General features: G+C 42.6%; 4 protein-coding genes across 11 annotated transcripts in view; 1 reads left to right on the top strand and 3 right to left on the bottom strand.

Moving 5' to 3' along the window:
- LOC141128384 (ras and Rab interactor 3-like) overlaps nt 1–49876 on the bottom strand; it is a 66146-nt gene extending 16270 nt beyond the window's left edge. The window contains exons 1-2 of one of the 8 annotated variants that reach the window (XM_073615643.1): nt 49640–49876; nt 9639–9789 (exon numbers count right to left, since the gene is read on the bottom strand). The gene's annotated coding sequence lies outside the window, so the exon portion shown is untranslated. Of the gene's footprint in view, nt 1–5197; nt 5344–5553; nt 5680–9638; nt 9790–25479; nt 25712–40177; nt 40355–49639 lie in introns of those variants that run through there. The other 7 variants (XM_073615642.1, XM_073615645.1, XM_073615641.1 and 4 more) reach the window with 7 other exon arrangements.
- A 7040-nt stretch (nt 49877–56916) lies between these two features.
- SIRT2 (sirtuin 2) lies at nt 56917–117936 on the bottom strand. Its single transcript, XM_073615638.1, has 16 exons — nt 117827–117936; nt 114549–114595; nt 114102–114141; nt 100048–100158; nt 96672–96713; nt 96324–96430; nt 93233–93289; nt 88530–88598; nt 88212–88341; nt 78496–78555; nt 74898–74953; nt 69419–69495; nt 66421–66472; nt 66262–66329; nt 63473–63539; nt 56917–58932 (listed from the first exon to the last, which is right to left on the bottom strand). The coding sequence occupies exons 1-16, from the start codon at nt 117834–117836 to the stop codon at nt 58798–58800; spliced, it is 1128 nt and encodes a 375-aa protein (XP_073471739.1). The 5' UTR covers nt 117837–117936; the 3' UTR covers nt 56917–58797.
- Nucleotides 117937–136864: 18928 nt separating this feature from the next.
- GPR161 (G protein-coupled receptor 161) lies at nt 136865–185437 on the top strand. The gene is made up of 6 exons (XM_073615637.1): nt 136865–136961; nt 141693–142092; nt 152851–153572; nt 169702–169806; nt 173312–173428; nt 178662–185437. Exons 2-6 carry the CDS (start codon nt 141734–141736, stop codon nt 178907–178909), a joined length of 1551 nt encoding a protein of 516 aa, XP_073471738.1. The 5' UTR covers nt 136865–136961; nt 141693–141733; the 3' UTR covers nt 178910–185437.
- Nucleotides 185438–241539: 56102 nt separating this feature from the next.
- DPT (dermatopontin) lies at nt 241540–285715 on the bottom strand. The gene is made up of 4 exons (XM_073615636.1): nt 285358–285715; nt 263190–263315; nt 253952–254059; nt 241540–245755 (listed from the first exon to the last, which is right to left on the bottom strand). The coding sequence occupies exons 1-4, from the start codon at nt 285648–285650 to the stop codon at nt 245689–245691; spliced, it is 594 nt and encodes a 197-aa protein (XP_073471737.1). The 5' UTR covers nt 285651–285715; the 3' UTR covers nt 241540–245688.
- Between the last annotated feature and the right edge of the window lie 2643 nt (nt 285716–288358).

Below are 288358 nucleotides of genomic sequence, written 5' to 3'. Positions count from 1 at the left end.
TATAATTGACACCTGGTCCAAGAGCACAATGTTCTGCACAACGCAGAGGACAATGCTCTGCACAATGCAGAGCACAATAATTTAATTTCACAGAAATATACATTATAATGTATAATCAAGACATGAGATTGAGGAACATCTCTCCAAAGTGAGGGGACAGCTGTCAGCGTAACAAATATTCCCACTGGAAGATTTCTCCTTCATCCCTGTTCTGGTAGCAGCTCAAAGTTTGGATTTTTCTTCTATTTCAATGTTAATGGTTACCAAGATAATTAGAGAGGATGAATCTCCAGAACAAGACAAAAAAAATCAATAAAAACTGGACAGAAGTTCTAACTCCTCACCACTCTATCCAAAACCAAAAAATAATTTTGAACCGAAATACGCTTAAAGACTATGGGTGGCACTAAGCAAGAAAGGAAGAAGCTCAAGCCATGATTTACTGGTCTAGGTGTACAATACCGTCCATAGTACAAAGATAAACAGTGGGATAATTGAAAAGTTAAGCTAACCACACATGGGCTTATTTTTTGTGAAATATACCTCTGCTTATGAAAGGACTCACCAGGAGAACTAAAGCAAAGCATGCATGGATAACACTGCCTCATCCATGCTGAAATGGGAAAGATAAGTAGAGAGAAAAATAAGTAAAGGACAATAAAAGAAAGGTAGAGGAAATCTTAGGGTTTAAAAAACATTTCCAACATTGAAAATGATTATTACCAATTTCTGAGAGTTTCTCTGACTACCTTGATCCTTGTCTGAGGAACATGTTTAGAAAGAATAATAGGAACAAATGTCTCTTAAGCTGGCCATACACCAAATTTTGGCCAATTCAACCAAAGTTGCTGGGTGGAAAAATGTTAGCTGAATGCATCCGCATCCAATCAGATGCAGACACAGTTTCTGTATCCTCACAAATGCAGGTTCCAACTGTCAATACAATAGCTGGCACTGCAGACTTGTCTACCCATGCTGCTTAGCATTTATGGGGGAATCAAGTGAGCTGAACAAGAGAACTTTTTCCAGGTTTAAGCAAGTTTGGAAGTGTGTTTTCAGAACAAAATGCTTTTAAAAAGGCCTGGATTATTTCCTAAATATACAGTATATACTATAACGGGATATTAACATTTATAGGTAAAGTTGGTCCAGGGAATAGCCAATTGTCTCTTGGGGGATCAGAAAGGAATTTTTCCCCCCCTGGAGCAAATTGGATCATGCTTTGCTGGGGTTTTTGCTTTCCTCTGGATCAACTGTGGGTAAAGGATTGTGTATATACGATTGTATGATTTAAAAAAAAATTTTTTTTTTGCTCCCTTTTAATGGTTGAACTATGTAATAAAATGTTTATCTTCCACCTCCTCGTATTGATTTTACACAATGTGAAATTCATTAAAAATCCAAAAGGCACTCTTATTCCAGTATGTTAAAAAGTATAACCCTCAAGACTTAATTCTGCAGGAGACACATCTGATGGGCAGTAAGCTGTTAGCTCTGAAAAAACCTGGGTCCAGAAAGCTTTCCATGCATCATACTCTACATATGTCAGGGGGGTCTTAATTTTGATTCATAAAGCTCTCTTGTTGAAGCAATTCATACTGACCCCCATGGTAGATATGTGTTGTTGGAACTACATAAAAAAGATAATACAGTACTATTGGAAAAGAAGATTGAGTTGTCGTCCGACTGCTATGGGTCTGACCCATCTGTCTCTAATTTTGAAATGCTGCAAGCCTCTAAGCGGGACCTCCATCTACATCTAACAGAGGTCACACGACTGGACCTTTACCATACCAAGCAGCGTTTCTTTGAACAGGGGGATAGGAATGGCAGATTGTTGGAAATGATGTCCCATCATCATACCCCTCTCACCTTGATCCCCAAACTTACATCTCCCACAGGTGAACCCAGAGGATATAGTGAAAGAATTTCAGTGTTTCTACCAAAAGCTATACACCACCACGTTGGCACCCGACATGGACCCAGACGCATTGGCATCTCTCTTAGACCTGCTGGCCCTCGGGTGGCTCTCAGACTCGGAGAGATCCCACCTAGTCAATCCTATCACTGCTGATGAGGTTTATACAATAATTAACTCCATAGCCACAGGCAAGGCCCCGGCTTCCGACGGACTGCCAGTTGAGATTTTACAGGATGCATGCTGATATCTTGGCTCCTCTTCTGGCCTCCCTGTATACTTATTGCTTGATGGCGCCCTGCCACCCACCATGGCGGATGCACATATTATTCTTATCCCGAAACCCAACAAAGATCCCAAACTGTGTGCCTCTTATAGGCCTATAGCACTCTTATAGGCCTATAAGGCCTATAGCACTCCTCAACATCGATTTCAAGATTCTGTCTAAACTTATCACTGTTAGACTTAACCCCCTTCCACCCGTAATTATAGACCCAGAGCAAACTGAGTTTATGGCCCATAAGTCCACAGACATTAATCTTCGCAGGCTCTTTACCAATTTACATGCACATCATGAGAACCTGGGCATTAGAGTGGTCGCCTCTCTTGATATCGAGAAGGCATTTGATTTGTTTGAATGACCTTTGCTGTGAGATCCTTCGGAGGATGGGATTCCCTCTGGTATTTATCCAGTGGCTGCAAACTCTATATCGGTCAGCACAGGCTGCCATTCGATTGGGAGGTTGTGTGTCTTCCTCTTTTTAATTATCTAGGGGTACTAGGCAGGACTGCCCTCTCTTCCCGGTACTCTTTGCCATAGCCATGGAACCAGTGGCAGAGGTACTATACATCTCGCCACATATTAAAGGACTAAAATTGTCTTGGCTGGAGGAGAGGGTAGCCCTGTATGCAGACGACCTCTTGCTCTTTTTGAGCGATTCGGACTCCTCCTTACAAGAGGCGTTAGAAGTTCTGATTGAATTCTCAAGAGTAACAGGACTAAGGGTGAACTGGTTCAAGTCCCAATGGCTTGCTGTTGATTCGGACGCCAAACGTTTGACCCTGCTGGATCAACAGCTCCAGTGGGTTAATGAATTTACATACTTGGGGATACGAGTCTCGAGAGACACTGCACGTTTTATCCCATTAAATTTAAATCCGGTTGTTCACAGTGTTAAGGCTAAGTTGAAAGCATGGGAAAACCTCCCTTTATCCCTTTTAGGCCATAGAAATCTCATTAAAATGAAGATACTCCCCAAATTTAATTATTTGTTTCATAATTCCCCACAACGGATTCCTCATTCCTTTTTTACACAACTAAACAAACACTTCTCTTCATTCCTTTGGGGCCAGAGCCCGCCTCGATTCAAATTAACCACCCTTATGCATCCTGAATCGGAGGGGGATTGGCATTTCCAGATTGTCATAAATATTTTATTGCAGCGCAGCTGATCACAGTGGTTTGGTGGCTGGTACCGGATGCGTCAAACCCCGCAGTGGTCCTGGAGGCGGCAGTGGCCCGCTCCATGGAGGCACTGTCTTATTTACCCCTCCGGGGACCCAAAGCTCCACGTGATTTAACTCACTCCATGCTCACGACCCTTTGGGCCTGGAACACAGGGCTGGGTCTTGAAAAATACCCATGATCTGCTGCTTCTCCGCACGCTCCCCTGTGGAACAACCCCACCTGCCTCATTTTTATGCACTGCCTGAACCCAAAATATGGGCCAAGCACAAAATTAAATTTCCGATATTACCTCTGATAATTCCATATACTCGATTGAGCATCTAATGTCTCATATTAATGTTCTGTCTTCATACCTATATTGTGGTATATGCAGTTATCCCATGCTTTTAAAATTTAACTACATCCCAACGAAACATAAGTGGTAAAACCTCATCTGGAAAGGGTCGTGTGCTATGTATGCACAGAGAAACCTACCTCTGTCCTCTATGCACATCTCCCCAGGGTCTCCTCCCCTGAACTGTCAGCGCTTCGTCAACATTGGACGCATGATATTTCAGGGATGGACTCTGAAGATTGGTAGGACATGTGGGACTTTCCGTTTAAAATTCTTGTCTCACTATGAGACTGCCTCATACAATACAAAATTGTCCATAGGGCATACATCACCCCTTATAGGCTGCATACAATAGAGGCTGCCCTAGGAAATACGACAGAGGGCTAAATGGCTAGCTGAACCGTCCACCACAACATCTGCTTGAATGGATAAGAGTTATTAGATAAGAGGTATTAGATAAGAGTACATTCACCCCTTGATGGGGTTATTTCTGGTCCCCTCCTGATGTCCCTCTTCATTTACAGGTCAAGCTATTGGAGTTCCTCCTCTTGAGAATGAGCCAACTTCGCTATATGGTTATGTTGTGTCATGGCATCTATGCAAGAATTGGTGATACCTTGCAATTGACCCCTTCTTGAGTTGACCCCCTGCTGTGACAGGCTACCATTGAGTAGCTGTTGTTGTATACGTTATATGTTTTATAAGTAAATAAAAAGATTTTGAAAAAAAAAATCCAAAAGGGGGAGAACCCCTCATATTGGCCACAGCAGATGTGCAAAACCAGAAACTTAAGTGAAAAGATCACACCAGCTGAGTTTTTAAAATATGAATTAAAAAACTATCATGTATTTTATTACTTCAGTATCAACCAAAAAACGCAAATATCCACTTTAGAGTGACCCTTTAAAGCATGCCAATAATTTAAAAAAATAAGCATTAGGTCTGTGATATCTGCTGAGTAGCACTGACGAGACTCGTAGAACTATGTTTTCAATTAAGCAAAGTATTTTAGCCCTTATTTTACATTTAGTTATCCATCCAAGAGTTGGTAATCAAGATTTATGTTAATATAAGTTCAAACATTAATAAACCAAGTCAGTTAACATGTTATCCTAAACATTAGTGAAAATGAGCAAGATAACATAGAATAACACAATTTTAACAGAACAAAAATATATAAAAAAAAAATTCATATGTTATACATATACACAAATTACATTTATTAAATAAAATAAGACACCTCTTAAGGATTATGTGTACATTGGCATTAGAGATCTGTATAACTATAAATTCTAATAGTATTATTTATATACATATATAATTTCATATTTGTACATCCAAGAAGTACTAATTATCTTAAAGCTCTGCGGGATTTTCAGTTTTAGTTTACTACCAGTTTGTCTCCAATCCTAACTATATAAAATAATAGAATTTAAAACTTCAGCATAAACCCTGTAGCATTGTATTCCACACTTACCCAACCTTCCTGCAATGTTGTGTCCTGACAAATAAGACTAAGAAGTGACTTGCCAAGTTAAAAAGGAGAACACTGATACTTTTTTTGCAAGACTTCCTACAAACACTAACAGGAAGGGGTCAGTTCACTAGGTCCATTTTCTCTCCACCCTTTATTTCCTCTACAAACCGATACTTCTCTGTATAGCTTCACTCTACACTTTATGTCTAGCAGTACATTCAAATGATAAATATAACAAAGAGTCATTGGATTTTTTTTCAGTCAGTACCAGGGAAACAGGTTATACCTGAACTGTATTTTATTTAAAAACATGTATTATATTAATTCATACAGAATGTGAGTTAGTTATTACATACCTGCCCATGGGTCTTATTTTAACAATCCAAACGCATTATTCAATTCAGACTGTCAAGGGCAATCTGCGTACAACGTTTATCTAAGAACCTGTATACAAAGGGCATTTCCTGAATACTTCTGTAAAGGAAGTATGCCTGCATCGACAAGAACATAAAAGCAACCCTAGAGAAAATATGTACAGTCAGGTCCATAAATATTGTGACATCGACACAATTCTAATCTTTTTGACTCTATACACCACCACAATGGATTTGAAATTAAACAAACAAGATGTGCTTTAACTGCAGACTGTCAGCTTTAATTTGAGGGTATTTACACCCAAATCAGGTGAAAGGTGTAGGAATTATAACAGTTTGTATATGTGCGTCACACTTAAGGGACCAAAAGTAATGGCACAATTGGCTGCTCGGCTGTTCCATGGCCAGGTGTGTGTTATTCTCTCATTATCCCATTTACAAGGAGCAGATAAAAGGTCCAGAGTTCATTTCAAGTGTGCTACTTGCATTTGGAATCTGTTGCTGTCAACTCTCAATATTAGATCCAAAGAGCTGTCACTATCAGTGAACCAAGCCATCATTAGGCTGAAAAAACAAAACAAACCCATCAGAGAGATAGCAAAAACATTAGGTGTAGCCAAATCAACTGTTTGGAACATCCTTAAAAAGAAAGAACGCACCGGTGAGTTCAGCAACACCAAAAGACCCGGAAGACCACAGAAAACAACTGTGGTGGATGACCAAAGAATTCTTTCCCTGGTGAAGAAAACACCCTTCACAACATTTGGCCAGATCAAGAGCACTCTGCAGGAGGTAGGTGTATGTGTGTCAAAGTCAACAATCAAGAGCAGACTTCACCAGAGTGAATACAGAGGGTTCACCACAAGATGTAAACCATTGGTGAGCCTCAAAAACAGGAAGGCCGGATTAGAGTTTGCCAAACAACATCTAAAAAAGCCTTCACAGTTCTGGAACAACATCCTATGGACAGATAAGACCAAGATCAACTTGTACCAAAGTGATGGGAAGAGAAGAGTATGGAGAAGGAAAGGAACTGCTCATGATCCAAAGCATACCACCTCATTAGTGAAGCAAGTTGGTGGTAGTGTCATGACATGGGCATGTATGGCTGCCAATGGAACTGGTTCTCTTGTATTTATTGATGATGTGACTGCTGACAAAAGCAGCAGGATGAATTCTGAAGTGTTTCGGGCAAAATTATCAGCTCATATTCAGCAAAATGCTTCAGAACTCCTTGGACGGCGCTTCACAGTGCAGATGGACAGTGACCATGCGAAAGCAACCAAAGAGTTTTTTAAGGGAATGAAGTGGAATGTTATGCAATGGCCAAGTCAATCACCTGACCTGAATCTGATTGAGCATGCATTTCACTTGCTGAAGACAAGACTGAAGGGAAAATGCCCCAAGAACAAGCAGGAACTGAAGACAGTTGCAGTAGAGGCCTGGCAGAGCATCACAAGGGATGAAACCCAGCGTCTGGTGATGTCTATGCGTTCCAGACTTCAGGCTGTAATTGACTGCAAAGGATTTGCAACCAAGTATTAAAAAGTGAAAGTTTGATGGATGATTGTTAATCTGTCCCATTACTTTTGGTCCCTTAAAAAGTGGGAGGCACATATCCATATACAAACTGTTGTAATTCCTACACTAAAAAAGAAAGAAGGACGGCGCCCTCTAAGTGCAGCATGTATGTTAAAAATATTTATTACAATAGATAAAAACACTCACATTTGAGTTGCTAAAAACCAGCATGTAAAGTAGTTTCATCCGCGTGCTTTCGGGGGATGTGGGTGTCACGGGCCAGTGGGGGGGTCCCTGGGATGTGAGTCCTGTGACCTGGGTCCTGGTAGCTGTTCTGGTGGTGCCGAGGGTCCTCAGAGCCTCCGGGCGGCCAGGATGTCGGTCATGGATCCTCCGTGGAGCGCTGTGCTGACCTGCGTCTTCACTTCCGGGAGCGGGGTGAGGCGGGCGGTGCTTCGCGTTTGGAGCATGCGTGCTCCTTCATCAGGCTATGCTGGTGGCCATATTCAGTGTGGGAATTTATACCATAGGCAATGGGAGGGGTGGAGAGGTAATTGAGAGGATAATGATTGGGCGTGTAGGTAACCATGGAGATGGGGTGTAGACAATGTGGAAGGGGAGTGAAGGGAGACGGGGAGTGGGCGGGGAGTGAGGAGGGGGGGGAAAGGAGATATGCAAATGAGTATGTTGTGGTAAGAGCATATATGTGTGTATAAGGATCGTGGGGTAAGGAGAAGGCGGTCTATATGAAGAGGAATGTTGTATTGATCATAGTGGATGGGAACAAAATATATATATATATATATATATATATATATATATATATATATATATATATACACGTAAACATATATGGGAAGGGAATACAAAAATGCAGAAAATTGTATATAATTAAATAGGTATATAATTATAGGGAGAGATTGGTGGTATATATGAGAAGAAATGACGCAATGATGGAAAAGGAATAAAACATGTGTAATTCCTACACTGTTCACCTGATTTGGATTTAAATACCCTCAAATTAAACCGGAAATCTGTAGTTAAAGCACATCTTGTTAGTTTCATTTCAAATCCATTGTGGTGGGGTATAGAGCCAAAAAGATTAGAATTGTGTCTATGTCCTAATATTTATGGACCTGACTGTAATGCTTTACATTTCTGCTGTAAGCAAAACAAAAGGAGATAAAAGTAATTATTCTGGCTGCATTGGTCACATAGTCATTGGTTGCATTTTTTGTTCCCCCCTTTACTTGTTCATAGATCAGGGATGGAGGTGTGTTATGTGACTGGTGCCCATCATTTTCTTATGACTGTCCTCTACAGGGTCAGAGAGTAATCTAGCCTTTCACCTACAATATCTAATGTGCATACACATTTGTAATTTTTAATATTTTAGCTGCTCTGTGCGGCCGGTTTGTGTCTGTGTGCTCCTCGGCCGTTGAGCTGGCGTTCTTACCTGTCTGTTCAGGAAGTGCGATGGGCGCTGGGTGCCCTCCCCCTCCCCTCCTTTTCATGCTGGTGACGTGGGTGATTGGGCGGGCGCACGCACCGCTAGTCTGCGCCATGTCTTTCAGCCCTGTGCGTGTGACGTCCTTTCGGGTGTCTTCCCGCACGTGTGGCTGATATGCCAGCTTCGCCGACACACGGGGAGTCACTCTGGGGTACGGCCGTGTTGTCTTTCCCCCTCTCAGTGTCTGGGGAGCGTGATGCTGAGGGGATACCGGTCGGGAATTCTGGGCTCACACCGCACTCCCCAACCACTCGGATTCCACACACATGCTAACACATCACCCACAGACCTCTGCTTTTCAGTCAGTGTGGTACACCATCAATCTTGGACCCTTTAGGTAAACCAACTATTTTTCACATGATATACATTTTTTTTTTTCATATTATAATTTTTTTTGTGTTTCTCACTTTGGGCATGGGCTACTCTTTGATACTTATTTTCATTTTCAGTCCCTGTTTTTTGACCAATGTTGTCATGGATACACACTATTTACCCCACTCATTTTATCACAGAAGCCCTGTCCACGTAAGGGGGATGGCGTGTGTGGTCCTGGACTTTCCCATTGGTTTCCCTTCTCAGCTCCCGGAACAGGCTTATTCTTGCAGACCCTCAGCATGTAGGCATTATTTGATCACATTACCGGCTGTATGTGAGTATTTCCTGGCATCGCCAATTTTTTCATAAACCTATCCCTCTACTCTCCCCATATGGGTGAATACACCAGATCAAATGGATCTTATATACTTTTTTATAGAACTTGGATACTTCCTGGCTCCTGATGAGTGGATATGAGTCCACGAAACGCGTCAAGCCCACCTTGATGCATCCAACACTTCATGACAATCTTTTATTGGTTTTTATGAGATTCCTCCATATGACTTGTCTGCCATGAGGGATTATGTTGTACTACCTCATCTGTTTATGCCAGGTTTTTGCATATATTTATTTGCTTTGTATTGTTATATATTGTTTAGGCCATATTGTTTGTTGCTATCGCTGATCATTGGTTCACCAATAAACATATTCATGTTTGTACCTTTGTGAATCTGATTGGTTCCACCATTTCACACCTCATTCAAAGTCACAACCTCCCCCTCTTTTTTCATGTTGGTAGGGATGGGGGCGTGAACTTTCCCTCACGTCCCATTCAAAGTCCCATTGTTCCCCCCTTTACTTGTACATTTCTGCTGTAAGCAAAACAAAAGGAGATGAAAGTCATTATTCTGGCTGCATTGGTCACATAGTCATTGGTTGCATTTTTTCATATTCAGTAAAAACAGGAATCTCATATTTACCTAATATCACAAAATTCTAAACCTGGTTAAAAAAGGAAAGGCTCGTGTAACACTGGGCAATGTTACTGAATTGTAGAACTTTCTTTGTCCACAAAAAGGTGTTGCCAATTATGCCTTGCCTGGCCACAACCGGTTTTGTACAGGTTGCACGGGAGCAGTCTGGGAGATGTAGTCTAGAAAAAGTATTTCAACCGTAGCCATCCCTGGGCTGCAACTACAAAGCCCATAAGCATCTGATAGCAGGAGGGGTGAGATAAAAGCAAAAGCCCAGGAAGGAGCTGAGCAGTTGGGGGAAGCATGCCAACCAGAGAAGAGAGAGAGCTGGGCTGTGCCAAGATTTGCCATGCCCAGGGAGAGAGCAGGTTGCTGTGCTGGATGCTGGAACCAGGAAGCGATCCAGAGAGGGACTTTAACAATGCCAGTGACCCGGGACATCTACATCCAGAATCGCTGTGAGAGTTGCCATCGCATTGGCTGCCTTCTGCAGTGCTGCTGAATAAGGGATCCCCCACCATACAGAGCACTTTCTACCACCAGAGGACTGCCTAGAGAGGAATTTGCTGACAGTGTTTTTGACCCATATTCCAGTGATAACCACCTGTTAACTCTTACCCCAGCTGCTCCCATGAGTGGGCTTGCTCCACTCTTCGCATATGCAGAAATACAGGAGTCTCATATCTACTGAGCCCGATCTGTATAATGTATACTGCTGTTTAACGCTACTCTTTGATTCATTGTCTTGTATACCCACCAACGGTTTTAAAGGGCCCCATCGTAGCCTGCAGATACTCTTTACAAAAGACTTGCCTAGATGCTCTATTCATTAGGGGAAGAACTGGTTTTGTATTACAGAGTTAAAATTTTAAGGCTTATGCCTAGCCCCTTTGTTTTAGAGCTCTCAAGTGACTTAGCCTGAACCAACACTTTGTAATCCTTTTAGGACACTTGCGGTACTTCTCATGTGTGGGGCTACCATTTACACTCCTTATATTACAGTGTACGCTGGGGTTTGACCCTAGATGTACCTTACTGGGGTATATTGTACCCTTTGCTGTTGTGTTTATCAAATGTAGCAGTACCCCGTAGGGGCTGCTGAGTATTATGGTTCCGTCTGTCACACTGCCCAGCCAGGCACAAAGTTCTTATTCACCCTCAGGTAGAAAACCAGTCCTTAAACTTTGTATTTTTATTGAGGGGAATAAACTTGGATGGGGATGGGATATCATGAGATGCCCAGGAAACAATTCAGGGACTTGAGACTATATACAGCTCCAGCATATACACCTCCTCTCTTCTCTCCAGCAGATCGCTTGCTTGCAGACTATCTCTCCTTAACACCTCCAGCACATCACTTGCTTTTACTTCCCGGACCAGCTAGCACCGATTTGCAGGCCTGACACTGGCTCAGCCAGGTCTAAAGTGAATGCCAGTCCCAGTGCCATCTATCCTCATGGCTACTGCCTCGAGTACCGCCTCTTCAGGCCCTGCCAGCCCTCCTGGCTACAGCTGCCTCTCTCCACTGCCTGTGCCACCACAGTCCACTCCACTGGCTCTGTACCCATCCCAGACTGCCATCTCGCAGTCCTCTCAGGCGTGCCTCCCCAGTCTTTTCCTAACTGTGTCACTCACCAATCCTCTTGGCTGTGACCTGTTGTTTCTCTCCTGGAGACTTTGCCTGGCAGTGCTCTCCCGCTGTCCTCTTGCTCCTGTGCCACCTTCTCCAGGCCACCTTCATGTGTCATGAGAAGGGTCCTGTCCGCACCTGAGCCCCAGGCCCAAGGTCACACCCCTCCAGACTGGGGAGCTCCCTCGAATGCCACAACAGCCTAGCACTCTATCTCCAGCTTCCACCCAAACAACTCCTCCCCAGCTGGGCTGACCCTGGGTATTTGAAGAGGCCTGCCCCTTAAATACCTGCCCCTAAAATGGGGATTGGTCAGGGCACCTCAGAACACACCAAGCAGCTCTACCCTCCTTTCCAGAAAACACTAGAACATTTTGGAAAGAAGTGGGAGGTCTTTGTGACACTGCCTGTGAGTCACCCAGCTCTGCTCTGAGTCACTCCCAACCCAGATCAAAACACACCCAGACTTGGCTGCCAGCCAAGCCTGGAAATTTACATACTCTCACAAAAAAAAATAACACTATACTTCTAGCACACTAGAGGGTACATTTATGTGTACTGATTTTTATGTACTAATCTGTTTCGTTATATTTTGTATCTTTAACCTGCCAATACAGTCCGATTATCTTTTTAAAGGATGGTGTTTATAATTCTTGTACATCTGCCAGGTGTTGCCCCACAAGGTATTCTGGTGGTGTCAGCAAGAGCGTAGGGCTAGACAAGAGAGCAGAGGATCTAAAGCTACCAGTGGCTCCTGCGGAGATAGCGCTACACTAGAAAAAAGTCCTAGCTGGGGTGTTATTCAGAGTGCTAAAAGTTTTGTGCCTACAGCCTAAAGTGATCCAGCCCTGGGTGACAGGACAGTTTTTTGATCGGTACAAAAAAGACCAAATAATAATAAGGACTGTATTTATCCAATAGCAACCTGTGGAAGGTCCAATGGATACATCCAAGGGGTGCTAGGCCTTCAAGAGTAAGAGTAGTAAAGGGAAAAAGACAGTCAAAGCGCTCACTCTGCTTACTGTGTTTCCTCAAAAATAAGACCGGGTCTTATAATAATTTTTGCTACAAAAAGCAAACTAGGACTTATTTTCAGGTAATGTTATTATTTATTTACGGTATGTACAAAAAAGTTCCTGTGTCCCCCGTCTTCTCTCACCTCTCTCCCTTTCTCCCTGTCAGCTCAGGAGTCAGCATTATGAAATTCTGTATTCCAAAAATAAACCTTAGTTAAAGTCCTTGTAAAATCATATAATCCATTCTGTAAAAAGATTATACAATTTGCAGTGTGTCTCCTTGTGTAACTATATTGTGGAAAACACCTTATTTACACTGCCGCTGGGCACTCACATGATCCGCCGGAGCTCTTCTTCCCCGCTCCGAATACTGCAGAAGGAAGGGCTGAGATCCCTGCAGATGTCAGCCTGCTCCAAGCACTCCAGAGGCTGGGGCTTCTGATGTTAGCCAGGAGGAGAAGAGAAGAGCTACGGCAGGTTATGTGAGCTGTAAATAAGGTATTTTCCATAATAAAGTTACACAAGTAGACACTGCACATTATATAATCTTTTTACAGAACGGATTACATAATTTTACAAGGACTTTAACTAGGGCTTATTTTCAGGGTAGGACTTATGTTACAGCCATCCCAGGAACTCACGCTAGGTCTTATTTTCATGGTAGGGCTTATTTTCAAGGAAAAACAGTAGGTGGTTCACATCCAACCAGGGCTACAGTCCAGGAACGTTATTCAGAGCTTAAAATAACAGAAGGCGAGCCAGACCATATTCATAAAGGAGTCCAAAACAGCTTTAACCACTTGGAGCCTTTTTTTCAATTTTCTGTTTACATGTTTTAAAAATCAGTTTAGGCCTTACTTAACCACCTCAATACTGGGCACTTTTGCCCCCCTCCTTCCCAGACCAGTTTTCAGCTTTCAGCACTCTCACAATTTCAATGACAATTGCGCGGTCATGCTATGCTGTACCCAAATTATATTTTTATCACTTTGTTCACACAAATAGAGCTTTCTTTTGGTGGTATTTATTTATGACTGTTTTTTATTTTTTGCGATATAAGCGAAAAAATTGCGGAAATTTGGAAAAAAACCCAATATTTTCTTCTTTCTATTTTAAAACAAATCCAATAAAATCAAATTTTGTCATAAATTTAAGCCAAAACGTATTCTGCTACATGTTTTTGGTAAAAAAAATCCTGTTAAGTGTATAATAATTGGTTCGTGTGATCACGGACATATGTGCGCAAATGATCATGTACAGATGTGCGCAGGTGACATATGTGTGCAGATAAACATTGGGACATGTGATTTTACTGGGACATATGTGGGGGACATGTGTTTTTACTATGTGGGGACATGTGTTTTGGGGACGTATTTTGGGGACATTGTGTGTTTACTTAGTGTTTGTTTTGTGTTTTTACATTGTGTGGGGTCACTAGACTGGTGATCAGTGAGTACAAAGCTGTAAAAAACAGCTCATACTCACTGATCACCAGCCGGCTGCAGCGATCCACTCTCCTCTCCTCACTGACAACTTCCGTGTGAGGAGAGCAGAGCAGATTGCCTAGCAACCGGCTCTGTGTTTACATCACATGTGATCAGGAGGGCCAATCGCAGAGCCCTCCTGCCGATCGGAGATGCGCCGTGTCCGGGTGACACGAGCGCATCGGGATCACGCTGATGCGCGGGCACGCACGCGCGCGATCCCACTCCTTCTGAGGGACGTTCCTGAACGTCCACCCAGAAGGAGAGAGCTCCCACCCGGCCGTTTATGTGCAGTGGCCGGGTGGGAAGTGGTTAAAACTCCCAAACATTATTTTCCGAAAGCAGACATACTAGAGAACAAAATTGGGGTAGTTCCACAATATTATACAATATTAGTGCAATTGTTTAGGAAACAAAAAATGTCAGTAGAAAATACACTAAAGTTAATTTTAGTGTACATAAACACAATAATGTACCCAGAGTTTTGGTAAAATATAAAAGATGAGGCTCTTCCAAGTAATTAGATACCCAGCATGTCATGTTTGTGCCTGTGAAGCAACAACAAACCTGTATCTCACTGCTGTGTGCGCAGTGATATGTAACATGTGTAGGGCAATTGCTGTTTAAGTAAGTGCCCCAAAACATGTATTTGTTTATGTATGTATCTGTATGTATGTGTATGTGGGGGTACTCTAAAATTCTGTTATTTTTTATGTGTCTCTTTAAATGTTTAAAACCTTATTATTGATTTATTTGTATAACTTTATTGCTATCACACAGGGGACCAAAAGCCCCCTATGTGATAGCATAAAGGGGACAGGCAATGTTAATTTTGGCAGCAAATTTCGATTTAGTTTTAGTCTAAGGCTTAATGTACACGGGACGTTTTACCATCTCTCCTGAACGACTCAACTTGACAGATAGTAACCGACGTTTAAAACCGCCTGTTGTGCCGGCGTTTACATGCCGCATTTGCATTTAGGAGCTTTTTTTTCTCAAATTGTCAAACACAGAAAACACCTGTAAATGAAACGCGGCTAAACGCGAGTTACCGCGTTTACACGCCTTTACAAGCTGTTACAATCGTTTGGCATTTAAAATGCCTCTGAACATCCATTCTGAACGCTTTTTTTGCGTTCCAAAAATGCTTCTAAACTCAGTTGCCTAGAAACTACTATAAATGACCCTGTGTACATGTACTGATAACATAGAGGAGAGTTCAGGGGCAGCTGAAAAAAACGCCCAACTGCTCCTAAACATCCCTTTACCAGCAGCAGCAGTTTACATGAGGCCTTAGGCCTCATGTACACTGAGGCTGTTAAACGGACATTCAGAGGCAGTTGGATGTTTTTTCAACTGCCCCTGAACTCATTCAATGTTATCCTATATGACCATGTACACAATTTCGTTTACAGTCGTTTTTAGGCAGTTGCGTTTAACAGCCTTTCTTTGAAGGCAAAAAAATTAGTTCAGACGCCAAAGATTTCCATGTTTCAGATGCCAAACGCGGCGGTTTTCCTTTATAAGCGTTTTTAAAGGTGCCCTATTTTTTTTACATTAAAGATCTCAAAAATGATGGCAAATGATGAAAAACCATTAAAAAAAATTTAAAAACTTGTAATTGCTTGCAATGATTCATAGACTATTTATATACCTCTAATGAGCCCTTGATCCAATCCAATACACCACTAGAATTGCTGTTATCCGAAGTATAATTGGAATTTGACCTATATGTTGTTAGATTTGAACAAGCAACTTGTTTCAGGTGGCGTGGCAAGTGGACAATCCACAACTTGTGGCAGGTGACGTGGCAAGTGACAATCCACAACATGCAGCAGGTGACGTGGCAAGTGACAATCCGCAACATGTGGCATGTGATGTGGCAAATGACAATCCGCAACTTGTGGCAAATGACAATCCGCAACTTGTGGCAGGTGATGTGGCAAATGACAATCCGCAACTTGTGGCAGGTGACGTAGCAAGGGGACAATCCGCAACCTGTGGCAGGTGACGTAGCAAGTGGACAATCCGCAACTTGTGGCAGGTAACGTGGTAAGTGGACAATCTGCAACTTGTGGCAGTTGACGTGGCAAATGACAATCCACAACGTGTGGCAGGTGATGTGGCAAGTGACAATCTGCAACATGCGGCAGGTGCTGTGGCAAGTGACAATCTGCAACATGTGGCAGGTGACGTGGCAAATGTCAATCCATAACTTGTGGCAAATGACAATCCGCAACTTGTGGCAGGTGTCATGGCAATTGGACAATGCACAACTTGTGGCTGGTGACGTGGCAAGTGGACAATCCACAACTTGTGGCAGGTGATGTGGCAAATGACAATCTGCAACTTGTGGCAGGTGATGTGGCAAGTGGACAGTCCACAATTTGTGGCAGGTGATGTGGCAAGTGGACAATCCACAACTTGTGGCAGGTGACGTGGCAATAGACAATCCGCAACTTGTGGCAGGTGACGTGGCAAGTGGACAATCCACAACTTGTGGCAGGTGATGTAGCAAGTGGACAATCCACAACTTGTGGCAGGTGACGTGGCAAATGACAATCCGCAACGTGTGGCATGTGACGTGGCGAGTGGACAATCCGCAACTTGTGGCAGGTGACGTGGCAAGTGACGTGGCAAGTGACACACTAGATACAAGTACACTGCTGCACTTAGCTGCTGCTACTCACTCTGGTCTCACAAAATGACTGAACTATTTAAATAATACTGTTTTTTGAGCTTGGGGGGGTCTTATGATGTTATCTTAACTAAACACTTCTAGACGCAAACGTGGCTAAACGGGCGTTTTAAACGCCGGTTTCAAGGTGTAAAAAAAAACCTTCAGAGGACTTTGCTTCAGCGTCCCGTGTACACAGAGCCTTCGTCTTAGGACTAAAATGGCATTTTAGTTTTAGTCCCATTTTAGTCTTCTGCAAGTGTTTTAGTTTTAGTATTTTACTGGAGATTTTAGTCGACTAAAACTCATTTTAGTCATCTAAAATCTAATGGGTGTAGTTAAATTGTGATGCATTATTTAAGCATTTCTCTACAATTTCCAAACTCATTATATACTACTGCTGGAGTGAAAAATCTAATATGTTATTATTGAGAGTATTAAGGTTTGAACAGACGGTGGTCTGAGGGAAGGCCTCAGGCCTGCTGTAATTGCAATGTACTACACAACTGTTACTGTACACACTCACACAGTCTGCTCTCTGCTCTGGACGCCTGGCGGCGCGGTCATCTCGTGAGTCGGGAGTGGGACAGACTCAGTCTTGTCGGAGGTCAGGACTCGGGAGGCATCATTACAATGCACAGTGCTGCTCTGCCTCTGGTCTCTCGCAGGGACTTTGATGTACGTTCATACAAAGTAGTAAGAGGACAAAAACCATTCAGAGAGGTTAGGCTGCTCCCAACAGACCAGGCTACCCTCTAGCAAAAAAAACATGCACTAATGGCAGGACCGTCAGACCAAAGGATAAGGGTCCAAATTCATTTATTAGTACTAATAAAACAGCCAATGCACTTCGGGGATCAGAAAAATCCTCCACCTTTAGGGCTACAACTAGGGATGAGCCGAACACCCCCCGGTTCGGTTCGCGGCAGAACATGCGAACGGGCCAAAAATTTGTGCGAACACACGAACACCATTAAAGTCTATGGGACTCGAACGTGAAAAATCTAAAGTGCTAATTTTAAAGTCTAATATACAAGGTATTGTCATAAAAAGTGTTTGGGGACCCGGGTCCTGCCCCCGGGGACATGTATCAATGCAAAAAAAAGTTTTAAAAATGTTCGTTTTTTTCGGGAGCAGTGATTTTAATATTGCTTAAAGTGAAACAATAAAAGTGAAATATTCCTTTAAATATCGTGCCTGGAGGGTGACTATAGTATGCCTGTAAAGTGGCGCATTTTTCCCCTGTTTAGAACAGTCCCTGCACAAAATGACATTTCTAAAGGCATAAAAGTAATTCAAAACTGCTTGCGACTGTAATGTAATGTTGCCCCCGCCCATTACCAGGCCCTTTGGGTCTGGTATGGATAATAAGGCCCTATATACTCTGAACAGCAGCAGTATACAGGCGGTCCCCGGGTTACAAACATGATAGGGACTGTAGGTTTGTTCTTAAGTTGAATCTGTTTGTAATTTGGAACAGGTACATTTTGTAAGTGTAGCTCCAGCCAAAAAATCTATTTTTAAGCTTTTTGGACAACATAGGGAAGGGTTATCATCACCCCTGTAACATTTGTTTTACTGTCTGTGCCCCTGTTCAGAAGATTTCACCTCACTTTATGTCCTAATGACAATTGGATTTTGAAAATTTGGGGTTATTAGGGAAACAAGGATTGGTGATAAAGCATCAGTAGAGACACCTTTTTCCCATATTAACTCTTACAGGAGATAATTTCCCTTCCTAGGGGTAGATTTCCTCTCACTTTCTGTTGTCTTCCTCCGTTTTTAAGTAGGAGTCATTTGTAAGTCGGATGTTTGAAAATAGGGGATCACCTGTATATACTATACGGCCTGCCCTATACACTCTGTGGAAAATTGGACCTTAGGTGTTGGTGGTACCAGAACACTGTAAGCCCTCACAGTTACTCTTGGAGGGTGCTGGAACGGGCCCTGCTGTGAAATATTATATCAAGAATTGTAATTACGCGCCCCTGTTAAACAGGGGCATAAAAATTGGGCCTTAGGCGGTGGTGGTGGTGGCACAACACTGTAAAGCCTCACAGATACTTTTGTTGAGCACAGGAACAGGCCCTGCTGTAAAATATTAGCTCAAAAATTGTAATTACGCGCCCCACAGGGGCATAAAAATTGGGCCTTAGGCGGTGGTGGTGGTGGTGGCACAACACTGTAAAGCCTCACAGATACTTTTGTTGAGCACAGGAACAGGCCCTGCTGTGAAATATTAGATCAAAAATTGTAGTTACACGCCCCTGTTAAACAGGGGCAGAAAAATTGGGCCTTCGGCAGTGGTGGTGGTGCCCTGGACCGAAAATATTCCTAGAAGCTATCGTCATGAAGATTGAGGAGGAATTGGGCTAGCATTCCTTGTATCCCACATTGCCTTTACTTTTTATCATCTCTTTTATTGTACCAGTATCTGATAATTGACTTTTTATCAATAAAATCATCTGGTTTGACCTGCACTATTGGAGTCCTCCTTCCCCCTTTTTTATATGGTTGTCCTTTGGAGCCTATGTGGGAGTACTTTCGGAGAGGATCGCTTGGTTGCAGAGCACCTGTGGAATCCATGGACCGAGAGCTGGGGACACCATATCGGACCCATCCTCCTACGTCCAGTACCTGAGCAGCATCTGATCCATACTCCATAGGATCTCAAGCCTGTATGACCCCTTTGTCATATAACATATAGGGTCCACCACAGCTGGTAAGAGTATTTATTTACCTCTGAAGTGTCACTGATAATGACTGCAGACAAGCATTTCAATACTCCCATGTAATTGAAGACACCCCTACGGGAAGAACGCATTACTTCACATCCCTGTGGACTTCACGTTACACACACCTATTGTGTTGCACACAGTCTTGTTTACTTCTGTTTGGTTTTAGTACTTTGGCACATTACATTTTTTTCTAGTTCACCACATCTAGGATACACCTCAATTTCCCTAACAGCGCCACACTGTCACTTTATTATTCATTAGGAATAGGATAGTCACTCAGCATAATAGGATAGTCACTGAGCATATGCCGTCTTCAAGGGATCCCACATCCATAGAAAAAAATCAATCGGTTACATCAGCTTCAGGTGCTTGGTAGCTGGTGATCCAAGACTGATTCATTTTTATAAATGTGAGCTGATCAACAGAGTCTGTGGACAGGTGCACACTGTGATCAGTTACAAAGCCTCCAGCAGCACTGTATGTGCGTTCAGAAAGAACGCTAAATGCAGGACAGGCCAGTAGCTCAATTGCATATTGAGCAAGCGCTGGTCATTGGTCCATTGTCAAGAACCAGTTATCCAGTGGATGTTCTCCTCCCAGCCACGTACAACTCCATGGGTTTCTGGGGACTGCAAATGATCCCTTGAAGACTGCTGCTGATGCTGAGTGTTATCCTCCACCTCCATGCTGACACAATCCTCCTCCTCTTCTTCTTCCTGTGTGATCGGCGGGCCTGCAGGAATACTAGTATCTGGATAAAGGGGGCCTTGAGAGATAAGGAAGTACTCCTCTTCCTCCCGCTGTTCTGCCTCAAGTGCCCTGTCCATTATTCCATGAAGCGTGTGCTCCAACAGGAAGAAAAGAAGAACAGTATCACTGATGTATGCACTGTCACTGCTCACCATCCTCGCGGCCTCCTCAAATGGTGACAGGACAGTGCATGCATCCTTGATCAGTATCCACTGGCATGGCGAAAAAAAGCCAAGTTCCCCTGACCCTGCCCTGGTGCCATACTCTCACAGGTACTCATTGATGGCCCTCTGCTGCATGTGCAGCCGCTGCAACATTGCCAACGTTGAGTTCCACCTGGTGGGCATGTCACAAATGAGGCGGTTCTTGGGCAGGTTGCATTCTGTTTGAATGTCAGCCAGCCTAGCACTGGTATTATATGACCGGCGGAAATTACCACAGACTTTCCTGGCCTGCCTCAGAAGATCCTGTAAGCCAGGGTACCTGCTCAAGAACCGCTGCACCACCAAATTCAGGACGTGAGCCAAACAGGGAACATGGGTCAAGTGTCCCTGTCGGAGGGCGGAGAGGAGGTTGGTGCCATTGTCGCATACAACCATTCCTGGCTGAAGCTGGCATGGCCTCAACCACCTCTGAGCCTGCCCCTGCAGAGCTGACAGAATCTCTGCCCCAGTGTGGCTCCCTTGAACACCTACGGAGCACCGCTGGTTCAGAGGAGAAATCTGCAGAGGAAGAGGTCATAGAGGAAGAAAAAGAGGAGGAGGTGGGGGAGAGAGCTGTGGCAGAATCACCACTAGCATTTTGGAGGCGTGGTGGCGGAACAAGCTCAAACCATACTGAACCCTGTCCTGCATCCTTCCCAGCTGCCAGCAGAGTTACCCAGTGCGCCGTGAAAGAAAGGTAAGGTCCCTGTCCATGCCTGCGGGACCATGAGTCAGCAGTAATATGTACCTTACTGCTGACCGCCCTGTCCAACGAGGCCAAGACATTGCCTTCCACATGCTGGTAGAGAGCCGGAATGGCCTTCTGTGAAAAGAAATGGCGTATGGGAACCTGCCACTGAGGTACCGCACATTCCACAAATTCACGAAAGGGGGCAGAGTCTACCAGCTAAAAAGGCAGCAGTTGCAGTGCTAGCAATTTGGCCAAGCTAGCATTCAGACGCTAAGCATGTGGATGGCTAGGACCGAATTTCTTTTGACGGTTTAGCAACTGGGGTAGGGAAATTTGCCTGCTAAAATCTGATGTTGGTGTACTGCTAGCAGATTGGCCACAAGTAATTGGGACACCTATTTCTATACCTTCATTCCTCTCAGTGCAGGTTTCTGAGAGGACTGGAGGTATAGTGGGGTTGGAGATCCCAGCTGATGAGGACCAAGGAGAGGTCCGCCTTGTTCATTGATGTGGGTCTTTTAAGTGCTGTTGCCAATGGACTGCATGGGAGGTTGTCCTATGTCTGGTCAAGCATGTGGTGCCCGTGCTTTGGCCATGCTTGATATGCTTCAGACATATGTTGCAAACAGCAACGGTGCGATCTACTGCACATGTGTCAAAAAATGCCCACACCAAAGAACTTTTCAAAATATGTGGGGAGTCAGCAGCGCCCTGCACCTGCTTAGCTCTGTGGTGTGATGCAATAGGGTGGCTGCCCTTAAGCTGCCCCCTGGAGGGCATCCTGCCTCGTTGGAGATGTGCTGCCTCCTCCTCTCTTCTATCAGGCACCCAAGTAGAGTCAGTGACCTCATCATCCCCTCCCTCCTCGTCACTGGAGCAAACTTGGCAGTATGGAAAAAAAAGAGGGACCCTAAGGTCAATGCTGCACTAAATAATTAGTAAATAAATATAAGTGTAAAGCAGCCAGCACCCAAAGTTCAATACCAAAAAACTTTCAAATAGAATAAATAACGCAGTAAGTGCAGCGCTAAAAAATGTGAATTATGATATCAATTAAGATAAATTATTTATAAAATACTCAAACAATGGTGTATACAATAATAAGTGAAATTAAAGAATACAGAAATTTAAACCACATAAAAAAGAAAAAATTACCAAAAAAGAAGACAAAACTAAAGCAATGTCCCATAGTGATCAATGAAAAAATCCATAAATGAATATGCCTCCACAGGAGTGAATTGCAGGAAACAAAAGCTGTGACACCAATCTTCCAAATGCAAAACCAGCGTGTATTCAGGTCAACACCCAAAAGTGAGGTAGCTTGCTTACCAAAAAAACATGACTGCTGCTAGCAGTCTCTCCCAGCACAGGGAATTTGGAAGTCTCCCCAGAACTTATAATCCTCCAGATCAGCCATTCTTTCTATTATTGGTCAGAAATAGAAAATAGAGACTTCCATAGTGCAGTATATCAATTCAGTCTTGTTTATTAAAACAAAAGTTTGCACTTACAAAAACGATGTATCATCATAAGCAGTTGTGTCTCGTGTAAAGCTGCAGTGTCTCTATTCGCTTCTCCCTATTCCCAAAGCATTCGTCTCACCACCGTCGCGGAAGGCTGGCGTGATGACATCACCGTCCGAGGCTCCACCCTGCACGTTTCCTCACAAATGGACGTCTTCTGGGGATTGGCCGAATGGATGTGTTATCACTACGGAGGTGTATATATACCCACAGCGCCATTTTGACTACTGGCAACCGGGGCAATGTCATAAACAAAAAAGGTAGTGACTCCATCTTAAGTGTTGGCTACTAATAGGAATAGGGGAATAGGGACAATAGATAACATCGCCATCTAATGGCGAAATACAAAACCAAAATAAAGGTGGATATCAAACACAAAGGGAGGGGGAAGCGTTGGGATTTTAATAGTGACACCGTCAGCTCAATGTAAACGTGACTACAATGATATAAGTTACTAGAATAGTATTAGTAAGCTCATGATGTACCAGATTTTGATAATCATACATAAAATTATATATAAAAATAGGAAATATATTTAAAAATATATAAAAAAATTTAATTAATCGAAAAAAAACATATATAAAAAATGATAAAAATAGTTGAGGGCAAATTTAGGAATTATTTATAAAACAATTTATATCCCAAGCTACTTTGGGGCCAAAGAGTACAAAACTTCTCATATTAAAAATCCATCTGGTCTCAAGTCTTGAGATAGATCTAACCATGTGGGCGGATAGTATCAATGGCCAAAAACAATGTTCCTTTTAACTGTCGATCGTGGTATTTATCATAATGCCTAGATAAATTGTGTTTTTTAAAACCACGTTTAATATTACCTACATGTTCAGCTAAATGTACATGTAACTCTCTTAGTATGGCCTATATATTGTTTTGAACATGGGCATTGGATTATATAAACAAATTTTGTAGTACAAGTTATGAATGACTCAATATCATCAATTTTGTTTGTTACCGTAGATTGGAAGGTCTCACACTTCCTCCCTTTGAACCCATTAATCTCACAGATACTACATCTCCGGCATGGAAAAAACCTTTCATTGACTGGAAAAAGGATAATGTTTTAGGAGGGTCTATGACATTAGGGGAAATGTTATGTCTCAAAGAAAGGGCGCCCCTAAATATTATAGCTGGTTGTTCCAGAATGACAGGGCCGAGAACTCTATCATTTTGTAGCACGCTCCAATGTTTCTTGAAAATTTTCTTTATAGAAAAATGCTGATTGGAGTACCGAGTAATCATTGACCACCCAAACTTATCTGGTGCCATACTGTTATCTCTCCTCCCTTTGAGCATATTGCCCCTATCCATAGCCGAAACATTGGCAATGGTCTCATCAATATCTCTTTCCTGATATCCCTTCCTCAGAAATCTCTGTTTTAAAATTGTTGCCTGTTGATAAAAATCAGAGACTTCAGTACAGTTCCACCTAATATGCTGGAACTGCCCCTTGGGGACAGCAGCTAGCCATGATTTGTGATGGCAACTGGTCAGGGGGATAAGGGCATTGCGGTGCGTCTCCTTAAAGTAAGTACTGGTAATGAGGTGACCATCTTTGACCATAATGTTTAAGTCTAAAAAATGGATATGTGTCTGACTTGCCTCATGTTGCAAAGAAATGCCCCTATCATTCTGATTCAATTTCACAAAAAAAGCTTCAAGGGAGGGAAAGTCCCCCTCCCATATGACCAGTACGTCATCAATGTATCTTTTCCATAGCTGCAACTCTCTCGGTGGGTTTATCTATACATTCCTGTTCCCAACGAGCCATGAATAAGTTTGCTAAGCTAGAGGCAAACTTAGCCCCCATTGCTACACCACATGTTTGTATACACACACATACATTTACACATAAGTATAAAATTATACCCGCGCTGAAACAAAGCTGTGCTATTCATAACACAATGTATGTGAACAGGGAGGATTTAAAGCACTAGTAAAAAGGCTTGATTTAAATCAACTCGATTTAAATCATAATTTCTAAAGAGCAACTGTCATCTCTGTCCCGTCGCGACTCCTCCTCTGACCCGCTGTTGACTCACTGACAGTCCCATTCACTTTAATGGGATGGCTGGTGACGCGGCAGTGACACAAAGTGAGGGATGTGGTAGCAGCAGGTGAGTGGATGCCCACTAACAGGCACTGCCATGATGGATCTGAAATGACAGGTACTCTTTAAATGTAAGGACTTATTCTTGCTGGTAGTTAGAATCTTTAATATTTGTAAACAAAATGGAGGTTTCCCATTGAGAATAATAAGCTGTCAGGTTAGTATAACAGCGATATTAGAACCGATTCAATCATACAGTTTGTAGTGTACATAGATTTGCAAAACAATGGGATAAAGGAATATTCCTGAACTTTGTTTCATCTCATGGTTACTGTGACATTGTGTGAATGCATCAATGCAGTGCATGTTATCTCAGCTTGCAGAGCTTGGATTCATTGAATGAGTTTACCAAAAATTTAAATATTGCAAAATATACAGCCTCATGCTACAATACTAAGCTCCATTTCATGCTGAATATACTAAATGATCAATGTATCTTAAATAGAAAACTATCTTTAGATAGATGTTTACTCAAAAAGCATTTTATTAAAATAAATTTTAAAAAAATCAAAAAAAATGTTTTAAATCCAAAAAAATCTGATTTAAATAACATTTTTTTTTTTTAAATCATTGATTTATATCCGCCCTGCATGTGAATGACATGCGATTAACTGTAAAGTGCAAGTTTGCAATGATACAATGTGCAATAATCAGCTATAAACATATGTGCAATGTTAAATCACATTTATAATGCAAAAAAGTTAAAATTGAATAAAAAAATAGTGAAAAAAAGAAAAAAAGTTCATACGTGGCTGATATTCAACAGAAGAGGTGGAGTGTTGATCAAATGCTCGGGGGGGTCACAAAGCGCTTTGTTGGATCAATGATCCACTGAAGAGGTGTCTGAGCGTCTCTCCCCAGAAGCCTCTGTTGGTATACACCAGGAGTTGATCAGACCCTGAAGTTTAGATTGCATATCTTAAACACCCCGACGCTGAGACTAAGAGACAAAGGTCTATTTGCAAAGCTACAGTGCTGCATACAGAAGCTAGCAGAGTTCAAACTGTACAAACAAGCCAAATACTTCCTTATGTTACGTACACATGCTCTGTGCATGCACAATCGCTTTATGGACCTGTAAGGAAGTATTTGGCTTGTTTGTACTGGAGACACAGTCTCAGTTTGAACTCTGCTAGCTTGTGTATGCAGCACTGTAGCATTGCAAATAAACTGCTCAAGAGAGACAATATCACACTATTTGGAGTCCTTTGTCTCTTTGCATATATTAAACACCCCGACGCTGATCTAAACTAAAGGGTCTGATCAACTCCTGGGGTATACCAACAGAGGCTTCTGGGGAGAGGCGCACAGACACTTCTTCAGTGGATCATTGATCCAACAAAACGCTTTGTGCCTAGGGATGGGCCGCAACGGACCCATGTTTGGCACGCACCAGAACTTTCGAACACCACAAAAGTTCGGACCCAAATAACGAACCCCATTAAAGTCAATGGGACCCGAACGTCAAAAATCAAGTGTCCATTTTGAAGGCTTATATGCAAGCAATTGGGCATACAATGGTTATAGGGGTCCGGGTCCTGCCCTGTGGGACATGTATCAATAAAAATAAAGTTTATAAAACATCAGTTTTAAATGAGCAGTGATCTTTTGATTTTTAAAGTGAAAGCATAAAAATGAAAAATTCCTTCCAATATAGTGCCTGGGGGGTCCCCTTAGTCTACCTGTAAAGTGGCAGATCTGTACCATGTCTAGAATCTGCTGCAGCAATAATTGCATTTATAAAACCAAAGAAAATGACATTTTCCCTGCAAGCTGCCTTTATTTTGCTCATCAACAGCTGGGGAGCCAGTGTGTATAATGATGCCACAATGTAGTGCACTGGAACAAGATTATAGATTTTTTGGATACCATCTAGTGTCACTTTGACTTTGGATAGAAGTAATAGGTGCGTAAAAATTGGTCTTTGGGTGTCGTGGCACCTTCCCTATAACCCTATAGAGGTAATCTTGATGAAAGCAAGAATTGGCCTTGCTGTAAAAAAAAAAAAAATTGCAATGATATGCACCTGCCAAACAGGTGCTGAAAAATTGGTCTTTGGGTGTTAATTGTGCCCATGAAACCTATACCAAAAACATTCTTCCAGATGAAATGATTGAACACCCTCAAAGTTAGGCAGCCTCGAAGTCCTGCAGAGATTCCACATCCTAAAAAGACTTAATCAGTGACATCGGCATCAGGGGCTTCCTAGCTGGTAATCCAGGACTGATTCACTTTTATAAAAGTCAAACGGTCCACGGACTCTGTGGACAGACGCGTTCTATGATCAGTATCGAAACCTCCTGCAGCACTGAATGCCCATTCTGAAAGCACGCTGGATGCAGGGCAGCCCAACAACTCAATAGCATACTGGGCAAGTTCTGGCCAGTGGTCTATTCTCATGACCCAGTAAGTCAGTGGATCATCAGCTGGAAAGCTCTTCATCTCTGTTTTGGCCCCGAGGATGTGATGCAGACGCTGCCTATGGGATGTGGAAGCTGACAGCCCTGGGCGGTGAGGACAAAAAAAATTCCGAAATGCCTTACTTAGGCAGACGCCTTCTCCAACGCTCCTCTCTTGACCAACAGAAGACTCAAAACTACGTTTTCCACGAAACTGTAACCTACTGGAGTCAGGAAAAACATCCAATAAAATCCTCTTTAACGAGTCCTCAAGAGATTTTATCTTCTGCACTCTGTGGGGACGGGATGATTTCTTTGACCTTCCCCTTATAACGGTGGTCAAGGAGGGTTGTCAACCAGTAATCATCCTTCTCCTTTATGCCATGTATTCTTGGGTTCTTTTGCAGGCTTTGAAGCATGAGGTTGCCCATGCTCTTCAAATTTGTCGGGGCTTGAGAAGCAAACTCTTTGGGGTCACTCAGGATGACAGCATCTGGAACTTCCTCCTCCCAGCCACGTACTACTCCCAAGGGTCCTGGGGTTGGAAAGCCATCGCTTACAGATTGACGCATGTCCATTTCTTCGAAGCCTTATGAAAGTGCCATTACGCACGCAAAATTATATGGCATTAAACTGGCAGTAACACATACAAAATGATATGGCGTTAAACTGGCAATAACGCACGCAAAACTATATGGAGTTAAACTGGCAGTAACGCACACAGAAGTAAATGGCATTAAACTGGCAGTAACGCACACAAAACTATATGGCATTAAACTGGCAGTAACGCCCACAAAACAATATGGTGTAAAATTGGCAGTAATGCACACAGAAGCAGGGCCGGTACAAGGGGTGGGCGGAAGGGCCGGATGCCCTGGGCGGAGCAATTTATTGTAGGAAGGGGGGTGCAGTCAGTGGCGTTGTTAGGAGGGTACGGTCCACACCTGGGTTACACCCGCTAGAGGGATGACACCATCCTGACTCTCCTGAGGGTGAGGAAAGCCCTGGCATTTTTTTTTGCAGCTGACCCCGCTGGAACAACACCTCCAGCGCCGCGACTGTGCCTGGTGTGTGTCCTTCGTTCTCCAAGTTCTTCCTCCTACTTCCCTGCTGAGCCAGTGAGCCTGTCACATCTCACAGACAATGATGTCACACACTATCTCTGCCCTCATCTCCTCTCCAGCTGCCGCCCAGAAGTGTGAGTACAGTACAGGCATCCTGATAGCATGCGAGAGGGTGTCCACCGCCGCTCCCGAGCCCGAGCCTGAGGTGAGGTGTGATAGGTGGAGGGGTAGGGGAGTTGCCATGGTGCCGGCACGCCACCTGAGAGCTGGTGTGGGACAGTGGGAGGATTCAGTGTCTGGCGCCCTCTGTGCTGTGCTAGTCTGATAACAAAGGGGGGGTGCAAGGTGGTCTGCTAGACACAGCTTTATAATATATATATATATATATATATATATATATATATATATATATATATATATATATATATAAGACAGACACCACTCACTATATTATATTAGCTGACTAAGCCACCCCCACCCAGAAGCTGGTCTGATGATGCTCACGATGATGATGATGGGGGGCATGAGGCATGCTATGTAAGTTACTCTGCACACTGCACAGTGTCACTCCAGAGTTCTAATATGCCCTGCTCCACCCCAGCCTGCCATGTGCCACCCAGCCTGCTCTGTGCCACCCCAACCTGCACTGTGCCACCCCAGCCTGCCCTATACCACCCCAACTTGCCCTGTGTCACCCTAACCTGCCTTATACCACCCCAGCCTCCCCTGTACCACCCCCACCTGCCCTGTACCACTCCAACCTGCCATATACCACCCAGCCTGCCCTGTGCCACCCCAACCTGCCCTCTGCCACCCTAACTTGCCCTATACCACCCCAACCTGCCCTATGCCACCCCAATACCGCCTTAACCTGCCCTGTACCACCTTAACCTGTCATATACCACCCCAACCTGCCACTATACCACCCTATTTTTCCCTAACTGCCACTATACCACCCTATACTATAATATACAGGGGCTGGTTTGGGGTGCGCCCCGTGACCGTGCGCTACCTGAATGGTGCTGGGCAGCCTAGACAGGGGGGGTGACACCATGTTTTACCGCACCAGGTGACACCAACCCTAGTGACGCCACTGGGTCCAGTGCATGTTCACCTTACAGATTTTCTGTAAGGTGAACTTACACTTTAACCATTTGCCGACCTGCCGTAGTACATATACTGCGACAGGGCTGCAGTATTGTAGTGTTGTATTGTTTTAAGTGTTTTCTGGTTTTAAAAAGACACTGCCTCTTTCTTTATACCTGGGGGGGGGGCCCAGTTTGCCATCTTTGCCCTGGGCACCAGATGGCCTTGTCCCAGCACTGCACAGAAGTAAATGGCATTAAACTGGAAGTAACGCACACAAAACGATATGGGGTTAAACTGGCAGTAACGCACATAGAAGTAAATGGCGTTAAACTGGCAGTAACGCACAAAACTATATGGCGTTAAACTGGCAGTAATACAATCAAACAGACAGTGTTCAACCGTCGCTACACTGACGCTATCTGAACTGTCCCTACTCTAGCTATACACTAATGTAAAGATTACTGACACGGTCTTACTACATTACACTGAAACTATCAATGCGGTCCCTACTCTAGCTGCACACTATGCAAAGCTGAATGATGGTCCTCCTCACTACACTCACACTATCCCTAGACTGACACTAAACTAATATTCTACACTGACAATTGAAGCAAAATAGCAGAGTATAGCACACTAACTAATAGCACTGAACAGAGCCCTGTTCGATCTCTCTCCACGAGGAAATCACACTGAAAATGGCTGCCATTGAAAGAATACTTTTATACTGTGGTGCGGGAATGAGCCATGATTGCATACAGTTATGATGACAGTGTCCAATCATGACTCTGACAGTGCTCTGTGCCCTGATTGGCTGAAGCTTTCACTGCTTCAGCCAATCAGGGCTTGCAATGCACTGTTCAGCAGAACTTATGCTTGGGCCGAGACTGTTCGCCCATCCCTATTTGTGACCCCCTGAGTAAGGGAGGTCGCTGGCTTTCTGGTAAGCCTTTACTTTAACTATGGGTATCACGCTGCTAAGCATTTGATCAACGCTCCACCTCTTCTCTAGGGGATCTCTTCTGTTAAATATCAGTATTTTTTTTGTTTTGACCAGGGCTTTTTTTGCAGGGGGAACTTGCTGGAACTCAGTTCCACCACCTCTGGCTCAGACCCTTGAGGGGGCCTGCTCACCACAATCACTTGTAAACACAGAAGTCCCGTTTCTGTGTTTATAAGTGACAGCTCTGCACTCTGTGTGTAACCCCCGCTGAACTCTGCACTCTGTATGTAATGCAATCCTGGTATTTAATGCCCCTTTAAGACCCTCCTACTGTTCTCGAAATTCGACTGACCACACCCACTATTTGATGTGATTTGGAGGGTATGTGTGGAGGGAGGAGTTTTGGGGGGTCGTGGTTGAGTTCCAGCACCTATTGTTTGAGAAAAAAAAGCCCTGGTTTTCACTATTTCTTTTTTATTCAATTGTAACTTTTTTGCAATATAAATGTGATCTAACATTGCACATATGTTATAGCTGATTATTTTAAAAATGTATCACTGCACACTTTACAGTTAATCACGTCATTCACATGCATTGTGTTATTATGAATTGCACAGCTCTGTTCTAGCAATGTACTTTACATTTTGGATACATGTACACATGCATAGAAATGCAGCTTCAGAAATATTATATTAGATGGTAAATGATGGTGTGTAATAGGTTCATTATTATCAGATGCTACATGGTCAGTACATACCATTATACAGTACATATAACTAAAATAAATACATAGGAGATAAAACAAAAATTAAATGAAATCTATCAATACACAAATGTCTAAAAACTAGGTCTCACAGGTTAAAAAAATATTAGAAACAACTATCTTGCAAATGATACAATAAAACTCTTAAAGCAGTTGTAAACCGCTGGAGTTTTTTTTTTTATTTATTTTTTTTATACCCTGCGAGGTAAAGGCATAATGTGTTAGTATGCATCGCGTACTAGCACATTATGTTAAACTTACCTTAAAACTAAGCCCTCCCGTGCTGCGATCTCAGAGCTGCAGTGGGCTCCTATCTTCACCCACCTTGCTTCCGGGTTCACGGTCTCCAGCTCTGTGACTGGCCGGAGCCGCAATGACGTCACTCCCGAACATGCGTGCAGGAGTCGCCGATTACGGCACAGGGCTCAGAAGGAACAGCATGGCCAGCCATTCCTTCAGAGTGCATGCACCAGTGACGTCACTGGCTACATGTAATGTAAATATCTCCTAAACGGTGCCCGTTTAGGAGATATTTACACTACCTATAGGTAAGCCTTGTTACTTCCACTTTAATCTAGCAACCATCAAGGAAAAAAAAGAAAATAAAAATAGTAGTGTGTCTAAAACTGAAAAGATACAAGCTTAAAATGCTGTACTTAGAGAAAGAAAAATATTATATTTTGCAACCTCTGTGAGGTTAAGGCCTCATGCACACTGCATGTTTTTACAGATGCTGTTTGGCTTCAGGCGTTTCTCTACAGCCAGTAAACTCCCCAGCATGGTTTCCTATGTGTCCATGCACACAAAGGCTGTTACCAGTGTTTTTTGTCAAGGGCATTTTCTGGCTGGAAAAAAAAAACCCTGAACCAAGAGTAGTTTTTCAGCTGTAAAAACACTCTATTGCCCCGTACACACGGTCAGATTTTCCGACGGAAAATGTGTGATAGGACCTTGTTGTCAGAAATTCCGACCGTGTGTAGGCTCCATCACACATTTTCCATCGGATTTTCCGACACACAAAGTTTGAGAGCAGGATATAAAATTTTCCGACAACGGAATTCCGATCGTGTGTACACAAATATGACGGACAAAATGCCACACATGCTCAGAATAAATAAAGAGATGAAAGCTATTGGCCACTGCCCCGTTTATAGTCTTGACGTACGTGTTTTACGTCACCGCGTTTAGAACGATCGGATTTTCCGACAACTTTGTGTGACTGTGTGTATGCAAGACAAGTTTGAACCAACATCCATCGGAAAAAATCCTAGGATTTTGTTGTCGGAATGTCCGAACAAAGTCCGACCGTGTGTACAGGGCATAACTCTGATAAAAGCTTAAAAACGTTAAAAAATGCTACTGCAAAAAACGCTGAAAAACTCATTCTACAGCTACAACTTTCTACAGCTAACGCTACTGGCTTTTTTTATAATGTCTCATGTGCATAAGGCCTAAACCAAAGAGATGCAAATGGAAACCATACTTGAATGCATTTGGAGGCTATACCAAAAATGCATATGGAGGCTATACCAAAGAGATGCTCATCTAGCCTATGCTTGTATGTATATGGAGGCTATACTTGGATGCATATGGAGGTTATACCAAGAAAATGCATATGGAGGCTATGCCGAAGAGATGCATATGCAGCCTATACCTGGATGCATATGGAGGCTATGCCAAAGATATTTATATGACGGCAATACATGGGAAAAAATCATGTTGAAACCTCAGGAAGAAGAATACTGCTAACATTTTTGTAGGCCCTCAAAGACATTTCCAAGACGTTTCTTTTATCCTTTGGTCTGGCACTCCTTTCATTAGTGCATATTTTTTTCTGAGGCCAAACGAAGCAGAGAAGCCAAACCTCTCACAGCACAAACACAGTCATGACGCTCTGCCAAGCAGACCACCCCCTTTGCAACCCCACTCCTCCACTGCTTCTTTGCCACCGCTAGCAATTAAGGCACCCAATAAACAGTGACTACTGTTGTCTGAGCATATAGCACAGCAATCATGTACAGATTGGTACAGCTACTAGGTACATGATTCTATAATCTACCAAACACTGTCGCCTCCGCTCATATCACCATGACTCAGTACTAGGTATCACTCCCCCTAAAGGTTCCAGCTGTTAGCCTCATGCCTTGTGTTCTCCCCTTGACAATCGCCCTGGATTACAAAGCGAGCTTCATGCTGTGATCCCAAGATGCAGCCTTTGCAGGAAAACCAATAAAAAGCAGGGCTGTCCCAGATTTCCAGTAGGTATGTAATACTGTGAGGCTCTGTACAGACATACTCCTGATAGCCTCACTCTGTAAGCTGTGCTGTATGTTACATACTATTCATTGAACCATTCTGCTCTGTATGTAGTGCTGAACAAATATATATTCCCAACCACTCTGCACATTATATGCTATGTCATTACATAGTCCTGATGACTGCACTCTGTAAGCTGTGCTGTACATAACATATTCCTGAACACTGAATACTCTATGCCATGTTGTACTTGTAAGCAGTGCTATACATACTCTTGACCAAAGTGTTTAAAATCTCTGCAGTTTCTGGTTGCTAAGCAGTCCCCAGCTATTAAAATTTCTCCTTAAAGACAGTTTCAGATACAAGGTGTTATACTAGGTCTATTTATGAGTGCAGGAAATCATATAGACTGGAATGTTTTCATTTGTTTGAAATGATACTTTGTCTTGTGGTTTATGTGTATCTGTGAAATGCTCACTTAGCACAGTAATGAAAGTGATACTAAAGCTAAAATAATTTTTTACCTACATGCATTCCTTGCATGAAGGTAAAAAAGTTTTCTATTTCTCTGCCCCACATTCCTTGCATTAAGGTAAAAAAAGTTTTCTATTTCTCTGACCCTCATTCCTTGCATTAAAGTAAAAAACTTTTCTATATCTCTGCCCCCCGTGTGAAGAGAAAGAGAGTGGAGAAGAGATCCAGAGCTTTGCACGGCTGCATCTCTTTTCTCCTCTCTTCCTCTTCACATAGCACTCCAGCAGCAGCAGGACCTATTGGCTCCTGCTGCTGTCAATCAGATGCAGTGGAAGAGGATGAGGGGGCGGGGCCAAGTCCCACTGTGTAAGTCTATGGAGCGCTACTTTATAGACACACAGCTCAGGAGCGCACAGACTGTGCTCCACAGCAAGTGGCTTGCTATGGGGACACAGGAAGAGGAGAAGGAGCTAGGATCGCTGCCAGGGGAACAGGAGAAGTGGAGGGTCAGGGCCGCTCTGTGCAATACCACTGCACAGAGCAGGTGAGTATAACATGTTTGTTATTTTAATTAAAAAAAATGTTTCAGTTTAGTAACACTTTAAATTGGAATTTATTTATTATTTATGGAATTCCATTTATTAAATATTCTGCCCTTGTTGTTTTAAATTTGGATAGTAAAACATTTTTTTTTGCCAGTAAATACCTTATACAGACCACTTCCTGTTTCTTGTCTGGTAAAAAGCCTAGGCTTATGACATCATGCACAGCTCTCTCTCACGCTAATGAGAGTTTGCCAGGAAGGGAGGGGGGGATGAGTCATAAGAGGGCCAATGAAAGCTGCAGGGCTGCAGTGCTGGAGGTGTGCCTCTGTGTAAATCCAGGAAGTGAACAGGCAGTAGTTTCATTCTGCCCACAGTTAAAATGGACGCAGCCAGACTTTGTGGAGGGAGATTTCAGCAGCATATTTGGCAAGTACAGAATCACAGTATACTGTATAAAAAATAATATGCAAAGTGGTTGGAGGGAAGCTTTAGAATGACAAAAATGTTTTTATTACAAATTATATGAGCAGACTGCAGTTCCTCTTTAAAGTGGAACTTTAGTCAGAAAACGAAATCTTGCTAGATCACTTCAGGCTGGATCTTTGGCTGGTATAGCTATGTAAAACATTACAAATAAGTACCTATTCTGTTTAAAATCCAGTAATACATGTTCTCACCCTGCTCTGCAAATGTTCAGTTGTGCTCTTTTTTTCAGCATTTGTAGAGGCCAATTTGCTGACAGCCTAAGGATTAAAGTGAAACTAAACCCATCGATTAAACAGTTTAAAAAAAAAAAACAGTTACCTTGCCAGCATGCCAGGAATGCTATCTGTCACATTTGTTTGTGTTCTCAACCGAACTGTCAAATCAATAAACATGGCTGATTTCATAACTGATCATATGTGCAGCACCATGGCAGTTGCAGATTAAACAGATGACAGCTTCCTTGGCTGAAAAGAACAAGGTTTAGTTCTGCTTTAACTGCTGCTCAGGGCTCTGGGCTTGAACAAAATGGCAGCCTTCAGCAAGAAGAAATAGGAAAGAAATAGGAACAATGCTGGAGGCAATTTACAGCACACACCAATTTTAGTTGCATAATGTGGAAAGCGTGTTCCTGCTAAAGAACATTATTTTCATCAGTTGTCAGGAGTAAAGTTCTGCTTTAGGTTATATTTGTGCAGTGTACAGTATACTAACCAATATGCTCAGGTTCTGTTTAACTATGACCTGTAAAATGCATACCACCCCAAAATGTTAACAACCATCTCCACTTCTTTTAATTTGGGTTCTGCACACAACACTTTTCAGAAACTGCCCTCCTAAAACTTACCAGCAACTTACTAACTTCCAAAAACAATGGCCACTAATCCGTACTCATACTCTTAGACCTGTCTTTTGCCACTGACACCGTTGATCACTGGCTCCTCCTCTAAAAACTCCACTCCTTTGGCCTCCTAGCCTCTGCTCTTTTCTAGCTCTCCTCCTACCTATCTCAGTGCACCTTCAGTATCATCTACAACTTTATCTCCTCCTCCCTTCCATAGGAGACCCCAAGGCATTGTCCCCAGACCTCTTCTATTATCTATCTACACCTCCTACCTGGGTCAATTAATAACCTCCAATGGTTTCCAATACCACATGCATGCTGATGACACCCAAATCTATCTCTCCACTCCTCAGCTCACCTCTTCTATTTCCCCACGCACCACTAACTTACTAAATGACATATCTGCATGGATGTCACACCATTTCCTCATACTCAATCTTTCCAAAATCAAGCTCATAATATTTCTTCCCCCCACGCCCCCTCCCCCAGCTTCTCTATTAGGATCAACTGCACTGCAATCAGTTACTCCCATTAAATTTAATTCTGGATTCCACCGTCTCTTTTTAGCCCCCACTGTCCAAATCTTGTTAACTTCATCCCCACCACATTTTCAAAATTCTCTCCTATTTAACAACTGACACCACAAAAGCTTCAAAATACTAATTACATTATACAAAGCTATCCACAGCTCTGCCCCACGTTACATCATCAGCCTTATCTTAAAATATCACTTGTTACTAAACCCACAACATTAAAATCAGTCTGTATATGCAGTAAAGAAAGCTTGTTATACTCACTGTGGAACCTAAGGGGTTAATCCTCTGCATTGTGTAAAAAGGCTGTCTAAACCTGTCTTCTCTGACCCTCCCCTTCTTCCACAGTCCCCCAGGGGAGCACTCTGCACAAGCTCAGTTTGGTGTGTATTGCTAGAGATTTTTTTTTCTTTGGGAGGGTGCAGGTGATCGTCACAGGGCCAATCAGCGCTGTCCAAACTGAGGGTCAGGGGACATGCAGCCTCATAGGACAGTCAGAGGAGAATGAAAACTCCTTCTACAAGCTTTAACAAGTGCTCAGCCAGACACTGATAGAAGTCACAAGACTGCTATATGCTGCTGAGGAGAAAAGGTATTTAGCAGTTTATATTTACTAAAATAATTGCATTTCCATGTTCTGTGTACTGTGAGAGACCAGATATAGTGAATGTAGGGTCCTGGGTTTAGTAACACTTTAAACTATTCTCTTTGCTCTTCCCAAGACCTCCTGCTCTCTAGCCCCTTCGTCACCTCCACTGATGCTCATCTCCAGGACTTCTCCATAGTCTCATCCTTGCTCTAGAACTCCCTACCCTGATCTATCCAGCTATCTCCTACACTGCCTGCCTTCAGGTGATCTTTGAATACTCATCTTTTTAGGGAAGCCTATCCCACCTATACCTAATAACTGTTATTTTCTTTCTCCATGTATTAATCCCTCACAGTTATTACCTTTTGTATCAGTTTGTTAAGATTGTAGGCTTTCATGAGCAGGACCCTCGTAACCCTCTTGTATTGAAATATCTGGTAACTGTTAGAACATATCTGGTAAACTGTTAGAACATTTAACTTGTGTTATAAGATATCAGAAGCTCTTCCCATTGTCAGTCCTCATCTTAGTCATATATGGGGGACACAAATCCCCACAGCTAATTGCGTAAGTAACATAGGTATGGAAGGGGAAAGGAGGAAGGGAGGGAACAGAAACAGGACTGAAGATGAAAGAAAGGAAAAAAGAGAAAAATAAGGAAAAGAGAAAGAGAGGTGAGTCCGTCCGGGATCTTCCACCAGCAATCCCTGGAATCTGCAAATAGGCAAGCCAGGGGACCATATTTTTTCAAAGAGGGATTGTTTATCTCACACTCACAATATTTTCATTTAACTTGATCCACATGAGTTTATGTTTCATTAAAGCTATATCTATAACTGGACTATTCCATGCAGTTGCAATAGCAATTTTGGCAGCTAAGAACATAGTATATTAAGGTCTGTGTGTGTCTCAGGACATTTTCGACTCGTTTGTTCAGCAGAACAATGCTTGCATCTTTATAACTATAATAATTGTTATATTTCTTTAGATAGTCATATAGCACCAGCATACAGAGTACATGGAACTATATATATTAAATCATTACACTATTTATGAAAGAAACTCATAGTCTACGGTTGCAACTATGTACCACACAAATACACACTAGCTTTAATTCAGGAGGAAGCCAGGTAACCTTCCAGTATGTTTTTGGATAGTGGGAAGAAATTAGAGCACTTAGAATAAGACCCATGAAATACAGAGAAAATATGCTACCTCCATGCAGGACCTAGGTTAACAAGCTTCAAATCAAGATTGTCAACCATTTATCCCCCCATCTGTCTCTAGTAATAATAAAAGGGAAGGGTGTAACTATGTATGGTACATACCCCTGAGTTCCTATGCCCATCTTGGAGGCAATACTATACCATGCTAGAACACTGGTAAAGCAATAATATACAGGCTGGTTTTAGAACAATACAAGAGCTATTCTAAATTGAATATTCAGCTGTTTTCCAGGGGCTTTTGTGCTCAGAATGAGTGTAGCCATCCTCAGTCCTTCCAGACCGATGTTCTGCTCTAGATATCATATTAGAACTACTATATTATGTATATGTATATATATATATATATATATATATATATATATATATATATATATATATATATATATATACACACACACACATTTTTGTAAATATTTTATAATATCTTTTCATGTGACAACACTGAAGAAATGACACTTTGCTACAATGTAAAGTAGTGAGTGTACAGCTTGTATAACAGTGTAAATTTGCTGTCCCCTCAAAATAACAACACACAGCCATTAATGTTTAAACCGCTGGCAACAGAAGTGAGTACACCCCTAAGTGAAAATGTCCAAATTGGGCCCAAAGTGTTGATATTTTGTGTGGCCACAAAATGTTGTGGGGATGCTTTTCTTTAGTAGGGACAGAGAAACTGGTCAGAGTTGATTGGAAGATGGATGGAGCCAAATACAGGCAATCTTAGAAGAAAACCTGTTATGCCCCATACACACGATCGGAATTTCCGTCGGAAAAATCTTGGATGGCTTTTCCGATGGAATTCCGCTCAAGCTTTGCTTGCATACACACGGTCACACAAAAGTTTGCTGAACTTTCGACCGTCAATAACGCGGTAACGTACAACACTACGACGGGCCGAGAAAATTAAGTTCAATGCTTCGGAGCATGCGTTGAATTGTTTCCGAGCATGCGTAGGAATTTTGCGTGTCGAAATTGGAAAAGATGATCAGAATTTCAGATCGGAACTTTTTCCGACTGAAAAATCGAGAACATGCTCTCAATCTTTTGCTGGCTGGAATTCCGCCAACAAAAGTCAGATGGAGCATACACATGGTCACATTTTCGGACCAAAAGCTCTCATTGGACTTTTGCTGGGGGAATTTCCGCTCGTGTGTACGGGGCATTAGAGTCTGCAAAAGACTTGAGACTGGGGTGATGGTTCACCTTCCAGCAGGACAACGACCCTAAACATACAGCCAGACCTACAATGGAATGGTTTTGATCAAAGCATATTCATGTGTTAGAATGGCCCAGTCAAAGCCCAGACCTAAAACCAATTGAGAATCTTTGGCAAGACTTGAAAATCGCTGTTCACAGATGTTCTCCATCCAATCTGACAGAGCTTGAGCTATTTTGCAAATAAGAATGTGCAAAAACGTCACTCTCTAGATGTGCAAAGCTGGTAGAGACATCCCCAGAAAGACTTGCAGCTGTCATTGCAGTAAAAGGTGGTTCTACAAAGTATTGACTCTGAATACAAATGCATTCCACACTTTTCAGATATTTATTTGTAAAAAAATTGAAAATGATTTATCATTTTCCTTCCACTTCACAATTATGAGGCAATTTTGTTGGTCTATCACATAAAGTCCCAATAAAAAAACATTTACCTTTTTGGTTGTAAAATGACACAATGTGGAAAATTTCAAGGTTTATGAATACTTTTCGAAGTCACTGTATATATATAATAGCCAGTAATGAAATATCCTCACTACTGCGCAAATAAAATTCTAAGGCTACCAAATTATGTGAAAAAAGCAGGCAAGCATATCAACTTATATTTCATCTTTGCTCAGGTGTTTCACAGTAAAGATAATGTAAAAAAAAAAAAAAAGAAGGAAATTAATTGTGCTCATGGGTTGCCCAAAGTTGAGTCCCTATTTCAAGGTAAAAAGACATTCCACTTAGGCTGAGAGTTGAAAACTCTTTTAAGTTTGTTCTCCGACAATGAAATCATCAAATAACAGCTAGTGTACCACCTTATTTTGATTTCCGTCACTAATCAATTTTAATGTTTGTATATTCCAGTTACTAGTGTTCTCAAAAGGTAAAATGAAGCCAGAAACATGTCAAGCATACAATGTAGTTCTCCCTATTTCCCACTGATTTGCATTACATTCTAAGCTATCTTATTATATCAATCGGAACAAGCTTATTTGGAATAAGATATTTTCCTTCACCACCAGTGTTATAAAGACTTACCTTGTGAGGCCACGCATAAGACATGAAAAGGAGGGTGTGAGATAAACCAAGTCTAAGAGTAAATGACATATTACTGGAATTTACTGACTGCATTTACACCTTCTCATTTCCTTTTTGCTGCTCTGAAGTGTTTCAACTATAATGAAAAGCAGCATACAGATCTGCCAGAAAAAGAAGAATGGAGAGATATGCCTTGCTAGCATTCCCACCCTTGTTGACTTAAGCGTTAGTTTTTTTTCCAGCTTTTGTTTTTATACAGTTGAAATCATTTGTGAGCACAAATAGACATCTTACTACAACATATGTTCCCATTCAAACCCCCTTAACATATTTTCAAAAAGTTACTCAGATAAAAATAATGAACATACAGTATATGGAGACTGTGATTTGTTAAAAGGCATGTTGATATTATTTTCTGCTAATTCTTTTTTTTTAGGTTGTGTTCCGAGGACGTTAATCATGCTAGCATGACTGAGGTTTTTGTAAATGACGTGTAGCCAGAAGAGTCGCTGAATTATTTTGCGATTTTTCTGCACACCTGAAGATTATGGATGAGCTATCTGTTCGAGTCGAACATGAGTTCGACTTGAACATTGGCTGTTCACCATTCGCCGAACAGCGAGCAATTTGGGGTGTTTGCGGCAAATTCGAAAAGCCACGGAAACACCCTTTAAAATTCTATAGGAGAAATCTAAAGTGCTAATTTTAAACTTTAATATGCAAGTTATTGTCATAAAAAGTGTTTGGGGACCTGGGTCCTGCCCCAGGGGACATGTATCAATGCAAAATAAAGTTTTAAAAACGGCCGTTTTTTCAGGAGCAGTGATTTTAATAATGCTTAAAGTGAAACAATAAAAGTGAAATATTCCTTTAAATTTTGTACCTGGGGGGTGTCTATAGTATGCCTGTATAGTAGCGCATGTTTACCGTGTTTATAACAGTCCGAGAGCATTGATACATGACCCCTGGGGACAGGACCCAGGTCCCCAAACACTTTTGGGTGAGATTCTAGAGGGGATTCCAGGATGCAAAAAGATATTGAGGTCCTAGTAGATCACAGGCTCGGCAAAGGCATGCAATGCCAAGCTGCAGCAAGTAAAGCAAGCCGAATATTGGTGTGCATTAAAAAGGGGATTTACTCCCAAGATAAAACTATAATTCTACCAGTTTACAAGACTCTGGTCTGGCCGCATTTTGAGTATGCTGTTCAGTTCTGGTCACCAGTCCACAGGAAGAATGTGCTCGAACTGGAGCAAATCCAGAGAAGGTCGACAAAGCTAATAATGGGGCTGGAGGACCTCAGTTACAAGGAACAACTACAAGCATTAAACTTATTCTGCTGGAGAAAAGACACTTAAGAGGAGTTATGATACTGATATACAAAATGTCTCAATGGTGATTCTAGCATAGGGAAAAAACTATTCAGTTTTAGGGACTTTAAGAAGGCACGCGGCCACTCATTAAAATTGGAGGATAAGCGGTTTAATCTAAAACTGGTTAGAGGGTTTTTTATTGTCAGAGCAGTAAGGATGTGGTAAGTGCTAATGCTAGCAGGAAGTATCAATAGTTTCAAAAAACTATTAGATGGGCATCTTAGTGTGCGCAATATAAAAGGGATATGGGAATTACTTCTGACAATAGCATACACACACACCCACACAGGTTGAACTGGATGGACTGGCATCTTTATTCAACTTTACCAACTATGAAACTACGAAGTAACGGACATGAGTAAATGTATTCATCTGAATAGTTACGCAGTTCCTTGTACATGTTCGCAAAGTATCCCAAATGCAGACACTGCCGCATCAAGGGATGGGTCCAGAATTGATGGCTGCTTCCCTCCTCCAACTGTCTCCTCACCCTCTTTAACATAATCAGCAGTAAGGCCTAATCAATTTGCCGGAAGACGGGATCTATAATGGATGCAGTTGGGAAAGAAAGAGCTTCTGAACTAGTGATAGTAAGATATCGTTTTTTCAGGGCCAATACTGATAGCGACTATTGCCCGCCTTTCAGGCCGATAGCCGTTAACAGGTGTCGATATTCTGTACATTTAGTTTTGAAAAACCAACACACAATTACTACACGCATCTTTTTACATCACACTCCCCCCTCCCCATTGTAGTGCCCCCCTTTACGACCCCCCCATGTAGTGTCCTCTGCCCCTTCATATCACCCCCCCCCCTTCCCCCACTGTAGTGTCCCTTGCTCTTCCCCCTATAGAAGTGTCATGTGCCCCAAAAACAGTGTCCTCTGTCCACCCTTCACATCATCTACCCCCCATTTTAATTGTACTGTCCTCTGTACCCCCATAGCAGTATCCTCTGTAAAATGTCCAGTGTGCATGAACCCTAAATATACAAGATTTTTTATGAACTATTTGTTTTTTACTGGAGCAAAACTGATGCTTGGGGACGGGGACAAGTATTAACATGGAACAGTGCCATCTACTAAACAATAACACGTATTTCATGCCAAATACTCAAATTACTCATACAATAACTATTCAGACTACTTGAGATAACTCGGTATGGCTCACTGAACCAAATACTGTATGCGTCCTTTTCTATTACATTTTTATCAATTCTGTGATCAAGAACCTAATCTTATTGGCACAGACTAGTCAAAAAAATCTGATCTGTACTACTAGTATCACTAGGTCCGCACTCTCTGCTTAGTGCTCCAGGACTTGAGCCCTCAACCCACATGGCAGGAAAGTGCCTACAGAATGTACAAGTTAAAGGTCTTATGCTTTTTAACCGCTCTCTTTAACCACTTAAGGACCGGAAGGATTTGCCCTCTTAATGACCAGGTTATTTTTTGCGATTCGGCACTGCGTCACTTTAACTGACATTTGCACGGTTGTGCGACGCTGTACCCAGACAAAATTTATGTCCTTTTTTTTCCCACAAATAGAGCTTTCTTTTGGTAGTAGTTGGTCACCTCTGTGTTTTTTGTTTTTTTTGCGGTATAAACAAAACAAAACCGACATTTTTGAAAAAAAACTATATTTTTTACTTTTTGCTATATCCAAAATAAAAATGAAAAAAAAACAAAAATTCCTTCATCAGTTTAGCCCAATATGTATTCTTCCACATATTTTTGGTAAAATAAAAACACAATAAGCGTATATTGATTGGTTTGCGCAAAAGTTATAGCGTCTACAAAATAGGGGACAGATTTATGGCATTTTTATTATTATTATTATTTTTTTTTTTACTAGTAATGGCGGTGATCAGCGATTTTTAGCGGGACTGCGACATTGCGGTGGACAGACCAGACACCTTTGACACTTTTTTGGGACCAGTGACATTTATACAGCGATCAGTGCTAAAAGTAGCCACGGATTACTGTATAAATGTCACTGGCAGGGAAGGGGTTAACACTAGGGGGCGATCAAGGGATTAAGTGTTCCCTAGGGAGGTGTACATTGACAGATCCCCGTTCTGTCTCTCTCAGAAGCGATTGCGGGTGGCCGGCGGACATTGAGGCCGCCGGCCACGCGCATCAGCTCCGGCGTCGTGCCGCGGGCGCCCCCTAGTGGTCTTAAAGCGCCTGACATACGACGGAGATTCACCCAGGAGAGCCAACCTGCCCCAGTTTTTAAGTGGTTAAATCTACAACCATGACTCGTTTGTGTGTACACATACCTCCCAACTTTCTGAGATGGGAACGAGGGACACCTATTACCAAAAGTATTAAGGCATAGGATACACCTTCTGCCACTCCCCCCATAAAGAAGAATTATACAAAAAATTATTGGTCAAACCCACAAGTGCCTTTTCTTTACCACTGCTAGTACAAATGCAACAATTTAGAAATTGAATGAAATGTTTAGCACTGGGAAATACTTTTGCATAAATAGTGCATTTTATATACAAATATATATAGATCAGACCAAAATGAGGGACAAACGAGGAGGAAAGAGGGACAGAAGCACTTTGTTCCAAATGAAGGACAGCCCTCGAAATCCGGGACAGTTGGGAGCTATGCCTACAGATTGGTGCAACATTGTTGAGATATTTTACCCTCAAGGGGTGCCATCATCATTCTGATGCATAAGCCTGCCAGTCCCATTGTCTTCTACTAATCTTTTCCACTACTGTCTGCACTTTAACACTGAACTCCTGTCAAAAACTATTTTTGTACATTTGCACAGTAAAAAATAAATGACCAATAATAAAGTGTGCCCTATCTCTGGCTGTGGATTGTTTGGTAAATCTCTTACTTTTATCCAGCCCACATGCTCCTGTTGGAGCTGAACGTGCTCGATCTCTTTGTTCTCAGTCCTGCATGTTGTACCCGCCACAGAACTGACCACTTCTAATTAACAAAAATGAACACACTCCTTTTGTAAATAAGAGCGCATCTGCTCCACGTTCTAATATTAGAAGAGTCGCACAAGAATGGTGTTTGCACCACTTTGTGTGTGTGTGTGTGATCATTGAGAATTAATTACATCACAGTACAGGCAGCTAGACGAGGTCAGACACTGTTTTAACCATTTCACCGCCAGAGCCGTTTTTACATTTTTTTGCACACGTTAAAAAAAAAATAATTTAGACATGAAGATTGCATAAACCCCCAAAACATGACATCTCTTTTGTGAAATCTGACACCCTAGAGTTTACATTTTTTGTTACACAATGGTTTATGAAACACAAAATTTCAGTAAAAAATACACTAAAGTTAATTTCAGTGCACTAAAACGCAATATATTACCCCATTTTTGCAAAATATAAAAGATGAGATTGCACCAAATAGATACCCAGCATATCAAGCCTTAAAATTGCGTGTGCCCTTGAAATGGTGACAAACTTCAGTACCCTATATTTTCTATAGGCGACACCTTAAAAGCCCTACAGGTCATTAGTTCTCTTTAATAAGACATCAGAGGTCTAGCAGACCCCTGATGTCTCAACTGCCCTGCAATGAATCTGGTGGATTGCAGATCGCACGCCCTTAGCTTCTTTCCCCAGCCAAGGACAGTGACACCAGGACCCAGAAGTGTCATTTTACATATTGCTTCCTAATAACATGAAGGATAGATCAGTGAACAGATGTCTTCCTACCTTCTACCCGCCAGCATCTGTAATGCCGCTCCTAGGTCAAACAGAGCTCGGAAAACAGGGTGGGGGCATGCAGGGGGAAGTTACCACAGTATGTGGAAGCAATTTGTTGACTGCACAGCACCAGATCATTTCCATTTCATTTCATTGTCAGATTTACACACGCTTCCAGTGGCTGCAGCTGCCAGGAGTGTGTGTAAAACCCGCTGAAGTGACCAATGTATTACATACGTCAGTGGCTATAAAAGGGTTAAAGCTGTTTTACAGTTTAGTAATATTTAAAGAATTTATTGTCCATAGTTTGGGCACATTTGCGCTTAAAGTGGTTGTTAAGCCACTGAGCGTTCGTGCTACAATCTCCTCCTCTTACAAATAAACCGCTATATACCTTATTTTATAGCACCGCTCAGCGCTCACGTGACTGGCCGCCTTTCTCCTCTCTTGAGCCAACAGCTACAGTGGGAGGGGCTGAGAATCCCCCGCTAACGTCAGCCGGAAGGAGGGGGGGAGGAGAGAGGTGGTCGGTCACTTGAGCGCTGCTATAAAAAAGGTACACAGCAGCTTATTTTTTAAAAAAAAACACATACACTGGGGCACATCATTTACTATACTAGAGGAGATTGTAGAAAGAACACTGAGTTATGATAGCAGCAGAAGGGGAGGACTGGGGAGCGGATGGAGCTGACAGGCAGGGAGGGGAGGGGGGAGAGGAGGACAAGAGAGGGCTATGGATGATAGAGGCACGTAAACTGACCACAGCGTCAGGGCTCAGGAGCCATGATAATCCATGCTCACTTTACAGGGAGGAGGGAAGAACCAGGCAAAATCAGCCAAGTATTTTAGATGATACAAGGGGCCAAATGACACAGCGCAAGCACAATAAGTTCATGCGCTAAAGGAACAGGATCAATTTTTTTTTTTAGTAGGGTTACAAACACTAAGTATGTCAGTTTAGAGCAGGTCTTTACCATCAGTTTCGAAATCTGCAAACTGGCAGTACTTCTTTAAAAATCTGTTGCTGCCGTAGCAGCAGGCTCTTAAAGTGGTGGTAGTTATTATACCTGTTGGAAAAGAACAACAGCATGTAATGTAAAGTGGTTAATAAACTGAAAATACTGTATGCATTATACCTATCTATGTAGCAGGTGGCGCTGTAGTATTATAGTGTATAGTTCATGTTTTGTATGATATAACAGGATGCATTGTCTATCTCAGTGCACGTACTTATATATTCCTGCTTCCTGTTCATGTTTCTTCATGCTGTAAGACATGTAATATATTTCTCCATGAAAGTAAAGCCATATTACTGCATCCAAGAAGCTTCCAGCTCTTATTGCAATACTCTGCACAATAGGTTATGGGTCCCAGGCACCCAACAAACCAAGCAGCACCCAAAAGGCACTGGAAAGAATACTCAGTGAGTACAGCAAGTCAGTGAATACTGTATACAAGCTACTGAAACATGGCAAGCGGTTCAGATGTGACGTCTGCAATTGCAAAGCTGAAAAATGCCAATTACCAGCTGTGGAAGTTTAAAATGGAAGTGTTTCTCACCAAGGATGACTTGTGGCAAGTGCTGAATACAGACAGACCCACAGACGGAGAGATGGAGGACTGGGATACGAAGGACAGACAGGCAAAAGCAATTATAAGCTTACTAGTGAAAGATGACCAGCTTATCCACATTAGAACAGAGAAAACAGCCAAAGATTTGTGGACTTCATTACAAAAGCTGCATGAGCGTTCAAGTCTAAACAGCAAACTGTTTTTGCTAAGAAAGTTGTACAAGATGAGACTACAAGGTCAGCAAATGTGTGACCACATGAATGCTATGCTAGAGAGCACAGAACAGCTGAACACAGAACAGCTGTGTGCCATCGGAGAGGACATCAAAGACAATCAGGGATGTATAAAGCCTCACAAGCCACACAATCAGAAAGGGTCAATCCTAGGACCAAACACGTCGTCGTCAAGTATCACCTACTGAGGGATAATCAAGAGCAAGGTGTTATTGACATTCAATACCGCCCGTCAGTATTAATGCACTCACCAACCTTTGTTGAAGGAATGTCAGTTATTTCCAGAAGAATCTGAATATAATTTGACAAAGCTCATGCTGTTGAGAAGGGGTGTTGGAAAAGAACAACAGCATGTAATGTAAAGTTGTTAATAAACTGACAATACTGTATTGCATCATACCTATCTATGCAGCAGGTGGTGCTGTAGTATTATAGTGTATAGTTCATGTTTTGTATTATATAACAGGATGTATTGTCTATCTCAGTGCATGTACTTGTATATTCCTGCTTCCTGTTCATGTTTCTCCATGCTGTAAGACATGCAATATATTTCTCCATGAAAGTAAAGCCGTATTACTGCTTCCAAGAAAAAAAGAGAGAAGGGGCGGGACTTTTAATGAAGCACGCAGTCAACAGTGGGAGGTCAAAAATGGTGTATTTGATATGTATCATAATAAAATTCAAACAGAGTAATAATTGATGTCACAGTATATTTGATCTATATACATATAGGAACATGATAATACATGACAGTGGAGAGAAAAGTAACTACACCACCTGTAAGACTTCCTATTACATTAAAAATTATTGATGATCAGAATAATATAACAAATATTCATATAAGTAGAATTCAACACATGATCGTTTTAAACATTGCATGTACAGAGGTTCGATGCGTTTCGTGGAGTTTTATCAACTCTTCAGGAGCAAACATGTGTATATCTGAAATGAGATATATGGGTTTCTAAATCACTGCCTTTATAAAGGAAAAAACAAAAGAAAAAAGGTGTAAACTGGGGTATCCCATTGTCTGGAAAATACTCACAACCGCCGTGTGATGAAAGTGCAGCATAAAGAGCCGGATGCTCCAGTTGAGAGCATCTTTTTACACCTTTTCTTTTGTTTTTTCCTTTATAAAGGCAGTGATTTAGAAACCCATATATCTCATTTCAGATATACACGTTTTCTCCCGAAGAGTGGATAAAACTCCACGAAACGCGTCGAGTCTCTGTACATGCAATGTTTAAACCGATCATGTGTTGAATTCTACTTATATGAATATTTGTTATATTATTCTGATCATCAATAATTTTTAATGTAATAGGAAGTCCTACTGGTGGTGTAGTTACTTTTCTCTCCACTGTGATGTATTATCATGTTCCTATCTGTATATAGATCAAATATACTGTGATATCAATTATTACTCTGTATGAATTTTATTATGATACATATTAAATACACAATTTATGACCTCCCACTGTTGACTGTGTGCTTCATTCAAAGTCCCACCCCTTCTCTCTTTTTTTCATGTAGACAGGGATGGAGGCATGAGACCTTACCAGGTCTCTGGCTCAATTAAAGTCCCAAAACTCCCCTTTTTTCTACTGCATCCAAGAAGCTTCCAACGCTTATTGCAATACTCTGCGCAATAATACCTACCTTACGGGTAATCTTACATGCTTTACTAAATTCTCCTGAAAGAGTTCCCAGAGCACCCTGGAGAAGCTATGAAGCAATACAGCAGACAAAAGCTTGCTTTCAGGTTGTGGTTTGTCTGTTGGAAACCTGAACTTAGCCCTCTGATAAGGGCGAGACACTGCTCTGATGACTCATGGAGTTCTGTAAACAGCCCATTTCTTTTTAGACGGATATAATAGTTCACATGCAAAAGAAACGAAAACCCCTTTCGCACAAGCGGTCAGATCAGGTCCTCCTGTCCGTTTTTCAGGCAAACCCAAGTGGCTCTTCCATTCTCCTCTATGCAGCTGCGGATGTAAACAGATCTGGCAAAAACAAACGGAAGGGGATTTGTTCCCCTCCATCTGGCCGGATAGGAGGGCAGTCTTGTGTTAACGGACAGCCGGTCCATTTACATCCGACTGCCCATAGAGCATAAGTGAAGCAGCCATGGACCTGTTATCAGCTCGCTCTGCTCAGCTCAGCTCAGCAGGAGATCTGTCAGCCGATTCAGATCCAACAGATCCGGCCCATGTGAAAGGTACCTAAAGCTCCACTTGATGACTAGAAGGCTACATAATATTAAATAAATTTTTTCTTGCTGCCCCAACCCTAAAATACTAATTTAAATAAGAAAATAATATACCGTGTATACACACCCATTTTCTTTTTTTAGATTCAGTTTCAAATATAGATTTTCCAAGGACATAGTCCACTCAGCAAAACATGTTTTAAGGCTTTTTGCCTACTTTTATTTATCTACACATTAAAGTAATACAGCATTCTGCGCACACAAGGGTTGTTTAGCATAATAATGAACACAAAATGTATTTCACCCTTCTGGCAATTTTGTCATACAGCTCTGCCTTTTCCCTCTAGGACAGAGCTGGGCCATTGTCAGTCCCTCTGCTTACCTGGTTCCTTCAGCCACCAGACTGGACCTCTAGTCTGCTCACATACAGACTGCTTGCTTAGCTCATACACTGGTCTCTTCGGACATGGACTCTCTCTGTCCCTTCACACTCTTCAACTCTCTTGTACGTCAGTCTGGCTACGCAGCTTGTCTGCACAGGCAAGACAGGTCTGGACACTGACTTCCCATGTGTCAGGCTTCCAGCTGCTCACACAACACATAGGAGCAATGACTGACTACAGAATTCTCTCTTTTGTAACACCTGACTTCAGTCCTTGTTTAGAAACCCTTTACCTGCTGGAATAAGGAGTTACCTGCATCTTTACACAGTGGCAGATTGTCCATCTATCACAATATATATATTTGGAGAAAAGCAAAAATTAAAATAGCCCACCCTACTGCAACAGATTTCCCAACCTAAAGACAGTTGTACACCAACCTTCTTCAAAGGCTCATTGTCCGTAGGCATGAAACCATCTTTTGGCTAGGAGATTTGCCAAGTGGCTTGTTTCCACCCTAAGGGCTCTTTCACACGGACATGTCCGTGTATGGAGCCCGCTCTGCTCAGCGGGGATCGCTCAGTCGATCCCTGCTGAGCAGGCAGATGACAGGTCCATCGCTGCACACTGTGCAGTGATGGACCTGTCAGAGTGCCGCTCTCCCCTATGGGGGATTGGATGATGACAGACCGTAGAGTCCGTCGTCACCCGATCCGATCCACAAATGGATGGAAAAGTAGGTTTTTCCTCCGTTACACTTTTTCGGATCGGATGTCAGCGGACATGTCACCGCTGACATCCGACGCTCCATAGAGGTCTAGAGGGTCCTAAAAAACGGACAGGCGGACCTGAATGGATCGTTCGTGTGAAAGAGCCCTAACTTTGTATTTTCTCATAAATAAACATGTTGTGACGATCCGGGGTGATTAAGCTCTAGTGGTGCATCCGAGTTGAAGAAATCGTGTCAGTCCCAACTGCATTTTCAAGGGCATGACAGCTCATTTTTATTCAAAAGAAACAAAGTTCAAAAATAAACATCAGATTCCCTCGCAGGGGTATTCAGCATTACATTCCTGCTTCAGAACCAGCATTCAGCCTTCCTGGCTAAAACACAGTACTCCTGCTCAGGCCTTACACTTTAGGCCTTGATCTGTCTTCCCCAGACCTGACATTCAGCACCTCTGTGCTTGCAGCTTCATGCTGCACTGGCTCCCTTGTGACTCCTAGGCCAGAACTACTGTCTGCGGGGAAGAGCACTGACCTCTGTTCCTGGGATGATTATGAAGCCAGCGCACAGCTAAAATTTTAGACAACTAAAATGTCTGAAACTACTTGTGGTGATAATGGGTTACTGCGGTCTGTCACTGCTGAAAGCAAAAGTCTTCATGAGTTTAATGAAGCGCCCCTGAGCAAGGTGGTGAAGTTATGGTATTGCAGCCTGCTATGTTTAGAAATGTTTTGCCACAGGTTAGTTTAAACAAAAGTGATATGTTCACTGGTACTGCGTAGTACCTCTGATGGGAGCACAGAGAAAGTAGACTGGGACAGATGGGCGACAAGTCTGTTGGCATTATTGAAAGAAGGTTTAGTGTGTAACAGTGGAGTAGACAATTTCTGCTGTGCTAAATGGAGGGACTGCAGAGCAGCTTTTAGAAAAGGGCTCACTTGCTGCTGTTGCAGAGGGTATTCCTCAGGAGATGGAAGGGCCAAGAGAGATCGAGCACACAGCATAGGTTGTGCCCACAACCCATAAAGGAGTTATTAGTGTGGTATACCAAACTAATGTTATCCATAGAGAAGACCTGGAACAGATCATTGACACTGAGCCTGAGAGTTTTGTGGTGACTCCAGCACCTGGCTGCGCTCTAGGAGAGCACCAGGTTATTGCATTGGATACCTCCAGCAGGGGGGAAGCCTCTTTAAGAAGCACCACCTCTAAGGCATCAGTAAAGGAGTCTTTCCACATGCCCAGGAACATGAAGGACCCCAGGAAGGGCTTAGGTGTAGAATCACGGTGCCTTTTTATGACAGATATGCTGAGAGAAATGTTAGAATGTTGACGTGTACAGCCGGTATATATCCTGCCGTCCTCTCCTGTGTTTGGAGAACTTGTACCATGGGGTATGCAAAAATTCAGCTGGATATTACAGGCTGTACTATGCAGAGATTGCCAATGTTGTAAGCATTTAATGCAATCATTGTTAATATGGAAAGTTGTCTCACAGTGTGCTGGATTGCGTCATACAGAGGTTGTGTATGAGAGGCACTCTGGGGTACTGTTGGACAGGACAGAAGCCTGGGCGGAAGTGCCAGAGGACACAAGTATATGTGATGTGGTTGGGGTCATCAACCCAAAGGTGAAATTAGATAGTGATGATTGGGTATCAGGACAGTTGCTGTAAGAGGATCATGTGGCAGCGGAGTTGGTGGTTAGGGACGTTGCCATGACAGACAACAACTCCACTTTGTGCGATTCTCCTCCAGACACGGTCTTGCAGAACACTGGTGAGATGAGTTCTGATAAATGTGGTGATATTTTGGACAATGAAGAAAAGTGCAACGCACTGGTAAATGTTTAGGTTACCATGGGGAACAACAAAAATAAGTGTAGAGCTGATGGTCAAGGTGAAGTGGTTGCTGATAATCTTAAAAAATAAAGGAAGATGAATAATGGTATGACAGACACAGAAGAGGGAATAGGTGCAGTAGAATTAGGCCCCCTACAGGCTCAGGAGTGTAATTCTGGGAAAGATTCCAGGGGTCCAGGAACCTCCAAAGTTGCAAGAGTAAAAGGTCTGAGGACACTGGCCCAAAGCTTCACAATGTGTCATTAAATGAGTTTTCTTTCCCAAATAAAAGTGCCCGCACTTATGGCAAAAAAGGTGTTTAAAAATGTGACCACTTTAGAAGTAAAGAGAAAAAGGTTGAGAAAAAAAGGTCCAAGTCCTTAGTAAGTCCCCTAGTGTTAAAGTGTTTGAAGGTGTGGCCCCAAAGAAAATGGGCAGATGGCGTTTTTGGAAGCGCACCCGTAAAAAGTCATCGGGGTGTCTTTGTAGTACCCAAGTCAGTGTAGCAGGGGGGCATAGGAAAAGTCACCTGATAGGATTGGGGTTAGCCCTTGTGGGTGATAGCTGGCACCGAGGCGCCAATTTGAAGAGGTTTGGCTGGTGTGTTATGCCCCCTCCAAGGTCGAAACGGGGAGGGGGAAGGTTATGTGGCAGAGCGTTACCCTGCCAGGGTCTAGAAGGAGGTTGTGACCCAGAGTTCTCAACCAGATGGGTTGAGGGACTCCAGGAAGCTTGTAACATGAAGAGGAAACTGGCTTTTCAGTTTCCTTTCTTAGAAAAGTCCAGTTTGGGACCTGGAGCCCGGGGATTTCTGAAACATACGGGTGGGATGAAATCCCCAGTCCTGGGTCCTGATTTTGAAAACAGCCAGCATACTGATTGGTTAGATGTGTGCTGGGCTTTTAGTAGTAGCCTGACCATAGTTCTGGACTCCACCTAGGCAGATAGGAAGTCTGAGTACCAGGAGTCAGGAGGGCTCCACTGGGGAGCCAGTGCAGCAAGAGGCTGCTAGCTATATGCACCAAGGTGGTTGGTGAAACAGTCTGTACGAGACAGACAAGGGCCTGGAGTGTAAGGCCAGAGCAGCAGTGCTGCAAGCGAGAGCCAACTAGGTTGAATGTTGTTTTGGTGACGGACAAATGAATGCTGAAAACCCCTGCAAAGGGAAACCTATGTTTGTTTGCTGAACTTGCTTTTAATAAAAATGGGCAAACAAAGCCCTTAAAAAGAAGAACCAGCGAGTGGCAGTGTCCTTATAGCCCTACATTATATACTAGTCCTTTACATATGTTACAACCAAAAACGTTAATATATTATTATTATTTTATTGGGATTCTGTGTGATAGACCAACACAAAGTGGCACATAATTGTGATGTGGAAGGAAAATGAGAAATGGTTTTCAAAATTTTTACAAATAAATATGTGAAAAGTGTGGCGTGCATTTGTAGTCAGCCCCCTTTACTCTGATACCCCTAACTAAAATCTAGTGGAACCAATTGCATTCAGAAATCACCTAATTAGTAAATAGTGTCCACCTGTGTATAATTAAATATCTTAGTATCAATGCAGCTGTTCTGTGAAGCCCTCTTAAGTTTGTTAGAGAACCTTAGTGAACAAACAGCATCATGAAGGCCAAGGAACACACCAGAAAGGTCAGGGATAAAGTTGTGGAGAAGTTTAAAGCATGGTCAGGTTATATATTTTGCACTTATCAAATAGATATAACAAAACACTTTCACTTGTATATTTAGCAGACAAAATACTTTGTGCAATAAATATATATATATATATATATATATATATATAATTTTACAACATGTAAATTTGAGAGCTGCTCGTTACAAAGCTGATCATAGCTTAAAAGTTGTAAATCATAAATTAAATAACCGCACTCTCACTTATACAAATATACTAATGCAGAAAAACAAAAGTGCCTATAGTTCCAGTAAAGTCATGTTAGAATATTATAAACTATATACAGTGTCCTTTCAAAAAATCCAAAGTGAATCCAACAACACCGCTGGGGGTACCCCTGATGAAGTCAGACGTATGCTGATGTAACGCGTAGGGTGGGATCAACGTCATCGTCATCAACATAGGGTGGGATAATGCATAGGGTGGGATCAACCAGACACATCACTTCCGCCATCTTGGAACGCAGGTGGAGCACAAACCAGTGTTCCCAGGTTGTTTTGAATGCTGTAATTGAACCCACTCATTGTAAGTGTAATTTTAACTTTATTATAAATAAATCTGGATTTTTTTTCTCTTTTACCTCCCTTTTGAACATGTTCTGGTATGAGAACTTAAAGGCGCAGGAGTGCCGCCACTGATGGTCTGTTCTGAGATGTTCCTTTAACAATTGGAATCATCAGATACCCAATACTGTTTTTGACTGCCCGCAATAGGGGTCAAAAAGTTCCAGTGAGTGGGCTGTGTGCTTGCATGCTGGTGAAGAGGAGACACTAATGGTCACTGTCGGTGTGGAATTACTGCGGTGTTGTTGGATTCACTTGGAATTTTTTAAAAAGGACAACCTATATAGTTTATAATATTCTAATGCCGCGTACACACGACCGGACTTTCTGGCAGAAAAGGTCCGACGGAACGATTCCGTCCGGCATTCCGATCGTGTGTGGGCTTCATAGGACTTTTTCTTTCTAAAATTCTGACGGACCTAGAAATAGAACGTTTCAAATCTTTCCGACTGAATCAATTCCCATCGGGAAAACCGTTCGTCTGTATGCTAGTCCGACGGACCAAAAACGACGCAAGGGCAGCTATTGGCTACTGGCTATTGAACTTCCTTTTTCTAGTCCTGTCATACGTCATTGCGTTCTAAACGAATGGACTTTGGTGTGATCGTGTGTAGGCAAGTCCGTTTCAGTGGAACTCCGTCGAAAAGACCGTCAGAGTCTACTCTGACGGAAAGTCCGGTCGTGTGTGCGCGGCATAAAACGGCTTCACTGAAACTATAAGCACTTTAGTTTATTTGCATTAGTACATTTATGGAAGTGAGAGCATGGTTATTTCATTTATGATATACAGCAAAAATACTTTGATGTCAATTTTGAAATATCCAGCCCAGCGTTTCCTTTTTAGAAGAACTTAAAATATACCAGTTTGCACATTACTTGGTATACATGTAAGGCTGTCCATACTTGGTATATATCTGTGTATGCTTTTCCATGTGACCACTGCACCAACGGAGAAGTTACAGTAATTCATCAAAAGTAACGTTTCACAATAGGCACATGATGGGCTGACATTCTATAAATTAGAATTGCCTGGCTATCGTGTTGACCCTCTTGCTTTCAATACTTTAGGCCAGTAACTAATTCGTAGATAAAGCCATAAGGTTTTTTGTGATCTGGGTCCTTGTCCTGAGTCAGTGACTCAGACTGTTTTAAATCCAATGAGTCAGAATAACTAGCATTTCATTGAAAATCAACAAAGGCTTCTTTATCACATACGTTAACTGGTAATCCATATAATGTACATACTAAGTGTGCCCTACCTGTATTTATGCTTCTGGAATATTTAAAAAAAAATTTTGTAAAAGAAAACTGAAATACAATAGAATAGAATGAATAGTAAAGAAAATAAACACTGCAGAATACCAATCCCAAAATAAATTTATTAATCCAAAAAAAAAAATCATTAATATACACATGTATAAAACGACATCACAATATTATATCAATTGCTACATATGTGAATTTTTGGTGTGGAGTTATTTATTGTAATCACTTGTTCTGTATTACAGTACTCACTATTACCCATTAGGGAAATTATAAAATGAACCTGGGTCTACAACTCCAAGAATGAACCTTACTGTGCTGGCTGTGTGTACATGACTTATGCCAGGTTTATAAAAGGTTTTTCATTTTTTTAACTTTTTATATTGATTGTTTTTCTTGTTTTTTTTAAATTTCAGATTGATTTTGCAATTGTTATACCTTGGCATTTATGGAATTTTTGTTTAGTTGATGGATTATGTAATTTTCATTTGCCTGTCATAATTAAATTGCTTGCCTTCTCCTGTTGAGTATATTGAAGCTACTGTTCAACTATTATGGAGGCTGAAATTCAAAAGCTAAAGAAACAGCTATAGCAGTGTACCATGTACTGAGCGCCATTTGTCAATCAAAAAAAATTTGTAATGGAGAGCAGATAGCTAGTGATATTTTGCAAGGTAATGCCATACCATCGTCTGTATTTTGTTAACCATTTGTAAAAAGCAGGCTACAGTTTGCAGCCTGTGGTGTCTCATAGGGGTTGATTTACTAAAACTGTAAAGTACAAAAGCTGGTGCAGCTCTGCATGGAAACCAATCAGCTTCCAGTTTGTTTGTTTTTTGTCAAAGCTTAACCACTTCAGCCCCAGAAGGTTTAACCCCCTTCATGACCAGGCCATTTTTTGCAATACGGTACTGTGTTATATTTAATTGACAATTGTGCGGTCATGTAATGCTGTACACGAATAAAATTGATGTCCTTTTTTCCCCACAAATAGAGCTTTCTTTTGGTGGTATTTGATTACCTCTGCGGTTTTTTATTTTGTGCGCTATAAACAAAAAATGACCGATAATTTAAAAAAATATATATATATTTTTTACTTTCTGCTATAAAACATATCCAATAAAAAAAATAATATCGAAATTGCTTCATCAGTTTAGGTCAATATGTATTCTGCTACATATTTTTGGTAAAAAAAAAAAAAAAAAAAAAAAAAATCCCAATAAGCGTATATTGAATGGTTTGCGCAAAAATTATCACATCTACAAACTACGGGATATTTTTATGGTATTTTTTTTATTTTATTTTTTTTTTTACTAGTAATGGCGGCAAGCAGCGATTTTTTACAGGACTGTGACATTGCGGCGGACAAATCAGACACCTGACCCTTTTTTGGGAACCAGTGACATTATTACAGTGATCAGTGCTAAAAATACTAATGACACTGGCAGGGAAGGGGTTAACACCAGGGGTGATAAAAGGGTTAAGTGCGCCCCTAGGAGGTGCTTGCTAACTGTGCGGGGGATGGACTGGCTGGGGGAACACAGAGATCTGTGTTCCTGCTTAGCAGGAACACAAGATCACTGTGTTCTCCCCTGTCAGAAAGGCAATCTGTCTTGTTTACATAGGCAGATCGCTGTTCTGCCTCTCTGGGGAACAATCGGTGGGTCACGCTGTCTATTGCACAAAATGATGTACAGGTATGTCATTTCATGCAATAGAGTTGCCCTGCCGCAGTAGGCAGCCTTTAGGCGGTTAATTGAACAAGCTGATGTTAGAAGCGGATTGGCTTCCATGCACAGCTGCGCCAGATTTTGCATTTTCCAGTTTTAATAAATCAACCCCATAAAGTCCTCCCTTATTTTCTTCCTTAGTGATTTTAATAACACTCAAGTGGCTTTGGGACTCTGAATGTTAACTGCATATGTAAACCACAATGCTGGTTTTTAAATGTTCATTTTTACTTTTTTTTTTTAAACAATGATTTGGCCACAATAAGGCCATACTGCGGCTTAAAGCCCTAGTTCCTTTTTTACAACTGTAACTTAATCTATGTCAGTAAACTAACTACACGTTTAAAGACCTCAACTGCACATATAGGGCAGCTGGTCAATGTCAATGGCTTTTACGGGAAGTCATTTTTACAGTATTACTTTTTTTTTTTGCTTCCTTTCTGTCCGTAAAAAGAGAAGCATGTCTTTATGCTAAATAGTGAGTCATAGCAAAGTATTATTAAAAGAGGGTGCAATTTTTGTACATTTTTTCTTATAACTAGCAAAACCTACTGTGATCAGTAAGAAAACTAGCAACAACTGGTGCTGAGGACTTATCTCTTAAAATCGCTTTAGCCTTGTCATAGGAAATGACAAATTGTACAGAGACATAGGGGTGAAAAAAGGAAAAGAATACAGAAAACTATTTCAGTATATGAAAATAGGCGAGTCATGCAGAATAAAGCAGTAAACTGTTCCAGATCAGCCTGCATACATCCTGTTCGTTTGGAACTCTTATCCTCTTTTGGAGTACGTCACCAAAATAAAGTACATAAAAAAGCTAGTTTAAAAAAAAAAGACAAATCTGCTTTTGTCAGTGTTTAAATATACTCCCCATTTACTTCTGTTATACAAACACTCATGTCAGAGAACAAAAAAATAAAAAGTTAAAATTGTGCATTTACCCTATCGCAGCCCCTTTAAAAATACAATATACATGCAAAGGCTATAGTAAATGACAAGAAATTGGTTATCTCATGTCATCGCTGGATCAGCCCAAAAGTGGACACCCCATCCGTGTCCAGAACTACAAACTGCTAAGGATGATGAACCAGCAATGCCAGTAGGCCTACTATGAAGGATCCTCCATTACATAATCAAATCAAAAGCAATATGTTATAGTGCAGGTAAATGTAGCTACTATCAATTCTGCCAAAATAACCATCATCCTCTTAACACCTGTACATAAAGTGCCAGTGAAAATTCTCACGCAAATACAGAGAATGGCACCTGCATTGGTAATGGTGCACTGATGAACATGGGAAAAAATAAAAAATAAATCGCTATGACTTTTGAAAGTTTTTATTCTGATGTTTTTTCCTCCTGAGTTTTCTTGGGTGACTCCTTTGCCTCTGGCTTCACTGGAGGGCTTTCTGTTTTCTTATCTGCTGCATCAATTAATGCATGTTCTTTCTTCACCATTTCTTCCAGCTCAGCCTGTGAAAGGTCACAAATGTGATTGGGAAAGAAAACAATTTTTTTTACGGGTCAGAGCTTAGATAAACTTTCGTCACAACTTAAAGTGGAACTAAAGGTATTAAATAAAAAAAATGCAAGTAGGCAGGCTCTTTATTGCAGGAGAAATATATTAAATGTCTACTCTGCAATAAAATAAACGTACTTGCCCATTTGGGACCTCACGGGCATCAGACTGTAGGAGCATAGGTGAGTATTCTTGTCAAGTGATTGTAAGGTGATTTTTTTTTTTTCTTGTAATAACAAACATGTCATACTTACCTGCTCTATGCAACAGTTTTGCACAGAGCATCGCCAATCCTCCTCTTTTGGGGTCCCCTGCTGGCATTCCAGGCTTCTCTCCCCTGCCAAGTGCCCCCATAGCAAGCTGCTTGCTATGGGGGCATCCGTGCAGGCTCAATCCAGTGCCATGCTCTGTGTGTTCATAGACACACAGAGAGTGGCTCAGCCCCACCCACCTTACTTCCTCATAGGATGTGATTGACAGTGCTGGATCGAGATCAGGCTCAGGTAAGTATAAGTGGGGGCTGGGGGTCATGGAGTTGCACACAGAAGCTTTGTTACCTTAATGCAGAGAAAACATTAAGGTTATAACCACTTTCAGCCTGCTCCGGTCCAGTCCCGTCCCATTATCCTGCCCACTCGGTGTCAGTCAGAGAAGGATGCAGGGGAGAGGAGGGAATGCCGAGGACTGAAGGGCCATGGGAGCCTATGGATGACGTCACCACTCTAGGCTTTAGCAGCCATTGATGAACACTCTCTCCTTTTCCCTGCAGCCACCATTGGCTGACACAAGAGATCATGTGAGTGGACCAAAGAGGGCTGAAAATAAGTAATTATTTACATCTTTCTTACACGGATTAGCATAAGTATTAGGAGGGGGGAGGGGACTTTTGAAGATTAGTTAGGTAAATCCTGGATTTCTACATTAACCGATTAGCGACTGCCCCAAGCACATATACTTCGGCAGAGTGGCTGCTCTGTGCAAGATCACGTACCTAGTACGTGATCTGACACGTCTGGGGCACCCGTTCCCACTGTGATTGGACACAGCCGGAGCCAATCAGCGGGTCCGGTGGACGCAATTGTTCAGGAGACAGGCAGAATGGCTATCTGCCTATGTAAACAAGGCAGATCGCCGTTGTGAGAGGGGGATGTACTGATCCTGTGTTTCTGCTAAGCAGGAACATGGATCTTTACCTTTCCCCAGTCAAAGCACCCCCCACCCCACAGTTAGCAAGCACTCCCTAGGATCACATTTAACCCTTTGATTGCCCCTGATGTTAACCCCTTCCCTGCTAGTGTCATTAGTACAGCGACAGTGCATATTTTTTAGCACTGATCACTGTATTAATGTCACTGCCCCCCAAAAGTGTCAGTGTCCGATTTGTCCGCCGCAATGTCGCAGTCCCGCTATAAGTCACTGATCGCTGCCATTTCTAGTAAAAAAAGAAAAAAAAAGAAGAGGAAAAAAAAAAGAAAAAAAAATATCCCATAGTTTGTAGACGCTATAAATGTTTGCGTAAACCAATCAATATACACTTATTGGGATTTTTTTTACCAAAAACATGTAGCAGAATACATATTGGCCTAAATTGATGAAGAAATTAGATTTTTTTACTTTTTTATTGGATGCGTTTTATAGCAGAAAGTAAAAAATATTTTTTTAAAAATGGTCGGTCTTTTTTTTAGTTTATAGCGCAAAAAAAAAACCTGCAGTGTTGATCAAATACCAAAGAAAGCTGTATTTGTGGGAAAAACAGGACAAACATTTTATTTGGGTACAACATCGCATGACCGTGCAATTGTCAGTTAAAGCGGAGTTCCACCCAAATGTGGAACTTCCGCTCATCGGATTCCTCCCCCCCTCCGCTGTCACAATTGGCACCTTTCAGGGGGGAGGGGGGTGCAGATACCTGTATTATACAGGTATCTGCACCCACTTCCGGGAATAGACTCCCACGGGAGTCATGCTCCCTCCCGCACTCCCCTGCTGTCTCCTGGGAAAGACACAGGTCCCAGGAGATAGCAGGGACCATTGAGAACGCGCAGCGTGACTCGCGCATGCGCAGTAGGGAACCGGGAAGTGAAGCCGCAACGCTTCACTTCCTGATTCCCTCACTGAGAATGGCGGCGGCAGCACCCGAGGACCGAGGGACGGTTCGGTCTCGGGTGCCAACATCGCTGGACCCGGGACAGGTGAGTGACCTTATTTTAAAAGTTAGCAGCTGCAGTAGTTGCAGCTGCTGACATCTAAAAAAAAATTTTTTCGCCGGACTCCCGCTTTAGAGTAACGCAGTGCCGTATCGCAAAAAATGGCTTGGTCATGAAGGGGGGTAAACCTTCCGAAATTGAAGTAGTTAACATTGAAGTCCACAACTCACTTGGAAATTAATTATATTATATTATGCAGTTTGTACTGCTTTCCATTCAATAAAAAGACATTAACTTGGAGTGGGGCCATCCGGACCTTTTTTTCGTTTGCTTCACTTGGAATGATGTTATGTTCTAAACAAATAGGCATTTACTGAATAGAGTTTTGGCATCTGTATTACCCTATAGCCATTTTTAGATGTGAAAGAGATCATGTTAATGTGAACCTGTGATTTGTGAACCCTAAATTCCTAGGTCAACATCATAACAGTTAAGACCTGTTGCCTTGCTAAATAAAAGTGCAGGACAAACCTGCTTGGACTGTTCCTGTGTCCCCATCTCATGCATGGTTTACCATGCTAGTGTAGGCAGCAGTATATTTAAGCATGAGACAGGGACACCGAGGAACGGTTCAAGGAGGTTTGCCCTGCACTTTTTCAGCAATGCAGTAAACAAACACAGTTTTTTTCTATTTTCTGTTACCACTGTAAGCAGATCAATCCCCTTACAGTGGTAACAGAAAATACATGATAAATTTTATAGAGTATTAGCCCTGGTTCAGACCAGCGCAGTTTTGAATTCCCGCTACATCAGCACGATTTCAAAGTCGCAGATCAATGCGATTTGCACCTCTGATTTCATTGCGGCTTGTGACTTCGTTTAATAGAAGTCTATGCAAGTCGCAATGAAATCAGAAAAAAGTAGTGAAGGAACCTTTTTCAAAGTCACTGCGACATAAGTCGCGGCAATTTGAATGGTTCCATTTCCGGCACTAGGATGCGACTTGTCATGTGGTTTGGAACTGTCAAATCGCACCAGTGTAAATAAGAGCTTGGGATTGTACAGATGACATTTTTTTTCTTTTTTTACCAGCAAGTACGAGTACTGATACTTTTGGTCAAGTACTCGCTGATACAAAATGAATGGGCTCAAATCGCACTGCAAAGAATCGCATGTGATTAGAACAGGAATGCAGTGCGATTTCTGCACCGCTCCTGTGTGAACCCAGGGAAAAGTCGCTATGACAAGCCTGGGTATGGGCTCAAATCGCACTGCAAAAGGTATCGGTTTCAGGTATCGGAGCATTTTCACAAGTACAAGTATCATGAAAATACTCAGTATCAGTGCAACCCTATAGAGTATATTATTGAGGTAGCCTGTAGGTACAAAAAAATGCCAGATGTTTCCAGTTAATTATTGTTTTACTGCATGTCAATCTGTCGAATTATTGACATCATTACATATGTGGGCCATACTTAATACCAAATATACTTATACAGTAAAACCTTGGATTGCGAGCCTAATTATTTCTGGAAACATGCATGTAATCCAAAGCACTTGTATATCAAAGCGAATTTCCCCATAAGACATAATGGAAACGCAGATGATTTGTTCCACAACCATTCATTCATAAGTCCTTCCGTTTACAGTCCATATAAAAAGATTATAGCAATGTGACCAGGTTGTGTAACCATAAAATACCCATCCACAAATGGAAGCATCCACAAGGGGATTATAAGCAAAATCCAGCAGGAGCTACAGAGTATTAAAGAGAAGAGAGACGCCTCTAAATGTAGCAATATGGTTACATTTATTGAAGGTACAACATTTAGCAAGTCACATGGTTGATGATTAAAAGAGGCACATCTAAGTATGCAGGCATCCGGGGTACAGCTGTCCACATAGACCATCTCTTGCACCGCCGGCTACCACCGCTGTCAGTCTGCAAACATGACCGGGAAGACTACCCTGCAGTAGAGTGATTTGAAAGCAAAGCTTCAGAGCCTGGAGCGTAGTGTGGAAGGGATGACGTAGATGGTGGCGAGGAGGACGGTCTATGTGGACAGCTTTACCCGGATGCCTGCATACTTCGATGTGCCTGTTTTAATCATCAACCATGTGAGTTGCTAAATGTTGTACCGCTATTAAATGTAACCATATTGCTACACTTAGAGGTGCTTCTCTTCTCTTTTATACTCATTTGTGATGTGATGCAACTTGTACATCAAGTCAAAATGTATTTAAAAATGTAGCTTGTCTTGCAAAACGCTCTCAAACCAAGTTACTCTCAAAGGTTTTACTGTATAAGGTATAAGGAGAAATTCCCAGTTTAATCATGTTTACCTACCTTCCATCCTAGGAATTCAGCTAAGGCAAGACAACCATCATCACAGTGTCCAAGCCAGGCTACATCCCTAGATGCAAAAAATGATTGAAATATTTTATTCACAAAAATCTTATGGCCAGCCTTTCAACAGTTTACTAAGGTCAACAGGATAACAAAGTTGTTAAAAATGTCATTTGATTAAAGTGGTTGCAAAGCCAGGAACATACAATATCCTGTGTTTAATAACGATATGTACCAAACAGTATGTGCTTTATAAAAACTATGTCGATTTCTACCTTATTTCAGTGCACCTCCCGGCGCTCACATGACTGCTCGCCTCTCTCCTCTTCCCGTCTGATAGCTACAGCAGGAGGGGGCCGAGAACTCACACTGATGTCAGCCAGGGGATTAGAGGAGGAGAGAGCAGTCACGTGAGCGCCAGGAGAGTCTCTGAAAAAAGGTAGAAATCGGCATAGTTTTTATACAGCATATATTGTGGGGCACATAGCATTATTAAACAGAGGGGATTGTATACATATAACAGAATATTCAATGAAAATAAGTTCAAAAATGATATGTAGGTGTACCAATAAAGTGCAGTGTGCACACAATGAACAAAATGAAAACAATTAATGTGAACCATGTCACATGATATAATAGGTGTCCAATCAAACGTGGACGTCAAGCGTACACTGACATCTAATAAAATAATAATGAATGTGGAGGTAATAAAGTGCAATACAAAAACCTGCAATGCGATTTCAATGCGACTCCCAAAGAACAATTCTTACAAAGTGCAATGTGCATATAATAAACGGATATTATGCAGGTAAGTATATAGAAAACCAATAAAAAACAAATACTATCAGTATTGCCATGTAATGTAATTTGTGTCCAATCAACTGTGAACTGGTGACATAAAATAGCATCAAACAGTAGACAGTTCATCCAATCTTGCTCCGATGTGCGGTGACCATTTCCCCCAGCCTCTCACCTGTAGTAGCGGCCCCCAATGGGCTGAATCACGCTTAAACCCACAGGTAGGCGGCAGTGCATACACAGGCTTGGCTTCCAGAATCAGCTTCCAATCCTAGTTCCAGCTCCCGGGGGGGGTGTAGAAATGGTGCTCTCCCACACTCAGACGGTGTTCTCAGATTGATAGTGAAAGGAAGAAAATGGGCTCCATAGTGTAGTAAATTAAAATTATTTTATTTAAAAAGGCTATAGTAACTTACATGAAGTAAAGAGCAATCGGCAATAAAAGTACAGGCTTCCGGGTTCGGCCGTACCCTGGAAGCAGCGGCACCTGGCTCCTCCATCTCTGACACGTTTTGTCACACCACACGTGACTTTATCAAAGGGATAATCCCTTTTATTATCTACCTGTGGGTTTAAGCGTGATTCGGCCCATTGGGGGCCGCTACTACAGGTGAGAGGCTGGGGGAAATGGTCACCGCACATCGGAGCAAGATTGGATGAACTGTCTATAGACATCTGCTGCCACTGCACTTGCACTTTTCTCTAGAAGATTTCCTCCTGCTGACATTGGGAGTCAGTCACATTGGAAGTCGCATTGCATGGTTTTGGACTGCACTTTACATTTTCACCTTTGTCTTGTTTGATGCTATTTTATGTCACCAGTTCACAGTTGATTGGACACAAATTATATTACATATATATGGCAATACTGATAGTATTTGTTTTTTATTGGTTTTCTATATACTTACCTGCATAATATCTGTTTATTATATGCACATTGCACTTTGTAAGAATTGTTCTTTGGGAGTCGCATTGAAATCGCATTGCAGGTTTTTGTACTGCACTTTATTACCTCCACATTCATTATTATTATTTTATTAGATGTCAGTGTACGCTTGACGTCCACGTTTGATTGGACACCTATTATATCATGTGACATTGTTCACATTGATTGTTTTCATTTTGTTCATTGTGTATATTTTCTTCATTGTGTGCACACTGCACTTTATTGGTACACCTACATATCATTTTTGAACTTATTTTCATTGAATATTTTGGTATTTATTTAGGTTTTAAACCATCTTATTTCCTTGTTTATCTTTTGTTACACCGAGACTGAGGTAGCGCTACATATCTTATTACACTTGTTTCTTAGGGTTATGTGAGTACACTATCTTATGTTCTTGGCTCCTTGTCTGCTTTACCTTTAATGCGTTTTTTGCGCATTAGTTATTATTTTTTATTTATACATATAACAGGTATTATAGCAGCAGGAAGGGAAAGGGGGGGGGGCAGAATTACCTACCCCAATCTGTTAGACTGTCTCCAAATGTATCTACTTTTAGGCGATCCCTGAAAACTTTCCTCTTCAGAGAAGCCTATCCTGCCTCCATCTAACAAATGCACTATTTTCTCCATTAGCTCATCCCCCACAGCTATTACCCTTTTGTATAACTTGACCCTCCCTCCTAGATTGTAAGCTCTAAAGAGCAGGGCTCTCTGATTCCCCCCGGTATTGAATTGTATTGTAATTGTACTGTCTGCCCTAATGTTGTAAAGCACTGCGTAAACTGTCGGCGTTATATAAATCCTGTATAATAATAAATAATAATAACAATAATAACATGCTTTAAGGGAACAGGATCCATTTTATTTTTCTAGGGTTGCAAATACTTTTAGATCACATATAGTCAGGATTACCTGAAATGTCTAAACTCAATCACAAAAATTTAATTACTTGCAGTTTTTTCTTGGCACTTTTCAAATAGCTATAACAAAACACATTTGGCTGTATATTTACCAGACTAAAAGAGAACAAAGACCAGAATTACCTGTACGCTTTGTCTGAATCAAAGTCCATTCCACCTCCCAACCCAAGCAGTCCAAAAAATGAGTCTCCCTGTAATTTTTCAAAACAGATTCAGTAAGGCAATGATGACAAGTAAACCCACATTTTTTCACAACACAGATATATTTTATTGTGATAGTACCTGACCAGTTTTTTCTTTGTTGATTAAAAGACGTGGTGTCTTACTAGGCACCCTGGAGAAAGAGAACATAGAATATATTACTTGTGTTTACATAAAAAAAAAATAAATAAAAAAAAAAAAGAGCCTATTCAAACCATCTAGCTTTATATGAAGGACCTAATATGTAGACAGGCTGCAGTATTCCTTCAAAACAGCTTTAGTTCCTCTTGGACTTGATGTCGTACAAAGCCTGAACTGTGTAATATGTTTTCAAACACTCCTTTAAAAGGATAAGTTTACTTTTGTAAAAAAAATAATCAATGCACATCTTTTTGCAGGTAAAACAATGTGTATTATTTTTTTTACTAGGAGCCTGGAAAGCATTGCACCCATGATCAGCAGATCGCAGGTGCCATGCACGACTCCTGCAGACCGTCCGTGTAAGCTGTCTGCTCATACCTTATATAGGCAGGCAGTTACACACGGACAGGAAGCGTCAATGGACTACCTAGAGCGCTCAACAGCACCCTGGTTGTTCATGGAGTACTACAAGCCAACATTCACAAAGGCTGTTTGTACTTGTAATTCTCCTATTCACAGAACTCTGTGGATGAATGACACAGCCAGGTTGGGTGAAGACGCGGTTGCATTTTTTTTTTTTAAATAGTGACATTGATTTCGGGGCGAAAATCCCTGACTCGCTGTCACTAGAGGCAGCGGCTCGGAGAGCGGCTGCAGGAGTGGGAACATGTTACATGTTCCACCCTAAAAATGGGCGGAACATGTTACATGTTCTCAAAGGTGAACTTATCCTTTAAGAACAAACATCACCAGTTAATTAAGGGATGACGTAAGTGGAAATCTCCTTCACACCCTGCTCTCCAGAAGTCCCCACAAAAACTCAGACATGTTTACATCTGATGTTTGAGAGGTAACCTTCTAAACCAGGGGTCTCCAAACTTTCTAAACAAAGGACCAGGTTACTGTCCTTCAGAACTAAGGGGCTAGAATGTGGCCATTAGAAGTAGAAAACGTCCTGGCATGCTTACTTCTGATACTCTTCTCTTTCACAGGTTGTTTGCGCCCAATGAGTGAATCTAGACACCCAGTCGTTCTTAGGATGCTTGCTGCTCCTGACGTTTGTTACAGCTGCAATACACCATTGTCATTGGGCTTTGTCTCAACTGTTCTTTCTTTTAAAATACATGTAAAAATAAGTATGACAGCAGAGCAATGCCTAGGCAGAAACTCCACCTTATTTTTAATGAACACACTAAAATCAGATTCATATTTTGTGCATAGCATAGACTATTATACTTGTCTATTGCCTATATATCCTGGATTGTTGATTTTTTTTTTTTTGCATATTACAATAAAACAAACTAAAAACTTTAAAAGAAAATGTCCAACCATCAGTGGAACTAAAAAATGCTTATTTTTTTAAGATAAGGAGAGGAATTGTGCCCCACCATTGGTGTCATTGGGAGGAACTATGCCCCGTCATTGGTGTTATTGAAAGGAATTGTACCCCTTCGTTGGTGTCGGTTGGGGGAATTATACCACATTGTTTCAGAAAATGAAATATTGCCCCAAGGGTCGGATAAAAGCAAGCAAAGGGTCACATCCAGCTCCTCCAGTTTGGAGACCACTATTCTAAGCTCTAGCTCTAATGGTGGCTTAAAGTGTTAGTAAAGTAATTTTTTTTGGACTTTTGAATATCTCGTAAACTTGTGGTGTTTAGGAAATATTCCCACTGGATACAGCCGGTGATGTTACTGGCGTATGCACTCTGAAGGTCCAGCATACTGTGCAGTGACATCATTGTGGCCCCCGCCACTCATACAGCCAGAGGCCATGAATTGGGAGAAGACCAGGAGAAGATGGAAGCCCTGTCAGTGGTGACAGCATGCCACTGGAGGGCTTTGTTTTAAAAAGGTATGTATTTCATAATGCCATTGCAGGGGATTTTTGAGATTTGACCTAATTTTTTTTTTAATTCAGTTGACTGCAACCTATCTTGTATTATGATACATTTAGGCTGGGAAAAGTATTTCAAGATATTAGTGCACTCTCATTCAGTGCAAACACTGGAGTCAGACACTTACAAACTTGATATTACATTGGGGTTGATTTACTAAAACTGGAGAGTGCAAAATCTGGTGCAGGTGTGCATGGTAGCCAATCAGCTTCTAACTTCAGCTTGGTCAATTAACCTTTGACAAAAAAAAAAAAAAAATGGAAGCTGATTGGTTTGTATGCAGAGCTGTACCATATTTTGCACTTTCCAGTTTTAGTAAATCAACCCCGTAGTCTATTTGTTTACATCTACCTGCAAAACGTACATAAATATCTCATAATTTCAGTATGTTTTACTTAAGTGGTTCTATGTCATATAGGACAGGCTCTGTACTACTCCTAAAGTCCTGACTCTGGTGGAACAATAGACATAACGGGCATTAGGACAATAGAAAATGAAATGAACAAGTCTTTTTCTCACACTAATGCGGTCATAGATCCCATTCTAAAGAATGGCGGTAATACCTTGCATTACTCACACTTTAATTATTTTGTTCAATCACCTTAGACCTCTAGAAGAATATAACAACTATATTTTTTGCATTTGTACCCTCTAGACCGGATTACTGTAATAATTTGTATGCAGAGCTACTAGAGAAAAACTACAGTTAGCACAAAATGCTGCAGCTAAGCAGCCTGTGTAATGGGTATAATACACCAATGTCCCCTGGACTCCAGAATTTCCCTAATAAAATAGGGAGCCTACATTATGGAAAATCCATTTTGGGAGTATGATGCCATATTCTGGCTTACTAATGGCTGTGGCAATGGGGAGCACCTTGTAGATGCCTCACCAATTAATTTTCTAAAGGTTATAAGAAGGCAATATGTTAGTCAGTTTTCTAGCAACTAACCAGATTCAGCCTTTAAAAATCACACACAGGAAAAAAAAAAAAGATAATTAATATGCAGAACCAGCGAGCAAGAACACAGAAATACTTACTTGCCAACAAGAGAAGCAAATGGCTGAACTTGAAGAGATGTTCCCATTACAATAAGGAGGTCGATCTTGGGGAAATCCTACAGAAACATGGAAACCTTGCATTAGAATAGTTGAATACAGAAAGATAAAAAGGAAAGTACAAATAAACAGCCATTTAAAACCCTCATCACTTGTAAATTATTTTCCTTTAGGTGAAAAGATTGATTTTACCTGGCAGCACTAGGGTTGTCGGTTCGAATCCCAACCACGGCACTACCTGCCTGCAGTTTACATGTTCTTCCTGTGCGGGTTTCCTCCGGGTGCTCCAGTATACTCCCACACGCCAAAAACATGTTGATAAGGTAATTGGCTCCTGTCTAAATTGGCCCTAGTATGTGTATGAATGTGAGTTAGAGACCTTAGATTGTAAGCTCCTTAAGGGCAGGGACTGATGTGAATGTACAATGTATATATGTAAAGCTCTGCGTAAATTGTCAGCGCTATAAATCCCTGAAATAAATAAAATTTAAATAATCTGGTCATCTTTATAAATCCCTTGTTAGACTGCTGGGAATCCATAACTTTCTTACAGAGCTCCTTTGCCCTTGACATGACGACACCACACGCACATCAATAGAGAAAGAAAACCACCAGACCCTAGATGTCTGAGACAAACTGTAAATAAGACAAGTTCCACCTGCATACTCCCAGTTTTAATCATTGGCACCTATTCTGGAACACCTGGTTCTAATTCTTATGGATGCAAAGTTGTGACAAAAGTAGGGATGTACTTACTTCATTTAGATTACAAGATTGAATACACAAACTTTACATGTTATTTGTTCAAGTACATCACCTTTTTTTCTCAATAATGTTTAAGGGCCAGTTCACACTGCCTGCATGGTAAAACGCTGCATTTCATAGAACCACAAAAATAGTATGGTGCAACATTAGGTCAGTAGACCTACTGAGGAAGCCCAATCACAGGGTGCAATGCATATAGGAGGGAGGAGCCGAGCATGTGATGTCACCCCGCGGATATCTTGCTTGTTATGTGGTGAGCCGTGACTGTTGCAAATACTGAAAGCCTTGCTGTTTTTATACCTTGTAAGTTTTTATAAATCTTTTTGGGTGCAAAATAAAAGTTTATAAATAGAGAGCACTATGGTTCTGCTTTTCTGTTTATGGCACCCATATTTTATAATGTCTGACCTCAATGGATCAAGGAGATTACTTTGAATCTGGACCCAGACGAGTATCATAGGAGGTTTCCCAACAAGCACAGTTGACAGATTTTCCTTGGATTGTGATGAGTGTGTTATTACCTTTTTATGAGGTTTATTATTGAGGTGAGCATGTTTTTTCACCTCTTTGGTGGAGGCATGCATGACACGTGATGAAGATTTGAGATACCAAATCACAAATTGCACTGTGGTGTTTGAAGTTGTTTCACAGCTATAAAGGACTGATTCTGAGATATTTTGTTTATTATATAATTTGTGTTGCATATGTCACTATTGTTGGGCTACACTATTTTTGTGAATATATGATGATATATGTAGGAGGTGTTGTGGAACCTGCACAGTTTTTGAGCAAGCAACAAAATGTGTTTCTTTTGTTATCATTACTATTATTATTCTTTTGTACAGATTTAGTATATTATATATTTTTGTTGTATACAGTATGTCACCATTGTTGCGCTACACTATTTTTGTGGTTATACGATATATGTAAAAGGTGTTGTGGAATCAACTGCACAGTGTTTGAGCAAGCAACAAAATTAGTATTCATTTTTATCATTACTATCATTATTATTTTGTACCAGGTGTGCTGGTTGCATTTGATCTTTATTTAAAACGCATTTACTGTGCAGATAGTAACAGTTCTGGATGGGGGTGAACTGCACTTTTAAAGCACATAGTAATGTTCACGTTTTTAATTTTATTTTCACTTTATTTAAAACGTCACAGGGTGACATTTTTCATTTATAGTGGTGTGCTCAAATGCAGACAGAAAAGCATCCTTTCAGTGAGCTGCAGTGCGGGACAGAAAACTGCAGTCACATTGCAACTTTTGGCACTGTACAACAGCTCACCTGAAGGCTGCATTTAAGTGTCTTCTGAGTGCCCTTGCTTAGATTGGCATGTTTCTAGTGCAAAAGAAACACAGATTTTCATACATGTGCGAATGAGCTATGTAAGTCATATGTGCATTTTTTCCATCAGTTTTTAGCATGTATTGTGTGAACGAGGCCTTAACCACTTCAATACTGGGCACTTTCACCCCCCTCCTTCCCAGACCAATTTTCAGCTTTCAGCGCTGTCACACTTTGAATAAGAATTGCGCGGTCATGCAAAAATTAGATTTTTATCATTTTTTTCAAACAAATAGAGCTTTTTTTGGTGATATTTAATCACCGCTGGGGTTTTTATTTTTTACACTACAAATAAAAAAAGACCAAAAATTAAAAAAAAGGTATTTTTCTTAGTTTTTGTTATAAAATTTTGCAAATAAGTAATTTCTCTTGATAAATGTTTACCAAAAATGATGCTGTTACATTTCTTTGGTAAAAATAACCCAAATCAGTGTATATTTGGTGTTGGCAGTGATGGGGGACAGACAAGTGTTTTATGGGGACACTGACATGTGTATGGGGACAGGGGTATCAGTGGCACTTGGTGTACTGTATGTGGGGTGATCTGTAACAGCTTTCTGTGTAAAATCATCCTCACACAGAGAGCTGTCACAGATCTGCCCTCTTCTGCCCCCGCACTGAGCTCTCACTGAGCTCGGCGGGGAGAACTGTCAGAGACACGTGTCTCTGTTTACATTGTGACGGCTGTGATTGGACACAGCCGTCACGTGATTGGGAGGGACAATCACAGCGCCCATATCCCGATCTCTGCTCAGCTGGATTCTGTGATCAAAAGGACCAAAGAGCTGTCAAAGGACATCAGGGACAAGATTGTAGACCTGCACAAGGCTGGAATTGGCTACAAGACCATCAGCAAGAAGCTTGATAAGAAGGAAACAACTGTTGGAGCTATTATTCACAAATGGAAATACAAAAACAAAAAACAAAAAACAAAACAAAAACATCAATTGCCCTCGGTCTGGAGCTTAATGTAAGATTTCAACTCATGTGGTAAGAATGATGAGAAAAAAAAAAAGAGGGATCAGCCCAGAACTACATGGGAGGAGCTTGTGAATGATCTCAAGGCATTTGGGACCACAGCCACCAAACAAACCATTGGTAACACAATACGCCGCCATGGATTGAAATCCTGCAGAGCCTGCAAGGCCCCCTCCTCAAGAAGGCACATGAACAGACCCGTCTGACATTTGCCAATGAACAGCTAAATGATTCAGAAAAGGATTGGGAGAAGGTGCTGTGGTCAGATGAGACCAAAATTGAACTCTTTGGCATTAACTTGACTCGCCGTGTTTGGAAGAAAAATGCTGACTATGGCCCTAAGAACACCATCCCTACAGTCAAGCACGTAGGTGGAAATATTATGCTTTGGGGCTCTTTCTCTGCTAAAGGTACAGGCCGACTTTGCTGCATTGAGGGGCCAATGGACGGGGCCATGTATTATAAAATATTGGACGAGAACCTTCTTCCCTCAGCCATAGTACTGAAGATGGGTCGTGGATGGGTCTTCCAGCATGACAATGACCCAAAACATACCATCAAGGCAACAAAGGAGTGGCTCAAGAAGAAGCACATTAAGGTCATGGAATGGCCTAGCCAGTCTCCAGACCTTAATCCTATAGAAAATCTATGGAGGGAGCTGAAACTTTGAGTTGCCAAGCAACAGCCAAGAAACCTTAAGGATTTAGAGAAGCTCTGCAAAGAAGAGTGGACCAAAAACCTTCCTGAGATGTGTAAAAACCTGGTAACAAACTACAAGAAACATCTGATCTCTGTGCTTGCCAACAAGGGTTTCTCTATTTTCATATTACTGGGTTTAGTAACACTTTAAGGCATCTGGTACACTGCTACCTACATACACAATGTTTTAGGCATACAGGCATTTGCTTTCAATGTGCCTTTACACAGACATAAAAACATGGACTGTTTATAGATCGGAATAAAACAAAAACCAGAAATCTGCATTGCCAGTCAGTATTTTACATGCATACGGTACACTCATCAATACAATAAGACCTTTCACACTGAGGCGTTTTTCAGGCGTTTTTGGGCTAAAAATAGCACATGTAAAGCGGCTCCCCTGCAGTCTGAGTGTGAAAGCCGGAGTGTTTTCACACTGAGGCGATGCGCTGGCAGGACGTTAAAAAAACTCCTGCAAGCAGGATCTTTGGAACAGTGAAGGAGCGGTGTATACACCACTCCTAAACCGTTTCTGCCCATTGAAATGAATGGGTGCTGCTGCTGAACCGCCTGCAGCGGCGCTTTGCGGGATATTTTAACCCTTTTTCGTCCGCTAGCGGGGGTTAAAAGCACCCCACTAGCAGCCGAAGACCCCCGCAAAAACAACGGTAAGGCGCCGCTAAAAAATTTCGCTCCGATGGCGCCGACGCCCAAGTGTGAAAGGGGCCTTCAAGAAAATATTGCATTCTGGCAGCTAGAATGTATTGGACGTACACGTGCAAGCATTCGCAAAAAAATGCGCCTGAAATTTTGGCCAGGAATATTGTTCAAATATCAGTACTGTGTGCAAAGTACCTTTAAAGTGGTTGTAAACCTCAGTCATGAAATCTGAACAAAGCACTTGTATCTGTAGTGTTTACATGTCTATCTCCAAAGTTCTAGGTGCCGTTTCAGCACGAGTCACTTCTAAAAAGTTTTCCCAACACACAAAATTTGTGTGGGGGAGGAGCTCAACAGGCAGCTTGTCTATTCACAACACAGTTCTTCTGCTATGTGAAGGGCTGTTTTCCTTTACTCCAACTCACACACTAACTGCAGCCTCTCCGCCCCCTCCTCTGTGCTCCTGACAGAGGAAGAAAGATTTTAACATGCCCTTTGAACTGCTGTAGAGAAGAGAAGACTGCAGATAAACAAGTAAAACGTATAAAGGAGGACTTGTTTCATCTCTTTATCACCTGAAGTTATTCACTTCACTGGGTATATGAGAGGGTGTACAACCACTTTAAAGAACTGATGATGAATAATTTGCATCAAATGTGGCCACATAAGTAACTCCAATGCAATATTAAAAAACAACTCTTTATGTACTAAAAAGAATAAAAACAACTCGTTATTTACTAAACAAAAAAAAAAGTCATGGGTTCCCTTTAGGCTCTAACAGGAAAACAAACAAGAAAATAAAAAACAGAACTTGTTTGTGGTCAGCTGTATTGAATTGTATTGTAACTGCACTGTCTCCCCTCATTTTGTAAAGTGCTGCGCAAACTGTTGGCGCTATTTAAATCCTGAATAATAATAAGGAACATAAAGAAATTGTTTAGCAATTATGTGATAAATACACACCTTTATAATTACAATACAGTTTGAAATTTTGCATTATCTACTTACAGATTTTAAAGCCGAAAAGAAGCGAGATGGCAGACTTTCCCCAAAAAATACAATATCTGAAACATTAAATTTCACCAATTAAGCAGCAAATTTTTTCTATGAAAGCAAACATTTATTATTATATTGCTTACCAAATCTTAGATTTGATGGCTGCATTGGTTTTCTTTAAGCTTTCCATTTTCACCTGGTAAACCAGCCAGTAAGTCTTGTTTTTTTTTCCAGACCAAGCTCTCTTCCAGATGTATCAGTTACAGGATGAGACAAACCATTTAACATTGGCAGGGGTGTTTAGAATAATCAGCTTTTATTTATTCATATAAAGCCTTAATCCTAAAAAGGAAAAGACTGTTTGCTGTAACTGATTATAAAGTGTTAGCTGAAGTTTGGCTTTAATTTTGTTGGTGTACTTAATGCTAGTGCATTTAACACTCCCCTCCCCCCAGACTGACAATGCTCCCGAACTGCTGTAGCTATAAAGGAAATGTCTGCGCTAAGTGAAAAAAGTGCAGCTACTTGTGTAAGCCTAAATACAAAAAAGCTCAAAAACATATCTCCGAAAAACAAGCATGCAACCATTAATTAATCAGTGAAGATGCTTAATCACAACCATACAAACTCATATAAAGATATATATATAGTATTGTGCAAAAGTGATACAATAAAGTAAAAAAATGCTACCAAAAAACGCCCACGTGAACAGTGGTGTGCACCATCAACCTGTTACAAGGACCTAAAGAAAAAGTACTCTGATAGATACACTCACCTTAATGGATTTTGTATATAAGTGGTCAAAAATATATAAGCAAAGTCCATAAAAATGACAATGTGAGTATGGAGAAACTCTAATCAGGAGAGATGGGAGGGAATGAGATGTTCTTGCAGCCCAAAAACTTGTGATAGTACTGCCGCTTACCAGAACAGTTGGACTTCAAATTATAGAGATCATGGGAGCCTGTTGCATCAGCCTGCCGGCATCGAAATCCTCCACCTGTCTTTCAATCCAGGGATTGTGAATACAATCACCCTCAACGACCGAAGCCAACTCCTCTCTCCTTTTGGAATCCACACACAGGAAGAGTTATAATCACCCTTGATTCAGATCTCTTCTCATGGATGATCTCAGTGGTTAACACTCAAGGGAGATAAGAAAAAAGCTCCATAGTGCAGATAAACTTTGAAAAGGGTTTTTTTATTCCAAAAAACTTCATAGCAGCTCACAGCAATTAAAAAAACTTCGGTAAAAGTTCACAGCAAATGTTCACAGCAATCTAGCAATCATAAAAACGAAAACAGGAACGGTTGAAAAACTAATGAAGCAACAGCTCAGGATCAAACCAATTAGCTGGATAAAATGTGATAACGTCAGAATCAGCTGCTCCACCCGACGCGTTTCTCCATAGAAGGCATCAACTGGGAACTGAGGCATCTGAATCAAGGGTGATTATAACTGTTCCTGTGTGTGGATTCCAAAAGGAGAGAGGAGTTGGCTTCGGTCATGGAGGGTGATTGTATTCACGATCCCTGGATTGAAAGACAGGTGGAGGATTTCGTTGCCGGCAGGTGATGCAACAGGCTCCCATGATCTCTATAATTTGAGGTCCAACTGATCTGGTAAGCGGCAGTAAGATCACAAGTTTTTGGGCTGCAAGAACATCTCATTCCCATCTCTCCTGATTAGAGTTTCTCCATACTCACATTGTCATTTTTATGGACTTTGCTTATATATTTTTGATCACTTATATACAAAATCCATTAAGGTGAGTGTATCTATCAGAGTACTTTTGCTTTAGGTCCTTGTAACAGGTTGATGGTGCACACTACTGTTCACATGGGCGTTTTTTGGTAGCATTTTTTTACTTTATTGGATCACTTTTGCACAATACTATATATATATATCTTTATATGAGTTTGTATGGTTGTGTTTAATCATCTTCACTGATTAATTAATTGTTGTGCGCTTGTTTCCCGGACTGCTGTGCCTCCTGATACAGGAGGTGTGTTATTGGCCATATCACCAGGTGAAAACAGAGGGGGTAAAAGTCTAAAAAGAAAACTGATGCAGCCACCACATTTAATGATTAGTAAGCTGCAAAACATTACATTTTCGGTTTTGGGAATACCACTTTAGGTTAAAATGAAAAGAAACCACTTTAAAGTGTTTGTGAATTCAGCCATAATAAAGCTAACAGTAATTAGAAGATAGTATTTTTCAATCAAGAGGTTAAATGTGTGCCTAACTATTTGTAATGTGTGTAAAGTGTTCTACTTTTACTACTAGATCTCTCAGTTTCTCAGAAACTGATAGATCGCTCCCTCTGTACAGAGCTCTGAATTTTTTACCAACACACAGCTCTGGGCTGTGATTAAACACAGCTGATCAGCAGGTCCTAGCCAATGATTCATGGCCAGGACCTATTGATCGGCTGTGTTCAATCACAGCCACACAAGCTCCATGCGCACGCCCTAAACCCGGAAGTAGGCAGTGCCGTATGGGTACATCGCTTTGCCTACAGCGGTCGCTCGCCCTCAGTACATTGAGGGTGGCTGGTTGCCAAGTGGTTAAAGATAACAAATCTAAGACCAAACATCTCCTGTTTAATAACAAATACATCTAGCCATAGTATTCCACTTAGATCATCTTTTTTTCTGTTTGTATTAACAGGCATAAATAGTAATAACTGTACTTTTTTTTTTTTTTTTTTTTCCGTTATCCTTTAAGTAATCCCCTCTCCCAGCACTTACCCATACTCATCTGTGCTCACTCCTGCCAGACCTAACTGTGAAGCTTGCTGAAACATGGGACGAACAGGAGAGCACCTGTGACCCACGCTTGTCATCGCGTGGGTGACAAGGATCGCTTGCCAGGCAAGTCTGCCATAATGTGCTAACATGCTTTGCATACATGGATTTTAATTGTGGGATCTCTGCACTTGACTTCCTGAGTCTGCATACTTGCTGCGGCTATGTGTATGACTACACTGCTGTGGTATAAGAAGCCAGGAGTGAACCCAGCCCACCATACTCCAACTAGAACTAAAATACCACTTTTGAATAGACTTCGGATTCAGAGTAAACACCTGGTAGAAATATTTTAGCATCCTGGATAATCACAGATCCTTACCATGGAACCGTGTAATAATCCAGCATTTCTAGATGCACTGTTGGCCACAGGAGCAATTAACAACATTAAAAGTGGTTAATTAAAAAGAGTTACTTACAACTAAACATATTTTAGAACTACATCACAGATGTGATTAAGCCTGGCCATACACAGTGAAGTATTTCTTTGTTCAATCAGTGGGCAAAAAAAATAAATAAATAAATAAAACAGATTCCTCCATCCATAAAATTAGGTGGATGATGAAATTCCCTTCTCAGCTGAAACATTGTATTCTGACAGCAGTACCCTCTGATACACTGCTTGATGGCTGTAGTTGCTAATCTTCAGAACATTTTCCAACATGTTCCTTCAACAGATATCAATTAAATAAATCGACTCCTGCCGAGAGTAGATGGTCACACACTGATCGAAATTTGGGGGGTCCCAGGTGGATTGGCCAAAATTTCAATCAGTGTATGGCCAGCTTTTACAACTCACCGGGTTTGACCAAGTTGTTACACTTTTCACACTTGGGGATCAAATCAGAGAAAATTTTTTCTGAAAAGATAAAAAGAATACATCATAAAAAAATATCTGCTGAAATTAAAATAAGGTTTTAGCTTTGTACATCTATATGATTAAGTTACTTTGATACGAACAAAGATAAAAACAAACATTTTACTCCTAAAGTGTTATTAAACCCTAACCCACATCATTCAAAACCATCAGTAAATGGTGTATTACATGCTGTTCATACTCACTCAGTCACTATGGGATTTATTCGGTGTATTCTTCAAAAAACCTGGTTGATCCTGCAGTTCTCTGTCTCCCCTTCTGTCCATGTCCCCACTGCAGTTAGGGATTTTGCGGAGTAGTTTTGGCAATTAGTGCACATGCTCAGTTTTCAGCGAGTTTCTATGTGGAGCATTTCCCCCCATTACATCTGAGCAGTTCATGTGACTATAGAGTCACACATGTGGTTGTATAGAAAGTGGTAAAGCCCACTCCCTCCCTCCTCCTCCATGCCCACTAACCAGCTAAACACAATGGGGGTGGGATATTACATATTTAGTGGGGGAAATAATTATTTAATCCCCTGCAGATTTTTTAAGTTTGCCCACTTACAAAAAAATGAAGGGTCAATCATTTCTTATCATAGGTGTTTATTAAATGATAGAGACAGAATATCAACCAAAAATCCAGAAAAAACACATGAAACAAATGTTATAGATAGAGTTACCATTCGGTGAGTAAAAATAGGATTTTTATTACAGCTTACCTGTAAAATCCTTTTCCTGGAGTACATCATAGGACACAGAGCAGCATAGTAATTACTATGTGGGTTATAGACCACCTTCAGGTGATGGACACTGGCACACCCTAAACAGGAAGTTGTCTCCCTATATAACCCCTCCTCCTACCAAGAGTACCTCAGTTTTTCTAGCAAAGCAATATACGTATTCATATACTCCAGAACAGAGGGGTGGGACCTCTGTGTCCCATGATGTACTCCAAGAAAAGGATTTTACAGTTAAGCTGTAATAAAATCCTATTTTCTTTATCGTACATCATAGGACACAGAGCAGCATAGTAATTACTATGTGGGACGACCCATAGCAATGCTATTTGAGGGGAGGGAGACACAACCTGTAGGGCGCCAACAGACTTGAGGACCTATTTTGCTGCCTGCAGCACACTGCACCCAAAGTCGATATCCTCATGCCCTTTTTTACATCCACTTGATAAAATCTGGTGAATGTATGGACTGCAGACCAAGTTGTGGCCTTGCAGATCTGAGCCATGGTGGCTTGGTGATGAACTGCCCAAGAAGCACTAAGCGCTCTGGTAGAGTGTGCTTTGACTTGAAAAGGTGGAATCTAAATCTGAATTATAACTTGCCGAATCCACTTAGAGACAGTGGATTTCGACGCTGCCTGTCCTTACTTAGGAGCCTCTGGCAGTAAAAATAAGACATCAGTATTCCAGATCCAAGCAGTCGCCTTTAAATAGACCTTGACCGCTTTTCTTTCCTGGAACATGGTTTTGGAAAAAATGATGGCAGAATAATATCTTGGTTCAGGTGGAAACCTGAGACCACTTCTGGCAAAAAACCTAGACGAAGGAGCAACACCACTCTGTCCTCATGAATAATCAAGTATGGCTCTTTACAAGAAAGAGCAGCCAGTTCCGAAACCCTCCTAGCTGAGGATATAGCAACCAAGAACGCTAACTTCCTTGTCAGAAGGACTAAGGGAATATGTTGTATTGGTGCAAAATGGCTGTTTTTGTAACACTGACAAAACTTAGTTCAAATCCCAAGGGTTCAAAGGAGGTCTGACTGGCGGATTAAGCCGCATTACCCCTTGCATAAAACCCCAGACTAAAGAATGTGAAGCAAGTGGTCTTTGAATTAAGACCGATAAAGCTGAGACTTGGCCTTTAATAGTACTCAAGGCCAAATTCATCTCTACCCCTATTTGTAGAAAGGCAAGAATTCGTCTCCTCAGAATGTGGGTTTCAATAGCCAAGCCGTTAAATTTAGCGTTCATAAGGTAGGATGGAACATCGACCCCTGTGAGAGTAGGTCTGGCCGTAGTGGAGGGGACCATGGATCCTCCACCGCCATCTTTACGATTTCTGCATACCAGGACCTTCTGGGCCATGCTGGGGCTACCAGAATTACCGGATTTCTTTCCAGCTTGATCCTGCAAAGAAGTCATGGCAGCAACTGAATAGGGAAAAAAACCTAATTTAGTGAAAACTGACCCCATGGGGTCACCACGCATCTGTCTCGCATGCGAGTGGATCCCTTGACCAACTACATGTTGAACCTGGATGCCAAAAGAGCTACGTCCGAGATCCCCCATCTTTGGCATATAGCCAGAAAGATTTCAGGGTGAAGGAACCACTCCCCCGGGAACAACTGCTGGCGACTTACATAGTCTGCCTGCCAATTCTCTATTCCCAGAATGAAGACTGCCGATAGGCAAGGAACATCCCAAGCTAGAACATGGTCCACCACTCTGAGCTGCGTGACCCTTTGTGCCCCCTTGGCGATTGATATAGGCCACAGCTGTGGCATTGTCAAATTGGATCCTGACAGGACAATCCCGTAACCTGAATGTTCAGGGCCTCAGAGCCAGACGTGCTGCCCGAATCTCTAGGATGTTAATGGGCAAGGCTTGTCCCTGGACAGTTGTCTTTTCCAGTACTGCTCCCCAACCTTAAAAGTTGGCATTTGTCGTTACCACTTTTAAGGTAACTGGTATGAAGGTTTTTTCCTTCTTCAGATTCCCGGATACCGAGCACCAACTGAGGCTCAAGAACACCTTTGGGGGACAGCCTCATTTGGCAAATCTAGAGCTTGAACCGTTTTGTTCCAAGCGGACAGGATGCTGTTTTGCAACAGTCTCGAATGGAACTGGCATAGGGAACCGCTTCGAATAAAGCCACCATTTTTCCTAACCACCTCATGCAAAGGCGAATGGAGCAATCTCTTTTCGACCTGACAATCTGCACCAGTTCTCTGGTTCTCTGGTTGCTCTTCTGTGGGGATTTCTATGATCACCCCCTGAGCCAGTAAACGGTCGAGTGCCTGAAACAGAGATTGCCTTTTCCCTGGATCTTTGGGAACGTTTGACCTCAGAAAAAACAAGACGGTGTAAACTCCCGAAATTCTAGTTTGTACCCTAGAGTCACCGTGGAGATAACCCATCTGTCCTGAATTTCCTCTTGCCAGACTTCTGAGTATTGCAGAAGTCTTCCTCCCACTCTGGTGAGGGGGGGCGTCCCTTCATAATGAGACTTTAGAAATCTGTTTTGCAGGTTTCCGCCCCCAGGACTTCATTTGTGCCTGGGCCTGACCCTGAGGTTTTCCTCTAGAGTCTGACGGCGGAGGGCGTGTATTCTGGCAAAAGAGTACTTTCCCACTAAAAACAGTTGGGATGTATTTGTCCAAATCATCCCCCAAATAGCTGATTCCCATGAGAAAAAAAAACAGTCAGGAGCTTTTTGCATGGTGCTCCGGCTGACCACTTTTTTAACCACAGGATTCTACGCACGTGTACTAGCACAAGAGAAAGGCGGGACGCCTGGAGATAGAATCTTTAATGGCGTCTATGGCAAACATAATGCTCTTGGTAGTTTGGCCAAATCCCGGGCTTGCTGTGCAGGAACCTCTTTAAGGGCCTGTCTAAACTGGTCCTTTAGGGATTGACAGATGCCTATTGCAGCAGCTGCGGACTGAGTAACCGCACCTGCTAAAGACAAGGAGGATTTTAACAGGGATTTCCAACTTTTTATCCGTTGGATCATTAAGCATTTGTGCATTGTCTACTGACAAGTTAGACTTTTATTTATACTGGAAATCGCAGCGTCATCTGCTGGTATAATCCATCTTTTTGGTGAATTTCTCCTCCATGGGATAGAGAACTGAGAATCTCTTTGGAGGGAGAAAATGCTAATCCGGGTGATCCCATTCAGCATAAATAAGCTGTTCTAGTAATGCATGGACAGAAAACGCATGCAAAGGCTGTGAGGGTTTTATGGAACCCAAGGAAGAAAACTAACTTTCAGTTGACTCCATTAGGGGTAGCATGAAAGGGGAATGAACCATTTGCGTAAGAGATTGTACCAGCAATTTCTCAGATTGCGAGGCTGAAAAGGGTTCATCTACCGTTGTTTCCTCCACAGAGGAGAAATCAGTTTGTCTTTCCTCCTGATCGCCTGAGGGTAACACCTCATCCTCTACCCACTGATCCCCTTGAAAAGGGTCTAAGGGGGGGGAGGGGGATCTAACACGCTTCCTATCCATTTGGATGGAGGATGCGATTAAAGACGCTAATCTTCCCTCTAGGCCCTGCAGGGCGGAGGAAAAGGCATCTTCAGTCACGTATACAGGGGCTGAGATGTGAGAAGCAGCTGCACCAACAAATGTCTCACCCTGGCTTGTTACAACTGGTATTTCAGGCGAGGATGCAGTGTGGAGGCACGGCTGGAGTTCCCAGCGCCTGGGGGTGAAATCTTTGGTACCTTTTATCACATTTTTGTGGTGTCTTTTTTGGCAGACATAGTCCTAAGCACAAAGAGCAGAGGAACTATTTAAATGCACAAATCGCTGAACAACAGTCTGACAGAATAATGCCGCTATACAGTCTAGTGCTGGGAAAAAAATGTCCTTCCATATTAGGAATGGCTGTTTTTGCACCCTTACATGCCCCACCGCTCCTGTGTCCCGAGTCTAGCCAGCTTGCCTTCGGGTCCCGCAGACCCAACAGGGGGGGGAGCTGGCATGGGAGTAAAACTTCTGGAGCCGAAACCGGGACCTCTGCACCCCACACGGCGGGGGGGGGGTATTACAAGGGGCGCCACAACAATTGTTGATCCCCGACCCCTCATGGTCCCATCAGGGGGGAGGAATGCAGGATGGCAGATCTCTTACCTGCAAAGAGAAATCCCCACTGTGCAAGCTGCTGCTGCCACACATGGACTGACACTGAGCTGAAGTGAAGACAACAGATCAGGAATGTGCATATACTCCCTCTAGTGGAGGATTTAAGGCATGGCAACATTTTTCCTTAAAGTGGATGTAAACCCAATGTAATCCTTTCTAAACTACTGCCATAGGAGTTATCTATGAGGATATATAAGCCTCCTGCATGTATCCTTACCTGTCAAATGTCTCCCCTCTGTCTGTTATGAGAGCCGAAAAACTGCAGATTCTGTGGGAGGGTCTGTTGTCTGGAGCTCGGTGGGTGGAGTCGTGATGTCAGTAGACTCCCCGCCCACCTCTACACTCCCCTTGTCAATATTTATTTTCTCTGTGTATTTCTAACACTGAACTTCTGCTGAACTTCTGCTATGATCTCTAACATCCAGTGAAAAGACAGGAAAGTAACCACATGACTTCAGCATGCCAAATCATGCTGAGGTGTGGAACAGCCAATCCTTGCAGAGCTACTGAAGAAAGGAGTGGGGGAGGGAATTAAAAAATAATGCCTATGTCTTAGGCTGTCACTCACAGCAAGGGGGGGTATTTGACAAAGTTTTTCTCAGTTTGTCAAGAATTCTCTCACTGAACAATAAAAGAGGATTGCTCAGAGATGGATTAACTCTGTGTGGCAAGACTGGGCTCAAATGATAGAAAATCTTATACTCTACAGTATGAGATTATATATATATATATATATATATATATATATATAAAAATTTTGGGTTTACATCCACTTTAAGGAAGAAAAATCATAGGTGGACTTTTTCAGTTCCTATGCTTCTTCCCTTACCTTATCCTCGCCGCAGGATACTGCTGAAGTCAGACAAATCCAAACTTCACCCATCACGGCGGGCTGCCTTTAAGGACCGGGTCCCTTTTTATCAGGGTTCCACTCCCTTGGAATTGTATAGCACCCCTCAGGAAAAACTTTAGGTAATGTGAGCATGACCAAAAAGCAATGGGCCCCGGGGTCCAGCCCTGCAAAGAGAGGCATTACAGGCTAAATCTCATGCTTCGTATACGAGGCCCGGGTACCATCCACGTTAGCTTCAGTGGCACTTTGGATAGATCCGGTCTATGAAGGCTATTTAAATCCAGCATAGATCCCTCCTGGAGCTCCTCAGAGCACATCTTCACTCGTGACCAACACCTTAGACACTGGTGAAAAAACTGAGGTACTCTTGGTAGGAGGAGGGGTTATATAGGGAGGCAACTTCCTGTTTAGGGTGTGCCAGTGTCCATCACCTGAAGGTGGTCTATAACCCACATTGTAATTACTATGCTGCTCTGTGTCCCATGATGTACGATAAAGAAATAAGTATTTGATCTCCAAGCAAAACATGACTTAGTATTTGGTGGAGAAACCCTCGTTGGCAACCAAAGAGGTAATACGCTTCTTGTAGTTGGTGACCAGATTTGCACACATCTCAGGAGGGATTTTGGTCCACTCTTCTTTACAGAGCTTCTCTAAATCCTGAAGGATTCTTGGCTGTTGCTTGGCAACTCGAAGTTTCAGCTCCCTCCATAAATTGTCTATAGGATTAAGGTCTGGAGACTGGCTAGGCCACTCCATAACCCTAATGTGCTTCTTCTTGAGCCACTCCTGTGTTGCCCCGTCCATTGGCCCCTCAATGCGGCAAAGTCAGCCTATACCTTTAGCAGAGAAACAGCCCCAAAGCATTAGGTTTCCACCTCAGTGCTTGGCTGTAGGGATCGTGTTCTTTGGGTCATAGTCAGCATTTTTCTTCCTCCAAACACAGCAAGTCGAGTTAATGCCAAAAGAGCCCAATTTTGGTCTCATCTGACCACAGCACCTTCTCCCAATCCTTCTGTGAATCATTTAGATGTTCATTGGCAATCTTCATACGGGCCTGTTCATGTGCCTTCTTGAAGAGGGGAACCTTGCGGGTGCTGCAGGATTTCAATCCATGGAGGCATATTGTGTTACCAATGGTTTGTTTGGTGACTGTGGTCCCAACTGCCTTGAGATCACTCACAAGCTCCTCCCGTGTAGTTCTGAGCTGATCCCTCACTTTTCTCATGATCATCCTTACCCCATGAGGCGAAACCTTACATGGAGCTCCAGACCGAGGGCGATTAAAGGTTATTTTGTATTTATTCCATTTGCAAATAATCGCTCCAACAGTTGTCTCCTTGTCTTGTAGCCCATTCCAGCCTTGTGCAGGTCTACAGTCTTGTCCTTGACATCCTTTGAAAGCGCCTTGGTCTTGCCCATGATGGTGGGTTTGAATGGAAGAAAGAGATTCTGTGAACAGGTTTCTTTGATGCACATAACGAGTTGTGTTAGGAGCACCTTCCTAAATTGACAGGAGTACCCTCCTAAATTGACAGGAGTAATCTGTGTACCACATGAGCACATACTGTAACCAGTCTGTGGGAGCCAGAATTATTGTTGGTTGGTAGGGAATCAAATACTTATTTTACTCATTGAACTGCAACTCAATTTATAACATTTGTGTTGTGTTTTTTCTGGATTTTTGATTGATATTCTGGTCTCTATCATTTAAAATACACCTATAGAAAATAGCTGCTCAGAAGGGCATAAATCACTAAAATATGGGTACCTACATCCAAATAATATCAAGAATATTTTTTCCAAAAATACCCTTTTCCAAAAATATTCATAAAATACACCTATGATAAAAATTATAGACCATTTCTTTGTAAGTGGGCAAACTTACAAAACCTGCAGGGGATCAAATAATTATTTTCCCCACTGTAGATTGACGGAGGCTTCATCTTCCTCGTATACTAAGACACAGGCTGGAGGGGCATGATACAGCCTGTGACTACTAGAAATCAACCCACACCAGGTTATTGCCAAAAAATAATAAAAATTTGATTTTAAATAAATATTTGTATGACAATTTAACAACTTGCCGACCAGCTCGCACAGATATCCTGTGGCAGGTCAGCTCTCCTGCGCGAACCGACATACCTGTACGTCGGTCCGTGCAAGGAGATAGCAGGCACAAGTAATGTCTGCCGGCGACCCGTGATCGCGGTGAGGAGAGGCAGAACGGGGAACTGCCTATGTAAACAAGGCGATTCCCTGTTCTGTCAGATTGACATAGACAGAGATCTACTGTTCCTGTTACTGTTGTGTTAGAACACACCCAGGGAACACACCTAAGCCCTTGATCGCCTAGTGTTAACCCCTTCCCTGCCAGTGTCGTTTTTACATTGATCAGTGCATTTTTATAGCATTAATCAATGTAATGTCACTAGTCCCCAAAAAGTGGCATTTGAGGTCAGGTTTGTCCGCCACAATGTCGCAATCCCGCTAAAAATCGCAGATCGCCCCATTACCAGTAACAACAATAAAAAATAAAATAAAAGTCCCTAAATCTATCCCCTAGTTTGTAGATGCGTTAACTTTTGCGCAAACCATTGAATATATGCCTATTGCGATTTTTTTTTACCAAAAATATGTAGAAATGTAGAAGAATATATGTTGGCCTAAACTGAAGAATAAATTTGTTTTTTTTATATTTTTTCTGGTATATGTATTATAGCAGAAAGTAAAAAAAAAATATTTTTTTTAAAAAATGTTTTTCTTTTTTTTTTTGTTTTTTTTTGTTTATGGAGCGAAAAATAAAAACCCGCAGAGGTGATCAAATACCACCAAAAGAAAGCTCTATTTGTGGGTAAAAAAGGACATCAATTTTGTTTGGGTACAGCACCGCACGACGTGCAATTGTCAGTTAAAGCAACGCAGTGCCGTATTGCAAAAAATGGCCTGGTCATTAAGGGGGCAAATCCTTCTAGGGCTGAAGTGGTTTAAACAGTTTATTGATATAAATTATTTATTTTTACTCTGTATCCCAAAGGTTGCTTTTATTTTTATTTTCAACATATGACCAGCAGCAGAGGACTAGAAGCATCATAGAAAACCGATTCTGCCCAGATTATGGTGCACTTGCAACTTAATTTAGGTGTGCTTAAAGCGGAACTTTAGACAGAAAATGATGTCCTGCTAGATCACTTCTGGCTGGCCCCTTTTATAGCTTTGTAAAACATTAAAAATAAGTTTCTATACTGTTTAAAATCCAGCAATACACTGTGTTCATCCTGCTCTGCACATGCTCAGTTGCTCTCCCCATTTTAGGCATTTTCAGGCACTGCTGAGTTTGTAGAAGCCGATCTACTGACAGCCTTAAAGCGGAATTAAACCCTTCTATCCTTTATAGCCAAGGAAGCTGCTTCTTTTTGATCTGCAACTGTCATGATGCTGCACATGTGATCAGTTATGACACCAGCCATTTGATGATTTGACATTTTGGTTAAGGAAACAAGCAAATATGACAGTTAGCAATTCCAGGAATGTAACTGTTTTTTGAAACCATTAAAATAGATGGTTTACTTCCGCTTTATGATTTACTGCTGTTCAGGGTCTCTGGGCTTCAGCAAAATGGCAGCCTTGAGCAAGAAGAAACAAGAAAAACACTGGAGGCAATTAACAGCACACACAAATTTTGGTAGCATAATTATTAATGTGGAACGTATGTTTCCTGCTAAAGAACATTCTTTTTTATCAAGCTGTTATTGGTAAAGTTCCGCTTTAAGAAACGTTGAGTAAATTTTAAAGAGTCCCATTACCACTGACCAACTGATCAGCTTGCTGTTGGCCCATTCAAACAAATGTAACTTGTCAGATACTGATTTTATTATGAAAAGTAAATAAAGAAAATCTGGATGATACCTTTCATCCAAGAAAGGGAATACTCTTCTCTACAGAATGTTCCAACACAGTGAGAGGTGTGGAAAGTTCCATGAGCCTCTACCAAGTCATCAGAAGAGAGACCGGCTACCCGTTCGAGTGTATCTATGTTCTAAGAAGCAAACAGGATATGGAAAATGTTCCAATATAGTAAGATAACAAAAAAACAATACTGAATGGTGTGATTACATTAACATTATAATTTATATTGTTTATTCAATACCTCTAGCTATGTAATTACAGTACGTTAGGTAATTCTTTCCCAACTGTGTCAATCAAAAGAGCACAAGCAGTAAATACCTGAGTGTAGCACCGAAGTAACATTCCCTTTTCTTTCATCAGACGCATAAAATAATGACAAATAGTTGGCTGCAAAAAAGAAAGAAACATCAATAATATTTGCTGGCAAAAAAAAAAAGGGAAGAAGGATGCAATAAAATCCCGAACCTGGGTTTTTATTTTATGCGATTTAAATGAAAATTTTGAAGAAAAAACAAAACAAAAAACAAACAAGAAAAAAACAAAAATAAAACCAAAACAATATTTTTACTTTCTGTTATAAAATATAACCAATAAAAAAAAAAAGTCTTGATAAATTTTTACCAAAATGTATTCTGGTGCATGTTTTTGATAAAAAAAAATCCCAATAACTGTATTATGGTTTGCGTGAAAGTTATGGCACATACAAACTATAGTTTATATACTGGAATTGTTATTTTTTTATACTACTAATGGCGGCGATGATCGACTAATAATGGGACGGCGATGGGCGACGAGCATTCTGACACTAACTGACACTAACTGAACTTATTCATTACTGAATAAATGACACTGACATTACCAGTGACACTAATATACTAAAACTATGCACTGTTACTGTACTAATGACACTGGCTGGAAAGGGGTCCAGGGTCCGACATCTAGAGAGATCAAGTGTTTAAATGTGTGCCTATGTGTAATATGTGTACAGTGTGCTGCTTTTACTACTAGATCTCTCCGTTTCTCATCCCTGGTTTGCAGATCACTCCCTCTGTACAGAGCTCTGTGTTTACCAACACAGATCTTTGGGCTATAATTGCACACAGCCAATCAGCATGTCCCAGCCGTGAATTATTGGCCAGGACTTGCTGACAGGCTCCCGCTGTGCACAACGGGTGCCAGGCAGGGGGTGCTCATGTGCGTGTCCTAGGCCCAGAAGTAGGCAGCAACGCAGTACATTGCTTTGCCTACAGTGGCCGCTTGCCCGCAGTACATTGAGGGGAGGCAGGCTGACACTAAGTGGTTAAAGGATAAGTTCACCTTTGGGAACATGTTACACCTGTTTCTAAGGTGAGAATCTTCTCACTGCATAGCTGTCGCAATTTAAAAAAATGCACCTGTGCGGGGCTCTGCCGACTCAGCCATGTCAATGAACTACAAGTACAGACAGCCTATGCAGCTGACAGCTTGTAGTTCTCAATAAACTACCAGGGTGCTGTTGAGCGCTCTAGGAAGTTCATAGTGTCATTGTGCAACTGCCTGCGCATACAAGGTACGAGCAGATACACACGCTGCAAGAGCCTGAGACAGCAACCGTAATCTGCTGATCAGGGGTGCAATGCTTTACAGGCTCCTAAAAAAAAAATAAAATAAATTAAATACACATTTTTTTACCTGAAAAAAAATTGGCATTATTATTATTATTATTATTTTTTTTTTTTTTTAAAAAGGTGAACTTATCTTTTAGGAAACACCAACATTTTGCATATAAGGAAATGGTCAGTAAATAAGTATATTTATAAGTATTGTAATCATTTTTGTGAATTCTGGTGCATGTAAATAATGTACCAGTTGGTACTTGCTAGGAGCCTCAGTCACTTTCCCAGAATTAAAAACACCTTTTAGTGCAGTCTATGGAAGGCTGCAGTTGGACAAGGCTGAACAATGTACTGAGTGGCACATGCTTTTGGGGCCTTGTGCATTCAGGGATGAATGCTTGGAACACCTGACATGCAAAAGACTTTAACAGGCTGCAAGCAGAAGGGTATGCTAAAATGCCAGGAAGGACACAGAGCAGTAGATGCCCCCCTCATGAGAGAACAGTTACTAAAACCCATCTATCAAGTTGATATTAAGTTGCCATTCAGTATAAAGACGTGGATCAACATATGCGAAGCGCGATTTCTCTTAAAACCACTCTCGCTATAGATGCAGTCCACCCATGTAAGTGTAATGTATGTCAGTATGTGTATTGAAATGCAGGATAGTGGACAGATCAATGTGTAGAAGCATAGTGATTAGTTGTCAATGCTCAAGTCGGTGGCATGACTGATAATTGTGGTACTGTTACGCGGCCTGCTCGTACAGCTCCACCTGTGATGTCACCACAGTAAACTAAAGTGGTACTGCAGATGTCAATTGTGTCACAGGCCAGGGCATAGACAGCTAATAACCACACCTATACACATTGAATTTCAGGATCTGATTCTCAAGTATTTTAGGCCTAATTCACACCTAATTCATTCAGCTTGACAGTGCCTGCAGGTATTCATGGTGGTTCAAGTGTAATGAATAATGCAACAATTACCTGTGAATGATTGACCCTGGGCATACTGTCTGCATCCAGGATGGATCACCCGCAGGTAATCGCTGTATGAGCAATTGCATGCAAACAGCTGCAAATATCTATGGGTTCTTTTAGGATCCAATTGCTTATAATGGGGCTTCCTGCCCGCAGCTAATCACAGGGAACCCTGCTGAGTCTTCCATGGGTAATCGCAAACGGCCCCATTCGCAAGTGTGAATATGGCCTTACTGCAAGTTTACATGATTAGTTACAGGTGGATTTCAGTAACAGCGACTGTAGCTCCCAGCAAAGGCCATCTGAGACAATGCTACAAATTTATGTACATCTTTCTGACAGGTACATGAATCTGTTGCAAGCAACAATATTTGTTGTACAAGTGTTCTTGCCCCTGGCTGTTCATGCCGCAAATGGGCGTACAGAGTAAAATCTGCCTGTTTTTGCAGCACTGAGGACCTACAACTGCAGCGTAATTTAATACATTGACATGTATTGGAGAATATGCAGCACGCTGCTATATGCACATAAACCAATGGCACTTGTGTATTCACATGCACACATATGGACGGATTTTTCAGAATATAAAATTTTACATTTTGAAAAAAAAAGCTCTATTTGTAAAGGCACCAAAGCTTAATTTCTGATGTAAGGATCTTTACCAGCTTCCATGTTTCTCCTAAGAAAAGTTTTTTAAAAGTTAGGTTTCTTTGTCATAAAATCAGCATTTACAGTCAGGTCCATAAATATTGGGACATCAACACAATTCTAATCTTTTTGGTTCTATACACCACCACAATGGATTTGAAATGAAATAAACAAGGTGTGCTTTAACTGCAGACTTTCAGCTTTAATTTGAGGGTATTTACATCCAAATCAGGTGAACGGTGTAGGAATTACAACAGTTTGTATATGTGTCTTCCACTTTTTAAGGGACCAAAAGTAATGGGACAATTGGCTGCTCAGCTGTTCCATGGCCAGGTGTGTTATTTCCTCATTATCCCATTTACAAGGAGCAGATAAAAGGTCCAGAGTTAATTTCAAGTGTGCTATTTGCATTTGGAATCTGTTGCTGTCTACTCTCAATATGAGATCCAAAGAGCTGTCACTATCAGTAAAGCAAGCCATCATTAGGCTGAAAAAACAAAACAAACCCATCAGAGAGATAGCAAAAACATTAGGTGTGGCCAAATCAACTGTTTGGAACATCCTTAAAAAAAAAAAAAAAAAAAAAAAAAAAAGGAAAGCAGCGGTGAGCTCAGCAACACCAAAAGACCCGGAAGACCATGGAAAACAACTGTGGTAGATGACCGAAGAATTCTTTCCCTGGTGAAGAAAACACCCTTCACAACAGTTGGCCAGATCAAGAACACTCTCCAGGAGGTAGGTGTATGTGTGTCAAAGTCAACAATCAAGAGAAGACTTCACCAGAGTGAATACAGAGGGTTCACCACAAGATGTAAACCATTGGTGAGCCTCAAAAACATGAAGGCCAGATTAGAGTTTGCCAAACAACATCTAAAAAAGCCTTCACCGTTCTGGAACAACATCCTATGGACAGATGAGACCAAGATCAACTTGTACCAGAGTGATGGGAAGAGAAGAGTATGGAGAAGGAAAGGAACTGCTCATGATCCAAAGCATACCACCTCATCAGTGAAGCATGGTGGTGGTAGTGTCATGGCGTGGGCATGTATGGCTGCCAACTGAACTGGTTCTCTTGTATTTATTGATGATGTGACTGCTGACAAAAGTAGCAGGATGAATTCTGAAGTGTTTGGGGCAATATTATCTGCTCACATTCAGCAAAATGCTTCAGAACTCATTGGATGGCGCTTCACAATGCAGATGGACAATGACCCGAAGCATACTGCGAAAGCAACCAAAGAGTTTTTTAAGGGAAAGAAGTGGAATGTTATGCAATGACCAAGTCAGTCACCTGACCTGAATCCGATTGAGCATTCATTTCACTTGCTGAAGACAAAACTGAAGGGAAAATGCCCCAAGAACAAGCAGGAACTGAAGACAGGTGTAGTAGAGGCCTGGCAGAGCATCAGAAGGGATGAAACCCAGCGTCTGGTGATGTCTATGCGTTCCAGACTTCAGGCTGTAATTGACTGCAAAGGATTTGCAACCAAGTATTAAGAAGCGAAAGTTTGATGGATGATTGTTAATCTGTCCCATTACTTTTGGTCCCTTAAAAAGTGGGAGGCACATATACAAATTGTTGTAATTCCTACACAGTCCACCTGATTTGGATGTAAATACCCTCAAATTAAAGCTGAAAGTCTGCAGTTAAAGCACATCTTGTTTGTTTCATTTTAAATTAATTGTGGTGGTGTATAGAGCCAAAAAGATTAGAACTGTGTCGATGTCCCAATATTTATGGACCTGACTGTAGGTTCTTTAATGTCATAAAATATATTAACATTCATGTACTTACCTTGAATTGTCCGGGATACAGTTCTCGAGCCAGCGCAAAAAATGGTTCTGGATTTTGCTATAAAAAAAAAGAAACAGATTAACAGATTTATATATTTCCAATATTATATTATATATATACACACACACACCATCTTATGCAACATTTTAGAGAATATTCTGTTCTATACACATCAGTCCCTGTTCACCAAAGTGGTACTGCACTCCAATATCTCTAACAGGCCCATATTCTACTAGAGGCAATTTTATTTTTTATTCACCTAATGATGTACAGTGTGTGTACTCTGCTTCATGGGGCTGTACTATTCCTTAAATACAAATCCATTATTTAACTGCCTGGTAATACATTTTTCATGAAATGGTTTCTTACTGTGTTTTTCTGCCTCTTTGTATCATCCTTCGTGAACTACCAAACCACTCAATTTCCTCCCCATTTCCGTTTGTTTGAATTAAGCAGTGCACAGTCATGTGCACTGCTCTATGCACACTACAAAGCCAAAATTGCCCCTAGTACATCTTGAGAGCAAGCAAGAGAGAGTAGCTACATACAGTGGGACCATGCATAGCGAATTAAACGTTTTTAAGAGGAGCAAAAAACACAGCAGCAAAAAAAAAAAAAAAGTAAAAAAGTCTAGTGTCATTATAAAGCCCTTTTTTAGTATGTGCACTTCAAGTCCATTATAGTTTTCATTCCTTCTGTGTCCCTGCAGTGCAATCACAGGCTACAGTGCTTGTTGTATTAAGAAGCATTGCAGATGGTGACAAGGTGGGGAGCAGGCTCAAGGACACACAAATGCATAGTCTGTTTTTTGGTCCCTGCAGTTCTGCTCACAGCCAACAGCAGTATGCCAAATTTGAACTCCTTAAAGTGTCTCCTGTATTTTGAACATGAGCAGTAGCTGCACAGAGAGGTCCCAAATGGTACAATGCCTGTATTTCAGCTATACTGTAAACAGCAGCTACACATAGAAGTGCCAATACTGACAGCTCCCCAAAGTGCCTCATGCATTTGAAAAATGATGTACTACTGTGCACAGAAACCCCTCTCCCTGCATGCGTCTAAAACGGTTGCTGTATTTCTAGCAACAGCAAGGGCTGCTCGCAATCTGTAGAGAATCTGTCACTTTTTCTGCAGCCGTGCTGTGTCTTCAGAGTATGGTGTGCTTTAGCTTTATGCATTGTAGGAGTACATAAAATGCTTACGTAACAGCACAGTACAGCTGCTTAAAAAAATAAAAAAAACTAACAACTTCTATGTCAAATGTTTTACTATAATGACCAGGATTTCTTTTTAGCATCTATTAGGCACCAGGGAAAACTAGTTATATCGGCCACATAATGCTTATTTAACATGTACCGCTTGTCTTGGAGAATACAAGATTCTGTAACAGAGGCAAACAAAGAAGGTAAACTTTAGACCCCTGGTGCCCAGCAAGTGGCCTGCTGGCCCTCTGAGTGTGTTGGGCCATCAACCTGCTGGGCACCAGAGTATAGTACAGTGACAGTGTGGTACTGGGCACTGAAACACTTTCTGCAAACCAGCACTGAAATAAAGACTATATTATCAGACAGATTGATTTCTGTCTGACAGTATAAGTTCTGGCCTCAAAACAGAAGAGGCTGCCCCTCGGCTCTCTTTTTTCTGTTTTTGACTTGATGCGTGACTATAGAGCATCTTAAGCTGGCCATAGATGCAGGGACTGGCATAGATTTAAACCATGTATGGGCAGGCTGATTGTACCCAAGTTGAGCGAACTCTTTTCATGAGATTATCACTGTGTGTTCTCCTGCCGGGATGGCTCCCCCTACCAGGGGAACACAATAGCTCTGTGGGAGGGATTACCCCATCAACACTGGCTGTGTTAATGGGGGAATAAAGAGATTTTCCTGCTCCATCTGTGGCCAAGCTTTACTAAAATTAATTGAAAACTAAATATGAATCATCAGCCCATAGCTTTTAAATGTATTTGTTTCAGTTTACAGATTAACAGGGAATAGAATACTAAGTAGAGTACCAGACCATGCAGGGTATTTTCCTGTACAAGTCCCTGAGCATGAACAGTAGGGTAAAAATGTACTGAAAGTTATCAGTACAGAGGGGTATCTACACTGACCTCTGGTTTCACATTCATAAGAGTTCTGTAATTTCGCCATTGAAAACAGAAGCAGTACTTCTGTCCGATGCTGCCGATCTCTGTGTGGAATGCTTCTCTAGCTGCTGTTTGTTGATGTCAGCAGCCAGAACTTTTACAGTGTCTTTCAGCAGATATCAATCCAGCCAATTAGTAAAAGAGGAACGCAGGGGTACTGAAGTCCCCGTGAAGCCAATGTACATTCCTGGAAGGGTGTCTTGGCAGAATACCTGGAGACTTCTCGCGGGAACCCTAGGGTTCATTAAACCCTGGCTTATGCCGCGTACACATGAGCGGACTTTACGGCAGACTTTGTCCGGCGTACTTTTCGACGGACTTTACAACGAACTTTCCGAATGAACGGACTTGCCTACACACAATCAACCAAAGTCCAACGGATTCGTACGTGATGACGTACGACCGGACTAAAACAAGGAAGTTGATAGCCAGTAGCCAATAGCTGCCCTTGCGTCGTTTTTTTGTCCTTCGGACTAGCATACAGACGAGCGGACTTTTCAACCGGACTCGAGTCTGTCGGAAAGATTTGAAACATGTTTCATTTCTAGGTCCGTCAAACTTTTGAGAAAAAAAAAAGTCAGCTGGAGCCCACACACGATCGAATTGTCCGACGGACTCCGGTTCGCCGGACCAAGTATGCCGTAAAGTCCGGTCGTGTGTACGCGGCATAAGACCAACAGATCTACCTTTCATGTTGGTTCTGTGCATGGAGTAATTTAAATGCTCCAATTTGCTAAAAAAATAAAAGGAGCTCAAATAATAACAAATGTACATATTCCAAGGAAAGACATCAAAAATCACTTCAAAGTTTTCAATTACTATGAAAGTGCTTACTCTACAATCTGTTAACTTTAATTTGATACCTTTACTTTGCAAGCTACTGATTTCCTTTTTTGCTTCATGTATATATACCGGTAAATATAAAATGCAACATGACCTTACCTTAAAGAATCCAATTTCAAATATGGCTTCAGGGTATGGCAAGTTGTATTTCTGAAGATTGGCATACAGTCCACTGCCTGGTGAACGGAAGTCAGGGATTCCTGCAGCTTTAGAAGATCAATATACAATCACTGAGGGCATGTACAACCTTTGTATTTTTTTTTTGTAAAAGTACAAGTTACAGATGTAATCGAAAAGACATAGAGAGAGGCATAAGCATCATTACAGCCCCCCCCCCCCCCATTTAATTTACATCACATAAGCCACCATATGCATTAGTGATCTGATCACTAATGTGCTGGTGGATCATCCAAAACACAAATAGAACACAGAAAGTAAAATACTTACATGTTGAGATACCTGCGCCAACCATAAATGCCACATTTTTGCCTGCAATGGAAAAAAAGCGGGTTAAAAGTATATAATTTCAAAACAGTGTATACCAGCGGCAGCCTGTCCATAAGGGGAGTAGCACTTGACGCGAAGAGTTCTACAGGTTTTTTTTTTTCTTGCAAAGCACATGGATTAGAGCCAGAGGCTCTAATTGGCTTCAGAAAGGGTGGACTTGGGGCACAGAGCACCCACCCACTTGTGAAAATAGCAAATTAACAGTCGCTATTGTCTTCCTGCTTCTCCTCCCAGCCAATCAGGACAAGAAGCGGGCCCTGAGATCGGATTCGCAGAGGAAGCCGCCCGGGATCTGGATAGGGCAAGTGCTGGGCTGGCGGGCTTGTGTGCGGGCGAGCGGGGATGGGGGAAGTGGGTGGTTTGTTTGCCACCCCACCCAAAAAATGAAGCACCAGTTGCCACTGGTGTATACCATTGCTTGGGGGACTGGAAGAAGAGGTATTTTAGCTTCAATCAACCTCAACAAACATATATGTAGCAGGATCTGGGATTAGCATAGAATCTTCCTCTGATTTATGAACTGTATTGTTTTAGCTTCAAAGTATAACACAATTGGCCGATAATCTCAAAGTAGAACCATAGGCAAAATGTTTTTTTCATTTTGGATAGAGTAAGGGAGGATTATAACCTCTGTTGGTTTACTTTTTGCCATCTGTGCTCCATTTGGGAGAATTACCTTCACTTCCTTCCCAATAAGCATGGGATTTAAATTTTTTTTTTTTCTAGTACTGGCGGTGATCAGCGACTTATAGTGGGACTGCGAAATTACGGCAGGCAAATCAGACACCTAACTGACACTTTTGATACTTTTTGGGGACCAGTGGCACTAATACGGTGATCAGTGCTAAAAAATATGCACTGTCATTGTACTAATGACACTAGCTAGGAAGGGGTTAACATCAGGGGCGATCAAAGGGTACCAGAAAAAAAGCTACCAGAAAAGATGTCTTAAACACAGCAGAACTGAAGAAAAGGCACCCATATTCCCAGAACACTAATGAAAAAACTGGGACATGTGTAGTAAGAGGGGGCTACAGTTTCATGTTTCCCAATGTCCAATTGTGCTGCAGGTGACAGCATAACCTGAGCCCCGGTTCACACAGGGGCGGCACGACTTGCAGGTCACCGCAGCGAGGCAACCTGCAAAAGACTTCCGCGGCGACTTGCAAAACGACTTCTGTATAGAAGTCTATGCAAGTCGCCCCTGAAGTAGTACAGGAACCTTTTTCTAAGTCGGAGCGACTTGTGTCGCTCCTATTAGAACAGTTCCATTGTACAGAACGGGAGGCGACTTGTCAGGCGGCTAGGTCGCCCGACAAGTCGCCCCTGTGTGAACCGGCTCTCAAGGTTGCAGACTTTATGGGGTTGATTTTCTAAAACTTGAGAGTGCAAAATCCGGTGCAAAGTTCACAGATACAGATTATATAAGGATCTAAACATAAGTCATAAATGAGTGCAGTACACATATGGCCACAAATATACGGTAGCAGAATGGTACAAAAGAGTACACTATAAAATATGCTATTACAATACAACAGTAAAGTATCCAATATCACGACAAATTTTGAATTATTTTCAGTTTTTTTAGTTAAAGCGGAACTCTACCCAAAAGGCGAAGTTCTGCTTTAAGGCATCCTCCCTAGTTCTAACAGGTACCTGCTCCCACTTCCGCTTGGATCACCTAGGCGATCCAAGAGGAAGTTCTCTTTCTTTAGGATGACAGCACCAGCCCAGGTGAGGACGGAGCTAGATCCTTGGACAGGTCATTTATTAAAAGTCAGCAGCTATGGGATTTGTAGCTGCTGACTTTTATTTTTTATTTTTTTGTTACAGACTGGACCACCTCTTTAAGCTATAACCACTTGTTTACCAAGGTACATTTATTAATAGCATGGCAAGAAAGTGGTTAAATCAACTGCTGTAAACTTGATACCAGGTTTAGGATCCAGCAATGGGTTCTCCGATAAAAGTGATTGAGTGGCTCTAGAGCCACTTGATTAAATTTACATAGCTTTTAAAGTGCCTCTGCCAGCTCCCACAGTATTTCCCAAGCTTTCCCATTCCACTGTTGAGTTTGGAACCGCAGAAAACAGCTTCCCCCGAGTATGCAGAAGAAACTTGGGGGAAACCTTTGTTCCCCATTCCCTCCTACAACTAATGACCCCAGAAGCAACAGGTATTATGTTCCTTTCAGGGTCACAGGTGTCATTCCTCGGCTAGTGTAGCCGAGGATACAGCTATTCTAGCACGATCTGTGCTGGTTTAGTGGCATCAGAGTGCAGGAGAGACATTGGGAGTTTCACAATGTCTCCACAAAGAGTATCTGTCACCCGCCCATGCCTACACATAGGGGGCTTGCTAATACCCTTGTGATGGCAAAAAAAAAAAAATAAATTAATAATAATTTTAAAAAAAGCGCACACACACAATATAAAAAGCGCAGTCCAGGCCAAGCATGTGTATGCAAACAGTAAACGTGCCACGCATGTGAGGTATAATCACGAACATCGGTTTGAAAGCAATAATTCTAGAGCTATATTTCATGGCTTACTCTAAACTGATGACCTGTAAAGGCGTTTATAGCATCCGCTATAGAGAATTTTGGGTACCATTGTTTGTTGCGATTCCACGGGTGTGCGCAATTTTAGGACTCGACATGTTTGGTATCCATTTGCTTGAAGCAACCCCATCTTTTATATTTTACCAAAAAAATGTGTATTATATTGTGTTTGTGTGCACTAAAATTCATTTTAGTGCATTTTTTTTCCCTGAAAATATGCAGTTGGTAAATAACTGCACAAGCATCGAGTCATTTAAAAACAATCCAATAATGATATTGTTATTATTGTCCCTTACAGCAGAGTATGCTACAGCTGAACCACTTTTACCAAAAAGAACTCTTCTTACAGTGCTAGTTAAAACCCTCCTTGTTTATACTAACATTCAGCCAGCGAGACAGCAGTAGTCTAATGCTCCTATGTGTTGGCAGCACAGAGTATTTTAACCTTTGCGGCAACAGTTATCAGTGTTCAACAACCTAAAATATCACCACATTTTTTTTTTTACCGTTTTTGCCACCAGCTATGTTATAGTGATAGATAAGGAAAGTGCAACGGGGCTTTAACTCTGCTTTATAAAGGCAACTGGGGTCCTATTGTCCTCTATTGTGTATGAAAGACAAAAAGGACCTACCAATAGTATAGTTCTTTACAGCAGGAGTAGTTAAGCTGTGAAAATCCTTACCAAATATAAATATAATACAGTTTTAAAAATTGTTTCTAAAACATTGTGACAAAAATCTTAATATGTAACTTACATTTTTCACTAAGCATGAATTTGCTTACTCCTTCAAGGGTTAGTTCATCGAGGACTTTTTCTGGAGTGCCAATGCCCAGCGTCCGGGAAAAAAGATCGCGCAGGAAATCCACTGAAACAAAACAGTAACTTGTTCAATCCCTCTGTAGGGTTTTGGAACCACAGATATGGTACAATTCAGGTATGTAAAGTAAAAAAATGCTGGCTAAGTGGAGCGGTCAAAGTGCCCTTATTCTTTATTGGGGTTTCTGCTTTCAAAGAGATAATAGAAAAATCTTCCATCATTTTTCAAAAGCTTTCCACAATTTTAACATGGAAATAGTTCCAATCATACCATAACTGCAAAATGCTTTAATATTTGATGTTAAAAAAAACAAACAAAAAAAAAGAAAAACAAAAACGAAAATTTATTTTACGAATTAATGATTAACGAATCAGTTTCTCGTGCAGATTAACATTATTTTCACTGGACGTTCAGGTAACACTTGTATTCAGTCATGATCTGATTTATTTACACTAACACTGCCATATAAAAAACTCATAGCTGTGATCATTTATGACTTTCTAAACAGTGCATAGTGAAATTTCAAAGAATTTGATCCTAACTTCCAGCTTAGACTTGTTGTACCAGAGAGAAAACAAAAAGAGTTCTAAAGCGCTAAAACTGGCAGTCATTAGAAACTTTTGTCATGTCATAACAATTATGCAAGGAATAGCTGGACACCAGTGCAGCTGCAAACTTCTGGAAGAAAAGTAGACAACAAAAATAAACAAAAATGCAGCGATCAATGGGACCAGTAGTAAAAAACTATTGCTGATGGTATAATCAATAAAGTTCATTTATAGGATGCATGCTGAGATTTGAAATTAAAAACAACTGTCAATGATAAAATGAGTTGATAAAATTATTAGAATTCATAAGCACAACTCATTATCATGGTTGAAGTAATCTGAAAATTAGTATATACGATACCACCATGACAAGGGGTTAATGTCAGCAAGTGTGCACCGAGCTCCGATCCTAATTGTCAGACCCAATGGCTCAATGTGCAGGGAGAAAAATAGAGGTGGAGAGACACCACTCACTAAGGTGCACTTAGTGGCTGTATTCCGGATATCAGACTCGCTGTGATGATCCAGGAGGTAGATTGTAGATCGCGCCTGTGAACGACCTCGGTCAAGTTGGCTGATCAGGCTGGCTGGAACCTGGCATGCTGGAGGGCGCTCTGGATGGTGCGCACTGAATCCAGAAGCCGGGAGGCAGGGTCAGGGCCGGAAACGAGGAGTACCAGGAAGCTAAGCGGGTCGCAAGCTCAAAGTAGCCGTGGCGACCGTGACTTACATGTTTCAAGCTCCTGTGCTTTATCAAAGTCAAGGGAGCCAACCAGCAGGCAGATATATAAGCATATAGGTGTGAAGGGGGAAGGGCTATTAGCTCTTGTGATGTTAACCCCTCGTGTACACCATAACAGTGAATAAATGCATGCATATTACACAGAACAGCAATTTAGATGAAACAAAAGGTAGCAATCTAAAATATTAAAATATTTGTACGTATTAAAATGAATGTAATACAAAACAAATTCAACTGTAATAAATCACTATAATCACAGGAGGGACTATAATAGGCCCTCCAGTGGTAAACCAGATTTATAACAACTGTACAACTTGTTGTACCAGAGGTCTTACTAAACTTCAAAACAGTGTGAATCTCATGCGTATGACTGGTCAAAGACATGAGGACCCTTCAATTTTGATTAAAGTTTTAACCCTTTGAATTGGTGCAACAATTTCTTATTTATATAATTTACTCTTATTAGTTGCTACTATACTGTTTATTGCTTTGTGAGTGAATTATTACTACTACAGTTGAAAACACTGTTCTACCATGACAAAAAAAAAAAAAAAAAAAAAAAAAAAGGGTTAAAGCTGAATTGCAGGAATTCACCTCCTTTGTAAAAAGTGCAGGCACGGTATGAGTTAAATCCAAGGAGCTGCATGACATCTCCTGGGCTTATCTCTATTATTTATATATGACAGTTTTATTGCACTCCCTGAAAGACAGCCATCACTGTATTTCTGGGAGCCTGAGGCTGGTGCTTCAGGTCTAACCTCATCAACATTAGAGTCAGTGCAGCTGCTTCACTTGCCCCTCCCCCTGCCCTATCAAAGAAGCCTTTGTGAACTATGTGAACTCATTCACAAAAACCCAAAGGCTTCTCTGAATGGGCAGCAAAGGGAAGGGGTGGGCATAGCTGCTCTGTGTGCCTAGCTCCTGCAATAGGTGTTTGTGTATGCTCCAGCCGAGCCATAAACATGTCAGATATAAATAATAGGAGGTAAGTTCAGAAGATATCATGCACCTACTTGGACTTAACTAATAGTAAGCCTACTTTTTTTACAAAGTGGTTCTTAAAAAATCATGATCTCGATTCAGGATCTGTCTTGCTGAGTTTGCCGATTCTTTCATATGAAAAAGTGGAGAGATTATCTGCTCACTCAGCTGTCAAAAGAAAGCATCCAGGCAGTCTGCCAAGTTTAGAACTTGAAACATTGTAACTAACTTCCTTCTTAGATCAAAGGGATAAACTTCTCTGTGTAGACAAATAACTGGGCAGTCTGCCAAGTTTTAAACAACTGTAAATGCAGGAAGTTTAATCACTTAAAGTCTAAATCTTTTTCTGACACTTCTTTCTTAAGTTAAAATCAATATTTTTTGCTAAAAAAAAAAAAAAAAATACTTGGAACCCCCAAACATATATATATTAGCAGAGACCCTAGGGAATAAAATGCCAATTGCTGCAATATTTTATGTCACACTGTATTTGCCCAGCGGTCTTTCTAAGGAAAACAATGTCTCTGCCGTTCTGCCCATGCGCTTCCGACTTACGAACATATCCGACTTAAGAGCAAACTGGCAGTCCCTAACCCGTTCATAACTCGGGGACTGCCTGTATTTGATCCCCAAGCAAAACATAACTTAGTACTTGGTGGAGAAACCCTTGTTGGCAAGCACAGAGGTAAGACATTTCTTGTAGAAAGTGACCAGATTTGCACACATCTCAGGAGGGATTTTGGTCCACTCTTTTTTACAGATCTTCTCTAAATCCTTAAAGTGGTTATAAAGGCAGAGTTTTTTTTATCTTAATGCATTCTTCTGTGTATAGCAGACCCCCTCATACTTACCTGAGCCCCATCTGTATCCATCAATGTGCATGAGTGCCTCAGCCCTCCGGGACACTCTCTCCTGATTGGCTGAGACACAGCAGTGACTGAATGGACACACGGAGCTGCGGCTCGGGTGCCCCCATAGAAAGCCGCTTGGTGTGGGGGCATGCGACAGGAGGGAGGGGACAGGAGCACCAAAGAGGTACCCGAGAAGAGGAGGAGCTGGGCCCCTCTGTGCAAACCACTGCACAGAGCAGGTAAGTACAACATGTTCGTTATTTAAAAAAAAAAAAAAAAAAACACAGACTTTAGTATTACTTTAGTGTTTCTTGGCTGTTGCTTGGCAACTTTAAGTTTCAGCTCCCTCCATAATTTTTAGAGGGGCCAAAGGACAGGGCTATATATTGTAAAATCTTGGATGAGAACCTTCTTCCCTCAGCCAGAATACTGAAGATATGTAAGAAAAAAACAGGGAGGGGGAGGCACTGACCTGAGTGTAATATTAAAATGATGACTTTAATACGATAAGATCAAAAACTACTTACAAGATGATAGAAGATGCATGCTCGTCAAAGTAAAGTGCAGTCCTGGCATTCCACATGGCTCTGTGGGTCCCACCGCTGTTCCGGATAGCTGGAAAGGATTGAGCAGCTGGCTGGAATGGAGTGTTTCTCCAGGAGCAAAGGAACTAAGAAGCTCCACACTGACCAGCATCGACCGTGGAACAGGAAGTGATGTCACCGGCATCTGACTGGACCTAGGCAGGGCTGGAATCTTGTCAATCAGGGCTGCAGTGGTGAAAGGCTATGCGCTTGGAGCTGGCTGCTCCTTCTATTGGCCTGCTGCCCTCTAGAGGAGGACAGCTATATATACACAATGGAGAGCATGTGGGTGTGGCCATGGAACTAGAACTTCCAGCAGACCAATCAGTAAACAATTCAGGGAAAAATAAATAATAAAACCCCAAAAAAATAAAAATATATTTATTTTTTTTAAAACTGATACACAAGGAAATATATGAAGCATAATTCTCTTCTATATGTATAGAAGCCTATTGAAGAGGTTAACGATGTATGAAGGCCCAGGCAAGTAAAATAGAAAAAAAAGGGGGGGGGTTAGTATGCATGTAAACATGAAGAGATGATGGAGAGGGAACAGGCTGTAGTGTAAAGAATTGATATTAATAATGAACGGTAATGATAAGGTTGGTGCTGTGTGCCCCCTAATTGGTATACAAGGGATATATATGTGTGTGTGTCCCCTCATGGTGTAGATACCAAGTGGGGTTCACCTAATGATGGATCATGTAATACATATATATATATATATATATATATATATATTTATTACACACACATATTATATTAATATATTTACTATACCACTCCCGACCGGTAGAGCAGAGACAGACCTGTTTGTGGGGGGAGAAAAAAAAAACAGAAATGGGCGTGTGATCTGTTATAACAAGGTGTATGCGTCTAACTCTTCATCGAGTCCCCCTGGCGAGAGGGAGTTAAGGGAATATATTCAGAAAGTCTCCCGCTGGCAGGGTCGTTTGAAACGCTCCGCAGCAGGCAAACATCCGGAGATGGCCTTTATGACCCACACCTTCAGGCCTTCGGTGGACTTTTGATGTTCAGTCAAAAAATGTCTTGGCACACTGTGCTCATCACATCCCTGTTCGATGAACCACCTGTGCTTGCCAAACCGTTGGCAGAGGGGACAGATGGTTCTGCCAACATATAGGAGGCCACAAGGACAAGTCAGACAGTATACTACATGATCACTGGAGCAATTGTGAAACTCATAACTCTTTTATAGGATAAGTTTTTCCTTTTGTAGAGAAGCTTTTTTGTCCATGCTGGACAAATTTACACATCATGCATAATTTTTTCTTGCACTGAAACATGCCCACTAGTGGGATCAGGGGGGGTGTGGGTGGTGGGATCTGGCTTGGGTAAGAATACTAAATATGTAGGTCGTGGATGGGTCTAGCAACATGACAATGACCCAAAACATACCGCCAAGGCAACAAAGGAATGACTCAAGAAAAAGCACATTAAGGTCATGGCCTAGCTCAGCCCAGACCTTAATCCTATAGAAAATTTATAGAGGGAGCTGAAACTTCGAGTTACCAAGATCTGTAAAGAAGAGTGGACCAAAATCCCTCCTGAGATGTGTGCAAAACTGGTCACCAACTACAAGAAAACGGAAAATTGTATACTCACCTTTCCGTAATTTTCCTTTCCTGTCGCATCTTCATGGCAGCATACACGTTGGGTTGTGACTCCGCCTCCACAACCTGATAGGACCACATAGCTATAAATTAGAGAGTAGGCACCTGCCCCAGTATTCTCTGTAAATATATACACATGTCACCTCAGAGGGTGGGTGATTGTATGCTGCCATGAAGATGCGACAGGAAAGGAAAATTACGGAAAGGTGAGTATACAATTTTCCGTTTTCCTGTCGCATCATGGCAGCATACACGTTGGGGAGTAACTCGCCAAACTGGGTGGGAGTGCAAAAAAAATCAAATTTATTGACAAGGAACAGAAGAATTGGCCTGTATGACGGCCCTCCCAAATTCAACTGCTGCTAAGCGTGCAGCGTCTATTTTGTAATGGGAAATGAAGGTGTTTCTTGAAGACCAAGTGGCCGCTCTACAAATGGTTTCCGCTGAAACTTTACAGTAAGCTGCCCATGAAGTAGCCATTGCCCTGGTGGAATGCGCTCTAAGGTCTTCCGGGATTTGCAAGGTGCTTAAGGAGTAGGTCTTTTTGATAGTTTTCATGAGCCATGAGGCGATGGTACGGGCAGAGGCTGTCTGGCCCTTCCTGAACCCATGTGGGATGACTAAAAGGTTCTCGCATCTCCTGAAAGACTTGGTCATCGAGAGGTAATGCAGAACGTTGCCCCTAACATCCAGGGGATGAGGAACGCCCTGATCTGTGTTCAAAGCCGGGAGGTCAATCTCCTGGTTAAAGTGGAATGCAGAGGAGACCTTTGGGATAAATCTGTCTGAAGGTTTCAGGGTTAGCCTGTCTGGGTAAACCATCAGGTATGGTTCCTTGATCAGTAAAGCTTGCATTTCCGAGACCCTCTTCGTTGAAGTGATGGCGATTAGGAATGAGACTTTTAGAGTCAGGTCCCAGAGGGAGGTGTCTTCAAGAGGGGAGAATGGTTCTCCGGATAGAATTTGTAGGACAGTTGATAGGTCCCATGTTGGAAATGAGGGCTTTCTGGGAGGCCTTAGTTTCAGGCATGCTTTCTGGAATTGAACTACAAGAGGGTTGAGTGCCCATCTAACCCCTGTCAGAGCAGAGATGGCAGAGACTTGGACCTTTAGGGTGCTAGATCTAAGGCCTTTGTCTAGGCCTGACTGTAGAAACTCAAGCACTTGTATTGCTGATGGGGAAGACGGATCCCAACCTTGTTCCTGAGCAAATGAAGAGAACTTCCCCCAGACTCTCTCGTAGGTGTGATTCGTGGAAGATTTCCTGGCTAAAAGCAGTGTTTCCACTACCTTCTGCGAACAGCCTTGATCTAGGAACCTAGACCTTTCAGTCTCCAGGCCGCTAGGTGCAATCTCTCTGGATTCGGATGTAGCAGCTGGCCCTGGGTTAGTAGATCCGTTGTCACCGGAAGAGGAATTGGATCCGCTGTGCTCAGTTGCAGGAGGGTGGTGAACCAAGGCCTCCGTGGCCAGAAGGGAATCACAGCCAGTACTAGAGCTGCTGAGTGTTTGAGCCTCAGAAGGAACTTGGCAATCAGTGGCGTTGGTGGGAAAATGTAACCTAGGCGAAAGTTCCAGGTATGCTGGAGACAATCCGTTCCCTCCGCTGAGGGGAAGGGGTTCCTCGACAGAAACCTTTGACATTTCCTGTTCTCCGGTGTTGCTGCGAGGTCTATGTCTGGATGACCCCATGTCTGGCATATGAGGGCGAAGGCCTGCGGGCTTAGACACCACTCGCTGTTGGAAACGAATGTCCTGCTGAGAGAGTCCGCCAGTTCGTTCTGAATTCCCGGAATATATGCCGCCTTCAGGTCCTGCAGGTTCAGTTGAGCCCATTGCATCACCGGACCAACTTCCCGCATCATGGAGATGCTCCTGGTACCCCCCTGCCTGTTGATGTAGGCCACAGCCACTCGGTTGTCCATTTGGACGAGGACCTGTTTCCCTCTCAGAAGAGAGCTGAATGCCAAGAGGGCTTGGAAGGCTGCCTTCATCTCTAGGACGTTTGACACAACATCCCTGGTTCTGAAGTGCCAGCGGCCCTGAGCTGCATAATGTAGGTAGTGTGCCCCCCATCCCTCCAGACTGGCGTCCGAAGTCACTACCTCCTGATGGAGAGTGACTATCTGTTTGCATCTGCTGAGGTTGCCGGGATGGATCCACCACCGTAGAGATAATCTGGCTTCTTCCGAGATGCGAATCGATTGGGACATGGATCATCCGTCCCACTGGCACAGGAAGGAGGCTTGCAGAGGTCTGGTATTCCATTGCGCCCACCTGACCATTGGAATGGTTGCTGATAAGGACCCCAGTAGGCTGAGGTATGCTCTGGCCGGTAAGTATGATGCTGGAACCACATCTTTCACCTTCTGAATTAGTAGGGACAACTTCTCCCTTGGCAGTTCTACCGTGTTGGCCCGGGTGTCCAGCTCGGCTCCCAGGAAGACCATCCTCTGGGTAGGCTGAATGTTGCTCTTCTGCCAGTTGATTATCCAACCCAGACTCGTTAGGGTGGAGACTAAGATCTCGCGATGTTGCACAAGTGATTCCTGGCTGTTTGAGAGGAGAAGAATGTCGTCCAGGTAATGGTGAACCCTTAGACCCTTCTCCCTCAAAGAGGCTATTACTGGAAGCAGAACCTTTGTAAATGTTCTGGGTGCTGTAGAGATCCCGAAAGGGAGGCTTCGAAATTGAAAGTGTTCCTGGCCCACCGAGAACCGCAGGAACTTTTGGAATGCCACGTGAATTGGAATGTGTAGGTAGGCATCCTGGAGATCTATGGAGAGCATCCAGTCTCCCAAGTTTATGGCCTGGAGGATAGACTGCAGGCTTTCCATCCTGAACGACTCTACTTTGATGGACCTGTTGAGTTTCTTCAGGTCTAGAACCGGCCGAAAGTCCCCTGACTTCTTCCTGACGAGGAATAGTGGAGAATAGAATCCTCTGCCTCGTTGTGTTGGCGGAACCTCTGTTATCGCTTGCTTTTGAAGCAGCTCTAGGACATAAGTTAGAAGGGATAACCTTTTCTCCCCGGGAGGAGGAATACGGGTTGGGTAGAAATGATCTCTTGGGGGTCGATTTTTGAAGGCCCATCTGTGGCCGAAACTGACGGTGGCCAGGGTCCAGGTATCGTGTATGGTTTCCGTCCAGACCAGCCTGAAACTGAAAAGCCTTGCTCCTACTACTGCTGGCCGGACGGGCGCACCTTCAAAAAGGCTTCTGGTCACTGGGAGCGGAGGTCTTAGGTTTTTGGAATTTCATAAAGGAAGTTTGAGGGTTCTTCCAGTTTCTTCTATACTCCTTCCCTGGTCTGTACGCTTTCGCGTCTCTATACCTTTCTGGGAGATTCCGCTTAAAAGGAGGAGGTCTCTGTTTGGGCCTCCTATCTGAGGGAATGAGCCCGGATTTACCACCAGTTACCTTGGAGATGGCCGTATCTAACTTTGTCCCGAAAAGGTGCTCACCGTCAAACGGAATACGGCACCAGTTGGACTTGGATGTCGGATCCGCCGTCCAGGGCTTCAGCCACAAAGCTCTTCTGGCCATCACTGAGGCCAACATAGACTTTGAAGCAGACCTAATAGTGTCCACTGAGGCCTCAGCCACGAAATCACCAGCCAGGCTTAACTCTTGTAATGCCTTCACAATTTTCTCCTGGTCTGCCCCCTCTAATACCAGCTTTTCCGTGTTTGAAGACCAACTCGAGATGGCCCTTCCTACTGCCGCGAGTGCTATCGCAGGCCTGCATGCACCTCCGGCCGAAAGGTAAGCCCGCTTGAGATCTGTGTCGATCTTCCGGTCAAGAACGTCTCTAAACGTAACCGCATCTTCTAGCGGGAGGGTAACATGCCTGGCGAGGCGCATTAAAGATGCGTCCACTACCGGAGGGGATACCAGGGGGTTCACTTTAGGCTCCTTGAGTGGGTACAGCTTCTGGAGTCTGTTGTTCAGACTAGATTTTTTCTCTGGCCTCTGCCACTCTTCTTTGATTAAATCCTCCAGCTCATCGATGAACGGAAAGGTTTCAGGCTCCTTTTTAAGCTGAGGAAAATATTTTCTCTGCTTTGGCTGGACTTCCTGGGGTTCCTCCCATCCTATTGCCTCTTTGACGGATTTAACAAACGGTTCTATGAGGCCAAAGTCGAATCCTGCCGACACCTCCAGGCCTTCATTATCAGATAGGGAGTCTTGCTCCTTTGATGTGCTGGCCCGGGCTGGAGAGGTAATGGTGGAAAGATCCACATCTGGTATTGAGGCCTGAGGGGCTGAGTCCCCGACTTCTGAGGCTCTCTCTCTCGTGGCCTCTTCTAGGCATCTCTGACAAACCAGCTTATCCGGAAGAGCCGCTGCACCACAGATCCAGCATGCGTTCCCGGCGGGACGGGAATGGCGTGCAGGGGAGCGGTGCCTACGTGAGGACGACCTTCTGTGGCGGGATCGACCATGCCGAGAACGTGATCTGGAGCGGCTTCTTCTGCGACTTCCTCTTGAACGACTTCTCCTATGGTAGGAGCGGCTCCGTCTGTGTCTAGAGCGACTTCTTCTGCGTGAGGACTCTCTATGTCTTGACGCAGACGTTCCTGAGGACCTGGTAGGGCTGACCAATTTAGGTAGCGTTAGAAGTGCTCTCTTTTTCAATCTTCTCTACTTACCCACTTCTTCCCCCCCTTACCTAGTCGGCTGGCGGTGATCTGCTGGGGCAGCGGTCTCCATGCCGAGTAGGTTGGAAACCTGCAAGGAAAAGACAAGCAGCAATGTAGAAGCTGACCCAGCCTGGACGGGGGGGGGGGTAAGACCCACCTTTGTAGAGCGTTTTCTCTTGCTGTGGATTGCAGGGCAGGCGTCTGTAGCGTGCAGCAACCATCAGCAGCTTCCACAGCAATGCTGTGGTTTTTAAATCTGCCGCCATTAGCGTCAGACGCCCGCGCATGCGCAGTAGCGCCGCGAGGCGCCCGGCGCCATCTTGGAGACTGGTAAACAGCCTAGAAGCGCCCAAAGAGCCGTACTGCGCATGCGCGAGGACGCCGAGAACGCTCGGCGGTCCCCCACAGCACTGCATGGACCACAGAGCCCAGCAGGACACCCACGGTATGCCTGAGAGGGAGGGGGGAAGAGGAGGGGGAGGACATGGAGACCGCTGCACACAATGAAGCCTGTTTAAGGCTTACTTTCTTGAGGCCATATAGATGGTTCCCTGGCCAATCCTCCAGCAAGCCTGTTTAAGGCTTTTGCGGGCTGTTGCACTTGAAGCCTGTTTAAGGCTTGTCTTCTGGCAACAGTTTAAGATGAGATGAGTGCCCCTGAGACCACCAGAGTGGGGCTCCTTCCATTTAGCTCGTTTAGAGGCTGTACAAGAAGGACTTCCACCCAGGAGAGGCTAGAACCTGGCTGGGGCGAAGCGGTAAGGGGGTGCTGATCCGTGCGTCCTGACAGGTGAGGAAAAATAAGAGAATACTGGGGCAGGTGCCTACTCTCTAATTTATAGCTATGTGGTCCTATCAGGTTGTGGAGGCGGAGTCACAACCCAACGTGTATGCTGCCATGATGCGACAGGAAATGCTTTATCTCTGTGCTTGCCAACAAGGTTTCTCCACAAAGTACTAAGTCATGTTTTTTTTGGGGATAAAATACTTATTTTACTCACTGAACTGCAACTCATTTTAAAACATTTGTATTGTGTTTTTTCTGGATTTTTCATTGGTATTGTGTCTCTATCATTTTTTATACACTTACAAAGAAATTAAGGGTCCATAATTGTTATAAGTGGACAAACTTACAAAACATGCAGGGGGATCAAATAATCATTTTCCCCACTGTATAATAAATCCCTCCTCTCTCTATCTCCCCTTCCACCTTATACCTGGTTTACCTCTTGACTGAACATGCTACTGTTATACCATATTCAGTGAGGTTTATTGTGAACGGTCATTTGTTCACCCTGTCATTCTGTTACCTCTGTTTCTTTGACTTGTACAAATGTACACTTGTTTTAAAAAGGAAGAAGAAAAAAATGTTGCTGCTATCCTCACTGTCAATCTGGAGCTGCCCCCTGTAGTACTACTTCTCTGTCTCAAGATGTCTTCAGCTTTCCAGGTTTAAAGCAGTACTAGCCCTTTCACTGCCCGGCCCTCCACTTTTAAACTCAGGTGGCCAGACCACTTTTGCAATTTTTCTGTTACAGCTTTCAGAGTTTGTAAAAGACCCCCCAAAACCATATATTTTCTGAAAGCACATGACCAGTAGAATAAAAAGAAGATGCTACTAATTTTTTTTACACCCCACAATATGTGCGCAAATGTTTATCAAATCGCTATTTTCACAAATAAAACACTAAAATTCTTATTTTCCCACAAAACCACTACATAACTTACAAAATTCCTGCTAAATTCCTACTAAGGCCTCGGGGTGTGCTACAGCTTACGCATGAAGCTTTCTGTATGTGAGAGACAGCATGGGGCCTGCCATAGATGTGTTTGAAAACAGTTCTGCTGCATCACAAGCTTTTTAAGAACTTTTTTTATGGTTAGTTGGGTCAAAACAAAGTTCATTTTTGACTGCAGTGGCAGGAAAGTTCAAAAGGAACAGAATGGAAATGTTTTCTCAAACAAACTTGTGTAAATGTGGTTTTTGTTCAGGAGATTCCTTTTAATCCAAAATTGACTGTTAAAAGCAAACCTTTGAAGTCCTTTTGAACAGCATTTGTCAAGTCAGGGAATTCACTGGAGAATTTCCATACGAACATTTGTTTGAAAATCTACTGGCAAATGACCAGCTTAATACCAAGCAAGTAAATCGGTACTATATCTACCGCATGGCTTTATTTTCAGTTTTGTCAGGAATATTCCTTTAAAGTAGAACTATAGGCAAAACTTTTTCCTGGTGCCTCCAAGGCAGCATACATATGGTAGTATGCTGCCATGGATAGGCACCAGGAAAGGAAAATTACGGTAAGTACGATACAATTTTCGGTTTTTCTTTTTCCCATTTTGGATAGAGCAAGGGAGGGTTATTTCCAAATCAAAAAAATAATACTGCGCTATCCCTCAAATTAACCTTCAAATAATATGTCTGTGAAAAACAAAAAATTTTTTTGCTGCTGCAACCACAAATGCGAGACAACCCCCACCTCAAATAGCTATATAGAATAGGCTGCGCTGCTTAATAAGAGAACGTGATCATGATAGGTTAGTATGACCAAACCAATAACATCCTAGTGATGAACAACATTAAAAGTGAATTAAATGAAATGCAAACAAAACAGATATATGATTGCCAATAAAACAGTATAGACTTGAGTCCACAGACTGCACGATTCCAACAGTGGATAAATGAAGATGGAAACTCCGAATCAAGGACCAAGTGATGTTAATAAGTCCATCAATCCGGTAAGGGGCGTTTGTGTCTGAGGTGGAGGAACTTCCTATATGATCAAGCTCCCCAGGGAGACAGTTTTATGCATGCCTCACTTGGTTTGAAGATTGGTGCTTTCTTCCTTTATCAGAAAAGTTGTTTTTTTTCCCATAAGGACTGTTGTTTTGACTGTATGGACTTATTAACATCACTTGGTCCTTGATTCGGAGTTTCCATTTTCATTTATCCACTATTGGAATCGCGCAGTCTGTGGACTCAAGTCTATACTGTTTTATTGGCAATCATATATCTGTTTTGTTTGCATTTCATTTAATTCACTTTTAATGTTGTTCATCACTAGGATGTTATTGGTATGGTCATACTAACCTATCATGATCGCGTTCTCTTATTAAGCAGCGCAGCCTATTCTATATAGCTAAGGGAGGGTTATAACCAGTGTCAGATTTTTTTTTTTTTCTCGCCATCTGTGTCCCTTCATTTCCTTTCCCATAGCCAAACAAGAAGTGAGAGGAAATCCCTGCAAATTAAAGGAATTCCTTGGGGACCCCCAGGTCACCAGAACTGGTGTCCCCATTGGAAGATTCCCCCTCTATTACTTTTCTGGGGAATACCCAAAATTTGGGATTTTCTTTTACTTTCAATCATAAAAGTAAACAGGACAAATAGAGGGTGAATCTTCTTAATGGGGGGGTGCAGACGGCAATAAAAAACTGACAGGTGTTCTAATTCCTCTCCACCCTGTCCAAAAAAAAAAAAAAAAAAAAAAAAAAAGCTCTGTCTTTAATTATACTTTAACGTCTTTTTCTCATTCAGCATGCCCTAAAAACCTAGGGCAGAAAAAAAAAAAAATCTGCAAGAAGCAATTCTTAATCCTTAATTTTCTGATTAGAAAAGTCATACAGCCTTAGTGCAAAATAACATTTTTATAACAGGTCTCTTTTTCTTAATATGCCACCCTGACTGACACTAGGGATGCCACTTTTTCTTCAAGCCAAACCCGAACACTTTAGCGGTGCACAGCGAAATGATTTTTTTTTAACATACATTATAGGATTGTAGCAGACGTGGGACACCTTTGGGTGCTCCAAAGAGAATGATAATGTGGCATGGATAGTGCCCCCTCACCCTCCTATCAGGCCCTGTTCTGAGCCACATTCCTGTGTGAATATTGTGTCCGGGTTTCAGGCGGGCTGAAACCCGGATACACGATTTAAAACCCGAACTGTCCGGGTGAATCCCGGACAGGTGGCAACCCTAACTGACACACATAAATAGCTTACTTTCTGATGCACTGCTGCTTTCTTCACTGGAATCTGATTCCTAAAAAATAATCAAATATTTGTTACTTATTAAAAAGGTAAAAGGTTTTATAAAATGCTGACAATTTACACATCACTTTACATATTGTACAGTCACATCTGTGCCTGCCCTCTGGGAGCTTATCATCTAAGATTCCTAACTACATGCACACACATTCTAGGGCCACTTTAGACAGGAGGCAATTAACCTACCAGAATGCCTTTGGAGTTTGGAAGAAAATTGGAGTACCTGGAGGAAACCCATGCAAGAACAGGGAGAACATGCAGATTCTGTGCAAATAACTTCCTGACCGCAATGTTAGCACTTATTCGTTCTTATGTTTGTCAAAAATAACAGTCTCAAGTCTATCATTACAATACCGAGCAGACAATTTATATCATGTTTCAAAGGGTCAGTGAGTTGTGTACCTCTGATTCTTCCACCTTGGGTTTGAGCTCCTCACTTTCTTTTGCCTCTGCAAAAAAGAAAAATAAATCTGTATGCATGTATATATGATATGTGTTATGCCTTTATTGTATTTAATGTGTGTGTGTGTACGTTTTACATAATGCATTAAAAAACATTGTGAAAGCATTCCAAAAATACTTTTTTTTCTGTTATTTTATATTTCAGTATAAAAGATCCTACACCAGTATAGGAATTCACATACTGTGCTTAAAGTTGAGCCACTAAACTTCAAGATTTTTATTTTATTTGCTAAATAATCAAAAAAAGGAAGAAGAAAAAAACGTTGCTGCTATCCTCACTGTCAATCTGGAGCTACCCCCTTGTAGTACTACTTCTCTGCCACAAGATGTCTTCAGCCTTCCAGGTTTAAAGCAGTATTAACCCTTTCACTGCCCGGCCCAGCGCTCCACTTTTAAAGTCAGGTGGCCAGACCACTTTTGCAATTTTTCCGTTATAGCTTTCAGAGTTTGTAAAAGACCCCCTAAAACCGTAAATTTTCTGAAAGCACATGACCAGTAGAATAAAAAGAAGATGCTACTGATTTTTTTTTTTTTTACACCTCACAATATGTGCGCAAATGTTTATCAAATCGCTATTTTCACAAATAAAACACTAAATTCTTTATTTTCACACAAAACTACAACATAACTTAAAAAATTCCTGCTAAATTCCTACTAAGGCCTTGGGGTGTGCTCCAGCGTATGCCCATGGAGGGCCGTGTTTACCCACCCGCACAGGTGTTCTGTACATCCCTGTGCAGCCAGTCCTATTCGTGTCAACTGGGACACAGCAGTTGCAAAGACAGATCTGACATTCGTGTGGGTGTAGGTGCATGGACCCAAAAGCAGACAGTGTGAGTTCAGGGACATACACCCACATGGACGTCAAGTTAGGAGCAGTGTCTGTCTTGATGCAGCCACTGTGGCCCAACTGATATGAATAGGACTGCCTCCACAGGAATGCATGGAACACCTGTGCGTTACCATGCAGCCGCTGTGTCCCAATTGACATCAATGGGACTTACTGCACAGGGATGCACACCTGTGCAGTTAAACATGGCCTTGCTATAGTATGCAGAAAGTGAATGAGGCCTTAGGTTTTGTTTAGACTTGCAGTTGGGTGCCCAGTAAAAGGGGGGGGGGGGGGGGGGGGGTCGGAGCAGCGAGGAGGAAATCTATTTGGGCAAGTAGATCCCTCCGTGGCCAGGGTGGATAGGTGGATATAAAATCAATGATTTAAAAAAAAAAAATTAAAAATTTGATTTTTTTTATTTAAATCAGATTTTATTTATTTATCAAATTTAATTTAATAAAAATGCTTTAGAGTAATAATCTATCTAAAAGATAGTTTTCTATTTAACCACAGAGCCTCATTTTGAGATTTGGTGTGTGTCTATTGACGCACACAGCACGGCCCTGCCCCCTCATAACTGGCTAATGAGAGAGAGAGAGACCTTGCTGCTTTCAGGGACAGTGCTGGATCATGATCAGGTAGATATTTGGATGGGGTGCTGATCATAAATGTTTTTTATACCTCAATGCAGAGAATGCATGAAGGTAAAAATTTTAGCCTTTTCAACCAAATATGAACATGTGGATATATTAGGTAAATGATGTCAGCATCATCCCTACTCTTTTGGTGCACATGCAGCTGTGGGGTGAGGGAACCTCCCACTAGCTGCTGATTGGCCCAGGACTGACAGCTTACTACCAGGTTTGGCCTGAACCTAAGCTCACCGCTAGTTTCCATTACATATAATGAATATTAAAGGGGTTGTAAAGAATAAACATGTTTACCTTAATGCTTTCCTTGCATTAAGGTAAAAAATTGTTTAGGTGTCAGCATCCCCCCTCACCCTTTACTTACCTGAGCCCTCATTCCATCCAGCACCATGCACATCTGCAGATCTTCTCTCTCCTCACTTCCGGGTCTCGCTGACTTTGCTGGGGCACTGAGAGCCATTGGCTCCCAGTGCTGTCAATCAAAGGCAGTGACGAGAGAGCGGGGCCGAGTCCTGCTATCTGTGTCAATGGACGCAGCAGTGGAGCTTGGGTACAAGCACGGACGAGTGCCCCTATTGGAAGCAGCTTCCCATGGGGGCACTAGACAGAGGGGAGGGGCTAGGAGCGCCAGCGGGGGACCCGAATAGAGCAGGTAAGTATAGACACGTTTGTTATTGTAAAAAAAATAAATAAATAAGTGCGACCCTTTGGTTATGTCAGGGGCCACACTAGGGGTACCCTATAACAAATAAATTGATCACCGCTGCCTTAGACAATGATGCTCCTGCATTGTCCACATAGGGCAGAAGATCAGGTTGTTTTAAAGTATACAGGCAAGACTATTTTAAGAACTTTTTCTGGATAGATTGGAACCCCCATCAGGTTATTATTGCTGCCTGTGCCCCCGTTACAGAGGTTCACCCTCTTTGTCCTGTTTAACATTATCACCGAGAGTGCCAGTGAAAGCAAATCCCAAATAATGCGTTATCGTCAAAACAGGTATAGAAAGGAAATTGTCCACTGGGAACACTAGTACTGGTGACAACCAGGGATATCCTCCCTTTGAAGGGATTTCCTCTCACTTCCTGTTTTGGTTATGGGACAGGAAGAAAAGGGAATTCTCCCCAATGGGTCATAGATGGGAAAAAACCTCCCTTACTCCAACCAAAATAAACTATTTTGCTTTTAGTCCTACTTTAAATATTATAATTATATCCCCCATGCACCACATGAAGCAAAGATGATTGGTATGATATTTCTCATTATGATATGACCAGTGATGACTGTATATGATCTGAGCAGGCTCTAGCCCACATGTGTCAAACTGGCTGCCCTCCAGCTGTTGCAAAACTACAAGTCCCATGAGGCATTGCAAGGCTGACATTTACAGACATGGCTCCCACAGGCAGAGGCATGATGGGATTTGTAGTTCTGCAACAGCTGGAGGGCCACCAGTTTGAGACCCCTGCCAGCCTATGAAGCACCAAACATCCAGATGTGATCACAAACATGTATGGCCAAATCTGTCCCAATCCCAGCCGACCAGTCTGCCCATAGAAGAACAACGCATAAGTACAGCTGACCTGATGCAATAGCAGCCATCCATGACAAGTCACACACACCTAACCAACCCCGATTACCAGGAACACTACCATGGAGTATACTGCATATGTCAGCGACATCGGGGACAATTAGAAGACACAGGCGACAACAAGCCCCTATTCACTCTCTACTACCTGCAGCCATGGAGACTCCAGCTGTTTCCTGAGTCAGGCGGACAACTACAGGTCATGTGACCAGAAGACGCCCCGCCTCCGCCCCAACCCCATTGGAGGGGCGCAAGACAGCTCTGGTTGGCTAGTCACAGAACATGGTGTGGGTGATCTGTCCCTACTCTCCTCCATCCGTGTACATTTGCAGATCCTGGGAGGAATTCTTTGTTTCAGATCGTTTGAAAAAATTAAATACCAGAGAATTTCTCATGAACAAATCTAAAAATGTTGTTCCCTTGTATAGATGAGACACTGTAGCTTTTCTCACCTGCTGTACAATTCACTATTAAGATTTAGTTACTTTTTAAATTAGAACTAAAGGCAAAATATTTTTATTTATTTTTTATATGAGAGTGTTATAACCCCTGCCAGGGCTTTTTTTTTTTTTTTTTTGCTATCTGTGTCCGATTGGGGAGATTTCCCCTCTCTTCCTGTTTCATTTCCACAACAGGAAGTGAGGAAAGCCCTCCAAAGTGGGGAAATCCCTGGGTGTCACCAGAACCAGTGTCCCCATCGGAAGATTTCTCTCCTATTCCTGTTCTGGTGACAACCTACAATTTTACTTTCTTTTGCTGTTCCTGGTGATAAGGGTCACCAGGACAAATAGAAGCTCCATAGTGGGACATAGACAGCAATAAAAACCTAACAGGTATGCTGATCTAAAAAATAAAAAAGGTTTCTCTCTAGTTATATTTTACCAATGGACTTCTCTTATTTCTTCAGTTTGGGCTCCTAATAGACCCACATGGTGACCAAACAGTGCGATAAAATGGAACAATTGATGTTCGATTTGTAAAAACAAATGATTCAGACATCAATCGAGCAAGACAAAAAAAGCTGGCTAGATGATTGTTTTGTTTTGTTTTTTTTTCTCATTCAGCCAGCACTGCAGTCTGAACAACAAAAAACAAACTGATTCCAAAAAAGAGAGGAATCTCCCTCACCGTGACATTTTATTCTGACAGCAAAACTCACTGCTGTCAGAATACACTGATCAGAGGCTAAACGACAGAAGTTTTCCATCACATCCCTTTGACAGAAGTTGATCAATCAACTTCTATTGAGTAGGGACAGCCACTCGCTGATCAAAATTCAGCCAATCCCTGCTGAACTGGCCAAATTTCAAACCATCATTTTGTGTGCACACACTTTTTTTGACAAATGTATTGTGTTTGTTGGTGCAATTAGGTTTTTTTTTTTTGCCCAATTTGTTGTTGGGTGGATTAAAAAATGCAAAATTCAAATCCCAGCAAAATCTTCGTTCAATCGCAGCAAAATCATGGGAAAAATGCACTACATGCTTTTCTGCAGCTTCTCCATTGAAACCTATTGAACCAAAAACACATCATTTTGCTTTTATGGGTTCACACTTATGCAGTGCAAATGGGTGCAATTCTCATGTGGATTTTTGCTGTAGTGCGGTTTTGCATTGAGATTTGTGCTAAAGACAGTGCGATTGTAATATGAATTGAATGCGTTTTCGGATGGGATTGGGCGCAGCTGCTATTTGTAAATATGTAAAAATCTTCACAGAAAAAGCAGTATTCGCACACATCTGAACACAAGATTTCATGTCGGTTTCAGTTGAGGTCTATGGAGAGGAAAATCACAACGCAATGCAGTATACTCACACAGGACCCTTTCTGTTGCCGCATTGCTTTTCGCATAGTAATCACAACGCATAGATGTAAATGACCATCACAATTTTTTTTGGATGACATGCGAATCTAGGCTTTAAAAAAGCATACAGTAGATGTGAACGTGTCCCATAGGAAAACCTTTTTAAATGGACTGTAGTGCGTTTCTGCAAAAAAAAACATTAAAAAACGCATAGGTGTGAACCGAGCCTAAAGCCCGATTCATGCCGGCAATTCACATGCAATCATTTTGAATGGGCTGAAATCGCACCGCGCTTCTCCCAAAATAGTGCATGCACTACTTTTGGAAACTCACTGCAACCGAATAGCATGGTACTTCTGTATCTGGTGTGGGTAAACGCACTGCATTTGCAACCAACGTTTGGGGTGTTACCATAATCTTGACACCCTCTGCATATTGCAACTGCAGTGCATTTTGAACGCAGTGTGAGAAACACACACGGAACCCTTTTTTTCCTACACTGCGTTCTGCTGTGAACTGGCTCTAACAGCTTTGACTGACCCAAGTTGAACAGTTTTGGCAGAAAAAAAGATCAATGGTACAGGGTCGATCGATGACGTTTTCGTAGATTGATCGTAAGTTATTCACAAGGGCACAGAAAATACCATTGATGGACCCTGTATGATCTTTTTTTTTTCACCACAACCAGTTGGCTTAGCTAAACTGAAACTATTACCAGTACTACCTGTTGCTCATCTCTCAAACGTTCCATTTTTTTGTCTTGCTCGCTTGATGTTTGATTCAGTTGTTTGGTCATTGAATGGTTAGTTTTATTGCGCCTTATATGGCCACTATTAGAGTGGACCTACCCCCATAAAAACAGCTATGATATCTTATGATATCTGCTTCCCTTTCACTTTCAGCCCTTTTCCTGCTGCCTCTGCTTGCGGGGTTGTTTCACTGTGCATGCGTGAGATGGGGTGCGTGACTTCATGCTCCAGATCCCGCACGTGCACCGTATGACACTGTTTCATCTGCAGTCCCAATGTGAAAGGCCGAGTGCTCTCACACTGGGGCGCTGCGCTGGCAGGATGTTAAAAAAAGTCCTGCTAGCAGCCGATTCTTTGGGGCGCTTTAGGAGCGGCAGCGGTGGTTTGCGGGCACTTTTAACCCTTTATTCAGCCACTAGCAGGGGTTAAAAGTGCCCCACTAGCGTCCAAAAAGCGCCTCTAAAACTACTCTAAAATGGTCCTAAAACTAGCGGCGCTTTACTGCTAACGTGGCTGCGCTGTCAGTGTGAAAAGGCTCTTAGAAATTGGGTGAAAGGTTTAGCACTGGGAAACACTTTTTGAAAGATAAATAGAGCATATTATATACAACTATATACTGTAGATCATACAAAAAAGAGGGACAAATGAGGAGGAAAGAGGGGGAAAAAGGGGCTTTGTTCCAAAAGTGACTTTCCCTCAAAATCAGGGACAGTTGGGAGCTATGGTAACACACTTCCTGTCCTTGGGTGACAACACTGCTCCTTTATAAATACGGTAGTTTGAGTGAGCATTGGCACCTAAGGCCCCTTTCACACGGGACGGATCCGTGTTGATCCGCCCCGTGAACATCCGCTGCTCAGCGGGGATCGCTCCGTTTTCCCCAGCTGAGCCGGCGGATGACAGGGCGGGACCCGCACACTGTGCAGGGACCGCCCTGTCAGATCTCCGCTCTCCCCTATGGGGGATCGGATGAACACGGACCGTCTGTCCGTGATCATCCGATCCGCTCTGCAGACGGATAGAAAAATAGGATTTTCTTCCGTCCGCAGAATCGGACGAGAGCGGAGCCAGATGGCATCGGGTGTTAGCGGATGTACATCCACTGACGCCCGCTATCCCATAGGGATGCATGTATGTCCGTATTTCATCCGAAAACGGATGGATGAAATACGGACATACGGTCCGCATGTGTGAAAGGGGCCTAAGACAAGAAGTGTGTTATTATGTCAGGAGCTCCTCCTGTATGTATCTATCCTCCTATATACACCCATCCCCCTCCATTCCTGACTATAGAGAGAGATCCCATCCTCTGAATATGTCACACCTAGACAAGTCCTCCCCTCCCTTATCTATATACCATCACCTTTGTATGTACAGTGGGGCAAAAAAGTATTTAGTCAGCCACCAATTGTGCAAGTTCTCCCACTTAAAAAGATGAGAGAGGCCTTTAATTGTCATCATAGGTATACCTCAACTATGAGAGACAAAATGTGGAAACAAATCCAGACAATCACATTGTCTGATTTTTGAAAGAATTTATTTGCGAATTATGGTGGAAAATAAGTATTTGGTCACCTACAAACAAGCAAGATTTCTGGCTCTCACAGACCTGTATCTTCTTCTTTAAGAGGCTCCTCTGTCCTCCACTCATTACCTGTATTAATGGCACCTGTTTGAACTTGTTATCAGTATAAAAGACACCTGTCCACAACCTCAAACAGTCACACTCCAAACTCCACTATGGTGAAGACCAAAGAGCTGTCGAAGGACACCAGAAACAAAATTGTAGACCTGCACCAGGCTGGGAAGACTAAATCTGCAATAGGCAAGCAGCTTGGTGTGAAGAAATCAACTGTGGGAGCAATAATTAGAAAATGGAAGACATACAAGACCACTGATAATCTCTCTCGATCTGGGGCTCCACGCAAGAGCTCACCCCGTGAGGTCAAAATGATCACAAGAATGGTGAGCAAAAATCACAGAACCACACGGGGGGACCTAGTGAATGACCTGCAGAGAGCTGGGACCAACGTAACAAAGGCTACCATTAGTAACACACTACGCCGCCAGGGACTTAGATCCTGCAGTGTCAGACGTGTCCCCCTGCTTAAGTCAGTACATGTCCAGGCCCGTCTGAGGTTTGCTAGAGAGCATTTGGATGATCCAAAAGAGGATTGGGAGAATGTCATATGGTCAGATGAAACCAAAGTAGAACTGTTTGGTAGAAACACAACTCTTCGTGTTTGGAGGAGAGAGAATGCTGAGTTGCAACCAACGAACACCATACCTACTGTGAAGCATGGGGGTGGCAACATCATGCTTTGGGGCTGTTTCTCTGCAAAGGGAACAGGGCGACTGATCCGTGTACATGAAAGAATGAATGGGGCCATGTATCGTGAGATTTTTAGTGCAAACCTCCTCCCATCAGCAAGGGCATTGAAGATGAAACGTGGCTGGGTCTTTCAGCATGACAATGATCCCAAACACACCGCCTGGGCAACAAAGGAGTGGCTTCGTAAGAAGCATTTCAAGGTCCTGGAGTGGCCTAGCCAGTCTCCAGATCTCAACCCCATAGAAAACCTTTGGAGGGAGTTGAAAGTCCGTGTTGCCAAGCGACAGCCCCAAAACATCACTGCTCTAGAGGAGATCTGCATGGAGGAATGAGCCAACATACCAGCAACAGTGTGTGACAACCTTGTGAAGACTTACAGAAAATGTTTGACCTCTGTCATTGCCAACAAAGGATATATAACAAAGTATTGAGATGAACTTTTGATATTGACCAAATACTTATTTTCCACCATTATTTGCAAATAAATTATTTCAAAAATCAGACAATGTGATTGGGGGGGGGGGGGGGTGTATGACACATGCGCATTGTAAACGTATTGGTCCAGTGGGAGAATTTTGTATTTTTTACCCATTTAGAAGTATTGCAAAAAATGTCCCTATGTAACCAATGGATTGGTATTTGGGGCTCTGTATCTTTAAATTTCTACAGTAAAATCATATCATAATGTAAGACCCCTTTCAACTGAGGCAGTTTTCAGGCGCTTTCACGCTAAAAAAGCACCTGAAAAGTTCACGAAAAACCTATTTCCATTAAAATCAATAAATGCTTTCACACTGGGGCAGTGGGCTGACAGGGCGGTGAAAAAACTCCCCTCTCCATTGAAATTAATGGAAAGCTCTTCAAAAGTGCCTGAAAAGCTCTTCAAAAGCGCTCAAATGTTTTACTGGCAGTTTAGAAGCGCCTCAGTGTGAAAGGGGCCTAAATGTTAGAGAGGGTGATGTAATATATAAGATAATGATTACACAGAGCTGTCACGCATAGATTATGTTATATCTAGTTTTTCTGTGTTGAATATCCAACCAAAAATCTTGTCTGATAGCAAGACCACTGATTTGCAACTGTCTGATGGCTTGACTCCAGTGTGTGTGGTGGGGTGTCAGGAGCTCCTCCTTTGTGTATCTATCCTCCTATATACACCCATCCCCCTCCATTCCTGTCTATAGAGATAGATCCCATCCTCTGTATATGTCACACCTAGACAGGTCCTCCCCTCTCCCATCTATATACCATCAGCTCCCCCATCTATATACCATCGCCTCTGTATATATACCTCCCAATCTGTATACCATCACCTCTGTATATATACCTCCCAATCTGTATACCATCACCTCTGTATATATACCTCCCGATCTATATACCATCACCTCTGTATATATACCTCCCCATCTATATACCATCACCTCTGTATATATCTCTCCCCATCTATATACCATCACCTCTGTATATATACCTCCCCTCCCCGTCTATATACCATCAACCCTGTATATATACCTCCCCTCCACCATCTATATACCATCACTTCTGTATATATACCTACCCTCCCCGTCTATATACCATTAAGTATATATATAGCTCTCCACCATCTATATACCATCACCTCTGTATATATACCTCCCCTCCCCATCTATATACCATCACCTCTGTATATATACCTCCCCTCCCCATCTATATACCTCTCTCCACCATCTATATACCATCACCTCTGTATATATACAATCACCTCTGTATATATATACCTCCCCTCCCCATCTATATACCATGACTTCTGTATATATATATATATATATATATATATATATATATATCCCCACCCTCATCTCTATACCATGACCTCTGTATATATACCTCCCCTCCCCATCTATATACCATGATCTCTGTATATATACCTCCCCTCCCCATCTATATACCATCACCTCTGTATATATACCTCCCCTTGCCCATCTATATACCATCACCTCTGTATGTATCTCTCCCCATCTATATACCATCATCTCTGTATATAGCTCTCTCCATCTATATACCATCACCTCTGTATATATACCTCCCCTCTCCCATCTATATACCATGACCTCTGTATATATACCTCCCCTCCCTTATCTATATACATCCCCTCCCCCATCTATATACCATCACCTTTGTATGTATATATACCTCCCCTCCACCATCTATATACCATCACTTCTGTATATATACCTTCCCTCCCCATCTATATACCTCTCTCCACCATCTATATACCATCACCTCGTATATATACCTCCCCATCTATATACCATCACCTCTGTATATATACCTCCCCTCCCCCATCTATATACCATCACCTCTGTATATATACCTCCCCTCCCCTCGCCCATTTATATACCATCACCTCTCTCTATATCTCTCCCCATCTATATACCATCACCTCTATATATATACCTCCCCTCCCCGTCTATATACTATCACCTCTGTGCATACAACCCCAGTACTCCTTTCCAGACTTAGGGTATGTAGCATACTCAATCCTGGGCCAAAAAAAAGGATAACAAGTGTCAAGGCACTGTGGTGGCCAGGCCATGTGTACAACCCCAGTACTCCTTTCCAGACTTAGGGTATGTAGCACACTCAATCCTGGACTAAAAAAAATGAAGGATGACAAGTCTCAAGGCGCTGCTGTGGCCAGGAAGTGCGTACAACCCCAGTACTCCTTTCCAGACTTCGGGTATGTAGCACACTCAATCCTGGACCAAAAAAAAAAAGAAGGATGACAAGTGTCAAGCTGCTGCAGTGACCAGGCCATGCGTACAACACCAGTACTCCTTTTCAGACTTAGAGTATGTAGCACACTTAATCCTATAGTTAAAAAAAAAGGGTGACAAGTAACAAGCCGCAGCAGTAGCCAGGCCATGTGTACAACCCCAGTACTCTTTTCCAGACTTAGGGTATGTAGCACACTCAATCCTGGACCAAAAAATAAAGAGTGACAAGTGTCAAGCTGCTGCGGTGGTCAGTCCGTATGTACAGCCCCAGTACTCCTTTCTATACTTAGGCTATGTAGCACAATCAATCCTGGACCAAAAAAAAAAAAAAGTGACAAGTGTCAAGCCGCTGCAGTGGCCAGGCTGTGCGTAAAACCAATGAGCTTCTGTTCAATTAGGCTTTGGTAATAAAACCTGGAAACTCATTGGTTTCTATGCAGAAGTGAGCCTGATTGTACTCCTTTCCAGACTTGGGGTATGTAGCACACTCAATCCTGGACCAAGAAAAAAAAAAAAAAAAGAATGACAAGTGTAAAGCCGCTGCTGTGGCCAGGCTGTGCGTACAACCCCAGTACTCCTTTCCAGACGTAGGGTCTATAGCATACTCAGTCCTGGACCAAAAAAAAAAGGATGACAAGTGTGAAGCCGCTGCGGTGGCCAGGTATGCAGCTGTAATATTATGATTATATATTATCACTTTAACCGGTTCCTGACCGGCTCACGCACATTTACTGTGGCACAATGGCACCTCTGCACAAAATACCGTACATATATACAGGGTTCCCTTTAAGTGCCACCAGAGGGCGTGCAATCATGTGCACGAGAGCCGGCCATGGGGATTTGTGGGTGTAAACACACATATCCCTGTGCTGTCACGGGAGAGGAGACATAACGTTGTTCTTACTAAGCAGCAACAACGATGTGTCCCCTCCCCCTGTCAGTCCTATCCCCATACAGTGTTAACCCCTTCCCTGCCAGTGACATTTACACAGTAATTAGTGCTTATTTATAGCACTGAACGCTGTATAAATGTCAATGGTCCCAAAAATGTGTCAAAAGCGTCCGATCTGTCCGTCACAATGTCGCAGTACCGCTAAAAATCGCAGATCACCGCCATTACTAATAACAAATATTAATAAATAATAAAAATGCCACAAATCTTTCCCATAGTTTGTAGACGCTATAACTTTTGTCAATATACACTTATTGCGATTTTTTTTTTTTTTTTTACCAAAAATATGTAGAATAATATATATTTGCCTAAACTGATGAAAAAAAAATGATAATCACCCCGCCCCCTAGAGGAGAGAGGTTTTTTTTTGTTTTTACCCAGCTATTACCTTAGCTCCGCCCCTTGGTTTGCAGGTCCCGCCCCCTTGGTGGGGTGGTGTGTGTGGGTGTGACTGAATAGTGGGGGGAGGGGTGAGAAGATGGCGGCTGGGGGTACAGGGGAGGTGAGTGAGTGAGGGGGCCCTCACCTCTGTAACCTGCCTGAGCTGACAGGATTGGCAGGATCATCAGACGAAAATAAACAAAAAATTCCTACAAAATTGACTTCTGTACAACCCCCCTGTTGCATTTTCCCCGATGGATCAGCATCACAGGCTATATCTGACAGCACTGATCAGTGTATTCTGATGGTGGGAAAGCCTCCTCACTGTTGGAATACAATGGCTGAGCGGGGAGGATTCCCCAATCCACATTGAGTGTTCCGGGGTGTGCTACTTACAGAGTGCAGAATTCAGGGTTCAGGGGTGTGCTATGTACAGAGTTCAGGGGTGTGCTACGTACAGAGTGCAGAGTTCAGGGGTGTGCAACGTACAGAGTGCAGAGTTCAAGGTTCAGGGGTGTGCTAAGTATAGAGTACAGAGTTCAGGGGTGTGCTACGTACAGAGTGCACAGTTTAGGGGTGTGCTCCTCACAGAGTTCAGGGGTGTGCTATGTACAGAGTGCAGACTTCAGGGGTGTGCTATGTATAGAGTGCAGAGTTCAGGGATGTGCTATGTATAGAGTGCAGAGTTCAGGGGTGTGCTATGTATAGAGTGCAGAGTTCAGGGGTGTGCCATGTATAGAGTGCAGAGTTTAGGGGTGTGCTATGCATAGAGTGCAGAGTTCAAGGTTGTGCTATGTACAGAGTGCAGAGTTCAGGGGTGTGCTGCGTACAGAGTGCACAGTTCATTGGTGTGCTACATACAGAGTGTACAGTTCAGGGGTGTGCTACATACAGAGTGCACAGTTTAAGGGGTGTGCTACATACAGAGTGCACAGTTTAGGGTTGTGCTGTGGACAGAGTGCAGCATGCAGGGGTGTGCTACGTACAGAGTGCAGAGTTCAGGGGTGTGCTACATACAGAGTGCAGAGTTCAGGAGTTTGCTATCTACAGAGTGCAGAGTTCAGGGGTGTGCTATGTACAGAGTGCAGAGTTCAGGGGTATGCTGTGTACAGAGTGCAGAGTTCAGGGGTGTGCTATGTACAGAGTGCAGAGTTCAGGGGTGTGCTATGTACAGAGTGCAGAGTTCGGGGGTGTGCTACGTACAGAGTGCAGAGTTCGGGGGTGTGCTACATACAGAGTGCAGAGTTCGGGGGTGTGCTACGTACAGAGTGCAGACTTCAGGGGTGTGCTATGTATAGAGTGCAGAGTTCAGGGATGTGCTATGTATAGAGTGCAGAGTTCAGGGGTGTGCTATGTATAGAGTGCAGAGTTCAGGGGTGTGCTACATACAGAGTGTACAGTTCAGGGGTGTGCTACGTACAGAGTGCACAGTTTAAGGGGTGTGCTACATACAGAGTGCACAGTTTAGGGTTGTGCTGTGGACAGAGTGCAGCATTCAGGGGTGTGCTACGTACAGAGTGCAGAGTTCAGGAGTTTGCTATCTACAGAGTGCAGAGTTCAGGGGTGTGCTATGTACAGAGTGCAGAGTTCAGGGGTATGCTGTGTACAGAGTGCAGAGTTCAGGGGTGTGCTATGTACAGAGTGCAGAGTTCAGGGGTGTGCTATGTACAGAGTGCAGAGTTCGGGGGTGTGCTACGTACAGAGTGCAGAGTTCGGGGGTATGCTACATACAGAGTGCAGAGTTCGGGGGTGTGCTACGTACAGAGTGCAGAGTTCAGGGGTGTGCTACGTACAGAGTGCAGAGTTCAGGGGTGTGCTACGTACAGAGTGCAGAGTTCAGGGGTGTGCTACGTACAGAGTGCAGAGTTCACTGGTTTGCTACGTACAGAGTGCAGAGTTCACGGGTGTGCTACGTACAGAGTGCAGAGCTCAGGGGTGTGCTACGTACAGAGTTCAGGGATGTGCTATGTGTAGAGTGCAGAGTTCAGGGGTGTGCTATGAATAGAGTGCAGAGTTCAGGGATGTGCTATGTATAGAGTGCAGAGTTCAGGGGTGTGCTATGTATAGAGTGCAGAGTTCAGGGGTGTGCTATGTATAGAGTGCAGAGTTCAGGGGTGTGCTATGTATAGAGTGCAGAGTTTAGGGGTGTGCTATGCATAGAGTGCAGAGTTCAAGGTTGTGCTATGTACAGAGTGCAGAGTTCAGGGGTGTGCTGCGTACAGAGTGCACAGTTCATTGGTATGCTACATACAGAGTGTACAGTTCAGGGGTGTGCTACATACAGAGTGCACAGTTTAAGGGGTGTGCTACATACAGAGTGCACAGTTTAGGGTTGTGCTGTGGACAGAGCGCAGCATTCAGGGGTGTGCTACGTACAGAGTGCAGAGTTCAGGGGTGTGCTACATACAGAGTGCAGAGTTTAGGAGTTTGCTATCTACAGAGTGCAGAGTTCAGGGGTGTGCTATGTACAGAGTGCAGAGTTCAGGGGTATGCTATGTACAGAGTGCAGAGTTCAGGGGTGTGCTATGTACAGAGTGCAGAGTTCAAGGGTTTTCTATGTACAGAGTGCAGAGTTCAGGGGTGTGCTATGTACAGAGTGCAGAGTTCGGGGGTGTGCTACGTACAGAGTGCAGAGTTCAGGGGTGTGCTACGTACAGAGTGCAGAGTTCAGGGGTGTGCTACGTACAGAGTGCAGAGTTCACTGGTTTGCTACGTACAGAGTGCAGAGTTCATGGGTGTGCTACGTACAGAGTGCAGAGCTCAGGGGTGTGCTACGTGCAGAGTTCAGGGGTGTACTACATGCAGAGTTCAGGGGTGTTCTACGTGCAGATTTCATGGGTGTGCTACGTGCAGAGTTCAGGGGTGTGCTACGTACACAGTGCAGAGTTCAGGGGTGTGCCACGTGCAGAGTTCAGGGGTGTGCTACGTACAGAGTGCAGAGTTCAGTGGTGTGCTACATGCAGAGTTCAGGGGTGTGCTACGTACAGAGTGCAGAGTTCAGGGGTGTGCTACGTGCAGAGTTCAGGGGTGTGCTATATACAGAGTTCACGGGTGTGCTATGTACAGAGTGCAGAGTTCACGGGTGTGCTACGTGCAGAGTTCAGTTTTTGCTACGTGCAGAGTTCACTGGTGGGCTAAGTGCAGAGTTCACGGGTGGGCTACGTGCAGAGTTACGGGGTGTGCTACATGCAGAGTTCAGGGGTATGCTACGTACAGAGTGCAGAGTTCGGGGGTGTGCTACGTACAGAGTGCAGAGTTCGGGGGTGTGCTACGTACAGAGTGCAGAGTTCACGGGTGTGCTACATACAGAGTGCAGAGTTCACGGGTGTGCTACGTGCAGAGTTCAGGGATGTGCTACGTACAGAGTTCAGGAGTGTGCTTCGTACAAAGTGCAGAGTTCAGGGGTGTGCTACGTACAGAATTCAGGGGTGTGCTACAGTAGTGTAGGTCTTTAGACTAGCATTAGGGGAAAAAAATTGCACTTAGTATCACTTTAAGGTGGAGAAGGATGCTGACCCCTGCTATAAAGGAGTTTTACATGTGCTACAGACAGAGCCAGGAAAAGGGGTGGGCATTTGTGAGGTCAGGCACTGATGTTGGACAAGAAGGCCTGGGTCGCAGTTTCCGCTCTAATTCATCCCAAAGGTGTTCTATCGGGTTGAGGTCAGGACTCTGTGCAGGCCAGTCAAGTTCCTTCATGTCTTCATGGACCTTGCTTTATGCACTGGTCCAAATCATTTGATTGAGGGGGGAGTATGGTGTGGGGTTGTTTTTCAGGGGTTGGGCTTGGCCCCTTAGTTCCAGTGAAGGGAACTCCTGAGATGTCAGCATACCAAGACATTTTGGACAATTTCATGCTCCCAACTTTGTGGGAACAGTTTGGGGATGGCCCCTTCCTGTTCCAACATGACTGCACACCAGTGCACAAAGCAAGGTCCATAAAGACATGGATGAGTGAATTTGGGGCGCAGGAACTTGACTGGCCTGTATTAGCACGGAGACTGTGAGCCAGGCCTTCTAGTCCACATCAGTGCCTGACCTCACAAATGCTCTTCTGGAAGAATGGTCAAACATTTCCATTAGACACACCCCTAAACCTTGTTGACAGCCTTCCCAGAAGAGTTAAAGCTGTTATACCTACAAAAGTTGGGCCAACTCAATATAAAGGAGTTTTACGCGTGCTACCGTGTATTCCTACAGAGAGGCAGGAAAAGGGGTGGGCAGGAGGGGGCGGCTGCCCTGGGCACTGTGGTATCATCATCAAGTGAGGTGGGGAGCACTGGAAAAGTGATCGAGGGGGAGGGGATTTGTGTTGGAAGGGGGAATTGGGGGATGGCAAGAATTGTTCTAAGAGGGGAAATTTAGGGGGGGGGGTGCTAGGAGTGGTGATTTGGAGGAATTTGTTTTTGGGGGGGGGGGGGCATTTGTGCTAGGAGGGGGGTTTGTGCTAGAAGAGGTGATATGGTAGAGGGGGAGGGGAATTGTGCTAGAAGGGGATTTTTTTTGTTTTGGGGGGGTTTGTGCTAGTAGAGATGATTGGTAGAGGATTTGTGCTAGGAGGGGCCATTTTTTTGGGGGGAGGGGGGTTATTTGTGCTGGGGGGGATTTGGGGATGGTAAAGATTTGTGCTGGGAGGGGGGATTTCCGCAGGGGGGTGAATTTGTACTGGGAGGAGGGGGGATTTATGCTTGTGAGCAGTGCTCAATTTTTTTTTTGGGGGGGGGGGATTTTTGCTGACACATTATGCTCATACATCTTGGAGGGGGCACCCTGGGCTCTAGATGACCTTGTCCCAGCACTGCCTACAGATTTATATAGCACAGCTCCACTTAAATTCTTCCTTAATGTGGGACTAATGCTGCATACACACGAGCGGACATCTCGTCGCACTGAACTCCGAAGGACTTTTCAATGGCGTTCCGATGGATTTCCGCCGAAACAGACTTGCCTACACACGATCCCACCAAAGTCCGATCGTTTCGAACATGATTGCCTACGACCGGACTAGAAAAGGAAGTTCAATAGCCAGTAGCCAATAGCTGCCCTTGCGTCGTTTTCGGACCGTCGGACTAGCATACAGACGAACATTTTTTTCGATAGGAATCAAGTCCGTCGGAAAGATTTGAAACATGTTCTATTTCTAAAGTTCGTCAGAATTTTTCGACAGAAAAGGTCCGATGAAGCCCACACATGATCGGAATGTCCGACCGATTCATTCTGTCTGACCTTTTCTGCCGGAAAGTCCGGTCGTGTGTACACGGCATAAGATGCACAGAAAAAAAACCACTGAGCAAACCTAAAACATACGTTAAAAATATGTCCTCAATTTCTAACACTACAGTATAAATCAAAAGGTTCCTCACCTCTTGTCATCCCATGTATGTGTGACCCGCTGGATGAAGAAGATATACTGTACAGTATAAGTCTGCTGCTGTATGGTGCCGTTTACAAGTATGCAAAATCTTCTTATATATATAATCTGATTACTACTGACTGACTTAGAGCATTCAGCCTGTCATGCATAGCATTCATTTTAAAGAAATCTGTTTTAATTCATCAGACACCCAAGCTCCAGGCTTCTTCAGGAAAAATGAAAAGTCAGCAGCTGCAAATAATGTAGCTGCTGACTTTTAATATTAGGACACCTACCTGTCCACAAATCGGGTATGTTCACCCGAGCTGATTTTTCATTTGGCTCTCGGGTGCTGCCACCGCCATCTTGGGAAGGGGAAATTGGCAGTGAACAGCCCGTTCCCCCTACTGCTCATGCTGGAAGCACGCTGCGCTTTGTGAATGGCTCGGCGGCGGGAGAAGGAGGAGGGGGCCGAACTTCTGGATGAGTTTGCCGCAGGTGAAACCAGATGCCTGCTCCCCTCTTCCCCACCCGAAAGGTGGCAAATGTGGCAGCAGAGGGGGAGGGAGGGAGGAGGAAAATAAGCGGAGCTTCCCCTTTAGGGTGGAGCTCCTCTTTAAAGTAGCTTTTTATTGGCTTTTGCTGAAGCTATATGTTCATTTTTTTTTTCTAAAACAGGTTTCCCCACTTTAATAGCCCATACACACGATCCAAAAATCGGACGAAAAATACCACTTTTGAAGTGATCGTACAATAATGGGATTATTAGTACGCAGCTTTCGAGAGCCGATCACAACAGTTTATCTGATTATATACAATTGGACAAGCACGAAAATTTTTCTTGTACGACACCAGATCGTACGATTTTCTTTTAACCGCTTAAGGACCGTCCCATATACATGTACTGCAGCAGGGCGGCCTTTTGGCTCTGGGGCACGCACACCCCCGGAGTCGCGCTTCTGCTGTGATTGGACACAGTGGGAGCCAATCCCCGGGTCCGACAGCCAGCTACCTGCAATCGTTCTCTGGAGAGACAGAATGGCGGCCTGCCTATGTAAACAAGGCAGACCCTCGTTCTGTCAGAGATGGAGAGAGAGATCTGTGATTCCTGCTAATCGGGTCTCTTCCTCAAGTCAGTCCATCCCCCACACAGTAAGAAAGCACACCCAGGGAACACAGTTAACCCTCTGATTACCCTTTTTGTTAACCGCTTCCCTGCCAGTGTCATTTATACAGTGACAGTGCATTTTTTTTAGCACTGATCACTGTATTGGTGTCACTGGTCCTCAAAAAGTGTCACTTAGTGTCAGATTTGTCCGCCGCAATGTCTCAGTCCCACAAAAAATCGCTGCCATTACTAGTAAAAACAATTTTTAAAAAAAGTCAATAAATCTATCCCGTAGTTTGTAGATGCTATAACTTTTGCGCAAACCAATCAATATATGCTTTTTGGGATTTTTTTTTAACCAAAAACATGTAGCAAAATAAAAATTGGCCTAAACTGATGAAAAAAATTGATTTTTTTTACATTTTTTTATTGGATATATTTTATAGCAGAGAGTAAAAAATATATATTTTTTTTCAAAATTGTCATTTTTTTTTGTTTATAGCGCAAAAAATAAAAACCGCAGAGGTGATCAAATACCACCAAAAGAAAGCTCTATTTGTGGGAAAAAAAATGACATCAATTTTATTTGGGTACAGTGTCGCACGACCGCGCAATTGTTAGTTAAAGCAACACAGTGCCGTATTGCAAAAAATGGCCTGGTCATTAAGGGGTAAAACCTTCCGGAGTTGAAGTGGTTAATCAGTACAGCTGTCATTCAAAAATACAATACAAATACACAACAACACATTATATCACTTCTGATATTGTATCCAGTTCTACGAGAATTTTCGTAACTTTAGTAAACTCTTCATTTTCGATATGCGACTAGCATGCAAAGAAAAACAGATGATCTGTAGTCCGTTTTTTTTTTCGGATTGTGTGTACGGGCCATAAGTGTTCATGCACATAACAGATTACAATTTAATAAGGAGGGACAAGTGGTACAGAACGTAATAACTGTGAGAAATGAGCTAGTGGGGAAAATAAAAAATTTTTAGGTGGAGGGCAGGATTTTTTTTCTAATTAATTCATGCCTCAAGTCCATGGTGCAGTGCGCACTTTTTGTTCTAATTAAAGTGGTTGTAAACCCTTCCATATACCCAGTAAAGTGATTATCCTCAGGTGATGCACAGAGATGAAACAAATCCTCCTACATAACTTGTACCTATTTATCTGCAGTTTTCGTTTCTCTACATCCATGCAAAGTGCTGAGTTTTTAAAGCTTGTCAGAGCTGTCAGAAAAAAGGGGAGAGAGAGGTAGAGCCCTTGCACACTGGGGCGGGGGCGGCATCGGCGGTAAAACGCCGCTATTAATAGCGGCGTTTTACCGTCGGTATGCGGCCGCTAGCGGGGCGGTTTTACCCCCCGCTAGCGGCCGAGAAAGGGTTAAAAACCACCGCAAAGCGCCTCTCCAGAGGCGCATTGCCGGCGGTATAGCCGCGCCGTCCCATTGATTTCAATGGGCAGGAGCGGTAAAGGAGCGGTATACACACCGCTCCTTCACCGCTCCGAAGATGCTGCTAGCAGGACTTTTATTACCGTCCTGCCAGCGCATCGCTCCAGTGTGCAAGCCCTCGGGGCTTTCACACAGGAATACATGCAGCGGCACTTTCGGGGCAGTTTGCAGGCGCTATTATTAGCGCAATAGCGCCTGCAAACCGCCCCAGTGTGCAAGGGCTCTCAATAATACACTCTGCAGAGCTCAGTGAAATGTGTGAGAGCTGATTGGAGGGAACAGCAACTTCCCCCTTCACACAGCAAACAGGAACAGAGCTGAGGCTGTTAATCTGCTGGAGGTCCCTCCCCTGTCACCATTTTTCTCTTGGTGTCAGGAAAACTTGTCAGAAGTGATTGTAAGCTCTAACGAGCAGGGTTCTCTGATTCCCACTGTATTAAATTGTATTGTAATTGTACTGCCTGCCCTTATGTTGTAAAGGCCTGCGTAAGCTGTCAGCATCTAAATCCTGTATAATAATAATCAGGGTTTTTTTTTCTCAGAGAATAGGTGCAGGAACTCAATCATGCCCACCACACACACATACCTGCCAAATGGCATCAAATAGTAGCTCTTCCCTTTGCATACATACAACCCCTCCCTCCGCTGCCCTCATCTTCTCCCCCATCCTTAAAAGCTCCACCATCTGTCATATTTCTTACCTTTGTTGCAATATTAAGCTGAATCACCTATCCAGATGTAGTACCTCCCAGCTTACTATACTACAGTCACTTGCAAGGGAGATCATGCAGTAGGAGCATCAACAACTGGTCACCAGGGAAAAAATGGAGACCACAGAGGGTGCAGCCTACCACACACCCTCTCCTGCCCATGACTGCACTGAACCCTGGGCACCTGTTCTGTATCTCCCTTGTCCCTGTCCGGCACTCAGTGGGATCTGCATAGGGGATCTGACCTGTGGGAGCCACTGGGAGATAAGCTATCACTTGTAAACACAGAAGCTGGATTTCAGTGTTACCAAGTGATAGTGGTGAGCAGAAAGCAGAAGACCTGAGCCAGAGGTGGTGGAACTGAGTTCCCCCTAGTTCCTGCTGAAAAAATAATAATAATAATTCATGCTAATAGCAGAGGAATAAAGCAGCAGACATGAATTACACTTTGTGCTAGTAATTGAGACAAGTACACACTAGAGATGGGCTCAGGCGTGTTCGGGATCATAGTCCCAACCCACCTGCCCGATCCCACCAGGAAGATGCACACCGATAATCAGAGGCAGTGAGACATTTTCCGATCTGTACAGCTGCGGACTGGGAAATGTCTCACTGCCTGTGATTATCGGTGTGCAGTGTCAGCTTCCTGGTGGGATCGGGCAGTTGGGTTGGGACTAGGATCCCGAACACGCCTGAGCCCATTACTACCAAGCGAACCCAAGTGAACCAAAAAAATACAAATGAACACACACACCAAAAAGGTGTGTGGAATGGTCCCCTACCGAAAAGCCCCCTCAATTACCCAGCCTCCTCATTGGAACATGAGTTCGGATAACATGAGTTTGAAGCATGCCCTAGCTAGGGTTGCCACCTGTCCGGTTTCTGTCCGCCTGAAACCTGGACACATGATTCAAAACCCTGACTGTCTGGGTGAATCCCGGGCAGGTGGCAACCCTAGCTGGGGCATGCTTCAAACTCAACCGTATCCGAACTCACATTATTCAGACCGGGCTGTGGCTCCCCAAGACTATCCAAGATAGTCACACACAAATCTGTTGCTGTCCGGGAGTTGCTGGTGGCTGTCAGGGGGCAGGTTGGCATTACTGGGGGGGCATGATGTCAGCAAGGGCAATTTGGCCACACCAACTTTTCGCTGTGGCATGCTATGCGCACTGCATTTCTACTCTCCTTGGTGCACCGAAAGGTGCTCCAGGCTGCAAAAGTGTTTTGGGTTTGGCTTGAAGAAAAGGTGGCAACCCTAGTCCCAGTTCATCTTCTACTTATACCAAACCACATGCAAGAAAGAAAGAAAAAAAAAAACTGTTTTTTTTTGCACATGATGAAAATCAGTGACAACGTGCAACTACATAGCTTTCAGTAGTTTTTTTATGGCCAACAACACATATTGAATCTGCTTTTTTTATAACAATCTAATACATGTATATAAAATATAAAATTGTATATTTTTCTATAACAAGTTTTGTGATTTTGTCATACAGATCACGATCACTACTGCTAATCAATCACAAGCATCACACGGAAGTAGTAGACAGCAGTGAGACGCACCCTTGCGTTCCACGTACAGGAAGTGGCAGAAGACACCGGCCTGTAGTTCCGGGTCTACCTGGACCACTCGATCTAGGCATGGAATCTTTGCAGTATTAGCAGCCAAGGAACAAAAGGTAAGTGGAACTATGTGCTTTGTGTAACACGGCGGTAGTTCCGTAGTGCAAGGTGTATGTGTAGAGAAAGGTAAAGCTGGTGGACTGGAGCCTGTGCTGTCTATATAACAATGGGGAAGGCTAGGCGTTCCTACCGAGCACAACTTCACACAGAGGACGGGGCTGTGATTGTAGGGATGCTCTGCATGCTTGCTATTATATATATATTATTTATATGGCGCAGCCAGCATGCCTGGCTATTGTATGACACTGCTGTGGCAGCATTGACAATTGGGGTTTATTAAAAAAAAAAAAAAAAAGGCACATTTTTAATGTAGGAGGCATTATAAACACAAGTGTTTTGTTTTTTCTTTCATGCCTCTATATGCTTTTTAAAGTGTCTCTGTCACTAGCTACAGAATCTTGTCAAAGACATTCCTGCAAGGGAAAGGGTTAATAAATGGTGCTGCTGCTCTTTGTTTCCAGGTGCGCCCCTTTGCTTCCACAAGCCCCTATGTGACACCGCTGTCCTGTATTCATGTAGATCAAATCTGTCGCCAGCACATTAACAATGTGCAGAGCTTTTTTATTCTTGTAAGATCACATAGAAAAGCATGTATATTCACGTAGAGGCTGTCACATAGTGAGAACAGGGGGGGGTCAGGTATCCAACACATTCATACATGTCAGATGCTGAATTTTTTTTAGCCTTGGTGTCCTTTCATGAGAGTGAATATTGATGGGATGGGTGAGTATTAACCATTTTAATGCCGGGCACTTTCACCCTCTTCCTGCCTACTTTGACTATTGCGCGGTCATGCAATGCTGTACCCATATGACATTTTTATCATTTTTTTTCACACAAATAGAGCTTTCTTTTGGTGGTATTTAATCACCACTGGGTTTTTTATTTTTTGCTAAAGATTCTGAAGGGAAAAAAAAAATATTTTTCTTAAGCTGGCCATACATTATACAATTTTCTTATTCAATTTCCTTTAGATTTACCTTCAACTATGTAGTACAAGAGCCTGCCTGATTGCATACAAATTGAAAGTGTTTAGGTTTGACCTCATATTATATGGTTTTGGTAAATCCTAAAGGAAAATTGTACAAGAAGATTGTATAGTGTATGGCCAGCCTTAGTTTCTGTTAAACCTTTGCTGTAAAGTAGTTTTTCTTCATGTGCTGATGAAGCAACACTGCCTGGATGGGTACCGATGGGGCTGCACTGTAAATCAGTGCCCTGATTATCAGTGTAAACAATGTACTGAGAGCCTTGCCAGTTATCGGCTCTCCTTTCCTCACATAGAGGGACTTCCCATAACCGGCAAGTCTGTTTACCTGCGACCAGCTGTAATTGGACACATCTGATCACATGGTAAAGGGCCACTGTGATTGGCCCTTTACCCCGATCTGTGATCAGCTGTGTCCAGTGGACAACCGCGGTCATAGAGCGCATCCTGGGGGCCTCAGTTCTGGGAGGATATCCATGCATGTCCTACCCAAAATTGCTGACCGAGCTGTAGCTGTCTTTCGGCTATAGCTCGGCCGGCAAGTGGTTAAAGTGACACTAAACAATATCCTTGTTTTCCAAATATAATCCATACACAACCTCTACTTAAAGGCTAAGTTCACCTTGCCTGCATTGCCAGCAGAGCGTGGTTGTAATGTCAGGCTCCTGCAGAATCTTAGTATAGCTACAGTGAGGGAAAAAAAGTATTTGATCCCCTGCTGATTTTGTACATTTGCCCACTGACAAAAAAAATGATCAGTCTAAAATTTAATGGTAGGATTATTTTAACAGTGAGAGACAGAATAACAAAATTATCGAGAAAAAAAGTATTTTAAAAAAGTTGTAAATTGATTTGCATTTTAATGAGTGAAATAAGTATTTGAACCCTTCCCAAAACTTGACTTAGTACTTGGTGGCAAAACCCTTGGTGGCAATCAGAGGTCAGACATTTCTTGTAGTTGGCCACCAGGTTTGCACACATCTCAGGAGTAAGGATGAGCTCTGGCGTGTTTGCAAGCTGCACGTGCCGAGCCCGCCAGGAAGTCGGCAATGCGCTGCGCTAATCGTTGGCAGTGTGACATTTCCCGATCTCTGCAGCCGCACACAGGGAAATGTCTCACTGCTTGTGATTATTGCTGTGCAGTGCCGAGTTCCTTGCGGGCTCAGCATGTGCAGCTTGCGAACACGCCGGAGCTCATCCTTACTCAGGAGGGATTTTGTCCCACACCGCTTTGCAGATCCTCTCCAAGTCATTAAGGTTTCGAGGCTGACGTTTGGTAACCCGAACCTTCAGCTCCCGCAACATATTTTCTATGGGATTAAGGTCTGGAGACTGGCTAGGCCACTCCAGAACCTTAATGTGCTTCTTCTTGAGCCACTCCTTTGTTGCCTTGGCCATGTGTTTTGGGTCATTGTCGTCATGCTGGAATACCCATCTACGACCCATTTTCAATGCCCTGGCTGAGGGAAGGTGGTTCTCACCCAAGATTTGATGGTACATGGCTCCATCTATCACCCCTTTGATGCTGTGAAGTTGTACTGTCCCCTTAGCAGAAAAACGCCCCCAAAGCATAATGTTTCCACCTCCATGTTTGATGGTGGGGATGGTGTTCTTGGGGTCATAGGCAGCATTTCTCCTCCTCCTCCAAACACGGCGAGTTTAGTTATTGCCAAAGAGCTCAATTTTGGTCTCATCTGACCACAATACTTTCACACAGTTCTCCTCTGAATCATTCAGATGTTCATTAGCAAACTTCAGAGAGGCCTGTACATGTGTTTCCTAAGCAGGGGGACCTTACGCGTGCTGCAGAATTTCAGTCCTTCAAGGCGTAGTGTGTTACCAATTGTTTTCTTGGTGATTATGGTCTCGGCTGCCTTGAGATCATTGACGAGATTCTCCCATATAGTTCTGGGCTGATTCCTCACCATTCTCATGATCACTGAAACTCCACAAGGTGAGAACTTGCATGGAGCCCCAGACCGAGGGAGATTGATAGTTATTTTGTGTTTTTCAGTTTGCGAAAAATCGCACCAGCTGTTGTCATCCTCTCACCAAACTGCTTGGCGATGGTCTTGTAGCTCATTCCAGCCTTGTGTAGGTCTACAATCTTGTCCCTGACATCCTTAGACAGCTCTTTGGTCTTGGCCATGGTGGAGTGATTGGAATCTGATTGCTTCTGTGGACAGGTGTCTTTTTTTTTTTTTATACAGATAACAAGCCGAGATTAGGAGCATTCCCTTTAAGAGAGTTGCCAGTATAGAAGACACCTGGTAGCCAAAAATCTTGCTGAATGATAAGGGATCAAATACTTATTTCACTCATTAAAATGCAAATCAATTCATAACTTTTTTGAAATGGATTTTTCTAGATATTTTTGTTTATTTATTCTGTCTCTTACTGTTAAAATAAACCATTAAATTATAGACTGATCATTTCTTTGTCAGTGGGCAAACGTACAAAATCAGCATGGGATCAAATACTTTTTTCCCCTTACTGTATCTGTCCTTAGCCCCATATGGGGCATACAGTTACTGGAGAGCAGGAAGATCAATTACCTATGAGAGCGATCACCAGTGGCCTCGCAGTTCATTGAGAAGTACAAGGTGTCTGCTGCAGTGAAAGACAGTAGTTGTAGTTCATTCATTCACAGAACTTTGTGAATGAATGATGTGGCTGTGTGGGTGGAGCCCCGCAGGACCACACTCTTTTTAAATTGTGACAGCGGGTGTGGAGAGAGGATCCCCTGCCCGCTGTCACAGCAGGGGATCAGAGGGGTGCCAACAAGTGCTCTTTGGTAACATGGTTGTAACATCCTAACAAAGGTGTATGTATCCTTTAAAGTGGAACTTCACTTAAAAAGAAAGTTCTGCCCCCCCCCCCCCAAAAAAAAATTGGTGTGTGTGTGTTTTTTTTTCTTTTTCCGCAACCTTCTGACACATCACACACCCCAGGAGGCTGCGGGACCAGCACAGCACAATCCCACACATGCACAGTGGGGATTCGGCTGTGAAAAAGCAGGAAGTCACAGCTGGCTGCCACATCCAAGATGACGGCACTGGGGATCCAAAGGATCGGCTCCAGTAAACACAGTACTGAAGTCAACATTGCGGTCATATACACTTCTCCGTGTACAATACAAACCCCATAATCCATAGTCCCAAAGCCATCTCAGAAGCAAGCAAGAGAGGATAACTATGTTCCTACATACAGTGGGATCGTGGAGAATGAATGCAGCCACCCTCCAACAGGAAGTCAAATCACCGCAGGAAACAAAAAAAGAAAAAATTTGGAGATGTGAAGGAGGCTGTGCCCAATAAGATACTTTTTTTTGAGTTAATAATAAATACTACGCAGTGTGTAAAGAGTATTTGTACTTCATCTTAGCTTTTTGTCACAAGATAGGATATGCATTCCCTGCATAGTCCTCTCATAACAGCCTGTAAAGGGAAAGGTAGGGCTACCCATGCTAAACAAGAAAAATAACTAAGAGGGGGCTGCGGAAAGCCTATGGAGTCTAGGCATTGTAGACAAAGGAGCTGAAACCAATAGATCATAGAGATACCCGGGTTCTCACAATGCCTGCACAAGTGCTGGGAGACCTAGAAAAAGAAACAACACATAATTTTGCAGAGTGTTTGCACCCCCCCCCCCCCCCCAAAAAAAAAGATAGCACTCCTTCAAAATACTTCATTTATTGATTATTTTATTTTTATAATTCCATTTTGTTTTCTTCTTCTAGGTTCCCAGCATGTTTCAAAACGGATTGCTTTGTGTTTGACAATGAGCATCAACTCTTCTGGAGAAAATGGCGTGGGAAGTGAAACTGCAGAAAATGGGGCTACTATAGTAGCCGAATCCATTGCTATTATCATCATTGACATTCTGATATGCCTGGGCAATCTTGTCATTGTGATCGTATTGTACAAGAAGTCGTATTTGCTTTCCCTCAGCAACAAGTTTGTGTTTAGCCTGACGTTATCCAATCTGCTGCTGTCTATGCTGGTGCTTCCATTTGTTGTTGTCAGCTCTATTCTAAGGGAATGGATATTCGGAGTGGTGTGGTGCAATTTCTCTGCCCTTCTTTATATGTTGATCAGCTCTGCCAGTATGCTTACTTTGGGCATAATAGCAATAGACAGGTAAGTCGTTTTAACCATTAACATACTGTTTACTAAAGTGAGGGTCTTTCCACATAGATTTTTGATTGGGCCTAGGTTTAAATCCAAACTAAAGGCATCATACCAAACCTTAGGAGCAGGCAGGCTATTTATTGCAGAAGTGGCGTGCATTAAAATACACCAACCTGCCTGCTCGCAGTCTTCTCTGGTATGTAAGCTGAGCTGCACATGCTCAGATCATTTTACACAAACATTACGGTCCCTGTGTGCTGGGATGATGAACACCTGCACATGCATAGGCATATTACATGCTGTTCATACTCACTAAACCACTATGAGATTCGTTGTCTGTATTCTGCAAAAAACCTGGTTGATTCTGCTGTTTTCTATCTCCACTTTCTGTTTATGTCCCCAATTCAGCTAGGGATTTTGAAGAGCAGTGTTGGCAGCTCTGCTCATTCTCAGTTTTCAGTGAGTTTCTAAGCTGAACATTTCCTCCCTATAAAATTTGAGCAGCCCATGTGACTATAGAGTCACACGTGGGCGTATACCCAGTGGTGAATGGCAACCCACTCCCTCCCTCCTCCATGCCCACTATCCATCTAAACACAATGGGAGTTGGATATTACATGTAGATTAATGGAGGCTTCACCTCCCTCTTATTCTATGAAACGGGCTGGAGGGGGTGACACAGACTGTGACTGACCGAAATCCACCCACACCATGAAGTTGTTAAAAAATAATAAAGATTTGATTTCAAATATATATTTGTATGACAATTTTAACCACTTGCCAACCGCTGCACGCCGATATACGTTTGCACAATGGCAGCGGTGGGCAAATGGGCGTACCTGTACATCCCCTTTAAGAAGCGGGGATAGCAGGCACTCGTGAACAGCGTGACCATGCCCGCAGGACCCGCCGGTCTCCCGGCCGTGTCACGGAGCTTCAGAACAGGGAAGTGCCGATGTAAACAAGGCATTTCCTCGTTCTGGCTTTGTCATTTTATTTTTTATTTATTTATTTCAGGTACTTATATAGCGCCGTCAATTTACGCAGCGCTTTTACATATACATTGTACATTCACATCAGTCCCTACACCCTCAAGGAGCTTACAATCTAAGGTCCCTAACTCACATTCTTACATACCAGGGCCAATTTAGACAGGATCCAATTAACCTACCAGCATGTCTTTGGAGTGTGGGAGGAAACCGGAGTACCCGGAGGAAACCCACGCAGACACGGGGAGAACATGCAAACTCCAGGCAGGTAGTGTCCTGGTTGGGATTCGAACCAGCGACCCTTCTTACTGCTAGGCGAGAGTGCTACCCACTACACCACTGTGCCGCCCCGGTGCTCTCTGTCATCGGGAGCAGTGATCGCTGTCATGTGACTTAAAGCCCCCCCCCACAGTTAGAATCACTCCCTAGGACACACTTAACTCTTCATCGCCCCCTAGTGGTTAACTGCTTCACTGCCAGTGTTATTTACACAGTAATCAGTGCATTTTTATAGCACTGGTCGCTGTATAAATGACAGTGGTCCCAAAATAGTGTCAAAAGTGTCCGATGTGTCCACCACAATGTCGCAGTCCCAATAAAAATCGCAGATCGCCACCATTACTAAAAAAAAATAAAAATGCCATAAAACTATCCCCTGTTTGGTTTGCGCAAAAGTTATAGCGTCTCCAAATCAATATACGCTTATTGCGATTTTGTACCAAAAATGTAGAAGGATACATATCGACCCAAACTGAGGGAAAAAAAATGTTTTTTCTTTCTCGTACATCACGGGACACAGAGCCTCAATAATCACTGATGGGTTATATAGGGTATCACTAGGTGATTGGACGCTGGCACACCCTAAACAGGAAGTTCAACCCCCCTATATAATCCCACAGGGATACCTCAGTTTCTTCGCCACTGTCTTAGGTGTTGGTCACGTGTAAAGATGTGCTATGCTGAACTCCAAAGGGAATATCCTATACTGGGGCAAGCCAGGCAAACCGGATCCATTTCAAGGTGTCCTTTCTAGGCCGAATTGGATGGTACCCGGGCCTCGTGTCTGAAGAAACAAGGTTTAACCTGTAACGCTTCTCTTTTTAGAGAGCTGGCCCCCGCATTTCAGAATTTGGTTTTTCTAGCCTTATTCTTGGCCAGGTTCTTTACAGGCCCAGAACTGCGGATCCCCCTATCCATAGGGGGCCCCAGTCTCTGAAGGTTTTTCCAAACGAAGCCCACCGTGAGAGGTGAAGATTGGGTCTGTATAACAGAAACCTGCAGCTGGATAAGGTAAGGGAGATTCCACATTGTCACCACCGGGGGCCGCCAAGAGCACATACCTTCACATGCTTGATTGTCTGTCTCAGTGTTCGTGCTGCACAGCTCCTCCAGTCGAGCTCCAGGTAGGATGGGATAGGGGGCTCTTCCTCGGGGATATTCCCCCCCAAGATTAGGGGGGCCGCAGTGGATCTTCCTCAGGCTCTGAGGACCCCCCTTCTGCAGCGCCTTCCCCCCCTGAAGGACCTGGGATGGCTGGCCAGGGAGAGCCGTCGGGGTCAGGGGCTGCATCTGGTTCTGGCACTTCAGCCCCTGTATATATTACGCAGGAGGTTTTTTCCTCAAACATTAATGGACTAGAGGAAATATTAATGGCCTTAATCGCATCTTCACTCAGTGGAAGAAAACGCACTAGGTCTTCCTCCGTTACCCAGGACCCTCAGGCAGAGGAACTCTGGGATAAGGGAGAAGAATCCCTTTCAGAGGATCGGGATGGGACTGATGATTCCTCCTCTGAGGAATCAGGTGGAGAAGGGCTCTCTTCAGCTTCTCAGGATGAGAAGGTCTTAGTACAGATCCTTGCTGGATTGGTCCGCTCCACATTTAAATTACCTGTATCTGAGTCAGTTAAAGAACCCTCTTCTTCTTTGGGTTCACTGAAGCCTCCACAAACAACACATGCTTTTCCTGTTCATAGTTTGCTAGAAAAGCTCATTTATTCTGATTGGGATCACCCAGATAAATGTTTTTTTCCGCCTAAAAAGTTTTCAACACTTTATCCTATGGAAGAAAAGTTTATAAAGATGTGGGGGATACCGGCTGTTGATGCCGCCATTTCCTCCGTAAATAAGAGTCTGACTTGTCCTGTAGACAATGCTCAGATGCTCAGGGATCCTGTTGATAAAAAAATGGAATCCCTGTTGAAGGATATTTTCTCCTTAGCAGGTTCAGTAGCTCAACCTGCAGTGGCAGCGATCGGAGTCTGTCAATACTTAAGAGACCATGTTAAGCAGGTCCTCAAAGTTCTACCTGAACAGCAGGCCCCGGGGTTGGCTAACCTTCTAGTGGCCTTATGTTTTGCTGTTGACGCCATCAGAGATTCTATCATCCAAACCTCTCGTCTTTCACTTGGGTTGGTGCATATGCGTAGAATCTTATGGTTGAAAAATTGGTCAGCCGAAGCACCATGTAAGAAGCTTCTGGCTGGATTTCCATTTCGTGGTACAAGGCTGTTTGGAAAAGATTTGGACAATTATATCCAAAAGATCTCTAGTGGGAAAAGCACTCTCTTACCTGTTAAAAAAAAGGAGTAAGCGTCCCTCTTTCAAACAGGCTCTTTCCCCAGCGCCAGGAGCATCAGCCTCCAGGCAGTCGCAACGGCCTCCTCCGTCAGGGTCTAGAAATAAATTTCAGAATCGACCCCAGGGACAAAAGAAGTCCTGGGGGAAGAAGCCTACTAGACAAGACGCTAAAGCCTCCTTATGAAGAAGCGCCCCCGCTCGCTCGGGTGGGGGGAAGACTGCTACGGTTCTCAAAGTTCTGGCAGGATGATTTCCAGGACAGATGGGTAATCTCCACGGTAACTCTAGGTTACAAACTGGAGTTTCAAGAGTTCCCCTCTCCTCGTTTTCTCAGATCAAATGTCCCCAGAGATCCAGAGAAAAAGAAGCCGCTCCTTCTAGAATTAGAGCGACTATTGTCGCAAAAGGTCATCGTGGTGGTTCCCACGAAAGATCAAGGATTGGGATTTTATTCCAACCTTTTTACGGTTCAAAAACCAAATGGAGATGTCAGGCCCATCCTGGATCTAAAGGATCTAAATCGATTCCTAAGGATTCGATCCTTTCGCATGGAATCAATCCGGTCAGTAGTCTCCATCCTACAGGGAGGAGAATTTCTGGCATCAATAGACATCAGAGATGTGTATCTGCATGTACCCATTTTTCCTGCTCATCAAAAGTACTTGCGCTTTGAAATAGGACGCCATTTTCAGTTTGTGGCCCTGCCTTTCGGGCTAGCCACTGCACCTCGAGTGTTTACAAAGATCTTGGCTCCCCCCCTGGCCAGATTAAGGGCTCAGGGTATAACTGTCGTAGCATACCTAAATGACCTGCTCTTGATAGACCGGTCGGTAGCCTGTTTGAGTGGGAACTTGATGACCTTGATCACTTGTCCAATGAACTGCCTATATCCTGAACCTGGGCCTGGGCACAGATGCTCATTCTGGTAGAATGGATATCTCCTGAAGACTGATGGAGAGAATAGACTGTCTACATACACAGATCAGTCATAACATTATGACCACTGACAGGTATAGCAAAAACCATTGATTATCCTATTACAATGACATCTGAAAGTGGGTGAGATATATTAGGCAGCAAGTGAACATATTGTCTCTGAAATTGATATGTTGAAAACAGAAAAAAATGAGCAAGTGTAAGTATTTGAGTGACTTTGACAAGGGCTAAATTGTAATGGCTAGATGATTGAGTCAGAGCAACTCCAAAACTGCAGCTCTTGCAGTTGCCGGTTTGCAGTGGTTAGGACCTACAAAAAGTGGTCCAAGAAAGGAAAACTGGCAAACCAGCGACTGGGTCATGGATGGCCAAAGGCCATTAATGCACCTGGGGTGCGAAGGCTGGCTTGATTTATGCATTCCCTCCTATTCTGCTACTGCCACGACTCCTTCGCAGGATCAGGCAGGAAAAGAAGTTGGTACTTCTGGTGGCCCCAGCTTGGCCCAGGAGAGCCTGGTATGCAGAAATAGTAAGGATGACAGTAGGTTCCCCGTGGACCCTACCGTCACGTCCAGACCTGTTATCTCAGGGTCCAGTGTTCCATCCTGCCTTACAAACGCTAAATTTGAAGGTTTGGCTATTGAAACCCACGTTCTGAAGAGTCGTGGGCTCTCAGGTCCTGTGATCTCTACCCTAATCGATGCAAAGAAGCCAGCTTCCAGAGTGATTTATTATAGAGTCTGGAAAGCTTATGTATCCTGGTGTGAATCCAGGGGTTGGCATCCCAGAAAATATGTAATAGGTAGAATTCTTGACTTTCTACAAATGGGATTACAAATGAAGCTGGCCTTGAGTACCATCAAGGGCCAGGTCTAGGCCTTATCAGTATTATTTCAACGACCACTTGCTTCACATTCTTTGGTTCGAAACTTTATGCAGGGGGTGGCGCGTCTTAATCCTCCGGTTAAGGCGCTCCTAAACCCCTGGGACTTGAATTTGGTTCTGTCGGTTTTACAGAAACAGCCTTTTGAACCAATACGTCAAATTCCCTTGGTCTTGTTGACGAGAGAGTAAATTTTTCTGGCAGCCATTTCTTCTGCTAGAAGAGTATCAGAATTAGCAGCTCTTTCCTGTAAAGAGCCTTATTTAATCATACACAAGGATAGAGTGGTATTGCGCCCTCATCCTAGCTTTCTACTGAAGGTGGTTTCAGATTTTCATCTAAACCATGATATTGTTCTGCCTTCCTTTTTTCCAGATCCCTGTTCTACGGAAGAAAGGTCACTACATTCTTTGGATGTAGTAAGAGCAGTCAAGGCCTATCTGAAAGCAACTGCTCAAATTCGCAAAACGGATGTTTTGTTCGTACTGTCAGAAGGTCCCAATAAAGGACAGGCAGCGTCAAAATCTACCATTTCAAAATGGATTCGACAAATGATTATTCAAGCTTACGGTTTGAAACAGAAAATTCCACCTTTTCAAATCAAGGCACACTCCACAAGGGCTATTAGTGCTTCTTGGGCGGTGCATCACCAGGCCTCTATGGCTCAAATCTGCAAGGCCGCAACCTGGTCTTCAGTCCATACATTCACCAAATTTTATCAGGTGGATGTGAGAAGGCATGAGGATATCGCCTTTGGGCGTAGTGTGCTGCAGTCAGCGGTACGAGGTCCTCAGGTCTGATTACACCCTACGTTGTGTGGTCCCCTCCCCTCAGATAGCATTGCTCTGGGACGTCCCATCAGTGATTACTGAGGCTCTGTGTCCCGTGATGTACGAGAAAGAACATAGAATTTTTTATAACAGCTTACCTGTAAAATCCTTTTCTTTTGATGTACATCACGGGACACAGAGGTCCCGCTCCTCTTCTAATATACTTATATTGCTTTGATACAAAACTGAGGTATCCCTGTAAGGGGAGGGATTATATAGGGGGTTGAACTTCCTGTTTAGGGTGTGCCAGTGTCCAATCACCTAGTGATACCCTATATAACCCATCAGTGATTACTGAGGCTCTGTGTCCCATGATGTACATCAAAAGAAAAGGATTTTACAGGTAAGCTGTTATAAAAAATCCTATTTCTGCTCTGGTCAGAAAGGGGGAAAAAAATCTTCCGGGGCTGAATAATGTATACTGTACCCAAACAAATTTTTTTCCTTTTTTTCATACAAATAGAGCTTTCTTCTGGTGGTATTTGATCAGTTTTGCAAATTATTAATTTTTCTTCATAAATTTTGGCCACAATTTATACTGCTACATATCTTTGTTAAAAATAACCCAAATTAGTGGATATTATTTGGTCTTTGTGAAAGTTAGAGAGTCTACAAGCTGTGGTGCAAATCATAAAAAATTGATCACGCCTGATGTACTGGTGACCTATCTCATTTCTTGCGACCCGAACAAGCCAGGAAAGTACAAATACCCCCCAAATTTTTTTTGTTGTCACTCACCGCTGCAACAGTTCGCTCTCCCTCCTCACACGCTGTCTCTGTGTGAGGAGGGAGAGCCGGCGATGAGAAATGATCTCATATGTTTACATATGAGATCATTTCCCATTGGCAACGCCGATCACGCCGCTATGATTGGCCGTTTTCAGCGATCTGTGACTGGCTGTGTCCAAGGGACACGGCCAGCACAGAACTTCCCTAATGCGCGCCCGCGGGAGCGCGCATCGCGGAAGTAAACAGGAGGACGTCCAGGGACGGCCTCCCAGCAATTAGCGTCTGCACTGCAGCCGTCTTTCGGCTATATCGCGGGCGCGAAGCGGTTAAACAGTTTATTGATGTTGATTAGTTTTACTCTGTATTTCAAAAACTGTTTATTTTTTTGAACGTGTGACCAGCAGCAGAGGACTAGAAGATCCTCCTGCTTAGGTTTACCTGTAAACCGGCTGGGAAAGATCTGGGTCATGTGACAGCTGTATATAGATTAGGAAAATGGTACTAGTTTTTTTTGTTTTTGTTTTTTTTTTTTTTAATTAAAATAATTACAGTACCATCATCCACATACAGAAATAGAAGGGATAATGCAAATTAAACAGTGTGTGTTTAGTATCACTTTAACCTTCTACATGTGCAAATATACATCAGCTTTAGCTTGATGTGGAGTTGTTGTTACATAGACTTCTTTTCTATTGAATATTTATTGCACAATTGCCAAATATCATTCCCTAGGAAAAGGAGACATTGAGACGCTTCTTTCTGCTCTTGGAGTTAGATTGCACAGCTGCTGCCTCTCAGCAGTTGACATAAACTGTTGTTGCAGCTTGGTCGTGTATGGCTTATGTGTCAGGTTTGTTTTGCTAAGAGTGGAAGTAGGAGTTCAGCTGTTGGGAGAATGGTGATCAGATATATTTGTTGCTTCATTCTTGCCACATTCTTAAAAAAATGGCTCTTAGGGTAGAATTCACTGGCACGATATTACAAGCCACAACTGTTTGATTTTTTTTAGCTTTGTCTATGGCATGTAGGTTAAATTTAAATCAACGAAATGCATTTAAATGATCAAAAGCATTTTTTTTGGTAACCATTGTGTCGTGCTGTTAAAATGAGAAGTACTATAAATGATCAGGTTTTCAACAAATAGGACAAATTTATCTCAACAAATTTGTGCTTAAAGGATAAGTTCACCTTTTACAGAAAAATCTGTAAGGTGAACTTACCCAGGACCCCCCACCTTGCCGTCAACAACACCCCCGCCCCCCCCCGCTGACCTGCGTGTCGGCGATCGTCCGTTCTGAGCCCCGGTATAGCTGTGTCGTGGCTCCGGGGCTTAGAAATCCCCAGAACTTTATCTCCTAAACGTACCCCGTCAGGAGGGACATTTAGGAGCAGTCTAATTGGTTGGCGCCGACCAATCAGAACCCATGAAGCCTGTCTTCTCAGCAGGGAAGAAGAAGAGAGAATTTTTTTGCGCCAGAGCCGTGAGATGGCTATACTGGGGCTCAAAATGGGCGAACGGCGCCATGCAGGTCAGCGGGACAGGGGGTGGGGGGCGAGATGAGGGTCCTGTGTAAGTTCACCTTACAGACTTTTCTGTAAAGGTGAACTTGCACTTTAAGGTCAACGATGTCTAGATGCCCAGGATACATTTAGTAGTGTCAGCATGTTTCAGTTAATTTCCCAGTAGCTTCCCATAGCCAAACAGGGAGTGAGAGGAAATCCTTGAAAATTAAGGGAATCCCTTGGGGCCCCCCAGGTTATTGGAAGATTTCCCCTCTATTACTTTGCTGGGGACAACCCGAAATTTAACTTTCAATGATAATGGTAAACAGGACAAATGGAGAAAGGGTGAATATCCCTATTGGAGGCACAGAGCGCAATAAAAACTGACAGGTGTTCACTTCTAATCCATCTCCACTCTATCCAAAAAAATAATTGCCTTTAGTTGTACTTTAAATTTCATGATATAGAGGGTCTTAAAGTTGTTGTAAAGGTTCGGTTTAAAAAAATAAAAAATAAAAAAAATAACAAACATGACATGTTTACCTCCGCTGTGTGGTTGGTTTTGCACAAAGTGGCCCTGATTCTCCTCTTCTGGGGTCCCTCCTGGCTCCCCCTCTTCTCGAGTGCCCTGTCAGAGAAGCGCTCTCCTTTGTGGACACCCGTGGGGGGCCGCTCCCGTGTCCTGCTGCTGTGTCCGTGGACACAGACAGCAGGACTCGGCTCTGCTGCCCGCGTCATTGGATGTGATTGACAGCAGCGGAAGTCAATGGCTGCGCTGCTAGCAATCTATCCAATCAGGACATGAGACACCAGCCAGAGCTGGTGTGCTCGTTCCCGTTGTGGGAATTACAGGGCTCAGCTAAGTATAAGGGGGGCTCGGGGGCGCTGCTACAGCACAGGAGGTATTTCACCTTAATGCTTTAGGGGAAAAACGGCGAGAGTTTACAACCCCTTTAAGTAAAACCCCCAACCTCACCAAATGAGCCACACAAAATATTCAGTGAATGTAGTTCTACAGTTGGGTGCTGTTCAGTGTATAGGTAGAACAAGCACTTAGGCATAATTTAAAGGGTAACTTCAGTTTTTAGAAAAAAAAATTTTGTAGAACAAAATGTGCATTTATTATTTCTCACAGGACCCTGCAAAGCGTTGTCTCAGTGGATCACAGGTGCAATGTCAGGCACCTGCATGCTCTCCCGTTTTGTGCAGTACCTCCATACTGGCTTTCGGTTACAAAGCTGGAAGAAGAATAATTGGACTACGAAGGTGCTCATCAGCTCCCTAGCAGTCCATTGAGAACTACAAGCTGTCTCACTCTTAGTTCGCTCATTCACAGATTGCTATGAATTAGTAGATGTGGCCATTTTTTAAAAATGCGACAGGCTGCATGGAGAGAATCACAAGGTGGAACATGTTACAACCTAAATATGGGTGTATTATGTTGAAAGGTGAACTTGGCCTTTAATGTAGAAGTGATATAGTATGTCTCTTTGGTATTTAAAACCATATATATATATAATTTATAGTACACACACAGTTCCATTTTAAGTAAGCAACTAGGTATGAAAAACAGACTGAGGGGCCACCCAACAGGTGTCAAAGAGCCGCAGGTTGGACATCGGGGTTGTGAATTGATAAATACAACATTATAGTAGTTCTAAAGGCTGAAGGTTTTTTACTTTCATGGATTTTATGCATGAAGGTACAAAACCTTCAGTATGCAGCTCCCTTCGCAGCCCCCCTAATATTTATCGGAGCCAGATCCAGTGATGTGCATGAGAGCAGCTGCTCACCCGAGTGTCTGCCGCCTGATTGGCTGAGAGACAGCAGCGGGGACAATTGGCTCCTGCTGCTGTCAATCACAGCCAGTGAGGAGGGAGCAGGGGTGGGGCCAAGCCCTGTTCTGTGTGTCTTATGGACACACAAAGCGGGGCTCGAGAGCAGCAACACACAAGTGCCCTAATAACAAGCAGCGAAGAGGGGCCAGGAGTGCCAGCGGAGACCTGAAAAAGAGGAGTAATGGGGGGTGCCCTGTCCAAAACCACTGCACAGAGCAGGTAAGTATAACATATTTGTTATTGAAAAAAAAAAAAGAAAAACATATCTTTATTATCACTTTAAGTCTTATAGTACTGCTGCTTTTGACTGCATTCACACTTGTACATCACACGTCATGTTTTTGTGCATTTCATCAAGACAGCCCATTCATTCCAGCGGGCTGCAACTACTGCGGCTTTTCATATTCTAACTAAAATAAGTACATTTTTTCATTAATTTTATTTTTATTATTTATTTATATATTATTATTTTTTTTGCAGGTATTATGCGGTCCTTTACCCAATGGTATACCCTATGAAGATTACAGGAAATCGCGCAGTGCTGGCTATAGCATATGTTTGGCTCCATTCTCTCATAGGATGTCTTCCTCCCCTCTTTGGATGGTCCTCACTGGAGTTTGATAACTTCAAGTGGATGTGCGTTGCTGCATGGCACAAAGAGGCTGGCTATACTGCCTTTTGGCAGATTTGGTGTGCTTTGTTGCCTTTTATCATTATGATGATTTGCTATGGCTTTATATTTCGAGTGGCCCGAATAAAAGCTAGAAAGATCCACTGTGGAACTGTCATTATCGTTCAAGAAGCTCCTCAGAAGAATGGGAGAAAAAATTCCAGTACTTCTACATCTTCATCGGGGAGCAGGAGAAATGGGTTTTCAAGTATTGTCTATTCAGCCAACCAGTGTAAAGCTTTTATAACAATATTAGTAGTTATTGGTGCTTTTGTGCTTACCTGGGGGCCTTACATGATTGTCATAAGCACTGAGGCCTTATGGGGGAAAAACAGTGTTTCTCCCATAGTGGAGACTTTAGCTACTTGGCTATCATTCACAAGTGCAATTTGTCACCCTCTTATTTATGGACTTTGGAATAAGACTGTGCGTAAGGAGCTTCTAAGCATGTGTTTTGGCAACAAGTATAGAGATCCATTCCATCAGCAGCATAGGACTTCACGAATGTTCAGTATTTCCAATCGGATAACAGGTAGGTCCTGTAGACTTCATTATGTAAGTTTTGACCATTGTGAAAATATTTTCTAAGAATGTGAGGACTAGTTCTTATGCCTGACTCATACCTAAGTTCTTAAAATTGAACAATAAAAGGCATCCTTCCGTGGATATACATATTGCATTCAATGGGCATCTCTCCTTGTGGTAAAATGAATTGCATTGCTTTGTCTTCAAAAAGGGTTCTGACAAAACAGAACTTTTTTGTAGCTAATTTGCACAGGAGAGTGCCTTGACCCCACAAGCATGCCAGTTACTTTCACTGAATGTTACACTACGTATATGCGCAACATGTGTTAACACTCAAAAAACGTGAGCAGGAACGCGTGTTCCCGCTACGCTCATGTGTGATTGGGGCCTAAGAGTGATGTCAGCACACGTGATGAATTCACATGCACCTGGCCCGCTGACATTTTAACCCCGGTCAGCTTTCTTGGGATAACAACAGATGCAGCTAAGAAGCCGCTCGGCTGTTATTCCAAGCAGCGGGAGGGGACATCTCCCCCCTCCCAACGCCTTCTGCGGCTCTCCCGTCCCACCAGGAGGCCCAAACGACCAGCCGGCACGTCCGCCAGCTGGCCAGAGACCCGAACAAAGCTGGAATCGGCTTCGATCGTGTCTCGGATCTAGTAACCCAGAAGTGATGTTATGACATCACTTCTGGTTTACAGAAGACTTAAAGGCACCAAATTTAAAAAAATGACAGCATTCAAAACAGCCCCACTTGGCGTTTTGAATGGTTTTAAGTGCAAAGGAGGGATTTGGGGTCTTATAGACCTGAGGTCCCTCCATAAAGAGTGCCTGTCCCTGCCTATTACTGTCACAAGGGATGTTTACATTCCTTCCGACAGCTATAAAAGTGATCAGAATTTTTTTTTTTTTAAATGACAGTGTACAGTGGGACAGTGTAAAAATAAAAAAATAAAATAAAGAAAAAAGTAAATAATTTAATTTAATGCGCCCCATCCCACCGTTACTCATGCGCAAAAGCGGGGGACTGGTGAGGGGGGGCTGTGTAATGTAAAGGGGTCCAGAGGTACGAGGGCCGTGTAACATAAAGGGGTCCAGAGGTGCGGGGCTATGTAATGTAAAGGGGTCCAGAAGTGCGGGGGCTGTGTAAGGTAAAGGGATCCAGATTATTATCTTCTTTCTTAACAGGTGAATCTGGCCCTTAAGTGTAAAAAGGTTGCTGACCCCTGGTTTAGGTCTTTAAAAGAGAAGTATGGCCAAAGCTTGTTTGGTCATACTTCTCATGTGTGTCACAGAAGTACACTTACTTTTGCACTCCTGTGACCCAGAATCAGCCGACAGAGGGCTAAAGTCGGCTGTTGCCTGACGCCACAGAGTCGCTCCAGTGTCTGGATGTATCCCGAAAATAATGTCAGGATGTACTCAGATGCCTGACCGGCAGCTGGGTCAGTCTCTAAGCGCACCTAGAGCTGCACGATTCTGGCTAAAATGAGAATCACAATTTTTTTGCTTAGAAGATAGATCACGATTCTCGCAGCGTAAAATCATCTTTCACATTGAAACAAAAAAATTGGGTTAACTTTACAGTTTTTTTTTTTTTTTATTCATTGAAGTGTATTTTTTCCCAAAAAATTGCGTTTGAAAGACCGCTGGGCAAAATACAGTGTGACATAAAATATTGCAGCAATTGACATTTTATTCCCTAGGGTCTCTGCTATATATAATGTTTGGGGGTTCCAAGTAATTTTCTAGCAAAAAATATTGATTTTAACTTAAGAAACAAGTTTCAGAAAAAGATTTAGACTTTAAGTGGTTAAACCTGCATTTACACCTTGGTAAAAACTTGGCAGACTGCCTGGATTTTTTTCTTTACACAGAAGTTTATCCCTTTGATCTAAGAAGGAAGAGTTAGTTACAATGTTTCATGTTAAAAACTTGGCAGACCGCCTGGAATATTTTCTTTTGACAGCTGAGTGAGCAAATAAGTCTCTCCACTTCTTTATATGAAAGAATCCGCAAACTCTGCAATAGAGATCGTCAGAGGGGTTGAATCGAGATCACAATTTTTTTAACGATTAATTGTGCAGCTCTAAGTGCACCACTGACATGCTGAGCCAGCCGCTACCACCCCCTCCACAGCCTCACACTCTAGTGAGTGCTGAAGGGACAGAGCACAGATTGCTGATTGACAGTCAACACTTTGTGCTCAGAGTAGACCCGAAAACTGAACAATTAGCAGTCAGGTGATTGCTCAGTTCTCAGGCTTAGAGCTGACGGGGTACAGCTGCAGCATCAGATCGATGCTGCAGCCATATAGATGAATATGCATGTTTGTATTTTACTTCCTGCACTTCTCCTTTACAGCAGAACTTTACTCATAACAACTTGATAAAAAATAATGTTCTTCAGCAAGATCCATACATCCCACAATAATTATACTACCAAAATGAGTGTGTGCTGTAAATTGCCTCCAGCATTGCTCTTGTTTCTTCTTACTGGAGGCTGCTTTTTTGCTGATGCCCAGAGCCCCTTAACTAAATCATAAAGCCATTGATTTACCATTTTCAAAAAACAGTACATTCCTGGAATGCTTTGATAGCTAACTGTCACATTTGCTTGTTTCCTCAACCAAACTGTCAAACCATCAAATGGTCGTGTCATAACTAATCACATGTGCAACATCATGGCAGTTGCAGATCAAACAGAAGCAGCTTCTTTGGCTGTAAAAGATAGGAAGGTTTAATTCCACTTTAAGACTGTCAGCAGATCGGCCTCTACAAATTCAGCAGTGCTTAAAAATAGAGAGCAACTGAGCATGTGCAGAGGAGGGTGGATTAGTATAGGCACTTATTTATACTATTTTACATAGCTATACCTGCAAAAGGAGCCAGCCTGAAGTGATCTAGTAGGGCTTAATTTTCTAACTAAAGTTCCACATTAACAAAAAAATTTTAGCCCTTCTTTTTTTTAAAAATGTTTTTATTATTTTTTTAATCCTCTGTAAAAAGGTACAGTGGGGAAAATTAATTATTTGATCCCCTGCAGAATTTGTAAGTTTGCCCACTTACAAAGAAATGAAAGGTCTAAAATTTTTATCGTAGGTGTATTTTAAAAGATTGACTGAATAGTAACCAAAAATCCAGAAAAAACACGATACAAATGTTATAAATTGAGTTGCAGTTCAATGAGTAAAATACAGTGCCTTGAAAAAGTATTCATACCCCTTTTGTTTTCCACATTTTGTCATCTTGCAACCAAAAACGTGAGTATTTTAGTAAAGTATTTTATTGGGACTTTATGTGATAGACCAACACAAAAGTGGCACATAATTGTGAAGTGGGAGAAAAATGATAAATGGTTTTCAACATTTTTTACAAATAAATATGTGAAAAGTGTGGCATGGATTTGTATTCAGCCCCCTTTACTCTGATACTGTTTGGTAGGAGGTGAATGGAAAGCATGTATGGTTTAATCATGTACAAACATATTATCATATAAATATAGAATCATACAAATACTACGTTGCATAAAAACAGGTAACAAAATAGGCACTGGGAAGTTAAAAATGGGGTATACCCATGTTGAGGCAGGTATTTAGAAAAGGGTAACCTCTTCATCAGAGCCAGGAGAACAGGAGCAAAGTCTGTATGGGCCGGTAGGCCGACGTGTACACGGGGAGGAGTGGCTAATAGGAGGGTATGTCCTGTGATGGATAATTGATTATTCCAAGTTCCATACCAGTCCACGTCTAGGTGTTCTAGGTGGGCTATAGATCAGAACAGTATATACCGTACACTACAGACTATGAATGAAATAAGAATGTATAATAATTGTATTTTCCTTTGCGGTGGTAATTGGCTGTCAGATGTGCCTGTCTCCAGTGGGTATGTAGAAGCGTCTGCAGTCTGTAAAGGTCCTTTGGAGTGGAGAGCCATATGATCCTGGAAGTTGGAGGGGGGGAGGAGGAGGGAGGGGTTGTCCTTGAGGTAGCTGTAGCCGTGGATGCCTGAACAAGATGCGTCTTGCTGCCTGGGATAGGCAAGTGTTCTCTGATACCCCTATCTAAAATCTAGTGGAACCAATTGCCCTCAGAAGTCAACTAATTAGTAAATAGAGTCCACTTGTGTGTAATTTAATCTTAGTATAAATACAGCTGTTCTGTGAAGCCCTCAGAGGTTTGTTAGAGAACCTTGGTGAACAAACACCATCATGAAAGCCAAAGAACACATCAGGGATGAAGTTGTGCAGAAGTTTAAAGCAAGGTTAGGTTATAAAAAAATATCCCAAACTTTGAACATCTCACTGAGTGCTGTTCCATCCATCATCCGAAAATAGAGTATGGCACAACTGCAAACTTACCAAGACATGGCCGTGACAGGCCGGGCAAGGAGAGCATTAATCAGAGAAGCGGCCAAGAGGCCCATGGTAACTCTGGGGGGGGGGTGCAGAGATGCACAGCTCAGGCGGGAGAATCTGTCCACAGGACAACTATTAGTCGTGCACTCCACAAATCTGGCTTTTATGGAGGAGTGGCAAGAAAGAGAGTCATAAGAAGTCCCGTTTTCAGTTTGCGAGAAGCCATGTGGGGGACACAGCAGTGGAAGAAGGTGAGAGAAAGAGCTGGGTGCACCCAGCTCAAAGCCACCTGTTGGGATCTGATGAGCTGCTTGAAGAATCCGGGAGCCTGTCTGGTCCACAGCCAGAGAAATCCAATTGAAACAGAGAAAAATGCCAGCACATCCGGTAGAGCTGCACGATTAATTGTAAAAGAATTGTGATCTCGATTCTAAACCCCCCCCCCCGAGCTCCAGCCTGGATTACCGCGATTTTCAGGCGTCACCGGGATGTACCGTGGACCGGAGAAGTCGTCGGAACCAGCGTGGAACGCAAAAGGCGCCGATACCGGAACTGATGTCAGCAGAGAGCGTGATGCGGTGGATGCCTGGGCGGTACCACGTTTCTTCATCAGAGACCCCGGCCGGGAAACACCAGCATTGATCCGAGCAGGCATGTCATTCTTTTTCTAACGTGAGCTTCATTATGACTGCACAATCACATCTAGTAATCTCAGTCCTCCCTATGCCACCATGCACCACTCTGCGACCTGGGTATATATATATATATATATATATATATATATATATATATATATATATATATATATAATTATTAGAGCTGGACAAAATGAGAATCACGATTTTTTTGCTTAGAATAAAAAGATCACGATTTTCTCTCGATTCTCGCGACGTAAAATCTTTCACATTATACAAAAAAAAAATGGGCTAACCTTACTGGTTAGATTTTTTTTTTTTTTTTTATTCATTAAAGTAATTTTTAAAAAAAAAATTGCATTTAAAAGACCGCTGCGCAAATACAGTGTGACATAAAATATTGCACCCACCACCATTTTATTCTCTTGGGTGTCTACTAAAAAAAATATATGTTTGGGGGTTCTAAGTAATTTTCTAGCAAAAAAAAAATAAATGATTTTAACTTGAAACCAACAGATGTCAAAAAGGTTTAGTGTTTAAGTGGTTAAACTTTTTTTCACTTACACAGGAAGTCTATTCCATTGACAAACTGTTACAATGTTTATACTTAAGTTGAACTGATAAAGAATGTTTTGTTTCTTGGCAGACTGCCCGGTTTTTCTCTTCCTTTCTTTTGAGGGCGGTGGCTTCAGAAGAGCAGAGAGAATTCTTTGCATAGAAAGAATTGTGAAACACTTTGGTCAAGATCGCGATAACGATTCTTGACGATTAATCACGATAACAATTCTTGACGATTAATTGTGCAGGTCTAATATAAATAAATATATATAGTATATCCATTTTTTTTTCTTGTCGAGTTTAAATTTGATATAGATTTTTCTTTTTTAAATTAAAATGTAGATCTGTGGGTGGTGCATGGTGACCGGGAGGACTGAGATATCTATATCTATATATATCTATATATATCTATATATATCTATATATATATATATATATATATATATATATATATATATATATATATATATATAGATATATATATATATATAGATATATATATATATAGATATATATATATAGATATATAGATATATATATTAGAGAGAGAGAGTAGAAAATGGAGCCTGCTGCCTGGGCTGTTGTCAGCCCCAATGACTAACCTGAAGGGGCGCAACATGGTTGAGGAGTGGCAGCATCATCAGTGCGCTGCGTAGTCTCGTAAGTGCCGTTTTCTTTCTCGAACATCACGGGACACAGAGCCACAGTAATTACTGATGGGTTATATAGGTATCACTGGTGATTGGACACTGGCACACCCTATCAGGAAGTTCAACCCCCTATATAATCCCTCTCCCTTGCAGGGATACCTCAGTTTTTACGCCAGTGTCTTAGGTGATGGACGTGTAAAGATGTCCTGTGCTGAGCTCCAAAGGGAATATCCTAAGATCCTATACTGGGGCAAGCCAGGCGAACCGGATCCATTCAAAGTGTCTTTTCATGGCCGAATTGAATGGTACCCGGGCCTCGTGTCCGAAGAAATGAGGTTTTACCCGTAATGCTTCTCTTTTTAGAGAGCTGGACCCCGCAGATCAGAAAATGGCTTTAAACTTCCTAATTTCTGGCGAGGTGCTTTACGGTCCCAGAACTGTTGGATCCCCCTACTGATGGGGGCCCCAGTCTCTGACGGTTTTTTCAAACGGAGCCCACTGTGAGAGGTGGAGATTGGGTCTGTGTAAACAGCACCCTGCGGCTGGATAAGGTAAGAGGAGATTCCACAGAATTTTTGAGTTCTAGTGGCTTTTCTCCTTTAAGGTAAATGCATGCTATGCCTATTGTGACCACCGGGGGCTGCCAAGAGCACAAACCTACGCATGCTGACTGACTGTCTCAGGTGTTCAGTGCTGATTATGTCCCAGCATCTCAAAGCAGGCTGCAAGCAGGTAAGGTGGAAAGGGGGATTTCTCATGTTTGAATGTTCCCCCAGGCTAGAGAGGTGCCACAGGGGTCTAGAAAGTGGTTATACCACCCGGGCTCTGCGGCCTAATGGCCACCATCTCTGAAGATAGCCGTTCAGGCAGATCTTGTTACCAGCCTCCCTCCTCCCCCCCCCCCCCCCCCATCCCCAGCTTTTTCTCCAGAAGCATGACAGGAGAGTCGGCAGTGCGGGAAGCGCTCGTTTTTTTCAAAACTCGAGGGGGGGGGTGGTAGAGGAGGGGGCGGGACGTCAGCACAGAGTGTTTAGACTCCCACTCAGGCCAGCTGCAGGCTATTAAAGGCACTCTGTACAGGTGCACTCAGCCTTCTGAGAGACACAGAGCTGACGGTCGCATGTAAGGTGGGACACAGGCATTCTCCTAGGCAGCATTTACTGAAGTAACACCAGACTGAGCATTGGGTAGCAAGGCTTTTAGCCAGACTACATCGCTCAGCGGGCAGTGTTCATTTGTATACCTCACACCTTGTTGCTTTGCACTATGGGTAGAAGAGGTTCAAGCACCCCAGGAACCAGAGACACTAGGGGATCTCGTTCAGGTTCTGAGGGCCCCCTGTCGGCAGCATCCTCCCCCCCTAAAGATGGGCCAGGGACGGCTAGCCAGGGAGAGCCATCGGGGTCAGGGGCTACACCTGCTTCTGGCACTTCAGCCCCTGTATATATTACACAAGAGGTTTTTTTCTCAACCATTAATGGTCTAGAGGAAAGATTAATGGTCGTGATTACGTCTTCACTCAGTGGAAGAAAACGCACTAGGCTTTCCTCTGTTCCCCAAGACCCTCAGACAGAGGAGCTCTGGGATAAAGGAGATGAATCCCTTTCAGAGGATCGGGATGGGATGGATGATTCCTCTTCGGAGGATTCAGGTGGAGAGGGACCCTCTGCGACTTCCCAAGAGGAGAAAGTCTTAGTGCAGATCCTCACTGGATTGGTCCGCTCCACATTTAAGTCGCCCATACCTGAAACTGCTAAAGAATCCCCTTCTGCTTTGGGGTCACTGAAACCTTTCCAAGCAGCACATGCTTTTCCTGTTCATACTTTACTTGAAAAGCTTATTTATTCTGAGTGGGATCACCCAGACAAACGTTTTTTTCCGCCGAGAAAGTTTTCAACACTTTATCCGATGGAAGAAAAGTTTATTAAAATGTGGGGAATACTGGCTATTGATGCCGCCATTTCCTCCGTAAATAATAGCCTGACTTGTCCTGTAGACAATGCTCAGATGCTCAGGGATCCTGTAGATAAAAGGATGGAATCCCTATTGAAGGATGTTTTCTCCTTAGCAGGATCAGTGGCCCAACCTGCAGTAGCAGCGATTGGAGTCTGTCAATACTTAAGAGACCATGTTAAGCAGGTCATCAAAGTATTACCTGAACAGCAGGCCCAGGGGTTTGCTAACCTTCCAGCGGCCTTATGCTTTGTGGTTGACGCCATTAGAGATTCTATCGTGCAAACCTCCCGTCTTTCACTGGGGTTGGTGCATATACTTAGAATCATATGGTTGAAAAATTGGTCAGCCGAAGCACCATGTAAGAAGCTACTGGCTGGGTTTCCATTTCGTGGTGCAAGGTTGTTTGGAGAGGACTTGGATAACTATATCAAGAGAATCTCTTGTGGGAAAAGCACTCTCTTACCTGTCAAGAAGAAGAGTAAGCGTCCCTCTCTCAAACGGACTCTTTCTCCAGCGCCGGGGGCTTCAGCCTCCAGGCAGTCTCGACGGCCGCCTCCATCGGGGTCCAGAGACAAGAGTCAACCCCAGGGACAAAAGAAGTCCTGGGGAAAGAAGCCTACTAGGCAAAACACTAAGAACTCTGCAGGAGGGGGCGCCCCCGCTCACTCGAGTGGGGGGAAGACTGCGACAGTTCTCAGAGCTCTGGCACGAGGACTTCCAGGACAGATGGGTAGTCTCCACGGTAACCTTAGGGTACAAGCTGGAGTTTCAGGAATTCCCTTCTCCTCGGTTCCTCAGATCAAATGTTCCCAGAGACCCAGAGAAGAAGCAGTCGCTCCTTCTAGCGTTAGAGCGACTTTTGTCGCAGGAGGTCATTATGATAGTTCCCGCAAAGGACCAGGGATTGGGCTTCTATTCCAACCTTTTTACAGTCCAAAAGCCAAATGGGGATGTCAGGCCCATTTTGGACTTAAGGGATCTGAACCGATTCCTAAGGATTCAATCCTTCCGCATGGAATCAATTCGAACAGTAGTTCCCACCCTGCAGGGAGGAGAATTTCTGGCATCAATAGACATCAGTGATGCATATCTGCATGTGCCCATTTTTCCTGCTCATCAGAAGTTTCTGCGCTTCGAGGTAGGAGGGCGCCATTTCCAGTTTGTGGCTCTGCCTTTTGGGATAGCCACTGCACCTCGAGTGTTCACAAAGATCTTGGCTCCTCCTCTGGCCAGATTAAGGGCTCAGGGTATAGCTGTCATAGCATACCTAGACGACCTGCTCTTGATAGACCGGTCGGTAGCCTCTTTGAATGGAAACTTGAGGACCACGGTCAGGTATCTAGAACACCTGGGTTGGATCCTCAACTTAGAAAAGTCTTTCCTAAAACCAGTAAGAAGACTGGAGTATTTAGGTCTGATTATAGATACAAGCCAGGAGAAAATATTTCTACCCCAGGCAAAGATCACTGCTTTGAGAGAGCTGATTCTGACAGTAAGGACTAAGAAGGGTCCCTCAGTCCGCCTTTGTATGAGGCTACTAGGGAAGATGGTGTCTTCATTCGAAGCAGTTCCCTATGCTCAGTTTCACTCAAGAATGCTGCAACACAGTATTCTGTCAACCTGGAACAAGAAGGTTCAGGCATTAGACTTTCCGATGCACCTGTCGCATGCGGTGCGTCAGAGCCTCAATTGGTGGCTTATACCCGAAAACCTGCAGAAGGGGAAATCCTTTCTACCGGTTACCTGGACGGTGGTAACAACAGATGCCAGTCTGTCAGGTTGGGGAGCAGTTCTGGAACAGGCTGCGGTCCAAGGGGTATGGTCCAAGACAGAGAGGACCTTGCCCATCAACATTCTGGAGATCCGGGCGATACATCTAGCTCTAAAAGCCTGGACTATCAGGCTACAGGGTTGTCTGGTCAGGATCCAGTCCGACAATGCCACAGCAGTGGCTTATGTCAATCATCAGGGAGGCACCCGGAGCCGAGCTGCTCAAAAAGAGGTGAACCAGATCTTAGTCTGGGCAGAGATGCATGTGCCATGCATATCGGCAGTTTTCATCCCGGGAATAGAGAATTGGCAGGCGGACTATCTAAGTCGCCAGCAGTTACTTCCAGGGGAATGGTCTCTGCATCCCGACGTCTTTTGGGCCATATGCCAAAGATGGGGGGTTCCAGATGTAGATCTCTTTGCATCCCGATTCAACAAAAAGATAGACAGACAGATTTGTGGCAAGGACAAAAGATCCTCTTGCATGCGGGACGGATGCGTTGGTGATTCCGTGGCATCGGTTCTCACTGATTTACGCATTCCCGCCTATTCTGCTACTACCACGACTCCTTCGCAGGATCAGGCAGGAAAGGAAGTCGGTACTTCTGGTGGCCCCCGCTTGGCCCAGAAGGACTTGGTATGCAGAAATAGTAAGGATGACGGTGGGTTCCCCGTGGACCCTACCGGTAAGCCCAGGCCTGTTATCTCAGGGTCCAGTGTTCCATCCTGCCTTACAAACGCTAAATTTGACGGTTTGGCTATTGAGACCCACGTTCTGAAGAGTCGTGGGCTCTCAGGTCCTGTCATATCTACCTTGATTAATGCAAGGAAGCCAGCTTCCAGGATGATTTATCATAGAGTTTGGAAGGCTTATATAACCTGGTGTGAATCCAGAGGTTGGCATCCCAGGAAATATGTCATAGGTAGAATCCTTGATTTTCTACAGATGGGATTAGAGATGAAGCTGGCCTTGAGTACCATCAAGGGCCAGGTTTCTGCTTTATCAGTATTATTTCAGCAGCCACTTGCTTCGCATTCTTTGGTCCGAAACTTTATGCAGGGGGTGATGCGTCTTAATCCTCTGGTTAAAGCGCCCCTAAACCCCTGGGACTTGAATTTGGTCCTGGCTGTATTACAGAAACAGCCTTTTGAACCAATAAGTCAGATTCCTTTGGTCTTGTTGACAAGGAAATTAATTTTTCTGGTGGCCATCTCTTCTGCTAGAAGAGTATCAGAATTAGCAGCTCTTTCCTGTAAGGAGCCTTATTTGATTATACACAAGGATAGAGTGGTACTACGCCCTCATCCTAGTTTTTTACCGAAGGTGGTTTCTGATTTTCATTTAAACCAAGACATTGTTCTACCTTCCTTTTTTCCAGATCCCTGTTCTCCGGAAGAGAGATCTCTACATTCGTTGGATGTAGTAAGAGCAGTTAAGGCCTATCTAGGGGCAACTACTCAGATCCGCAAGACGGATGTTTTGTTTGTGCTGCCAGAGGGTCCCAATAGAGGACAGGCAGCGTCAAAAGCTACCATTTCTAAATGGATTCGACAGTTGATCATTCAAGCTTACGGTTTGAAACAGAAGATTCCTCCGTTTCAGATCAGGGCACATTCCACAAGGGCTATTGGTGCTTCTTGGGCAGTGCATCACCGGGCCTCTATGGCTCAAATCTGCAAGGCCGCAACCTGGTCTTCAGTTCATACATTCACCAGATTCTATCAGGTGGATGTGAGAAGGCATGAGGATATCGCCTTTGGGCGTAGTGTGCTGCAGGCAGCGGTACAGGGTCCTCAGGTCTGATTGCACCCTACTTGGTCGTGGTTCCCCCCCCTCAGGTAGCATTGCTCTGGGACATCCCATCAGTAATTACTGTGGCTCTGTGTCCCGTGATGTTCGAGAAAGAAAATAGGATTTTTTAAAACAGCTTACCTGTAAAATCCTTTTCTTTCGAAGGACATCACGGGACACAGAGGTCCCGCCCCTCTTCTAATACACTATATTGCTTGGCTACAAAACTGAGGTATCCCTGCAAGGGGGAGGGATTATATAGGGGGTTGAACTTCCTGATAGGGTGTGCCAGTGTCCAATCACCAGTGATACCTATATAACCCATCAGTAATTACTGTGGCTCTGTGTCCCGTGATGTCCTTCGAAAGAAAAGGATTTTACAGGTAAGCTGTTTTAAAAAATCCTATTTTTTGAGAATCGTGATCTTTATTCTAAGCAAAAGAATCGCGATTCTCATTTTGGCCAGAATCGTGCAGATCTAACATCCGGAAATAAAATAAAAAAAAATGTATTGAGAATCCATAAAATCAAGGTACATGACATACAGTTGTGCTCATAAGTTTACATACCCTGGCAGAATTTATGATTTCTTTCTTCCATTTTTCAGAGAATATGAATGATAACACAAAAACGTTTCTTTCACTCATGGTTAGTGTTTGGTGGAAGCCATTTATTATCAATCAACTGTGTTTACTCTTTTTAAATCATAATGACAACAGAAACTACCCAAATGACCCTGATCAAAAGTTTACATACTCCGGTGATTTTGGCCTGATAACATGCACACAAGTTGACACAAAGGGGTTTGAATGGCTAGTAAAGGTAACCATCCTCACCTATGATCTGTTTTCTTCTAATTATTAGTGTGTGTGTATACAAGGTCAATAAGTTTCTGGACTCCTGACAGACCCTTGCATCTTTCATCCAGTGCTGCAATGACGTTTCTGGATTCTGAGTCATGGGGAAAGCAAAAGGATCTGCGGGAAAAGGTAGTTGAACTGTATAAAACAGGAAAGGGCTATAAAAAGATATCCAAGGAATTGAGAATGCCAAACAGCAGTGTTCAAACTCTAATCAAGAAGTGGAAAATGAGGGGTTTTCTTGAAACCAAACCAACTAAAATTTCAGCCACAACTGCCAGGAAAATTGTTTGGGATGCAAAGAAAAAACCCACAAATAACTTCAGGTGAAATACAGGACTCTCTGAAAACATGTGGTGTGGCTGTTTCAAGATGCGCAATAAGGAGGCGCTTGAAGAAAGATGGGTTATGTGGTCGAGTCGCCAGAGGAAAGCCATTACTACGCAAATGCCACAAAGTATCCCGCTTACAATATGCCAAACAGCACAGAGACAAGCCTCAAACCATCTGGCACAAAGTCATTTGGAGTGATGAGACCAAAATTGAGCTTTTTGGCCACAACCATAAACGCTACATTTGGAGAGGAGTCAACAAGGCCTATGATGAAAGGTACACCATTCCTACTGTGAAACACGGAGGTGGTTCACTGATGTTTTGGGGATGTGTGAGCTACAAAGGCACCGGAAGTTTGGTCAAAATTGATGGCAAAATGAATGCAGTATGTTAACAAAAAATACTGGAGGAACATTTGCATTCATCAGCCAGAAAGCTGCGCATGTGTACTTGGACATTCCAACATGACAATGATCCAAAACCCAAGACCAAGTCGACCTGTCATTGGCTACAGTAGATTAAAGTGTCTGGAGTGGCCATCTCAGTCTCCTGACCTCAATATCTTTTGAGCCCCTCTGGGAGTGCAGTTCAAGCCAGACAGCACAAGAATTTACAGGAACTGGAGGCTTTTTGCCAAGAGGAATGGGCAGCTTTACCCTCTGAGAAGATAAAGTTCCTCATCCACAAATACCACAAAAGACTTCAAGCTGTCATTGCTGTTAAAGGGGGCAATACACGATATTAAGAACTGGGGTATGTAAACATTTGATCAGGGTAATTTGGGTAGTTTCTATTGTCATTATGATTTAAATGGGTTGTAAACCCTTTACAACCACTTTTTACTACAGGTAAGCCTATAACGAGGCTTACCTGTAGCTACCCCGGATATCTCCTAAACTTGCACGGTTGAGGAGATATCCCCTGTATCTGCATGTGCCGACATTATCGGCACATGCACACTGAAGCAACGGCACGTACATGCCGTTGCTTCAGCTAGTGTGCTGATACCAGTAGCTCCTGCGCGCATGCGCGGGAGTGACGTCATTGCAGCATCGGCCAATCACAGTGCCGGAGCCCGCGATACCCGGAAGTAACTCTGGGAGCGATGTCGCCGGCCGGAGCGGTGTACAAGGACCGCTGCGGGGGCTTCGATCTAAGGTAAGTAATTCATAACGAGCTAGTATGCATACTAGTTTATTATTCCTTTTGTCCTGCAGGTGTTTTTTTTTTTTTTTTAAGTTAGTGGGTTTACAACCACTTTAAAAAGAGTAAACACAGTTGATTGATAATAAATAGCACTAACCATGAGTCAAAGAAATTAATTTCTTGTAGTAAAAAGTGCTTGTAAAGGGTTTACAGCCACTTTAAATCATAATGACAGCAGAAACTACCCGAATGACCCTGATCAAAAGTTTACACACCCCAGTTCTTTTTTTGTGATTGCTTTTACTGACAATTGCGTGGTCGTGCGACGATGTACCCAAACAAAATTGACGTCCTTTTTTCTCCCACAAATAGAGCTTTCTTTTGGTGGTATTTGATCACCTCTGCGGTTTTTATTTTTTACGCTATAAACAAAAAAAGTCAATTTACATAACGCTTTAAACAAAAGAGCGACAATTTTGAAAAGAACACAATATCTTTTACTTTTTGCTATAATATCCCAAATTTTAAAAAACAATTTTTTTCCTCAATTTAGGCTGATATGTATTCTTCTTCATATTTTTGTTTAAAAAAAAAAAACCGCAATAAGCATATATTGACTGGTTTGAGCTAAAGTTATTGTGTCTACCAAATAGGGGATAGATTTATGGCATTTTTATTATTATAATTATTTAAATTTTTTTTGTTTAGCAGTAATGGAGGTGATCTGCGATATTGCAGCGGACAAATTGGACACTTTTGACACATTTTTAAAACCATTGACAATTATACAGCGATCAGTGCTATAAAAATGCACTGATTACTGTATAAATGTCACTGGCAGGGAAGGGGTTAACATTAGGGGGCGATCAAGGGGTTAACTGTGTTCCCTGGGTGTGTTCTAACTGTAGGGGGGATGGGAAAGACTAGGGGAGGAGAGAGATCGGTGTTCATACTTAGTATACGTAGTATGTTGATACTTAGTATGAACACACAATCTCTCTCCTCTCCCCTGAGAGAACCGGGATTTGTGCGTTTACACACACAGATTCCAGTTCTCGCTCTGTCACAAGTGATCATTCCGCCGGGCACACGCTGTGGGCACGCCCGCCTCCTACAGCATTTTAAAGGGCTGACGTACAGTTACGGCAGCTCGCCCAGGGGAGCCAATCTTCCGCAGTATAACTGCAGCGGCCGGTCGGGAACCGGTTTATACCGTGTATTGCCCCCTTTAGCATCAATGACAGCTTGAAGTCTTTTGTGGTATTTTTGTGATTCATATTCTTTGAAAAAATGGGCAATAAATGATCAATTCTGCTAGGGTAAGTAAACTTATGAGCACAACTGTACATTAATTCAATAAGGTGCTCAGTGGATGTGTTTCACACAAACGTGCTTACTCATCACTAAAATACCCCCAAATGTGTGTGTTCATTTGTAGCAAAAAGTCCATGGAGCAGACCAATCGGGAGCCAAGAACCGCAAAGCCTCACCTGGTCTGGCAATCACCAAATGGTTAAACATGGATCAATTAGCAACAGATGAAACACAACAGTGCACAAGAAAAATCCAAGGTTTCAATGTGAAATGGAAATATACTTAAAAATGAAAAAAATAACATGAAACCTAATACGTTGTATATAAAGATATGTGAAAATAAACAAATGAAATGAAGCATTGCAATATAATGTATGGTGCATCCATGTAAAATGGACGCACAGGTGTATATTACTCTTCTTTCTTTTCATCCTCTTCCTTCTAATCTTCCTCTTCTTTTAGTTGCTGTATTTATCCTGCACAAAACTGTAGTTACCATTTGAAAGAGGATCGCTTTGCTTTTGACCTATTTTACCACAGCACCAGTATTTTATCAAGACTTATTTGCTAATGAAATTTAATTTTGTGACACACTCTTATGGATAACAGTGCTTCTATCTCAAAGCTGTTGTAACAGGTCTTTGTGGTGAGGACTCTGTGCTATTACTTTGAGGAATCCAAGGCCAAAACTGGAAGTCTGAAACTACCAAAGCAGATATGTTGTGGGTTATTTTGGTTCCAATAATGTTACGATTTAATTTTCTAGATCTTGGGTTATCTCCACATCTAACTGCGCTGATGGCTAGCGGGAAGGACTCGGATCATCAAAGCACTACAACAAATACTGGAGTCAGCTATTCAAATGATTCTGGTATGGTACTTTTTCATTTACATATTATAATAATTAAAATGGTAATAATGATTCCTCTGGAGCAGAGCATACTGGAATAATTTAAAGAATATTGCACTGATAAATGTGTTTATAGAGCAGATGTTATAAACCAAGCTAATATTGTAAGAAGTTTTTTTCAATCTTTTGAATACAGCTCCAGTCAGCCTCAAATCAATAAACATAATTTACTTTTGCTTGGGGGGGAACCCAACACTGGCTCCATCTGACTCCAGCCTATCCAATTGTAGCAAACCCAAACTACAAAGATACTACACAGCATTCAGCTCCAAAGTGCCTTGATGTTTTTTGCACTAGCATGTTTACTCATAAAAGCTAATAATAATTTTATACAATAGCTGGAATCCGAAGACACTTCAGCATTGGATTATTTTATTTTACACTCTGAACTCCAATCCACCTGCTTTTATGTTCCTCTGAATGCCGGTTCACACTGGGGCGACCTGTCAGGCCACTTAACCCCTGACAAGTCGTGCTCTATTCAGTGCAATGGAACCGTTCTAATGGGAGCGACTGTACTATACTACTTGGGGGTGACTTTGAAGCAGCTTGCATAGACTTCTATTAAAGAAGTCATTTGCAAGCCGTGCTGAGGTCGCGCTGTAGAGTCGGATGACTTTGAAGTACAATATGCAATTAGCAATGTGATTTAAGGTAGATATTAGAGCCGGTTCACACTGGGACGACTTGTCAGGCGAACTAGCCGCCTTCTTTGTTCTTCTTTTGTTCTTCTGTTTTTTGCCATATCTATGTAATTCAGATGTCTATAGCCACCTATTGATTCAAATTTTAATTGTTTATTTTTCAATAAACTTTGTATACTCCTTTTACATACTCTTTGTGTACTACTACTTGGGCCATTAAAGTCCCATAAGGGGGGAGTTCCTTCTCCACTCTAAGACACACATTTAACCCCTTGATCGCCCCCTAGTGTTAACCCCTTCCCTGCCAGTGACATTTATACAGTAATCAGTGGCTATTTTTATTAATTATTTTTATTTTATTAGCTCTGATTGCTGTATAAATGTCAGTGGTCCCAAAAAAAGTGTCAAAAGTGTCCGATCCGCAATGTCGAAGTCCAAATAAAAATTGCAGATCACCGCCATTACTAGTAAAAAAAAAAATGAATAATAAAAATGCCATAAATCTATCCTCTATTTTGTTGACGCTATAACTTTTGCGCAAACCAATAAATATACGCTTATTGCGATTTATTTTATTTTATTTTTTTTTTTAATGTAGAATACATATCGGCCTAAACTGAGGAAGAAATTTTATTTTTTTTTATATTTTTTGGGGGGATATCTATTATAGCAAAAAGTAAGAAATATAGCTTTTTTTTTCAAAATTGTGGCTCTTTTTTTGTTTATAGCACAAAAAATAAAAATCACAGAGGTGATTAAATACCACTAAAAGAAAGCTCTGTGTGAAAAAAGGACATCAATTTTGTTTGAGTACAACTTCGCACGACCGCGCAATTGTCAGTTAAAGTGGCTGTAAACCCACTTTGAAAAAAAAAAAAAAAAACTAAACACCTGCAAGACAAAGGCATAATGAGCTAGTATGCATAACATACTAGCTCACTCTGCTGAACAATTCTATAACTCTGATCAGCAAATTTCAACCCGCTGATCAGAGTTAACCCCTAATGTGAAAGGCTCCCCCCGTGCTGCCGCTTCCGTGACCCAAGCCTCTCCACTGCTGCAAGTGAAAAAAGAAAACCTCCAGATTTTTATAGAAATGTTTACAAATATTTGTTATTTATTAACTCCATACAGGTTTAAGCTTTTATATTTAGTAGGGATTTAGCTGGAAATTGTAAAATTAGCTGTGTTTCTATCTGCTAATAATGGTTTTAGTGTATTTTTTGTGAATATATTGGTTTGATAAACATTTGCGCAAATACCGCGGGGTCTAAAAAAATCAGTAGCACCTTTTTTTTTTTTTTTTTTTTTTTTTTATTCTAGAGGTCATATGCTTTCAGAAAATATTTAGTTTTGGGAGTCTTTCAGAAATTCTGAAAGCTGTAAGGGATAAATTAAAACCTTCATATTTTTTGGGTAAATTGGATATTTACACTTTTGTCTGTTCCATTTTCACCATTTCGCAAAAAGGCGCAATTTATAAATTACAAATATTTGTTATTTATTAACTCAATACAAGTTAAGCTTTTATATTTAGTAGGAATTTTGTAAAATTTGCTGTCTCTTTCTCTGCTAATAATGGTTTTAGTGTATTTTTTGCAAATATATTGGTTTGATAAACATTTGCGCAAATACCACAGGGTCTAAAAAATCAGTAGAACCTTCTTTTTATTCAACTGATCATGTGCTTTCAGAAAATATATGGTTTGAGGGGTATTTTACAAACTCTGAAAGCTCTAAGTGAAAAATAAAAAAGCAAAGGAAAAATTGCCAAAATAGTCTGGCCAGCTGAGTGTACAAAATGGAGCACAGGGCCTGGGAGCGACAGGGTTAAAGGGTTTGTAAATTCTAAACATTTTTTACCTTAATGCATTCCTTGCACTAAGGTAAAAAATATTAAGGTGTCAGCCATCGCCTCTCAGCCCACTTTATTCACCTGAGCCATCATTCCATCCAGCACCATGCATGTCTGCAGATCTTCTCCCCCTTCACTTCCGAGTCTCGCTGGTTTTGCTGGGGCTCCGGTAGCCATGGGCTCCCAGTGCTGTCAATAAAAGCCAGTGACGAGGAAGCGGGGGGGGGGCGGGGCTGAGTCCCACTGTCTGTGTCAATAGATGTAGCACAAGGACTCGGGTGTGAGCACGCACAAGTGCCCCATGGGAAGCGGCTGAGATGAGGGGCAAGGAGCGCCAGCGGGGGACCCGAAAAGAGGAGGTTCCCGTCCGCTCTGTGCGATTCCATTGCACAGAGTAGGTAAGTATAGACATGTTTGTTGTGTTTTTTTTTTTTATTTACCTTTACCAGTGGTCATCAACCCTGTCCTCGGGGCCCACTAACAGGCCAGGTTTGCAAGATAACTGAAATACATCACAGGTGATATCATTTGCTGCTCAGTGATTGCAGTATTCTAGTCTGCATCTCCCCAAGGTAATACATAAAACCTGGCCTGTTAGTGGGCTCCGAGGACAGGGTTGATGACCACTGACCTTTACAACTCCTTTAATGCCATAGGTGCGGTTCACTTTAAGGCTGCTTTAAAATTAAATGCCTGTCTAAAGAAACCCTACCACACAACCAGCTCTACGGTGTCTATACTCTGGATGAAGGAGCAACAAAGACACCTTTGGACAGCAGCAGCATTGCCAATCTGGTGAGGGGGGAGGGTTGTTAGGTGTACAAGTAGATGTAGATATACTAACAAAACATATTGAAGCCAAACTCCAGCTAACACTTTATAAGCAGTTGCAACAACAGTTTTTTTTCTTTTTGGGATAAAGGAAATGTGATTTTACTTCTAATGTTTGTACTTCTCTGCTATGTAGGTACTGATGTAATGCTGCTTGATGACTTCAGCTCTGATAGTGCCCAGCACCCACGTGTTCTCTATTCAAGAAGGAAAAGTTCTGTTACATTTGAAGATGAAGTTGAACAAAAAACTGGTACTTTAAATGTTTTTTTAATAATATTTAAACGTGCACTCCTGGTAAACAGTGTATATATATGAAATGCATGTAAGAGCTGTTTTCCCTTCTGTCCACCCAGCACAGCTCTGTCTAGCAGGGCAGGACCCTTGATTTATCTTTGTTAGTTAAAAGCACTCTGTTAACCCACCTGTATGTTCAACATACCTGGTAATACAAAGACTTGATATCCAGGAGTCTGTTTCTTGAAAGGCCGATTACTCATTACTCACTGTTCTCTGCAAGTGTTTGACCAGTCGGGTGGGTTGAATACCTGCTCCCTCAATGCTGGTGGTGGTTCCTGACATCTCACGTGTGTCGTAGACACTTACGAGCTGTAGGAAGAAATCGCAGCAAGGGGTGGAAGGAGGGTGAGAACAGATTTTCATACACACTTATGTGTGTTCATACTTGCATTGGCCAGGAGAGCAGTGAAGTTGCAGCTTTTTGAAGAAACTGCAGTTGTCACATTAGCAGGTATGTTGTACAGACAAGTGAACCTGTGCTGACAGGGTCACTTTAAATTACTGATTGTGTTGGGAACCTCGCTCTATGAAAAAAAAGTGCTAAATTGAATTTAATTTAAAGCTGCTCCCCTGAAAGTACAAGGTGCTGACTTAAATGTTGTAGTGATTAAGGGGTAGGAGGCGCTAATAGAGCTAACCAAAAAAATATTATTAGATAATACAGGCAGTCCCCGAGTTACGAACACCCTAAGGACTTTAGGTTTGTTCGTAAATGGAATTTGTGTGCAAGTCGTAACACTGCTTGTAAGTGTAACTTCCGCCTGTGCAGGGATGTGGGATGTTCCGGGCTCTTCTGGCCATGCAGTACATGAAGTACTGCAGTGTGGGATGTGGCAAGATAGCTGCTCGAGGTATCCAGGACCAGCGTGGAGCACAAGCTGCCGGCATTGAAGCTGGGTGTTTATAACTTGGGGACTGCCTGTATACATTAGTAATGAATCAAAATATATTAAAGTGCATTGTGATAATATATCAAAAATAAAAATAATTCATAATAAAATTCATATATCAAACAATCAATCCAAAGTCCATCAATAATTATTTTGAGTGTTGTGAATCTTATCCATACACCATCACCAAGGCAATGATGAATATCACCCGATGGATTGTGAGTAAATTGCCTACTCACCAGATAGACATGACCTCTTTAGTTAAAAAGAACGTCATAACAGGCTGTGTATTATATATAACTATGGGCTTGCTGGTCTGCCAATGGAGCTGTAGCTGGAAACTTTTAAGATCCTCCTCTCCACCATAGGTTTACCGTTATGAAACAAACATAAAGGGGGACCATAGCGTAATACAGTTTATTAAAAACAATAGTATAAGAACAATGCCAAAAATGGCTGCTCACATTTTGTAGTGCCTTGTCCCAGCACTAGGAATAACAAAAAAAAAAAAAACCACCAAGAAATGAGATCCGCAGCCTCTCAGCCTGCTGTGGTATTTTGAAACCGGAAGTAGATGACCGGAAATGACGTGACCTGAATGCGTCTCGACGTACGTTTTGTTTTACAGTGTCATCAGGAAGGCTCTTCCTGATGATGTTGTAAAACGAAACATACGTTGTGGCACATCCTGGTCACGTCATTTCCGGTCATCTACTTTTTTATTGTCTCCTATAACTTTGTTGCTTGTTAGCACATGAGCACTGCAGAACAAATAACTAGATCTTTGTGCTGCTTCTCCCTCTATCCATGAGAGCTCTGCTGTGAATTGTCTATAGAAGGTTGTTAACAAGTCAAATTCAGGTACTTGCACTGCCTGCATTAAAAAGTATACGTTTTAATGATGTATTAACTATTACAGAGATGCATTCTTTTGGAGCTTTTTATATCTGCATGAAATGGAGCTTTAAAATAAATCCCCAAGGATAGAATTATGACTGTCATTACTTTTTCTTTTACGATACTGGCCCCAGGCTTTCTTTCACATCTTTGCTCCACTGCGTGGTGAAGCACTGATTTGGATCAAGCATGTAGCCTTAAAGTTTAAAAATCCCTGTCTGTTTCAAGACAGCGTTAAACTAAGTACTGAGGCCAAGTTCAGAATGAAAAGGCTGGACCTGCACCTTTTTAAAAACAGATCAGCATTAGCCGCTACTATACTTGACACCTGTGAGGCCCTTTATTCATGCCTGTTTGAGGGTAATGTTTGTCACAATTTTCTAAATACAACACACATACATTATTCCTACAATATCACTATTCATTTACTTGCATTTCAGTGAAACGAGACCTTGAGACATGTAGCTTTGTTGTCATTTATTAGTTTCTCTTGACTGGTGCATGACCAGTCAATTTAGGCCCTATCCACACTTGTTGATTCGGAACCTTATTTCTGCCCACCATTTTAAATTGCATGGCAATTGGTGCAAAACGCGCAATGAGCATTTGGGTACCATTCATTCTAAATAGTGGAGTGCAGGAATGGCCTTCTGGGCAAAGTAATGGTAGCTTTGTACCCTCCACTGTGGTATACCGCATCCTATAAACTCACAGAAGAGGGCTGATTCCTATGCTGGTGTCAAATGTCCAGCAGACTGTACTGAACATTCAGAACTGGTTTTCCTTGGTCCTGACACAGAATCTGGAGTACTTAGGCTTCCGCGGGTAAAATGCCTGTCTCTTTAATCCCAGGTAGAGTCCCTAAGCTCTTCGGAAATTCCCTTGATTGAATCCTGTATGAGGTTGCAGGGGAGATGGTAGCTGCATTTGATGTGGTCCTCTTATGTCCAGTTTTACTCCAGATCTTTTCAGCTCAGTGGCCTGTCAGTATGTGACAAACATCAGGAGTCCATGGATCTGCCTATGTATCTGATTTTCAAGACCAGATTGGTTTTGTAATGGTGGGTGTCCATGCAGATGCTGGATGCCGGGAAATTCTTCCTTCCAATGATTTGGAAGGTCTTAATAATAAATGCCAGCCTAATGGGCTAAGGAGGTGTTCTAGGGAACCTGGAGCAGAAATTTACAGTCAACCTCCTAAAACTTATAACATTTCAGCTGGCTCTTCTACACTTATCTGGTTGCCTTCCGAGTCTCCCTGTCAGGGTGCAGTGGGACAACCCTATGGCTGTAGCATACATCATCCATCCAAGAGGGACAAGAAGTTGTGCCAATTGGGAAAATGACTTTTGTCTTATTTTGGGCAGAACTTGACATTTTGACCCTCTCTACCATCCACATTCCAGGTGGGGGAAGTTGGCAGGCAGAATTTTTCAGCCATTAGCAGCTGAACCTGGGAGAATGGACCCATCCCTCCCAGAGGTGTTGGAAGAGATTTGTTTGTGGTGAGAGTGCCAGATATGGATCTCTCGGTGCCCTGATTCAACAACAAACTGGACAGGTTTATGCCTCAAACCAGGGATTTAAAGGCATTTGCAGTAGATCCCTGGTGACTGCTTGGCATCAATTTTTCCTGATCTATGCCTTGCCCCCACTGCAGCTTTTTCCCAGCCTGTTGTGCAGGATAAAGGTGGAGGGCATTCTGTTGATTCCAATTGCACCTGCTTGGCCAAGGAGAACAATGTATGTGGACATTCTAAATCTCTTGGCAGACAAGCCATGGGCTCCTCCGGGTCATCCAGATTTGTTGTCCAATCTTCCAACCTGGTTTACAGTCACTGGCTTTGACGAGTCGCCGGTTTATCGAATTGGCTGTGCTTTCCTTAAACAAAGTCTATCCTGGTTCTTCACAAAGAAGTTGGTGTTGAGGCCTCAATCCTCTTTCTTACATAAGGTGGCTTCTTCATTCCTCTTGAATCAGAACATTGTGTTGCCATCCTTTTGTCCTAATCCAAAGCATCCTAAGGAGAAGGTGCTTCATTATAGACATTGTCCCAATTGTTCAAATTTATCTGAGAGTCTATAGCTTTGTTTCAACAGTCTGATTCCCTGTTTATTATGCCTAAGGGTTGTCACAATGGTTAGGTTCAGAAGATCTTGCAGGTGGCTTTGTAATGAGTTTCCCCCTTGTTCTGTTCAGCAGCTAAACGGCAACTACAGTTTTTGTTGACACACACAAAAAGGTAGTCCCAAGAAAGAATTGTTGGTTTTCTGAACTGTGAACATAAAGTGGGAGGGGTGATGTGGTTACACAAAAATATGTAGCCCACCACACTGCAATTCACAGTAATTGATCGCACTATAGCACCTTGTTAGAACGAAATCTCCCTACCTATAGATGTTGGCTATCTCTAAACTACTCCAATACCCACTAAAACATGGCTGCTCAGAACCCACCCTTTAATAGGGAGGGGGATACCACATGAAAAGCCATCATTATTGGCCATTGTAACCCTGCTGCCCATAGTTGAAAGATTAAAGCAGTATTAAACCAAAAAACAAAAATTTAATTTATTGTAGCTTATCATTCTTTGGATGTGGTGGCTGTGTTAGTTTTCGTTTTATCCCCTCTGTTTTCACCTGGTGATCTGACCAGTAACATACCTCCTGTATTAGAGTGCCTCCACTGTGGATGAAGGGGCACATTTGGACAGCAGCATTGTCAGTCTGGGGGGAGGGGGGTGTTAGATGGACTAGTAAATTTAAATACACTAACACACTGAAGACAAACTCCAGCTAATACTCTATAAGCAGTTACAGCATTTCCTTTTTTTTCTTTTGGGTTAAAGACTTTACAATAAATAAAAGCTGACCATTGTAAGAGTATAAGTCTCATCCTTGTAACTGCTATATCTGCAGGGCAGTTTGTTCTGCTGAAAAACAATAGATTTACTGGCTAAAAAAAGAAAAGTAATTCAGCAATCGAATCTAATTGGTAAACTGCAATGTAATAATGTAAATGTTTGCTTTTTAGTACCACTATTATCGGTGCATTGTGGTAACAAAAAATTCTATCTGGTGAATTTCCACATTTTTTGCTGGGACTATGAATTTCAAACCCACTAGATCTACTGTGAACCCATGGAAGCAGTGAATTCAAACATAACCCCTTAGTCACCCATGATGGGGTGGCCGAACCAGTGTCCAGTATAAATAAATCTGTGCATATACACTTTCTCAACAAACTTGATTCTTGGAGTGCTTTGGGAAGCAGTCCATTATGTCACTGACTTTGCATGTCTAAGCCTTCTGTATATTCTGTATTTTACTTTTTGAATATCTACAGATTTAGAACCATTCTTACAACATTTTATGTTTCTAATATGAGAATGTTTTTAGTTTCAACAGATGTCAGCAAAGGATCGGAAGAGGAAAATGTGTCAAGCTCATCTTTGGAATCATATGCCTTTAACTTGGCTAAAGCAATAGAAATGGATGCAAAAATTAGCTTGTTTGGAGAGGAAATAATGCATCCAACCTCTGCGCCAGCCATTGCAGGGAATTCTGGTACAAGCCGAGGTGGCAGGAGTCATTTAATCCAAAAGCAAAAAATTGTCCTGCAGAGTATTGACGAAGGGCCTATTTGAGGTTGCAATTTTCATGCTTATAATCACTCAGATCTGTGTTTGGGCTTCTCAACAACTTGGCCAATACATCATAGTTTGTCTATTTAATGCCATCCTTTCTAAATGTGGAATTTAGAATGGGTGCAGACACCCGCTAAAATTGGTTATTTATTTATTTTTTTTATTTGTATATAGTGGACAAGGGTTAGAAACTTTCAAGTTTTATTCTAACCCCGTACCCCTATTGGGAAAATGTCATTACCTTTTCAGATGTTGAAGAAAAATTCCCCTGATTTCCTGTCTTATTGATTCAAGTTTAATTGACAGGAAATCTTCTCAAAGCAGACACAGTATTAAAACTCTAAACTTTATTACCTTTCTCCTCTTTATAGCAAAAAAGTGACCGGAGTTTTTTCCTTCAAGTGGTTGTAAACCCTTACATATATTAAGTGAAACGACTGGCCTCAACAAATCCTCCATAAGTTGCACCTGTTTATCTGCAGTCCTCTATTTTCTACATCCATTCAGTCCACAATTTATAAAGCTTACCTGAGCTGTCAAAAAATAGGGGGTGGGGAGCTGGAGGGAAGGGACCCCCCCCCCCCCCCCCCTTCACACAACACACAGGGACAGAGCTGAGGCTGCCAGTCAGCTATAGGTCCCTCCCTGTCACCATGTTTCTCTTGGTGTCAGGAAAGCTTGTCAGACGTGATTCATGCTAATAGCAGAGGAACAAAGCAGCCACTTAGTACTCTTAATTGAGACAAGTGCACATTATAGAGGTATATGCTTTGTTCATATTTCATTTCTGAGGTTTACAACCATTTTAAGTGCTGTGATGCAAACTAATTTTAAAGCATTATGCCATGCAAAAGGAACAATAACTAGCCATTGTTACAGGTGAGGTGACAATTTCACTACCTTTTTAACCACTGTTAAGAATGTCACTGCTGTTGTAATGTTTTATTAATTATTCGCACAGTGTTCCAAAGCAGTGTTTTTTCCTCTTTTTGTGGCTAGTAGCAGGTCATATCCTCTAGATCCTGTCATAGAATAAGCAATCAGAATCTTCTATGCTGTTAGTGAAACTATGTTTCTGCCTGTTTGCAATACATTTGCTATCCAACCACGACCATTAGCTGGGTTGTGGAAACGCTGCTTATTCAGCAAAGTACAGTAATCTCAAATCCTTTTTGCAGTAAACTGAAACGTGGGTAATTGCTGTACATTGTTAAACCACCATAACACTTTATGTCTATTACACACAATGAGAAAATCAGACAGAAAATATCGCTTTTGGAGCGATCGTACGATAATCTGATGGTTAGTACACAGCTATTGAAAGGCGATCACAATAGTTCATGCAAAAATATCAGAACGGACAAGCACAACAAAAATTTCTTGTGCGATAACAAAATAAACGATTTTGATGTAATTAGTATGGTATTTGTATGAAAAAAAATTGTGTGACCAAGACCACCCATGCTTGGAAATGAAAGAATACATTGCAATACAATACATCACTTCCGAAGTTGTATTCTGTCGTATGAGAATTTTCATAACTTTAGTAACCTATTGGTTTTCGATATGAGACTAGCATGCAAAAAAAAAACAAAAAAAAAAACGGACGATCATTCATCCGATATTCTTATTGTGTGTACTAGGCTTTACACTGCCTTACTGAATAACCCAACTCAATTTGCTTGTATTTGCCATACTAATCGACAGATATATTAAAGCCAAAAATGCAGTTACAGTGATAGATTCCAGAGTAAGTTGAATACTGTTTACTTACTGTCATGGGTCCATGCAGACTGTTTAATTTTGTGCATATTATTAAAGTGTCAGTCCATCAAATACTGATATTACAGTACATCCATAGGTGGACTTTATTGAGTGTTTGGCTCTTTTCCTATATTCCTTGGAGATTCTGGAGTCAAGATATCCTCTCCTGAGTTTTGGCCTCCACATTTCCTTTCCTTGTATTCTCACTACTTCTATTGTAGCTGGGTCTTTGCCAATTCAGCTGCATTCTCAAATGTTAAATGGAGCCTACACCAGGAAGATTGAGGCACCCTTGTAGTAGTCGAGGTAGGTGCTTATATCTTGGAATTTAGATATGGAAATCTTGCTGCAGAATTGCGCAGAGATTTAAGAAAACAGTATTTAAAGGATAAGTTCACCTTTGGAACATGTTACATGTTACACCCGTTTTTAGAGTGGAACATGTTCCAGCATCTGCTCCGCCCACAAGGCCATGTCATTAATTCACAGTTTCCTGTGAAGGAATGCCTACAAGTACCATCAGCCATTGCAGCTTGTAGTTTTTAGTTGGGGTGCTGGTGAACGCTCTTGTAGTCCACTGATCTTCCTACTCTCAGGTAACTAACTGCCTGCCCGTATGAGGTATGAGCAGGCAGCTATGCTGGGAGGTGAGGCGAGGCGATGCCGAGGCGCACCCCGGTCATGTTTTTACCTGCAAAAAAAGTGCATTTATAGTTTTTTTTAAAGTTGAACTTATCTTTTCACCTAACCACGACCATGTACTCAAAACTGACTTATCAGTCTTTGATGGACTAACCTTTTAAGTAAAGCCTTAGATGCGATATACAGGTACTGTTGATGACACTGTTTTTAGAAGATATTCCTTTTTGTATTGGATTTTTTTCTTTTGGTACGGTTAATCTGTTTTTATAACTACAGCATACTTTCTTAAGTTTGCAGCTGGATTGTATACAGCACTAGATATTTTTTTCTTTATAGCACTAGATCTTGTTTACATGTATTTATTATATATTTAGTTTTTACATTGAATGTGCCTATTGAAAAAGGTGGTGTTGTGCATTTTTTTTTTTTTTTTATACTAAGCAAGTGTATTATGCAACAAATTATTTTAAGTAATTCAGGAGTATTACTTTGCGCTTTTTTCACATGGTGCTATCAGTAGCTTTATGCTTTATATCAGTATTGCGAAAATGCATAGCTAGAGCATGCCCAGATAGCACATGTCAAATCAGCATATTATAAAGGTACTTGTAAAAAAGGATATAAATGAATCATGTTGGAATTCTTCATTATTTCTCACATTTTTAGGAAGATTTATGAAGCAGGTTTCCAACAGAATCAAGTACATAATTGATGCAAGTGAGGCTGCCTTTATTTAAGGCAAAGAATTTCCAGCAATTTTAGGAGTTTGCCTTGCAATCTTGGACAAGTATGATAGTTTTTGATTGATTTGACTTTAAACTTGCAGTGTTTTTCTTCCCTAAATTCTCTCACAATTGAGATGTTGTCACAGACATGCTTTATATTGGAACAATGCTGATTGTGAGGAAGGAATTCGCTAATACAATCAATTTTCTGGTTTATAGGAATGTTAATTTTTTTTTTTCTCAAAGCCAAAGTTACTGGCTTCTTGAACCTGTAGGTTGTCACATAATGCATCACGTTCCAAATGATTTTTCTTAGATGCATGACTTTTTCTGAATTATGTGCAATGTCACGTAATATTTATATACATGGAGCACAATACATTGTGTTCTCAATATATGTATGCAATGGTACTTTTTAAGTTATGGAATATTACAGTAATGGGTATCCCAAAAGGTGTTTTGTTGTGGCTCAAAGAGAAATGTGTAAATGTTAAAGGGGACCATATCCACCACTCCTTTTAAACCTTGAAATGTCGTGGATGCGCAGTGTTATTTACTAGTAGTTTTATATGGATTGTATTTTGAAACAGTAATTTTGTTTTGTACTCTGCTTGGGTTTGGTTTTATAGGAATATTGTACTCTTGTTCTAAACTTGGAGAAGGTTTCCAGTTGACATTTCAGTGAGTTGGGCAAAACGTCTGCAGAAAATCTGTCGTGAGAAAAAAGTATTTTCTACCATTGTTGGCCACCTTGTGCAAACTGCTATTTGTCTGGCTGACTTTCTTCAGCAATTTGAGTCTCTGGCGTAGAACAAGAGCGCTACCAGTGAATTTCAAATTTCTGAGTTTATCTGTTCCAGGTCATTGTCTAAAAAAGCATTGACACCAGAGTAGGATTACTGCCAGGCATTTCATATTTTTAAAGAAACAGTGTTGGTTCTCCTCTGTATTTGTTGTACTTTTTTCTTTTTCTTTTCATTACAAGTGTACTTGAAGGAATTTTAGAGGGAAAAAGGTGGAGGGGGCAGAAACCATTTGTATAGTTATAGGTACGTTTTAAACAACTATATCAGTATTGGGCAGCAATATGACAGCATGTTTTAGTGTGTGTGATATTTAAACCAAAAATTTGTCTTCATAATCAGAATTAAGTGCCACATGGCTGAGCTAATTAATATATAGCCAGCCGATATATGTAGAGGACAGAAGCTGTCAAATCCTGTTCGGTATACCAGCGCAGGGTCAATGGAGCATGTTCTAATAGCTGTATGTTACCAATTCTTGAAGTAAAGTGTTTATATGCATTTTTAGTGCCTTTGCCAGCAGTATTGCTAGAAGTAAGAACTACATGTTCCAAATATTTGCAGTGCTTTGTTTAGATAATTGGTGAAGTGTCAGTACAGGCCACGTTTAATTGACCTCCTGTCAGTCATTCTACAGCAGACATCCTTATTCAATTGACAGTCTGCTTTGTTCCTTCTACATGCAGCCTGCCTTTCCACTAAGCAATGGGGAAATCTGAATTTGCAGAAGCATATTTATAGAAAGTAGATTAAATGCATACACAAACTGTGCTTGAACTAAATTTTAATCACCAGCACTCACTCCAGCTATTTAGAAATTATAGTGTAACTGTGCAAAATTTCTGGCAGCAATTATCATTCAAAAATAATTTTGCGGAGATGAGCAAGCAGGATTACGTATACCAGGTCTTTGTACAAATTAGTTATGAGCCTCTAAAAATAACATTTGTGCTACTTGTACTGGTAATGCCTAAATGCAAATTTTTGTATTTTTTTTTTTTTAACAGTTTTATTTGAAGTGTACAAAAGTGACAGTTCATTCATGTAACTGTACAGTGAAAGCCATGCTTCATTGTACTCAGATCACTGCAGCGCAGCTCTGTTTCTGTGTGTTCTAGTAGTGACTAGCGTTCTACAGTGCAGACAAATGCTTGTCACCCTACTAGTGTAAATTGGCCTTTAAACTGATCAAAGTTTGTCGCTGTAACCTTTGCTGTGTTATAAATATGAAGTCTGAATTTCCAATTGAAGTTTGGGAAATTCATAATTCCAGATTAGTTTGTGTGTGTGTGTGCAGGTTAAAAGGATAAGTTCACTTTTTAGAAAAATTAACAAATGCAAATTTTTTTTTACTTGCAAAAAAAAAAAAAAAAAAAAAAAATTTGCATTTTTTTTTTTTTTGGAGCCTGTAAGGCATAGCACCAGGTGCCATGCAGGTCTCTTTCAGATCTGTCAGTGTATCTGTGTGCCTGTACATCCCATAAGGACGAGCAGATACAATCTGACAGGAAGTGTCAATGAACTACCACGACGCTCCACAGGTCATGCTAATAACCCAAAGCTGTGAACAAACCATCAATGTTTGCACAGGCTGACAACCTCGCTTCTGTACTAAGAAATTTCTTGAACCACCTTGGCAGCTTCAAAACACAGACATTTTCTTACCTTGTGATAGCAAACCCCATCCTTCTAGTCTTGAACCCAGTGGTTCTGCTTTTGATTTTGACAAACCTAAGTCCCTGACTAGGTTATTTTGAACTATGTACAGTATGTCTGGTGAGCCTTATCTCATCCTGATCATTGTCACCATCTGTGCCTGGCTGGTGCATTGCAGCATCTTCATCTGCTTCACCCTAAGCTCCATTTCTTTAGTGGCTTCAGTACTGGCAGATTGTTGTCATGTGGCACTGGTGTTACGGCTGAAGGCAGATTGGGGTATTTAGCAGAGAAACCAGCAACATTGGTCACACAGAAGTAACAGTCTGTCACATAATCATTCTGTTCTTGCCAAATCATTGGGACATCAAAAGGAATTGGCTTCTAAGTTCCTCTGAGACAAGCTCTAAGATCGACAGCACATTTTGCACAACAAAAATGAGGAGCCCAGGCCTTGTCTTGATCATCAATCTTACAACCAGAGTACACTTCATACGCTTTAACAAGTCCAGCCATGATGTCTTTGAGACTTAAGTGTGTACTCGCCACAAATATAGCAGAACATATCACAACTGTTCTAACCGTGAGAATTTTTGCTGTCACCAATTGTCCTATGCCAAGTCTATAACTAGCTTACTTGTTATGTAAATTACATGTACATAGACAATGCTATGCCTTGAAACTGTTGCATCAAAATACATGGAAACTGATATCAACAAAATGAGCAGCATCTGTGCATGCAAGCTTCTTTTATAGCCGTTTCAAGCAATATATATCCAGCCTATGCATGCCCAAACTCTACTATCTCCACAAATGGTATGCAGTATGCCAGGACATTCATGAGCTACATAAAGCATCCTATAACACAAGTGAATACTAGTAAACTGATATATATATATATATATATATATATATATATATATATATATATATATATATATATAAATTAAGTGAAGTAATTGCAAAAAAAAGATGATTTCTATAAAACATTATGTGATAGGTTAAAGTACGGGTTTTTTTTGTGATTAGCAGTTTAAAAAAATCTAAGAAATCCACCAAAAAGTGTTCAGGAAAAAAAATCTTTGTTGTCCAGTGTTATATTCCAGTGTCGCAAGCACTCTGAGACTGAAACTGTACCCGTTTTTACTGTGTCAAAGCGCCTGGACGTGTACTGTTCAATTTCTGGTATATCCCCTATGGGGGACAGCTGAGAATACAGTGCTGCGACACAATGCATGTGGAACATGCAACACTTTTTTTTTTTTTTTTTAATGTGTCATGTCTACCATATTAGTGTGCCTGTTTTTTCTGCTCCGACTCTTTGGTCTTAGTTGAAGCACCACTGGCACCCCACAAGGGTTTGAAGGTCAGTTCGACTTGCTGCTACCTACAAAATGTCTTCTAACCTTCCCTCCTTCTTGCTGCCTTGGCAAAACTCCTTTCCAATGAGTTATTGTTCCTATTCTGAAGCAATGAAGGTTTCTATTCCAACTTGTTTACCATTCTCAAAGCAAAATGTGTCTTTATGCCATTTGGGTCTGAAAGCACTAAACAATTTTCTTGTAAAAAAAATCTCTATAGAATCTACCTGGTCAGGTATTGTCTCCCTCCTTCCAAGAGACTTTCTGACCTCAGTGAACATCAAGAATGCCTACATGCACGTCCCCATTTTCCAGGACATCAATGTTCCTGTGTGTTTGCTGTTGGCATAAAACACTACTTTGCTGACCTTCCCTCTTGGCTGTTCTCTGCACTTCAAGTGTTTACCAAGGTGCTGGCTCTCAGGGTATCCCCATTCTGAGATACCTTGATGAACTGTTATTGAGGAACCAGTTGACACAGACTTCATAAACCCATGTTTACCACAATGTTCAGACTCCCTAAAGGTTCAGCTAGATCCTGCACCTTCAGAAGTCAGAGCTGGAACCAACCCATCACTTGGGAGTAGCTAGGTCTTATAGATGCTGTAAATAAATTCCTCCCACTAATCTGGAAAAGTCTCATGGCAGAAGCCATGTCTGACAGACTGGGAAATAGTCCTGGATATTTTGATGTGCAGGGGACTTGGTCACCTGGAAACACTCTTCCCGTTCTTTTGTCCCAAGGACTGGTTTGCCTAATGGCTGGCTTCTGTTGAACAGTCCTGCTGGAAAAAAACAGCATTTAATCAGTGCATGCAGCCAATGGCGGCGGCACTGATCAGTGTGTTCTGATGGGGCGGAGTCCCCACTGTCAGAATACAATAGCACAGCAGGGGAGATCCCTGCATCCACATCGCTTGTGTGGATGCGGACATATAATTTTTTTTTTCCTTTTAATGCAGGGGGAAAAAAAAAAACTCCCTTCTGCTTTACTGTTGCATATAAAACACTAATATTTAAAAAAAATTAATGCTGCCCCCTCCACCCTTCACTTTACTAAAATGTATTCTGATAACTGTATGCTAATATGATATATAGTGATGGCATTTTTGGTGTTTTTTAAATTTGATTTATTTCATAAGTGTCTTCAGATTTAGTACACATGGGCTGAATGTTGGACAGCATCGGCCGGTTCAACAGAAACAGGCCAACGTTTGGCCCGTGTGTACAGAAGCCGGCCGTTGGGTTGGCTTCTGTCAAAGGGTCATGACCGAATAAGATCTTTCAACCAGCTCCCTGATCAGTTGTCTCAACCAATGGCTTAGAGTGCTGACCGAAATCTTCTCGCTGGGGGCCGTCCCCCTGTCAGGACACAATAACACAGCAGGGGAGATCGCTGTACCAACATCAAATTGTTAGTACAGCTCTGAGCTGTCAGTCGGCGTAGTATGTACTAGGTTTAAGGCCTCATGCACACTGGACATTTTGCTTACTCTCCTAAACTCCTTTCCTCCTAGCAGCAGAGTTTTGGCACAAGAGACGCTTGTAAAGTCATGTAATGCATTTAGGTGCATCAAGCGTTTGGGTGTTAATTCATTCCATTGACCAGAATAATAATTTATTCCGGCCAATGAACGCTCAAGCGATAAATGTGCCTAACACTTAAATGTGTTTAGGTGTGTCAAGCGTTTTTTTTTTCTAACAACTCTGCTGTTCCTAGACACACTGGTTGTGGGTTTTTTTTTTCTTTCTGCCTCTAAAAGCCTAATGGTGCATGAACACAAAGGTTAACCTGCAGGGGCATTTAGAGGCAGGGAAAAAAAAATCTAGGAGCAACCGAAAAAATATAGTGTGCATGAGCACTAACTGGTACTGCAGCTGTCGAATCAGAATCAACTGGTACTGCAGCTGCTGGCAGTGTTTTTGCTCGCTCAGCATGAAAACATAAAGAAAAATATAAATGAAGATATGTGAAAAAAATTCATACTCTTTATGCTATTAATATTATACATTTATCAGAATGCAGTATTTTTTTTTTTTTTTCTTTGCTAGTCATTTCAAGGGGTTGATTTCATCTGCTTATGACATGAGCTGCTCTCTGAGTCATGCACAGAATGGGTTGCTCTCACATGACTAAAATATGCAGCATCTGAAATGAGCAGACTGGCATTAGGCTGCTTGAGTCAGCTTTTTAAAAATGTTCTGCGAGAAACTTTTGATGATGCATCTGTTCTCAACTCGTGCCACAGACTAGTTTGTAGCCCTAAAACTGAACATATTCTGCATCACTGAAAGTAAACTCGCTTCCCTGAAACGGTTATGCAGCTCAGGGGTCAGAAAATGGCAGCTTGAAACAAACTTCTCACACAGGTGTTCTGCTTACTGACTGAATTCATATAAGTATGGTTTTTTCATATGATCATGTATTTGTTTATAACCTCCTACTAGTATGCATTGGGAACTGAACTGTTTAGCTAAGTATTGGTGCATTTTTGCTTCCATGCCTTTTTTTTTCTAGCATTTTGTACTGTTTGCCAATTTTTTTAGGATATACTTTTAAATTGTCTTTTTTTATGCATTTGTTTTTGTACAAAATTGTAAATACACATTTTGTATTGATTTCAAATTGACTGTATTAGTTTCAATAAAACACATTTAGTAATAAAAAAAGTCTTGTGTGTTTATTAATAAAAATCATTATAAACCAAACAGTTTTTTTCACACCAATTAGCAGCTGTCTCTGTAGTAAGAGAGAACTGAGCACTTCTGTATGTGTGTGTGTGTATAGATAAATACACATTATCTATCTAATCAGATTTTTTTGATTTTCAAATCAGATTTTTTTTTTAATAAAATGCTTGTGGAGTAAAAATCTAATGATAGTTTTTAATTTAACATTAATAATTTTGTTCATTCTGAATGAAATGGAGCTTAGTTATGTAGCATGCGGCTGTATATGCTGCAATATTTACATTTTTGTTAAACTCATTCAATGAATCCAAGCTCTGCAAGCTGAGATAACATGCAATGCATTGATGCCTTCACACAATTTCACAGTAACCAAAAGATAAAACATAGTTCAGGAATATTCCTTTATCCCATTGTTTTGCAAATCTATGTACACTACAAACTGTATTATTGTTTGAAGAGAAATGCATTTGTACCAGGCTGTGAGGAGGAAGGGCAAGCAGTAAAAAATAAAGTGAAACCTTTTAAGCAGCTTAAAAACTTTGATCTTTCTGCACATAGCTTGAAGTGCTTTACTCCTCCCTTGAGGAGCAAAATGGCAGCAGGCTGTAAAAGAGACCCAGTTTGGGAATATTTACTAACCTGACAGCTTATTATTCTAAATAGGAAACCTTCATTTTGTTTGCAAATATTAAAGTTTCTAACTACCAGCAAGAATGAGTCCTTACATTTAAAGAGCACAGACATTTCAGATCCATCATGGCAGCGCCTCTTGGCGGGCATCCACTCACCTGCTGCAGCCATGTGCCTCACCTAGTTGTGTCACTGCCGCATCACCAGCCGTCCCATTAAAGTGAATGGGACTGTCGGTGAGTCAACAGTGGGTCAGAGAAGGAGTCGCAGCGGGACAGAGATGACACTTGCCCTTTAAAAATTATGATTTAAATCAAGCCTTTTTACTATTGATTTAAATAGTCTTGATTTAAATCAAATCTATCTAAAGATATATTGGTAGAGATACTAGGGAATTTGATTGGCACATGTTTTATGTCAGCGGTACTCTTCTAAGCCTAGAAGACTGAGCAGATGCTGCTCCTAATTTAAAAAAAAGGGCATAAGTCCCTTTTGTAAATAGACGCAATCTGCTCCCTGTTCTATGCTATGTTACAGCACAGACAAATTCAGCCGGAGTTGCATGTTCCAATTCCCCTTCCTGCTCAGCTGGGTGCGGGAGGAAGGGATGTGAAGGGTCAATAACACCGCAGACTCAGCTTGTGCAGTGCAATTACTGTTGAGCAGGGAGAGAGATGTGAGCTTCCTGCGGAGTGGACCGTGCGTCAGTTTTTATAAAATAGATATATAGATATATATCTATATAGATATATATCTATATAGATATATATCTATATATGTTAATGTTACCCTTTTACGGGGTACATAACTACAGATAGCACATTACTGTACAGTAACTGGTGCTCACCCATGTTACAATTTTTTTGCCAGGAAATATTAAGTCATCAAAGATCATATTAGGTTTGTATACCCAGGGGGAGGGGAGAGGGTCAAGTGACTAAGTGAAGCAAGGAATCACTAGTATCCTGAGAGTCTATCCATGGTGCCCATATTTAGAAGTTGTTTTTTTTGTTTTTTGTTTTTTTTTTTTTTTAGAACAGCCTGCTAGTTTCTATTTAATGCTAAAATAGAAATTGTCTCGGGAGGAGCATAGAGACATGAAATGGGTATATCTGCTTCCTTAATGTGGTGCACGCAATAAATTACAGTTTTATGTTCCATTTTAACGGGACAGGAACCTTTTAAGGATAAGTCCACCCTAACACTAAAATCCCTGCATCTACAGAAATCCACGATCTAACACTAACCTATCTAGCGCCTCCTTCGCTGTGGAGGCGGGTGCAGAGGACACAGCCAACAACGGAAGCCCCATAGTAAGTCTGTGGGTGACTTCACTCTCCATTTATTTCAAAGCCCTTGTCAGCTGTGTTCTCAGCAGAGCTTCCGCCGCTGGAGACCGGACCGGATCGGCTTCAAAAAAGGTACGTATGCTGATTTCTTCTTTATAGGGTTAGATAGGTATGTCCAGTTTATAGGATGTTTTGAGCACTATTCACACAAGCCTTTAAATTGCATCTGTATTCACTAGTCACTGCCAAATGCATAGATATGGCAATTTGCTTTATATCCTATTGCTTCAATTCACACTAATGCATTTTCCCCCCACTGGAGCAAATTGGATCATGCTCTATTGGGCGGTTATAGGATTGTGTGTATGAAGGTTTTCTATTTTTTTTTTTTGGTTGAACTAATTGGAGTTCATTCTGAGATCATGGTTTATCTGTTCTAGATACTGATGTACTGTTTGAAGACCAAGTTTGCTTCACTTTAAGTACCAAAGACAATAACTGTGCCAAAGTGCAGCCATGTCTATGTCATTTAGCTGTTGGGCACTAGTGTGTCCGTTGGCTGGTTAAAAAAACCTTTGAAATAGGGAGGGTCATTTTCTAAACCTAAAATGTTTTATCTGTTATCGTACAGGACACTAGAGTTCATTCTTAGATAATCCAAAAATCGTCAGTGTTGTCAGAGCAGAGCAGACGTCCACTCGTGTGTGCGAGAAGCACCGGCCATCCAGGACCCCCCCCAAGGCTCCCCAGCGGATCCAGCGGACTGACCAGGTCCCCCAGCACCCCCCAGCAACATCTAGGAACGGAAAATGGGTACCTGGGCCCCAGTGTCACCGCGCCGTAGCCAGCCTCCGGACGCCCAGTTCCAGCCCAGTTCCAGCTCACAGCCTCCCAGGACACACCGCTCCGGCCAGCACTCCGCCCGGCCCGGCCTGCTTCCTCCCCCTGCCTCCACACCCCATTGGCAGACCCGCCCCCTTCACCCCTCCTCTAGCTGTGACGCGATCGTAGTCTCACCAGGGATCCTTACCTAGGACAGACCGTGGCTCGGGCCTAGTCTGGCGGCCATCTTGGGACACCCAGACGCAGCAGCAGCACTCCCTCAGCTTCCCGGAGCACATCCTTGGACTCCAGCGGGTCCTACCGGGACCCCGGTCCCCCTACCCGCCCAGACCCCTGCCCTCCAGTGCCCCCCCACAGCATTCTATCATACAGCGGCTCAGGCCTAGTCCGGCGGCCATCTTGGTACTCCCAGGGAGGCCGCAGCTCCTACAGACCACCCGGAGCTCATCCCGGGCTCACAGCAGCACTCTACAGGGACCCACCAGCCCCCAGTGCACCTCCACAGCCGCAGTCTGGTCACCTCGTCCCTAGCCGCTAGACTCGGGGGAACAGACCGCGGCTGCGGCCTAGCTCCAGCCCACCTCCTCAGCTCACCCCTCTCTCTCCGCGGGCAGTTGCCCTTTCACCCCTGAATACCACCGCCGTCTCACCACAAGGGCACCGGGCAATACTGAGAGCAGAACAATCCTCGGCTCAGGCCTTACACCGGCATTCATCTTGATCCCTCCAGACGCAGCTCAGTACCAGGAAGTAGTAGCCTAGGTCAACCTCAGTGTCCTCTCCTTGGTCTGACCCCTACCCCTCTACTCATCACCGACCAACCGGGGTCAGGTAAGTACACGGGGCCACCCTCTAGCAGTTGAGCCAGGGACTCAGTCCGATCGCCTCCGGGGTCAGGAAGGAATTTTTCCTCTGCTGTAGCAATTGGCCAGCTCAGCTAGGGGTTTTCGCCTTCCTCTGGATCAACAGGAGGGCAGTTAGGCCTGCGTGGCCCCCACCCACCACCACCACCAAGTCCCATCGCACCGTCATCAACGCCACCTGAAGCAGCGGCTTTCTTCAGACCATCATCTTCTCAGCAACAGAAGCAATGGCACCCTTCAGGACCACCATCTACTTAGCAACTTCACCATCGATACATCAATATCATCACCGCATCATCCTACCTTCAGTAATTTTCTCGCCATGTGCAACTTCAAGTACTCAGCGGACGCTCTCCACAGGCTAAGAAGTACCACCTCAACATTAACAACGTCCGTTCATAAAATACTACAGAAAGAACAACCTACAATCAACCATCAAATATAGGAAGACAACAATTCAACCACAACAATTAGCATGCGCTTTGATCAACACCAGATCTGCAGTCAAGCACAGACTGGAAGTACACGACTTCATCACCCAAAACAACATACATTGCCTCTTCATTACTGAAAGCTGGCTAACACCTTACTGCAACGCCATCCTAACCGAATTAGTACCTGAGAACTACAGGATCCTAACGGAGCACAGAACAGGAAAAAAAGGAGGAAGCCTAGCAGTGATCTTCAAATCTCACCTCGCGCTCACCAAACCAACTGTACAGTGCCTTTCATGGAGACACTCACCCTACATCTACAAACAACACCCCAAAACACTATCCACATACTTCTATGTTACAGACCACCAGGCCTGAAGACAAACCTCCTGACACCCTTCACAGAATTCATGTCAACTCACACCCTGAAAACCAAAAACTTTTTGGCACTTGGAGATTTCAACCTCTGGGCAAACTCCACCCAAGACCCTATCGCCACCGCCTGCATTAACCAACTGAAAGAATTAGGTCTTCAGCATCTGATAAATGCTCCCACACATGGTTCAGGACACATTCTGGACCTCATCTTCAAACAAAATATGGACGTCAACATATTCGACAATCTACCGCTACCATGGACGGATCACCACGCTATCAAATTTAATATTGCTACCAACACCACCCTCCAAAAACGGAAACAGGCAATTACAACACACTGGACAAGATCTCAGAGGAAACTACACTCCGAACTCTTCAAAACCACATTATCAAACAAAATAGCAATGTTAAACTTAAACCACTCAACAGAACATACGCTCAACTCCTTAAACAAGGCATTACTACAAACTGCAGACTCAGTGGCTTCAAAACATAGAACACACATCCACAAAACAACCTCTGGATGGTTTAATGGCACTCTTACTTTATTAAAGCAGGAACGCAGACGAGCTGCAAGAGCCTGGAGAAGAAACTCCACCAAAGGAAAACCACACAAACTACAAAGCACTCACGGAGAAATATCACAAAGCAATCTTCAAAGCAAAAAAGGAACATTTCTCAAACACCATCTCATCAGCCTTAAACCGCCCTCGGGAACTCTTCAAAATAGTCACCAAGACTATGAACCCAACCTGCCTAGAGCCCCCAGGAAACGAAACCCAAGAATTCTGCAATGAATTATCGGATTTTTTTATCGATAAAATCGACAACATCCGGAAAACAATTCAACAGAAAAAAACAACCAATCTCATTCAACCAAAGCAAAAAGAAAAAATCAATACGATCATCACACAAGCACCAAATTTTTCACTGATCCCAATCACCACTGACACCACCAAAAACATCATCAGAAGCCTCAGAGACAGCACATCACCAAACGACATAATTCCCACAAAACTCCTGAAAGAATGTTCCGACATCTTGGCTCCCACTATAATACACCTCATCAACCAGTCGTTCAAAGAAAGGACTGTTCTAATCGCCCTCAAACATGGCATCGTCAAACCCCTCCTAAAGAAACCCAACCTCGACCCTAAGGACCCTAACTATCGCAGACCGATAACAAGCCTCAACACCATCTCCAAGATTATCGAGAAAGCAGTAGTACAACAGCTTCAACACCACCTGGACATGCACAAACTCCTGGACCCTCTGCAATCAGGCTTCCGCCCAGGCCATGGCACAGAAACAGCACTTCTCAAAATATGGGACGACGCCCTCGAAGCAGCTGATGATGGAGAATCATGTCTCTTGGTACTGTTGGACCTCAGTGCAGCGTTCGATACAGTGGACCACAATACTCTACTCATCCGCCTCACAGAAGTAGCAGGAGTCACAGATTCAGATCTACAATGGTTCGCATCCTTCTTAGGAAATCGCTCTCAGACAGTGAAACTAGGAGCTTTCACCTCTGAAACCCGCGCAGTCTCTTGTGGAGTCCCTCAAGGTTCACCCTTGTCACCAGTGCTCTTCAACATCTACATCCACCCACTCCTCAAAATCATCAGAAAATCGGACCTCTGCTTCCACTCATACGCTGATGATACCCAACTCTACCTTCGCATCACCGGAGAAAAAGACCATCATCAGCAACTAGAAAAATGCCTCACTTTGATAGACGACTGGATGACCACTAGCTCTCTTAAACTCAACGGATCAAAAACGGAGCTTCTTCTCCTACACGCAGACCAAAATTCCAAAACTGAGACCCCATGGACACCGCCCACCATCTTTGGACAGACCATCTCTCCAAGCACCAAAGCCAAGAGTCTCGGAGTCATTTTTGACTCAGAAATGTCAATGGATGCACAAATAAGATCAGTAGTCAGCCAATCTCACCATCTCCTCCGCCTGCTACGTAGACTCATCCCCTTCGTCCCAGAAGAGGACAAAGCAGCAGTAGTTGGAACAATCAATTCCAGACTCGACTACGCAAACTCCCTCTACATAGGACTACCCCAATATCGGCTTGCGCGCTTGCAACTCCTCCAAAACACGGCGGCAAGACTGTTAACAGGAAAAAAACCCTAGGAATCCATCTCCCCTTCCATGAGGAGCCTACATTGGCTAACCGTAAAGAACCGAATCACTTTCAAGACCCTCTGCCTCACCCATCCTCAATACCTATGCGAGAAAATAAAGCACTATACACCCAATCACAGTCTTCGATCTTCTAATCAAAACCTCCTCCTTATTTCAAAAACCCACTACAAAACAAAAGGAGAACGAAGATTCGCAGTCCAAGGACCACGGTTATGGAGCGCTCTACCTACTCACATGCGCATGGAAGAAAACCATCAGGCCTTCAGGAAGAAACTCAAGACCTACCTCTTCTAAGAAGCTGGACAACACAGGACAGATCTAGCGCCTTGAGGCGATTCAGTTCGCATTTGCAGCGCTATACAAATCATTCATTCATTCAATGGGTTTTATGGTGCTACCTTCAGGTGATTGGATGCTGGCAAAAGCTTTGCTGTAAACTACTTAGCATAACCATAAAATCATGCCCACTCCATGAGAATCCATTTTTTTTGTTAGTGTCTTTAGGTCTTTCCATTTTCCACCAATTTTCCTCTTTTATTCTACTGACACTGCTTATTGCCTTATGGCTCACTAGCCGTTCCCAGAGCAATTATGCTGATGTACATCTGGGAACTGTACCTGGACCCCACAACAGTGGAGCCATCCTGTAAGGTGCTAGAGCAGTGGTTCTCAACCTCAGTCCTCAAGTACCCCCAACATGCCACGTTTTGGGAATTTTTCTCAGATAAAATAGCTGTCCAAAATACCAAGCCGTTGACTCTGATTTAAAGCACCTGTGCAAGTTAAAGGAAAACCTGAAAACATGGCCTGTTGCAGGTACTTGAGGACTGAGGTTGAGTACCACTGGCACTCACCCTGGTATGTGGTAGGGGTGTGTACCACCCCTAAATAGTGGGGCGGGATTCACAGTGTCCACATATCAACTATCACAATATAAACAATATTACTAGCCACTGCAGAGCAAGACATCATCACATCAAAAATATTGTTTCAGACTAATCCTTACTTAGAGTCCCAGTGCATCTGTCCAATCAGTCATCCATTCTGTTTAATCAGCCAACAACCCCCAGTGAGGGAGAGGATGGCTATGTCCTGCCACCAAGTATTCTAGTTTGGACCAATTGGAGGGGGGACCAACCAGGCACTTCCAGCCAGGCATCCCAGATGTTTTCAAACTTCATTGGATGGCATATGTGGTGCAACAAGTGAATTAGCAACTTGGTGCTATATAGGTTCAGGGCCGTAGTTTCCCTGTACATTTACATACCAGTTTCTTGGCTACACATCTTAAATTATTCCCTGGATTTACTGTATATAAAAGCACCTTGCACTTGGTTTTATATACGTAAATGACTGTTGCACCTAAAAAATATCCTGAATACCCGATCCAAAATCTAACTATATAAAGATTAAATGCTCGCTCCTTACAAATCCATAACCTGGTTGACCTTTGGAGAGAGTTCCATCCCCTAGGTAAATATTACATACACTATTCTCACCCCCACCATTCTCAATCTAGAATAGATCATGTGCTTATGTTGAGGAAACATCTCCTCCTAGTGGTATCCACTTCTATTTTAGCTGCCCCGTGGTCAGATTATGATCCCGTTCTGGTAGTATGTCACTCTATTCTCTAACCACCCCATTCCCCCTGGGTAATGAATGACTCGCTTCTATCTTTCAAGGAGATTCAGGATGATATTCTGAAAGCTTCTGAGGATTATTTCCGTAACAACATGGGTTCAGTTTAATCTCCTGTAACTTTATTTTAGGCATACAAAGAGGTTCTTAGGGGCCACATCATACAGCTAGCTTCTAAACGGGAACGCGGTCTTCTGCAATGAGATTTATAGACCCATCTGCACTTTGTTAGTCCCATCTGTAATTACTCTCTACTGCATTTAAACAATCCCCTGCTTCTGCTAAACGTCTTGGATTAGGCCCGCTCAGAGCTAGACCTCTGCCGCACAGATGGAGATGAGCGTGTTCTGCGTTGGTCTCGCCAGAAGTGGTATGCTATAGCGAACAGACCAAACCAGATGCTTAACAGGCTTCGTACCTTTGCTCCTAAATTTACCCCTATCACTTTGCATACCAGTCATAATGTACTCAACCAGTTGAGGTTCTGAAGGCATTCCGTTACCATTTAACCAAATTGTATTCGGGCATGATCAATCGGGTAGTTGGGACACAGACAGTTCCTTCGATCGTCTTTCACTCCCCACTTTGACGGAGGCTCACTTGGCCCTCATGGACCGGGACATTCAAGTTTTGGAGGTCCTTCAATGTATCAAAGATTTGAAAGTGGGTAACTGACCAGGACCAGACTGCTACATGTCGCTTTATTATAGGAAGCTGGCTGACGTTATAGCCCCACATCTGACAGCTATGTATAACTCTGTTAAAAATGGCCAGAATTTCACCTTGGACCTATTGACCACTAATATTGTCATGCTTCCCAAACCTGACCATGATCATTCCTCTTGGGCTAAACTCAGACCCATTTCTTTAATCAATATAGATATGAAGGTTCTGACCAAGATTCTGGCTAACTGTTTGAACTCTTTCCTTCCCCGCTTAATTAAGAAGGATCAAGTTGGCTTTGTACCACAGACGCAGGCAGAGGATGCTATCTGGCGAATTTTTCAGCTGCAACACACAACCGTTCGCCTTTATGGATTTGGTGCCTCATTCCTGCGATGGATGGCAGCCCTCTATGATTTCCCCCATGCTAAACTTAAATATTATGGATTTAAGTCACCACTGGTCAACACCCACTCTCACCACTGCTGTTCATTTTGGCATTGGAGTCATTGGCGGAGGTGGTTCGCTCCCACCCAGATATAAGTGATATTGATGTTGCAGGCTGTTCCCATAAAATATCTTTATTTGCCAACGATATCTTGCTAACTTTAACCTCTCCAAGAATCTCCCTACCACATTTATTCTCTCTTCTAGACTATTTTGCTTCTTCTCTCGGGACTTTTTGTTAACCCTTCCAAATCTAAAGCCCCGATGGTTAATCTTTATCACCCAGTACTGATAAGTTTGAAATCATCCTTTCCCTTTCAGTGGCACTCCTCTCTACCCTATCTCAAAATCTGCCTTACTCCTACGTACGCGGGAATGTTCCAGGCCAACTACCCATCCCTGTTAAAACGTTTGTCTGATATGCTGTCCTGCTGGTCCCACCTATCATTGTCTTGGTTTGGTAGGATAACTGCAATCCGAATGTCTTACCTCCCTAAACTACTCTTTCGGGTCTTGACTGTCCCCGTCCCTTCATATATTTTACGCATTCCACCAACGCAAGCTTTTGCAACTTATATGGGGATCTACCCATCCTCGAATCAGTAAACATGTCTTGTACACCCGACGGCTCAATGGCGGCCTTTCGGTCCCTAAATTGCAGGCTATTTTTACGCCAGCAAGCATAGCCCCACTTTCCCCTCTCCATGAAACATATCAGATGCTGCTATGGGCCACAATAGATCTTGTCGACTCCGATCCTATGCCTGTCTCCTCTCTACCATGGCTCCCTCATATTCACGTCCAAAAATGATAGGGCCATGTTTAGCCCACTCCTTACAATTATGGAACTCAATCAAATATTCCATGGGTTTGTTTTCCCCTCATCTCCCACTATTGAAACTCTATCATTGTCCATTATTTCCTCCAGGTTGTGAAAACCCATCTCAATTCTTATGGTGGACCATACACGGGTTTACAGACATTCACTCCCTGTTTACCCCTACTAGGAAATTGACATTTGACACCTTACGCTCTTCCCATGATATTCCTTTGAGAGAACACTATAGCTACCTACAATTGAGACACTTTCTCCAACAACTTATCAAATCCCACCCTACCCCATACACTCTGACTCCTTTTGAGAGCTAGACCCCACTCCCTAGGCATAATATCGTCTATATACTCATCAATAATTTCTGCAAAAAAGCCTCAGTTGAGGCCCTACCATCTTCAATGGGAAAAGGAATTGGGGAAACAGACTATGACCATAGCCCTTTCCAAGTGCTCGAGAAATGTCCTTATATTGGAGAATGCCTGTAAAGTGTTATACAGGTGGTACTACACACCATTCCAACTTACTCTCCTCTCTGATTTTGAGGATGCTCACAAGAAGGCTCTATGGCACATATATGGTGGTCATGCCTGAGGGCGTGCAGGTTATGGCTCAGGGTTTATACCCTTCTTTGTAATTTATTTCATATAAACCTTAAAAGGGACTCCTACATAGCCCTTCTTGGTAAACCAATTGTGGGATTACTACGCCCCGAATGGCAGCTAGCTCAACATCTCTTTACTGCAACTAAATTAACCATTGCAGGGGGGGCATGTCCGGATGTGAGCCGAGAAAGACATGCTGCTGTGGAGCTCCGCACAACCTGATACTATCTATTGCCATCCTCTGCACTGATCAACTTGGTGAGCCTCCAAATCTGCCCCATAGGTCCTTGGGCATCCCCTGCCTCAATTACAGCCTATATTGTGGATCCCGGCTGGCCGCTAGTGTTGTTATCTGGCCCGCAGCTGGCTCCACGCAGCCGGGACCCACCGCAATCTTGCGGCCTACAAGACCACATACATCCACCACGCTCGAGTGAAGCGATCTGCGGAACGAGCGGCGGCCTCACCATCATCCATCTAAGGCAGCTTCTCCAGAGGGGGTGGACTGGGAGTGAGCCATCGGAGGGCCGCCTGAAGATCCCCGGGGACGTGCTCTCCGCACCAGCGGCCCGCCGCCTGCATCCTCCATGCCATCTACTGCCATCCGCTACACTGACTAACCTGGTGAGCCTCCAGGTCTGCCCCATAGGTCCCTGGGCTTCCCCTGACTCGATCACAGCCTGAATTGTGGATCCCGGCCGGCTGCTAGTGTAGTTATTCGGCCCATGGCTGGCTCCACACAGCTGGAGCCCACCGCCATCTTGCGGCCCACGGCCTATATACTCCGCTCTCGAGTGCCACGATCCGTGAGACGAGCGGCAGCCCCTTCTACATGGGGCAGCTTCTTTAGAGAGGGTAGTCCGGAAGTGTGCCATCGGAGGGCTGTCTGGGGATCCCTGAGGGCAGACTCCTCATCTGCAGCCCACCGCCATCTTGGGGCCTGCAGAACCAGCAGCATCCTTCCAGCTTGGGCACTGTGATACGGCCGTACTCTCCTCCCTCCCTCCTGCCAGACTCCCTGGGGGGAAAGGCTGACTCTTACTGCAGCTGGGGAAGTGGATAGCCTGTGAAGGTGGACGCGTCCTGCAGGAACTTCGCCCCCATCAGCACCTTCGCATCCTACTCCGCGGACCCCAATACCTACCCGCAGGCCCCCATAGAACCTCCTTCATCGCGGGGCAAACCTCGGATGGGTCACCCTAGGACCCGCTACTCAAAATCTGGTTCGAAGGCTTCTCCCCCCCCCCACCGGCGACCGTCTCCTCCATGAGGTGGCCCGCTACCATGATGGCAACGAATACGCAGGCGGTCGTGGAGCCGGGGGCGGCAGTGGCCCCCACAGGGGCGGAGATCCTGGCGGCCAGTACAACGTGCAAGGAAACTCTGACAACCAAGATCGACTTCCTGACCATAGATGTCGGTCTCATCCGCCAGGATATGGATAAATTCCGGTCCCACATCACGGAGGTGGAGGACAGAGTCTCCACAGTGGAGGATACAGTTTGAGCAGATTCCAGAGAGGTGAGGGCCCTGCAGCTCCAAGTGAAAGCACTCCAGGAGCGTGCTATAGACACTGAGAACCGCCTCAGGCGGAATAACATCCGCATACTTGGATTACCTGAGAGAGCTGAGGGCCCCAGACCAGCTGAGTTTACTGAACAATTGCTGTCCACCCTGTTCAGCCAGGGTCCCTTCGCTCCCCCCAAGACCAGGGGCCCCTCCTCGCCCCTTCCTGCTGCGGCTGTTAAATGACCGCGATCGGGATCCTGGCAGCGGCACGCGCCATGCCTGAAATTAAATACGAAAATACCAAACTGCTCTTTAAATACTCACTATCCATCCCTAGAACTTTCCTCTCTGCTCTAATCCACCATTACCCCAATGGGTTGTTCAATGTCCTTTGTTGCATAGCCTACCGCCCACTCCTCCTGTCTGAGGAGCTCCAGCGGCAACCGCCGATTTTGTTTTTCCCTCTTTTCTTTTTATTGACTGTGCTACCGTCTGGAACCTGCTTCTCCTACCGAAGAGCTTCCACAAGTGTTGAAATACAACACTGAACTGTTGCTAATTAAAGTTTAAGGGTTTACTGTTTTTGAGTTTTGGGTATAGGCCCGATCTGATCACTCCTCATTTTTTAGGGATGTCATCAGATGAGGGCAGGTTTGACACCTCGGTGTCATCATCGGTATTGTTTATTAGTTATGTATACATTCATGCTCGTTCATCTATTTGGTCTTTCATGGGTCATAATTCCACCTGGTACAGGTTCCCTGGGTCCTTGCTGCTCCTGAGATGTGCACACGCACCTGCTTTACTCCTCCTTTCTTTCCCCATCAGACCTCTGCACAATGACAGGACGTGATGCCCCCACCTTCAGTGCGCTGTCCTGGAATGTCCGGGGGCTCAATTCTAAATTTAAGAGAGCGGTGCTCTTCAAATACCTCAAATTGCATTACCCGCATATGGTAATATTACAGGAAACGCACCTTATGGGCAGCAAACTACTGGCGCTGAAAAAGCCATGGATCCAGAGAGCCTTCCACGCCTCCTATTCCACATATGCCAGAGGGGTCACAATCCTGATCAGTAAATCCTTCCCATGTGTGATGGAACATGTTCACACTGACCCCCAGGGTAAATATGTACTAATAGTGTTCACTGTCTGGGGTGTCCAATATATTGTGGTAGGTCTATACATTAGACATGTGCAGATTCGACGGAGCAGCTAAACTGTACGTGTACATTTCCGGTCGAATTTTCCGCCTACAAGCTAGCTGTAGTAGAATTCTAATGTATGACTAGTAATAATTATATTTATTAATTATTTTACTAGTCAACCAACATTAGAATTTTTCTATAGCCTATGGGCGGATGCATTTGACCGGAAATGTACTATTGCAGCGTCGTTACAGCTCCGTCGAAGCTTCTTAGAACTTTCGACAGACACCATAAGCCAAAGATTGAACATTTGTATGTTTTTTGTTGCTTTGTCGAATCTTCGTCGTTCATGTTGAATGGTCTACTCAACCCCAACAGTCAGCCAAGTTTCACATTCGTTTCTCAATCTCCAAGTGCAATGGCGGGTGCGGCATCCGATGTTGTGTCAGATATTGATATGGCATTATAATATAGAATCTATAATAATCCCCCCCCACAACACAGGCAGCCTCTGAAGCTATCACAACACTAGCGTCACTATCAAGTTCACAACGCTAACACAATAGCAGCAGATTATTATGAAAAAGTTAAGTTGAACTGTAGCTTGCTTCACTATTGTTCTGCTGCTGTGCTTATGCTTAATTGCTAAAAAATTCAGGTTCTCTGACAAACGGACCAGCTAAGATTGACTGTCTTCTGAAATGATTCAGTGTGTGTGTCTCTCTCTGCTAGCAAATCGTAAGTGAAAGTAGGTTGGCTGTACGTGTGTACTTAGTTCTAGCTATTTTACTGCCCCTCCTCTTTGGTTACAATCGGTCAGTAACATTCATCATCGTCATTATTTTTATTTTACTTCCCCCACCCAATTCCAGCAATTCAGAGCTTTTCTCTCTATGTTGAATCTTTTCTTTCTATGTCAAATCTTTTCTCTCTATGTAGAATAAGCTTGAACTAATAGAGTTAAGGTTAGGCACATTCGAGCACAGGTTCGATAGACACAGATTGTTATTGTCAGCGTCATGTCGAATCTCCTATCTATATTGAACTGTTGTTACAATGAAAATAAAGCATTTGTTTATGTCGGATCTTTCGGTTTTCGTACTCTGCACTTAAAAGATAACGAAAATACCTGAAATTCGGACAAAAATGCATTCGGATGCATGTGTGTGTGTGTGTGTGTGTGTGTGTGTGTATATATATATATACACACTACTTGTATGTTTTGATGTTTTGTATTACAGAAATGTGTTTTGTGTCTGTCCTTGGTGCTTCTTCAGAGCTCACCACAACCTGGTGTGGTGTGATTATCTTCTACTACCGCAGAACATTCATTTCATGAATGTTCTGTGGACCCATCATTGGTGTCACTGTGGGTTGCTGGCACCCTGGCCCTGGTGTGGGTGGGTCACCATGGGTGGCTAGCTGGCACCCTGGCTCTGCTGTGGGTGGGTCACCGGCATGGGTGGCTGGCTGACTGGGAACCTGGCCCTGCTGTGGCTGGCTGGTGTTTCCTCTCCTCTTCCGCTGTTCTGGGCACTGTTTGCTGAGGCGAGGGAGGGAGTCGGAGGGAGGTGGTGGCCTTTGCCTTATCCGGGACAGTAGAACTTGAAGGTTTGCAGCAGGCCCAGTGCGTGGAGTGCCCATCAATGCAGTCTCACCAGTGCCCATCAGCACAGCTTGATCATTGCCCTTTAATGCAACCTCACCAGTGCCCATCAGTGCAGCCTCATCAATGCCTATCAATGCAGCCTCACCAGTGCCCATCAATACAGCCTGATCAGTGCCCATCAATGCAGCCTCACCAGTGCCCATGAATGTAGCCTCACCAGTGCCCATCAGTGCAGCCTGATCAATGCAGCCTCACCAGTGCCCATCAGCACAGCCTACCAGTGCCCATCAGCGCAGCCCGGCCTCTGCCCATCAACGCAGCCTGGCCTGTGCCCATCAGCGCAGCCTGGCCTGTGCCCATCAGCGCAGCCTCACCTGTGCTCAACAGCGCAGCCTGACCAGTGCCCATCAGCACAATCACACCAATTCCCATCAGCACAGCCTGACCTGTGCCCATCAGTGCAGCCTGACCAGTATGCCCATCAGCGCAGCCTGACCAGTGTGCCCATTAGCGCAGCCTGACCAGTGTGCCAGCGCAGCCTGACCAGTGACCACAGCAGGACTTCAGAGATCTAGTAAAGTCCATGCCTCAACGGGTTATGATCAGTGGTCATAATGTTAAGGCTGATGGTGTTGTGTGTGTGTGTGTATGTGTGTGTGTGTATGTATATATATATATATATATATATATATATATATATATATATATATATATATATATATATATATATATATATATATATATTTATATATATATATATATACACAGTGCCTTGAAAATATTCATACCCCTTGAAATTTTCCACATTTTGTCATGTTACAACCAAAGACGTAAATGTGTTTTATTGGGATTTTATGTGATAGACCAGGACAAAGTGGCACATAATTGTGAAGTGGATGGAAAATGATAAATGGTTTTTAATTTTTTTTACAAGTAAATATCTGAAAAGTGTGGCGTGCAGCCCCCTTTACTCTGATACCCCTAACTAGAATTTAGTGGAACAAATTGACTTCAGAAATCACCTAATTAGTAAATAGAGTCCACCTGTGTGTAATTTAATCTCAATATGAATACAGCTGTTCTGTAAAGCCCTCCAAGGTTTGTTATAGAACCTTAGTGAACAAAGAGCATCATGAAGGCCAAAGAACACACCAGACAGGTCAGGGATAAAGTTGTGGAGAAGTTAAAGCAGGGTTAGGTTATAAAAAATATTGCAAGCTTTGAACATCTCATGGAGCATTGTTCAATTCATTATCCGAAATGGAAAGCGTATAGCAAAACTGCAAACCTACCAAGACATGGCTGTCCACCTAAACTGACAGGCTGGGTAAGGAGAGCGTTAATCAAAGAAGCAGCCAAGAGGCCCATGGTATCTCTGGAGGAGCTGCAGAGATCCACAGCTCAGGTGGGAGAATCTGTCAACCGGACAACGATTAGTCATGCACTCCACAAAACTGGCCTTTATGGAAGAGTGGCAAGAAGAATGTCATTGTTGAAAGAAAGCCATAAGAAGTCCCGTTTGCACTTTGCAAAAAGCCTTGTGAGGGACACAGCAATCATGTGGAAGATGGTGCTCTGGTCAGATGAGACCAAAATTGAACTTTTTGGCCTAAAAGTAAAATGCTATGTGTGGCAGAAAACTAACACTGCACATCATCCTGAACACACCATCCCCACCGGGAAACATGCTGGTGGCAGCATCCTGTTGTGCGGATGCTTTTCTTCAGCAGCATATTCATGTGTTAGAATGGCCCATTCAAAGTCCAGACCTAAATCCAATTGAAAATCTGTGACAAGACTTGAAAATTGCTGTTCAGACGTTCTCCATCCAATCTGACAGAGCTTGAGCTATTTTGCAAAGAAGAATGGGCAAAAATATTACTCTCTAGATGTGCAAAGCTGGTAGAGACATACCCAAAAAGACTTGCAGCTGTAATTGCAGCAAGAGGTGGTTCTACAAAGTATTGCCTTGGGGGTGAATACAAATGCACACCACACTTTTCAGATATTTATTTGTACAAAAAATTTGAAAACCATTCATCATTTTCCATCCACTTTACAATTATATGCCACTTTGTGTTGGTCTATCACATAAAATTCCAATAAAACAGGCTGACACACAGACCAGACTGGACTACCGCTTAGCGCCTGTGGAAACCATCTGGTGGTGAAGGCCCGTCACATTGGGACATCTCTTCCGGCTCCAGTTATCAGGATACTTCTCCAACAGCATCTCGGATCCAACAAGCCTTGTATGATCCCCCTGAATAAGGGTGGTCACTGGCTTTCTGGTAAGCCTCCTGTCTCTGTGGTGGTGGTCTCATGTGGTCAAGTCTATCTCATGTCCCACTATCTATGAATGATTCACTTCACAGCGCACCAAGATTTTGTTTATGAACTCAAGTCACTTATTAACATTAATAGAATACTAATATTTGTATTTTGTGCGCTATTGATATATTGGACATTTGTTTAATCAATTGCTGTTGTGCACTGTACTGATTGTTTTTTATTGGTTTTCATGAGTTATGGTTTACACCATGGATATTGTTTGCATTTTTGCACTTTAATATTTTGTGGCACACACATAGTTGTCAATTTATAGCGCTGCACTTTTCTGCTATACAGTATCTCACAAAAGTGAGTACACCCCTCACGTTTCTGTAAATATTTTATTCTATCTTTTCATGTGACAACACTGAAGAAATGACACTTTGCTACAATGTAAAGTAGTGAGTGTACAGCTTGTATAACAGTGTAAATTTGATGTCCCCTCAAAATAACTCAACACACAGCCATTAATGTCTAAACCGCTGGCAGCAAAAGTGAGTACACCCCTAAGTGAAAATGTCCAAATTGGGCCCTAAGTGTCAATAGTTTGTGTGGCCACCATTATTTTCCAGCACTGCCTTAACCCTCTTGGGCATGGAGTTCACCAGAGCTTCACAGGTTGCCACTGGAGTCCTCTTCCACTCCTCCATGACACAATCACAGAGCTGGTGGATATTAGAGACCTTGCGCTCCTCCACTTTCTGTTTGAGGATGCCCCACAGATGCCCAATAAGGTTTAGGTGTGGAAACGTGCTTGGCCAGTCCATCACCTTTACCCTCAGCTTCTTTAGCAAGACAGTGGTCATCTTGGAAGTGTGTTTGAGGTCGTTATCATGTTGGAATACTGCCCTGTGGCCCAGTCTCTGAAGGGAGGGGATCATGCTCTGCTTCAGTATGTCATAGTACATGTTTGCATTCATGTTTCCCTCAATGAACTGTAGCCCCACAGTGCCGGCAGCACACCTGCAGCCCCAGACCATGACACTCCCACCACCATGCTTGACTGTAGGCAAGACACACTTGTCTTTGTAAACCTCACCTGGTTGCTGCCACAAAAGCTTGACACCATCTGAACCAAATAAGTTTATCTTGGTCTCATCAGACCACAGGACATGGTTCCAGTAATCCATGTCCTTAGTCTGCTTGTCTGCAGCAAACTGTTTGTGGGCTTTCTTGTGCATCATCTTTAGAGGAGGCTTACTTCTGGGACGACAGCCATGCATACCAATTTGATGCAGTATGTGGCGTATGGTCTGAGCAGTGACAGTGACCAGCAGTGGTCTGAGCACTTGCACTCAACGTCTTTGGTCGACCATGGCAAGGCCTGTTCTGAGTGGAACCTGTCCTGTTAAACCGCTGTATGGTCTTGGCCACCGTGCTGCAGCTCAGTTTCAGGGTCTTGGCAATCTTCTTATAGCCTGGACTTTGTTATAAAAGTACATGACCATTAGCATATGGTTTTTAGTCTGACTATGTCTGATTTTTTTGTAAGATACTAAATATCGTGGACTTGGACTTGTTTGAGCCGTTCTCTTTGCCCCTCAGCAGCTCAGTTTCAGGGTCTTGGAAATCTTCTTATAGCCTAGGCCATCTTTATGTAGAGCAAGAATTTTTTTTTTCAGATCATCAGAGAGTTCTTTGCCATGTTGAACTTCCAGTGACCAGTATGAGAGAGTGAGAGCGATAACATCAAATTTAACACACCCACACCCCATTCAGACCTTGTAACACTAAACGAGTCACATGACACCGGGGGAGGGAAAATGGCTAATTGGGCCCAATTTGGACATTTTCACTTTGGGGTGCACTCACTTTTGTTGCCAGCGGTTTAGACATTAATGGCTGTTTGTTGAGTTTTTTTGAGGGGACAGCAAATTTACACTGTTATACAAGCTGTACACTCACTACTTTACATTATGGCAAAGTGTCAATTTTTCAGTGTTGTCACATGAGAAGATATAATAAAATATTTACAAAAATGTGTCACTATTGTGAGATACTGTATATCTGCTTACTATCTGGGTTGTAGTGCTTAGCTTCTGTACTTTATTGTTGTCCATCATAGCGCAGATATTTCTTTTATTTTTTATTTTACGTTTTTGCTTGTAACATGACCAAATATGGAAAATTTCAAGGGGTATGAATAATTTTTCAAGGCACTGTATACAGTATATGTATGTGTGTGTGTGTGTGTATGTATATGTATATATATATATGTGTATATATATATATATATATATATATATATATATACACACACATACATGCATGCATAAACACACACACACTACTGTGCAAAAGTTTTGGACAGGTGTGAAAAAATGCTGTAAATTAAGGATGCTCTCAGAAATAGAAGTGTTAGGGCTCTTTCACACGGGACGGATCTGTGATGATCCGCCCCGTGAACATCCGCTTGCTCAGCGGGGATCGCTCCGCCGATCCCCGCTGAGCAGGCAGATGACAGGTCAGTCTCTGCACACTGTGCAGCGACGGACCTGTCAGAGCGCCGCTCTCCCCTATGGGGGATCAGATGATGACGGACCGTAGAGTCCGTCGTCACCCGATCCGATCCGAAAACGGATGGAAAAGTAGGTTTTTCCTCCGTTACACTTTTTCGGATCGGAGCGGGTCGGATGTCAGCGGACATGTCACCGCTGACATCCAACGCTCCATAGAGGTCTATGGAGTGTCCGTTCAGGTCCGCCTAAAAAAACTGACAGGCGGACCTGAATGGATCGTCAGTGTGAAAGAGGCCTTAATATTTGATCTTTTATCAATTAACAAAATAGAAAGTAAATAAACAGAAGATAAATCCCAATCAAATAGGTAATTGGTATGATCTCTGTTTGCATTAAAAACAGCATTAATTCGTCCAGGTACACTCACAAAACAGTTTTTGAAGGAACTTGGCAGATAGGTTATGCCGAACATCTTGGAGAACTAGCCACAGATCTTCCGTGGATGTAGGCTGCCTCAAATTCTTCTGTCTTTTAATGTAATCCCAGAGAGACAGATGATGTTGAGTTCGGAGCTCTGTGGGGACCAAACTATTACTCCCAGGACTCCTTGTTCTTCTTTACACTGAATATAGTTTTAATAATATTGGCTGTATATTTGGGGTCGTTGTCCTGCTGCAGAATAAATTTGGGGCCAATCACACGCCTCCCTTATGATATGGCAAGTTGGATAAGTGTCTGCCTATATTTCTTAGCATTGAGGACACCATTGATCTTAACCAAATCTCTAACTCCACTTGCAGAACTGCAGCCTCACAATTTGCAAGAAACCTCCACCGTGTTTCACTTTTGTCTGCAAATACTCATTATACTGCTCTCCAGCCCTTTGCTGAACAAACTGCCCCCAGCTACAACCAAATATATCATTTTTTTATTCAGCACCTGCTGCCATTTTCTGCACCCCAGTTCCTATGTTTTCATTCATAGATGAATCACTTAGCAGGGGCGTTGCTAGGTCTACAGATCTACAGATCTGGGGCTAGAGCCCATAGCAGCGAAGTAAAGAAAGTCATACGCTTGGGTGGGCATAAGCATGTAATATATACACACGCACACCAGGGTCTCCAGAGAGCCCACACTTACATCCGTGTCCCCAGAGAGCCTCCCCCTTACATCAGGGTCCCCAGAGAGCCTCCCCTTACATCAGGGTCCCCAGAGAGCCTCCCCTTACATCAGGGTCCCCAGAGAGCCTCCCTACTTACATCAGGGTCCCCAGAGAGCCTCCCCTTACATCAGGGTCCCCAGAGAGCCTCCCCTTACATCAGGGTCCCCAGAGAGCCCTTCTCCTTACATCAGGGTTCCCAGAGAGCCCTTCCCTTACATCAGAGTCCCCAGAGAGCCCCCCTTATATCAGAGTCCCCAGAAGCCTCCTCTTACATCAGAGTCCCCAGAGAGCCCCCACTTACACCAGGGTCCCCAGAGAGCCTCCCCTTACATCAGGGCCCCCAGGGAGCCTCCCCCTATGTCAGGGTCCCGGAGAGCCTCCCTACTTACAGGGTCCCCAGAGAGCCTCCCGTTATATCAGGGTCCCCAGAGAGCCTCCCTTTACATCAAGGTCCCCAAAGAGCCTCCCCTACATCAGGGTCCCCAGAGAGCCTCCCTACTTACATCAGGATGCCCAGAGAGCCTCCCTACTTACATCAGGATGCCCAGAGAGCCTCCCTACTTACATCAGGGTCCCCAGAGAGCCTCCCCCTTACATCAGGGTCCACAGAGAGCCTCCCCCTTACATCAGGGTCTCCAGAGAGCCTCCCCTTACATCAGGGTCCCCAGAGAGCCTCCCCCTTACATCAGAGTCCCCAGAGAGAGCCTACCCTTACATTAGGGTCCCCAGGGAGAGCCTCCCCTTACATCAAGGTCCCCAGGGAGAGCCTCCCCTTACATCAAGGTCCCCAAAGAGCCTCCCCTACATCAGGGTCCCCGGAGAGCCTCCCCCTACATCAGGGTCCCCGGAGAGCCTCCCTACTTACATCAGGGTCCCCGGGGAGAGCCTACCCTTACATTAGGGTCCCCAGGGATAGCCTCCCCTTACATCAAGGTCCCCAAAGAGCCTCCCCTACATCAGGGTCCCCAGAGAGCCTCCCCCTACATCAGGGTCCCCGGAGAGCCTCCCTACTTACATCAGGGTCCCCAGGGAGAGCCTACCCTTACATTAGGGTCCCCAGGGAGAGCCTACCCTTACATCAGGGTCCCTAGAGAGCCTCCCCTTACATCAAGGTCCCCAAAGAGCCTCCCCTACATCAGGGTCCCCAGAGAGCCTCCCTACTTACATCAGGGTGCCCAGAGAGCCTCTCTACTTACATCAGGGCCCCCAGAGAGCCTCCCTACTTACATCAGGGTCCCCAGAGAGCCTCCCCCTTACATCAGGGTCCCCAGAGAGCCTCCCCCTTACATCAGGGTCCCCAGAGAGCCTCCCCCTTATATCAGGGTCCCCAGAGAGCCTCCCCATCACATCAGGGTTCCCAGAGAGCCTCCCTCCTTACATCGGGGTCCCCAGAAAGCCCTCCTCCTTACATCGGGGTCCCCAGAAAGCCCTCCTCCTTACATCAGGGTTCCCAGAGAGCCCCCCCCCTTACATCAGAGTCCCCAGAGAGTTACATCAGGGACCCCAGAAAGCCTCCTCTTACATCAGAGAGCCCCCACTTACACCAGGGTCCCCAGAGAGCCTCCCCTTACATTAGGGTTCTCAGAGAGCCCCACCTTACATCAGGGTCCCCAGAGAGCCTCCCCTTACATTAGGGTCCTCAGAGAGCCCCACCTTACATTAGGATTCCAAGAACCCCCCCTTAAATCAGGAGTATGCAGACTCTGAAAAAAAAAAAGAGAGAGAGAGACAGCAGCACCTTACTTCCTCCACCCCAGCCATGGCCATTCTCCTCCTCAGGTAACAGTTCACTGAAAAGGCATAGCATCGGAAAAATGCATCCTTCACCACTGCTGACTGGTACTGAGGGCAGGCGACCTACAGACTCAGGGCTATGGGCCCCAGATTCACCCCTTAGTGACGCCACTGTCACTTAGTCTTGTTTCCACATGAGGGGTATGGCTTTTTGGCCGCAATTCTTCCATGAAGACCACTTCTGGCCTGAAGACTTCTCCAAACAGTAGATGGGTGTACCAATGGTTTCCATCAGTTCTGTGCTGATTAGACTGCTGGACATCTTCCAAAAGGAAGCAAGCATGATGTGTCTTTCATCTGTTGCCTTAACCAATTTCCGCCCAGCCTATTGTCAAATGACGGCTCTGAGGGACTTTTGTCGCTCCAGGTGGACGTCATATGACATCCTCTCGGGAAACGCACCTTGCCCAACGGGCAATACTGCGGCACGATCTGTCACTGGCTGTGTCCACCAGACAATCACAGCAGATCACATGACAATTGTAAACAATGAATGGCTTTGATTCAGGGCATATCACAGTCCATTTGTACCATGTGGTTAACTGTGACCAATCACAGCTAATCACAACAATACACACTGAATGAATCAATTTCATTCAATAAAAATGGTTGCTTATACCAGTGAAATTCACTGCACCAGTGACATCACCAGCTGCAGCAACAGTGAATATCTCTTAAACGGTGCATGTAGTAAACCTTATTATAGACTTACCTATAGGTACAACTAAGAAAGTGGAGTTTACTATTACTTTAACGCATTCGTTAAGCTAAGAGAAAATTCCATTTGCAAAGTGAATATCCTATTTACCTTTAAGAAAACAAAGAGAATGAGGGTCTCTTAAGAGGGCAAAAAACCACCTGAACACTATCTGAAAAAGCAAGTCAAAGTTTATTATACAAGAAATATATAAACACCACACTAATGGAATATTACAAAAAATGGAGCGGGCTATGATAGATGACTATCACAGACCCTATTAAAATTGACAACGTTGTCATTAAAAACAAGGGGACCGCGGCTAAACATACCACTCACACACACCGTTCACTACTCATAAATACTAATAATTAGGTAGATATAAATTGCAAAGCAACTGCTGATGAAGATTAGTGGATCACTCTTCAGAGGTGTGGTATATTGGGAATGTGGGTAAATTGCAAACCAGTTGCTAATAAGGATCAGTGGATCACTCTTCAGAGGCGTGGTATATCGGGAATGTGGGTAAATGTGGATGGAGAAAGTCCATGGAAAGAACTAATTCAGCACAGTTGGTTGAGCAAGTAAGGGCCTAAACTGATGGATTATATGCCCGGGGAGAGCAGCACATGTAGCCGGCAATACTATCCTGTATGTATAAGGCAGTTGTGGATGTAAGCAGAGTGACAACAGTAGTTCGTGGCAGAAGCAGCAGGGGGAGTGTTAGCGTCTAAAGGAGGATTGTAAGTAGTATGGATTGGAGCGATACATATTAAGTTCACACTCCCCCTGCAGTGTGGTGTTTATATATTTCTTGTATAATAAACTTTGACTTGCTTTTTCAGATAGTGTTCAGGTGGTTTTTTGCCCTCTTAAGAGACCCTCATTCTCTTTGTTTTCCTTTCTGTATGCGCCAGGGCAACCTGAACTGCATCCCATATGCATTATGTGGATGAATGTCTTATCTAACACTTGATCTATAATTTTTTTTTTTTGATTTTTGGAGGTTGATCCAGGCTAACCTAAATATTTTTGTCCCATTTACCTTTAGTAAATATACCCCAATGCATTAAAATGTAATACAAGGTCCTGTTTTTTTCTCCCTCCTTAGCTGAAGCTGCCATGTACAGAAAGAGAGGTGCAGTGACATAGACACAGGTGATATTATGGATACTGAACAAAAGTCATCTCGATCGGAGGTTTATTTGAATTGTTTATTTAAAAGGAAATGTCACTTACTGTCAACACATTTCGGGAAAAATTAGTGCCCCTTTCCTCAGGGATAGAAAACAATAATAATACAATATGTAGTACCATGTAAGATACTGTATGTAACAGTCATATAAAATGATCACGTAAAACATATAAAAACAATACAAATATAATCAAGTCTATTAGAAATATAATTTAAAGATTATAATATTATTTAAAAACAACTGGGATTTATAACAATCTATGAGACCAATCAAGTTTTTACTAATGATAGTTCAAAGATGACATAACTAATTTTTCAAAACAAATTTATTCAAGTACATAATTTGTAGTCTCTCTTACTCTATACTCAGTAGTGTCCATTTTATCATCTAGAGATTGGATTATAGAGAATATATAAAAAGAATAAATCAACGTATACTGTAAGTGAAATTAGTCCTTCTGGGCCAAGTACAAAACATTAAAATATATATTCAATGGAGGGTCCAAAAAATGGACAGTAAAACTGTCTTTGAACAATAACGTTTAATGGTATTGGGCATAAACGATCCTTGTAGTCTTGACAAGGCCTGGGTTAGGGTTAGAAAAGTTAAAAATAAAGTGTTAAAACTAAAGATTAACTCATTGAGTAGGATGAGGAAAGGGGACTAGAGTAAGCTTGTAAAGCTGAATGAGTGAAAGGTCCTCTCATCCAAATACAAGTGAAAAAATGCATAATATGCAATCTAGTATAGACAGTAGGGTTGCACCGATACTAGTACGAGTATTGGTGCCGATACTGAGCATTCGCACGATTACTTGTACTCGTGCAAATGCTCCGATGCCTTATCTGATACCTCCAGCCCTCCTCTAGGAACAAAGAGATGTTGTGTGAGGAAGTTGGAGGTGTCACTTGCTCATTCCCAGAAGTCAGCGGGCAGAGAGAAGACAGAGGGAGTCAGCGTCAACAGATTGTGTAACTGTAGTGACGTTCTGACGAAAAAATACCTACTATGCATGCACTATGCTTTCCAACATGCATTCCACGGCGCTATGCATTCCAAACACTTCATGATCTGACGGGTAACGGTAATCTGATAGAACAGCGGCAGCAGACATCTTATTACACCCAGCTACATCTTGAATTTTGGAGTATTTTAGCGATAAAGTGAGAATATATAAATAAATATAGTATATTGACATCTGTGATGCTGTTTTGACGTTACATTTTATAACAAGCTGAACACCAGCAGTAGGAAGGTGGCGGAGGCCATGTTGGTAAACCTTGCAACTGCTCAGCGCTAAACCTTTAGGCTTTCAAAATGTAACATCCAAACAGCATCACAGATGTCCATATACTATATTTATTTATATATGCTCATTTTATTGCTAAAATTACTCTGAAACTCAAGACGTATCTGGGTGTAGTAAGATGTCCCTGCATTTTATAGTTGGTCCCCCTACTTTTGTCTCTGTCACCCAATGTGCACCCCCCCTAAATATGAAAGCTGGAGATGCCACTAAAGTCTGCTGCAAGTTCTGGTTCAGTTATGTTGTGCAATAGTCATCCCACCACAGGGGTCACTGTGGCTGAATTTTCATGCTGTAGACTTGCAGAGCTCTTGCTGTAGACTCACCACTGCAACTTTGCTCTAGATAGAGACTTGCCACACAAATTTGCTACAAATTGGAAAAGTGTCAACTAGAACTTGTGCTTCAAGTGCTCTGCAAGTGTACAATTTGCCAATGAAAATGTGCAGCAGGTTAACAGACTTACAATTCAACACTGCCACAAATTTGTGGCAAGTTATCCTTTCTATCTGGGAAGGATAGCCTGTCCTTTCTTCCTTTGTTATGTGTCAGTGGGCAGTGTTTTTCAGTGGGTCAGTGAGCATCATGATGGATGTGGATCTACTTCGCTGGATGATGTGATTAAAAAGGGATGTACATCTTGGGACGTTTTTAACAGCTTCCGGATCGCCCACCGTACATATACTGCGGCAGGGTCGACCCGGCTGTCATTGGACACAGCGAGAGCCAATCAGTGGGTCCGGCAGTCGTGATGGCTGCCACGATCTGATGATCGTTCTGTGGAGAGATGGAGCAGTGGTGAACAAGGCAAACCACTGCTCTGTCAGGGAGCAAAAGAGAGATCTTGTGTTTCAGCTAAGCTGAGTCATGATCTCTCTTTTCCTCCAGTGTATTAGTCCCCCACAGAGTTAGAAAACACCTCCCAGGGAACACATTTGACCCTTTGATCGCCCCTGGTGTTAATCCCTTCCTTGCCAGTGTTATTTATACCGTACCGTAATCAGTACATTTTTTTGATCACTGTATTGGTCTCACTGGTCCCCATAAAGTGTCACTTAGTGTCCAATTTGTCTGCCGCAATGTCGCAGTCTCACTAAAAATCGCTGATTGTCATCGTTACTAGCAAAAACAATCAAAAAAATAAAATGTCCCTAAAAATATCCCATAGTTTGTAGTCGCTATAACTTTTGCACAAACCAATCAATATATGATTATTGGGATTTTTTTTACCAAAAATATGTAGCAGAATAAATTGATGAAGATATTACATTTTTTTAATTTTTTATTGGGAATGTTTTATAGCAGAAAGTAAAAAATATTGTTTTTATTTTTAAATTCATTTTAAATCCATTTTATCTGGGTATAGAGTCGCACGACCGCACAATTGTCAGTTAAAGCAAGGCAGTGCCGCATCGTAAAAAAATGGCCTGGTCAGGAAGTGGGTAAACCCTTCCAGGGCTGAAGGCCCTTTCTTTGTGAATGAAGAAGGGTACTGGGGGGGGGGTGTATCTGTATCTGGGAGACCCTTTTTGTTATAGAGGAGTTCCGGATCTTGACTCTCCCCCCAAACTGCAGACCCACACAACCACTGGGCCAGGGTTATGGGGAAGAGGCCCTTTTCCTCATCAACATGGGGACAAGGTGCTTTGTCAAGGTAGTCTCAATGCTGAGGGCATGCAGCCTGGTATGGTTCAAGAGGTGCACGTTCATCTTTCCCCCCTCTCAGTTAACACCCTGCACTCAATGTGGATACGCCACTGCACTGTACATTGATTATTGATACACAGTATATGTTATTATTAGGGGGGTGTATTAGCATTACAGAGCCACACTTTATAATCATTTTTAATATTTGGTGGAGTTTACTAAGTGCAGGCAGGACACATGGTGAGGAAGGAGTAACAAATAGAAGACAGGCCTTGGTTGCTAGGAAAACCGTTGCCATCATGTGCTCACCCCAGCCCCAGCTTTCAGAAAAGGACAAAACTTCCCTCATTCAGACTTGCTCTGCCCCCAGTTCTTGCCTTGTTGTGTAAGGTGGGGACACATTAGTGTCAGTGGAAGGAATAGTGCCCCAAGACTTTACTTTCCATGGATGTTAGTGGTCAAAACAGCAGGCACCTCTCTGGACAGACTGCCAGCAGCTGAAGGACCCCTGATCTCCCTTACGTGTGTATGTGTGTCATGGCAACGGGGGGGCAACCAAATATGAATATCTGAGAGGAGCCCAGAAATGGAGGTCTCAGCAGAGGGAGAGCCACACATCACCCAAAATGAGAGTAAGAGTGTGAGTAAGAGACAGACATTCATCCCTCACTGATCACCACTAACCTCTGTGCACCCCACTGCCCCCCAATCCACCCCACTGTCCCCCCAATCTACCCCACTGCCCCCCAATCCACCCCACTGCCCCCCAATCTACCCCACTGCCCCCCAATCTACCCCACTGTCCCCCCAATCTACCCCACTGCCCCCCAATCCACCCCACTGCCCCCCAATCTACCCCACTGCCCCCCAATCTACCCCACTGCCCCCCAATCTACCCCACTGTCCCAATCTACCCCACTGCCCCCCAATCCACCCCACTGCCCCCCCAATCCACCCCACTGCCCCCCAATCCACCCCACTTCCCCCCAATCCACCCCACTGTCCCCCAATCTACCCCACTCTCCCCCAATCTACCCCACTGCCCCCCAATCCACCCCACTGTCCCCCCAATCTACCCCACTGCCCCCCAATCCACCCCACTGTCCCCCAATCTACCCCACTGCCCCCCAATCTACCCCACTGTCCCAATCTACCCCACTGCCCCCCAATCCACCCCACTGCCCCCCCAATCCACCCCACTGCCCCCCAATCCACCCCACTTCCCCCCAATCCACCCCACTGTCCCCCAATCTACCCCACTCTCCCCCAATCTACCCCACTGCCCCCCAATCCACCTCACTGTCCCCCCAATCTACCCCACTCCCTCCAATCCACCCACTACTCCCCCTGTGCACCCCACTCCCCCCCCCAATCTACCCCACTCCCCCCCATCCACCCCACTCCCCCCCATCCACCCCACTCCCCCCAATCTACCCCACTCCCCCCCAATCTACCCCACTGTCCCCCAATCCACCCCACTGCCCCCCCAATCTACCCCACTGTCCCCCCAATGTACCCCACTCCCTCCAATCCACCCACTACTCCCCCTGTGCACACCACTCCCCCCCATCCACCCCAATCTACCCCACTTCCCCCCATCCACCCCATTGCCCCCCAATCTACCCCACTCCCCCCCATCCACCACACTGCCCCCCAATCTTCCCCACTCCCCCTCATCCACCTCACTCCCCCCATCCACCCCACTCCCCCCATCCTCCCCACTGTTCCCCACTCCCCCCATCCATCTCGCTGTTCGCCACTCCCCCCATCCACCTCACTGCCCCCCAATCTACCCCACTCCCCCCATCCATCTCGCTGCCCCCAATCTACCCCACTCCCCCCATCCATCTCGCTGTTCCCCACTCCCCCCCCCATCTACCTCACTGTTCCCCAATCCGCCCCACTACCCCCCAATCTACCCCACTCCCCCATCCACCCCAATCCCCCTATCCACCTCACTGTTCCCCAATCCACCCCACTACCCCCCAATCTACCCCACCCCCCCATCCACCCCAATCCCCTATCTACCTCACTGTTCCCCAATGCACCCCACTCCCCCCCAAAAGAGAGCAAGCTGTCCTGCAGATGTAGCAGTTACAGAGCTGAGACAAACCATTTAGCACTGACAGGTGTGCTTAAACTGATCAGCTTTTATTTATTCATGTAAAACCTTTATCCCAAAAGAAATTAAAACTGTTGCTTAACTACTTGTGAAACTGCAGTGTGAGCTGGAGTTTGGCTTTAATTTGTTGGTGTATTTAAATCTGATAGAACATCTAACACTGCCCTCCATCCAGATTAACAATGCTGTCGTGTGCTGTGCCCCTGAGCTCCTTCCTCCAGAGTGGGGGCCGTCTAATGCAGGAGGTGTGTTACTGGCCAGATCACCAGGTGAAAACTGAGGGGGAAAAAGCCTGCAAAAGAAAACTAATGCAGAAACCATGTCTAAGAATTGGTATGCTGCAATATACTGTATTACATTTTAATTTTGGGTTTAATACCGCTTTACAGTGGGCAAGATGACGGGGGTATTTCCAATAGTCCTGTACACTTTCTCTTGTTCTAATATAGTTAAGTAAAAAAATAATGTCATACTAGGACAGGAAGTGTGTTACTGGCAGAAAGTACATGAAATCCCCACATTGAAGGACTGATTAGCTGCAATATACACTCACCGGACACTTTATTAGGTATACTTTGCTAGTACCGGGTTGGACCCCCTTTTGCCTTCAGAACCGCCTTAATTCGTCATAGCATAGATTCAACAAGGTGTTGGAAACATTCCTCCGAGATTTTGGCTCATATTAACATGATAGCATCACGTAGTTACTGCATATTTGTCGGCTGCACATCCATGATGGGAATCTCCCGTTCCACCACATCCCAAAGGTACTCTATTGGATTGAGATCTGGTGACTGTGGAGGCCATTGGAGTACAGTGATCTCATTGTCATGTTCAAGAAACCAGTGGTGAGATGATTTGAGCTTTGTGACATGGTGTATTATCCTGCTGGAAGGAGTCATCAGAAGATGAGTACACTGTAGTCATAAAGGGATAGACATGGTCAGCAACAATACTCAGATAGGCCGTGCCATGGTACTAAGAGGCCCAAAGCTTGCCAAGAAACTATCCCCCACACCTTTACACCACCAGCCTGAACCATTGATACAAGGCAGGATGAATCCATGCTTTCATATTGTTTACACCAAATTCTGACCCTACCATCTGAATGTCACAGCCTGTGCAAATTTATAGCCTCAGTTTCCTGTTCTTAGCTAACAGGAGTGGCACCCGGTGTGGTCTTCTGCTGCTGTAGCCCATCTGCTTCAAGGTTTAATGTGTTGTGCATTCAGAGATGGTATTCTGCATACTTTGGTTGTAACGAGTGGTGATTTGAGTTACTTTTACCTTTCTATCACCTCAAACCAATCTGCCCATTCTCCTCTGACATCAACAAGGCATTTCTGTCCACACAACTGCCGCTAACTGGATATTTTCTCTTTCACTGACCATTCTCTCCAGAGATGGTTGTGCATGAAAATCCCAGTAGATCAGCAGTTTTTGAAATACTCAGAACAGTCCCTCTGGCACTAACAACCATGCCACCTTCAAAAATGTGTTTGCATTTCATTTCTATTTTAAACTGAATGGGTTGTTTTACAACGTGATCATTTACAATCACTTTAAATCCCCTTTTTTCCCCATTCGGATGCTTGAACTTCAGCAAGTCGTCTTCACAATGTCTAGATGCCTAAATGCATTGAGTTGCTGCCATTTGATTGGCTGATTAGCAATTTGTGTTACCAAGCAATTATACAGGTGTACCTAATAAAGTGGCTGGTGAGTATGTAACATTTTTGTTTTTGTGTTTAGATATGCTTTAACAATTACATTATAGATAATTAAAGTGATTGTAAAGGTTCCTTTTTTTTTTTTTAACAAACATTGCTTACCTGCTTTGTGCAGTGGTTTTGCACAGAGCAGCCCCGATCCTCTTCTTCTCAGGTCCCCTGCTGGTGCTCCTGGCTCCTTCCCCTTTACCCCATAGCATGTGGCTTGGTCAAGGGGGCACTGGTGCATGCTCACTCCCGAGCCCTGCTTCATGAGTCCATAAGACACACAGAGCCACAGCTAGGCCCGACCCTGCTCTCTCCTTGTTGGCTCATTGGCTGATACACAGCAGTGGGAGCCAATGTATCAGCCAATGAGGAGAGAAAGACCCGGGACAGCCGAGGCTCCTGTGCACATCGCTGGATCGAGAGGGGGCTCAGGTGAGTATAAGGGAGGGGCTGTGGGGACAGCAGCACAGCCCACAAATAGAATGCATGAAGATAATAAAACCTTCAGCCTTTAGAACCACTTTAACCCATGTATTGGCCTGTCTCCTCTTGTTATATCTTATTGGGGCTCGTAGGCTGACACTAGTGGGAGACTTCTGTTTGTCTGTATCCAGTTGCAATAAAACAAATATTCACTTATAAATGTACTGTACATTCTTTATTAAACAGAGGAGGATCACTCATTCTCTGCAGTTATCACATTACTGTTGTATGTTGTCCTTCGCCATTATCTGCAAGTGTCTTCCATTCACTTGCTTTGCTTATTCAATCCTTGAAGCGTAACATTTATTTTTATTATTATTTTTTATATTTTATTATATTTATTTTTATAGATGCAAAATAAAAAAAATTTAAACCAGGTTTTACCCCACTTATGATCAGGGAATTTTTGCTATTCAGCACTGCGCTACTTTAACTGGCAATTGCATGCAACACTGTATGCAAATAAAATGAATGTCATTCTTTTCACACAAATAGAGCTCTCTTTTGGTGGCATTTGATCACCACTGGGTTTTATTATTTTATATTATATAGAGAAGAAAATACCAATCGTTTTGAAATTTGTTTTTATATATTTCTGTTATAAAACATCCAATAAAAAAAAAACGAATTTCTTCATAAATTTTGGCCAAATTGTATTCTGCTACATGTTTTGTTAAAAAAAAATCCTAATAAGTGTATATTAATTGGTTTGTGAGAAATTTATATTATCTACAAACTATGGTGTATATATACTGGAATTTACGCAGCTATGATGCTATACTGGTAAGGACAGTGATCAGCAAATTATGGTTGATCTGTATGGTGGCTGGCAATCTGGCGCTAACTGACACTAATACAGTGACCATTGATAATACTGTACACTGACACTGTTCTTATGACACTGGCTTAGAGAGCCTATGACTGTTAGTCACTGACTCTCTGCTCTGCCCCCCCCCCCCCCCAGCGCCTGGTTGTGTAGGGGGGCAGTAATGGCTGGCTCAGCCTCTCAGCTGCTTGCTGAGAGGCTGAGCCAGCTGCTGGCCCAGTCATCAGAATGGATCCCGATTATAATATCAGGATCGATCCAGAGCCTGGACCTACTGAGTGACGTCAGCTGACAGGGGACTTTAGCCCGCTGTCAGCTGAAAATGGGTGACAGGAGTGCAGAATGAACTGATCCCTAGATGAAGTATAGCCAAAAGAGATTTGGTTATACTTCTCCCTGATAAACAGCTTCACCTACCAATATACTGGAAGGACTAGTGTATGTGTAACAAGGACAGAGCTGAGATATTCTGTCACATGGATTTAGATATATACTCAGCGGCTGTAGATTAAACTATGAGATCATAAGAATACTTGTATAATAGTCCCTTCTGGCATGGGATTTAGCAGCATGGACAGTACATGTGGCGGAGACTTTCTCTCTCCATTTTCTCCTTCTAGGCTTTTAAAGTCAACAACCCAGGGACAGGAAGTGCATACATAATATATTTATAGGTATTTGCAAAACTCTGACAGTAGTGAGCAACAGATTGTGTAATAATGTACAAAAGTGTGATTTGGCACTGAAAGCGGAACTTCACCCAAAAAGGCAAGTTCTGCTTTTCTCCCAAATATCCTTTTTAACCTTTTTTGTTGCCAGAGTCGTTTTTTTTTTTTTTGCACACGTTTAAAAAATAATTTTAGCCCTGAAGATTATGTAAAACCCCCAAACATTATATATTTTCTGAAAGCAAACACCCTAGAAAATAAAATAGTGCAAGTTCCAATTTTTTATTCAATACAATATTACTACAGTCTAGCAAATGCAAAATTTCAGTAAAAAGCACACTAAAGTGAATTTTGGGGCAAACAAACCCAATAAACAACCCACATTTTTGGTAAAATATAAAAGATGAGGTTGCATCGAATAGATACCCAACATGTCAAAACTTAAATTTGTGTGCGCTCGTGAAACGGAGACAAACTTTAGTACCCTATATTTCCATAGGCGACGCTTTAAAAGCCCCCTATAAGTAATCAATTTGAAGGTCTGGCACTAGAATTATTGTTCTAACTCCTGCGTGCGCGGCGATCTGTAATGCCCCAAATACACGGTCGGATTTTCTGACGGAAAATGTTCGATGGGAGCTTGTTGTCGGAAATTCCAACCGTGTGTAGACTCCATCGGACATTTTTTTGGATCTCAAATTTTCCGACAACAAAATCCGTTCTCGTAAATTCCGATCGTGTGTACACAATTCCGACGCACAAAGTTCCACGCATGCTCGGAAATAAAGCAGAAGAGCTGCACTGGCTATTGAACTTTTATTAAGAACTTTTCTTGGCTCGTCGTACGTGTTGTACGTCACCGCGTTCTTTGACGTTTGGAATTTCCGACAAGATTTGTGTGACCGTGTGTATGCAAGACAAGTTTGAGCCAACATCCGTTGGAAAAAAAAACATGGATTATTTTGTTGTCGGCAAATACGATCGTGTGTACAGGGCATTACATGTGTATCACAATCAATATTTTTATGCATAGGAAACCGCGACGGATCCACTTACATTTGTACATGTATATGTTATACCTTTATATATGTGGAGGTTGGGGGGCCTCAAAACATTTTTTTTGGGGGGGGGAGGGATTATATGTGCTTGGGTGCAACTTCAATTTTTTGCAAAAAACATAATTTTTTTACTTAACTTTTTTCTATTTTTCATCACATGTGTGATTTGTAGGTGCATGTTCTCTTAAAAGACCCTGCATGTCTCCTCTGGGCTCCACTGAATGTTTTGCAATGCAGATCGCATTGCAAAACATTGCTTTCCGGCTATGCTAACCGGGGACACTGAGAGGCTGACCCGGAAGTGATGTCAGTGATGCCGCTTTCCAGGTCACAGCTAGAAGAGGAGAGCAGACGTGTGTTCGCTTTTCTCCTTCCCACCCCAGCTGCCAGCACCCACCATTACAGACAGGAGTCTGCCTGTCAGTTTTACACACAATCCCGGTGGTATCAGCCATCGGATTGTGTGTGAAACCTTCTGCTGTCGGATCTGGCAGCGAAAGGGTTAAGCACCCACTTCTAAACATGAAAAGTCCTGCCCTTTTTCCAGACCTGTCATGTTTCCTGTTTTGCGTGAATAAGGTGGCAGGGGGGAGGGGAGTGCAAGTGCTGCGATCTTATGGAAGGGGCAATCTGCGGGCCGGGTAAGTCACCCTGACGGGCCGTATTTTGAGGTGCCCTGCTATAGCCAGTCCAATATATGCTTAAAAAAATACCATCCTCCAACCTCCTGTTTTAGCTGGTCCAATACACATCTGAATAAAAAAAAACTGACCTCTAACCTCCCCCTATAGCCAGTCCATCACACGCCTGAAAAAAATTCCATCCTCCAACCTACCCTATAGCTGATCCAACACATGCCTAAAAACAAATTACTGGCCTTCAACCTCCCCCCTATAGCCAGTCCAACACATGCCTAAAAACAAAATACTGGCCTTCAACCTCCCCCTATAGCCAGTCCAACACACACCTGAAAAAAAAAATACCATCCTATGGCTGATCTAACACATGCCTAAAAACAAAATATTGGCCTCCCTTATAGCCAGTCCAACACATGCCTAGATAAAAGTGCCAGCCTCCAGCATAGCTTATCCAACACACACCTAAAAGAAATACTGGCCCCTGACCTCCCCCTATACCCAGTCCAATACATGCCTAAAAAATATACCAGCGCTTGACCTCCTCCTATAGCTGGCCCAACACATGACTGATTATAAGTACAAGCCTCCAACCTCCCTCTATAGTCAGTCTAACACACACCTGAAAAAAGGTATCAGCACTCCCCTCCACTCGGCTACCTTATTCACGCAAGACAGGAAACATGACAGGTCCAGACAAACGGCAGGACTTTTTATGTTAAAGGCAGGTGATTGATTGCTGAGACTTCCCCACTGTCTAGTAACCAATCACCCGCTTCTAAACATGAAAAGTCCAGCCCTTTGTCCGGACCTATATGTTTCCTGTTTTGCGTGAATAAGGTGGCAGGGGGGAGGGGAGTGCAAGTGCTGCGATCTTATAGAAGGGGCAGTCTGCGGGCCGGGTAAATCACCCTGACGGGCCGTATTTTGAGGAGCCCTGCTATAGCCAGTCCAATATATGCTTAAAAAAATAACATCCTCCAACCTCCCCTTTTAGCTGGTCCAATACACATGTGATTAAAAATACTGGCCTCTAACCTCTCCCTATAGCCAGTCCAACACGAGCCTGAAAAAAAAATACCATCCTCCAACGTACCCTATGGCTGATCCAACACATGCCTAAAAACAAAATACTGGCCTCCAACCTACCCTTATAGCCAGTCCAACACATGCCTAGATAAAAGTGCCAGCCTCCAATCATAGCTGATCCAACATACACCTAAAAGTAATACTGGCCCCTGACCTCCCACTATAGCCAGTCCAATTTATGCCTAAAAAATATACCAGCCTTCGATCTCCCCCTATAGCTGGCCCAACACATGACTGAAAATAAGTACAAGCCTCCAACCTTTCCCTATAGTCAGTCCAACACACACCTGAAAAAAAGTATCAGCCTGCAAACTCCCCTTTTAGCTGATACAACCCATGTCCAAAAAAAATATTACTGGCCTCCAACCTCCCCTTAGCCAGTCCAACGCACACCTAAATAAAGATACCAGCATCCAACCTCCCCATATAGCTGGACCAGCACACACCTGAATAAAAATATTGGCCTCCAATCTCCCCTTATAGCCAGTTCAACACTTGCCTAAATAAAAGTACCAGCCTGAAACCTCATGTAGCTGTTCCAACACACCACTGGTGTAGATAAGTGGGGGGTGGGGTGGGGTGGAACAAACCCTAGTCCTGCAACATTTGCAGGAGGAGCTGATGACACCTGTTGCTTATTCGTTTCTCTCCATGTGCTGCTGGTGAAAGAGAACCCACAAAAAAGCTTCTGGTCCTTTGCTTTAAATTTAGGCTTCTGTTTTAGTTTGGCAGGATCTATGATGTCCTTCATTCGCATCACTGTCGTCAGGTCTTGGGGGCACTGTGAAGAGAAGAAACATTATTAGTGAAGACTATGTACGATGATGGCCTTTCTTTTAGAAATTGTTATGCACACTCAGGTGCATAACATATGTGTGATTCATATACTTACTGTGCTCATGGTAAATGGCGGGCTTACTTCTCCAGCCTCCAGTTTCACCCAGTGTACGCTCTTAAAAAATGGGTGGCTTTGCAGATCTTTAACAAGAATCTCTCTCATTTTTGGACATTTGCGTAGGAGCTGTAAAAACATACAAAAAAAATTGTCATCCATGGTACAGAGGCAAGAACTATGCAATTCTACTTTTAGAACTCTTAAAAAAATAGCCATTCTTTTTTGCTGGCTACAGATGGTGTTTACTTACTATGTTCCCTATGAGGTCCTTGAGATCCATATTGAAATCCTCTGGGAAAGTTGGACAATGGTAGCAGATGAAGTATGCATACACCTCAGCTGGGTCAGCATCTGAATCATTGTCTGGATCGTTGTCTGAATTATTGCCAGGATTGTCATCTAAATCATTGCCTGGATCATTGTCTGAATCACTGCCTGGATCGTTGTTTGGATCGTTGTCTGGATCGTCGTCTGAACCGTCATCTGGATCGTCGTCTGAATCATTGCCTGGATCGTCGTCTGAATCATTGCCTCTATCGTCATCTGAATCATTGCCTGGATCGGAATCGGAGTCATTGCCAGGATCGGCATCTGAATCAGTATCTGAGTCTATGTCGGAGCCATTGAATGGATAAGTTCCAATCGCCATCTCATAGACAATAACTCCCAGGGAGAAATAGTCAACAGCAAATCCATATGGCTGATTTAAATAGATCTGTGGAAACATCAAAAAGAGTAGAATGGTCAGTACTGATTGTTTTACTTACAAGAAGACAGGAGTACCAAAATGATCCAATACTCACTTCTGGTGTGATGAATTGTGGAGTTCCAAGGAAGGAAGTCAGGGTTCGGGATCCATGCACCTCTGTTGCTGACAAGCCAAAGTCAGCGATTCTCACATGTCCGACGCTATCCAGCAGAATGTTTTCTGGTTTGAGATCCCGGTGTATAATCCCCCAGTCATGAAGGAACTGCAGGCCACAAAGGATCTCGGCAGTGAGAAATCTGATGGAGAGATAGAAAAGATTATATATAAGATTATTATATTAAATAAAAATTTTGTATGGTAATCTAAACCACAATATAATTAATCATTTATCACAACGCTTTAATTATCAGGCATTGTCATGTATGGTTGTAATAACTAAATCAGGTTGAAATAAAATATTACCGGTAACGGTAGAGCATAGCACAATATATACATAGAAGTGTTTTATATGGATATTTGAAATTGTTGGTTGATCTGTAGTAAATACGCGAATTCTTACAAATTGTTTTTTGTGATAGTAAAGGCATCCACATATGATTGAATGTGATTTTACAATCTCTCCTAAAGTGTATGTGAGGCCAAAACAGAAAGCAACAAAAAAGCTTCCCCTCTCCTTCCAGTACTACAAAAAAAAGTTTTACATTTATAGACAAACGTTAGAAAAAATTACAAGGACCCATTAGATATAAATCATATTGATTCGTTTGCAGACCCCCGTATGATATAACTTATAAATTTGAAAGGAGATAGGTTAGAGACTGCCCAATCAGATGAAGGGTTGGAAGCTTCCATTGGATGATGAATTGGCCAATAATGGCTGGATTGGATTATAACAGTATGTTTATGGAAATACTGGGATTTATTAAAACTGGTATACATAGAATCTGGTGCAGCTGTGCACAGTAACCAATCAGCGTCTAGGTTTTATTGCCAAAGCTTGCTGAAGCTACTATGCACATACGCACCAGATTCTGTGTGCACCAGTTTTAATAAATCTCCCCCACTGCGACATCTGTAGACTCATCGTGATAGATTATTCTCGTGGTAAAATAGATTGTTTGGAATCAGTCTCAGTAGAAGTTTAAAGTTTGTTAAGATATGTCCAGTGCCTGAGATGTCTATTCAGTGTGAGATTGTAGATGTATAGGTAGAGCCTTGGTAGGACAGATGTACTGAAAGTCAGACCTTCCTGTTGGAATCACGTATCTAGGACAAGCCTACATTTTGATATGATCTATGTACAGTACTATGTTCTACCTCCATCCCAATTATGGTACCCTATTGTATCACCTATCTTATATCTAGGAAAAGCCTATGCGTTGATGTGATCTATGTACAGTACTATACTCTACTCTACCCCATCCCTATTATCATGGTACCTCATTGCCTTACCTTGTCGTCACAATATCTACTGGTGTCCTTTGGTATAAGAAGTCCCGCAGGTCTCCACCACTCAGGTATTCCATGACGAAAAATAAGAGTTTCTGTGCAGAGGAAAGAAAGATAAAGGTTATTGAAATGATTCGCTATGTGAATCCCTGTGCAGCTTTGGGTACATTGTGAGAAAAGTAGGTATCACTTACAGCGATATTCTGAGAGGATAACCAATTAACACCGACCTCTCCCACAAAAATAGAATGTAGAGTCACTTACCTTTGTCTGGAAAGTACCATATGCATGAGTGCAGAATGGACTGGTACGGACTTCCTTCAGTATGTGGCTCTCGATGAGGGTATCTTTGTAGTCTTTCTTGTTCTTGATCATAATTTTGAGAGCCAGCGGTTCATCAGTGGAGGGGTGTGAGGCCAAAACCACCTGGAGGGAACAGAGGGAGAGGAAATTATAAATGACAATCAGAGAAGTTCATTCACATTTAATACTTTATTTATGGATTCATGGTCTTCCTACAGAGGTTTGACACTTCCCATTCTGAATCAGAGTCCAGAGCTCTCCAATCAGCATGGAACATGAGCTTTGCTGATTGGAGAGCTTTAGCTCTGACTCATCAGGTGTCATCTCGAACCACTGTAGAGAGACCACTGCTTCCCAACAGAGAGCAAGCGCCCCTCTCTATACCATGTTGGCAAGGGACAGGCTTTCCTACTTTGGTATTAGCTACTAAAGAAAACATTAATTATGATCACCATTTGTGTTAATGCAACCTAAACGGATTTATCTGAATGAAATGGAAAGATTTGGGCTTTAGGCCGTGTTCAGATATGTGCGGCTGTGGTTTGCAGTATGGGGTCTTGAAACCTCGCCGCCACGGACATGTGTAAACCGGCTCCATTGAGAGCCAGTCACATTCACATGTCATGCGAATTGGATGTGGTTTAAAATGCATCCAATTCGCACATATGTGAACCCAGCCTCAAAGTGTATGTCCAGCTCTGCAACAGCCACACAGACAGAAATAAAAATACTTTTCTTTAGAAGAGTAGGGTGAGGGCATTGCTGTCCATGTCCTTGTTGCAGATTTTCCATCACTTCCTGTCTGGTGAAACCGTTGTCAGCAGGACAGGAAGTGAGGGGAAATCTCTCTAATGTAGCCCTGGATAGTGATAAAGCCAGACAAAGGTTCAAATCCCCCCCCCCCACTCTACCTGAACATATTAAATCAGAGAAAAGATCTGACCACTTACCTTTCCAAAACTTCCCTCTCCGAGAAATTGATGTAATCTGAAGCCTTCCAATGTAATTGGAATGATCTCCTTAGTGCTGGGGGACCGACGGTCACATGTTAGTGGAGTCTCAATGTGAATTTCACGCTCGGTCTCGCTCACTGGGGCAGGCCTGCCATGTGAGCTGTGTCTACGGTAAATACCGTATACATCTGCAATAAAAAAAAAAGAAACAGATTTAGCACCTTTATCTACATTTGATACATTTTTCATTGTTGAACATCAAATTATAGAGCGAAAAATTCAAAACTCCAGTGCCAGGGACAATAAATAAACCCACTATATCAGGGACACAGTGACGGCCATTGTTGGCCTATATATAAAAATGCTGGTTGCCTGACACTTATCCTGACACACCGGCTGTAATGCTTTCTACAAGTCAGTGAGTCGGCTACAAGTATTTTCAGTGATGTGATGATGGACTTTTATAGTAAAATGGGTGGGTGGGTCACAAAGGAAACTGCAACAGGAAGTAGCTGTGTCTCCTGCCTGGCTGTGCATTGTGGCAGGGGTTGGGAAATCATCAGACCAGCTGGGAAAATGGCAAATATATTTTAGGAGAAAAGGAAAGGTTTTGTGAAATGGCAGTAATGCTCAGAAAGTGTGTGATATGTCATCTCTGAGATCAGACAGGAGATGGATCACCCACTATGGGGGTCTTACACCAGCCTGACATTCGGCTGATAGGTTTGTTTTGGCTGAAAGAGAATCAAGAGTAATGTAGTAGGAATATTTATGTATGTGTTTTCCTTTCATTGGTTTATAGATATTCATAGTCTCCCTTTTATTAATATATATGAAAGAACTATTTAAGCCAAAAGCAAACATTTAATATATCGCAGCTTACTAATTCTTAGATGTGATAGCTGCATTAGTTTTCTTTCTTTAGGCTTTCCTTTATTTTCACCTGGTGAACCTGCCAGTAAGTCTGTTGTTTATCGACAGAACAAGTTGTCCTGCAAATGTATCAGTTAGAGCAGGGTTTCTCAAAAGGGGTTACGTGATTTTCGGGGAAACCCTTGTTAAGAAACCCTGATGTAATGCTATTTCTACAATTATTGTTGGTATATCTACAGCTCGCTGATCAGACCCAATGTTCCCTGAGCTGTAGATATGAAAATTGTTTTCAGGAGTTCCACAAAATCTCAAACTTTTTGCAAATAGTTCCTCCAAGGAACTAAAGGCAAAGGGGATATCTTCCATTGGGGACACTAGTTCTGGTGGCTTGAGATTCCCCAAGGAATTCCCCTAATTTGTAGGGATTTCCTATCACTTCCTGTTTGGCTATGGGACAGGAAGTGAAGGTAAATCTCCGCAATGGGACACAGATAGCGAAAAAAAAAATCTGACAGGGGTAAAAACCCTCCCTTGTTCTATCCAAAATGAAAAAAATGCCTATAGTTCTACTTTAAGTTATGTAAAACCTTTATCTTAAAAGGAACAAAACTTTTGTTATAACTGTTTGTGTAACTGCAATGTTAGCTGGAGTTTGGCTTTAATTTGTTAGTGTATCTAAATCTGCTAGTCATTCTATCACTCCCTTTCTCCCATACTGACTGTCTGCTGTGCTCCCTGTGCTCCTTCATAGAGTGTAGGCACTCTAATAGAGGAGGTGTGGTACTGGCTAGATCTCTAGGTGAAAACAGAAGGAAAAGCCTAAAAAAAGAAAATGAATGCAGCCACCACATCTAATGATTGGCAAGCGGCATTATATTCCATTTTTGGTTTATTATCACTTTAAATATTTTTAAACATTGCATTGTATATGGGGTATGTATGTCCATATTGTATGTTTCTGGGGGCTGGTTGGCACCGCCATATTGTTGGTTGGCACTGAAATCTTCAGCCCAGCCTGTAGTAAGGGGCATGCAAAGCTTGTTAAAAAATAAAGTCGGTTGGTAGAGAGGTGGGGTGAGTGGAGGGATGAGAATTGGCTCACTGTATACAGCTCTGATCGATGATATCCGGGATTCTAATAAACAGCTAACGTCAGGAATTGAGCGTAATTCTCAAATTTCCACCAATGAGATTCCAGTTACGGAGCCTCCTAACTGACACCCCCCCCCCCCCCCCCCACTGACAGTGACAGTTGATGATCTGTAGAAGAGGATTTCATTGTTAGAAATGAACAGAGATATCATCCTACAGTCCAAGGAGACTGGAGAGCTGCTAACAGTTCTAAACCTGTCCAAATGAAAAGGGATTTGTAGTGATCAGACTGCAGGGTTGTGTTTTGAAAGATTTACTATTTGCTTCACTTAATTACTTAATTAAAAAAAAAAACAGCAGATTGATGTTTACAAGACACAACCCATCCACTATGTGATTTACTCCCCACACTGCTTGTTCCAATGCATGTCTGTCTATCCAGGAGCATGTGTGCCAGTCACTGTGCCCTGTCCATGGCCATCCCTATACATATGTACATATGGGAATGTCACCCGTTATCAATGGGGAAAAGTAGAAAATGAATCTATCAATATTTACAGTACTCACCATTCAAATCCTTTGTCTTCTGGGGTGAGCCATAGACTTTATTTTCTTTATGTTCTTATTTTCACCACTTTGTTTCTATTATTGTGGCTTTTTAAAATAACAAATGCAATCATTTAGAAGTTGGATGAAAGATTTAGTGCTGTATAACAGTTTTGATAGCTAGGTAGTATCTTTTTTTAGATGTCTATACACCAGACCAAAAAGAGGGACAGTTTAGAGAGAAAGAGGGACATGGGAGTTTGGTTCCAAAAAGGAACAGCCCCTCCAAATCAGGGACAGTTGGGAGCTAGGATAGTTGTTGTTATCTCTAAAAGGAGCTTGTATAATCAGACTGTTAAAACTTTCATATTTTCCTTTTTGCTCCCAAAATTACCAGTAATCTTCAGGTGTGGATTTATAACTACAAAATGTGCACTGAGATTATTCTTTATCAGAGTAGTCTGTATAGAATAGTATGGTAGATTGTGGAGCTGGTACAGCTATTCTCAGTGCCAAAACATCAACCCTCTGTTCACCAGGATTGTAAAGATAAATACCCAAAACTTCCAAGGAAGCATGTGAATCTCCTATTATAACCAGATGATAGCACTGAGTGATTCATTATAATTATTATATTGAAATGGTCTTATTGCATTGATTTAGAATTTTCCCCTAACAGACTAACAGAATCATTGGTGTTAGTGGTTACTTACTTGAGAAACAAGAGAAAAGGTTCCACTGGTCCACTACAAACTAGGAACATCCCACAGAAGCTTCAGTTTTAAAATTGTTCTGACCCACTCATCTAGCTATTACAATTTGGCTCTTGTCAAAACTGTTAGACATGTGCACACTGAAATATTTCGCTTCGGAATTTCGTTTTCGTCCGAAAAATAAATTTACTTAGTTACTCCCGAAATTCGTTTTTATTTATTTCGTTTTTCGTTAAAAATTGCATTTGTCCGAAAATCCAGATTAATTAAGGTCAAATCTGTCATTTTATGGTGTCTGTCGAATGTTCAAAGAAGATTCGACGGAGCAGCTAAACTGTACGTGTACCTTTCTGGTCGAATTTTTCGCCTACAAGCTAGCTGTAGTAGAATTCTAATGTTGTATGACTAGTAATAATTATTTTTATTAATTATTTTACTAGTCAACCAACATTAGAATTTTTCTATAGCCGATGGGCGGATGCATTTGACTGGAAATTTATGATTGCAGCGTCGTACAGTTTAGCTGCTACGTTGAATCTTCTTAGAACTTTCGACAGACACCATAAGCCAAAGATTCGACGTTTGTATGTTTTTCGTTGCTTTGTCGAATCTTCGTCGTTCATATTGAATGGTCTACTCTACCCCAACAGTCAGCCAACTTTCACATTCATTTCTCAATCTCCAAGTGCAATGGCGGGCGCGGCATCCAACGTTGTGTCAGATATTGATATGGCATTATAATATAGAATCTATAATAATAAATCCCCCCACAACACGGGCAGCCTCTGAGGCTATCACAACACTAGCAACACTAGTATTACTATCAAGTTCACAACGCTAACACAATAGCAGCAGATTATTATGAAAAAGTTAAGTTGAACTGTAGCTTGCTTCACTATTGTTCTGCTGCTGTGCTTATGCTTAATTGCTAAATAATTCAGGCTCTCTGACAAACGGACCAGCTAAGATTGACTGTCTTCTGAAATGATTCAGTGTGTGTGTGTCTCTGCTAGCAAATCGTAAGTGAAAGTAAGTTGGCTGTACATGTGTACTTAGTTCAAGCTATTTTACTGCCCCTCCTCTTTGGTTACAATCGGCCAATAACATTCATCATCATCATTATTTTTATTTTACTTCCCCCACCCAATTCCAGCAATTCGAATCTTTTCTCTCTATGTCAAATCTTTTCTTTTTATGTCAAATCTTTTCTCTCTATGTAGAATAATCTTGGACTAATAGAGTTAAGGTTAGGCACATTTGACCACAGGTTCGATAGACACAGATTGTTATTGCCAGCGTCATGTTGAATCTCCTATCTATATCGAACTGTTGTCGCAACGAAAACTAAAATAAAGCATTTGTTTATATCGGATCTTTCAGTTTTCGTATTCTGCACTTTCGTTATCGTTTGTTAAAACGTTAACGAAAATACCTAAAATTCGGACGAAAATGTATTCAGACGAAAACGAATGCACATGTCTAGTATACATCCCCCCTCCCTTTTCCTCCTCCACCTTATACACCATTCTAGAAAAAATCACTCCATACTGCCCTGCCAGACTGTTACTCATGGGCGATTTCAACGCCATTCTGGCCCTGGACCTGGACAGACCTACCCCCCCCAAACAGTTCTCTACTGACTTGCGTTCATGGGCAGAGGCGCTAAGTGTATCTGAGGTGTGGAGATGGAAACATCCTACGACCAGAGCATACTCCTGTTTCTCCAATACACATAGAACTTTATCCCGCATCGATCTCACCTTTGCCAACCCGACTATGCTGACAGATGTATTAGATGCCTCATACTTGCCCAGCGGACTCTCAGATTACTGCCCCCTGCTCCTTACTGTTCGCTCCCCGTCCTCCCGTTCCTCGTCCCTTTGGCGCCTGGGCACCCATTGGATCTCCCATGCTGACCTGGCAGATACCATTCCACCACGCCTAGCGGAATACTGGGATCTTAATACTGGGTCCTCCTCCACAGCGGTGACCTGGGATGCCTTTAAGGCTTTTACCAGAGGGCAATACATCTCTTCTATTGCTGGGATCCGGAGAGAGAGCAGGCAGCTACCACTACTGCCCTACAGACCTCTACGCAATCCCAATCAGACATCTATGCAGCCGACCCCACTGACACACACTTTGACTCCCTCAATGCGGAAAAACGTGAGTTACACCTCCACCTCACCGAGGTTACTAGACTTGACCTGTACCGAAAACAAACAATGGTTCTTTGAACAAGGAGACCGCAACGGTCGCCTTCTGGCAATGCTGGCACAACATGACAAACCCCTGACGGTGGTCCCTGGTGTGGTGTCCCCTTTGGGAAAATCGGCTTCTTCCCTGCCAGACATACTAGAGGCCTTTTGCCAGTACTACAGCTCTCTCTATACCTCAGTGCTACCCTCGGACTTCCGGTCACGGGACCTCCTGCCCTGGCTGGACCCCTTGGCACTTGGCTGGTTGTCTGATGGGGAGAGAGAATCCCTAGTGAGGCCGATTACCCCGGAGGAGGTACTGAAGGCGATTAGGTCCTTCCCCGTGAGAAAGTCTCCGGGCCCAGATGGATTACCTATTGAGTTCTACAAGACTCATGGAGACCTACTGGCCCCCCAAATTGGCCCAGCTTTATTCCCAATGTTTGGCTGATGGTGCCCTCCCGGCTTCCATGAGTTATGCCCATGTCATTCTCATCCATAAAGCATCTAAAGACCCCACATCCTGCACCTCCTACAGGCCAATCGCCCTACTTAATACAGACTTCAAGATCCTCACCAAATTACTAACCACGAGACTACAGCCCCTACTACCATCTATCATTGAGACTGACCAGACTGGTTTCATGGCCAATAGAGCGACAGACGTAAACTTGAGGCGCCTGTTCACCAACATACATGCGCAACATCTCAATGAGGGATCTAGGGTGGTGGCCTCCCTGGACATTGAAAAGGCCTTCGACACAGTCGAGTGGCCTTTTCTCTGGGAGGTCCTCCGCAGGATGGGTTTCCCCCTAATCTTCATTGAATGGATGAAGGTACTTTACCGTGACCCCACCTCAGCCATTAAGCTGGGAGGGGGCCTGCCACGGTCCTTCCATCTGTCCAGGGGCACGTGGCAGGGCTGCCCTCTCTCTCCAGCCTTATTTGCCATTGCGATGGAGCCACTTACGGAGGCCCTTCGCACCTCTCCTCACGTTAGGAGCTGCGGGTTGGCTGGCTGGAGGAAAGAGTCACCCTGTACGCAGATGACCTCCTACTCTTCCTCAATGACGCTGGTCCATCACTCGAGGTAGCCCTACAGGTCCTCAACTCCTTTTCCTCTGTCACGGGCCTCAGAGTTAACTGGACAAAATCTCTCCTGTTCCCCATCGACCCTGTGGCCCATGACACAGCTCCCACTGACACCCCTCTACAATGGGTCGAGAATTTTAAATGGGGTGGGGGTCTCCAGACAGGCCTCTGACTACTTACCTCTAAATTTGTCCCCGGTAGTTCAGGAGACTCAGCAATGGCTGAAGGCATGGGAATCATTGTCTCTTTCACTGTTGGGACGCATTAATTTGTTTAAAATGAAAATACTCCCCAAATTCACATACTTATTTCGCCGCTCGCCACACTGGATTCCCAAATCTTTTTTCATATGTCTACATTGCCTCCTCGCCTCTTTCATATGGGGATCCCAATCCCCCAGATACAGCTGGACCACACTGATACGCCCAACCTCCCAAGGTGGCTTGGCGTGTCCAGATCCATACAAATACTATCTAGCCGCCCAACTAGTAATGGCTGCTTGGTGGGTCAATCCGGACATCTCCAACCCAGCTACCCAGGTCGAGACGGCAGTGCTGGGATCCCTAGAGGCGCTCAAATTTTTGCTCTTTCGAGGCCCTCGAGCCCCCTATTCACTGACACCCTCCATGCGCACCACACTGCGTGCATGAGGGGCAGGTCTCAAAATTGAAAACTACCCTCAACAGGCAATCTCACCCAATGCTCCCCTTTGGCTAAACCCAACCCTGGAGCACACCTATAAACTGCCCAAGCCCCATGCCTGGACCAAATTTAACATCAAAACGGTGACACAGATTGTCTCTAATCAATCCCTAGTCCCGCTCTCCAAACTGAGCTTGGATTTTAACATACCACAGTCCTATTTTTTCCGATTCTTTCAACTCTCCCATGCCTTCGGCCGCCAATTCTCCAACGCCCCTCCTCAACTAGTCCAATCTTCACTAGAGGACCTTCTTAGGTCAGATTGTGCGAAAAAACCCACTTCTCAATTATAGTCACACCTGAATATCGACTCCCTCCCGACTCTGGAAAAGCTAAGATCTAAATGGTCCCCGTGACATCCCCCATCTTGACAACGATGACTGGGATGACATATGGGATTTCCCGTTTAGCTTCCTGGTCTCTCTGAGAGATCGCCTGATCCAATTTAAGATAGTCCATCGGGCATATTTCACCCCTCCTTGACTACACAAAATGAACCCTGACTCCCCTCCCGGATGTTGGAGATGTGGTGGGACACCTGGGGACTTCACTACATCTTCTGGACCTGTCCGGCAATTGTCGGATACTGGAGAGAGATATTAGACTTTTATCACACAAATCACCTCTGTGCCACTACAACCATCAATGTCAATCTGCATAATAGGACCGATAGAACAACTAATTCCTACGGTGGTGGGACGCACACTGGTGGGATTGCTCCTGTTTTATGCCCGTAAAGCCAAAGCCCTTAGTCGGTGCAAACCAACCCCCCCTCCTCTCTCATTGTGGAAACAATTAATTAACAATAGCTTACCTCTGTATAAAGACACATATGACAACAGAGGCTGCCCCAACAAATACGGTAAAGTCTGGTATAAATGGCTAGCAGGTCCCTCCACTGCTTCAGAGACCTCTTAGTAGATCCCGTTCACAAAATAGCTCCCAAAAGGATGCCAAGTGTACACAATGAACCTATAATATGTTACTATACCATGTACAACTATGCATAGCACCACCTTGTGACCCAGCGAACTGTGCCGCTATAACCACTATCATAATATGTTTTCCATACCCGATGAAGGATCACATTGACACCATGTAAGATCGATGTATATTTAAGTGTTTGTTCTCTTTTTGGTTTCTCTTTTTGAAAATCAATAAAAAGACTATTAAAAAAAAAATAATTAACCATTGCAAAAGCCTGGAAAACACCTGCACTCAGTTTTGAAGCAGTTAAAAATCATATGAATGATGTTATGGTAAACGAAAAGCTGACTGCCATCCTTTTAGACAAGCATGCCAAATTTCTCATAGTTTGACAGCAATGGATCACATACATCCAACCCTCTCGATTTGACAACACACTTCTCCTGATCTGATGCTCCCCTGATGCTCATCCCGTGGACTCTTCTCTTGCTCTCTTTCCCCTTTTACTCACTCTTTTCTTTTCGAATGGACTTTCCCTCTTCTTACCTTTTGACATTTCTTTCTCTTCTGTTCGCCATGTTTTATGCATTAAATCCATACCTTTATTAGGCCACCAGGTACCATCCAGGCTGGGATGGTTATTCTTAAAATGTTGTTTTCCACATTGCTTTTCTCTTGTGTTGACCTTTTACATAGTATACCCTGATGAAGTCAGGTGACCGTGACGACACGCGTAGGGACGGACAGGCACCCGGATTAGCGTTCGTATAGAAGCTCGCCACTTGTGGACTTTTGTTTACATACCAGTAATGAAATGTGAGTGCGTTCTCTGCTGTTTTAACAAATAAAAGTCATTTGGTTATATACTATACTATCCGGAATCCTCCCCCTTTCTTCTTTCCTACATTGTACGCATCTATTGGGAGAAAAAGTCCACTTACAATAATAGATTGACGCTATTGGCCCAGGAGTGTGGCATGAAGAAACCAGCAATATAAACACAGATCCTGATTTTTTTACACACATGCGGTTGCCTCATAACCTGCAAGGTAAGAGGCCATTGCTATTAGTGTGTCTTTGCACGAAGAGGAAATCTTTATTCCTGCACTTTGTAATTTGTGGTTTCATGCACAGAAGAAGAGATGTATTATTTTTTTGCACAATTCATATGCACTTTGCACTTGGTTCCATTCCATTCATGGAAGAGGTCTATTACTATTATTATTAATTCTAGCACTTTGCAATACTTTGTCACTTTGCACTTTTAAACCAGTCACTGTATTATTGGAAGAGTTTATACATTACTGTACGTGTCAACATTTATTTTGCACATATACCTTTAGCATTACTGCACAGGGTTTTTTTTAGTCTATGAAGCTTTAGTCATTTATACTAATTTATTAACAGCTCAGCACCAGCCATTTCTTTTTATATTCTTGTGTATGGGTTTGGATTGACCCACATTCGGTGTTTGCAGCAGTTTCTTGTACTTATATTGACATAATAGCGCAGGAATATATTTACCTTTTTATATCCTACTTAATAGGGAAGCTCTTGGCCATGAAATTTTGTTGGCATATGCTCAGGCTATAAATGTGGACATTTTGTTTATGAATACCCTGTTCTCCCAGGGACACCGCGGCAGGATAATTTTGGTCTTCCTTCTTTCTGCTTTATTTTATGGGACATTAAGTCTGTTACCTGTATGTTTATTTTGCTCATGCTTTATTTTTATATCATTATGTATTTTCTGCTATTTGTCTCTTTGTTTGCCTATTACGCAATGTAACCATCTAAAAACTGTTCTGATATGTTTGATTACATGCTAATAAACCTTTGTAAAAGAAAAGCTACAATTTTTTTGCTGAGCATGGCCCTTTGTACTCACTGGAGACAAGAAGGTGTATTAAATCGCCTATATGCCTCCCTACTTCATATCTGATTGGATGAGTATGCAATGCAGTAAAAAATATAATGAGACTTATTCGTATTACTAAGCATATTCCGATATGGTCTAATGAGTATCTTCCAGAAGTAGATAAGCTCTTTCCTTTCCCCTCAGTGACAGAAAATTGGTATCACAATGATAACACAGCTATTTTGTCAAGGTACATTTAAATTTGTATGCTGCGGGGTTTCAGGAGAACCAGTGCTGTATTATATGTGGTAGGGACCAAGGAGACCTGGTGCATGTTCTTTGGAGGTGCTCCAAATTCGTGTGGCACTATCATAGTGTGTCATTCCATGTATTAATCTGATTTTTCATGTAAAATTATAACGTAACCCCCTTATTTGTATTTTGATACAAATACTTTTGATCACCATGCTGTTAAGCTTGTAACACAAGCACTTTTGTGGCCAGAAAGCTTACTGCTTGAACATAACTTGCAGTCTACTGCATATACAATGCTTTTGACAGTATGTGAAGGGCTTCTTACTCTGGCATGCATGCAAGTGTCATGTGAAATAATGCTTTTAAGTAGAAAAATGCAAAAATACAGATTGAAGTGATGCTAAACCTTTGTTTTTTTTATTAAAATAAAAAGTATTGCACTCTGGAATTGGCATAGAGGTACATTGGACACCTTCAGCTGGCATTGTGCTCCTGCTGGGCTTCAAATGTGTCCCTGCACTTCACGTTCACAATGTGCAAGTCAGATTTTGGCATTCCTGCAACAAAAATATCATTTTTGGTGAGATATTCACATCTAAATTGATGCAGACCCTGGCACTTTCCCCAACATAGCCCCCCATATGTTAAAATCCCTGCCATGTACATAGATTGCCCAGAGGGGAATGCTTCTTTCCTCAACAAAAGTGGAGTTAATCTCTAAGAAGGATTGGCCTGCCCCCAGGAGTACCTGCTTTTAATTTGTCCATTGCTTTACTGTATATTGTCCAATATGAATACTTTGAACTCTAAGGTTCAGGACCACACCTTAAAAAGGAGCTTTGATGAGGCAGTATGACTTAGGAATATATCTCAAATCTATTTTTTTAAATCCATAAATGAATGTACCTGTTACTATACAGTAAATTAAATGGGTGGTTGGATTCCCTAGAATATCATTTTCGGCAGGGCTATATTTTCCATACACTATACCCTCCTCCTCTTTACACTTAATCCTTCTTTGTCCAAAATACTTACCTATAAAGTGAAGATGGATTCAGCTTTTATCTTCATTACCAGGTGTTCAGGTAACTTTTTTTCCTCATACACTGATAAGCAATACCATTATGAACACCCACCATAACCCGTCGAGGTATACACTTCACTAGACCTCTGAAGATATGCTCTGGCACCAAGCCATCAGTAGCAGATTCTTTAAATCCTGTAAGTTGGGAGGTGAGGTCTTCATGGATAGGACTTGTTTTTCCAACACAACCCACAGATGCCCAATTGGATTGCGATCAGTAGAATTTGGAGGCCAAATCAACATCTCCAACATGTTCCTCAAACCATTCCTGAATTCATCAGACCAGGCTACTTCCTTCCATTGCTCCATGGTCCAGTTCTGATGCTTATGTGCCCATTGTAGGTGCAATTGATGTGGACACAAGTTATCATGGGCACCCTGACCAGTCTGTTGCTACGCAGCCCCATACACAACAAACTGTGATGCGCTGTGTGTCCTGACACCTTTCTTTCAGAACCAGCATTAACTTTTTTTTTTGCAATTTGAGCTACAGTAGCTCTTCTATTGGATCAAACTACACAAGCCAGCCTTCGCACCCCAGGTGCATTAATGACCGTTGGCCATCCATGACCCAGTCGCTGGTTTGCCGGTTTTCCTTTCTTGGACCACTTTTTGTAGGTCCTAACCACTGCAAACCGGCAACTGCAAGAGCTGCAGTTTTGGAGTTGCTCTGACTCAATCATCTAGCCATTACAATTTAGCCCTTGTCAAAGTCACTCAAATACTTACACTTGCCCATTTTTTTCTGTTTTCAACATATCAATTTCAGAGACAACATGTTCACTTGCTGCCTAATATATCTCACCCACTTTCAGATGTCATTGTAATAGGATAATCAATGGCTTTTGCTATACCTGTCAGTGGTCATAATGTTATGACTGATCTGTGTATGTAGACAGTCTATTCTCTCCATCAGTCTTCAGGAGATATCCATTCTACCAGAATGAGCATCTGTGCCCAGGCCCAGGTTCAGGATATAGGCAGTTCATTGGACAAGTGATATTTGATATCTAATGATTATATAATTTTGTCACTTTACTTTTCAAATTTCAGTCCACACTTATATGACAGGATCACTCATATAACACAAATATTATTGAAATTTGATTTAATGATTTGACATATATACACAAAGGCATATGAACAAAGATTATTTGCATGCATAAAATTACTGATATCTTACATACATATAGTCAGTAAACAGTGTTTATAACCTTTTACACGTTTTTATCTTTGTTATAAAAATTGTTAAGGCAGTAAGCAGCAATAAAAGAATGTTCTAAGAAAGTTTGTTGCTTTTTCTAAACATAAGTGGGGTCAAATGGACGTTAGTATTTGACCACAGTGAGAAGATAATTCAAAGGAGCGGGATGGAAAAGTTTTCTCAAATGAAACAAATTTCTAACAGTGTTTTAACTCAGGAAAGTTACAAATGTTAAAAGCAAGTAAACTCTTTTGAACAACATTTGAAAGTTCTGAGAAGGTCCTGAAAAATTTCAAATGACTTTTCCTAAGAATTTTTGTTCAAAATCTTATCCGTGTATTTACGGATACAACAGAAGCCAACGTTTTAGGAAGTCACCACACAGAATCATCTGCACCTAAAAAGATATACTATTTTATGTCCACAAAAGGCAATTATCTCTATATAATATTTGTAGTTTGACTGTATTGCTAAAAGCTGAGCTGTTTGCAAAGAAACCTAGCATGAGAAAAACAGGATGGCTGCCATTGCTGACTTCCCTTCCTAAAATGCTAGTCGCTGGTCCCTGAACTATAATTTTCAAGGGATCAGAAATAGCATAATTATTGGCATACTTCTTTCATGGAAGCTTTACTTTGAAGTTTATACCTGTAGAATAGGTTATTACGTGTCTGGCCTAAAATGGAACAAATGGAGCTGACGTGCAGGAAAGTTGCTATGTTAGCCTTTAATTCCATCCCTGTACACGTATGGAGCCCTTTGCATTGCAGATCCTGGCAGTACATGGAGCTTGGACTCATACCCAAGTTGACCTAAGTACCATTATTCATCTGCCAAACGTAGCATTTTACGGGGCAGTAGAAGTTAAATGATAGGGGCATAGCTTAGAGCCAGGAAGAGTGAGCTTAAGGCCAAACTTTAGTTTTTATTATTTTAGATCAGAATTTTAATTGGCTTAAATGTTACTTTCTTTGGTTCCACAACCCACCCTACCACATGCTAATAAAATGTTTAAGTAAAACCTTTTATTTTTTTTGATAGCATAGCTTATTTTAGACTCGGTGACATCATCTCTGAACCTCTGTGCTGGTGGGAGGAGTCAGAAAGGTACTGTACATACCTTTTAAAAACATTACCGCACCCCCAGTATGCCTCGAGAGTACAAGAATATTATATATGTAAATACTTTATCCTTAAAGGATCAAAACTGTTACTGTAATTGCTTTAAAGGTGTTAGCTGTAGTTTTGGCTTCAATTTATTAGTGTATCTAAATCTGCTAGCACTAACTAACACTACCCTCCACCCAGACTGACAATACTGCTATTAGGTACCCTAAAGAGGTGTGTTACTGGCCAGATCACCGAGGGAAAAAAGTAAAAAAAAAAAAACCTGATGCAGGCACCAAATCTAATGATTGGTATACTGCCATATATTACATTTAGGGTTTAACACTTTTTAAAGTGGTTGTAAGGGCTAAAGGTTTTTTTAACTTGAATTATATTCATAAAGGTAAAAAACCATCTCTGTGCTGCTCCCCCCACAGTCCCCCCCAATACTTACCTGAGCCCCCTCTCAATCCAGTGCTGTGCACAAGAGCCTTGGCTGTCCTGAAACTCCCTGTCCTCATTGGCTGAGACAACAGCTGGAGTCATTGACTCCCACTTCTGTCTATCACAGCCAGTGTGCCAATGAGGAGAGAGTGGGGGTGGGGCTGAGCTGCAGCTCTATGTGTCTTATGGATACGTACCACAGGGCTTGGGAGCGAGCACACACCACTGCCCTCATAGCAAGCAGCTTGATATTGGGGGCACTGGTCATGGAGGAATAGCCAGGAACACCGGCGAGGGACCCCAGAAGAAGAGGACTGCACCTGCTCTGTGCAAAACCATTGCACAGAGCAGATAAGAATTACATTTTTTAAAAAGCCAAACCTTTAATACCACTTTAAGGACCAGACTTTGCAGTGATGCCTTGACACAGCAGCGTGGCTTAACAATTATTTGCAACTGTAAGCAGTAGAAAGCTCTGTTCTTAACCAAAAAATTTTAAAAAGTCTACATAAGCCTTTTTTGCTAACTAGTTAGAGAGTATGCCAGGGAATATTTATATTGTCCCTGGGCAGTCAATGACACATCTCCTTGACTCAGTAAAATCACTCAGCCAGGACACACAGCGTAATGCTGCATAGAAAGGAGGTCACACATCACAGCCTGAGCACTTTTCCTTGCGGCATTGAAGACCGCCCAGCACTGAAGAACAAGAGGGCATTGCTGTTGCATGACCATCTGGAACAGTTCTGGAATAAAGGTATGTATGCTGTACATTTTGGCCTCATTCACATGGGAATACCTATGCATACACTATTGCAAAGGACTGTTTTGACCTGCACAAGTTGCTGGGGTGTTCTGTGTGTCCACATGCAGGCAGTCCCATTCATGTCTATTGGGACACAGGGACTGCATGGACATAGGCGCTGGTTACAATTTGACATCTGTGTGGGTGCGTGTCCCTGAATGCATACTTTAGCTGCTGCTTCCCAGTAGACATGAATATGACTGCCTGCATCTGGACGCATACAAAACACCTATGTATCTCGTGTGGATAAAGTGGACCCTTCACATGGGTATACACATAGGTCCACCCGTGTACATGAGGCCTTTTAGTTAGAAGTGGGAAAAAGGGCAGGGAGACAAAAAACTGGAAAAGAATTGTACTTTATTGTTGCCTTGGGACTAATGTACAGCTTAGCCCAAGGGTTGCAACTATCTGACAGCAGACTTGAGGTGCCCAGAGCTTTTGGATCTATTTAGCTCTTTTTCAGTGATGCACAACTTCAGGCATAGAATTCCCCCACTCATTAAAGCGGAGTTCCACCCAAAAATGGAACTTCCGCTGTCCGGATCCCCCCCCCGGTCACATTTAGCACCTTTCAGGGGGGAGCAGTTACCTTTCTGATACAGGTATTTGCTCCCACTACGGCGAAAGATATCCGCCGCCATCTACGCCATGTCTGGTCCCTTCTTCACCCCCCCCCCCTGCTGTCTTCAGGGAGAAACACAGGTCCCAGAAGACAGCAGGGTCCACTCATAACACACAGCGCAACATGTGCAGTAGGGAACCAGGCTGTGAAGCCACAAGGCTTCACTTCCTGATTCCCTTGCTGAAGATGCTGGTGCCTCCACCCAGGAGCCAAGGGACAGGTCAGGTGAGGACATCGCAGGCACCCTGGACAGGTAAGTTTCCTTATTTTAAAAGTCAGCACCTGCAGTATTTGTAGTTGCTGACCTTTATTTTTTTTTGCCGGCAGAACTCCGCTTTAAACAGAACCATTCCCTAGACCGCAGTAATCCTCATCTCCAGTCTGCAGGTCCCCATCCTTATTGGTAAGCTCCTTTCACATGCCACAAAACTGCATAGCAATTTAACAGGGCAAAAACTGCTTTATTAACCAGCACAGGCACTACACTAAGAGACCTTTCACCAATGTGTTTAACCCCCTACTGGGACTTAATCACAGTACACTAAGATTAGTCCACAGTAGGGGGTGAAACACATTGGAGTTCATGTGCATGTGCTGTACAATAAAGCTGTTTTTGTCCTTCAGAAATGGTGTGCAGCTCTAGAACTATTTCATGAAATCCCCTTTGCTGGGTATTTTCAACACATATGGTATTTTATGCCATAAACTTTTTGTTTCCAAAACTGGTTCTAGACTGCACATGCCTATGACTGTCAAGGGGATATTGCATGACAAACTTCGATAAGAGGCAAGAGCTTACATTAATTATTCATTGTTCTCTGTAAAAGTTTAAAATGAATGTCAAGGCAATGTATAAATTAAAGTGGGTATCATTTAAGCCAGCATTGTTCTTGTCATGACAGTTTGGATTAAACAGGTGTACAAACAATGACACTTACATGCATAACTGCACTGGTACATTTATCCAAAACTAAGATTTACATGTGTTAGTGAATCATCCAGTCAAGTAGGTGCTGAAATTCGAAGGCTTCAGTGCTAATGTTCTGATTTTGCCATTCTAGAAGTTTTCAAATTCACAGTCAAAGTCCGTCAGTCTGCAAACAATATACTTCCACTGACGATCCCTGAAAATATAAAAGAGTAACATATACGTGCATATACAATAAACATCAATTAATGTAAATATTCAGTGACATAATCCATTTCATCATGTGTTCAGAATAAAACATATAAAGTTCATACGTGAATATACAGTTTATTTATGACACATCTTTCTTCCTTTCAAATAAAAAAACTTTTCTTTAAAGTGTATACCTTGTGCCAATCTTCTTAAATCCTTCACCCTTGTGATTTATTCTATACGAATAATATACTGTGGCTCCCTCTACCTTTTACAACTGCGCTCACCTCCAATAAAGACCTGTTACCAAGTCCAAAAACGCCTTCTACTGCTGGGGTATATGCAACCAGGTTTCACTGTTAGATAGACTCCTTCCTTCCCCTGCTTTCCTTAATGAGAATGCCTTTTATCTGGATAAATCTTGTATGGCCCTTTTTAAAACTGCAATCCTCCTTCGTCCGCCATTAACCTCATTTAAAACACAAATGTACTCCCATGGTGTAATATTTCAAAACTTCCTAGCTGCTCTGTCCCTCATGGACTCTCTCTTAGGCTCGGGCCTTGCTCTGTTCCCACCTGGATACCATGGTGCACAACAGCACTTCTCATGGCTCCCTTCATGCACTGACCTCCTTGGGTGGGTGGGGCTCTGAGCTCTATCTCTGGATCTCATATGAATCCAACACACACCTGTGCCTTTAGTGTGCTCGCTTCCTTCAAAATCTGGCGTAAACCACCATTTTACACAGTGGCACGGGGTCACCCTGCTACAATGCGCAAACACACATGTGCACATAAATTGCTGCACTACCTTTTACCACTGCGCTCACCTCCAATAAAGACCTGTTACCAAGTCCAAAAATGCCTTCCACTGCTGGGGTATATGCAACCAGGCTTCACTGTTAGACTCCTTGCTTCCTCCGCTTTCCTTAATGCGAATGCCTTTTATCTGGATAAATCTTGTATGGCCCTTTTTAAAACTGCAATCCTCCTTCGTCCGCCATTAACTTCATTTTAATAGAAAAATGTACTCCCATGGTGTAATATTTCAAAACTTCCTAACTGCTCTGTCCCTCATGGACTCTCTCTCAGGCTTGGGCCTTGCTCTGTCCCCACCTGGATTCCATGGCGCATACCAGCACCTCTCATGGCTCCCTTCACGCACTGACCTTCTCGGGTGGGTGGGGCTCCTAGCTCTATCTCTGGATCTCATATGAAGGCAACACACACCTGTGCCATTAGTGTGCTCGCTTCCTTCAAAATCTGGTGTAAACCACCATTTTACCCCAGTGGCACGGGGTCACCCTGCTACAATGCACAAACACACGTGCACATAAATTTCTGCACTCAAATGTAAAATTTTCTATTTTTGTTTTTCGGCTCTGTACTCATTACTGATCTTTACACAGCTGTATGCATTGTTCTATAGACAACAATGAATCTATATTTTCCGATCAGTAAAATATGTGGCTTTTTACTACCGTTTGCAATAATCCTTACAGGTATTCTCAGAGACAATTGAGATATTTTCTTTATTTGCAGTAACATACAATTTTTCAGGACAAACTTTCAGGGTATGCCCCCTTCCAGTACTGCTTGGACCTTGAAGGGACATACCCCGAAAGCTTGTCCTGAAAAATTGTATGTTAGTGCAAATAAAAAAAGTATCATGAACAGTACTCAATTGTCTATGTCACAAGTGTACTAATACGGCTACAATCACCTCAAGCAGGTATTCTCAGAGAATACATCTTTTAAACACTTAAGGACCGGAAGAATTTCCCCCTTAATGACCAGGCCATTTTTTGCAATACGGCACTGTGTCGCTTTAACTGACAATTGTGTGGTCATGAGACGCTGTATCCAAATAATTGACGTCCTTTTTTCCCACAAATAGAGCTTTCTTTTGGTGGTATTTGATCACCTCTGTGGTTTTTATTTTTTTAGCTATAAACAAAAAAAGAGTGACTATTTTGAAAAAAAAAACAATATTTTATACTTTTTGCTATAAAAAATATCCCCAAAAAAATGTATAAAACAAAAATTCGTTATCAGTTTAGGCCAATATATGTTCTTCTACATATTTTTGGTTAAAAAAAAATCGCAATAAGCATATTTATTGATTGGTTTGCGCAATAGATTTATGGCATTTTTATTATTTTCTTTTCTTTACTAGTAATGGAGGTGAACCTGTGATTTTTTAGCGGGACTGCGACATTGCGGTGGACAGATCGGACCCTTTCAACACATTTTCGGGACCACTGACATTTATACAGCGATTAGTGCTATAAAAAATGCACTGATTACTGTGTAAATGTCACTGGTAGGGAAAGGGTTAACACCAGGGGGCGATCAAGGGGTTAAATGTGTCCCTTTATATGTGTTTCTAGCTGAATGGGGATGTGACTGACTAGAGGAGGAGACATTTCGCTGTTCCTAATTACTAAGAACAGACGATTTTGTCTCTCCTCTCCTGACAGAATGAGGATTTGTGCGTTTATAAACACACATCCCCGTTCTGGTTCTTGTGCCTGCGATCGCATGTGGCCGGCGGACATCACAGCCGCCGGCCACGCACATCGGGTCCTCTTCCATGCAGTGGGCGCACACTCGCCTGCTAGAGCTGTTTAAAGGGCCGATGTACAGCTACACCGATTTGTGGGAATGAGCCGACCTGCCGCAGTATAATGACGGCAACTGGTCAGCAAGTGGTAATGCATATAAATGGGGTTTGATTTTCTAAAGGAGCAGAGCATGTTCACTTTTAAATTGCATTTTTAATTTTTTGAGATAAAAGAAATGTAAGAAATTCACTTTGCAAAGAACATCCAGTCAGGTGCAAGGAATATAACAAAGCATTTTTTTTTTTCTTGCACGATTGGATGACTGAAGTTGCCACAATTTCACCTTATTTACTAAGCTAAGTGAATTTCCTCTTTGCAAAGTGAATTTTTACAATGTTAAGTGAATTGGGGTGAAGTTGTGCTATCTTCAATCATTCAAGCATGTGCAAGAAAAGTTTTTTTACATTTCCATTGCACATGACTGGGTATTCTTTGCAAAGTGAATTTTCACATTGAAAGCGAAAATTATCTACACCTTAGTAAATCATGGACAGTATGTACTTAATATCAATATTTGATGTGGCTTTAAAAGTATAGCTTTTTTATTTATTTATTTTTTACAGCATTCAGTTTCCCTATAACATTAGTGGCGAGAGCTCTCGGAATTTGGGATGGGTACCTGTCAAAAACAAGAAACCGCTCCTCCTCCCCCTTGAAAGGTGCCAAATGTGGCACTGGAGGGAGGGAGGGGGGGGGCAGATAAGCAGAGCTTCCACTTTTGGGTGGAACTCTGCTTTAAATTAATAGAACTAGTTTTTTCTATATTATCCACCTCCCCCCGCAGAACTTCTTTTATGCCAATATATGCATTCTGGCGGCCAGAATCATTGAACCAACTTTCTCCAAGGCCATGCTGTTATAGTCCTTTCTTAGCCTATAAATGGACAAAGAAAGGAGATGCAGCACAGTGGTGAGCTCATCTCCATCAATCTGCTATCAGCCTGCTTCTTTGAGGGCACATGAACTGATTGGCTCCTTTTTCCAGTCACACTCCTGCTCTGCTGTAAATGACCTGCAAGATGTTGATGCCAAGTCTAATACAGGTACTTACTATATACAGCTTGCATTTAAGAAAAATAAATGCAATGATGTATTAAAGCAGAGTTCCACCCAAAAGTGGAAGCTCCACTTAGCTGACTCCTCCCCCCTCCAGTGCCACATTTGGCACCTTTCGGGAGGGAGGGGGGCCATTCAGAAAGCACAACGCACTTCGCACTTGCCCAGTAGGGAACCATTTTTGGAGCCGAAAGGCTTCACTGCCGATTTCCTTTACCATGATTGACAGCGGCAGCACTCGAGAGCCGATGGAAACAAAGGGCTGGGGTGTCAACACCGCTGGATTCCAGGACAGGTGAGTGTCCTAATATTAAAAGTCAATAGTTATAGTATGTGTATCATCATGGATTGTGGAAAATTTTGCATTTCATTGGGAAATCAAGGTCCCAGAGTCTGGAAGAAGAGTGGAGAGGCACAGAATCCATGTTGCATAAGGTCCAGTGTGAAGTTTCCACAGTCAGTGATGATTTGGGGAACCATGTCATCTGCTGCTGTTGGTCCACTGTGTTTTATCAAGTCCAAAGTCAGCGCAGCCCTCTACCAGGAAATTCCAGAGCACTTCATGCTTCCCTCTGCTGACTGGCTTTATAGAGATGCTGTTTTTATTTTCCAGTAGGACTTGGCACCTGTCTACACTGCCAAAAGTACCAATACCTGGTTTAATGATCATGGGATCACTGTGCTTGATTGGCCAGTAAACTCGTCTGAGCTAAACCCCATAGAGATGCTGTAAGGGTATTGTCAAGAGGAAGATGAGAGACACCAGACCCAACAATGCAGATGAGCTAATAGTCACTATCAAAGCAACCTGAGCTTCCATAACACCTCAGCAGTGCCACAGGCGGATCGCCTCCACGCCACGCCACATTTATGCAGTAATTTATTCAAAAGGAGCCCTGCCCAACTTCCAAGTATTGAGTGCATACTGTATGGTACATGGACATACTTTTCAGTAAGCCAACATTTCTGTATTAAAAAATGTTTTATTGCTCTTATGCAATATTCTAATTTTCTGAGATACTGATTTTTGGGTTTTCACTAGCTGTAAGCCATAATCATCAAAATTAAAAGAAAGAAAAGCTTGAAATATATCACTCTGTGTGTAACGCATCTATATAAAATATATGAGTTTCACTTTTTGAATTGAATTACTAAAATAAATTACCTTTTTATAATATTCAAATTTTATGAGATGCACCTGTATATGACATAGAATCCTGCCTATGTATCTTTTATCTACATATATTACCAAAAGTATTGGTTTGCCTGCCTTTACACGCACATGAACTTAAATGGCATCCCAGTCTTCGTCCGCAGGGTTCAATATTGAGTTGGCCCACCCTTTGCAGTTATAACAGCTTCAACTCTTCTGGGAAGAGTCCACAAGGTTTAGGAGTGTGTCTATGGGAATGTTTAACCATTGTTCCAGAAGCGCATTTGTGAGGTCAGGCAATGATGTGGACGAGAAGGCCTGGCTCACAGTCTGCACTCTAATTCATCCCAAAGGTGTTCTATCAGGTCAAGGTCAGGACTCTGTGCAGGCCAGTCAAGTTCCTTCACCCCAAACTCACTCGACCATGTCTTCATGGACCTTGCTTTGTGAACTGGTCCAATCCATTTGGTGGAGGGGGGATTATGGTGTGGGGTTGTTTTTCAGGGGTTGGGCTTGGCCCCTTAGGTCCAGTGAAGGGAACTCCTAAGACGTCAGCATACCAAGACATTTTGGATAATTTCATGCTCCCAACTTTGTGGGAACAGTTTAGGGATGGTCCCTTCCTGTTCCAACTTGACTGCGCACCAGCGCACAAAGCAAGGTCCATAAAGACCTATTTGATTGACTCTTTACTTTTGTCTGCAGTTTTCTTATTATTATAACTCTGGGGTTGATTGTATATCCATTGACAAAGATTTGTGGACATTTGGGATGAGCAAATCTAAAGGGGTTTGCGTCACAGCTAGTTTCGCAAAAATACCCTCAAATTTGGGAAAATCCCACATTTTCTCCAAACCTCACTGAAGTCTCTGAGGTTAAATAAACAAACTATTCCTTTTGTGGGCTAATAAACAAACAATTATCAAAAAAGAGGCATAGAAAGCAATGTACCAATGCCAATTAAAAAAAAAAGATAGCATACAGCAGAGAGGGCCTTTTTATGTGGCTTTGAGGTCTGTATTGAAGATATACAGATCCTTTAAATTACAGGTTTGTGGGATGTGTTAAAACTGTACATGGTTTTATTGAACCACACAATGTTCATTGACAGCCTGAGAGAAAACATAGTTTGGCAGTGCATGTTTGCCTGTAGAATCGTTTGCTTTTAAGGGCCCATACACACTGAGTTAAAAAAAAAACGCTTCTGCTACAGCAGTTTATCTTTTTTTTTTCAGCCTTTTTTTAAGCAGCTCAATGTTATCCTACTGTTTGTGTCCATGCACATTGGGAGATTTAGAGACATATTTTAAGCTCAGCGAATCCATGTACAAAAATGCTCTATATGAGAGTTTTATTCTGCCAAAAGAACTGCTGTTTTTTAAGACCAGTGTGTATGTAAGTGTCTTACATATAGAAGCACACCGGTCTGATTCATTCTACCTTTTTTAAGACTTTTTTGTGTAGTTTTACCAGCAAATATTTCTTCCGACTGCTCATCCTAGTTATGTCCAGGATTTGGGAGTATGGAAAGCTCCCCAAACGTCTTCCTTTCTTATCACCTACACTCCCCTAACCTACCTTTTTCTCTAGCTAATAATGGCAACATCTGACAGTACTAACACAAACACAGAAGCAAATGTTCTCTCCAAACTGGGTCCACACAGTTCAGCAGTTTTGGCCTTTTTCAATCTTTCTGCTGCCGAAAATACTCTTTTGAACAACAACCTCTGCCTGCAAGCAGATAAGCTTTTGCTATTGAGTTTATATTCTTTTAAATGATTGATGGCCTTAAAATAAAAGAGACAGGACAATACACGTTTCACCTAGGCCTTAAAATTGAGGTTGAAAAAAGGCACAAAAAATAAAAGTCTCTTAAGTCCAACCTATGTACCTATTGATGGCAGTACACACAGGAAAAAAAACACACTGCAAAGGAGGCTGGACTGACCTCCTGACTGGGGAAACTGTGACCTGTGCCTTGGGGCAGTGCCGCCAGAAACATATGGAAGGATGTTGCCTGCTCTTCTCTGCAAGGTGCACTTGCAGTTCAACAACTTTTTCCTCAGTGATCTATTTGCATCTTTTTGAGTTTCCTCTTCTCCCCCCTCTATAGTACCTTCATGTGGTCTGCTGCTTTATCCCCACCACCTCTTCCTAACTGGAGACTACTTCACATTAAGCTCCAGCTGCTGCATATTTTCCATTTGTAGCTGCTCCCTGCCTGTTGTCTCCTGCCTCTGGCTTGACTGAGCCACCCTCTACCTCTGTGGTCAATCCCACCAAATTGTGAGATCCACCTAAATCCCAAGGTAGCTCTGAACCTAAATCTCATCTCTATTAGACACCTGACAATCAAACCTACACTCTATGGTCAAAAATATGTGGACACTGCTTTAAATTATCAAGATCAGGTTTATCTTTTTTAAGGAACTGTTTATACCACAGCATACAAAGACATTTAAAACAATTGTGCACTTACAACCTTGTGCAACAGTTTATGGAAGGCTCCTTTCTGTGCCCTCTGCACAAAACCAGGCCCATAAAGATATGGTTTGGTGGGAAAGAACCTGAGTACTCATACTGAACACCTTTTGCATGAATTGGCAGGCCAATTGCGGGTCAAGACTTCTTGTCCAGCATCAGTACCTGACCTCACATATGCTTATTTGGCTAAATTGGCACACATGCCCACAGACATACTTTAGAATCATGTTGAGAGACTTTCCAAAAGAATGAAGACTGGCATAGCTGCAATGAAGGGAGAGCCTCCTTATTTATCTCTGTGGGAATTTGGGAATTAGTTGTCCAACAAGCTCAAAAAAGTGTTTTGGGAGGTGTGCACAATTTTTGATCATATACTGGGTAATTCATCATATACTGGGTAATTCAGTGTCCATGACAGGCCAGGAATGTTGGCTGTATGTTTTGTTTGATACAATAAACCTTCGGTAATGCACTAGGCATGTGCATCCTTCTGTGTGCTCTTTTACAGTTGTCTACTAGATTCCCATGATCTGAGAAGGGCACATTTGACGAAGTATACATGAAAGAATGATGTTATTCCATTGCTTTTGATGATCCACTGCCCAAGTGGACTCTGAGGCAGAACTATATGTGCTGGAAGTGTTTATGTGTTTTAGCCCAGTTATGTAGTAGAACTATCTATCAGTAACTGTATTCCATGAAAATGTCTGCCTTAAGGTGATGAATATTGTCAGATCAGTTGTAGTACCCTTTGTATCACTGCTCCTTGCACTGTCTTAGTAAATACCTGGACAGTAGACTAGATAGTTTTTTGTTTTTTTTACTGTGATTTATAAATTACAAAAAGGTATTATTGGAATAGTGTGTAAGAGACTGATCTAACCTCTCCACTCCAGAAAAGGTTGTGGTAGCCCCTCTGATGTAGTAGCCATGGGAATACAGAACCATGTCCACCTCTTCTCCATAATGTGCAGGATAGTCTTGTGTCAACCTGAAACATAAAATATTATTCAAAAATTTTAATAAAAACATATGAGAATGTATGTGTTTTTTTTTAGTATATACTGTCTCTAGTATTTATGTTGTTTAGACCTATACAATTTTTATTTTTAAACCAGGTCATTTTAAAACATGCACACATATATAATATGTATATCATTTATGAATTGAAGCCAGCAAGTGGTGAGATTTAAGCAACAGCTCTAGTTTCCTTGGGAGAGGGGGGGGGGAGTATAGTGGCTCTTGGAGAGAGATGGATGGCTGAGAAACAAAACTATAGGTAAAGCTGATTATGATAATAAAATCCAGTGGTTGGAGGTAGCTTGGACCCTGGAAAGTTCAGTTCAGGCTTGAATGGGTTAGGAACAAGTTAAATGGGTTAAAGATGTATATAGCACTCTAGAGGTGCAGCCAGCTATGGAAGACGAAGCAGCTCTGTAGATATATAATGTGGAGAACAGCAGCGCTCATCTGAGTGCAGTATATTAAAATGATTAACCACCTGCTTACTGGGCACTTAAACCCCCCCTCCTGCCCAGACCAATTTTCAGCTTTCAGCGCTGTCGCACTTTGAATGACAATTGCACGGTCATACAACACTGTACCCAAATGAAATTTTTATCATTTTTTTCCCACAAATAGAGCTTTCTTTTGGTGGTATTTAATCACAGCTGGGATTTTTATTTTTTGCTAAACAAACAAAAAAAATGGAAATTTTTGAAAAAAAAAATCATGTTTCATAGTTTGTTATAAAATGCAAACAGGGAATTTTTCTCCTTCACTGATATGCGCTGATGAGGCGGCACTGGTGGGCACTGATAGGCTGCACTGATGGGCACGGATAGGCACAGTTAAGGTGGCACTGATAGGCACAGTTAAGGCGGCACTGATAGGCACAGATAAGGCGGCACTGATGGGGACAGATAAGGTGGTACTGATGGGCACAGATAAGGCGGCACTGATGGCCACTGATGGGTGGCACGGATGAGTGGCACTGATGGGTGGCACTGATGGGCACTGATAGGTACCACTGATGGGGGGGCACTCATGGGCGGCACTGATGGGTGGCACTGATGGTCGGCACTGATGGGCACTTATGGGCACTGGTAGGTGACACTGATGGGCACTGATAGGTGGCACTGATGTGCAGCACTGTTGTGGCACTGATTGTGGGCGCTGATGGGTGGCACTGTGGGCACTGATGGGTAGCACTGTGGGCACTGATGGGTGACGCTGGTGGGCACTGGTAGGCGGCACTGCTGCCTATTGCTAGGTGTCACTGGCAGGGGGCACCGATGATCGACGTGATCGGGACTGATGTCCCTCTCACGGCCACCGGTGATCGGCTTTTTTTTCCTCCTCATGCTGTCAGCATGAGGAGAAAAAATAGCTGATTACTGGCTCTGTTTACATCACATGATCAGCTGTCATTGGCTCACAGCTGATCACGTGATCAGGTGAGTCTCATAGACTCGCTGATCACCGAGCGCGCCGTGCGCCCCCTGCAGGGGGCGCGCAGGCCACTCGTGCACCGTCCCGGCAAAGCAGGTCCGCGCTGTTGCTGTCATTCAGCAATAGCGTGGATTTGAACTGGTTAATGATTAATTCATTAAGATAAAAAAATTAAAATAAGAATTAACTCACAGGGTAAGGGTTAAAATGGCTATTCACAAGGGGACTCCTTATTACAGCCTGAAAAAAGGAGCACGCATGCTCCTAACGCGCGCCTGCTGGCCCTGTGCCCCACATCCAGTGACGTCACAGCCAACGGGGAGACAACTGCCAGCTTGACTCAGAGCCTTGGAAACCCCTGCAGCTAGTGAGACAGCAGCAGCACTCCACACCACCAGCTATCTGGATCAAGACTACACAGCGAGCCTCCCCTTGTGACTAGCCATTTTGACCCTTACCCTGTGAGTTAATTCTTATTTATTTTTTTATCTTAATAAATTCATCATTAATCATTTTAATATACTGCACTCAGATGAGCGCTGGTATTCTCTACTAGTTTCCTGGGGCTCTTTCAAAGTGTTTCTATGGTCGTAATTAAAAGTCATATATCCTTTTCCACATTGAATTTTAATTATTTCTAGCCTACTCCTCTTAATCTATATGATGCTAAAGTTATAAAAACATGCCCTTTGAAGAATCATGTACATTTACTTCCTTGAATGCTGTGCCACATACAGTATTCATTATTCTTTGTGTATACACATTGCTGTGTCACATTTCACAAAGTCTACCTTCTGAACTTTAGGAGGAAAAGAAAAAAATGGAAGAAAAAAAATTCAGGAGATGGAGTCAGAACAGGAATCACTGATTGCAGGCAGCAATTTACCATGTGATAAGTAGTCCTTACAAATTAAAAATAAACCAAAGCAATGATCAGAAAAGAAGCTGAAAGATTTTTCACTTAAGCTTACCATATATTTGATTGTCAAAAATAACTATCGATTGTAATGCTATTACAATGCTGTTGTTATAAAATGAAAGTATATGCTATGACTAAAGATCTCTCTTAACAGTTTTTTCCTGAAAAACACCTGATTCGGAGGTGGGCTAGATAACACACACAGCTAAATGAGTTATAATCTTAATTAATCAGGTATAGAACATCTTAACTTCGGTAAGTGAATCTTATTCTTATTGAGTGATATTGACTTGCTGGGGCCCGAACCAACCAGAACATATCTTACATACGTGTTTCAGTACATGTTTAGCTTTGCTAGGTCTTGCAATGTTGTATGTGTTTGTGTGTTTGTTAAAAAATAAACATTAATTTATTATTATGACAAAGAGGGGTGTAGCCCTCGTTAGCGAGCCCTTTAAGCCACCCAGTTGAGCATCACAAACTCACCATACATCACCCCCCTCGTACAGGAAGTGGAAAGGAACTGGAGAACTTTGCCTTGCCTCAGCAGCCAGGGTGGAATTTGATTGGCTGGAGGAAATTAGAATCGAGGAGCAGGGGAGATCTGCCAGTCAGAGAGTGAGGCTGGGAGATGTATTGTGCAGGTTGTGCAGTGGTGAGAAGGCTAGAATAGGAGCTGGGAAGTGCAGTGTGCATGGGTGAAAAGTGTGAGGAATCCCAGGACACAAGCCAGAGGAAGGTGCTGGATTAAAGGAGCAGCCACCCAAGGTCAGACTGCACCCAGAATGACAGATGTCAGAGTGATGAGCATTCTCCCCACTGATCAGTAGCTAGTTGGGGTCCAAAGATAGCAGTTAAGCCCCAGTAGCTAGCCAATTTTTGTTGCAATCTGTTTTAAAAGGTATGTGCTATATTGATTGCTTTTTGCAATGTCCTTCTCCACTTGCCCAGTGTGTTTTGGCAAGGCCCTTTACTTTCTATAAAGGAGAATGAACACTAACTCAATTTACCTCTCCATGCTTTTGTGTTGTATTGAACCACTGTATTTGGATAGCGCCTGGTTAAGATGTATTGTTTTTTGTGTTAACCACCCCTCTTCTTAAAGGCTTTTTTGCCAGTTTCAGTAAAGCCCATTTTTTACCATTGGTGTGTCGGTGTGTTGTTGGGTCCATCCAAAGAATGGTTCATAATTAGAAATATTAGAAGAACCCATCATTTACCAGGAATGCCTGCGGGTGTGAGTGCTACATGGGGAATTGATCAAACTTCAGCAAAAAAACCTAAAAATCATAAGGGTACCAAAACATTTTCCCCCACCTATGTTCATCTTTTTACATAGATTCAGACAGACATATATTTATTGGGAAAAAAAACACACACAAGTATGTGTTTTTGTCTTTGTGCTGGCATAGGTCTTATTCAGATATTTAAAATCAATTTAGTGATTTCATCAATTACCTTATATATTACTTCATTTGACTTCTCTAATGTATAGCATATTGAATTTTGTATGAGAATACTGGTTAACTTTTTATTGATTATACATTTGTTTAATTATTGATGACCTTTTGACATAGCATATTTTTTGTTTCCTAGCAAAATCATATTTTTATGATTATCATTCTTAATATTATGTGAATGAAGGCCCAGTACAATATAGGACTAGGCTCTGGTCCCCCTTGCCATTCCTCACTAAATCAATTAAACGTGGAAAATAATGTAACTGCTTTTCAGCAAAGCCAATATAGCACCCTCTAGTGTGCTTCTAGTGTTAGTGTAGGCAAAATTAAAGGAGAAGTCCAGCCAAAGCTCGTTTGGCTGAACTTCTCCTATGGATCACAAGAGTGCAATTAGTTTTGCACTCCTGTGACACATTTTCAGCAGAGAGCGAAGTGAAGTCCGCTTCCTGCTGACGTCACAGAAATCAGTCCAGGCACCGCGTCATCCCACTCAGCGAGCTGCTGAGAGCCTAAACTGGGCGCTATCCATCCCTCCACAGCTCAATGCTCCAGTGAGCAAGGAGGGAGCAGAGCGGAGAGCTGCTGATTGACAGTTTGCAGCTCACTGCTCGGGGAGCTGTGAGAACCGAGCCATCGGCGGTGTTCCATCGCTCAGTTCTCAGTGTAGAGGCACCAGGGGACAGATGCAGCATCGCATCGATGCTGCATCCACCTAGGTAAGTATGAATATGGAAAAAAAAAAAACCTTTACTTCTCTTTTAAGTTTATGACTCATGGTAAGTTGTGTGTCTGTAATTTGGTTGGGTTACTGTAGGTCAGGCTGGATGGCTCTACAGATGCAGGTCTCTGGTACCCCCCCCCCCCCCGGATCGAAAAGCTTGTAGAAACTTCTGGAAGTTAGTGGGTGAAGGCCAGGATGTCCTGATCTGCATACTTAAGGGAGTCTGACCAATCCCTAGGCAAAATGTCCTTGCAGGGTGGATGGATCAGCCCTTACATATGGCAGAGCCTAGCCAGCAGGAGAGTCATGTGGAAGATGGAGTGCTGAGGAGGCATTCAGTGGCCTAGGAGGGGTCCCCTGGGTCTAGGGGGGCTTTGCCTCCAGGCTGGGATCAGGCTGGCTGGGGAGAATTCTTTCAGCGTCCGGTTTGAGAAGGATTCTTGCCTAAGAACAGCAGGGAGCAAGGAGGACAGAGTGAGTACATCAGCACACCCAGGGATTCACACGGGGAGAAACTGCCACATGTAGCAAGCTTTCAAAGGGCAGTGCTTGCTTAACCCTTTTATCCCTTGTCCTAGGAGATCTTCAGAGCAGCCAGGTGGGCTGGTGGACAAGTAGCCAGGAGGGCTGTAGTACCTACAAGCAGTGGAGCTGGGAGCAGTTCGACAGAGGAGAGGAGATACTCCTGCATGCAGTTTTGCCACATTTTGTGCTATTGTAGCCCCAGGTCTCTCCAGGCCTAATGGTGACCTCCAGAGTTAGGGACAACTGACATCCTTCTGTGTAGAGTGGGTTACGAGGCATGGTGGGTGCAGTGCAAGGTAGATTAATGGGCGCAAGACACTTCTTGAATGCAAAGAGATTTATTGTCTCTTAAACAGAACTGTGGGAGAGAGGTTTAGGACCAGGAAACCCTTTAGTAGTTGCAATGTTAATTTTGCAGACTCCGAGACTTCTATAGGCAGACAGCCATGCAGGGAAAGGCATCCAGCAAGACACTACATCTGCATGAGTAGGACCGTTGTCTCCTATGGCAACAATATTTAAACAGTTTCTAACAAAGGTTGTAATGAACTTATTCACTTCTTCTACAATCTCCTATTGTAGATCTTCACTCAACCGAGCTCCCAGTCTTTCACTAAACTTGCTGATCCACTACCACTGGATCCCCATAGCTCTTCCAATCTTCTCATTCAGTATCATCCTCAAGCGTCACCTCCACGTCCCTGGTTGGTGAGAATACTGCTCTGAAGCTTGCTTAAGCTACTCACAATGGTCTCCGGTAACAAGGTGGTTGGTCCCTTAGTGGCGACAGCTTCCCCTCTATCTCAGACCACGAAAGGTTCTCCGGTCGGCAGAACCTCCACTTCTGGTTGGACTGCAAGCTGCAATCCCAACCCTACGCTGCTCTCTTGCTTCTGGATAGGCCCTCAGACAGCCTAGCAGCCAGATGTCCCAGGATAGGCCTCAGGCTCTGGCCTAGCAGCCCAGGGCAGCACAACAAACGTCCACCCAGACAGCCGTCCAGGTAGCACAGAACCCCCCAATCACCTGACTTCACCAAAATAAATAGGCTCTCCCAACAGGCCAAGGGACCTAAGAAAATCCCTGCCCATTGGCTGAGACACCCCATTCATTCCTAATCTGTCCAATGCCCTTGTCTTATCTAATGCCACCAGATACCCAGCCATCTAGTGAAAGAAGAGATAAGTGCAGCAATTCCAGAATTAGGGCGAAATTAATTGACCACCTATAAATTGGCCAAAGCAACTATCACTTGGCAAATAAATTTACTAGCAACCCTGTCTAAATATCAGGGTGCTACACTATTTTCCAAAGGGGACTATAAGCTCCTAGTCCGCAAGGGACTTTTGCCACTGATCCTTAAAGAATTATTGTGTGCAGGAAGGAGAACTCCAGGATCTTGTCTTTGTACATAGGAAGGAAGTTGTCCCCATCAGTTGCTTCAGTCAAGTTGGGCAACCCATAACCCCACTTCCCCATCCAAGTTGTTATCCCTAATAAAAACAACAAAAACAAGCCCAGGGACGGATTTCTAGTGTCGGAGTGCAAGTGGAAAATGCATGTTGCCTGGCTGTGCAGGAATAGGGGAGCCAGTTACCAACAGCCCTTGCAGGGGTAAAGCTACACCAACAATGGTTTGACCTGTAGTGAACAGGTCAGACATCACAGTAACATGATTTTCTTCTTCTTAGGAGGGTTCTTGAGTAGACCTTGGGCACAATATCTTTTTTTTTCCAAATGGCTGTTCCCTGTTTCCAGGCATGGACTTTTTGGCCGTTAGATATGTGGTGGAGAAGAGCCACTTCAAAATAAGATGTCTCATTATATACTAACACTCTAAAGAGTAACAAAGGGTGAATAAATAATAATTTATAAAAGGGCATTGAGTATTTGTATTCAGAGCTTGTGTGATTGTAACAGGGTCAGCTGGCAAAAATAGGTGTGGACTAGCAAAGCTTGATGTATACTTTCTGTCCTTTTAAGCCAACTTTCTTGGCTTTTAAACATCCTCAAAACCCCCCTCCAACTTTGAAACCCTCTCCTCTCTCCCTAGTTAACATGATAGTCTTAGTATCACATAAACTAGGCTGGTGGTCATAACCTCACAAGATTTGGCTTGGGACAAATAGACTGAATCCTGATCTGCCTTATGCTGCATACACACGGTCGGAATTTCCGTCAGAAAAAGTCAGATGGGAGCTTTTCATCGTATAGTCCAACCGTGTGTGTGCCCCATTGGACTTTTTCCGTCGAAAATTCAGACAGACTTAGATAGAGAACATGTTCTATATTTTTCCGACGGTACAAATTACTATCGGAAAAACCACTCGTCTGTATGCTGTTCCGACGAGATTAGGAGAAGGAACCCAAAGGGTGGCGCACTGGCTAACTTCCTTTTTCTAGTGCCGTCGTACGTGTTGTACGTCACCGCATTTTTGACGGTCAGAATTTGGTGTGGCCGTGTGTGTACAAGACAGCTTAAGAGGAATTCCGTCGGAAAAACCTTCAGAGTTTATTCGGACGGCAAAACCGGTCGTGTGTACAGGGCATAAGTACGCTTAAGCTGGCCACACATAGAATACATTTCACCTTGTTGCTGATGAACTAGTCGAAATTTGCTCCTTGGGGACCTTGACAACCAGCGGCAATGGCTGTCAGAATACAATAGTCGCAGCAGAAAATTCACTCATCTGTACTATTTAGTATGGTTGGAGAAAACTGTTATTTTCTTTCAGTCTATGAAATCTATGTGTGTATGGTCAGCTTTAGAATCAAGAACTAGACTAGTAGGCAAACTCTACTTTGCCGGCAGTCTGCTTCTACATGTTTAGACCCAGAGTGGGTGAACCATTAAAGTAAATGTAAACTCTAACTTAATGACATTTTGTTTGCTAAATTATCATGTATCATAAACAATTGTCATGTTTTCTTTTAATAGAATACTGTTTTACCTTTTTCATTATTTTTTGTATATCAGCACTGTCAATCTTCTGCCGTCAGTTTCTGAACACTATCCCTGCATTTGGGACTAATGCTACCACTGATTTGGGACAATACTTTCTTTGTGGCGCAGAAAACATTCTGTGAACATATGCACAATGTTTGGCTGCTATGAAGAAATTTGCTTAGTACTCCATGTGATAGTGAGTGTGACTAAATGCAGACAGAGTGGGTGCAATTGTTTAAGGGCAGTCCAGTGCAACAGTAAAGCCCCGAAACAACCTACTTACTCTCAGGCCTGGTCTATCCCTGGGGAATTGTGTAAGTAACCATATAGGCGTATACCCTGAGGATGTGCATGCACACAAAATGCATTGGGTGGGGCCTTAAGTGCTGACGTCACGCCACTGCTTCTAGGTCTCAGATCGGTGGCCTTCTTAGACCCCGTTCTGGTGATCTGAAGTGGGATTTTTTAGGTGGATTCCATGTGCTCGCAGGAAAGGCTGTGATTGCATGCTAATGTTTAATACCTTTCCGGTGAGTGCATATAGGTGGAGGAACACTGCACTTCTGGTGACAGAGTGGAGGCATTTTTCACACTGGGGGACATTTTTCAAGGATCCTCTTATGTGGATTTGGGGACTTTATGAATCAATGGACAATTATAGAGCACTAGCACTTTAAAGATCACTTTGTTTGCACATTAGATGGTCTATGTATATTGTAGCACACCATATTGGTTGATGTAATTTAGTGTTTCAGTAATTCATGTGCTTTATTATTAATAGTTTAATTTTTATTGTATTCATATGTTAATCTGTTGCACTTTATATTGGAACGCTGCACATTGTTTTTGTTTTATTTTGATATAAGGTTGATGTGTCGCCATTTTTGTGCAAGCTGCTTCTTCCTCTAAGCACTCTCTTATATCTTTACTTTTAGTGCCTCTAAAAACTCACAAATGTGTAGATGCATTTTGTGTGCCATCTTTGTTCTCAATAAACAGATCTCAGTGACCTAAAAATCTGAACCTTTCACTGCTCTCAGCAAGTCTACAGTGTATTAAATGTTTGTGAAAAATATTTCTAAATTTATTTGTACTTACCAGCAGGCATACGAGCATCTTTTACTGTAACGGCAGCAGTAAAATTGCCATTCCCTGTCCAGTACTGAATCAAAGTACTGACTCTGAATTCCTGCCACCAAGCCATTATTAGAACAGGTCTGATACCTGAAAATGAAAAATAACAGGATAATAAATAGTAATTTTTTCCTTTTTTTTTCTGTCACATAGTATGAATGTTATAACGTTATCCCTAACATTTCACAATTCCCAAATTCCAAACCAGCTGTTCAGTATTTCAATTTTATGGAAGACAGATAGTGGGTGCTTTCAGTAATGATCCCAGCACAGAAATACCCAATATTCAAGTTAGAGGTAAGGATTCAGGTAAGGGGTAGGATTAAAGGGGTGCCTTATGAGTACACACATCTATTAAAAGGTTTGTTATGGAAATATTAAAGAGCATAATTGTAAGGCTACATATTAGGGTAAAATATTATGGGTTGCTCTTTTGGAGTTACTAGTATAGTATAGCTAAAGTGGAGCTCTGGGAAAACAGTTCTTTCTTAAAATATTTGTTAAGCCTTTCTTTAAAAAACTGCCAGCCGCTCTATTAGAGGCTGGCACACAACACTGTGTAAATCCTTTCTAAAAATGAGCAGTGTAAATAGCTATTTAAAGCTGTCTTCAGGCCAGTCACGTGACTCGCGGGCGCTTTTCAGCTCCGGCTACTGCAGGAGGAACCGTGATCTCCCTCTGACGTCAGCGGGGAGATCACGTGGCCGCTCGTCTCCTCCCGCAGAAGCAATGTCTCAGAGCTGTAAAGTGGCCACAAGCCATGCGACCAGCTTGAAGACAGCCGGAAATATGTAGAATGCTCATTTTTAGAAAGGATTTACACAGTGTTGTGTGCCAGCCTCTAATAGAGAGGCTGGCAGTGACAATTTTAGGTTTTGTATTTTCAATAATAGCGGCGGGGGGCGGAGTGGGAACAGAGAGGTCGCTGACAGGCAGGAAGGAGGGGGTGAGCAGGGCAGTGTATGATGGAGGGACGCACTTTGACCACGGTGATCAGGGCTGAGTAGCCCTGAGTTTCATGGTCAGAATAGAGAGGGCATACAGGAAGTGGCAGATTCAGGGCTTTTTTTTTACAGTTTAGAGGGGGGCAGATTACACAGCAAAGGCACTGTACTGTGTAATCTGCTTTAAAGGACCGGAAACTGTATTTTTTGGGGGGGTTAACAAACACTTTAAGGGGCCGCTGATAGTTTGGGGTCTCTGTTCCTTTCTTTTACCTCAACTTTTTAGATAACCTCAGCTCTGACACATCTAGGTTAAGCAGACAGAGATTGCAATGCTGTTGAGAGTACAAAGATAGATACTCTGCACACAACTATAACTCAATATCAGGAAGAAGATACCAAACTGATTAGTGAAAACAGAACTTGGGATATTATTATGAGTTAAAGTAAATGGTAATATATTCATAAATGCCAAATTTCACTAACAATCAACCACAATTCACTAGACAGTATGATCACGAACTTGTAGCAGTTTGGTGTGAAACCCAATATAGTTGAATTGATATATACCTAATAACCTACTAATTAGCATAAAGTAAAGGCATAGATAACATTAACTGCAGTAATGGGTAGTGTTGCAATAACTTTCCTGCAACCAGTGTACTTTACTGCTAGAGTGTACTCTAGGAATGACTATGCTATGACCCAGGTCTTCAGTGCCTGACTACCTCCTCCATTCATAGAAACTGTATTATAGCTTCTATAAATGAAAAAGTATCCATGAATAGAGGTGACAGACCTTTCATCCATTGGCCCACCAGTTATAGTATAGCTTCTGTGAAAGAAGAAGGTGGATGGAAAGGACAAGCATAGTCGGCACTCTTGATGAGTGCATATGGCAGGTCCATCAGCTCTAATAACCCCTACAGCACCGGAAGATTATGATGGTATGATGGTATCGGAGAGTATTTTCTTTCATTGGTCATACATATATTTGCTGGCTCTTTATTTGATTGATATAACAATTGAAAACCAACAGATCACACTTAAATAGATTGCATAGTGGTTTTGTTCATTTTTTAAATTTTCTTTTATTTGTTACAGTCATGACTAAATTACATTTTGAAAAATATTTATTTTACTGTGGTAAATAATAAATATTGCACATTCATATTATGCAAACGTCTGACCAGTCACTTACGCTTTAGGAGTTAGGGGAGAAATTTGACCCTCCAATAAGCTTTTAAAACAGAAAACTATTACAAACCCTTTTAATTAGGCTGGCAATTGGTAATACTTAAGATTCCACTAGATGGCAGTAATGGATTAAATGTCACTTTAATCAGATTACATTTCATAAACGGTCAAAGTTCCATTCAAAGGAAGCAAGTTAAAACTATTTAATTGCTTAATTAGTAACTGCTCTGATGCATGGAAAGATCACAATTCCCAGGAAGTTGTCCATTCATTTATTATGAAATTACTGTTCTGAATTAATCTGGCACTCGTGCAGAAGGAAAACCATACTTTACCAATGTTTTCTTTTATACAAATAAAATATTGATGTACCTGTAAAGTATGTACTTCTCACCTTATACCTGTGTTTATATGGGAGTGAAGTTGCTAAAGTGGAATATCCGGTTCTTTCCTCCTATGGAAGGTCACCTTGATACCAAGTGTCTGTACTTATTGCATGTAAGTACAGCTTGATAATGCGGGTTGGACATTTACTTTGCTTTTTTTACCTACCTTTTTTAATACAACCCATTATTCCACTTTACTAAATCACAAAAGAGGCTTTCATCAAATTAGCAAACAAAAAAAAAGAACAAAAAACTGTGCTCTTAATAGAGTTATTATTACCATGCAGGAAGGATCCATATTCTTTGTAATTATCTTTTCTCTTTATCACACTCCATCTTCAAATGTCTCGCCTGTTCTCACAAATTGCACTGCTATATTGTTATTAAAAATGGAGGGTTACTTACACTGAACTTCAGGACGATATAAAAGACTCAAATGAATGTAGCTCTGCATTTATTAATATAGCAGTAAAGTGCTATTAACCCTTTCGCTGCCAGAACTGTTTTTGCTGAAGATTCCATAAAACCCCCAAAAACATTATATATTTTCTGAAAGCAGATACCCTAGAGAATAAAATAGTCGTAGTTCAAATTTGATGTTACACGATATTACAGCAAAGGTCTAGGAAACACAAAATGTCAGTAAAAAAATACACTAAACTTAGTTTTAGGGCACAAAAACGCAATATTTTACCCAATTTTTTGGTAAAATATAAAAAATGAGGTTGCACCGAGTAAATAGATGCCCAACATGTCAAAATTTGCGTGCACCCCTAAAATTACAACAAACTTAATTCCCTATATTTTCCATAGGCAACGCTTTGAAACCCCCCTATAGGTCATCAGTTTAGTGTTATGGAGGAGGTCAGGTGTTTGAAATATTGCTCTCAATCCAGAATTCGTGAAGATATGTGTATCGCAATCGACATTTTCATGTGTATGCACCCTGACTCATGCGTTTATGTTCGTACCTGCGTATATGTGGGGATGGGGGTGCCTCAAAATTTTTTTTTTAAGGGGAGATCTCACATGCTTTAACCACGTCAGCTCCGGAAGGTTTACCTCCCTTCATGACCAGGCCATTTTTTGCGATATGGCACTGCGTTATTTTAAATGACAATCGTGCACATGTGCGACGCTGTACCCAAATAAAATGTTTGCCTTTTTTTTTCCACAAATAGAGCTTTCTTTTGGTGGTATTTGATGGCCTCTGCGTTTTTTTTTTTTTTTGCGCTATAAACAAAAAAAGAACGACAATTTTGAAAAAATATATTTTTTTTACTCTCTGCTATAAAACATACCCAATAAAATAATGTAAAAAATTCTAATTTCTTCATCAATTTAGGCCAATGTGGAACTTAACTGGCTGCACAGAGTCCTGACCTTAACCCAATAGTACACCTTTGGGATGAATTAGAGCAGAGACTGTGAGCCAGGCCTTCTTGTCCACACCAGTGCCTGACCTCACAAATGCGGTTCTGAAAGAATGGCCAAACATTCCCATAGACACACTCCTAAACCTTGTGGACAGCCTTCCCACAAGAGTTGAAGCTGTTATAGCTGCAAAGGGTGGGCCAAGTCAATATTGAACCCTATGGACTAAGACGGGGATGCCATTAAAGTTCACATGCGTGTAAAGGCAGGAGTCCCAATACTTTTGGTAATATAGTGTGTGTATATGTGTGTATGTATATGTGTATATGTGTGTATATATATATATATATATATATATATATATATATATATATAATATACAGTATCTCACATAAGTGAGTACACCCCTCACATTTTTGTAAATAATTTAATATATCTTTTCATGTAACAACACTGAAGAAATTACACTTTGCTACAATGTAACGTAGTGCGTTTACAGCTTGTGTAAATTAGCTGTCCCCTCAAAATAACTCAACACACACCTATTAATGTCTAAACCGCTGGCAACAAAAGTGAGTACACCACTAAGAGAAAATGTCCAAATTGGGACCAATTAGCCATTTTCCCTCCCCTGTGTCATGTGACTCATTAGTGTTACAAGGTTTCAGGTGTGAATGGGGAGCAGGTGTGTTAAATTTGGTGTTATCGCTCTCACTCTCTCATACTGGTCCTGGAAGTTCAACATGGTACCTCATGGCAAAGAACTCTCTGAGGATCTGAAAAAAAGAATTGTTGCTCTACATAAAGATGGCCTAAGCTATAAGAAGATGGCCAAGACCCTGAAATTGAGCTGCAGCACAGGTTCCACTCAAAACAGGCCTCGCCATGGTCAACCAAATAAGTTGAGTGCACGTGCTCAGCATCATATCCAGAGGTTGTCTTTGGGAAATAGACATACGAGTGCTGCCAGCATTGCTGCAGAGGTTGAAGGGGTGGGGGGGGGTCAGCCTGTCAGTGCTCAGACTATACACTGCATACTGCATCAAATTGGTCAGCATGGCTGTCATCCCAGAAGGAAGCCTCTTCTAAAGATGATGCACGAGAAAGAGTGCAAACAGTTTGCTGAAGACAAGTACACTAAGGACATGGATTAGTGGAACCATGTCCTGTGGTCTGATGAGACCAAGATAAACTTATTTGGTTCAGATGGTGTCAAGCGTGTGTAGCGGCAACCAGGTGAGGAGTACACAGACAAGTGTGTCTTGCCTACAGTCAAGCATGGTGGTGGCTGGGGAGCTACAGTTCATTGAGGGAACAATGAACATGTACTGTGACATATTGAAACAGAGCACGATCCCCTCCCTTCAGAGACTGGGTTGCAGGGCAGTATTCCAACATGATAACGACCCCAAACACACCTCCAGGACGACCACTGCTTTGCTAAAGAAGCTAAGTGTAAGGTGATGGACTGGTCAAGCATGTCTCCAGACCTGAACCCTATTGAGCATCTGTGGGGCATCCTCAAACTGAACAATAACTGATGATAACATCCACCAGCTCCGTGATGTCATCATGGAGGAGTGGAAGAGGACTCCAGTGGTAACCTGTGAAGCTCTGGTGAACTCCATGCCCAACCAAAAGGGTTAAGGCAGTGCTGGAAAATAATGGTAGCCACACAGTATATTGACACTTTGGGCCCAATTTGGACATTTTCACTAAGGGCCCTTTCACACTGGGGCGGCGTCGGCGGTAAATCGCCGCCATTGTAAGCGGCGCTTTACCGTCGAGAAAGGGTTAAAAACCACCACAAAGCGCCTCTGCAGAGGCGCTTTGCCGGCGGTATAGCCGCACTGTCCCACTGATTTCAATGGGCAGGAGCGGTGAAGGAGCGGTATACACTCCGCTCCTTCACCACTCCGAAGATGCTGCTAGTAGGATTTTTTTTCCCGTCCTGCTAGCACACCGCTCCAGTGTGAAAGCCCTCGGGGCTTTCACACTGGAGACAAAGCAGCGGCACTTTCGGGTCGGTTTTCAGGAGCTCTTATTAGCGCAATAGCGCCTGCAAACCGCCCCAGTGTGAAAGGGCCCTTAGGGGTGTACTCACTTTTGTTGCCAGCGGTTTAGACATTAATGGCTGTGTGTTGAGTTATTTTGAGGGCACAGCAAATTTACACGGTTATACAAGCTGTACACTCACTACTTTACATTGTAGCAAAGTGTCATTTCTTCAGTGTTGTCACATGAAAATATATAATAAAATATTTACAAAAATGTGAGGGGTGTATTCACTTTTGTGAGATACTTTATATATAATTTTTATTTTCTAACAATTTTTATTATTTTTTTACATTTTTTTTTTTTTTTTACATACTGCCACCAGAGTAGTGCAGTTTCACCATAGTGGAACAGAAGGTTATGGGTATTTTTTTTTTTCTTTTTTTTACACTGTGATTGGCCTTGTACACCATGTGATTACTGTGACCAATCACAGTATCACAATAGTAAATAATGAATCTTAAATGGCTGCCATTCATGACAATTATTTACATTGTGAGCATGTGATCGCTGTAATTTGTCACAGTGATCACATGATATCCGGGACAATCACAGCGCCTGAGTGCTGATCCCTTAGTTCCGCTGTGTCCAGTGGACACCTGGTATAGAAAAGCTCACACCCGGCTGTCATTTTACTATAGTGATTAGTAATAATTTATTATGATTGTGTGTAAGAGGCAAATGTATGTACAGCAAAGTGTATAGAGTATGGTATGTACAACATAAACGTCACAGTGCTGGAGTTAAGACTGTGTACAACATGGGATATACTGTAGAGTACAGGCGTCAAGATTATGTACAACTTAGCGTATAAAGAGCAGGGGTCAGTATTTAGTACAACTTAGCGTACAGAGTGCAGAGGCCAGCAGTATGTATAACATGGTGTATAGAGTGCAGGGGTCAGGAATATTTACCACATGGCTTATAGAATGCAGGGGCCAGGAGTATGTAGAACATGTATTGAGTACAAGGGTGGGGAGTATTTACAACATGGTGTATAGAGTACAGGGGTCAGGCGTATTTACAATGTGGGGTATAAAGCATTGGTGTAGCATATTTAACATATAACAGTGTATAGTTTGCAGGTACAGTTTCAGGACTATGTAAGGTACAGTACAGCGTGAAGCAGTCATGGGAATTTGACGTTGGGGCCTATACATTGCTGGTCAGTAGGGGGAATGAAATAGACTAGCGGCAGTGGTCTGTGGGAAAAAAAAAGTCTCAAAGTTCTCAAAGACACTGTGGAGACTTCTCCCAAACCTTTTATAGGTAACAGGAGGAGCCTTCCCAGAGGAAGTGACACAATAAGGGAGTGTCCTAAGAATTAAAGGGGAGCACAAGTTCTACCTGCCAACTCCCATGCTAGATTTCAAACATGTTGGACTTTGTTCATCTCCACTACGTATTTGTTGATGGGATTAATAGTTTATGCACATAAGATAACATCTCTTTATGCTTCCAGGTCAACTCAGAGGACATGACACAGAAAGAGTGTCCTTAAGAATTAAAGGGATCACAAGTTCCACCTGACAACATCTAGGCTGGACTTCAAACGTGTTGGAGTTTGTTAACCTCCACTATTTCTTAAATGATGGGATTAATAGTTTACATGAACAAAATAACATAATTTAATATTTGCAGAAAGTGACACAGCAAGGGAACATCCTAAGAATTAAAGAGGTTTACAAGTTCCATCTGCCAACACTCAGGCTGGACTTAAAACATTCTGGACTTTGTTGATCTCCCCTATGTGTTAGGTGATGGGATTAGTAGTTTGCACAAACAAGATAACATTGTTTAATGCTTCCAGGTCAACTTAGAGGAAATGACGCAATATAAGGGTGGCCTAAGAATTTAAAGTGTAAGTCCAGCTTGAGTGTTGGCAGGTGGAACTTGTGATCCCCTTAAAGGGTAAGTTCACCTTTACAGAAAATCTGTAAGGTGAACTTACACTGGACCCCCTCCCCATCCTCCCTGGGGGATGTACCTGAGGTTGCTGCTTCACCAGTCCGAGGATTTTAAATCCCGCGGCTTTCTCTCTTCTTCTCCCCCGCTGACAGGACGGGCTAAGCAGGTTCTGATTGGTCATGCCAATTAGAATGCCTCCTATACGTACCTTTACGAGGTACATTTAGGAGATTAAGTTGCAGGGATTTAAAATCCCCAGACCAGTGAAGCGGCGACCCGCTGTCTCCTAGTGAGTGATTGGCGGACTAGGGTTCAGCAGTAGCCGGATGGGGATGGGTCCGGTGTAAGTTCACCTTACAGATTTTCTGTAAAGGTGAACTTACCCTTTAAAGGGATCACAAGTTCCACCTGCCAACACCTAAGCTGGACTTCAAACATGTTGGACTTTGTTCATCTCCACTACGTGGTAGGTAATGGGATTAGTAGTTTACATGCATAGGATAACATTGTTTTATGCTTCCAGGTCAACTCAGGGGAAGTGACACAATAAAGGAGTGTCCTAAGAATTAAAGGGGATCACAAGTTCCACCTGCCAAAACCCAGGCTGGACTTCAAACATGTTGGACTGTGTTTATCTCCACTACCTTAGGTGACAGGATTAGTAGTTTACACAAATAAGATAACATTGTTTTATGCTTCCAGGTAAACTCAAAAGAAGAGCAAGATCAACAGGTATTTTCTGTCCCTTTTGAAAATGTTCTTACCTTGCAAAAAGAAAACTAAGGCAACCATCACATCTAAGGCCTGGTAAGCTGTAATATATATATTTTTTTTTCTCCTGGGTTTAATTATGCTTCAGGATCAATGCACTTTTGTGGCAACAACAAAAAGGCCCCTTTAACAAAAATGGTTTACTGTATGTATACTGCATAAGAGGTAATGTCTGTGTTGGCTATAACAACAAATAAGGTCCTAGCTGCCATTTTTGTGGAGAGGAAAAGAAAACAAGGAATGGATTAGCTGCTATTAATTACACAGACACTTCTGTTTAGGTGATATACAGCTGTGCAGTCATCCATTATCCTGCAAATACAACCATATTCCTTTTTTCTGTAGCAGAACTATATTTCTTTCCTTTCAGAAAGTATCCCTCCATGCACAGCCATGTCTCCTCACTGTTTATCCCACTCTTGTACACAAAGAACGTTTCCAGTTGGTTCCTGACATCTCTTGGCAATATAATCACACTAAATGAATTAGTCTAGCTTTCACTCCTGGAAATTATTTCAGACTCTCCTTGCAAGCTCTGTGATCAAAGACAGTTGGCAAGATTACATAAATGACAGAGAGACATTGTTTCTGTGTATGAGAACCAGTCCTGTGGTGAAATTCCAGTCCACTGAAGCAAACACTCAACATACCATTTCCATTTAAAATTGTAATATGTTGATAGTACATTAAAAATTGAATATGTAAACACTTATATTACACATAAATATAATCCTAATGGGCAATATAATGTAACTGTTTAAGCTTTTCTATGGAGAGCGAACATAATATTTGTCAAAGGAGACGCTGTGCAAGAAGTATGTGCACAATTACAATACTTCCATATTATTTAAATAAATAGTAAAAGTATATTTAATTATTTGGAAACAGCACTCAAGGTCATTGTGCAGAATACATGTTTGGGGCCCCTTTTGATGCTTTATATTGATTATACAGAAAATTTATAGCTAAAGGTGAGTATCCTACGTAACATGTTATTAAACCCCAAAACAAAAAAAATGACATATTGCAGCTTGCCATTCCTAAATGTGCTGGCTGCATTATTATACCCCCCCCCCCCTTTATCTTCCTTTGGCGATATGGCCAGTTACACAGTTTCTGTCTAATGCCCAGTACACACGGTCGGATTTTCCGATGGAAAATGTGTGATAGGACCTTGTTGTCGGAAATTCTGACCGTGTGTAGGCTCCATCACACATTTTCCATCGGATTTTCCGACACACAAAGTTTGAGAGCAGGATATAAAATTTTCCGACAACAAAATCCGTTGTCGGAAATTCCGATCGTGTGTACACAAATCCGACGGACAAAGTGCCACGCATGCTCAGAATAAATAAAGAGATTAAAGCTATTGGCTACTGCCCCGTTTATAGTCCTGACGTACGTGTTTTACGTCACCGCGTTTAGAACGATCGGATTTTCCAACAACTTTGTGTGACCGTGTGTATGCAAGACAAGTTTGAGCCAACATCCGTCGAAAAAAATCCTAGGATTTCATTGTCGGAATGTCCGAACAAAGTCCGACCGTGTGTACGGGGCATTAGTGTGTCTTCACTCTGGATGTAAGAGCAATAGAGACACCTTTGGACAGCAGCATTGCCAATATGGGGGAGGGTTGTGTTATATGCACTAGCAGATGAGATGGACTTTACTAACACATTAAAACTGAACTGCTAACACTGACTACTTCCACAGGGATTACCCAGGTATGGCACATGCATACTTACATCAGTCCAAGCTGGATGTAACTAAAAAAAGCCACGCCTAAACTTCAGCTTTAAAACTGAACTGCGGCTTTATGTTCCATCTTGCTCAGTTGTACAGGCTCCTCTCCTGTACGGAAAATGCTTAGTGTGATTTTATTACACACCGTGAGCTTCTTACAGTGTGCATCAGGAGATACAGAAAGTAAGAGCCTGTCTTGTTTAGTGACTGGAGGACTTTCAGCATCATCATATACCTCTGTCCTGCCCAGCTTGACTATCTTTGTCCCATCCCTTCATTCATTGGATTTCAGCTTTCAATCATGGAGGCACAACATGATATGTGGGCGTTACCTTGAGTGGTCATGCAAATGCAGTCTGCCAAGGAACGCCCAATCCTCCAAAATTACACCCACCTATTCATATACTTTAACATTGGCATAAATCCTCCCAGGAGCCAGCCCAGTGCTTAAAGCGCATCTGCACCCACCCCCCGCCCCATTTTTTCCACCCCTACTTACCTTAAGGTGGTATCTGCACATTTCAGATACTCACCCATCCAGCGGATCCAGCAATTTCATGCTGAGATCCTCTCATGCTCTTTCTCATGCTGCCATACTCTTTCTGACGTCATTGAGAGGCCCACCAGCTCTCCCTGATTCAGCGATGGTGTGCCAGTAGGCCCACAACCTTCTGCTTTACTGAATGGAAGGCTATGTCTCCTGGGATATGTGATGTGGCTATCCCAGGAGGCACAGGGGGCAATGTGCATGTCATTTGATTAAGGTGACAAATGTGCATGGGGAAGCGGGGCCGGATATTTTTCCTAAAAAAGGGAAACAAAAAAAACAGGACGATATATAGAGGGGATGGAAGGAGGGAGGGTGGAGTGAAAGAGGGTGAAGGTCTGCTTTAAATCAGAGCTGTGGGCTCTTAAGGGGAGTACTGAAGCAGAATTCTGGTATGTTTTCAGGAAGCTATGTTTAACACCCTGCCTACCCCTCCAACCAGTCACGATCTGCCTACATTATGTAGGGAAGCACAGAGACTCAATGATGATGTCACTGGGTTTAAAATAAAGTATGTAATAAAAGTGAAAATACGTTTTTTATTAGCCTGTTGAAAAAGGAAAAATAAAAGCAAATTAAACTTCCGCTTTAAAAAAGCAAAAGCAAGAAAATTTAGGATGTTCATTGCTAGGGTTTACATACACTTTAACACTGATAGTGAGGCTTGCAGTGTTGAGGATTGAATATATCTGATATGCCTGACAATGTTCCTTCTCCTCTGAGTCATTGCGGATCTCATCACAACCTTTCAATCTTATTTTTTTTTTACTCCCTACCAGTCTAGAATACAAAGCAGCTAGTCGGAAGCAATATGTAACAGTATCAACCTATTATAGACACAAAAATAATTATTTTCTATAAATATGGAGTGCAAGCAGCTAAGAATAGTGGAAAATGAAACCGTTTAATAATGTACACAGCCTAATGCAAACGCTCAGTAAAACATATACCTAGTAAATTAGTGTACCTAAAAAAAGGTTTAGAAATGTAAACTCAAATAGCAAAGCTTTACATGGACATCTATAATTCACATGAAAGGAAAGGAAAACAAATGTCTGAAAGCTATGGCGATTGCAGAAAGGTGACAATTTTTTAGTAGCATTTCCTTGCTGTATTGCAAATTATTATATTCCTGTAATTCTTCTGTAGCAATTATTCAGGAGTTGATGGATTTTCGGGCTCTCCAGTCTTCCTACTGGTGGCCTGCCTTGTAACTGCACCTAAAGAACTCATCAACCCACTGACAGTGACAGAGAGACTTCTGATCCTTCAGTCCTTTTCTTTACCATTTATTGGCTCAATGGCTCAGAGAGGGGGTTGGGGTACAGGATACCTAAAAACAGCAGCACAATGCTCAGAAGACTTCCCAGTGAACTCTTTAGGCCCAACATGCTACTATCTTTCAGTAAATTTATTCTGTTGGCACAGCCTAATGTAGAACTCTGTAGGCCCAGATGGAGGCTGCCTTTAAAGAATATCTAAACCCAAAAACAAACATTTGATATATTGCAGCTTACCAATCCTTACATGTCATTGCTTCATTCATTTTCTGTTTTGCATTTTTACTTGGTGACCCAGCCAATGGCACACTTCCATGTTAGCGTGGCTCCTCTGTCTATGGAAGAGAAACGGTGACACCCTTGGACAGCAGCACTGTCTGGATAGGGTGTTATTAGACTAGGGCATTTAGATGGAACATAAGTGACTAACAAATGAAGGCCTAACTCCAGCTAACAATTTTGAAGAAGTTATAGAAACAGTTTTTTTGTTCTTTTATGGTAAAGGTTTTCACTAAATGAATAAAGGTTGACCAGAAAGTTTAAAGGCCTGAAAGAAAGTTGAAAAATAACAGCAGGATCAACAGGTACAAACTGAAGTTACAGGGGGATGTGGGGAAAAAAACTACTTTGTTAATTTTAGTCACAGACTGGATCATATATGCCATTTTTTTTGCCTATAGTACTGCTTTAGGTATCCTTGGATTCTGCCACAGACCAGCTTAGGACTCAACAGACATCTACCACAGGCCAGTTTAGGACACTCTAGACCCAGACTGGCAGCTAGGAAACAACTATTTTTTGGCACGGGCTTCATCCTCCAGGCAAAGAGCCAGAAATTTAAAGACTGAACCTCTCTGGAGCTAAATCCCTCCAGGCAGCAGCCTTGTAGGGAAGGACTAGAGACACATCCTTACCAGACAAAGCCTGGGAGGCAAGGACTCTTTTAGATGGTCTTTTATTCTCTTCCCTTGTCCCACATCACTGGCATAAAGCCCACATTGATTGACCATTCATAATCCAATAAACTGCATCTTCCCATAATATCCACTGGAGAACACTTGTCAGTGGCAGGCACAAGTATACAATGTTTTTGGGTTTAGGAGAAGTCTAACAAACCATAATAACATAAACATGCTCAGGTTGGCTAAAGCCTAGGGACAATCCAGCCCAACTTGTATTTCCACTTTTGCAGCCAAATTTAAAAAAAACACTATGTTTGTTATGTGTTCCCATTCATACAGCATACCAAAAAATGAAAAACAAAATCTTACCTTTTTAGATGTTTCTCAGGATAAGACCTTGTGGTTGACTCAAGGATTTTTGAACACATGACAGAGTGAGGCTGTCCTAAGGGCAGGCTGCGTTTCCCCTCATTGAAATGCAATGTGACAAGCCTAGCTTCTAAACCTTTAACCCTTTGATAGGACAAACATTGCTCAAAACTTTTTTTCGACTGATAAATAGGATCCGTGTGCACAGGGCAGACAGGGTGATTTATAATAAACTCAGCTATCCAGTCTCCTGATAAACAAAGAGATTTTAACCACTTGCCGACCAGCCGCCATCAATATATTGTGGCAGGTCAGCACGATCCCATGAACCGTAGTAGCTGTATGTCGGCTCCTTTAAGTGGAATAGCAGGCGCGCACATGCACGCTGAACTGCAGGGGTGCCGATGCGCGTGGCCGATGCCGATCTCGTGCCCGCGATGCGGTCGCGGGCACGAGAGCCAGAACAGGGACATGTGTGCGTAAACACACAAATCCCTGTTCTGTGAGGAGAGGCAGATCATGAGTTCCTACTAGCTAGGAACAAGGATCTGTACTCTCCCCTAGTCAGTCCCATCCCCCTACAGTTAGAACACACACTAGGGAACACAGTTAACCCCTTGATCGCCCCCTAGTGGTAACCCCTTCCCTGCCAATGACATTTACACAGTAATCAGTGCATTTTTATACCACTGTTCGTTGTATAATTGTCAGTGGTCCCAAAAATGTGTCAAAAGTGTCCGATCTCTCTACCATAATGTCACAGTCCCAATATTAATCGCAGATCACCTCCATTACTAGTAAAAAAAAAAAAAAATAATAAAAATGCCATACATTTTTTCCCCTATTTTGTAGACGCTATAACTTTTGCGCAAACCAATCAATATACGCTTTTTGCGATTTTTATTACCAATAATATGTAGAAGAATACATATCGGCCTAAACTGAGGAAAAAATTAGCTTTTTTTTTTTAAAAAAAATTGGGGATATTTATTATAGCTCTTTTTTTGTTTATAGCGCAAAAAATAAAAACCACAGAGATGATCAAGTACCACCAAAAGAAAGCTCTATTTGTGGGAAAAAAAGGACATCAATTTTGTTTGGGTACAGTGTCGCACAACCGCGCAATTGTCAGTTAAAGCGACGCAGTGCAGTATCGCAAAAAATGGCCTGGTCATTGAGCAGCCAAATCTTCCGGAGCTGAAGTGGTTAAAGTGCTGGAATTTCCAGAACATTTAAAATGTAAGCTGCAATTTTTAAATGTTATTTTAACTTCTGCTATGTGAATGAGAACATGTAACAAATGTAAAGTAGGCATTATGCCTAGTCAGCTGCAAAAAGTAGAAATACATTTTAAGGCAAGGTTCCTACAATTCTTACAGCATTTGTGAAACGCATTTGAAATACTAATAAAGCATAATAACATGACGAACATCAATATAACATCTTAGAACATAGATTGAGTGTAATCCTCATGTACTCATGGAGGGGCAGGGGGTGCTGTACAAAGCTGCACACAGTGAGACAAGAAATTTGCCTAAAGACATCCCCCAGAAATGCCCTGTACTCAGGATGGGGTAAAACCTTCAATGCAGTGGTGGATACTGTTACCAAATAGTAACAATTGAGCACGAATAATCTTTGTTCCTTCACTTCCAGGTTTAGCTGGCTTTGCTGGGGCTTCGGGAGCTATTGGCTCTTAGTGCTGTCAATCAAAGTCAGTAACGAGGGAGAGGCGGTTGGGGCCGAGTCCCGCTGTCTGTATCAATGGAAGCAGCTTCCCATGGGGGAACTGGCCAGAGAGGAGGGGCCAGAACATCGGTGGGGGACCCGATAAGAGGAGGTTCCCGTAGGTAAGGATAGACATGTTTGTTTGTTTTTTTTAAATGTACCTTTACAATCCCTTTAAGCGGTTCTGGATTATCTATATAGTAGAGGTTTTTTCTATTAATACATTTTCAGGGGTTGAGACTAAATTCCATTTTTATAGTAGTTTTATAGCCGATTAGATATTAACAGGTTCTTCATAAAACAGTACAGAGGCAGCCAGGCACATAGCAACAGTTTATTCACTCCGGCTCATTAAACAGTTTAGGGCAGTGATGGTGAACCTTGGCACCCCACATGTTTTGGAACTACAATTCCCATGAAGCTCATGCACTCTGCAGTGTAGTTGAGCATCATGGGAAATGTAGCTCAAAAACATATTGGGGGGCCAAGATTTGTAGAAACTTAGAAAGGGATTTGGGGTGGTGTGGAATACTTCAAAACGCTTGAGTGCAACAACACAGTCTTTCACTCATGGTCTTTCTCTGGGGGTGGCGGGTACTCGTAAGTATTGGTTACGGTATAGCCTAGGAAAATAATCCCCCCCCCCCCCCTTTTTTCCAAAACTATTTTTTACAATACATGTTTAGGTTCACTTTAAGATCCTGACCAGTGACCATTCCTGGTATAGTAATATGATCAACCTTCAGGAAACCCATGACTTGCATTTATGTATACATGTGTGTGTGTGTGCTTTTGAGAATGTGTGTATGTACACACATACATGTATTCCATATATAAGTTCCAAATGATTATTTGATTTATTTTATAATTAATAATTGTAATATTTCTATATTTTTTACATTTTTATTATTGCACATCATGCAGAGTATGATTCCTGTCATGGTGGCTATGCATTTATTGTTTGTAAATTCCCCTCCCCCACTCCCTATGTCCTTCTCCCCTTCCTCCTCCCCTTTGAGCATTGATATTCATATCCTGATTTGTTATGCCTAATATGGTTCAACACATGTAATGCCTTAAAATAATAGATTTATTAATATTGATTCGTCCCATTATGGTATTGCCTGATAATCATGTGGTTTTAAATGTTTATAATTTCATATGTTTGTGTACATTATGTTTCCTATCATGCTATTTATCTGGTTTAATAATCCCATTTAATTGTCGTTTTATTAATGAATGTTCTAGATATAGAGACATTCTTACATCTTTAAAGTATTTCCTTGTGTTATCAATGAATGTTTGTACTGGCCCCTCCCCTGATTACACTTTATAATGCTGCACCTGTAGTTCCACAAGTCAGCTTGACAAAGGAGCGCGGACTGCCGTGTTACCCGCGCTCATGCTCAGGAAACGCGTTGCATGCCAGTGACGTCATTCATCCTCGCCTCCTGTACCATCAGCGGTCCAGGCCTCGCTCTGAGTTCCTCTCCACCGCGGCTGGCTTTCTACACCAGCGGTGAACTAGTGAGAACACCGCTCCCCCTCCAGGATAGGATCGTCCACTGATGACCTCCCCCCCTCTTGCTGGGACTTACTACACGCTTGTGAGTTGCCATTTTTAAGTGTTTAATACACCTGTTCTATATCTACACCCAGAAGCGCCTCTCCCCTTGTGTATTTCAGTGATACTGGAACATGGTTTCTGTTCCCAAATGACAGCAGCCCTGAGTTTAGGATTTTATATCTTTCCTCGTGGTCCTTGGACATTTTATTAAAAAACCTTATGGATATATTTTAGCCTATTCTACCTGATATCCATGTAATCAATATCATATGCTTTATAACTTTGTGGGACAACTTGTTTTCATTTTTTTTGCACCTATACTTGTCTTACAGTCTTTCACTCAGAGCTGGGAACCAAAAGATAATTTTCAAAACAGGTATACCTAGATATGTTCAGAGCTGGGGACCATGAACCAGCTTTAGCACAGGTACAGCTAGATATGTTGACGGTTGAGAACCATGAAGTAGCTTTGGCACAGGTACAGCTACACAGGTACACGGCTGGGGACTATGAAGTAGCTTTATGGTGATGCACAGACAGGAGGCTCTACTCACAAAATCCTGGAGCAAGATCAGTCCATATGTGCAGCCCCTTGCAAAGAAACCCAACATCCAGTCCAAAGAGCACCAGGGACAACCAACCCCATCTCAGCTCCCTCAGGAAGGAAAAAGACAATCACCTCATGCCTCCAGACTATTTAAAAGCATTCCAGCTACCTACTGGGCACACCCCCAGGGATTTTCTAGACCCTGCTCAATATTCAGGCTGGTCATTTGCATTCTCTCCCCCCCCCCCCCCCCTTCTAAACTCTAGAAAATGCTTCTAGAGACAGGGGAGACAATCAAACTCCCAGCCTATGAGACCCTGAATGGAACAGACCAAACAATTACTGCTTCACTAGTTACAGCAGAAGTAAAAAATAAAATTTGCTTAGCTAAAGAGGGCGCTACATGTACATTATGTGTGTTTACTAATTTTTTCATGATATAAATTACCAATATAGTTATTATTAGTATTACTACTATAGCTATAACTTTTATTCAAAGCAATGGTCCCTAATAGTCTGACTATAATAACAGTGCTCCTGCTGCCTGTCCTTGATTTAGGCGTAGGCCTTGATTTTATATTAAATAATAACTAAATGGCACATATTGTCACAGTTGACTTGCCAACTACTACAAAGATGGTTAGCCAGAGGGTCCCACCAATATTTTGCTATTGGGCCTCATAATTTACATTGTGTATTACACCAGTAATAAAACCCTCATAATGCGATGGTTGCTTTAATTTGGTTGATGTTATCCTGTCTGCCATGCATTTTGCTTAATTACATGGACCAAACTACAAAGATGTAAAGTTACCTAGATCAGCCAATCAAATTTCAGCTTGGACAGATATCCCCCTGTATTTTCCCTACATTATAATAACCATTTTTTTATTGGTTAATTTCTGTTTGTTAAATTATATACACTATATTGCCAAAAGTTTAGGGATGCCTGCCTTTACAAGCACATGGACTTTAATGGTACCCCAGTCTTAGTCCATAGGGTTTAATTTTGGGTTGGCCCACCCTTTGCCGCAATACCAGCTTCAACTCTTCTGGAAAGGCTGTCCACAAGGTTTGGGATTGTGTCTATGAGAATGTTTGACCATTCTTGCAGAAGCACATTTGTGAGGTCAGGCACTGATTTTGGATGAGAAGGCCTGGCTCGCAGTCTCCGCTCTTATTCATCCCAAATGTGTTCTATCGGGTTGAGGTCAGGCCACCCCAAACTCACTCATCCATGTCTTTATAGACCTTGCTTTGTGCACTGGTCCTAATAATTTGGTGAAGGGGGATTATGGTGTGGGATTGTTATTCAGGTTTTTTTGCTTGGTCCCTTTGTTCCAGTGAAGGGAACTCTTAAGGCGTCAGCATACCAAGACATTTTGGACAATTTCATGGTCCCAACTTTATGGGAACAGTTTGGGGGTGGCCCCTTCCTTTTCCAAAATGACTGCGCACCAGCGCACAAAGCAAGGTCCATAAAGACATGGATGGGTGAGTTTGGTGTGGAGGAACTTAACTGGCCTGCACAGAGTCCTGACCTCAACCTGATAGAACACCTTTGGGATGAATTAGAGCAGAGACTGTGAGCCAGGCCTTCTTGTCCAACATCAGTGCCTGACCTCACAATTGCACTTCTGGAAAAATGGTCAAAAATTTCCATAGACACTCCTAAACCTTGTGGACAGCCTTCCCAGAGGAGTTGAAGCTGTTATAGCTGCAAAGGGTGGGCAAACTCAATATTGAACCCTACGGACTAAGACTGGGATGCCATTAAAGTTCATGTGCGTGTAAAGGCAGGGGTCCCAATACTTTTGACAATATTGTGTATTTTACTATTGTAATGGAAAAACCCAATGGTTAGAAAATAACTAATCCAAGATCAAATGATTAAAAAATACAACAAATATAATTATCTTACAATTCTCTTAAATTTTTTTCCTAAAGACGTTAGTCAGCAATTTAGCCTATTGCTGTTCTAAGTAAAACTATAGTTTTCCCTTTTGTTAAATAACACCATGATGGCAAAGTGCTTATATTGCTGATAATAATATATATGTATATGTTGCTGATAATGTATATATTCTATATAGAAACCATGAGTTTATTTAGATACTGAATAAAAAACTTCCTCATTATTTTTTTTTTTTTTGTGCTATAAATTTTACCCTTTTATTATATCGGTGTTATATCCATAGGCTGCTGGACAGAAGCTATGGTTATGTAATCACATACAAGGAGGATTGTGGACAATTAGTGTGCAATTACCCCCTTTAGTGTATATCACTTTAGCAAAATAAAATTTAATTTCCCTTGAGAAAGTCACGTGACCTGTGACGCAACACATCGGGAGGAGCCGGTGACGACACTTCCGGTGTCTCGTAGTTGAGGAAGTGTAATGAGGAGGAGAGCTGTCCCATTGTAAACTGATCGTTTGAGGCGTTTTTATCACTAATGAATGAGTGCATACGATTAAGGAATTTTTATTAATAAAAAGCAAGGAATATATTTAATCTTGCGCGATGATGATTTTTATTTTGCTTTGAGAAATTGAACCTGGAGAAATGAATTTTATGAGGAGAAGTTCTGTTAATCCTCGAACCAATATTTGAAATCCTTTTCTGATCTGGCTGATCTTTTTGGAGTGTCACTGAATGTACCAATAGACCCAAGGTGGTCTTCCTTTGAGTTGAGCAGGCATTGCACACTGAGGTGGTGGTGATTATTTTCAGCACATATATCCTGCAGAGACTGTCACGGATAATGGAGTGATTTCTATTCATGTTTTGTCAGCATTCAAGAGATCTATATAATTTTATGCATGTGGACTTTCCGTATATTCTTATATTTATTATTGGTCACTATTATATTCACTTATTCACTGGAGTTTAATAATAATTATGTATGTGAGGTTTAGCGCACTACTTTTTGTTATACTATCATTATTTGTGGTGTCAGAACACAGTTTAAATAGTTGCAGCTGTTCCCCATTTTTATATATAAATAGTTTTTCACATTTTTTCACATTTTGAGTTTAATCCGTATCAGCGCTTCAGTATCTTTATATGTTTTAAAGTGCTTATATTGCTGATAATATATATGTATATGTTGCTGATAATGTATATATCCCATATAGAAAGTATGAGTTTATTTAAATACTGAATAAAAAAGAATGTAAAAGGTATGTTAAGTGTGTTTAGGATATACTGTACCATGCCTTTCTTACATCATTTTTGATCAATAGAGTTCTTGAGGGGTTCATTAAAATTGGACAGAAGGATTATTCACAATCATTTTTAAAGCAAATTATTTTCCGACTTTTAAATATGTAGCACTTAGCAAAAATAAATGAAGTTCTTAATTCAAAGCATTAGTCTTCATATTTTATTAAAGGTCTTCCTCATTTCTTCTTCTTTTTCTTTTTTTTGCGCTATAAATTTTACTGTGTTGTCACCCTTTTATTATATCTGTGTTACATCCATAGGCTGCTGGACAGAATCTATGGTTATGTAATCTCATACAAGGAGGATTGTGGACAATTAGTGCACAATTACCCCCTTTAGGGTATATCACTTTAGCATAATAAAATTTGAGCCCATATTTCAGGAAAGAAAGCCATTGCTTTGGCTTTAACACAGGTTTACTTTAAATCAGGGATTTTTTTTAAATACATTCCTTTTATAAAACAGTTAGGATTTTACATATAGTGCAAATTATAAAATGAAGTCCAGTAAACATGGTAGACAAATATATGTGAAGGCTCTCATAAGTAACCACTGAAGGCAGTATATCAGGCATTTACCCAGAAGGAAGACAAGGCAACAGAATGCATGTGTTAAATCCTGGCAAATGAAACCTGAAGGTGTTGAGCAGGTCAAAGCTCGAATGCTATCTCAGTTTGCAAAATATTAACGTGGATAGATCATTAAGTCAGGGAACTAGTTTTATTGAAATACAATTATTCAGTAAGATAGACTGCAAGGTTTTATTTTTTAATGGGTACTTAGAAAAAAATGGCCTAGCTATAAACACTTGTCAGACATTCCCAAGACTCCATCAAATACTCCTAATTTGCACATTTTGCATTCCGTGACTGTTTATATTCAGGTGGGACGCTGATGCCCTTGGAAACTAATTAGGCTAAAAACATTCTCAACCTTGCCCATACCCATTTTTGTCTTTATACGTCTGCACAAGCCACAGGCAGATCAGTTACGATAAGAACCTTTTGCATTTGCAGGTATTGAATAATTGGTAACTGATGTTTCACGTTAAGAGTCTGGCTGTCTGATAAGCTACGTGGATGGAGACTTCAATGTAAAGATGGACATATCAAGCAGCCCCCCTTCATTTTATTGCAACATGTCACAAAAAAGCCCCTTGTTCTGAAACTTCTTATGGGCATCAAGCCACACATTAGGTTCCATTGCACTGGATGCTGGGAGGGGGGTTTAATCATTGCTTTGTTGTAATATACATCTAAGCAATTCTTACATATCTAGACCCTTGGAAGTATTCAACCACTACTACACATAACTATATATAATGTACTTTTTACATCTAAAATCTTCTCCCACTTTTGGCTAATAAAACCCTACCCGAAGATAAACCAGATGAAACACCATATTTTTCTTTGTTTCTGTTTCAATATTAACTAATGTAGCCATGTACCCCAGATCATCTCTCAAGCATGACTGTAGTGTGACTATCACTTTAAAATAGTAAAGCAGAACAATTAGAGTGCAATTGTTGAAATCCAGGACCCTCTTCTTTTGTCAAAATCATTTTAGAGCTCTATTTCTGTGATTTCTTACCATTCCATTCCAGCTCTGTTGATTTCTTCCCACCAGCATTCTGTAGGTTCCCCAAACTCAAAAGGTGTTGGCATACATCCATAGTTCCATTGTCTATCAGATCCTTCTTTTTTGCTAAATGTGCTCCTTATTGCAACCATAACTTGTCCGTGTGGGCACTGGAAATTGAATCCTTGCCTGAAAAGATTAACCCAACCATCATCTGAGTAGTCATGATGTGAGTAATAATAATCATGTTGTGCCCACGTTGCCACCACCAGCTGCAGCAGAACACCAAGCAGTAACAGCATCATGTTGTCTTTGCTGCTGGCGCAGACTGTGGGACTTACTTTATGTTCTTGCTCTTTTTTATCCAATGGAACATTTGGTTTCCAGATGTTCAGTATCATGAGCCAAGTGCAGTGTGTCACAGCTTAGCAAACGAAAAAAAATGGATGTTAAATCTTAACAGAATATAGGATTTTACAGCTGTGAAAGGCATTGAAATGCATTCTTATTAGACAAAAAAAAAAAATCTCTTGTAGCCTAAAAGGTAACATAAGAAACTTTACTAACAAATGCTATTCATGTGCCCCCTATATTATATATTGTACTATGAGGGGAAAGTAATAGCATGCTATAGCTCACTAAAATCTATTCTACAGTTTTAAGGCCAGGGTACTCTAAAAATGTTCATGTTATCAGAGCTGAAAAATACTGTGTACTGATACAAAATCTGGACATCTAAGTGGAAGCTTGGATACAAACCACAGCAAAGGGATATCTAAGGACATTCATAATACACCTAGGAACTGTACACAGACTACAAACACTGGACGGTGCTGAGAGTGCCATAATACATATCTGGCACAATGCCTAGGACAGTAGGCTAGGAGTGGAAGATAATTTTGAATTCACTTTCTTCTATTTTACAACTACTTTTTTAGATGAAAATCAATTCTGATGCTGTCTCCAATGCTGTATGTTGATCTCCATAGTACAAACATTTCCAGGACTCACTAATTTCCTCTGCATACAGTGAAATGCTGAAGGGGAGACTGCATACACAGCTCACTAAATGAAAATGAATAGTGAGCTCTTCCCTCAGCACACACAGTTCACTCTGTAGTATCCGCACTACCAATGTGATGATCCATGTCACAAGTGAAATCTGCCCCGCAGAAAACACAGCTTATTCTTTAGTATCTATGCAATCGTGAGATCAGACTCCCAGCACACATACGCTGTATTACCAAAAATATTGGGAAACCTGCCTACACACACATGAACTTCATGGGCATCCCAGTCTTAGTCCCTTTGCAGCTATAACAGCTTCAACTCTTCTGGGAAGTCTGTCCACAAGGTTTAGTAGTGTGTCTATGGGAATGTTTGACCATTCTTCCAGAAGCGCATTTGTGAGGTCAGGCACTGATGTGGACGAGAAGGCCTGGATCGCAGTTTCCGCTCTAATTCATCCCAAAGGTGTTCTATTGGGTTGAGGTCAGGACTCTGTGCAGGCCAGTTCCTCCACCCCAGACTCGATCATCCATGTCTTTATAGACCTTGCTTTGTGCACCGATGCGCAGTCATGTTGGAACAGGAAGTGGCCATCCCCAAACTATTCACACAAATTTGGGAGCATAAAATTGTCCAAATTGTCTTGGAATGCTGACATCTTAAGAGTTCCCTTCACTGGAACTAAGGGAACTAAAAAACACCCCCACACCATAATCCCTCCTCCACCAAATGATTTGGACCAGTGCATAAAGCCATCGATGAGCAAATTTGTGGTGGAGGAACTTGACCGGCCCACACAGAGTCCTGACCTCAACCCGATAGAACACCTTTGGGATGCATTAGAGCTGAGACTGCAAGCCAGACCTTCTCGTCCAACAATGACCCAAAGCACACAGCAAGTAGGACCACACAGTGATTGAAGAAGAAAAAGTTTAATGTCCTTGTATGGCCTAGTCAGAGCTCAGACTTAAACCCCATTGCAAATCTGTGGAATGACTGCAGTCCACAAATGGTCACCATCAAATTTAACTGAACTTGAGCAGTTCTGCAAAGAAAAGTGGAAAAATATTGCAAAGTTTAGATGTGCAAAGTTAGTAGAGACATATCCCAACAGACTAAAGGCTGTAATTAAAGCAAAAGATGGTTCAACAAAAACTGACATAAGGGGGGATGATCCTTTTAACAACTTAGTGATTCTGTTTTTCAATTTTTTTTTTAATTTTTTTCTCTGACATGTTGGTGTTATATCTTTCACTTGGATGTTAAAAGTTGCACTGAGTAAATACAGCTGGATAAAACAAAAACGGTGTCTGTCTTCATTTCAGGAGGCAAAGCAACAAAATGTGAATATTTTAAAAGGAGGTGATTCTTTTCTATACCCACTGTACACAGTGTGATACCTCTGTATTAAACAAAGTGCTTAATACCTCTATCTTACAGATGGTGCCTAATAACTCCTTATCACACAAAGTGCCACATGCCATCTCTACTGCATCTCTGCTTCACACAGTGCTTCATACTTTTGCTTTATATATAGTGTCCCCTAACCCATACATCTGTATTACATGCATTTCTTTGTTTCTCTGTTGTGTTACTGCTTCATACATCTCTCTATTACACACAGTGCATCATACCTCTCTGTCTGTCACATGGTGCCTCTTTACTCTGTAATATATATATATATATATATATATATATATATATATATATATATATATATATATATATATATATATGGGAATATGGGAATTAACAAAGGAAAATGCATCTGTTCTATGTAGTGTTGCACCAGCCATACCCAATCACGTTAAAAGTGCCATGGGACAATTTCTATAAATGTCAGATTGCAGGCCCCAAAATAATGAAGCACCTGCACCAAATTTGTAACATATAAACAGTTCTAAAATATACACTAGTACCACAGTGGTGTAAATACTGTAGTGAGGAAGAAATGGATAATGAAAACCAGCACTGCAGTGAGGAGAGGAGGACATGTATGAATGGC

The sequence above is a fragment of the Aquarana catesbeiana genome, linkage group LG02 (assembly GCF_042186555.1).
Source record: "Aquarana catesbeiana isolate 2022-GZ linkage group LG02, ASM4218655v1, whole genome shotgun sequence".
In the NCBI taxonomy this organism is placed as follows: domain Eukaryota; kingdom Metazoa; phylum Chordata; class Amphibia; order Anura; family Ranidae; genus Aquarana; species Aquarana catesbeiana.
This window is presented reverse-complemented; position numbering and strand designations above follow the sequence as displayed.

What these genes read in the sequence shown, in the direction of transcription:
- SIRT2 (XM_073615638.1), bottom strand. An exon ending in TGTATCCCGGACAATTCAAG is followed by an intron (nt 88,599 to 93,232) that starts GTAAGTACATGA and finishes TCTTTTTTGCAG; the next exon opens with CCAACTATTTGTCATTATTT. An exon ending in TTCCCTTTCTTGGATGAAAG is followed by an intron (nt 78,556 to 88,211) that starts GTATCATCCAGA and finishes TTATCTTTTCAG; the next exon opens with AAAAAATTTTCTCTGATTTG.
- GPR161 (XM_073615637.1), top strand. Translation starts at nt 141,734, where the DNA reads ATGAGCATCAACTCTTCTGGAGAAAATGGCGTGGGAAGTGAAACTGCA. An exon ending in TATTTCCAATCGGATAACAG is followed by an intron (nt 153,573 to 169,701) that starts GTAGGTCCTGTA and finishes TTAATTTTCTAG; the next exon opens with ATCTTGGGTTATCTCCACAT. An exon ending in TGAAGTTGAACAAAAAACTG is followed by an intron (nt 173,429 to 178,661) that starts GTACTTTAAATG and finishes GAATGTTTTTAG; the next exon opens with TTTCAACAGATGTCAGCAAA.
- DPT (XM_073615636.1), bottom strand. Translation starts at nt 285,650, where the DNA reads ATGATGCTGTTACTGCTTGGTGTTCTGCTGCAGCTGGTGGTGGCAACG. An exon ending in AACAGAGCTGGAATGGAATG is followed by an intron (nt 263,316 to 285,357) that starts GTAAGAAATCAC and finishes TTTCATTTTCAG; the next exon opens with GTATCAGACCTGTTCTAATA. An exon ending in AGATGCTCGTATGCCTGCTG is followed by an intron (nt 254,060 to 263,189) that starts GTAAGTACAAAT and finishes TTTATGTTTCAG; the next exon opens with GTTGACACAAGACTATCCTG.